General features: G+C 41.8%; 6 protein-coding genes and 2 long non-coding RNA genes across 18 annotated transcripts; 6 read left to right on the plus strand and 2 right to left on the minus strand.

The window, feature by feature from the left end:
- Window positions 1–43,862: 43,862 nt before the first annotated feature.
- On the minus strand, window positions 43,863–114,588 carry CTPS2 (CTP synthase 2). Of its 7 annotated transcripts, none has more exons than XR_014009176.1 (19): window positions 114,472–114,588; window positions 99,077–99,282; window positions 96,080–96,250; window positions 95,017–95,117; window positions 94,527–94,643; window positions 93,841–93,924; window positions 88,886–88,966; window positions 86,684–86,835; window positions 85,613–85,745; window positions 83,751–83,839; window positions 82,522–82,616; window positions 77,682–77,744; window positions 77,261–77,304; window positions 58,472–58,568; window positions 54,740–54,795; window positions 52,271–52,367; window positions 49,209–49,353; window positions 45,659–45,780; window positions 43,863–45,402 (listed from the first exon to the last, which is right to left on the minus strand). XR_014009176.1 is itself a non-coding variant. In XM_081198120.1 (19 exons), the coding sequence occupies exons 1-18, from the start codon at window positions 114,537–114,539 to the stop codon at window positions 45,711–45,713; spliced, it is 1,869 nt and encodes a 622-aa protein (XP_081054246.1). In that variant the 5' UTR covers window positions 114,540–114,588; the 3' UTR covers window positions 43,863–45,402; window positions 45,675–45,710. The 7 variants fall into 7 exon arrangements, 6 of the variants coding, with proteins under 6 accessions (XP_081054246.1, XP_081054245.1, XP_081054247.1 ...); XM_081198120.1 differs by having other exon boundaries at window positions 45,675–45,780; XM_081198119.1 differs by having other exon boundaries at window positions 43,863–45,405; window positions 45,675–45,780.
- On the plus strand, window positions 60,017–65,563 carry S100G (S100 calcium binding protein G). The gene is made up of 3 exons (XM_081198157.1): window positions 60,017–60,253; window positions 62,132–62,275; window positions 63,218–65,563. The coding sequence occupies exons 2-3, from the start codon at window positions 62,144–62,146 to the stop codon at window positions 63,317–63,319; spliced, it is 234 nt and encodes a 77-aa protein (XP_081054283.1). The 5' UTR covers window positions 60,017–60,253; window positions 62,132–62,143; the 3' UTR covers window positions 63,320–65,563.
- LOC308589255 lies at window positions 71,437–75,989 on the plus strand. Its single transcript, XR_014009179.1, has 3 exons — window positions 71,437–71,579; window positions 71,965–72,112; window positions 75,675–75,989. It is a non-coding gene; the product is annotated as an uncharacterized lncRNA (long non-coding RNA).
- Window positions 102,886–113,435, plus strand: SYAP1 (synapse associated protein 1). Of its 2 annotated transcripts, none has more exons than XM_081198131.1 (9): window positions 102,886–103,252; window positions 105,117–105,235; window positions 106,580–106,646; window positions 107,159–107,232; window positions 107,536–107,675; window positions 108,374–108,516; window positions 109,623–109,681; window positions 110,725–110,869; window positions 112,026–113,435. In XM_081198131.1, the coding sequence occupies exons 1-9, from the start codon at window positions 103,048–103,050 to the stop codon at window positions 112,151–112,153; spliced, it is 1,080 nt and encodes a 359-aa protein (XP_081054257.1). In that variant the 5' UTR covers window positions 102,886–103,047; the 3' UTR covers window positions 112,154–113,435. The 2 variants fall into 2 exon arrangements, with proteins under 2 accessions (XP_081054257.1, XP_081054258.1); XM_081198132.1 differs by lacking the exon at window positions 102,886–103,252 and adding an exon at window positions 104,320–104,353.
- Window positions 114,589–114,788: 200 nt separating the features above from the next.
- Window positions 114,789–132,400, plus strand: TXLNG (taxilin gamma). Of its 3 annotated transcripts, none has more exons than XM_081198125.1 (10): window positions 114,789–114,963; window positions 119,388–119,703; window positions 120,784–120,875; window positions 122,736–122,906; window positions 125,072–125,266; window positions 126,975–127,094; window positions 128,505–128,579; window positions 130,329–130,421; window positions 131,325–131,420; window positions 131,878–132,400. In XM_081198125.1, exons 1-10 carry the CDS (start codon window positions 114,832–114,834, stop codon window positions 132,202–132,204), a joined length of 1,617 nt encoding a protein of 538 aa, XP_081054251.1. In that variant the 5' UTR covers window positions 114,789–114,831; the 3' UTR covers window positions 132,205–132,400. The 3 variants fall into 3 exon arrangements, with proteins under 3 accessions (XP_081054251.1, XP_081054253.1, XP_081054252.1); XM_081198127.1 differs by having other exon boundaries at window positions 119,388–119,532; XM_081198126.1 differs by lacking the exon at window positions 114,789–114,963 and adding an exon at window positions 118,644–118,769.
- Window positions 132,401–137,664: 5,264 nt separating this feature from the next.
- On the plus strand, window positions 137,665–231,809 carry REPS2 (RALBP1 associated Eps domain containing 2). 2 transcript variants are annotated; one of them, XM_081198111.1, is made up of 20 exons: window positions 137,667–142,530; window positions 165,675–165,798; window positions 166,671–166,819; window positions 168,028–168,154; window positions 169,767–169,864; window positions 170,858–170,996; window positions 172,423–172,486; window positions 173,274–173,416; window positions 174,621–174,712; window positions 184,063–184,134; window positions 185,073–185,142; window positions 185,826–185,900; window positions 187,611–187,653; window positions 189,804–189,940; window positions 202,679–202,740; window positions 203,747–203,812; window positions 220,759–220,842; window positions 223,126–223,271; window positions 225,804–225,909; window positions 227,087–231,809. In XM_081198111.1, exons 1-20 carry the CDS (start codon window positions 142,294–142,296, stop codon window positions 227,153–227,155), a joined length of 2,103 nt encoding a protein of 700 aa, XP_081054237.1. In that variant the 5' UTR covers window positions 137,667–142,293; the 3' UTR covers window positions 227,156–231,809. The 2 variants fall into 2 exon arrangements, with proteins under 2 accessions (XP_081054238.1, XP_081054237.1); XM_081198112.1 differs by lacking the exon at window positions 203,747–203,812 and having other exon boundaries at window positions 137,665–142,530.
- Window positions 175,266–183,839, plus strand: LOC308588521 (uncharacterized protein; the record flags this gene model as incomplete). Its single annotated transcript, XM_081196929.1, has 4 exons — window positions 175,266–175,270; window positions 175,538–176,485; window positions 183,038–183,102; window positions 183,811–183,839. 4 exons carry the CDS (start codon window positions 175,266–175,268, stop codon window positions 183,837–183,839), a joined length of 1,047 nt encoding a protein of 348 aa, XP_081053055.1.
- Window positions 209,930–236,396, minus strand: LOC308589260. Its single transcript, XR_014009186.1, has 3 exons — window positions 235,951–236,396; window positions 235,436–235,520; window positions 209,930–210,909 (listed from the first exon to the last, which is right to left on the minus strand). It is a non-coding gene; the product is annotated as an uncharacterized lncRNA (long non-coding RNA).
- Between the last annotated feature and the right edge of the window lie 25,353 nt (window positions 236,397–261,749).

A 261,749-nucleotide genomic window follows, 5' to 3' on the forward strand; every position in this document is an offset into this window, starting at 1 on the left:
AATGTAAGTATGAGAGAAATTTTCATGGAAATGTGTATATTAGGAAACATTTGTACTAAAATGCTTATGAATCCTCATGAGGGTTAAAAAAACCAAAACCCAGAATATTACAAACTGATGTGGAGAACTGAGCTTAAGGCTGAGAAAATGAAGAACTGACAGAAACAGAAACAGACAGATTTGCCCATCCGTCATTCACAGCGGCCAACCAGATATCTAGAGGAAGCCCACAAGCGGGACCAGAGCACAACAACCCTCTCCATGAAATAACATGCTTGGATGCTGGTACTTCTTACCTGCCTGAATCAAGAGCTGCTTCATGCACTTCTTCAATTAAGGCTCTAGGGGCAGTTGTTAACACACATGGGAGCATCTGCTTCTTACTCAGATTTTTGGAGCATTTTTAGGAAGACCTTGCTAGGGCATTTACTTCTGTTAATATGAAACCCCTATGAGGAGGGAATGGTGGGTGTTGGGGTATATTTATGAATTAAGGAAAACTGATTAAAGGTGATTGTGTTGATCCCATTCTGTTTTTTTTCAGGTTGCTCAGTGCTGATTTGGGGCATGTGTGCTATACTGCTTTGGATGCTCAAGGCAAGCAAATAATTCCTTAATAACTTTATCATCATTGTGTGGCTTTATATGTTCCAAACTGCCTTGATATGTTCCAAACTGCCTAAAATATATATTAAATAACCAAGCAATTATCCTTGATATTTTTTTTAGTTTTGGGGTTTTTTTTAAAAAAAAAAAGCTTCCTGGTTGTGGATTTGCATCAGCGGACATCTACAAGATCTTCTCCTTCCAACAAAATAATTAGAACTGGACCTGTTTAAAAATTGTTCAAAGGATCATTGTAATAACATAACATTTGGTGCTTATCCTTCTGGAAATATTAATCTGCCACTACCATCATCAAGCTTGATGTTGCATGACAGATGGTTTTGAAAGATATTGGACAATTAAATAAGAATATACTGTAAATGATTTATTGCCTCCACGGATGTTCAGCAGTGTGTAGGAAGGGAGTAGAGATTATTTAGATACTAGGTCCTCTAAATACACAAGTGTCCCTGTTTTCATTCCTGAATTATTTTTGTGAGGGTATGGCCTTATCACTAACAACATGAATCATCCCACTTTATGTGATGGATTCCAAAAGGGGTGCCATTTTTATGCCTCGCTACACTCTTATATCCTTGTGACCATATAAACATTAGCTTAAGTTCAGAATAGAGGAAGGAAGTAGCTTTTCACTTTAGTTGTGTAAAGGTCGGAAGTTGCCACCATATGCATATATTGAAGAAGAAGAGTTTGGATTTGATATCCCGCCTTTCACTCCATTTAAGGAGTCTCAAAGCGGCTAACATTCTCCTTTCCCTTCCTCCCCCACAACAAACACTCTGTGAGGTGAGTGGGGCTGAGAGACTTCAGAGAAGTGTGACTGGCCCAAGGTCACCCAGCAGCTGCATGTGGAGGAGTGGAGACGCGAACCCGGATTACGAGACTACCGCTCTTAACCACTACACCACACTGGCTCTCAGTGGTCTCTTGTCTCAGTTTCCATGATCTCAGATTGTAAGCAAACTGCTAGAGACATCTCTTCTTCCCCCTTCCTTTCTGAAAATTATCTTTGAATTCAGTTTAATCTCCGTTTGCTTTCAGTGGGACATGTAGACCCACAGATGGCTATGTTAAACATAACCCTTCTAGAACCTTGAGGCAGATAGCTTGTTATTATTTGCCTTGCAAGCCACTTTACAGACATAAAATAGCTAAAATTATTTTAAAAACCGGACAAGAACAACCAAGTGTAGACTTTCAAAAACCCTAAAATGAATACTTAATGCCTACATTTTCATCCAGCTGGAAAAGTCTGTTGAAACACACACAAAAACCCATGTTTTTAATTATTTCCTAAAACTACAGATAGTGGGCACCTGTTGTATCCCAACAGGAGTACTGTTCCACAGAGTGTATGTGTAAAAATTATATATGCTTGTTAGACAGGTAGCTTGTCATATGAGTAGCACACCTTATCACTTACGGCAACATCATCTCCCTGGAAATATATTTCAGAGTGAGAAGGAATGTGCTATACTGTGACTGAAATCAAGGAGCTGTAGCCAGTGTTAGTCATACTCAGAGCAGAGCCATATGACATTATTGGAGATGAATACCTTAGGTCCATTAAAAACAAAACAATGAATCTACTCAAATTTTACTGGGTCTGCTCTAACTAGAACTTGGTTGAGTATTACCCAAAGGCAGCATGTATTACATCCTCAGTAAAAATGCAATGTGTTTGTGGGGCCAATACAATAAAACTCATCTGGATGTGTAATCTCTGGCTATGACAGAGAACTCTTGGAATATCTGGATCCATTCATCACACTGGTCGTATGAAACGACCTTAAACCAAGTCACACCACTTACCCAGCACCATTCAATAAGACTGCCAGCAGTCTTCTAAAGCCTTAGGCTGATGTCCCTAGGCCTGAAACACTCTGAATGCAAATCATATCCTCTGCTGCTGAGTTTGACACCTTCCTAAATTGCTTCGGATAATTTAGCACCCCCTCAGCATTGTTGTCCAGGCTTTCCTGTTGAATTTTGGGAGAGTGATCACACTTTTATTTCATTTTCTGCTAAGAACAGCATTGCTCTGGTGATGTTTTCCAGAGGCTGAGGTAGGAAAGGAATGTGCTGTACTTTCGCTGACCATCAAATGTACACGTTACTTATACCCAATGATGCTGAAAGTTGCCAAGACAGATGGCCTCTCTAAAACTAAGATGCTGTGGAGGCCTATTTATCTTGTCAACTTTGTTGAGTTGGCAGACTGACGCTACTTAGTATCACTATGTAAATGAAAAGTGGTAGAATTCTGAAACAATTAGGCACAAGATTAAGCCATGCTGAAAGGATGTAGTTATGTTGATCAGAAATCTACATACAGTGCTGTTTTTCTAGAAAAAGAGGTGCCGGAACCTGTCTGCAAAGCAATATATTATCTAGAAATTATTATATCTCTATACCAGTGTTTCCCAACCGGTGTTCCCCGGCACACTAGTGTGCTGTGAGACGTTGGCTGGTGTGCCGTGGGAGGGAGGCGGGCGAGTCGGGCGGTGAGAGGCGGCGGCGGCGAGGATCCGCGTCGAGCCGGGGGCGGCTCCGCGGTGGTGGTGCCGAGCGGCGGGGCAGCGCGTGCAAAAGGGAGGAGCGCGAGACAGCGGAGGAGGAGGAGGCCGGCATGTCCGGGCAGCAGCAGCAACAGCAGCAGCAGCAACTCCCGGCGACGGCTCCTCAAGCCCCGCCGCCGCCCCCTCCTCCGCCCGCTATCGCCGCCACCACCACAACAGCCGCCGCCGCCTCAGTTGCCGCCGTCCCTCAGTCCCTCGCTCTGCTGCCTCCTCCCACCCCCAAAGCTTGGAGGTTCCCCGGCAAGGGGGAGGGGAAAAACTTTCACTTTCGTGCGTCCCTCCCGGCGTGACGCTGCGCGCTGACGTCACGGGGCTGTAATGGTGGTGTGCCGCGAGATTTTTTTCATTAAACAGGTGTGCCGTTGCCCAAAAAAGGTAGGGAAACACTGCTCTATACAAACAAATGATACTTCATTTGGGCAAGGCCATAGTTCTATAAATGCAGAATGCTTTAAATGTATGGTGCGGATGGGACTAGTGATAGAAGATGGCGGTTCTGGCCCCACCCACCACCTGCTGCAGCATCCAGCCCACTGTTTGGCATTCAGCACCTGACAGACTTTCCTCCCCAGAGAATATGGCCCTTGGAGAAGAGGATAGTTCCCCACCACTGTGCAAAGCAGTGGGCGGTTTTACTAGATGTAAAGCTTTGCTAAAATGTAGAGTGCTCTATACTCTCCTAATTCAGTTTTCAAATGAGACTTCATTAGATTTCCACTTGGATACTAATTCAGTTACAGTGGCAAAAAGCTAATTAACTGCTAGCTTCCAATCCTGTTTGTTGACCACATCCCCTGCATCTCAAAAGTACAATCAGATGCCGCTATTCACTCTATTGAAAGCTTGCCATCAGCTGTGATCCTTCTCTCTTCATGGTTTCTCATATTCCATCTATACTGTCATGTTGCTTCTCAGTACAATAGTTTTCAATCATCTGTCTCTTCCCCTGTCTCTACAGCTAAAGCTGTCATTCTTGCTTTTCACCTTCCCCTTCCCCAAAGGCAAGTGCTTCTTTCCAGCCTTCTCACCACACAAGTCCATGGCAAAAAAGAGAGATAACACACAACACTTTCCTATTCTAACCAGGCAAATAGGGAAACAGGAAACTACAAACAGGAAAGAAAATGTGAGAGAGGAAAAATGAATTCCGTTTTCCCCATGGAAGATATCAGACAGATCAATACCCATGATGCCTGTACCACTTCTTCAGGAAGTTCATCTGAACAAGGTCAAATAGAGGTGACACAATTAAAGTCTAGGGAAACAGACAAAATAATCAAAAAGGCACTGTGTCTGGATAGAATTCACTATCCAGGGGAAATGGCTGGTCTTTTGACAAAATATGCAACTTTTCTTCTTCACCAATGCACTGGAAAAGAGCCAACATGCTGTTGTGGAGGGTGGGGTGATTGAAAAAACAATCCTCTTGTCAGACTGGGAATATCTTCTCACTCACCCAAATTGAGGATATTCCACCATTCTTCAGCAGAATATCTTTCCTTTCAGCAAAGTAAGCAACTCACGTACAGTATATGTCAAACAAAGCTTCAATAATAAAGAAAATTGTAAACTGAAGAAACGAAAACAACATCATGAGGCGAGAATGACAGTTGGTCTCTTTAACTGAACCTAACCGAACACATGAAGGGAGGGGCCGATTCCGGAGAACAACACAAAAGCCCCACCCACCAGATGTCAGACACCCTACTATTCAAATTTGGCCCCAGTGTTTTTCTAACACATACCAGCATTTTTTTAAAGGGAGGATTTGCCATTTTGTTGCCTATTCACTTGGCTTGAGGAGAGGCTTTTTGCAGTCCAACATCTTGAATGTTTGGGTGGCATCTGTAGACTTGGCCAATAATCTGCTCACCCTGTGACCCCTGAATGCTGCAGAATTCTCTGCTTCTGTCCTATGTTTATTGTTCTTCGACTAATTACTGAGCAATCAGATGGCCTATCTCATGCTATGACAAGAGCATTAAACAGTTTTGGGTGCATGTCCTTGTCAAAAGTTTTTTAGAAGTATAAATATACAGTGTGTTTGGATTCCGGGGGCTAGGAGTAAACAGACAGCACTTGTAATGCAGGAAAGTAAGTAGTGGGATCCCCCAAGGATCTGGTTTGAATGCTAAACTCTGTGCTATTGTTCATAAATGAGTTTACATAATGTTTATTTATTGAAACAAAACATACTGCTTCATTGTAAGAAAATTTCATAAGCAATTGATCAGGATGCTCACTGTTTATTGAGCCTTCTGATTGGTTTGAGCCGAAGTTGTGCAATTTCCATCAATCGGTATCCCACACTTCCTTGTTCCTGCCAAAAAAATTGGTGTGTTTCTTTGAAATAGGTTTGTTGTGCAAAAGCTTCAGGGTGCTTTAATCTACTCTAATTGTGCAAAGGCAGGTGTATGACTGAATTCCTCCGGCAAAACAATGACAGACTGGAAACTACAAAGAAGTGAAATATCACTTTATACATGCATCATGGTGCATGGAGGGAGTGGGAGAGAGTTGATGGTGCATAAGGCAATAATATTAGGGAAGCAATGTCAGTGCAAGAAATAAATCCAAGTTTCTGTAATAGCAAGGTGCCAAATGAAATTAAAGTGCGGGGGGGGGGGGGGGCTAGGAGGGAAAAAAAGCAGGAAGCCTTGCTGATTTCTTAACTACAGAGCAGCAATTTAAAACAACAGAGGCAAGGAAAACTAAGGATGATGGCAGAGAAGTGCAGGAGGCCTGGAAATGGGAGCCACATCACCATCTAATACAAACAGAATAGAGATAGGTATATTACAGAACACTAGCATACTTTAAAGTCCTGAAAGGGTCTTCAATGACAGCAATTACCTTCCTATCTCAGTGTTGTTATTTGATCAGGATCTGGCTGCCAGCTATGTTGCAGTTAGAATTTTTAATTCGGCTGATACAAGCACAAATGCAAGTCTGCAAATAGGTTTATTAGCTAATAAATCCATTATGTATTGTTCATGTCTTAATGTGTTTATGTCACGAGTTCCAAGGCATTGCTGGGCTCAGGAGTGGAGTAGCAGGCAGAGGTGGACAAGGAGGTGGAACAGGAGGATGACATGGGTGGGGCTGAGATTGGGGGGCAGAGGCTGAGGGACACAGGTATTGTCAGGAGTTCAGCCTACACTCGAGTAGGACCCTGGCAGAGACACATGCCCAACTGGCATGTTCCCTCCCTCCTGGTCGATCGTTCGGGAGCTTCAAAAGCTTTCTTCAGCCCAAACATCACAGTGACCGATGCCAACTGACACCAGCACACTGAGGGATCCGCAGAGTTTGTGCAGTTGCGCAACAGACCTCAGCAACTCAGCATTTTGGCTAATCTACTTTATTTACATATAAACACACACGGAGCACTGCAACATGGCTCCCTCTCTCTCTAGCATCAGACAGCAAAGAGAAAAAGAACAAAGGACAATAGTCCCACTTCACGGAACACAGTAACACAAACATCCTTTTTCCGTCACTTCCCACTCTGTGGAGTTAAAACATATACCGCCATGTGATAGACAAAAATCCCATGACTGCAATCATAGATCAGGAATTCTAACAGGTATATCCTCCTTCCATGATACAGTTGCCTTGCCTGTGGAAGCAGGGCTCCCCTCTCAAGGAAGAGAATTCAGCTGTGGAATTGGGGGGAGGTTTCCTTTTTGTTTATCACCCCCCCCCCCCAAGGTTGAGAGGTATCTTTTTGCAGGCACTGTTGCCACAATAGGAGGAAGGTAGCTGGGCTTCACCACATTTGCATGTACCGCAGACCCTCCAAGTGTCTCTGTTTTCCGAATTTACACAAGCCATCCCTGTTTTGATGTGATCCCAGAATATTCTGGAATATCCTTAGGACATCCTTATTTTCATCAGAGAAATATTGGAGGTGATTGTAGGAGGTTCCTTTATTCATTGGATAAATGCTGGAGGTTATGGAGTTATGTGACCCTCAAGCCAAGGAGATAGGTAACTATGCAACCTTTAGAAGATATCTGAAGGCAGGCCTATACAGGAATTTTTTTCCAAGTTTGATATTTTGTTATATTTTTATATATGTTGGAAGCTGCCTAGAGGGCCTGGGGCAACCCAGTCAGATGGGCAGGGTAATAATAATAATAATAATAATAATAATAATAATAATAATAATAATAATATGGAATAGGGCATCCCTGTTTTCATCAGAGAAATGTTGAAGGGGATGGTACTGTGCATTTGGGTTTCTTTCCATGCTTAGAAAACATGCCCAGAGTCAGGTTTTCACCAACACAAGCAAAAGCCATTGTCACTTGTTGGCTCACAGTCCCCTAAAGCCTATAGTTTTGGCTGTTCTTTGCTGGAAATTATCCTTTCAGCAGAGACTTTGAACTATTTAACTAGCTAATTAAATAACACTAGAAGAAAGGAAAGCTTGTAGCCCCGAGGAGTGTTCTGTGAGATCCACCAAGGAGGCCACGACTTTGATTTTCCATTGCTTTAACTTTGTTTTCCGTGAATCTCTGTACTTTAGCTACAAAGGCAGCAGGCAGAGAACAGTGTGCTACTTTAATAAATTTAATACAAACATAAATCTGGCAGTATAGCCATAAAGGTATAAGTTACGTCAGAGTCACATGGGGCTGCGTGTGCTGCCGTGTGGCTGCCTGTCCAATTTCTGTCGTGAACGGGTAAGATCTCCATCATTATGACATATGAAGAGGCAGGAGACAGGGGTCCCAGACATAGGAAGGACCCAATCAATGCCTCGTTCTGGATCCCTTCAGCAAAGGCTGAATCACTCAGTATCAGGGATGGACAAAAGAATGGTGAAGCACTTTTCTCATAGGAGTGAACGACAGCCTTGCCCATGGAAGATAAGGGTTGCTTTCGGAGTTACAGTTAAGGAGAGGGGTTGACTTATCCCCTTGTCCTGGTGAGATCTTGCCCCTTCATCTCTTTTTCGTTCACTGCTGACTTTTATTTACTTACTTATTTTATTTTGTAAAATTTATGTACCACTTGATTGCAGAGAAAACCTCAAAGCGGTTCAGTTGTTCTTTAAATTTGTTTCTAACTGTTTTTATTGAGCTATTAAATATTTTTTAATGAATGATTTATAAAGGTTTTGTTACAACTAAGCGGTGTATGATTTTTGACAAATCATTAGTAAAACATCGGCCATCTATTTTTAAAAAATCCAGTGCCCTCCATTTTAAAGATGAGACAGTCGAAAGGCAGGGTAGAAATATTTGAAATAAACATCTCGCTATAATGACGATATTAAAAATTAACATGGCCAATGCTTTTGTTGTTGTTGTTTAGTCATTTAGTCATGTCCGACTCTTCATGACCCCATGGACCAGAGCACACCAGGCACTCCTGTCTTCCACTGCCTCCCACAGTTTGGTCAGACTCATGCTGGTAGCTTCGAGAACACTGTCCAACCATCTCGTCCTCTGTCGTACCCTTCTCCTTGTGCCCTCAATTTTCCCCAACATCAGGGTCTTTTCCAGGGAATCTTCTCTTCTCGTGAGGTGGCCAAAGTATTGGAGCCACAGCTTCAGGATCTGTCCTTCTGGCCAATGCTAGATTTCAGTAATGGTGAGCAACTCACCTAACATTTAGACTGGTGTCTTCAGTTTCAATGGTGTATCTTGACAGGGCTGGCTCAGTACATTTTGCTGCCTGAGGTGGTGAGGTACCAGGGCCTGCTTGTCCAATGATTTTGGCACCTGATGCAGAAAACACTCTTCCTGGTATTTAAAAAAAATGCAATAATAATAACTAACTAACAATTTGCTTCCCTTTCATGACCTTCAAAATAAGCCACTCTCTCAAAGGTAGGGCTGGCCCTATATGAAATGAGAGAGACCAGAAGGGGCAAGGTCCTGTCATATCCCCTTCTGCCACCAATCCTGGAAACTGCGGGGTCATGTGGGGCTCCCCATTGACAAGACAGACAGCTGTTCACCACAGAAATGCTTGCTGGATTTTACCCCCACATTGCTGCTCCCAGTTTCTTACTTGGATCCTATGCAGTCATCAGGCTGGGCCTTCTAATTGATGTTCAAAATAAGTGCTCTGCATTCCAGCAGAGAAATTAAATTGCAATAAGATTTAACGGGATAATCAATATTCCCAAAGCATAGAAGACTCAGGCAAAACCTTCTGCATAAATGCATGAAGAAGGTAAGGAACAGGCTGACTGCAGGGCAGAATACAGCCCATCAGAGAGAGAAACTCACCATCCCTGACGCATTTCCCTTTTTGAAACAGAATCGGATATATGAAAATTGCTTTTGAAATTTTGTTTCTGTCTTCTCAGCAGTGTCTCAATGATGTTTCCTGGGCTTTGCATGGAAAGGAGCAGAAGAAATTTAATCCCTGAAGGCAATGCTAAAACAGAAAAATTCAAGTTCTCTTTCACTCTGTTTTTTTCCAGCTTAAACAAGAGAAGGAGAGATTTCCTTTTCTATTTCATCAAATCTGCAATAGTTTGGTTTGAAACAGAAAGCTAGCTTTTATCTGTATATAAAATATCAAATTGTATACAGTGGTGCCCCGCAAGACGAATGCCTCGCAAGACGGAAAACCCGCTAGACGAAAGGGTTTTCCGTTTTTGAGTTGCTTCGCAGGACGAATTTCCCTATGGGCTTGCTTCGCAAGACGAAAATGTCTTGCGAGTCTTGAGATTTTTTTTCGCTCCCCCCCTTTTTCTAAGCCGCTAAGCCGCTAAGCCGCTAAGCCTTTAATAGCCGCTAAACCGGTAATAGCGCTAATCCGCTAATCCGCTAATAGGGTTGCTTCGCAAGACGAAAAAACCGCTAGACGAAGACACTCGCGGAGCGGATTAATTTTGTCTTGCGAGGCACCACTGTAATTCCATGTTTCAATGTTTTAAGAATAAGTTTAGGCATTCATTCATTCATTCATCCATTCATATTAAAGTGTTTTTATACCCTCCAACAATTCTCCAATGAGAATAGGGAATTTGCTGCCAAGGAGTGTGGTGGAGTCTCCTTCTTTGGAGGTCTTTAAGCAGAGGCTTGACAACCATATGTCAGGAGTGCTCTGATGGTGTTTCCTGCTTGGCAGGGGGTTGGACTCGATGGCCTTGTGGTCTATTCCAACTCTATGATTCTATGATTCTAAGTTCTATTCCATAATAATAATAAAAATAATAGTAAAAACACTTTAAAAAGTAATACAGAGCACTCATTAAAACGACTGCCTACGTAAGTGGTTTTCCCAGTAGTGATGTATGGAAGTGAGAGCTGGACCATAAAGAAGGCTGGTCGCTAAAGAATTGATGTTTTTGAATTATGGTGCTGGAGGAGACTCTTGAGAGTCCCATGGACTGCAAGAAGATCATGCATCCATTCTTAAGGAAATCAGCCCTGAGTGCTCACTGGAAGGACAGATCCTGAAGCTGAGGCTCCAATACTTTGGCCACCTCATGAGAAGAGAAGACTCCCTGGAAAAGACCCTGATGTTGGGAAAGATAGAGGGCACAAGGAGAAGGGGACGACAGAGGACGAGATGGTTGGACAGTGTTCTCGAAGCTACAAACATGAGTCTGACCCAACTGCGGGAGGCAGTGGAAGACAGGAGTGCCTGGCGTGCTCTGGTCCATGGGGTCACAAAGAGTCGGACATGACTAAATGACTAAACAACAACAACACAACTACATAGGCCCATCCACGTAAAGAAAAACCTTTGTAAGTTCAGAGCAAGGCTGTCTGCCTGCTGAATCTCTGCTGGAGAGTCCTTCACAGCGTGGTGCCAGCCACACTAAATCTCCGGCTTCTGGTTAAGGCCCATTTGGCCTCTGTAACATGGGGAACAAGTGACAGTGCTCCTCTGTATTATATTAGACATTTCTAATATATTTTGTAAAGAAATAAATATGACCTGACTGAAAAGGAAGGCAAATGTCTGTGCTGGACTGTGAAATGCTTACTATGAAAACAGGCTCACACTTAACGACCAACATCACAAAAAACAAGTTGTGACTCGGAATTGTATAGGTCTGCATGCAGTGTTCTGCTTGTACAATAGAAATTCTATTTCTTCTCCTCCTGCACCTAACAGCCAAATCTATTCCAGAGGGTCCCACAACCCTCTGGAGCTGTTGTTAAGGGTGTTCAGCAGTCTAGAGGGGACAGGAGAGGAAGAGGAAACCCTGTCCTATGCATAGAAGGAAGTTGTACTAGCAGGGCTTCAGCATTTTGTTAGTTTGCTAACATAAATATGAAATATGAATTATGCAATTTGTTTGATATATTTATGACTTTGGCTGCTATCCCTTGTTCGTCATACTGAAGTCAATAAACCTAATTCCGTTAATTTCTGTGGGTTTATTTATTTCATTTATTGTTTTCTTCCCACAAGGCATCCCAAAGCAATTTACAATAGAAAAACAAACAATAGCATATATCAAAACAGTTAAAACTATAATGGAAATAGAAATTTGTATTTTCAAAGTAATTACATTTAGGTAAATATAATTAAATACTGAATAACAATTTTGTAGAAAGGTATAGTGGTGTTTAGGGTATGTATTAACACAGAGTATTAAATCTGTTGTGTGCTGCCGAGAATGTTTTAAGTTATTCATCTGGGAAAGCCAAAGAATGGCAACCAAATTAAAGTAATACAATTGCAGTATATTAAAAAAAAGCAATTTTACTTTTCTAGTGAGGAGCAAAAAATGAAAATTTAAAAATAAAACAGTTAATACTTATATAAACAATCAGAAACAACTGCATATGTGAAAACAATTTAAAACAACACACACATAAAATCAATTCCTATCCAATACAGACACCAACTGGGATCAAAGTCTCCATTAAAAGATTTGTTGAAAGACAGAAGATTTCAGCAGGCTCCAAAAAGATGAAGGGGGCAATGCCTGCCTGGAACTCCCTCCCACTGCATAGCAGACAGGATCAGTACAGACACTGTGCAGAATGAGCCTCCAGATAGGGTGGTGCCTGCAGGATGATGCCCTCTCATACAGAGTGCAGTGATCGGTTGAATATAGAACGGATGGGACATTTAGGTATCTTGGTCCCAAGTTATACAGGACTTTGCAGCCCAGTAGCTAACAGGCAGCCAATGCAGCACTGTAAATTCAATATGATGCCGATGAAGCTGTATGCCGGATCCCTCAGCCAGTAAAGCAAGATGAGCGCTGCAACCCCAGAGTCATTCATGACTGGACCTAACGGTCAGGGGTCCCTTTACCTTTACTAACATCTGGAGGACCAAAGGTCTCCTACAACTGCTTCAGTGCCTATTTGGCAGAAGCCTAGAAGTACATGGCCATACAATCTCCAGTAATGTTTCCAGAGCAAGGGGCTTCCTGGTAACTTTGATATCTGTACCTTTAGGCTCCTACTTCTGATTTCTTAAATGATTCCCCCCCCCCAAAAAAAACCCCGAAGTCTATGAAAAAACCATATAAAGCACATCCTTCCATAGGCTTACAATGGGGTAACTGAAGTTGGTGATATTCAAACACCACTGTGCAATTCACATTTTATACACATTGTTCCAATTTGTTGGATTTACACCTATACCCATGGAACTATATCTGTGGTTTACCAAGCCTTTATTTCTGGCACAGGCAGAAGAGCAGAGGGGCAGCTCATCAAGTACCTGTTTTCAGCACACAGACAGCAAATATCATGGGACATGTGTGAACACAATGTACAAATCAGCCCTGTAATGAGCTGAAATGCAGTCAGGATATCGACAGCACAGACATCTAGGCTCTAGATTCTAGAGGGACTGAGATCCCATCAAAAGAGAAAATTAAATTGTAAGGTTAACTTAATGAAGTTGTTTCCCCGAGACTTAAGAGACGCAGCACAGCAAACCAAAAGATTACGTGGGTCACGTCCAGCCAATCCATTTATAGTCCTCTTATACCACTTCAGCAGGCATGGCTTCCCCCGAAGAATGCCGAGAACCGTAGTTTCTTAAGGGCGCTGGGAATTGTAGCTCTGCAAGGAAACACTAGGATTTGGGAAAAGCTATAACTGGGGATGGGGGAGAAATTCAATTCAGGTCACATTTAAAAGCGAACTCGTTGAATTTGCACATTCTGAAACAATATGTGAAGTGAAACATTGAGATTGACACCTGTGCAAATTCTGCTATGCAGTTTGCCAACCAGTGAAAAGCCTGCTGAGCTCAGAAAATACACTGACCCAACATGCTTAGGACCTGGAAGAGGAACAGCTCTCCTTTTGGTTCACTCCCCTGAGGCTGAACAGCTGCCTCCACTCCCTCCAAGTTTCACTCTAATAGCTGCACTGGCTTTTCCTCCAGGGCAGGCCCTACTTTGAGGCAGAGTGAGGCAGCTGCCTCAGGCAGCAGATGCTGAGATGCAGGCTGTGTAGCCTGCCCTGTACATCCAACACTAACCTTCTGCCCTCAGGTGCAATGTCCTTTCACCAGTATTGGAGTAAGATTCAACTAGCACCCCAACTGACTTCTGCATGTGCCTTGGGGGAGGGTACCATCTTGACCTTTGCCTCAGGCAACAAAATGTCCTGAGCCAGCCCTGTTTCCCTCTCATTTTGCAGCAAACTGTGCTCTGCTGTTCAATATGCAGCTTGCAGACAAGTCATGTAAACGTTAGATGGTTTTGTTTCTGACAAAGCAAGTTAAATATGTTTCCAATTAGAAAAAACAAGCAACGTGTGGGGGACAAAAAAATAGCATGCTGTTGACTGATGTTTTAAAGTAAAGTTCAGACCCTTTCACACCCATTCAGAAAAGATGAGGTGAATAGCTGGCGTATGGCATTCTCAACATTCGACCCTAAATATTGACATCTGGAAGGGTAGCTGCTACTCAGACAAGTGACATTTGGCACAGCTTTATTAAATTCCAAATCAGGTTTGTTCAGTTTGCTATTAATTTGCTTATTTTTTTCTAAATGTCAACCTGATTTTTTTTCTCCATTGAACTGAAATCCAAGATTGAAGGTACTTTCATTCTTGCATTGTTTAAATATTTTTATTTTTTATTTTTATTTTAAAAAACAAAAAAGTAGTAAACCTTTTTTAAAATTCTGTTGCTGTGTTAATTGGAGCTATCTTTTAAATTGGTAATAGTGTTTATTGATCCCGATGCTGAACAGCTGCATCGCTGATAAATAAAGTTTAACTTTATATACCTGCATGGTAGCGCTCTCTCTCTCTCTCTCTCTCTCTCTCTCTCTCTCTCTCTCTCTCTCTCTCTCTCTGCAGCCTGCATACTCCCTGTTTTCTCTGTACTTTGAGTGGGGCTCAGAAAGTAGCACTGAAAATGAGGGCTGTACCTCAACCCAGTGGCATAGCACAAAATTGGGGCAGGGGCTCAAAATTTCAACACCTGGTGCTGCCTCAGTACAACTGCATGCTTCCATTGTTGGGATCCATTGAAAGCAGAAGTGACTTTGAACCAGGAAGTGACTTCCAGACAAGGGAACAACTCTACTTTTCTCATCTCTGTGGCTGCAGTCTCTTGGGTGATGTGGATGCCATTAGGCAGTTGAATGCACATGTGCACTCTGTCCGTTTCCCTCCCTCCCAGCCACTCACCCTCTTTGTGTGGCCACGGGTGCTGGCAACCCACGCTACATCATTGCCTCAACCTAGTACCCTCCAAATGTTGCTGGACCCCAGCTTCCACCATCCCTGATCCTTGGCCTTGCTGGCTATGGCTGAATGGAAATTGTTGTCCAAAAGACCTCTAGAGTAGCTAGTTGGGGAAGGCTGAAGAAAGCATAAACTGAGAAAAAGAAGAAAGTGGCAGTATAAGTGTGGGGTTTTTTAATTGCTCCCCTTAAAAAAAACAACTTCTCAACTGGAGCCAGTTCCTAGGTGGGATTCAGGAATCAGATTATAATTAAATCCATTCCTGATGCTGGTTCTGCTGGTTCATAAATTGAGTGAACCATTGCCAAAAAACATCACAATCCAGCTGACATATTCCATAATGCGTGAAATGCGGAAAAGATGTGTGAAAGCATTTCACCCTAACTGTCTCTACATCATCTTAACCATGTTTCTAGGTGCCAATTTAGACTGTGCAACAAATTGCTGCTTCTTTTAATCAAGGTTTAGCAAGCAGGCAATAAGGGGATTCCTTTCTCCTGATTGAATTAACAAAAAACTTCCATGTCAACATACATTCTGGCACCTTGTTCCTAAACATATTAAATGGAGAAGAAAAATCCAATTGATATGAGTAGGGGTGGGGTGGGGAACTAAAATTGCTCAGGATTACAGCAATGAAAGCTAGATTTTCCCTTTATTTCACCCACATCTGAATAGGGAAATGTAACATGTGCAGTTACATCAGTAAAGATTTTAGAACTACATACAGGGTTTGGTACTAGAATAAACTTCACTCTATTGGATTTTTACTACCCCCACTTAAAAAAAACTCTTAAGAGGTTTGAATGGGCAGGACTCGAATTCTGAAGTTTACTCCACTAAAGACTTATAGGAATTCAAGTTTGCTAAGGATATGCTAAGCATATCCTTATAAGATGCTTAGCCTATTTCCTTTCTTCATCCAGATCTTTTGCAATGAGTTAAGTGCCATTTATCAAGGGATCTAGCTGCTATGGTATCGTTATGACAACCAATTTACAGCTGAAGTACATCTTTCCTTTTACAAACATCAAGTTCAAGAAGGGGAGATTCTAGCAGTAAATAACCATTGTGTTCACATGGGCAAAAAGTAGGAATTATCCAAATATCAAACCTGTTATTTCTGGCTCCATCTTCCTGCTTTTTCTGGGTTGCAATATGACATTACCCCTTTGTCAAGACAAATTAACTCTCACACATTTGATCTGCTAAAATTGGGAGAACACAACTGAACAGGGAAAGGGGAAGTTTATACAATTAAGGAGTCACATAGGTTTGCTTTTCTTATCTATATTTGTATTTTTTAAGTTAGCTTTGAAAAGACATGCAAAAACTTGAACCAGTCCTCAAAAGATCTGGATTGGAATCTCTTTAGCACATTGCAGGTTAGATATGCCAGTTTAGGTTCTCATTTTTCCATTCTTAAATGCTGTTCTCCTGTTACAGTAGTGTCTCACTCCTAATCTACACAGCAGCTAACCTGCTGTGTTCCCACAATTTCTGCCACTTTGATCCATATTTATCTGCCTTGGTTTATAGTGTGGTGTAGTGGGTAAGAGCAGTGGACTTGTAGACTATTTACAGAAATATTGTAAAATTAATGAATGTTAGACGGATGTTGGATAGAAACTAAGGGGTTTCCAGCTGTAATGCTTTAGGAGATACGAAAAAAAGGTTTACAAATGGGTAAAAGCTTAATGGTAAGGATTTGCTGAACTAACAAATTGAAGTGGAATACAAAGAAGGGAGGTATGAGGAGGTCTGGGGAAATAAGCATAAGGAAGATATGTTATGGAAAATTATTTGGTTTTTTAATTGTTTTTATGTTGTATTTTGTATTTTGTTTCTTTTTATTTTTCATTTTCATTGTTATATTTTAAAAAACTTTAATAAATATCTCTTGGAAAAAGAAAAAAAAGAGCGGTGGACTTGTAATCTGGTGAACTGGGTTCGCTTCCCCGCTCCTCCACATGCAGCTGCTGGGTGACCTTGGGCCAGTCATACTTCTTTGAAGTCTCTCAGCCTCACTCACCTCACAGAGTGTTTGTTGTGGGGGAGGGAGGGAAAGGAGAATGTTAGCCGCTTTGAGACTCCTTCGGGTAGTGATAAAGCGGGATATCAAATCCAAACTCCTCCTCCTCCTCCTCTTCTTCTTCTTCCTCTCTTGCTCGAGTGTTTCTAGTGTAGACACATGATATGTTATTTCTACACTTAGCCAGTAGGGTTACCAGCAGTTGCACGTCACCATAAAAGGGAACAAAAGAAGACACAGTTTTGCAGGAAATGTGCATTTGCTGATTTGTATGTATTGGTGCAAATTCAGAAAGAAATAGTATACTGTAAATATAAATGCAATACCTGTCACCAGCAGGGGAAGACTGACACAGGGCAACCTGTGTGCCTGATCCCTTTGCTGTACAGGTGATATCTGTTTGGGGGCAGCTCCAAGGCCTCTGCTCTTCTGCCTTATGGTTCTTTATCTTTAAACTGGTCTTGGCCCAGACAGCCCTTCAGATAAAGCACTGTCTTTTGAGCAACCTTTTCGACAGAGGACTGTGATCTGCAGACACATGGCAACCCTGTTGGATCGGTAGGAGCAGTTTTGGCTTGCAGGAAGAATTTGCTGACCCTTAACTGGGGAATGAACAAGAAATAGACAATTTCTTCTCCATTCCCAACCCTTTGCAATCTGACTGGAAGTTCTGCCTCCCCCCCTTCTTTTTTTGTAAAGGTTATTATTTCCAAAACTTAGTTAATCACTGCAGCTGATAAGCTAATAAATGGATACCAAAAGTTAACTTCTTACAAACTCTGAAATGTTTAATACAATGTTTAGCTTCACAGTGGACCAGATAGGATTCTGTGTGCAGAAGCTGCAAGTCAAACCTGCTCAGCAGTATATTCATTAATCTGGACAAGTCGCTGTGGGAGAGGAAGATGGAAGCTTTTAAAAAGTAATGCCCCAAATCTCTCAAGACTGCACAGCACAGGCAGAGACAGTGAGTCATTAGTCTCTTGGGACAGACCCTGGAAAACAGAGATAGTTGGCGCATAAAGCATTATTAGAACTTGCTTTATTTAATCATTCCCGTCACACTTTTGCAAGCAAATGCTTCTTTGCTCTGCCGTCTATTCACAGTCAGGCTTTGGCCAACTCACCATTTTTTACCTCACTGCATATGAAATCGAAACTGTAATTAAAGGCGGTAGAGAGATACAGTGGTACCTCTGGTTACGAACTTAATTCGTTCCGGAGGTCTGTTCTTAACCTGAAACTGTTCTTAACCTGAGGTACCACTTTAGCTAATGGGGCCTCCTGCTGCTGCCACCACTGCGTGATTTCCGTTCTCATCCTGAAGTAAAGTTCTCAACCCGAAGTACTACTTCCGGGTTAGTGGAGCCTGTGACCTGAAATGTCTGTAACACCTCACGTGGGGCTTATTTTGCAGATCACATAGGGGACAACAGCTGCTTCCCTCAGTTTTCAGAGGTCAGAATGGAGAACTGGAGAAGGGAAGAAGAGCAAGATAGACAGGGGGGGGACGGATGGGTGACCTCCATCGCAGTTTCATGTCTTCATGTGTAAACAAAGAAATAATACGATCGCCCATGTGATTTGTGCAGCTAACAATATTAGGATATGAATTTGCACTTTGGCCCTGCACAAATTGCTTCCCTTTCGTAACAGACGACATCTGATTTGCAGACATGCTGTGCAGAAGGGGGAAGTTGAAGGGTAAGACAGATGGATCACAATCTCTCTGATTCAATTTGCGTTAAAAATCATATCTTGTATTGTAGCTTTCTAAGAGTGCAAAGGCAGATGGGTTTCTTTGTGAAGTACCAGCTGGGAGTGTAATGGGATTTTATTTTATTTTATTTTATTTATTATGACATTTTCATCTTGCCTTTCTACTGCAAACAAACAGCAGCATTCATCAATGAAAAAATCTATACATGGTGTTGTTGTGTTTTTTTTTTTTTAAAAAAGTAAAATATGGAAACTTGGAATAAGCTACACCTCTCTCTCTGGGGCAGAATCCTGGTGGTCAAGATGAACATACTCCCCAAAATGATTTTTCTATTTCAAACTATACCGATATTTGGGGGGGGGGGTTTGAAATGTTTCCAAGAGTGGAAGAAAGATATGGCGAAATTCATATGGAATGGGGGAGAAAACGAGAATAAAATAGATAAAAAAGAGAGAGGAGGCTTTGCGCTCCCTGATCTAGAGTTATACCATTCAGCTGCAGGACTACTATGGCTTAAAGATTGGATAACATTAAGGGATTTTGATGTATTAGATTTGGAGGGATAAGATAATCAGTATGTGTGGCATGCCTATTTAATATATGAGAAGGTAAAGGTCCACAGGGGCTTCCTGAATCATTTAATAAGGAAATCATTATAAAAGATCTGGTCAAAATATAAAGGAATACTAGAACCGATGATCCCCCTGTGGACCTCACCTACAGAAGCACAGGCAGTTAAGAAAAAGAATATGGAAGGGGAATGGGCCACATACCAATTATTATTAGAAGGACAACAGGATGAACCTATACTGAAAAAATATGAAGAAATTAAGGCATTTAACAGACTGGCTGCAATATTTTCAAATACATCAAAGATTAATCATTGATAAGAAAGCAGGACTTGCAAAAGAAACATCAAAATTTGAAAAAGAATTGATACAAAGTAAAGGAAAATATATTTCGTGGGTATACAACCTCCTATTAGAATGGGAGGTAAAGGAAGAACAAGTGAAAGCCGTAATGGTGAGATGGGTGCGAGACCTGGGTTATAATATTTACATGGAACAATGGGAAAAATTATGGTGGGAAGATATAAAATTCATGGCCTGTTACAATCCCAAGGAAAACACAATGAAGATGATGTACAGATGGCGCCAAACTCCAGAAAAACTTGCTAAAATGTATAAGAACAGATCATCAATATGTTGGAGATGTAACAAAGAATTTGGGTCTTATTTGCATATGTGTTGGAAATGTGCAAACATTTGTGTATTTTGGAATAATATATATGAAGAACTTAAAAAAATATTTAAATTTACATTCAAAAAAGGCCAGAAATATTTTTATTATGAGTCTTGCCAAAAGAAATAGGGAAATCGAAAAGAACATTGTTCATGTACGGGATAACTGCGGCCAGAATTTTAGTAGCAAGAAATTGGAAATATACAACAATACCCAACACAGCAGATTGGCAAATCCTAATGGTAGAATATCTGCAGCTAGCAAAGGCGACAGGAAGAGGCCAACCAAAACAAAAAGTCTATAAGGATTGGAGAATCTTTAAAGAATACTTAGAAAACTATGGTAGAAAAGGAAACATCTTGGCAGAATTAGACTGATCCTTGTATTGTATAAATATAAGTTTGTAGGGAGGTAAAAAGAAACTATATAAGAAATATGTAACTGTGCAGTATAAGGTAATGGATAGACAAAGTACAGTGAGATTAATTGGAAGTCATTTTTAATTTTTTTCTCTCTTCAAGTTTTATAATTGCTTTCAGTACCAGGAGTATAAATGATGTTAGTTATATTAATCTTGTTGTTTCTTATATTGTGGTTGTTTGTTTGATTCTTCTGTTATTTGTTTGCTTGATTGTATGTTTGTTTAGTTGTTTGTTCGTCTGTTTTCTCATAAATGTATTTATTTTAAATCAATAAAGATATATATATATTTAAAAATAGAGCAATAAAACAATAATGAAAGCAACAAAATAGCAATATCAATAAATCAATACACCAGATGAAGCAGGGTAGGGCACTGGCTGCCAGCTTCCTTTTTCTTAGCATCAGTGTCACCATTGCACAACTGAGCAAGGAGAAGGATGGGGACAAACTACAAGTGGTTGGCTCTGCCTCCACAAATTGTCGGTCTCCCTGCCTTCTGCTCTGCCAGTTCCAATGGGCAGCAGCTGACACAGGTGGTCGGAATGTAAGCACATGGAAGGGGAAGAACGTCAATAGGTGAATAAGCCCAAAAGTTTTGCTCCAGTGGTTAGAATGAATTTGCATTCAGTGTTTGGAAGAAACATGGCAGGGAACATCTCCTGCTATTTCACTAATCCGAAGGAATCAATGCAGGGCTTCTTGAAGCTGACTTTTACTCAAAATTCAGCTTTCACTATAACAACTGGCATATAGTTTCTTTTCACCAGTCTAGACAGGCATTTGCCCCCGGAAAACATTTCCCCACAGAGACATTATTTGCTGGTACAGCAAGCAACTATTTACTGGTACAGCAAGCACCCTCTGCGTACCTTGAGAAGATTGTGTTTAATATTGCCCATTTCGTTTCAATGTGGGAGTCGTTATCTTTTCTAACTGCAGGCAACTCATCAATACTACTTTCTGCCTTCATTCTGCTCCAGTGAATTATTGTTACAGATTCCTCTTCAAATGCTTTGGCCATTATAGTCAGTTCTGCAGTTCATCCTGACAGTTGTGTTGGTGTTTGACTCCACGGCAAACACGGATCACAGTCATCACTGAAATATTTCGGGTTTCTAGTGTTAAATGCAGTGTTAAAATAACAAACTGCTCTGTTACCCAGTAGTGAAAGGAGAAGTCCTTGGTTTGTGTGTTATACATAGATCGGTGTAAAAAGAGTTGAACTGTCTGCACCTTTATTCATGCCTGTATATAACATTCGCCTAAATTGCATCCCTCCCATAACTTGAAAACTATAAGGCATCGGAAATATTGATTCACACCAGTGACTTTGACCTATGAGATAATTTTAATCGAAATCTGAGATGTAGTAGTTTTAAAAAATGTGGTGATCTATCGTGGAACAACCCCACTGAAGAAAAGAACAGTGATTACCCAGACCTTGTTGCTGGTTGTGAAGGGAGGCCCCATAACAGTTCAAGCTTCAGGCCCCTCAAAATGTAGGTTCACTCCTTGTTAAAATGCTCAACGTTGCTGAATGTTTGTCTTGTGTGTTATAGGCCAGGGACAAAGGGCTAGTATACTTCTCAATGCATCCCCCAGTTGCTGTTTTAAGACTAATCACAATACTCGGCAGCTACCTGGACTCAAATGGGAAATGGAATGAATTTGCCTGATACAAAGGACTCAGCTACATCTTACATTTAGCACATGGTTACTTGCCATGTGATTCTTCGTTTATGGCTGATAAATGTGGATGAATGAGAATACTAGGTGGTACCTGGAATGCAAAAAGCACACTGGTATACTCACCCCACTTGTCTGAGCACCAGGAATTTCTGGGGATGCAGCATTTGATCCAAGTTTGGTTTCCACCTGAAGGAGTTCACTATAGACATATGGGTGTTTGGTTACATGTTCATGGGTTGGTTGGTTGGTTGGTTTACAAATGTACAGATTGAGCGGAGATGCAGCTTAAGCTATCTAAAAGATAGCCAGTGACTACTGACTGCTTCCACATCAAATCTCCAGGAAAGCAGCCTGTGCTGCTTACAGAGCCCAAAGTCAGCTCTACGTTTCTTCCACTTTTTCACTCAACTTGCAATCTCTCTTCACACATCAGCATCGAGAGGTAGGGAAGATGAGGGGGAACCAGAAGTGAGAGACGCTCCTGTTAATTCTGCATCAGTGACACATGCAAGGCAACTATGCCAACCTGAAGTTAGAAGGAATGGCTTCTAGAAAAACCTCAATTCCAGGAGCACCTCTCCTCTTAGAAATGCACTGTGTATGAATAAATGAAATTCATAGCTGACTGCAGGCAGGATGTGCAATACGGTTTCAAATTCAGTACGTGACAGAAACGGCTCCATGTTCTTTGGTCCATGAATATAAGGAACCACTGTGAGTTTAAGGCATGTTGTCTATTTACTGTTTCCCTAATACTGTTGACTAGTGTACCATGCAAGGTAGCTTCCATAAATTATGAAGTGTATTTCTACAAACAGAACACTTCTAGAAAAAAGCCGGTACTGAGTACACTTGTGTACCCCCAGGGAAAAAAGCACTGGTTATACGGATTATATGCACTTATTACAGTGGTACCCCGCAAGACGAATGCCTCGCAAGACGGAAAACCCGCAAGACGAAAGGGTTTTCTGTTTTGGAGGCGCTTCGCAAGACGAATTTCCCTATGGGCTTGCATCGCAAGACGAAAGCCCATAGGGAAATGCTGGCGGTCGGGAGCAAAGACTTTCGCCCACAGCCGGCCTTCAGAAGAGGACCTCTTCTGAAGGCCGGCGGGGGGCAAAAGTCTTTGCTCCCCCCCGCCTGCCTTCCCCCCCCCGCCTGCCCCAGGCGATCTTAAAATGCTGGCGGGCGGGAGCGAAGCGTTCGCTGCCGACCCCCAGCATTTTAAAATCTCCAAGGGACAGCAGAGAAGTCTCTGTCCCGGGGAGATTTTAAAATGCTGGGGGTCGGGAGCGAAGCGTTAGCTGCCGACCCCCAGCATTTTAAAATCTCCCCGTGTCCCGGGGAGGTTTTAAAATGCTGGGGGTCGGGAGCGAAGCGCTGCCGACCCCCAGCATTTTAAAAACTCCCCGTGTCCCGGGGAGGTTTTAAAATGCTGGGGGTCGGGAGCGAAGCGCTGCCGAACCCCAGCATTTTAAAATCTCCCCGTGTCCCGGGAAGGTTTTAAAATGCTGAGGGTCGGCAGCCCGACCCCCAGCATTTTAAAACGCTGTTCCGAAGGGGGGGTGGGGACACCTGCCCCAGCCGCCCCACTTCGAGAGGGGTGTTCCGAAGTGGGGAGGGGGGCGGGGACACCTGCCCCCGCCGTCCCACTTCGGAAAGCTGTTCCGAAGTGGGGAGGGGGGTGGGGACACCTGCCCCAGCCGCCCCACTTCGAGAGGGGTGTTCCGAAGTGGGGAGGGGGGCGGGGACACCTGCCCCCGCCGTCCCACTTCGGAAAGCTGTTCCGAAGTGGGGAGGGGGGTGGGGACACCTGCCCCAGCCGCCCCACTTCGGAAAGCTGTTCCGAAGTGGGGAGGGGGGGCGGGGACACCTGCCCCCGCCGCCCCACTTCGGAAAGCTGTTCCGAAGTGGGGAGTGGGGGCGGGGACACCTGCCCCCGCCGCCCCACTTCGGAAAGCTGTTCCGAAGTGGGGAGGGGGGGCGGGGACACCTGCCCCCGCCGCCCCACTTCGGAAAGCTGTTCCGAAGTGGGGAGGGGGGTGGGGACACCTGCCCCAGCCGCCCCACTTCGGAAAGCTGTTCCGAAGTGGGGAGGGGGGGCGGGGACACCTGCCCCAGCCGCCCCACTTCGGAAAGCTGTTCCGAAGTGGGGCGGGGGGGCGGGGACACCTGCCCCCGCCGCCCCACTTCGGAAAGCTGTTCCGAAGTGGGGAGGGGGGGCGGGGACACCTGCCCCCGCCGCCCCACTTCGGAAAGCTGTTCCGAAGTGGGGAGGGGGGGCGGGGACACCTGCCCCAGCCGCCCCACTTCGGAAAGCTGTTCCGAAGTGGGAGGGGGGCGGGGACACCTGCCCCAGCCGCCCCACTTCGGAAAGCTGTTCCGAAGTGGGGAGGGGGGGCGGGGACACCTGCCCCAGCCGCCCCACTTCGGAAAGCTGTTCCGAAGTGGGGCGGGGGGGCGGGGACACCTGCCCCCGCCGCCCCACTTCGGAAAGCTGTTCCGAAGTGGGGAGGGGGGGCGGGGACACCTGCCCCCGCCGCCCCACTTCGGAAAGCTGTTCCGAAGTGGGGAGGGGGGAGGGGACACCTGCCCCAGCCGCCCCACTTCGGAAAGCTGTTCCGAAGTGGGGCGGGGGGGGGCGGGGACACCTGCCCCCGCCGCCCCACTTCGGAAAGCTGTTCCGAAGTGGGGAGGGGGGGCCGGGGACACCTGCCCCCGCCGCCCCACTTCGGAAAGCTGTTCCGAAGTGGGGAGGGGGGGTGGGGACACCTGCCCCCGCCGCCCCACTTCGGAAAGCTGTTCCGAAGTGGGGAGGGGGGGTGGGGACACCTGCCCCAGCCGCCCCACTTCGGAAAGCTGTTCCGAAGTGGGGCGGGGGGCGGGAACACCTTCTGAAGGCGGGCAGGGGGCGAAAGTCTTTGTCCCCCCTGCCTGCCTTCCCAGGGGCTTTTAAATCGCCCCGGACAGCGGAGAAGTCCTCCGCTGTCTGGGGCGATTTTAAAATGCCGCCCGCCAGCATTTTAAGATCGCCCCGGACAGCGGAGAAGTCCTCCGCTGTCCCAGGGTTTTTTAAAATGCTGGGGGTGGGAAGAAAAGCCCTTGTCCCCCCCCCAGCCTTCAGAAGAGGTCCGGGGGCAGACTGTCCCCGGACCTGGTCCGAAGGCGGTTTCCCTAGGAACGCATTAATTGATTTTCAATGCATTCCTATGGGAAACCGTGCATCGCAAGACGAAAAAACCGCAAGACGAAGAGACTTGCGGAACGAATTAATTTCGTCTTGCGAGGCACCACTGTAGTTTGTTTATGCTCACAATAGGTCACCATTATCCTCATTTTACAAATAAGAAACTGAGGCTGAAAGCAAACTGTCCTTGAGTCCATTGCAAATACAGTGGTACCTCTGGTTACGTACTTAATTCGTTCTGGAGGTCTGTTCTTAACCTGAAACTGTTCTTAACCTGAAGACCACTTTAGCTAATGGGGCCTCCCGCTGCTGCCGTGCCACCACAGCGCAATTTCTGTTCTCATCCTGAAGCAAAGTTCTTAACCCGAGGTACTATTTCTGGGTTAGCGGAGTCTGTAACCTGAAGCGTCTGTAACCCGAGGTACCACTGTATGTCTAGTCCAGCTTCCTGTTCTCACAGTCGCCAACCGGATGCCTATGGAAAGCCTGCAAGCAGCACATGAGCAACAGCCACAGCACTCTCCACATCTGTGGTTTCCAGCAATGGTATTCAGAAGCATGGCTGACTCTGACTGTAGAGGGAGAACATATCCATGAGGGCTGGCAGCCATTGATAGCCTTATCTACCGTGAATTTATCTAACCCTTCTTTAAAGCCATCAAAGCTGGTGGCCATCACTGCCTCGTGGGAGAGAATTCCACTTTTCAGGCCTTTCTGGAAATGCCAAAAAGATGGCTTACCTGACCATGGCAGATCTTCATGCTGTGACCTATACAGAAGTAATGTGTCCAGAGCAAATTGGTTTTGTTTTTTTTGGAAGAGCTGTAAACAGAGCTAAAATGAATGCTTATGCATTCATGTCAGTATTTTTATTCTGCCCACCTATAACATGAAGGACACAAATTTAATACTAAACATAGTAATATCAACCACTTTTATTTGGGGGGGGATACTACCAAAAAACAAACTTGAAAAATCTACACTATTAGCGCTACATTAGGGGGGAATGAGGAGGAAGGAAATCATAACATATAACCATTTACTGTGATAATTGAAAACCCTCAAATTAGGTGTCCAACTAATGAACAAATTACGGGAAGTGGCCATTAAAAACTTTATCCATTGTGACACCACAATCGCAAGTTCTCATGTTAGGCACTGCATGGAGGAACTGTGCAATTTTATAAGCATTTAGAAGAAGAAGAAGAAGAAGAAGAAGAAGAAGAAGAAGAAGAAGAAGAAGAAGAAGAAGAAGAAGAAGAAGAGTAGTAGTAGTAGTAGTAGTAGTAGTAGTAGTAGTAGTAGTTTGGATTTGATATCCCGCCTTTCACTCCCCTTCAGGAGTCTCAAAGCGGCTAACATTCTCCTTTCCCTTCCTCCCCAACAACAAACACTCTGTGAGGTGAGTGGGGCTGAGAGACTTCAAAGAAGTGTGACTGGCCCAAGGTCACCCAGCAGCTGCATGTGGAGGAGCGGAGACGCGAACCCGGTTCACCAGATTACGAGACTACCGCTCTTAACCACTACACCACACTGGCTCTCAAATTTAGTATTTAAATGCCCATAAAGGGAAGCTGCAGACTAGCATATCCAGTACAGCTTTGATTTTTTTCACCACATTGAATAGTAATTTCTCCGTCGTTACAGGACACAAATTGTACAGTGGTACCTTGGGTTAAGTACTTAATTCATTCCGGAAGTCCGTTCTTAACCTGAAACTGTTCTTAACCTGAAGCACCACTTTAGCTAGTGGGGCCTCCCGCTGCCGCCGCGCTGCCAGAGCACGATTTCTGTTCTCATCCTGAAGCAAAGTTCTTAACCTGAGCTACTATTTCTGGGTTAGCGGAGTCTGTAACCTGAAGCGTATGTAACCCGAGGTACCACTGTATTCAGGAAGAACCCAGAAAGCTCTCACATACTGTGTCAAACCATTGGTCTATCTAGCTCAGTAGGGATGTGAGTGGCCCTGTGGTCCAAACCACTGAGCCTCTTGGGCTTGCCAATCGGAAGGTTGGTGGTTCAAATCCCCACAACAGGGTGAGCTTCCGTTGCTCTGTCCCAGCTCCTGCCAACCTAGCAGTTTGAAAGCATACCAGTGCAAGTAGATAAATAGGTACCCCTGTGACAGGAAGTTAAACGGCGTTTCCGTGTGCTCTGGCACTCGTCACAGTCCTCCATGTGCCAGTAGCAGTTTAGTCATGCTGGCCACATGACCTGGAAAGCTGTCTGTGGACAAACGCTGGCTTCCTCAGCCTGAAAATCAAGATGAGCGCTACACCCCAGAGTCACCTTTGACTGAACTTAACTGTCCAGGGGTCCTTTACCTTACCTAGCTCAGTATTGTCTACACTGATTGGCAGCGACTCTCCAGAGTTTCAGGAAAGGAACATTCCCAAACATATCTGGAGATGCTGGGAACTGAACATGGGACCTTCTGGGTGCAAGGCAGATTATCTATCACTAAGCTTCAGCCCTTCCTCGTACCTCTGTTTCTTCAGCTGCAATTTTGCGAGCAGTTAGGCTGCTTACATCCCACTGGCTTTCAATGGGATTTAAGTAGCCAAACCGTGTATAGAATTGTAATCTAAGCTACTCTTTACCCTGTGTAATAAAAAATGCGCGCAGAGGTGACCTAACTTCCATATGTGACAGCTAATGGGCAGAGATAATCATAAAAAACCCCACAGGGACACTATCCTAATTGAAGTGATTCATAAATCTGATGAATCCTATGGTTCTAAATCCTATGGACTTTGAAAGTGATTTCACAGGCTATGTTGGAATATCGCTGGCCTAAGTTTTGTAGCGAAGGGAGCCAAACATCATCTGCTCTCAAAAGTGCCATGTTTTTGTTCTAGAGTTGTCCTCTTTGGTTCTCATTCAGGTGATAAAGCTGTGCCAGGGCTGGGCCATTTCAGACTGTAGGTAGACACTCATAGAACTGTGAGCCTCTATGTACACACAACGTATCTTCTACGGTGGTGCCCCGCAAGATGAATGCCTCGCAAGACGGAAAACCCGCTAGACAAAAAAAGTTTTCCGTTTTGGAGGTGCTTCGCAAAACGAATCTCCTATGGGCTTGCTTCGCAAGACGAAAATGTCTTGCGAGTTCCTGCGGGTTTTTTCCCCTTCCCCCTCTTTTTTCTAAGCCGCTAAGCCGCTTATCAGCTGATCCGATAAGCTGATAAGTCGCTAAAAGCCGCTAATAGCGCTAATCCGCTAATCTGTCAATGGGCTTGCAAGATGAAAAAACGCTAGACGAAGAGAATCACAGAACGGATTCTTTTCGTCTTGCAAGGCACCACTGTATATGGAAAACTGTAACATGTTTCTGATCTGCCCCCCCCCCCCCGATCTCAAGCTTCCCCTCTCCCTCATTTTAGGCCCCAGGCTAAGAGAGGAAAACAGCAGGCCTCTCTTCAGCCTGTCCACCTCCCACCCATGGCCAGCTGTCATGCTGCTCTCTGCTGCCTACATACTGCCTACATGCTGCTCTCTGCAGCCAGGGTCCCATGGCAGCACGATAAGTCCACCAGGCATGAACACATGTCAACCCTTTCTTGTGGAATTGGAGTTAAGTAGGTAGGTCGTTCTGAACCCCAACATTTTCCTGAAATGTTACCCTCTACTCTTTGCCTGTTTCCTCATTTAGGTCCGACATGCTGTTTATATTTTGACAAATAAAACTACACCCATCCTTTTTTTCTCACCACAGTATGACATTCCAGAGAGTTCTCATGCAAATACTGCATTTTACAGCACTATTGAATATAAATTGGAGTTGGTGGTTTATAGTTTGGAATATAAACCAGTAGAACCTATTTTGACTTGGCAGCATTGGAGATATTGCAAGCCAAAATCATCTGTCCCCATATTTTCCCTGAACGGCCAAAGAAACGTGCTTAGAATACATCTCTGTTTTAATCCAACCCCCCTCGTACACTTTCATTTTCATCTGGAGCCCTTTCAGTATTTCCATTTCTGTTTTCATCCAGTACAAACAAACCATTAAAAGCCAAAAGGGTGCTCAGTCACAATAAGTGCTTCCAGCGACAAAATGTGGAGTTTATTTTATTTTATTAAGTGATTGAAAAGGAGTGTTAAAAGGTAGCAACTTATTTTGAGAGTTGCACTTGAGTGCCTCAGCTAAACAGTAAAAGAATAATTACCAACAGTACTCAAATGGAAAGTGACCATGTCCTAGTATGTGACTGATGCTTGTGCCCTCCGACTCAAAGACCCTGTCCAGCACACCAAATGCCTGAGGTCTACTTGTGCTTAAAGTAAAGGTAAAGCAAGTCCTAGGCTCTGTGGTTTAACCCACAGCGCCACCTGTGTCCTCTACTTGTGCTTACTTAGTAGTAAAAGAACCCTCTCCACCAAGTCTGTGACAAAGCCTTTATACTGACAGAGGATCCTTTGTCTTAGCCCTAGCGAGTCTCCACCCATATTACGTCTTTCTGTCTGCAATGTCTGCTGTAGGAATGCCGTTACAGGTATAGGTGGGGTGGGAGCAATGTCAGGGCTCAAAGGCCTACTCTTGGACATAGTCAATACTGAATTGTTAGAAGGCAGTGGATTTTAAGAGTATTTAAGAGTATTTGTGGTGGTTACATTGATAAACATAGATATAGTAATCATGTGTGGTCTAATCTATAAGGAAGGGGGAGCTATTTCCACCTCCCTGCCCCCAGGCTTCCAGAAGTGGTGCTTCTGGTCCATTCACTTGCCTTCTGTGCCGAGAAAGATTCACTATGTAAGATAATGAAAACCACTTAGGGTTGGTGTGTCGACACTTTGAAATGTAGGCCATTTAAAGTCAATACTCCCAATGAACTATATTATACTCGGAATCCCAATGCTGTCCCATTGGCATATAAGGATGTCCCCGTGCAGCTGAATCCATCCATTCAACTGTGCACAAGAAACACCACTATTGAAATGGTACATTTTTATTTTTTTAAATAAAAATTTTTATTAGTTTTTCACAATTTATATAAACACAAACAATACACAATACAAACATACAAACACACAAACAAACATGTATAATTTCATATCCTTTTTTTCTTAAAACTTATTTCACCGACCTCCCCATACCTCCCCTTTCTGTGTTCCAATTCCTAAATTTATTTCAGCAAATCCTCACCCTTAATTTTATCTAATTGTCTAATTATTTCCTTTTCTTTCCTTTTACTTAATCTTTACAGCTGTAATCCACTTACTTTTTATAACCATAACATTCTAGCACTCATTAATTTTACAATATTTCTTAAGATAAATTTTAAATTTCTTCCATTGAAATGGTACATTTGGAGCTCTTTCCAGAAATTCAAGGAGCTCCTCCTTTCACAAAATGTTACATCTGGATCCAGTGCCGTGAGTTTCCATGTGTACACGTTTCAGTATGAATCAGCCCAAACATGAACAGTCTGGTTCCCCAGAATTAACAGCTTGAAAACTTGTGACATAATGATTATTTCCCAACTTTGCAGGTTGTACACTAATTTTTAAGAGAGCTTTGAAGGCAAAACATTATACTTGTTAACTTCAAGCTAATTGACTGCTAATTGATTGCCCTGAAACATTTAGCATTCTTAGGCAAGATGTGCCACTAATGTGTGACACTTCACTTCTCACAGCTGGAGTTGTCAAAAGCAAAAGGCTGCTTACTCAACTAAGAAAGGGGGAGGAATCATTATTAAGGGCACCATCCTTGCAAAGCTATTGATTCTGGATATCTCATTAAATATATTAAGCCTCGTTTTGTCATTACATGGCATAGCAAGTACTTTGAGGAGAAAAGCATTTCCAAGTCCCTTTGAATAAGGTTAGTTGTGTGTGTGTTTTTAATTTCTTAGGTCCCACACACTATCCTTAAGAAGTGCTACTCCAGCAGTAGAGTGCTCTCTTAGTTATTTTGCATATACTTGCTCCTAACACAACAAGCCCTTGGCCACTACATTGCACAATTCCACCAAATTAACTTGCACAAATACAATCATATTTGTTTTCTGCAACACTGTTAAATGATCAGTGGTTTCATTCCTAAGTTGTATGTTCCAATCGCAGAAATCCAGTCCAAACCAATTTTGAAGTGATCCTCAAAATACTGTAAATAAAAACATGTGTGAATCATGAGAGACAACACAACAAAGACTGCTTTTTATGTAAACATACTTCACTTGAGTTCAGTCGAACAGCTATTGTGTGGAAAAGAATGCATGCCCAAGTGCTCCATTATATCCAATCAAACATGGCCGCCCCATCTTGAACCAAGGACCTTTTCTGTTTTCTGAACAGTAATTTGTTCCCACCAATTACCTTGGCAGATTGAAGGCATCAGCTGAAGACCTCTGCCTCTGGCATCAGATCTTCACTCAACATTGCACTCTGCAGCAGGATTGCTTCTCAACTCCTGTTGGCTTTATACTCTTCCAGGACAACCCCATTCTCTAGCCAGCACAAGAGGTTATCCCACCAGGTCCATAAACTTTGCAATGTTTAGTTACCTTCCTTCCAGATGCTGGCTTCTGTCTTCATTTGCCCTCCTGCCCAGAGTCACTCCTGAAGAGGAAGACACAGTGATTGGCTCTCTTAATTGCCCTCTGCAGACGAGAATGAAAGCCATCTGACGAAGGCTCGCAACACATATTGCTGTAGCATCTGGTAAAATTTGGGGTCTATAACCAGCTGGGTCAACAACCCAGCAGAAGACAGGCGGGCCAGTGGTCTCTCACTTTGACACCACGGTTATCCCTGCAATGTGTGCCATTACTTCTTCTCAGTGCACAGGGCTATGTAACACATTTTCCTACCTGAAGATGTTGGCATCAGCACTAGGACCTCATTCTACTGGCAGTTGGATATTACTTCAGCCCTGGAGAGGAGACCTCATCCTCCACCACTTCTGAGGGCAGCTGGCTAGCTTAGCAGGTGCCGGGTATGCAATGTGTCACACACAGCTCTGTCTTCCAACATCTCACTGCCATTCCCTAACATCCAGCACCTGAGGTGACTGCCTAGTTTTAGCACCGGCCCTGTCAGCACCTTTGTGACAAGGCTGGTGAGCTTTGCCTTTAACAAAACTTAAATCCATGGGGTTTGTTAGATCCAGGTTTAGTTGTGCTTATGACAAACCCACTGAAATCAATGGCAGTTTTGTTGACTACAGTGGGCATGACATAGAAAGCAATTCCAGCCAGGGAGGTACAGATTTTCTTCTTCACCTGCAGCTCTGCCAGCTCCTGCCAACAGAAAATGGGAGCGGGGGGAGGGAGCTTGTTTACTGCACCAATTTCAGGCTGACACAGGGGACAATATTGGGTCTCCTGTCCAGGAAATGGGCCAGCTTTAGATCTTGCAGACCCATCGCCAGCTCTGTCCCTGCCATGCCCCTATAATGTAATGACCCATTTCAAGGTTTTCTGACAACTAATGCCTGAAGGCACATTGACAACAGTTGTGTATGCCCAACCATGCTTTCAGTGGGTACAGCAGGGTCCTCTGAGGCAATGGAGTCCCCCATCCCAATGTGCTGATGGAGACTGATGGAGCCTATGTCCCAACCTCCTAGCGCTAACCCCCTCCAGCAGTGCAGACTGGGTGTTAGGATTGCTCTGTAAGCCTAAATTTGCTCAAAATATTATTTTTGGTTGTTAAAAGTTCCAGGTCTTTTAAAATCCATTATAGCTATATCCACAAATATTGGGTCCTAAATGTGTCTTGAAAGGAAACATTTGTACAAAAAGAAATATGAAGCAAAAATTATAATTTTAATAAACACACACACACACTTTGCCCCCCCCCCTGCAGTGGGGTTATTGTGGTTTGCTTTGTGTTGCCATAGGAATGGCTGAAATATCAGTTTCTGTGCTATCATAGTCCCAAAGCAGCCAATATTATTTGTACAATGCCATTGGTCTTCCATATTCGTATTGATGTTTCTGTCAACTAAAATAATATTCCGCCCCTGAAGCCTTAGTAATTCATTGGAAGAACTATCGTGCGACCCAGAGCGGTGAAAGAAGGCATGTTAAAATCTAACTGTAAAGTAGGTTTGGGAGAATCAAGAATAGATTCTATTATCCAAAGAGCCACAGAGATCTTTGTAAATAAGCATTATGAGAAGGATGATGTAGGAATGGGTCATAAAAATTGCGCAACAGAGAAAAAGTAAAAGCAGAAAGAAAACAAGAAAGACAACAAGGTGTACAAGGTTTCAGAAATCACACTTAAAATACATTTTATGCAAAACAAAAAGAAAAAGAAAAACCTTCCACTCATACCTGGCTAAAAGGAAGAGCCATTGTTACTATTTAAGAATTCATGTCTTTCTGTATATTTTTTAAAATAATAATAATCCAAAGATGCTTTATCCAAGGATCACAGGGCAGTTTATAATATAAAAACACAAAAGTACACAACATAGTAACAAATAAAACAATAGCGCCCCCCCAGCGTTTAAAAGGCCATGGATCAGGGGTGCCCAAACTTTTTTCAAAGAGGGCCAGATTTGATGAAGTGAACATGCCTGAGGGCCGACCAAAGTTGCTGACCTTTTTTTAGAATTGAAGTTGTTGAGCTTTTGTGGGGATTTTACCCCAGGAAATAAACTGCCACAGGGGCCAGATTAAACCGACTGGTGGGCTGGGTTAGGCCCACGAAACAGACTTTGGACATACCTGCCATAGATTCTTTAATTAATCAAAGGCTTGGCAGAAGAGGAATGTTTTTGCCTGGCACCTAAAGCTATGTAATGAAGGTCTCAGGTGAGCCTCCCTGGGGAGAGCATTCCACAAACAAGGGGCCACTACAGAAAAGGCCTGTTCTCATGTTCCCGTCTTCCAGACCTCTCACCGAGGAGGCACATGAGAAAGGGCCTCAGATGATGATTGCTGGGTCTGGGTCAGTTCATATGGGGAGAAGCGGGCCTTGAGGTATGGTGGTCCTAAGCCATTTAAGGCTTTATAGGTCAAACGCAGCATTTTGATTTGGGCCCAGAAACTAACTGGCAACCACTGCAGTTGGGACAGGATTGCTCTAATATTCTCAACCTGTCTTGCCCCAGTGAGCAACTTGGCCACAAAATTCTCCACCAGCTGAAGTTTCCAAACTATCTTCAGAAGCAATCCCATGTATAATGTGCTGCAGTAATCTAACCTAGAGATTACCAGAGCACAGGCAACAAAAGTTAGGCTATCCCTGTACTAAAATGAAGGCTAAAAATAAGAAGGACCAGGCTGTTGGGTGCTGCAACATTGCAAGACTACTGGGGGGGACGACCCAGTGTACCCAAATTCCCAGCAATGCTGGGAAGAGTATTGGCAACTCACAACAACCTTTCTAAGACGAATGACAACTTGAATTTAGATATGGCTTTTCAAAGTACTTTTGTCCAGTGAGGCATGTGATTTCTATTTGAAGTGGGCATTGTGCCATACCATTTTTTAAAAAGGCTATTATTGTTTTTGGCAATGAATCAAGTATTTTATAGCAGTGCCATTTAATGGTCTTATTCAGCATGTAAGCAATCTGATTGACGGCTATATAGTTGATACGTTTAGGCTTGGACTCCTAGCGCAGGTTGGGGGGGGGGTGAAGGTGCAAACCATGGGAAATCCTGAGAAGATATTCAAAAGGAAATCCTCCTCCAGCTGCACATTTTGGGTAAATCTGATTTCAGCTCTGATTTTACACCTCCTCTTGAACAATGACACTTAAAGGATCGTCCATTTGTGGTCATCTCTGCCGTTTTCCAGATTTTGATTATGTTGAGTGTCAGAGCACAAACTGTTTACTTGGGCGGGAAATCACAGAGATTCCGCAGGGCTTGTTAAGTAACACTCTGAGAAAAGAAACTGTGAGTAGGCGCTATCTAGTGGCAGAAGCCCTGCACTGCATACAATCCATCCAAAAACCAAAGTGCTGCTCCAGCAAGTACACAATAACCCCTTTGCAGGGCCACAAATCCAACTCAATGGTGTAATGTTGGAAAATGTTGATCACTTCTCCTGCCTAGGCAGTTATCTTCCCACAAGGGCCAACACTGATGCCAAAATCCAGCATCGCCTGAACTCTGTGAGTGCGGCTTTCTCCCGATTGAAGTGCAGAGTGTTTGAGGACCGGGACATTCACAGGGAAACCAAAATGCTTGTTTACAAAGCTATTGTACTGCCAACCTTACTATATGTTTGTGAAGCATGGACCACTTATAAACGCCATCTCCAACTCCTCGAAAGATTCCATCAAATGTGTCTCCGAAAAATTCTACACATAACTTGGGAAGACAGGCAAACTAATATCAGTGTACTGGAAGAAGCAAAGATCACCAGGGTTGAAGCAATGATTCTACAACATCAACTTCGTTGGACTGGTCATGTTGTGTTGATGCCTGATGGTCGTCTTCCAAAGCAACTACTTTATTCTGAACTTAAAAATAGAAAGCGTAATGCTGGTGGTCAACAAAAGAGGTTTAAAGACTGTCTCAAGGCAAATCTAAAAAAATGTAGTACTGACAACGATTTCTGTTCTCATTCTGAAGCAAAGTTCTTAACCTGAGGTACTATTTTTGGGTTAGCGGAGTCTGTAACCTGAAGCATCTGTAACCTGAAGCGTATGTAACCTGAAGCATATGTAACCCGAGGTACCACTGTACCTCAGGTTAAGAACTTTGCTTCAGGATGAGAACAGAAATCTTGCTCCGGCGGCGCGGCAGCAGCAGGAGGCCCCATTAGCTAAAGTGGTGCTTCAGGTTAAGAACAGTTTCAGGTTAAGAACGGACCTCCGGAACGAATTAAGTACTTAATCCGAGGTACCACTGTAGTGTAGAACAATGTTAGTGGTTAAAGTATAGGACTAGGACATGGGAAACCAGGGGTCAAACCCTCACTCTCAGACATGAAGTCTGCTGGGTGACCTTGGGTCAGTCACTATCTCTCAGCTGGGTCTACCTCACATGGCTATTGTGAGGAAAAGATGGGGGGGGGGAGAAGCAGGTGTTCTTGGAGAAAAAAACAGGATATGAATGTCAGAATAAAAAAATGCCATACAATATACACAAACCATTGCTAGCAACCATAGTCAACACCAGCGGGGCAAAAATAAAAAGGAAGATGGAAGGATTATAGAAATTAAAATGCCTGGGTAAATAAAAAGCCTGGCACCACAAATATTGTAAAGTAGGTGCCAAGTGTACATTCCAAAGCCATGGCACCATGACTGAAAAATCCAAAAGCAGCTAATGATGGGATAGTTTCAATGATGGTGAAGATGAGGCCCAAATTCCACCTTTTCCCAAGTATTATTGGGATAGTTATCCAAACACTGCAAGATATATGTACAGATGAGGCAGGAATACAAAAACCAAAATTGAGCAAGAATTTATAAACTTTGCATTTTTATTTTTTTTTAAGAACCAGCACTAGTTTAGAACATACTGTTCATATTACTGAACAAGAAATGCCCATTTATCTAACAAGAGACTGTTATATGGATTGCCTTTGGGTGTTTTTAATGAACTTACTGAACACAACAACAAAATTGGAAGAGTTAAACTCATGCTGTGAGAATTTGGATTTATACATCAATATACTAATGGAGCACATAATTAGGGTTTTGGATGAAATAGTAAAATGTGTATTATCCTCTTCAGTTTAATTCTTTCATGGAGGAGGCTGAATGTAGGGATGTGATTTGGACTGACAGGACTGTACTAATGTATTTATTAATTATGACAAAGAAATGCAAATTCAGGATGCATTTTAGCATAGCGTCATGACAGTATTTAGGTGAAATGTTAATGGCATTTTCTTCTACCCTATACTTCCATATTTATTTAATTTTTTTGTTCCATCAGCATATAATTTTCTGATGCAGTTCAGTTTGTTTCAGGTCACTTATGAATACTCAGCTGTAAGACAATTAAGTATTTAATGCTGCTAACATAAAATTTCATTATCTTCCTTGGCTTTACTCAAATGGATTTTGCCCACGAGGAAAATTTGAACCTTAGTGCAAAATTGGTGTTAAGATGTGTGGATTTTATTAATTGAAGGCGTCGCAATCAAAATAGCTCATAAACTCTAAAAAAAATAATTATCCAAACAGAAGGAACACAAATTATTTTTCAATAACACGGCTGTATTTAAAAGGTGCTAACTGTATAGGGGATTTTTTTTAAAAAAAAGGAAACTGAAACCACTCACAAGACTTTTTAAAAGATTTAAAAGTAGTACCAGAGATGGGGTCAGAGATTCTATGGTCCAGAGGATGTAGAGTTGGAACTTCATCTGAAAGTAACCTTGCAATCCTGTTCAATGTCTGCCATAATAAGCCTTGGATAAATCACACTCTTCCACTAGCACCACTGGTCTTAACAGTAAAATGGTACTAATAGAGATGGTCCTTGTAAAAAGATGCGTACAAATAACAGCAGAAGTCTTGCAGGCAGGTGTCCACTAGGACAATATGAGAACTGTGCTCTCCAAAGAGGTATGAACTTCAGTTCATTTTCTAACCAGTGGTGCCATCAGGGCAGAACTTGAGGGGCAGAAGTCCTTGCAGAAAGGGCAGGAAAGTTCCCAAACACAGCAGGGCTGGCTTACACTATTTTGAACTATGTGAAGTGCAGGTAACAACCAACTGATGCGCAACCATGCATGCCAACCAATGGGCGCCCTTGCACTGACAGTTGAGGCCTGTAGAGAGCTGGAGTTTGAGCAAGGATGTTTGGAGGGAGCAATTGTGGTGGAGTTTGGCGTCTGGTAAGAGCTGCTGGGTTTTTCAAGGATTTTCAGAGGTTTGGAAAGTGTTTGCAGGCTTTTCCATTGGTGTTTCAAATATATGCGATTTCACGTAAACATGTGTTACCTCAGAATGTAAGGTAAAGGTAAAGGGACCCCTGACCATTAGGTCCAGTCATGACCGACTCTGGGGTTGCGGTGCTCATCTTGCTTTATTGGCTGTCCGGGTCATGTGGCCAGCATGACTAAGCCGATTCTGGCGAACCAGAGCAGCGCACGGAAATGCCGTTTACCTTCCCGCCGGAGTGGTACCTATTTATCTACTTGCACTTTGACGTGCTTTCGAACTGCTAGGTTGGCAGGAGCAGGGACCGAGCAACGGGAGCTCACCCCGTCGCGTGGATTTGAACCGCCGACCTTCGGATCGGCAAGTCCTAGGCTCTGTAGTTTAACCCACAGCGCCACCTGCGTCCCACCTCAGAATGTAATCTCCATGTAAATTGGGAGGTGTCTTTAATGCACACTGCTCCTGTAGGGCCATTATGTTGTACTGAAGAAACCACTGGGAGGCTATATGGTGCTATATGGTGACCAGTTAGAATGGGATTGCAAGGAAACGGCAGCCCAGGGAGAAGGAGACTTCTCCTTCAAACACTTACACCACTGAAATTTTGTCAGCACAAGCCACCCAACACACTGTTGAGGAATCTAGGCACAGAAGCACAATAAAAATTACCCTTCATCAACCCGCAAATGATTTCTTGCATTAGCAACTTGAATAGATGGTCTAAATTATGCTAATCTATTCAAATATCTCACAGATTTCCATTTCCATCTCATTCTGTATGAACGTTCGCAAACAGTTCCATAAAGCAACTTTATTAGAAAGCAAAACCAGACAACAAAAACCTGCAACAGCACCAAGGAAGCTGTAATTGGAAATATAGTAAGCAGTGGCTCCACTAATTGAGCGCTATGAAGTTATCCAAACAAACAAATGAGCCCAATACATTTTCCAAACAAGGCCTGCCATCGGATTTATGGCACAGAAAATATAAGCAGACATAAATTGCAGAAAGGTTTTAAGGGAAAGGTATGAGAGAGGCTTGGCATATATCTTAGCTATTTTGGCCGCTACTAGGAAGTCTAAGGTCATACTATGCTGAGCGAATATTCCCTCTGCCAACACCAGCTTTTTCAGCAATTTTAAGGAGGATGGGAGTGAATCAAACTGGTCTGCGAAGAAGCGCAGGAGAACTTTGTAAAAAAAATGGGGGGGGGGGTATTGTGCTTGCAGTGGTACCTCGGGTTAAGAACTTAATTCATTCCGGAGGTCCGTTCTTAACCTGAAACTGTTCTTACCCTGAGCTAATGGGGCCTCCCACTGCCACCGTGCTTCCACCATGCAATTTCTGTTCTCATCCTGAAGCAAAGTTCTTCACCCGAGGTACTATTTCTGGGTTAGCGGAGTCTGTAACCTGAAGCGTCTGTAACCCGAGGTACCACTGTATATGTGGCCGAGTGGAACTTCAAAGTTAAAAAGCAATATGAAACACTGAGCAGCAGCACAGGGCTCCTCTTGCAAAGGCTTACATTTGGGCACTGCTTCTTAGGAGGACTATGTGACTAAGCTTCAAAAGAAACATGAAAAGGAAACAACATCCACTTGTGCACTTCATACATTTAGTAAGGTGCACGTACCTCCCAGAAAACGTCTTTGAAGTTCTTCTACTTTCTGGGAAAGAAGCAGGAAGAAACAAGTACCTCTTACAGAAAGCGAAGATTTTCATGAAACAAAGGTGTATATCTTTCAATATCTGTGTGTAACAGTGATGCAATTATACTGAGTCAAACCATTGGTCCCTATAGTTCAATACTCTCCACACAGCCCAGCAGTAGCTGTTTTGGGTTAAAGACAGGGGTCTCTCCCTGTCTCACCTGGAGATGCCAGAGAATGCCCCTGGAACCTATCATATGCAAAGCAGTGTGGAGCCTGCGGTGGCACAGCGGTTAGTGATGGACCTGCGAGACCAGGGTTTGATTCCTCACTCAGCCATGAAGCTCACAGGGTGGCCTTGGGCCTATCACTACCTCTCAGCCTAACCTACCTCATAGAGTTGTTGTGGGGGGTTAAATGAGGCGTGGGAGAACTATGCCACCTTCAGCTCCATGGATAAATAAATAAATAAATAAATAAATAAAATACCGCTATGGCTCTTCCCCAAAAATACCTTACTGGTTTGACAGGGGCTTGAAACCAGTATTTTCTGCATGTAACTCGGACATAATAACTACTATACTATGGAATTCCAGTGCATGCTTAAAATGCATTTATATGTGTGTTTTGGTTTCTCATGGATTTTTCTGGTTGCAAATGCCAGCTCTCATATTTCTACTGTCTTGTCCATTCATTTTAGCATTTTTAAAAATGTTTTATTTTATGATATCAAGACACTGTCTTGAACAGGCATAGGCAAACTCAGCCCTCCAGATATTTTGGGACTACAACTCCCATCATCCCTGACCACTGGTCCTGTTAGCTATGGATGATGGGAGTTGTAGTCCCAAAACATCTGGAGGGCCGAGTTTGCCTATGCCTGGTCTTGAGGTACCCACATAACAGTTGATGTAAATTTTAAAAAAACAATGAAGCAAATGGAGGTGCAAAACGGCCCCACAGTTGCACTGATCATCTCAAAAGGGCAAAGAGATCACAGAAAGGAAAGCAACCCAGGAATGTCAATCCGCCTTTTGTTTCCTGCTCAACTGTTCAACTTGCTCATCGTATGCAAAATAATTGATGCTTTGGATTCGCTTTCAAGCAAGTAACTGAACTACAACTATAAGTAAGCTTTCCTAACCTCCACTGCAAATATTTTATTCGATCTAATAATTTATAGCTGCATCTTCTCCACATGTTCTCTGGAGCACTGGGGAATCATCAAATTTATCCCAGCTCCACTGTAATAAAAGTGGGAAACAACTAAGTACACAGATGAATAAAGTATCCCTCATGAAGTTCAGATTTTATGGGATATGTTTTGATGGCCTGTTTTACTGCCCTTCCATATAAATTATATGAACAGAGTATTCCACCATAATAATGCACGCCTTGCTTTAACTCTTTGTGTAGTATTCATTGAATCACCGAATGGTAGAGTTGGAAGGGACCCCAAGGGTCATCTAATCCAACCCCCTGCAAAGCTGATTCAACCAAGTCTTACTCAGAGTAGACCCACTGTAATTAATGAATATGATGAAGCTAGGTCCATTCATTTCAGAGAGTCTATTATTATCGTAATTTATTACAAGCCCTTCACGCTAAGGTTCCAGGGCAGGTTACCAACAATTAAAACACAATATTAAAAAAAGTTTACGGCTACTTACAATCATGGAAATAAGGTGGATTGTAAAAATATACTCCTAGCAAAGCTTATTTAAATATTGCCCTGAGAGATCAACAACAATTTCTAAAAGAAAATAACCCAAGGGATGGTTATAAAAGAGCTGTTGGGATTTTTGTCATTTATTTCATGGAAAGTTAAGGACAGCGCTCAGAGGCATCTGAAAAACCTGTAGGCGTGTCTAGAAAACCCGTTTGCCTACTTTCTATAGCCAGTGTTTAGGAGTCAAATATTTACTGCATGCAAAGATTAGCCAAAATCCTCAACAACTTCCACAAGATTTATTAGTCTATTTAGCTGCGCTCCTTCTGGCCTGCTCCTGACCAAAGGGCCACAACAGAATAGTAAGGCAGCACAATCAGGGCGGCTTCTCTGTTGCTCCACTGTGCTTTAATGGCAGCAAGACTCATTCTGTCACAGTCCCTCTGAAACCCTGGACAGCCACTGCCAGTCAGTGCATACTGAGTTAAATAGACTAATGGTGTGACTCAATATAAGGCAGTTTCCCATGCTCCTAAAATTGGTGACATACCAAGGATCTGAGGCTCATACCCTGAGCAACCTTGAACAACCACAATAAGCCACATTTGTCATGTACCACAATGGTTGTGTGAACTAAACCAAAGTCTCTGCTGAAATCAGGCAAGAAGTTCAGCTGCTGTCATCCACAGAGCTGATACAAATGGGCCAAATATTTTTGTCACCGCCCACTGATCTTCTTAGAAACTCATTTAGATTCAACATCTAAGGCCTCATCAATAGTTTACTAAATAATGGTTTTGCTTTTTCTTTATTATTTTTTAACCTAGGTGAAAGGTAAAGGACCCATGGACGTTTAAGTTCAGTTGAATTTAACTATGGGGTGCGGAGCTCATCTCCGCTTTCAGGCCGAGGGAGCCGGTGTTTGTCCATAGACAGCTTTTCCGGGTCATGTGGCCATGACTAACTTAGAAGACCTTATCAACATTTCTTTTTTTTTGGCAGCACATTTTTCTCATAATAAATTATTTTTACATAGCAAATAATTACAGATAAAAAGTTAATACCTGGTTTATTCAAATTATGTGATCGCAATTAGCTGTCTCCATTTCAAAAAACTCCTAGTCCTATTCAAAATCTATATGCTTCATTGTACATCTTCCCATTAGTACAAAAGTGAAGTAAATATCAGCCTGGACATGATTGTACCTGTCCTTGGAGACTGGTTATGGTAGGTCCAAAAATATTTATTTTTATTTAATGTATTTATTATGTTTTTGTACAGCACATCCAAGCAAATTCTTTGGGTAGTTTACACAGACATTAAAAGAAAAATACAATTTACAATTAAAAACCCTAATGATGATGCAGAAACCCAATTAAAACTGCCATAAAGCATACCACCTAAATTTGGTGAATTTCTGGGAATAGAGGTGCCACCACCGAAAAGGTCGTCTCCTTAGTAGCCACCCACCATACTTCACTAGGTGGGGGGGGGGGACCTGGAGAAGAGCCTCCAAGAAAGTTCTCAGGGTCTGGGTCATTATATATGGGAAAAGCAATCCTTCTGGTAACCTGGCCCCATGCTGTTTAGGTCTTCAAAAGGTCAAAACCAACATATTGAACTGGGCCCAGAAATGGACAGGAAACTAGAGCAGATTATGAGCCCCCGTTGTAACGTGATTAGATGTAAGCCTGCTTTGAAAACAGTTGATCCCAAAGGACTGGTAAATAATCATTTAAGCTGGCTACCCTGTTTGGGTTATCTGTTTTCAAAGCAGGCTTACATCTAATACATTGTAGTAATCCAACTGGGAGATTAACAGAGTACAGGTAACTGCCACGAGACTATCTGTCCAGGTAGGGTCATAGCTGATGGATCAGGTGAAGCTGCTAAAAGGCACTCCTTGCTGCTGCCGCCACCTGAGCCTCAAGTGATAGTGCTGGATCTAAAAGCACCTGCAAATAACAAGCCTTCCCTTTAGGGGGAGTACAACTCTTTCCAATGCAGACTGAACAAACCCCCAAATGGACAGAAGCTCCATCCAATGACAGCAACTTTCTTTTGGCTGGAATGGGTCTGTTTATTTGCTTCAATAAGCTCCTTAGCAAACCCAAGAACTGGTTCAGAATGCCCACTGCCTCATCTGGGTTAAATGAAAACAAAATATAAACCTGGATGCCATCTGTATGTTTAGGCCCCTACATTTTGTATTATATAGTCAGTTTTTAGTCCTCATGTATGAAGTATGAATTATAAAAACATGACAAGAGTGTGCACCCTAACCCTGCTTATTTTGTAGCCCACAGCTGAATCGTCGGAAAATGCTATTTGCCATAATCTAGCCAGCAGAAGGAAAAAGGGCATGAACAGAAATGTGAGCCATACTTTCTTTTTAAAATCCAATGAAACTTTTAGCCACATTCACTAGGCCAATAGAATAACAGAATTGTAAAGTTGGAAGGGACGTGAGGGTAAGCTAACCCAATCCCTGCCATGAAGGACTTGGGCTCAAACCCACAACCCTGAAATTAAAGAGTTTCATGCTCTATTGACTGAATGCAATATAACGTAACAGACATATCTTCATTTAACATTTTAATGCATTTCAAAATTCAATTTAAACTTACAGGAAATATTTAAGAAAATCTAACATGCTTTAGATGGCAACAGATCAATGTATGATAACTGAGACTCAGTCATCTAGCAGCATCAACTCTCATAAAATTTTCCAAAGCATTTAGCTATGCATTAAAAAAATACAGGAACAAAGTTACTTTTCCCAGTTTTCTCTCCACATGTTACACTGGCCTGAACATTAGGAAACTAATGGTTTTCTAATGCAGTTGGTAAAATATCATCTTAAAGTATAGAATTTTATTTGGAAGGAAAATCACTTTAAAAACACACAGCACTTGAATAACAGGGCACTTTCCCGTAGTGACACAGGATATTAAAACACACAGCAGCTTCTTATTCCCTTTCTTCCTCTAAGAATAATAATAATAATAATAGGCATGCCATCAAGCTAGCTTGTGTCTGGACATATCTCCACTCACCTCAAAAGGGCTCTCAAAAGAAGCAGCGCAAAAAGCCATCCTTTGCTGCTGCACTAGTGACACTGCTACTCTACTGCAGCAGACATGCTGAAAAAGGTTCTACCTAAAAAAAAATGTATCTGGAAGTTACCAGTCTCTGAACTTCTCTGGGGCCCAAAGAGAAACTTATCTCTGTCCCCGTGTCCCTAGTAGCTGTTTGAATATTCCACAAATTAGAGCATCCCCAAACAGATGAGATCACATGGCACAAACTAGTCTCTGCTGGGAGACCAAAACAAGGAATTAGGATTAAATCCATGTTCACAACCAACTCCCTAACATGTGTATGCCACAGATATAGAAACTAAGATATGGGCTTGTGTCTAACTATTACTCCCCAATCTGTTATGTTAAATGTATGATGAACCCAATTATTTTTCATTAATGTAGTCATATTTTATGTATCTGTAGCATCACAAGCTTCTGCTCTATTATTTATTAGGTTGGTACTGTGCAGCAAATACTTTCTACATTACTTCTGTCGAAGGACAATCATCGTGTACAATGGTGGAGACCAAGATTTTATTTCTATATAGAAATAAATCAGCATCACTTAAGAAATTAGACAGGGTTATAATGCATCAGAGGCATCTGTCAATCCAATAACAATATGAAGGAAACAGACCTAAAACAAATCTGTACTGGTCATATTTATGTATATTGGACAGTTTCATTTTTTAATTTGATAAGCAACACTATTAAGGGATTCTGAAATTTCAAATGGTTTAGAAATGTATTCAAAATATTCCCATACCTTCCAGTCATCAAAAATTAGCACAAAGCTAACATTTACCTGAAAACATGAGACAGAGTGAGACAGTCCTTTATGCAATTTTTAAAGAGTTATAATGCTTAAATGGAATTGATTTTTTTCTCTGGGTCAGCAGAAGCATTGTCTGGAACACAAGGGGATCTTCACAAGATATATGGAAAGCAGCTGTGTGATGTTAGTCTTCTCTGATGGTTTTAAAATGTAATAGGTTTCCCCCTGCTTGGAATGATCTTTTCAATTATGCCTTTTCTTCCACTTCTTTTTTTTATATTGGAAAGAAAGAAAGAAAGAAAGAAAGAAAGAAAGAAAGAAAGAAAGAAAGAAAAGAAAAGAAAAGAAAAGAATTACTACTATGCAACCACCTTTTCTACATGTGCAATTAATATCTCTATAAGCAAGCCCATAAATAAACAACTGAACCATTTGACCTTGAAGCAAATGGGAAGAAAATGTTGTCACCTCTAAAGCTGGTATTTGGGTTTTTTTTTTGGGGGGGGGGGGAATCTCCAACTATGGATCTAGTTTACCTGCTTCTTCCATGCTCTTCCTCTTCGGAATAATGTTCAGCCTCTTTCTGATTCGGGATATTCTTTTTCTGGAAAACCGTCGTCACTAAGGTCGCCATAGCTGTCACTGAACAGAAATGAATGAATGAATGAATGAATGAATGAATAATAGAATCATAGTATTGTACACTAGGAAGGGACCCCGATGGTCATCTAGTCCAACCCCCTGCAATGCAGGAATTCTGCCCATGGCTGTTCTGAGAATGAATAAGAATCGTATTTCTTCCCCTTCAATTCTTAATCTCTATTAGTACAATAGCAATCAATATAAAGCATTTTCAAATCCCATTAGTTTCAGTGGAAGAATTAAACACATATTAAATGCTCTTCCTTATGGAAATCAGTAAACCTTAAAAACTGTTTAACTTTGGCTGCTCATTCCCTCAGGATGATTAACAAAGTAGTAATCTCAACATATGAGAGCTTTCTTCCTGCTGATAGCATCTTAGCTGCGCTAAACAGATGAGAAATCTATTTTGTGATGAGTCGCCGGGTGATAAATACTTGACATGGTTCAGCAATTGTGTATCAGTCACAATCAACATGCAACGCCCATAAACAGTGTAGTCATCTGACTCCACCCTTATTTTAGCCAAAAGTTCCAAATTGGGAAAATGATTACATATTTAATATTTTTTTTGAAGGCCAGTAGGCTAAAGTCTCTTTCAGGTTTCATTTGCTATATAGTTTGTAAAACGTCCTTGAATGTCACTAGATGTAAACATTTGTTTAACGAAAACCTGTTATCATTCAAGCCATATTTCTAACTTTCAAAACTGAGTCAATCTTCTTATATCAGTAGAATGGTAGAGTAAAATATTATGGTCCCTCTTATAAACTATTGTATTTCATGGGTGCTACTTGCAACCCTTGTTTGGTTTAAGCAGCTGTTCTGGTAAGCATTAACAGCCTAGGTACAGCATTCGGTATTGATTTCCATCTGGCGGCAGAGTTGCAATTGCCCATGACTGCTGCTGATGCTTTGGGGGTGCATTCAGAAACCATTACTCAACTGTCTTCTGGTTGTGTACTGGTGACTGAATGAATCCATTGACTCTCCATTTCTGAAGAACTTCTATTGCTTTGATACATAGGGATCATCAAGATTTCTGTAACCGTGAGGAAGTGGATTGTTCAACAAGCTCTTATTTGGGCTGGGTTCTCCAGCCCTGTGCTGTTGGGCACCCAGGCACCCCATGGCTATCAGCTCCCTCCACACCTGATTACAAAACAACAACAAACCTTCTCTGTGCTCTGACTGCTTTCTAAGTGAAGAAAAGTGATTGAGGAGACCATGGGGGGGAACACTCCTATCATTCCACTCAGTCTCAGTAACATCTCTATCATCCCAACCCATCCTCAGCAATGTCAAGGATAAGGTAAAGGGTAAAGGGACCCATGACCATTAGGTCCAGTCGTGGCCGACTCTGGGGTTGCAGCGCTCATCTCGCTTTATTGGCCGAGGGAGCCGGCGTACAGCTTCTGGATCATGTGGCCAGCATGACTAAGCCGCTTCTGGCGAACCAGAGCAGCGCACGGAAACGCCGTTTACCTTCCTGCCACAGTAGTACCTATTTATCTACTTGCACTTTGACGTGCTTTTGAACAGCTAGGTTGGCAGGAGCAGGGACCAAGCAAAAGGAGCTCACCCCGTCGCGGGGATTTGAACCACCGACCTTCTGATCAACAAGTCCTAGGCTCTGTGGTTTAATCCACAGCGCCACCTGCATCCCATGTCAAGGATAGGAGAAGGTTTAAGTCTCAGCTGAAAGGTGTCCTTGAAAGCAGCAGTTTGCTTTTATGATATTCAGGACAAGAATAGCAGCCATGCAGTTCTTTTGGAAGGTTGGGGAACGCAGCACTGTTCTCAGGGATTCAGCTGAGATTCAGCTTCCCCCTGACCCTGGGAAGCAGAGTGCCTGCTGATGGGGACTCCACTAGAGAGGAGCGATTGGTACTAGCTTCTGTTGTAATGAGGGGTGTTTTGCTAGTCACTGATTTTAAAGCACGAGTAACAACATGGTCAGAGACACAGATCTTGTACTTACTGCTGCTGTACTTACTTTCTTCTGAACGTACCCAAGGAAGCATGGAATAGAACATGGTATTATGAAACAGTTTTGCATATTGCACGAAAAATTAAAAAGATATTAAAATACGATGACCTGGTTCACACACCATACCAAGTTAAACTACGGTTGCACACCCTTTCCAAACCTGGGAGAAAACAAACCATGAGAAGAACAAAACATTTGGTCTTGGCTTCTTCTTGCAGTGTGCCCAGAGAGAAAGAAGCCACAAGAACTGTTCTGTACATAACACTGAGCTAATACTTTGGGTTGTCTCTTCCTGCTTTGGAAAGGGAGGAGCGGGGGGGGGGATGTAATTTTAGCACGTGAAAAAGCATGTCGAGCTATTTTTTGCTGCAATCCTAAACACACTTACTTAGAAGTTAATAACATGGTTAATATGTAATTTCAAGAATTAATTCAAGAATACAAAATCCATTTCTCTTCTTTTATATCTTGGTACAGATATAACATTATCAGCTGAAAGCAATCAATTTCTGTATGAAAATAAAAAGCACGGCATTTTGGAAGTCTGTTACAATTTACTATCGCTGTTACAAATAATACAAAACACAGTATTGTTTAGAGATGGCTCTAGACTGAACATGATTATAAGTTGTTACAAACTGTTATTATTTCAGTTAAGGGCAAAAAATATAAATAATCCTAATAATCTAAGGATCTTGTATGAAAAAAAGGTACTTGCTCTCATATGGGGTGGAGATCGCCTGCCCATCTTCTCCTCCCACTGTCTGCAGCCCCAAACCCTCAGTCCAGGGCAGAGCTATCCAAACTGTGTGTCGCAATACATTAGTGTGTCGGCTGCAGTCTGTAGGTGTGTTGTGTGAACACACATGCGCTCCTCCCGAGGCTGGAAAGGGGTTAGTTTAACCTCTGGTTTGCTAGTAAAACTGAATTAATGTGTCACAAAATGATGTATGTCTAAAAAGTGTGTGACCAACAGGAAAAGGTCCCCCTTCCTCTGTGTTTGGTCAGTAACACCCCGTCTCCCAATCTCCAGGGAAGTATATTTTACTTATTTAGTGAGATCTTTGAATCCAAGTAATTGTTTCCTGCAAAACTCCCATAAATAAAAAAGGTAAGTTAGAAACCCAGAAATCTTTTATGATAATCAGCTTTTATTCCCTGCAGACAGTCATGATTTAATTAATTGCCTGGGATTAAGGGATGGGTTTCTCAACCTCTACGTTTATTTGGTTCTCATAGAAAAAGCAATATATCAACTCATCAAATGACCTTTTAAAACTAATCATTATTCAGAACTTTTCTAGTACACATAATAACTAATAATAAACACTTCAAAAGTAACTTTGCTTTTCTGGAATTGCATATCAATCATGAAGGCTTTTTATGAAGCATCCTTCACACACACACACACACACACACACACACAAAGCAAAGTTACCTAGGAGACAATTTACATCCACGTTGCAAGTAGGCACTGAGAGACCCTGTTGCAGCAAGCAAAAGGCCAAGGTAGGCAGGCGATGGCTTCATAGGCCTTGAGGAAAACTCTGGGTGGAACTGGACACCAATGAAATACGGGTGATCTAGAGAAAAATCACAGAGAAAAGTAAAAAAAAAAGTTAAAAGGCAAACATATAACACTAATAATATTACAAACTATTTAAATTACAATGACTTTAATCCTGATTTCAGACATGAAAATACCGGTACATATTACAATGGTACCTCGGGTTACATATGCTTCAGGTTACATACACTTCAGGTTACAGACTCCTCTAACTCAGAAATAGTGCTTCAGGTTAAGAACTTTGCTTCAGGATGAGAACAGAAATCGTGCTCCGGCGGCGTGGCAGCAGCAGGAGGCCCCATTAGCTAAAGTGGTGCTTCAGGTTAAGAACAGTTTCAGGTTAAGTATGGACCTCCGGAACGAATTAAGTACTTAACCCGAGATACCACTGTATTAGCATTTAAAATATAAATGCTAATGTCTGTAAATTTTAGATAGCTTTACAGTTCAAAGAACAGCACAGAAATTATCTTGTTATAAATCTTACTGCAATATAGGCAAGTATAAGTGGGATCTGCAACAAAATGTTGCAGTGTGGTCTATGTTTCTGTTCAGCCAGCCACACCCTCCCACCACCATATTCCATTTAATTCTTCCTTTCACCCAATTATCTTCCTCCTTTGAAATGCTTTCCACTTAGCTTATCAGTGCTGTGAGGCTGGAGAGGTAACAATAGTGGAAGTGAACCTTCAGCCCCTTTTGTGCAATTAGCTACTTTCTGCTTTCAACACAGGCCTCTCAGTTGAAAAACACTTGCCATAGGGGAAAGATGCTTCAGTCGGTAGAATAAACACTCCACCCCACCCCACAAGCACATCTAAACTTGCATACTTTGCCTATTAGTGGCGAGGGAACTGTATTTCTTTGCTTAGCTGATTTGTTTTCTGCTATGAATGAAAAGTCTTGCCTTGCCACCCAAAACAGATTCTGGAAAACCATTAAGGATTGCATTGCTTGCTTTAAGGAAAATTTAATGAAGATGATGTATAGATGGTATTTGATAAACTTGCTAAAATGTATAGAACTCAAGATAAGGCATGTTGGAAATGCAAGGAGAAGGAAGGGAATTTCTTCCATATGTGGTGGACGTGTAGTAAAGTTAAAGCCTACTGGGATATGATATACGATGAATTGAAAAGATATTTAAATATACTTTTATTAAAAAACCGGAGGCTTTTCTATTGTGGAAGAAGGAATTCCAAAAGTAGACTTAAATATGTTTATGTATGCTACCATGGCTGCAAGGACACTTTTAGCCCAGAAATGGAAGCAGCAGGAACTTCCAACTTTGGAAGAATGGCAGATAAAAATGATTGAACATGCAGAACTGGCAAAACTGACAGGGAAAATCCGAAACCAGTGTGACGAACTGTTTCAAAAGGACTGGAGTAAATTTATACAATATATGAAGGAACATTGTAAACATTTGAGAACATTTGCAGGTTTGATTTAAAATATTTTGTCATGATAATTTTTGAAACTGATTTACAAATACTAAAGTAATTTTTTTAAAGTATGGTAAGAAGGTAAATAGGGTGATATAGAAATGCGAAGAGGATTGTGATTGCTTAAGAAAGTCAGGGAGTGGGAGGGGGGAAGTTGATGCTCGGTATGAGCAAAGTTGTATGTGATGATATGATTTGATATGAATGTTATGAATGTGACAAAGGAAAAATATTATATATATATATATATACACACACACACACACACACACACATTGCATTGCTTATGTTATTTCTTTCATAGCAGCAGTGTTTAACAACACTGTCATATTTTATCAAGATCTGTTTTCAGTATGTATATCAGAAGCAATATAGCAGAAATAAAACAAATGCACTTAGACAGTTCTTTCTTACAGGTTTTGAAATATCTCCAAAAGGACAACCTACGTTTTGTGCCATATCAGCATGAGACTATAGAAAGAATTCTTTCTGTCACATCCTGGAGCCAAATTTAATTACTATAGGCTTCAGGCTTTCATAATCAGGTAAATTTACATTTTTGTTTTTACAGACAGCTAGTATCTCTGCAATAATTCAGTTTTTAATATCAGTATCATACATTTGTGACAAAGGATATGTATATTCATAAATGTGAAGTATTGACAAATGTCAGTGCCTGGAATTCAAGACTTTTACACTGTCTGCTTTAAAACAGAGATTTCAAACTTTGTGGTTAGCAGTAAATAAAAATATGCTGTAAACATACCTTATTGGGCAGCAACACCTTTAAAGTGTAAATAGCCATGACTAAATGGCTGTAAGTCAATCTATATGCATACTGGTGATTAGTCACTTTGGAGTTTTGTTTGAAAAAACGAATATATAGACATAAATAAGCAGGACATTTTGTGAGTGGTCTATCCTTAAGAACATTTTCCTTAAGAACAATTCAGACTTGAAACATCTGCAGGAACATTTAAAGCTGAGTAGTTGCTAAAACAATGATTGTGTCTCCACAAAATGTGCCATAAGAAAGCAATCAGCCATTTTTTGGGTGTCTGCTGATGTGTCTGGGCTATATAAAACCACCAAGGCAAGGCATCTTCTGTACCTCTTTCCAGCCCATTTTCCCTTAGAGCAAAACAGACTGTGGAACATATCCTCCGAAATTAGCCTGCCTGGCTGTTTTGTGTTGTTGGTTTTTTAACTAAGAAGCATACTTTCTTTCTACAGGTTCATGTATCCTACCATTTGACCAGCTGCTACTTGAAAATAGAGTAGTTATAGCCCAAAACAGTGTAATTCCCTCTTCACAAATGTGGCTTCCTGGAATAACTGAAATCTGCTTTCCTTCTTTTTAACAGAAGACCGAATGAGAACTGCAGATAAAAGTCCTCTCCAGTGTGTATCTGTCAGGTGTGGTTCTGTACAGTGAACCCTCCATTTCTTATATATGAGAATGCTGCAGCTAAAAACCAAAGCCCTTACCATTCAACTCAATGACCTCCATCCTTTTCCCTTCAGTATCATGGCCAACAAATCTCAAACCTTTATCTTCAAAGAAGTGAGTCAACTCAGGGTTCACCTTTGAAAGAGCAAAGCAAAAGAGAGAAGATAAACATACTTTTAAGATGGAAACTGCAATACCTGTGGAGATGTGCATCCACATATGAATCAGTATTGGCAATGCATATAGATGGTTATTGTGCTACAATAATCTCTCTCTCTTGCTGAAACATACCTTTTTAGATGGTTCTAATGAAAGAAAGCTTTCAGGACTAACAATAACATGATAAGACTGTTTTAGACATAATGTCCAAACCATGGTTTGGTATTTGTGAGTGCCACACAAACTTGCACTCCCGCTTCTTCCCCTTGTGTATAGATACCCCTTTGCTTAAACATGGTTTGGCCTGACTTCCACATCAGGAAAGCTATGGCCGAAAGCTGTCTCCAAACCACCATTTGAAACCAGGTTTGAAATGGTGAAACTTCATATAGGGTTTCCTGAATAGCATTTGCTCAGTTTGGATATCCAGCTGAACAGGAATGGAAGGAATCCTGAAAGGCACTAATGATTACCAAATCCTGGTTCAATCACAGCACCTTGAACTGAGACAATGGATTTCAAAACAGCAATCAGCATATGTTACAATTTGCAGGTATTACAAAATATGGGAATCAGTTTTAAAGGAAATACTCATTTATCCTTTCTGGAAGAGAGAAAAAACACTCAATGTCAAGAAGTACAACGGATAGAAAGAAAGCTGTCTTTGCCTGTATACTACAGTGGTGCCCCGCAAGACGTAATTAATTCGTTCCGCAAGTTTTGTCGTCTAACGAATTTTTCGTCTTGCGAATCACGAAATCCCATAGGAATGCATTGAAAATCAATTAATGCGTTCCTATGGTCAAAAAAAGTCCAAACAAAGCCAAATTTGGTACAACAACAGTTTATTAACTGCTCTTTAAAGTCACACATACTGTAAAGAGCAGTTCAAAAATTGAAGGGAAAATAAATTAACTTTATAAACAAAACATGTCTTTGTTTTTAGACAAAGGAAACAAAGCCACGAGACGTTTTCGTCTTGCGAAGCAAGCCCATAGGGAAATTTCGTCTTGCGAGGCAAATCGAAAACGGAAAAACCTTTCGTCTAGCGAGTTTTTTGTCTTGCGAGGCATTCGTCTTGCGAGGTACCACTGTATTGTGTAGCCTAGTAACAAAACAAACAGAATCAGAAAAAACTGTATTTAAGTCCTTTGTTGCCAGAGAGCAGTATTCTGCTATTGTTCTATGTGTCCTCTCAGAAGCAGCTTGACCCAAAGGCTTACTTTTGTCTGCAAACGTTAGCTAGACTGGAAAAGATCCCACCTAACGCTATTAAAAGAGACAAGGCAGTGTCCACCCCCTCTGCCATCCTTCTCCAAACTGGTGCCCTCCAGTTCTTTTGGACTACAACTTCCATCAGATTCAGACAGCATGGCTAACAGAATGGAATGATGGTGGTTACAGTTCAATACCTCTGGTGGGCACCAGATCAGTGGCAGCTACTCTCCATATAATACCATAGGACCTCCTGAAGCAGTGTTGCTTAATCTTCCTCAGTTTTTCGAAGCAATGCTGTTGATTGGTTATGGAGAGTCCTGAGTTTTCATGTGTCCTATTGAAGAGGCACTTTATAAAATGAATCTCTGAACTGAGTGTCCGGAATCTCCTGATTTCCACCTGAGTCTCCCCTCAGTCCTCCATGATTCCCTTTCTCCCAGTTTCCTTTGTGCATTTTCATTAGTTTTGCTGGTAGACATTCTGCTTAAGTTTTTAGAGTGCCCATCTGGGTGCCTGTTCTCAAACCTTCAAACCCCTAATTTCAGGCGGCTCTGAGTATCAATACTGATGTGATAAACTCAGGGCCTGAATGACCCTGGACTCTTTTCCGCAACTCTATTTTCAGTGGAGTCTGCTTCATAAAGCCTCACTGAGGCTGACAAGTGTTTCTTTAGCTTCTTTTGGGATTGTACCCCTATGTGAAGGATTTTATCCCCTCCTCCATATTTAAGGAACAGCACATAGAAGGAAACACCACCTTGCACTGAGTTTATTTGCAGTAAGGTTTGGGACTTTCCTTGTTGAATGGGTATGTGGTGCCACATCTCAAGCAGTAGTTCATAAGACTTTATTGTTTAGACTTATTATGCAGATTCTATGAAGACTTTCCATTCCAGAGAAGGGAAATGCTGATAAAATACACTTCCGCCACACCCCTTTAAAGCCTACATTTGTCTGTAGTTTTATACAGGCTTATAAAAGCTGTTTTATACAGTTTTATACAGTTTAATACAGGTAATAGTTCTCATGGCCTTACTGTGAAAACCTGATGGAATGGACAGGTGGCGTTGCCTTGACTCCAAATTGAACATGGCTGATAGACAGCAAAAATTACGTTAGCAGTTACTTGCCTCATAGCGATGCCTGTGTCGTTCTTCCACAAAAACTTCATCACCATAAAGTTTCCCTACAAATTCATTTAAAGGGTTACTTCTGCTTTACTGTTACAAGTAAAAATAACATTTTTGTTACAATCTAATATTTTCCCAATCAATTACATATAAAAGAACACAGATATTCAAATAGATGCAGTCTAGCCATGTAATGTGGCAGGACAATGTTGAACATATCTAAAAGATAAGCGAGGAAGATCATTAGAATTTTAAAACAAACTTTAGGGCTTCCTATCTCCCCGGACTACATGCGGACCTTGCCAGAGGCAATTAGACACTTCCTGCATCTTATAACATACACAACAAACAAGGACAAAAAGCAGATTGGGGTTATATGTAGAGTTTAAGAAATTGGGGAAGGACTGGAATAAAAGAGAAATACTTCAAAAACACATCTTTTTGAAGATAGTGAAACATGTATCTAAAATACATGTCAGACGGGGAGTAGAAGTGCGGCTTCAAGAGACCTCATGCCAAATTCTATGTCATGTCCCTTCTCCTGCAGCTCGTAATATTTTCTGTACTTCCCTTTTTGTGGCAAAGCCTAAACTGGAATATAGTTTATTTGCAGCTATCTTGGATGCTTGTGAAATTCAGCAGAAAGAATGGCCAGGAACATAGGAAGCTGCCTTATACAGAGTCAGACCATTGGTCCATCTAGCTCAGCACCGTCAACGGTGACTAGCTGTGGCTCCCCAGAACCTGGAACCTTCAGCGAATAAGGCAGATGCTCTGACACTAAGCTTGCCCATCCACCTTAAAGTATTACACTACAACTGCTACTATTTAAAAAAGTGAAATGGCATGAGAGATCAGGGGTCAACCTCACTTTCCAGAAGTTCACAGATCCAGGGTCGCTGGGACAGAGGGAGATAGGATGACGTGAGGGGCCACGAGAAAGGAAAGTCATAAGGAAGTCACAAACTCTCCCATGGAGATGGCCAGCCAGTCTCGAAGAAGGTGAATGAGGCACTCTTACTGCAGTGATCCAAAACTATTCCTTTGCCTTGAAGCAAAGCTTCCTTACAATAATAAGATCATGAATAAAGGAGCTAGAAAACTGATATATCTAAAACAAGCATATGCATCAGGTCAACAAAAGCAGGGGGGTATTTCACTGACTCCACAACCACCAATCTGTTACTAAACAAATGATCACACAGCCATGCAATTTCTGTCTCTTTTTCCAAGTTAGTTTCCCCCCCCCAATCCAGTTATTTACAAACAGGAAAGGAATCTGGAGCTTCCATCTCTCACAGCAACTATAAGTGCCTCTTCCGGGAGGGCTGAGAGATTACACTCCTCACATTATGAGTTAAATGGCTCCTTAACAAAGTCTTCCTAATTAATATCAGTGTCTTAATTATAAATCCAAAGTATTATGAATATGCTTATTGCACTTCTTGTCAAAAACAATACTGCCTAAAGGCGAAATTATACAGCTTACATGAAAATGAATAGCTTAATAGGTTTGTTATGTGACAAGTTCTTATCTTCAATGGCATGTGTGTTACAGTGTGTTATTTTAGCAGGCGAAACTTACTTTTTGCTAATTTCTTCAATGAGGGGTCCTAAAATATGTTTTTGGGTGTGAGAAATTCAAATCTGCTATTAATTTTGTGATTGGATAACGCTTAGCTTGGTAAATCTATGGTTGATGAAGGAGTACATGAACTGCTTCCATAAAAGCAAAGAATTTTAATTTTACCACCTGAAAGTGTCAGGTAATGCATAATAATAATAATAATAATAATAATAATAATAATAATAATATAACTTCAAGTGCTTGGCAATCATTTTAAATGATTTGTATGCAATTTTACACACATTAAACTTACCTAAATATATAAATGTAACCAAAATACTCTCTGAATGCCTAAGCCATGTTAAAACTTTTTAGCACCCCTCATTTTCTGTAATTTGAATGTTGAAGAATGCAACACAGCCTATGTTTGATATTTATTGAACCACAATTCTGACGGATTTTTTTTAAATCCAGTTTTCATGTGAATGTACCGTATTTTTCGCCCCATAGGACGCACTTTTTCTCCTCCAAAAATGAAGGGGAAATCTGGGTGCATCCTATGGGGCGAATGCAGGCTTTCGCTGAAGCTTGGAGAGCGAGAGGGGCCGGTGCGCTTCAGGAAGACATCCACAGCAGGGCTGCCTAGGCTGCGGTTAGCAGCCTGCTTCCCAGAGTGCCGGGCGCCCCGAAAGCAGTGTGCCCTGCGCTTCGGGAAGACATCCGCAGCCTAGGCAGCCCTGTGGGAGTTCCCGCAGGGCTGTCTAGGCTGTGGATAGCAGCCTGCTTCCCGGAGCGCCGGGCACGCTGAAAGCAGAGCACCTGGCGCTTCGGGAACACATCCGCAGCCTAGGCAGCCCTGCGGGAGTTCCCGCAGGGCTCCCCACGCTGCGGATAGCAGCCTGCCGCCCGGTGCGCAGGGCGCCCTGAAGCAGAGCGCCCCTCACGCCGGGCAGACATCGGCCAGCCCAAGCTCGGGGGACAGCGGGGAGGCGCAGCGCCGCCATCCCGCTGTTCCCCAACCTGGTTTTGGGGGAGAAATAAAGGAAAACATTTTTTCCTTTATTTCCCCCCCCCCAAAAAAAAACTAGGTGCGTCCTATGGGACGGAGCATCCTATGGGACGAAAAATACGGTACTCTTTTTCAACCTGGGGTGGAAAGGTTAGAACAAATATGCAACAATAATAAAGGATAGATTGTAGGCAGGCTGTGCTTGGCTAGTGTACAACTTAGAATGTGAAGTACAGGTTTCCAGCCATGCCCACAATTCAATGGCGGTTGTTCTCCGTAGCCCTTCCAGGGGCTTCAAAGAAGTTCAGGCAGGGGAAAGGGAGGCCATGAGGCATAAATCCTCCTGGTGCTTTCTACTGGTGTCTAGGAAGTCCACTGCATCCCACAGTGTTGTGCAACCCTGTGTCTGCCAACTTGGAAGGCAGAACGGAAGTGCCCCCATCATGGACTAGCCTCTGTTACTTTGGGGAAGGTTCCTCCTTAATCTGGATTATTGGTGTTAATCAAGAGGCACTCCCGAAGCTTCATATGCAAATGGGCTGCAATCAAACAACCACCGAAAGAACTGGAACTGGTTTTCTGAAGGTATTTGAATTGTTTTCTGAAATTTGAGGATCCCTACTACAGCTGGGAAAGGAAAGGCGGAAGACGAGGTGCTCTGTGCTTTCTTATGGTTCTCTAATGGTCTTTCCCCCCTGTTCTCCTCTACAGAATGAAGAGACATGTGTAGCTGCTACTCAGCTTGATACTTTGTTAAACTTTAATAAATATCATTATTAAAGATACTTCAAAAAAGAAGGGGGCTTTTGATTTATGCTTTACAAGGGAAGCACACTTTTCGGAAATCTGAACAGGTCAACAAATTTTAGTTGGTCTTATTAAACCATAAAGACTGTGCCATATATTAAAAAGCAGGACTTCTGAAGAAAAGGGAATATGGCTACTTGTTACTTTTTTGGACGATACACATTAGGCCCCTTATTTTTCCATGATCATAACTAAATATTAAGGAAAGGTACTGAATCAAACCATTATTACACTTAAGGCCCGCAAACATTATATGAATATGTATTATTTTTACATACAGATATTGGTTTTTAAAATATATATATATATCACAGAAGCAAATACATCTGCCAAAGAACTTAAGACTTACTTAAGATAGAGTCCTTTGTATTAAAGATAGTTTTCCTTTCCCCTAGTCTCATTGTTCCTCCCATGTCTCCAGGATTGTGTTCAGGCATGTCAATGACCTTAACGAAGAAAAACATTTACTTTGGTTTACATTATTTCTATGCTATACAAAGCACTCGGGTCACCACCTTGCATGCCCATAAATCTTCCCATGTTTCTAGTACAGCAACATTGTATACAATAAAAATAGGTTCAACCCACAGATGGTACTACCACTGAAACTGAGATGTTGAGGGTCAGGGAAGAGTTTCAACATTAGATTTGTTCTTTATGTTACAGCTACTGACAGTATACTGGGTGTGCTTTGCTCTAATGAAGGTGTAGCGCCCAGTGTATTTACTATGTGGATCTTTTGCGTTTTAGAAATCCTTTCCCAGAAAAAAAATGGGCCTGACCCAGTTAAGCAGAAAAGGGAGAATCAAACTTACAAAAAAAAAAAAAAAAAAAAAAAAACCCAAAGACCGTAACACTGTGTTAGGTGAGTTGACCAAGTGATTTCAAATAATATTTACATTGATTTAAATTTAAATTAAGATATTTAAGTATTTTGCTAAGACTGAAACCTAGAATGCAAGAGGCTAAAAGATTTTTGCTCAATCGAGATTTTAGTTTATCATCATATGGTGATTTTACTCTTCCACTTCCCATGTACACACAAAGGGTATATATGAACTAATGAAATTTCTGTCAAATGTGGTTGAGGATCAATGCTACACAAAGAAAACACCATTCACTCTTATGAAAACAGTATTAGATGTTTCATAACAGCAAGCAGCTGATACAACACTAAAGACATAATCTGCTGATAAGAAGAAAAATCTAAATTTTTTTCTAAGCTTGGAAGCTCAAAGCATCTGTAGCCAATATCCTCCCCGCCCCCTGAAATGTATTCCTGTCCTTCAGTGGCCCATCAGCATGACAAGGATAGCTTTAAAACTGTAAAAATATAGACAACTCTAAAACAATGCTAGAAGAGGATAAAACTCCCATGAATAAAAACTCACAACAGCTTAAAAGAGTGAAAAGTTAGCCTAGTGGAAAAAACCTGCTTAGCACCAAAATGGTAACAAACCCTTCACAATGCTAACCTATATAGAAATGATTTGACCACGATATTCTACATGGGGCTGCCCTGGAAGATGACCCAGAAACTTCAATATGACAGATTACTTGAGATTCCATTTAGAACTCCTATCACCTTTTTTAAAAGAGTTGCACTGGATCCCAGTTTGTTTCCAGGCCTAATTCACTGTGCTCACACTAGTGTTTAAAGCCCTAAACAACTCGGGTCACAAATATCTGAAATATCTACAGGTGTACAAAGGGACTCTCTTGCTAGGTCCACTGTCCTCAGAGGTTTGGGAGGTGGCCGTGTGGGAAAGGGCATTTTCTGTGTCAAATTCTAGGGGCCATCCTGTTAGGCTGCAGTAGATTGCAATGGACTGCTCTGAAGCCCCAACTGCCCTGCCCCTCCCTGTATTTTGCCAGAACAAAAGTGGCAACCCTAGTCAAAGGGAGTTCTTTCTTGCAGAAATATAATTAGGAATTTTGAAACAAAGACATGGGAAAGAAGTACAAACAAACTTAAACTATTAATTATTATTGTTAATAGCAACAAACAACACAAACATTTCACAATCAGGTTGACACTCCTGCCTCAGACGACTATAAGAACGCCAGTCTCAAACTGTGTCTTTTAAAGCTGCCTTGACAATTTCAGGGGGTTTTAGGTTTGCAGAGCAAGGTAAGTAAGATCTGAATTTCATGTGATAATCTATGCTTGTTTTAAATAATTGCCCTGGAAGCTGTAGTTTACTCAGTCTTGGGCTACTACCCTGCATGACACCGAGTTGTAACTTCTTATCCATTTTAAAACTCATCTGGTCAGTCTGAAAAACAAGCCCCATTTTTAGCCTGCAGCACAAATTAATTTAGAACTGGCACTTGCAACTAGTTCTGAAATCATTTGATATCCATATTTAAATTGCTTTACTATTAGCAGTATAATATCACTTATTATTTAGAAATGTCATTGCTAACAAAACAGCAAGTGTTGTCATGCTATTCTACTATATAGCATTGCATTGTGGGGAATGCCATATGAAAAGTTGTGTAATTTTTTTCAACCTGTAGCAACCCCCCATAAAGGGGTGTGTGTGCGTGTGTGCGCAATATTCACCCCCGCAAAGGCCCCTTCTGAGGGGCATGGATTGAAAAACCATGAAGTATGCCCTAGCACTAATCCTCCACAGAGTTCAGTTGCTTAAATGCAATGGCTCAAATCCTATTATAATCATGCTACAAAAATGTTATTGTTAGAATTAGCAATGCGAGACAGTGGCTATGGAAGAGCTTTTCTTAAACTGTTCAATTAGTTGGTCTTTAAGGTGCTACTGGAAGGAATTTTTTTTATTTTGACTATGGCAGACCAACACGGCTACCTATCTGTAACTGTTCAATAGAATTAGGATAGCACATCCCCACCAACAATGAAGGATCAGGGAACTGAACTTTGCAAAAGATGAAGTCCAAGTTAGTATCCCTAAAACGCACTTAATTGGAAGTAATGTGAAATGGGCAGGGTGTGCTTCCAAGGAAATGAACCTAGAAATTGTGGAGTGAGTAGGTTTCACCAGGTGTTTTTCTTTTTGTCTCCACAAAGTGGCAGACAGAAAGCCGGGATATCAGGCAATTCAGTTTTTCCAACTTTTATTTCTTCATGCCATATACCATTTTATCTGCTGCTCGCCTGTTTTCTGTGTTGATCACCTGCTTCCCAATCTTTCTAATACTGTTCTAGATAAAAACTATGTTCAAAATGTTGCTTCTCCTTGCATTCATCCTGAGTATGTAACATGTAAATTCAAATACATTACTCTATTGTTTTTGCTTCATACTGGTGCAGCTGTAGGTAGTCTTCATCATAAACACTGAAGAACCAGGTATTTTAATGCCAACAGCATTGCAGAGGTGTCTGTGGACGGGATATATTGATTGAAAATGTCTAGTAAACCAGATTGGTAGTTGGGTTCCTACTGAGGGTATTTGATGAGCCAACATGACAGAGATGTGGGATTGAAGAATGAAGTGATCATTCTGTGATATTATGACAGTGGACAAAGCTGTATTGTAACTTTTGAATAAATGTGTAAAAAAACACATATATTTTCTGCGGCAATAAATCTGTTCAGGCAGTCAGTAGGCTGCATACAAACTGCAAACAGAAATGTGTGGGGCCATCAGTGGACATGCAATTTGATCAGGATAAGGTAACGGGTTTAAATATATGAATTTGCCCTTTAGCTGCAATTGTGGAAGACTGAATAACAGAAGCTGCAACACGTACAGAAAACTGTTGCAGATAACAGTTTTAAACAAAGTTATTTACACTGTTTTTTAAATAATCCTGATTGACTGTTATGACTGCTTTTGTTATCTTTTGATTTTGTTTTTATTTGTAAGTCACTTTGTTTAGTTTTTCATAGAAGAGTGAAATATATATAATAATCAAGTGATTTGCATATTTCTATCCTCTTTTGTGGTGATTTTTTGTTAGCTTATTCTACTTGTGTGTTCTTTTCTTTATTTCTAATTTGAGCACATTGGAACATTACCTTTTCAGGAGTTCTATAAAATGGCCAAGACATCTACGGAAGAACTGAGAAAGGTTTTTGCCAAGTATGCTTCAAAAGGGGGTGATCCTAATCAACTATCCCAATGTGAACTGAAAGAATTAATTGAGAAGGAATTTCCAAATGTATCGAAGGCAAGTCCATAATTGTTTCATTGAGGCAACATATGAAAGTGTGTGGAAATGTCCAAAAGCAATTACAGAAGTAATATTTGCCAAATATTTAACTGGGGGTGAAAAGAGTAAGACTGCAGAAAGCGCAGAATTTAAAAGAATGAAGCCCCAAGCATTTCCATTTTTCCTAATAAGGCATGTGCTCATAGTCCCATAATGAACTGTACATTGTTCTATTTAATGTATATATATACTCCACAATGCCTGAGATAGATTGCTGGAGGTTCATTGGCACATAAGTTATACTCAGACTAGACCCACTGAAATTGATGAAGTTAGTCATGCTCATTGCTATCAATGGGTCTACTCTGAGCAGGACTAACACTGTAAGCAACCCGTCACAGAAACAGAGACACAATAAATGCTGGGCTGAAGTTTAGAGGAACAGCATGTCAGTAGGTGTCCTCCACAGCAGGAGCAAAACTGACCATTACGTTTAAGAAATTTGCTTGTAATTGTAGCACCAGTGCTTTAATTTTCTGTTTTAGTATCTTATTTATAGTAAAATATTTAACGACTGGCATTCCAGTCCTTAAAGCACTTAGTTCTTACACTGGAAATTATGGGCTATATCTTAAAAGTTATATTCAGAATAGAGCCACTAGGTTGCTAACTTATGTCCATCGATTTTAGCAGATCTACTCTGAGTATGACTTAGTCTAAGTGAGTGTGTGTAGGATTACAATCTATATAGAGCCTCATTGTTAAACAACTGGGAAAGCCAAATATCAAATGGTAACCTAAGAAACTTTAAAAATGAACCACGCAGTGACTTGAGTAAGTATAAGTCAGGGGCTGCTTCACAGAGACAGCAAATCTCCAAGTAGAGAGAAAATAGCAAAATTATTGTCACTAAGGTGACATCCATTGATTTGACCTTCTTGTTTTGTATTAAAATCACAGGCTTCTACTATTGATGCTGTATTCAAAGAGATGGACAAAAATAATGATGGAGAAGTCAGTTTTGAAGAATTTGAGGCTGTGATGGCCAAACTAATGGGGTGAAGTCAATAGTACGCCCTACAAGAATATGAAAGAGCACTGCAATTTCTAGAAAGAAAGCAAAACAAAATCATAAAGGACGAAACCCTAAAGTAACAGACTGGTTTCTTTCTGAGGCATGAGAACAAGATTATGACAATAAAAACATATCAATAAATGTGAACTGCTTTATTCTCTAAGCTATCATTACATTATGGGTACAGTCGTCACAGGATATTTCTTTCAGTAAGGCTGTTAAACTGAATGATAGCTGTGCAAGAGTACAACAACTTGAGCTAAAAAGAACAATTTGCTCCACAGGGTGTGGTTGGGGTGATGACAGAAGAAGTAATACAAAGGCTGACACCTCACACATCTCACTTGGCCTCACACATTACAATCACTTCCTCTACTGTAGTATAGTGTAATGTGAGAGTAAGCAATTTATAAAGTTGAGTTAAAAAGAAGTATTGTGAAAAGTGCATTCCATTATCAAAGGAAAAGAATTGAAAGATGAGCTTTTGAAGTTTCTGAAACCTGACACATTCCATCCCTATTTAATACATGCCCATTCATTTATTAGAATCAATGAAATATTTGGTTCATTGGATAAGGATGACTTGGTTCACTTGAATTCTATCTCATGCTGCTTTATAACATGCCACTTATATCTATTTGTCCCGGTGAATGAAAAATTCCCTATCAATATATTCTCCAGCAAATTTAACTCATATCTGTTTTCCCCAATAATTTCCCAGTTAACCATCTGTATACCAATCTAGAAACCTTACTAGGTGCACCCATTGCCTACTCTCACATTCCTGCTCACTTCCTACAATCCTCTTGTGCAACACCAGCCCCTCCATCATGCCACTTCTTCCTTTGTGTTCCTGTGCTCATCTTCTTTCTGTACAAATATATCTCCAGCCAGAGGTAACTGGGCCTGGAGCAACTCCAACCCACTTTTCTGTTTCAACAATCCCAATTAGGATGTGAGCCGTACTTTGTGATACCCTAAATCTTGGCTCCTTCCAGGCTTACTATGAACAATGCACACACATACACACACACAATCTGATGTTTTCCACTTCAACACACTCTGATGACCTACATTTGCTGTTTATGAAACACTACTTACACGTAACAACTAGTTAATTAATTGAAAGATGCAGACAGCCACTTCAACAGGACATGAATGAGCATCCTTGTGAACTTCCTCACTGGCAGTATTTTTAATCTGCTCTTTAGCCAAAAAGGCTATAAGAACAGCTTATATAAGATCAATAAACAGCGGTACTCTCGTCCCCTAATCTTATATTCTAAAAGGCACAACTCAAAAGGAAAAAGGCATGAAGAGGAAGCAAATTTCTGATATCTCCCTCTGCTGGAGCCTGGCAGAAAATCTTCTTTTACAAATGGATCCGAATTAAAGTGACTGCCATTATTGTTATATACTATCACAAAGTTATCTTCAGGGGAGATAATTTTCTACAAGCATTATATTCAAAACTGTTTATACATTTTCCTATTATTTCTGATGTGTTTATGCATTTATACATTTCTGCATCATTACCCCAGGGTTTATATAATACACTACCTCACAGCAATATCTATAGGATCTCACATTATGCTTGAGGTAGTCTTTAGATACGATCAACTGGATATGTGCATACCTGTAACTGAATTATTTTAATGATTGTGTAGATGCAGCAGCAAAACCTCTTAGCATAGCAAAATGATAAAACATCGTGCATGTGCCAGCCCAAAGATTCATACTGAACTCAAAACGATCTACACTATTTTAATTATATATCTTCTTAGAGTTATCTGCAGCACACACCCTTTTTGCCCCTATGGGTTATTTGGACCTTTTCCATTCTTGGCAGTTAAAGGATGGCAACTTTATCCATCCTTATCAGACTTCAGAGAGCAATCTTTTGGAAACCACACCCTAAGATGTATTTAATTTTAGGGTGTATTCAACTGACTTCTTTCTTGCCACAAAAACATTTTTTAAACTTTCCTTCCAGTTGCATGTGGATAAGACACATGAACGGTGTAAAGAAACCCCCCTTTTTCTAGCCCATTTGAAAGTGGCTTTTATTCTGACTTTACTGGATACAATTTTCAGTGAGGAAAAAAATCAATTAAACAGTGCTTCATGGCGTCTGTGAGCGTCTGACACAAGATGGTGTGAATGTCACCGTGACTGTGGAGAAATCAGCTGAGTGGCGAACAAGCATGTGCACCTTCTTGTACTGGAAATATGCCTCACAGAAGCCTCTTAGGACTCCAGTGACAAGCTAGAATCCAGGAGTACTCCCAAATTATGCCCTGGCACAGTATCATATCAAGATTCAGCTTCAACTGATTATTCCTCTTCCAGCCCATCATGGTTTCCAGATGCTGGTCCAATACCTTCACAGCTTCTCCTAATTCAGATGGAATGAAGAGATAAGAACTGTGCACTGCGCTCCAAATTCTCAGATGGTAACTCACAGTGATTTTCTATAGATGTTGAGCAGCATAGAAGACAGAATGGAACCTTACAATACCCTTACAGCTCAAAAGCCACGAAGCTGAGCAACAGTCTCTTAGTACAAATAGCACTGCAGGTAGGAGCAGAACCGCCACAGTACAGTGCCTCCGAGTACCATCTTCCAGAGTAATTCCAGAAGGACCTCATAGTCAACCGTGTCAAAAACCATTGAGAGGTCAAGGAAAAACTACAGGGAACCAACTCCCACTCCATCTGTCTTCCAATAAAGGCCATCAATCAGGGGGACCAAGGCTGCTTTAGTGTTAAATATGAACCTGAAACCGTATTGAGCCAGGTCTAGATTAACTGCTTCCTCAAGGCATACCTGTATCACTAGAGCATCTTGCCCAAGAAGAAAATATCAGGGACTAGGTGGTAGTTTTCTTAGACCTCTGGATCCTGGGAGGACTTTTTCAAGCAGGGCTGCACCACTGCCTCTTTCAATGACTCCCTTTCACAATGAGACATTAACCATTCCCCTACACCCATCGAGACAGTCACTTACTTCTAGACTTTATCAGCCATGATGAGCAGGGATTGAGGGGGCATGTAGCTCCTCTCACTGCTACAAGTCTCCTGTCCACATCTTCTGTCTGCAACAACTGATGTTGAAACCACAAGCTGCAACTTAACAATTTTATCTTCAAAGCATTTGGTAAATCTCTTGCAGCAGGCTATTTAGTGGTCTTTTATTAATGATACAGCACTGGTCTGGACCAGCCAATTTACCACTCACTCTGCAAGGCATAGAGCACACACTGGTTCTGGCAGTGACTGCTCTATCATACAACAATGAAGAAAATAAAAAAGAAAGCAGACCTTTTAAAAAAGCAGCCTGTCACCCACAAATCCTTTTTCAGAAGCTGAAGAGAACAGCGTGGGCCAGACTTGCCAAAAAGTTCCCACCCCTTAAGCTAGCATCACCAGTAATGATTTGGGGGAAATGGCCTTGTGGGCCAAACTGGACCTTCTTGTGGGCCCAGATTAGGACCTTCTTGTGAGCCCACAGGCCAGAAGTTTCCCATCTCATGTTGTATAAAGAATGGATGTGGAACCCCCTCCCCGGATTTCCCTCACTGGGATATTCGTTTAAAGATTGCCTCACTCCCAGCAAAGGGTCCCACAACCCACCAGAGCCCTCCTTATGGTCCTTGTCACCCTGACTTGGCCAGCCCCTTACATTCTTGTCCTTTGACCTGCTAGAAGTTTATACAATTACATATTCCAAAGGATATATGAATTACCCTATAATGTTTAAAATAAATTGCTACAGACCACAAATTAAGTGTGGACATTCCAGCCAACAGATAATTAGTTGATTAACCACAAACAATTAAGGAAGGGATAGGTGGTTTCATTCTAAGATCCAAGCATCTGCTGACTCACAGGACACATGGGACAATTACAACACAATCCCAAGTATGTCTAGTCAAAAGCACACCCCAGTAAATTCCCTGGGGCTTACCCCAGTTTAGGATTGACACCATAGATTAATTGTTCCAGGCTTAAAAGAGCACCAAAGAAGCTGCAATATGATGTTAGTCACTGGTGTCTGGAGCCTTTGTTGAATGCAAGGATGCTGTGCACCTCAGAATTTGAACTTTGCTGATTCTTTCCTAATAGGCCATCTGAATCTAGAGATGCAGGCACACCTTCATTGTACATCATGACACATACATGGAATGGAAAGAGTTGGGAGTGGCGCTTAAGAACAGAAACACATAGGCAGGACATGGAGTTATGTTCTACTATATCTGCCAGCGCTCTGGATATCTAAACCAGGTATCTCCTATCATGAGTACAAATCTGATTATCTTAGACTGTTTACTATGGGTGATATCCAGTATGAGTTATATTCAGAATAAATGACTGAAATCAATAACCTAAGTACAGATTTCCAGGGGTCTACTCTTAGTGAGACTTAGTATTATACATCTAATATTATTGTGTGCCATATTTAATCTTAAATATTATGTTCATTCCAGAAACCATGGTGTCGTGGTAACCAACTACAGAACTGCAATCATTACAAGATATGGTGCCAATCACATCCACCATTTTCATGCTCATTTATAGAATTCCTGTAAGAAATGTTCACTGAAAGCACAGAACTGGAGGGCTCCGAGGTCAGATATTTCATGAAAAGTAGGTGAAAGCTTCTGTGCTATATTCTGGCACTGGCCCAATTAAACTCTGTCCTATAGAATAAACCAGTAAATTTTATTCTTTTAAAAAAAAAGAAAAGAAAAAAACTAGAACTAAATGCCACCTTTATTCACTGCCATTCCCAATTACCTGAACAAAACAAAACCAGATTTTACAAGGCGAAATACCACAACACACTCAGATATGTTGTCTAAGAATGGTGTATTGGAGACTGATTGTTAATTTTAAAAATCTGCTCCTTTTTCTAATGGGATACTTACTAAATGGGATATTTATCACCAAGCAATTCAGTCCTAAAGTGCTGTCGTAAGCCAGGATAGGCAAGAATGTAGTTGACCACACTTTCCCAAGAATTATGTCCACATCCTCAACTTGCATGAACCAAAAGGTATCCACCAAATTTGGAGAAGAAAGAGCTGTAGCTACATCTGAGACAGGATCTCCAATCTGGATCCCTAAAACAATCCACAGCATCCCTTCCATACATTACTGAATCACCTTTGCAATTAGGAAACGGACACCATTACGGATCATGTACATGTGATTTCATCCTCCACCCCCCACCAGTACATAAACTGCCAAAATTGCAAAATAAATTTCTGTTTTTCCCAGTTTAATGTATACTGTAGGTAGATTTTATAGTTGATAACAGGAAGAAATGACATTTTGTAGTGAAACAGTATGAGTGTTGGAACCGTCTGAGTTTGGCGGAGCAGGATGGAACTTAGGAACTAGCTTTTATATAGTGATTGCTTCTCTTGGCATGCCTTCATCCAAACATGCAATACTTCTGCCTGTTTGCATTAGAAGCCCCACTTCCCGAGTCTCCTGCAACTGTTGCCTTTCCTTTAACCCTGTCAAACAACATCATGTCTCTCACCATCATACTGCCTTTGGAGCAGGCTTTGAGAATAAGCAAATAAATTCGTTAGCAAAGATTTGTTCTGTTGTAAATACATTTATCAATACAACAGAAATGCACAGCTTATAACTGTTTTCTTAGATCTTATTATCAGCAGATATCAGAAATGAAAAGGAATGATGGAAAGACCATATTCCTTCTAGGCCAGCAATAACTTCAGAATGAAATATCCTAGTGCCCTAGGCCAATCATTAAGCTGCCTGGATTCAATGTACACACCCAGTTTATAGAGCATACGCCCTATGAGAAATGTGGGGGTGTTTAGATGTAGAGGAGATAAACAGGGAGTAAATGGCAGCAGGCATCATCATGGTAACAAATCAGTGCTATGGAGCCAACAATACAACAGTAGCAGTGTTCTTCATTGTCACAACAAACAGGTGTGTTGTTCTGAAGATTTAAAACATCATCACTAATAAGGTGCAGTTAATGCAGTAACCTGAAGCAGACCAGCAGTGGCACCCACCCCACTCCCTCACAAATACTTACTCGACTCTCTTAACAGATCTCTGTGACTGTTCCTTCCCTCATCTCCATGCCTGAACTTCCATTTCAGACATCGTGATATATCGGAATATTGTGATGTTTAGCTACTGATATATCACAATGTTGAAAGCCAGATATCGCTCAGCCCTAGTCTATTTTTTAATATACCTAAGGTCCTTTAGGGACGCGGGTGGCGCTGTGGGTAAAAGCCTCAGCGCCTAGGGCTTGCCGATCGTCAGGTCGGCGGTTCGAATCCCCGCGGCGGGGTGCGCTCCCGCTGCTCGGTCCCAGCGCCTGCCAACCTAGCAGTTCAAAAGCACCCCTGGGTGCAAGTAGATAAATAGGTACCGCTTACCAGCGGGAAGGTAAGCGGCGTTCCGTGTGCTGCTCTGGCTCGCCAGATGCAGCTTTGTCACGCTGGCCACGTGACCCGGAAGTGTCTCCGGACAGCGCTGGCCCATGGCCTATAGAGTGAGATGGGCGCACAAACCCCAGAGTCTGTCAAGACTGGCCCGTAACGGGCAGGGGTACCTTTACCTTTACCTTTAAGGTCCTTTGCTTATTAGGGGGCTACCGCATATTTTGTTCAAAAAATTGCTCTGCAGAGGTAACTACCATGGAGCTATAAAAATTTTCAAAAGTAGGGAGTCTGTGGCTTGGCCTTTGAAATATAGGGGGTCCTCAGTAAATAGCTAATTGGGAACCAATGATATAGAGAATTCATTAAAAGTATCAGCTTAGTTTGTCCCGAATTCAGATTTGAAATTTGATATTCTACTACCAGCCAATGAAGTCAGTATACTTTGCTTAAAATATTATTTTACAACCTACAGGTAGCTGCCACCTACCTGTATTACCTATCTCTTCTGAAAACTATTATTTGTCTAAGTATCTTATTTGTTTCTAACATCCTGCTAAAATGCCAAAACTACATGGAATTGTGGTAAAATCAGGATGACTTAATAGTCATTTTATAACTCATTCTCTCTCTCTCTCTCTCTCTCTCTCTCTTTCTTTCTCTCTCTCTACTTGACACTCTTGTTCCCTTATTAGTTTCAATAAATCTGTGTTTGAAAACTAAACACAGGCAGAGCAGCGGAAGAAAAAACCCCTTCTTCTCAGTTACTTAATTCCTTTGAAAGGATAGATGTTTTCAAGGGCTACAGGTGTGCTATCTGGTATGAAGCTATGCTAAGTGCATTGCTATGTCAGGGACTGGCGGGGCTCTGAAGAGTGTGTGGTGGAGGCAGGGGACTGACCCCGGAGAGGGGACCAGTGACTTATAGGGTTTGACGCCACCCACAAGTAGGAGCCAGGGTATGGGGAGGAGGGAGAGTCAGAGGTGAAGGAAGGTGTGCAGGATGTGGCAGAAGAAGAGGCTGTTCAAGCGACAGATGGGTCAGGAGACTCCCCACCTTCCCCCAACCCACTGTCTCTGAGAACCAGGAGGGACTTGAAGTGGGAAGAGCAGCAACGAGTTCCATGCAGAAGACGTCTCAGGTTGTTGGTGTGCAACCCACCAGGTGAGGGAATATAAGCCAGCAGAGGGGTGGCGTCTCACTGTTGCTGCAACTGCACTGCAAGGAGCATATCTGTGGGGGGGCAGTTGCTTGGTGGCTAGAGGCATGTTTGTGCATATGCGCTGCGGGAGTTGCTGTAAGTGCTTCTTTTATCGGTATAGACTTAACTATCAGACATGGGCCTTCCAAAGCTGGCATGGGCCAGGACATGCTGTGGCATTTCCTACTTACACCACAGATGTATTACAAGTATGAATGAGGGGAATCAGGAAAAACTTGTAATACTGCAGTGTGCCTGGTTACAAAGATTCTATATAGATCTGTCAAAAGCGTGGGCTGCTGTTAAAAATATAACAAAGTTCTAGCAATATCCAGCTATTTCCTTATTCCAAAAACACATCTGAAAATGAAAAAACAAAGCTTCTAAGATACACCGGCAGGGTGAATCCAATTACCATATTTTGTTCTTTAAAAAAATAAACTTGAATGTTAAAAGTATGTAACACATCCAACATCTGTCAGCAAAGACAAATTTCATAATCAAGGCGGAGTGAGAGGCATAACAGGGTGGAGCGGGAGAGACATAAAAGGATGCCTCAGCCCTGAGCTTCTCACATTGCATTTGCAGAGCCTCTGCTTTTGGAGTATTAGGTAAATATGATTTATTTATTCTATGTCTTTTTGGATGTCTTCTATGAATGTCCTCAATTCTACTACTTTCAGAATGCATTGCACAACAGTGTATAAAGAAAAATGTGTTTTTATCTTTCCAAGAAAAATATATATCAGGAAAACATGATAAAGTTTTTCCACAGGAGAAAATACCGCAGCTTCTTACATGTCAGAAGTTTCACATATGATGTCAGTTAGCTTGCAATTAATGTTGTTTGAGCTGAATTAGCAACTTAAGAGAAAATGGCTTCATTGTAATTGCTATATAAAACTACATTTTCCACATACCTATGCAGTTGTCGTATTAAATCAATGTATTTCCCCTCTACAGACTTCAAAATATGTTAACTTTGCTCTTTTACAGCTTTCGAATATACAAAAATATGGCAGAATTTAATAGTGACCAACTCTTAAGTCTCTTCACTCAGTATGCTATGAAAGAAGGTAGCAAGCATCTGCTTTCCATGGACGGACTTAAAAGTTTGATTCAGAGCCACTTCTCGAATGTTTTGGTAAGTCTTTCCAAATTGGACTGCCAATTACACTAGATAACATTAATATTTACCGAAGCCTGCATCTAATTTGTGGTATTTTCCAAACAAATCCAACTCACTAAAGTACAAACAAGGGACATAGTCCAACGAAGCTCTGAAGAGTTTAAAACATGACTGGACAGCAAGGGAGGGATGGGGAGGAACAGCAATGTGGGAATAATTCAGCAAGATAGACAACAGCTTCCATTCATTGTAATAATTTATGTAGCTTCATATCCAATTCTAAATGAAATTAATACAGGCTTTACTTTGATGAACTGCTTCTATAATGATTATTTGTAGCTGTTAGGCAACCTGAGAAAAGTAGGATAATCTGATCCTAAGAAAAGCATGTTTTACAAAAGGTAACAAGGCAAAAAGAAATCTAGTACACTGATGCTTGAATGTTTGTCTTTACTTTACATGCTGAAAATATTGTTCAGAAAAACATTTGCAATATTTAGATTGTTTTTGTTGATCGCACTTGAAAAGTTTTAATTTAGATGAAATCATGTTTTCAAACATTGAAATCTCTCCATCAAAATGTTTTTCAAACATTTTAATTAACATTTTAAGGGTTTCTTCAGACAAATATATGGGTTTGATTATACAAAACACTGGGCAATCTATGAACGTGTTATGGTGAAATTTTAGTTACTGCTAGAACCTTAAGTAGCTAGAGACAAGGAAGTTGATTATAATATCAAATTTTGAAAACAAAATTATTATTTTAGCTGAAGTTAGTTGTTGGTTTCTGAGGCGAGAGTCCTCTCTAAGTTACTTACATAAAGAGCGTCACTGGATTACAGAATAGGTGGGGAAATTATAAATTGAGAACCACAATGGAAAGATGTCAAAGTCAGGACTTAGAACAACAGAAGGGTGCTCTAAGAATTACCTAGTGAACCTGCTGAATATGCCAACAATATAAAGCCCTCAAAATTTTCTTTCTCTTTTAATATCGTAGCATCCAGTTTTTAATATGGTAGCTTCCAGCAAACCCCCAAAGTGTTCAATGGATATAAACAAGACTCTGTCAGAACAGGCCCAAACAAGAATAGGTTGATACGTGTGTATAGAGTAAATGTTAGCAAATTTGCTTAAGTTCTGTTTAAGATCATAATAAGCATTCCAGTGCCTTCTGAAACAAAGAGTCTAGTCCAGGCTTCCTCAAGCTCGGCCCTCCAGATGTTTCTGGCCTACAAGTCCCATGATCCCTAGCTAGCAGGACCAGTGGTCAGGGATGATGGGAATTGTAGTCTCAAAACATCTGGAGGGCCGAGTTTGAGGAAGCCTGGTCTAGTCTATCCATTTCTGTGCAAAATTAAATCTAGAGAAAACTATGCACAATTAATAGGTACTTTAAAAAATATATGCTCCTTGCTAAAATGTAAGTGTTTCATTTTGTAAGTGTTAACTTTTATAATAGTTTTGGAACAAAAGATGAGTTCAGCAAGGACAGTGGGAATATACATTAAGGGAAAATCACAGCTGAAAAATGTAACTCACCAGAGCTGTTAGGATCAGTACAATCTAGTGGCTAGAATGCTTGTTTTGAACAATGAAGAAATACATGTTCAGATACCCACTTAGGTGGGCAATCACCGTCTTTCAGCTTAATGTGAGTCATAGAAATATTAAAAGAAATAATAATACCCAGTAGATAAGAATGTCACAAAAAGAATGTGCACCACAGGTCACATTCACAAACAGCATTTGCTAGCACAGAAGCTAAAATACTAAGAGATAAATGCGCTGTCTCAAACAACCACATAGCGTGCTAATAAAACAAAGTATGAGAAAAAGGGTGCAGCTGCACTTTTTAAAAAGCAGTGCGAAAGTAAACGCTTAAAATGCTAATGTGCTCTGCAAAAGTAGACAGAACTATCTGCAAATGTATCTTATTTCTGTTAACATGCCTGGTACAGCTACTGAGAGTAGTGCAATCTTTGTGCCCCATGTAGAGTGGTGATCAGAAGTCCTAACCCTCTCTCACAAGGCGCACAGCAGCATGGTCATGCCATTCACTTCAATGCAAAGTTCCTTCACACCTCCCAGCAACAGCCAAGAGATTGTTCTCCGTCCACAGATCTACTCTTGCTTTTCCCACAAGCAGCCTACGTGGCAGGAGCCTGGGAATAAAAATAGTTGCCGAATGTTCTTGGGAAGCACTTGTTTAGTGAATGGCAGTGCTGTGATCCTGGTTGTGGCCTGGAACAAAAGCAGCTGGGCACAGAGACGCCATGTCTGCTTTCTATAACAATAACAAAATCCCAGCCACAGGCTAATGGAGGCCTACTAATATGGGTCTCATGTCAGTCTTATGTCATCAGATTTTAACATTTGCCTTGCCATCTCCCTAAATTAAAGGCTGGTTTGGGCAGGGCCAAAGCATACTTTGGCTGTGATGTTAAAGGCACAGCGAGTTAGGTTTGCCTTCCTGGCCTATTATACCTTTCTGTAGACTGTCTGTTCAGTACAAGAGGACTGCTAGAGGTAGAGTATGCAATGGCCACGGAGGCTGAGCCACTGTTGAGAGCAGAGCAGATTTTGCACCGTGACAAAAGTTCAGTGGTTTAGCTTTCTAGCTTAACTGCTCCAAGTACAGTGCTTTATCTTTCTTCCACAGATGTGAATGGTACTCAGTTAATTCACTGAGAGCCTTTGTGAACTAAGTCAGATCCTATCTGCCCCACTTCTTAACATCCCTCTACTCAAGCTACATATCTTGGTGTGAACCTAGAGTCAATTATTATTGCTTTTGTTGGTATTTTAAGTTGTTACCCACCCTTCAACGCTAAGGTCATGGGGCGAGTCACAACTATTTGAAAAACAACTTTGAAAACAGTTAAAAAACTTACAATTATAATTAATGGCTTTTGCATATTTGTTTTATAAACTTCTGTTTCAGTGTTTAAATTATGATTTAGGTATCTGTTTTGATATATTTTGATTTTATATTTCTATTATGCTTTGGGAAAATATTTATAAATATTTATAAATATAAAAAATTGTATTTTTATATTTTTATTTTGAAAGGCAGTGTTTGAAATCAATAAAAGCCTGTTACGTTGGATGTGAAGGGGAATTACAGTTCTTTTCTAAGCCCACTCTCCCAGTTCTCCATCACCCATCAATGAGGCCATTTACTCAGGCCAAGTAAAGGACAGGGCAGGTCTGCTTTTTTACACCTGGTCCCACATCCTGTTTTCCCAAACCAAATGTAGCCTCTAACTCCTGAGAGAAAGGCAAGGAATATTGTCTCCGTTTCTAACTTGGAAGAAGAACACAGAATGGGGCTGATGGGGGGGGAAAACAGTGTTCCAGAATTGTTCATAGGTGTACCCAACATATACCTGATAAAATTGTACACCACCTATAAGGAAATGAAAATCAAAATTATTGTGTATAGATAACCATGTTTCAAGGAAAAAATTTAGCTTAAATATGTTCTGTAACTCACTATTCTGAAAGTTATCGTATATAAAACTATTTTGCTTTGTTTTTCACTCCCTTACCACCACCCAAATAAAACTTACAGGGTTCAATGTCTCTCAACGATATATCCAAATATGCGGACTTGGATAAAGATGGAAAAATCAACTTTAATGACTTCAAGGCACTGATGAGCAAGTTAGGCAGTTTGGCAGGATTGTCTAATTTGGCTGGAATAACCGGTTTGCTCTCCTAAGGCATCCAATGAAGAGACAACAGACAGAAAGTACTTCCAAGATCCCCAAACCAACCTATTATGGACATTTACAATTACATTTGTACAAAGAATCTCTCTAAAGCTAAATTTAATCATTGTGGAACGATGGATGCCATTGAATAAAAATCTACTTTATTTACTTTATTTGCTTTCAAGCCATGTATGTATGATGACTGGTAAAACCATGCACAATCATGACTAGTAGATTTAAAGGGTTTACACAAAGCATATGCAACTGGACTAAGTCTATGGTTAATACTTCTTTTTATATATATCTAGTCCCTTTCCTAAAAATTTTGCCCTTTTCACTGTTGCATTACACTGAGTTGACATTTTATATGAGCTTTCTCTGCTATGTGTCTAAGGAGCACTGCCCCACCAGCTCAGTCTGCCCTCAGCCACCCTCCTGTCATTTTGGTTATAACCAGTCTAGGACTGGGTCTGTCGGTCGCTGGTTCTGGCTCCACCAGCTGGTGGTCCCTCTGCCTTAGATCCTACGGAATGCACCAATGGGCACCAACCAGCACCAAATAATCCTAATCTTACTAGCCGGATGTTTACAACTCTCCACTGTAAAATTCTCTGTTATTCATAACTTCTGGTTCTTGTTTTTTAGCTGGCCTTTGAACCCTAGAAATAGGAGTACATCTCCTAATGCAAAGGCTTTTTAGAGTCTGGGAACTTGGCAAAAGCTATCTGAAAAGTCCAACCAGAGACATATTCTTTAATATGAGCTCTATTATCCTATACAGAACACTAGTCAGCTCTTGATCAATGCATGATAATGGTTAGGGTGTTTTTTGAGATTAAAGTAATTCCAGAATTCTTCTGACCACGTGGAACTGCTAAAATTAGTACTGTTATTACTTCTTCATTTACTAATCCTCAAGATAATGATCTTTTTAAACAGATTTATCCAAAACCAACCAGCAATTTGCAAATGATTCACTTATTTGCTCTATGACCTCTGTTATGCAACCTCTCTACAGTTTGATCAATTGCAATGGTGATAACCCATTAAATTTGTCTAATGGAAAGTCTCATTAACTGAGAACAGAGATCATCAGGGCAAAGTGCCAAATATGTTTTCTCTCTTGGAGCTGAGCACCAGAACATACAAAATGGAATATTAACAAATGTCAATTATTTCTTTGGATATGAAAAGGGTATGGAGAACATGTGACCTTCTGAGCTACAACTTCCAAAATCCCTCAACATTTGGGCAGGTTGGTGCTGGTTGGAAGAGATGGAAGTCTAGTCATATTCAGCAATATTTAGAGCGCCACAGATTTCCCACTCACTGCTACAGAGGAAACAAACTTTCAGCCTCTCTTAATGCCACCATGACTGACACAATTGTTAAGTAGCCAGCACAAAAGATCTATCAAAACCATAAGGAGAAATTCAATACTTACAACAGGATTCTTTGTGTTTGGGTTAAATTCTGTAGAATTTGCATCTGCAGAAAAAGAGCAACTACATTTTAAAATGTTAAAGATGGTTAAACTAAATATAGCACCTTTGTAATTTTGAAGAGGTTTTTAGCACATACGGTATATCAGCAAAACGTTTGGGGGGGGGTCATATGAATTTTAACATCTAGAGAGAGACATATGTTCAAAATTAGAGCATTTCACTTGTCCTTGTTTCAGGAAATAAAGATAAGCTAAAGGCCAATATAAGGAGTACATCCACAGAAGAATGAAGATGAGGGTCAGAAAATGACAATTCTTTGTCCATCTGTCAAATTGGCATGGCAGAGAGATCTAGCCCATTGGCTAGCAAATGTCACCCATCCCTGCTTTAAATGAACAATTTTCATAGAAGGTAACACACCTTGCCAGTTTAGACAGTTTCTTGCAAACTCCACTACTGCCAGCTGCATCCCCAAGCAAACCCCTAGAAGAAACAGGAAAGAAGAATGAATGAGCACAAAAACTCACACTTTTTATATTCTAGGCCATGACCCAGTTCATATTTATTGGTTTTTGAGAACTCAATTATGGGAAAGTGGAATTTAATATAAAAATGAAATCAAATGTGTTTGCCAAAAGATTTTTCCATTAACTGCTGCAATATATCACTTCTCACTAACCACTATTTAAATTCAGTGTAGTTTGGGGTGGAGGGAACAATTCTTCCTGGCAATGCCAGAACCCTATAAGTTTGATTTTCTAGTACAGCCTTGGCAGCTCACCCTCAACTTACCAGCACAAAACAGTCACAGGATTTGCAAAATAGGCAAATGCAGTCTGCCCAGATTAATCAATGAAAATCTTACCGGAAGTGCCTGCCACAGGTAAGTACCTATATATTCATTAGTGGTGCAAATACTGCTTCAAGCTACAACCCCAGACTTTGACATAAGATTCTGTTTTTCTCTCCTATCTCTCGGACCATATTTTCATTTTCCCTTCGGCTCCTGCTTGATCCAGAACCATCAACATCCTATACCTCTTTCCCCTTCTCCCTACTTCTTCCCCTATTAAGTATTACACTGCTCTCTTCATTCTTCTCTTCCCTCGCTTCCTCAAATAGTATGATAATGCTCTCTGCCTTTCCCTCATATGCCCCATTTGCTTCTAACACTTCACCCATTATTCCGTCTCCTTTCAGGTACAAACCAGATGTGATGTTAATAATGTGATTGGCCATTGCATACTTGCTTTTTCTTAGCTAAATGGCAGCTATGGGGCATGCAGATTGGAACCATGGCCTGGAGGAAGGGACTGTTAATCTTTTGTACCCCTCTCCCTTCCCATAGTCCCAATCTGGATCCCCTCACTTCACAACTGCTATTTAGGAAAAAAACCAAAACATGCACAGGCCAAACACTGATGTTCCATACATTTTCTCCCTCTATTTACTTGGCCTGCTGACCTCCTAAATTCCTTTCTCTCATTTCCCCTATACCGGGTTTCCTCAACCTTGGCCCTCCAGATGTCTTTTTTTTTTAAAAAAAAAATTTATTGGTTTTTCAACTTTTATAAAGACAAAACACACACAAAAATAACAGAAGACAAAAACATGTATAAATTCAGAAAATCTTAATTTCCTAACCCTGTTCCCTGACTTCCCCCCACCCCCCCTCGTGCATCCCAATTCCCAAAATTGTGTCAGCAAATTGGTATTTCTCCTCTTAACCATCTTATTCATCTTATTACCTCTTTTATAAAGAAATATAGATTTTCCTAAGTTGGACTCAAGTTCTCTTCCATCGATTTCTCATTTTGTCTTAGTTAAAAGTCATATTAACCAAACCTAAAGGTCTTGAGTGTTTTTAGAATTCTCTTCTTCCCTCCCTCCCATCCCCGGTTTTTGTCCCTTCCCAATACAAATCCAAAATAACAGTTCTTAGCCTGGGTTCCTCACGTCCGAGGCTTTCAAGTCTCTTTCAGTCCCTCTCCGCCGGTCTTGTTGGTAGTCCTTTGTGCCAGTCGTCAAGTCTGGAAAAAGTTCTTTCACCATCGATTCTCTTCCCACAAGGAGATTTGAAAATAGCTGCTGGAAGATTTCCACAAATCCTGCATCTTCAAAGTCAAAGTCAGAATGAAGGCCCCAATCATATTTCTTTATTTTAAATTCCTGTATTCCATAAACTCCCGGGGCCTCCTCCTTCATCTTCTGCATCTTTCGCAGACTTGTGGTGAATGTGTTCCAATAATCTCCTTGTCTGTATTCCGCAGATGTCGGCTTTTGGTTATTACTTCCCAGCTTTACTTTCTCTTTTTCTTGTTTAGTCTCTTGGGCCTCTTTAGATATCATTTCCCATTCAGCTGTGGATTCTTTCTCATTCAAGTCCTCAATACAAACAGCAGAGTTGCCTGTTCCAGAAGTCAAGGTCAAAAGTTGTTTATTCATTACTAAACTCTGCTCTTGTAGGATTCCCACCAGTTGAAAGATCCTTTCGATTTCCGCTAGTAACTTTCCATCCACAGCCATTGTAGCCATTGTAGTTTCACAGAGTTCCCCCTAGGGGGAATCTGGTTACTTATTAGTCTTTTCTCCAACAATCCTTTAACTTATTATTGTTACTTTGTTTCCAGCAATTTTAGTTCAATTGTAACTCAACATAGTCCAGAGGGATCTTAAATAGCAACTTTTCCACTCTAAACTGCCCGTTTGACAGCTTTGACAGCTGTCAAACTCCGCAGCTCTTACACAGGCACAGAAACAGGACACTCCCGGGCCCGGGAGGAGGGTTGTTTAAAGCAAAAAGAAGGCTTCCAAAGCTCCACTCTCCAGCTCAAAATTTACTTTAGCTAAATCTTGGAAGTTAGTGTCCTTTTTAACTCACCCCTCCAAGGGTAGGCTCTCCAGCTTAGCTCTTATATCGTTGCTTAGATGGTCTGCAAGGGGGGGTGCGGACTTCCTTTTAGCACACCCCCCGGTCGTCTCCAATTCAGGATAGTATTTTTAGAATCCAATTCCGTCTCACTCACGGGTTTTTCTTTCAGTCCAAATTTCAAGGAAGAAAGTCAGCGCTCTCCGGTCATGGCTCGCGGCTTCGCTCCACCGAGGTAGCGATCGACTCTCAGTGCCACGCCACCCTCCGTATCCTCTCCGCAGCCTTTAAAAAGGCTCTTCATGGATCGGGGGGGCGCTTAAGGCACCCGCCGAGTCTTCAGTCCGCAGGCTTCCGCGCCTGCGGTTTTTAAGGGTCCCCGCGTCGCCGGCGCGGCAAAGACCCGTCCTCGGTTGAGCCGATTCCCTCCGCAGCTCGGAGGGAATCCGCCATTTCCAGGTCGCGCCAACCCGGAAGTCGTCGGCCCTCCAGATGTCTTTGGCCTACAACTCCCATGATCCCTAGCTAGCAGGACCAGTGGTCAGGGATGATGGGAATTGTAGTCTCAAAACATCTGGAGGGCCGAGGTTGAGGAAGCCTGCCCTATACCTTGCTGATTATTTGTCTCTATTCGCTGTCTAGAGCTCAGATTCAGGAATATTAAAATCCAGGGTCCATATCTGACCAACTACTATGGATATTCAGAAAATGCAACTTCCACATGAGCAGTTTCTACAATATATGTATTTGTACATCATTTAAATCAAACCTTAATAGACACTATGGTACTGATTCCATAGAAATTCTTACATGTTATAAAACAGCAACAAATTGTTTCCAAACACAATCCAAACCAATTTCTTTCCCACCCACTCAACATTGTAGCAACATATTATAATAAAAACAAACCTCAGTTTCAAATGTGAAAACTGAAACTCTTTCCAGTATGCAAAACTAATGATGCATTTTTTCACAAGAGACCAATTAAATTTTTATATTCCTGAAATGTTTAGCCCAATTTACAGACTTCCTAAACTGTGTGAGCATCTTTTTCAGGCACTAATGACTACAGTGGACATTTTTGCCCTTATAAAAATTCAGAATTATCTTTGCAACTATTGGGCTAAGCATTTGATTTGGATTTAATTTGAAAGATTAGGTTTTTCACTGTTTAATACAATCCCAACAGGATTCATTATGCCTGCTAGATCAAAACTGACCAGTCCTAGTTTACTCCTGCTAAAGCGATTTAAATGGGACCAAACTTATAACTGTATACTCCAATGAAATGGATATATTAACCTATCTAAGAACTAGAAAGCTTTTTTAGTTTCTCTTTTTTGCTTTTTTCAGCAGTTTAGTTTTACTTTAAACACTGAGGGCAAAAGAACAGACAATAGGTCATACACAATCACATAGCCTTAATGTTATAAAAAGTTGAATAAATGAAACCATGACAGACTTGGATTGGGGCCATGAAAATGGAAAGGGAAATTTAACCCTCCTCCCATGCACTTTTGTTTTCCTGGTCTAAACTGTCCTCCAGTATGGTTTCATCTTCTCTAGTTTAACCTTATAGCTAGAACTCTATGCACACTTATGAGGGTGTAAGTCTTCTTGAACTCAGTACAATATACTTCTGAGTAAACATGCTGCATGTCAGAAACATTCAGTAAGAAATGCAAGTGTACTGCAGGAATAGTCAGAAGCAGTGTTAGAAACAGATATGAAAGCTAGGAGCTAAATGGCACCTTAATCCTAGGTTATGGGCACAACAACAGAATGTCTAGGTGCACTGTTTTATAACAAGAATACAAAGCTGAAAGTGAATGAACTGCAGTTAAGATATTATGTTCATTTTTCACACGGTCTAGTCCTTCCCCCGCCCACCCCCCTAATATTCTTAAGAGGGTCTCTTCTCTAGTTTTCAGAGAGTAGCTGGAAGTGGGGAGGCAGAAAAAGGCCCTCCTTTCCTTCCACTCTGCAGTTTTAATCTGAAATCTTAGGTGCAGTACTGTATCCAGAGATCAGAAACTGCTCGCACTAATGAATTTCCCTGTTACAAAATGTGCCTAGAACAATGGGAGTTTTGAACACTGGGCAGAGGGTAGGGCGAGTTGATCTCCAGTAGATCCCTAGTGCTGCTGTGATTTTTGCAAAAAATTAAAATGCTGAACTAGGTGAGCCTTGATCTCAATTAGTAGGGCACTTCGCTAAGAAGTGCATATTCAGGCCAACTGATCACAGATGTCATGCCTTAATTAATAATAGTCTCTGAGTGAGTGGACACTTACGTTTTGTAAATCAAAAACACATCTGTTAAGCAGATGGATTCTAGTTTATATATATGAGTCTGTGCAAGTCAGCCCACTCCTGAAGTTGAAGTCTTACCAAGAAAAGGCTTTTTCTTTTTTCTTGCCCATGAAATTGCTTGAAGTTTTCCCTCTGTGCCCCTATGTCCAAAACCTCCAGGAACTAATATACAACTGGAATAAAATACAAAATGCAAACACAGCAGCAGATGAGAAGATAGAATGGCAAGTTAGTTTAACATGTTATTTGGGGGGGGGGACATGTATGTACAGGAACAGCAGCAAGACTTCACTGTGCACAAAAGCTTTCAGCTTGTTCAGATTTCCGATCCAAGAATAATACAGCTATGATACAACTAAATTCACATCATGAAAACTGGACAGTACAAATACATCATAATCACCATACAGCAGATCAGTTCTGCTTCAAATACTATAAATCTCTATTAACATTCACCAAATTGTTCAAGTTACTCCAGAATTTCAAGTCACAAATTACAGACCAAAATGCCGAAGTGTACAGTGTGCATACAATATGAATCCTAGGCGGTGCTTTGAATTGTAAACTTGAAATAGTGGAAGCATTCAGAAAGGCTTCCACGATATTTCAATGAAAATATACACTTTAAATTACATTTGTTTTATTTTAATTTATGACATTTGACAAATTTGTGCAAAACAAACTAGACTAGGCATATTTTAAAACACAAGGCATTTGCAATCAGTTTAAGCCATCCTTAACAACCCATCAACATTACATTTGTCAAGTGTTCAGTTTTATAATTCCATGTCTACATGGCATTTTATGTGCCTATTAAGAGTCTCAAAACAAATTGTAAGTTTTGCAGAAAGCTTTGCTTTAAATTAGCATGTTCAAAATCATAGTATCAGTTCAGCATGGATATGTTCTAAATACAGGCATCCCAATGCTTAAGCCAGAGCTTTCCAAACTGTGTGTTGCGGCATGCTAGTTTGTCGGCAGCAGTGTGTAGGTATGTTGCGTGAACACTCCCTATGCTCCTCCCAGGGCTGGAAAGGGGTTAGTTTAATCTTCAGTTTGCTGGTAAAACTGAATAACTGTGTTGTGAAATAATGTGTGTCTAAAAAGTGTGTCACCAACATGAAAAGTTTGGAAAGCCCTGGCTTAAGGTCTAATGTGAGTTTTTAAACAAATCTAAGTGTCTTTGTACAATATATTTGCAAAGGAATAAACTAACAAAAGCAAGCACTTGAAATTATAAGGCAACAAGGTATTGAAACTGGAAACTTTTAAAATTATTTGAGGTTAAGAACTAGACCACCACTTACTCTGCTTTGCATAGTTTTTGCCAGGCTTGGTGGAATTTCACTGGATTCTCAACCTCTGTATTATTTTCAAGGTCTGTTGAATCTATATACTAATTAAGAAAACACATACACACTCACATTCATGTGCAAGACAATACAATTATTTTCATATAATGATCTTCATACTCTATAACTAATGAAAAAACTATAGGAATTTCCAATGGGGAAAAAACTGAATACATGAAAAATACCATCGCCTCAGAATGGTACATACTTTTTTCCATAGACGACTAGGATTGCTGTAATTTAAACAACATGAAAGCTTTGCTGTGCTACAAAACTATCTTGTATCACTATATTCCCTCTTAACTTTCTGATAGAAAATGCCTTAAGCAGTTATTTTACATTTTTTGTTTTTCCAAATGATGGAAAGGCAGGTGTGGAGGAACTTTCAGCCTGGAGGACAAGCTTGAACCACTAGGGGGTCCAGTTTGGCCTGTGAAGCCATTTCCCCCCAAGCCATGCCCACCTATCAATCAGCTAATATCACCCATGACATCAGCTGGGGGAGGGAGGGCAGGGTTCAATTTTGCATTGGCTGCAGGTGCCTGTTCCCAATAGCAATTAGCTGACAAGTGGGGGTGAGATCCTGCTTAGGTTATGTGCCAGGCCCATGCAGCCAAAGAAAGCCTGTAAAATGCAGAAGCTTGCTGCTATCAATACTTCACATAAATGCTCCAAGGCTGGCATAGTTTGATCTCCTTGTTTGGGGCTGTGGTGGGGGACTGAGAAGTCGCTGGATCTTTTGGATCCAAATCTTCCTCTGGTCCTCGCATGGCACACATCCCATTGACACTACTGACACTGCAGCTATAGGCCACGGATGTTTCTATGGGGAGGAGTAATCCAATACTGAATATTCCCCTCTTTCCTCTGAACTCTCTTTACTGCTTTGGAAAGTGAGATCTGATGTTTCCTATAAATACTGAAATGCTCTCCTGGGGAACACAGGAGTGCAGAGTTAAAACCACAGTCCACAGAACACTTACACCTAAAGTAGATTAGCCAGTTGAAAAATTGTAAGTGTAAATGGATATTCCTAGTCATATGTTAAATCAATGCCTTAGTACTTAATGCTGCAAATAGGATTAATAAAGTCAACAAATGTCCATGTTAGTATTTGTTAAATGTATGCAATTCCCTTCATAATGCACAAATCCAGTTAAGGGAATTACTGTATCGTTTTTCAAAATAAACATCATGTTCAAGTCACTCCATAGTTCTATGCCCATTAAGTTATAATCAACTTATCCTTTATTTCTAAGCAATATTCATGAAGTGAAAGCCTAGCTTTTAAGTAAGGAAGGAGAATGCAAAGAACGGAAGCAAGGTAACATATTTTTCCATGTATAAGACGATTTTTTTTGCTAAATTATGCTAGATTGTCTTATACAAAGAAAAATACAGTCTCTCTTTCAGCAACACAGCGACCAAGATTTCCTTGATCTTCCCAGCTGCAGTGAAAGCTTCCACCACCAAAGACATGTTTCCACATGGGAGGCAGGCACAGCTCCCCGCAAGTGTCGCCTCCTCCTTCTCCTTCTCCTCCCCCCCCCCCAGATGCACGTGCCGCTCTCTCTCGCACATACATGGCTGCTGGGTATGCCACAACCGTGCCACAAACCGCGCAAGGTTAAGGACAGCAACTGGAGCACTGCAAGGAAAGTGCCTCCTGGGCCTGTTCCATCCCTTTGCTTGGCAGGCGGTATTAGAGAAACATAGGAAGTGCGCACAGCTGCCTACGGAGACTTAAGACTTCTTAAATCTTGGGTTTTAAAAAAGGGGGCTCGTCTTACACATGGAAAAATACGGTAAGTCCTCACCATTAAATTGAGTCTGTGGTTAATTGCTAGGGCTGAATGTTCTAGGGCCTTGAAAACAGAGGTATAGCAATCACTCAGCTTTGTATACTTGCCAACCAGAGCTACAGAACATGTCTTCAACATCCTTTCATACCTGACAATATAAAAGATCAATCAATGTGCAAATTTCCACAAGGAAGAGGGGAGGAAACATTTTTTCTTATATTTAGTAAGTCACCAAACCACTTATAAACTTGAATTACTTTTGGTCTAAATAGCTATTTCTTACATATGATTTTTTAAAAAAAAAACCCATGGAAAAACATAATCTGAAGTGCTGTAAATTCAGATTGCTAAGGCTTCTATTACAACTAGGCTCCAGCCAATAAGCAGGGCAAAGGGCTCTGTCTCAAATGGCAGATTTTGGACTATCTTTAAAACCGATTCCTATGAATTCAGGGGAAATAAAGACAGAAAAAAGAGATCCAACACGTGATTATTGATGATGGTATGGAAATAATTCTCATGCGGAGCCTGACCGATTCACTAGTTGCTGGGAATCACAAGTGGAGAGGGTGCTGTTGCTCTCTGGTTCTGCTCATGGGCTTCATCCAGGCATCTGGTAGGCCCCTGTGAGGACAGGATGCTTAACTAACGGGCCTTTGACCTGATCCAGCAGGAATCTAACGTTCTAAGAAGTAGAAATCAGCAAAGATCTTTCCCTCATACTTTCCCAATCAGTATCTACAGTGACGGGGATGCAAAGTTGGGCACAGAAATCAGAGAGGACAAGTTGGATACAATTTACCTTGCTAAGTCATATAAAACCTTTGTTTCAGTGTTCATTGTCCAAAATTACACATTTCAGGTTTAAGAAATCATATTAACCTATGAACAAGTCTTACTAAGCCATTTCCCAGGATTATATATTAGCCCTGGGAGCACACTATAACTACTGTCTTGCTACAGTCATCACAAAACAAACAGGCCCTAAAAATTATGCTTGCATATTGTGTTATTCACTACCCTGTGGCAAATAGATTTGCAGGTGCAAAGTGAAAAGAAGAAGAAGAAGAAACAGAAGAACAGTACCTATCTGCCATTTTCTTCCATTTGAAAAGAAGATCACTTGGCTGGTCATCAATTGGCAAATTCAGCCTCTCTTTAAAATATTTAATTATCCCTTGCTCTTCCAGCAGAAGAGGTACTCGGTAAGTGGAAGAAACATCATGGATGAATATTACCTATGAAACACAAAATTTAAATTACTGATACGTGAAACTTAAAATTGAAAGATACAGTACATCCATACAAATCATATACATATAGCTATTTTAAAAACTATAAAATCATATAGCTATTTTAAAAAATTGCTAAAAAGGAAGAAAATACTTTAAAGCTAGCTGGTAATCATTTTAATTAATTAATCAGTTCAATTAATTCATTAAAAAGTGCCCCAAATGAATCTGATACACGGCTCTTCTGCTATGGTGCCTAGTGCAACATACACACAGATAATCTAAACACAAAGGCCTGATTCACACATCACACCAAGCAAAGCCAATGCGAGGAGACCAGCTCAAAGGTGCTGCACGTTGCACTGAACTAATGCAAGCTGGAACTAATATCTGTTCTTTGTTAAAACTTGTGATTGTTCTGGACCCAAGGTTTCTGAGTACTCATGTATAACACTGCACTGCAAATAAGCTTGTAATATACTGGCCGTCCAATATGCATTATTATTTTTAACAATTGTACTTCCTGCAAACCAAAATTGGAAAAAAAAAATCTGATGGGTCCAGTATTCTAATTTGCATTGAGAAGGCATAATTTTCCATCAAACATATAAAGGGCCTGCTGGATCAAGCCAATGGCCTGTCTAATCCAGCATCCTATTCCCACAGTGGCCAACCAGATGTCTGTGGGAAACCAGGAAGCAGAGCATGACCACAAGAGCACTCTCCCCCAGTGGCGTAGCGTGGTTGGTACAATGGGGGCCGGCCGCACCGGGCGCAACATCTGGGGGGGGGGCGGGCTCGCTGCCTCCGGAGTCGCCGAAGAGCCTTGGGCGCAGGCTGTAGCAGAGCCCCATGTCTCGCGGAACCGACGAGCTGTGCGCGCGCCCGGGCTGAAGGCGTCCGGCAGGCAGCGGCTCTCAGCGCTCGTCCGGTCCCGCCAGGCAGCCCCTCCTCACAGCCCCGCCTCTGCCGCTGCTGCTGCTGCAGCTGCTGGGCCATGTTGCATTTTCCTCGCCTCTCTGCCCCCTTCCTCCTCCAGGCAAGCGGCGCCGTTTGGGCGGCAGCGCCAGCGGCAACTCACCTCAGATCGGCAGGTTAGGGGTTGGGGGGCGCAAATTACTTCCCTTGCCCCGGATTAGGGGGGGCGCAAATTACTTGCCTTGCCCCGGGTGCTGGCAACTCACGCTACGCCGCTGCTCTCCCCTCCTGCAATTTCCAGCAAGTGGTACTGAGACACATTGCTGCCTCCATCTAAGGAGGTAGAAAATGGTCATGACGGCTAGTAGCCACTGATAACCCTCTCCTCTATGGATTTGTCTAATCCTCTTTTAAAGCCATCTTTGCCTCTTAGGAGAGTGAGTGCTGGTGTTAAAAGAGAGGGGGGGAAACTTTTCTCTTTCCACTTTCTCCGTGCTACGCATAATTTTATAAACTTCTATTATGTCACCTCTTCCTTTGAGTTATCAGCCTCTAAACAAACAATTGAACTGGTGGGGCAGGGGGGGAGATCATGAATCTGTTTTCATTTCATGGTTAGACAACTTTGAATAGTAAATTTTTAATCTGCAGGCTTGTCTAAGAATGCAACACTGACCTCTGCTGGGATGTAATGGGAATCTGATTTCTGAATAAGTTGATTGTCCTAGTGATGAACAGCACATTCACCTGATTAAAAAGGTAAAGGTAAAGGGACCCCTGACCATTAGGTCCAGTCGTGACCGACTCTGGGGTTGCGGTGCTCATCTCGCTTTATTGGCCGAGGAAGCCGGCATACAGCTTCCGTAAATCACGCTGAATTCAAGGAGGATTACTCCCAGACAAACAGAGCTAGGTTTGTAGCCTATATTACTGCATGTATATATAACTATTATAAATTACAGAATAAAGGAATCCTGAAAATAACTATTTACTTTTTGATTATCTCAATGAGCTGCTGTTTGTCCCCCGCAACCTGCCTCCAATGTCCCACATACTCGGTCACATGAACTAAAAATAAAACACCTAGAAAATGATTGCAGGCATTAGAAGAACTGTGACTGTTAAAGACCTTACCAACCTGTTCAGGTTCCACATGGCAAAACATGGAAATCTTTTCTTTCACAGCCATTTCTATAGGTTTAGTACTTCTGCAGACTATCTGTCAAAAATACAAATCTACAGATAAGCAGCACAAATTGTGAAAAGACCAACATCTTCCTCCTTTTTATTTATTTAAATAATTAACATAATGTTTAAATGTCCTGTTTTCTATGGAAGAAAAAACACACTCCCATTGAACAACTTACAGTCAAACAACAGCATCTTATCATCTAAACGATTTAAAGTTTCTTTTTTTGCCCTACAATGAGCTGCTCTGCATGAGCAGGGGATACACAAATTGCCTCCTTGTTAAGAGCTTATCTGATTGAAACAAATGGACATGTTAAACGTTTATATACTGGGGCCTCGCTTGCATGTCTTGTACTTTTGCCAGAGAACATTCAATAATATGTGTTCCCTTTTTTTGGAGGGGAGGGGGTTCACTGACTAATAAATAAGCAAAGCAGATTGGATCCAGAATTTGCCTTCCACAAGTGGAAAAGCTCTTTCTATCCGAAGTAAATATTTTGTGGATGGAGATGTGCTGTGAGGTGTTGCTGGGGCTGCAGAGCGATGAGTAAATCGGCAAATGTTGCCTGCTCACACCTCACCATTCCAGGACAAGATTTACCCCCTAGTGGAACTCTACTCACAAAACACGCCTGAGGGAGTGAAGTCCAGATCCGAACCAATATGCACAGCCAAAGATTTAAGGCAAGCCCTTCAAGTAGAAAACTTATATAATAATAATAATAATAATAATAATAATAATAATAATAATAATAATAATAATAATAATTTATTATTTATACCCCGCCCATCTGACTGGGCCTCCCCATAAAAACCAGAAATACAATAAAATGTCACACGTTAAAAACTTCCCTGAACAGGGCTGCCTTAAGATGTCTCCTGAATGTCAGGTAGTTGTTTATCGCTTTGACATCTGCTGGAAGGGCGTTCCACAGGGCGGGCGCCACTACCGAGAAGGCCCTCTGCCTGGTTCCCTGTAGCTTTGCTTCTCGCAGTGAGGGAACCGCCAGAAGGCCCTCGGCGCTGGACCTCAGCGTCCGGGTAGACTGATGGGGGTGGAGACGCTCCTTCAGGTATACTGGACCGAGGCCGTTTAGGGCTTTAAAGGTCAGCACCAACACTTTGAATTGTGCTCGGAAATGTACTGGGAGCCAATGCAGGTCTTTCAAGACCGGTGTTATATGGTCTCGGCGGCCGCTCCCAGTCACCAGTCTAGCTGCCGCATTCTGGATTAGTTGTAGTTTCCGCGTCACCTTCAAAGGTAGCCCCACGTAGAGTGCATTGCAGTAGTCCAAGCGGGAGATAACCAGAGCATGCACCACTCTGGCGAGACAGTCCGCAGGCAGATAGGGTCTCAGCCTACGTACCAGATGGAGCTGGTAAACAGCTGCCCTGGACACAGATTTGACCTGTGCCTCCATGGACAGCTGTGAGTCCAAAATGACTCCCAGGCTGCGCACCTGGTCCTTCAGGGGCACAGTTACCCCATTCAGGACCAGGGAATCCTCCACACCTGCCCGCCTCCTGTCCCCCAAAAACAGTACTTCTGTCTTGTCAGGATTCAACCTCAATCTGTTAGCCGCTATCCATCCTCCAACCGCCTCCAGACACTCACACAGGACCTTCACCGCCTTCACTGGTTCTGATTTAAAAGAGAGGTAGAGCTGGGTGTCATCCGCATACTGATGAACACCCAGCCCAAACCTCCTGATGATCTCTCCCAGCGGCTTCATATAGATGTTAAAAAGCATGGGGGAGAGGACAGAACCCTGAGGCACCCCACAAGTGAGGGCCCAAGGGTCTGAACACTCACCCCCCACCACCACTTTCTGAACACGGCCCAGGAGGAAGGAGCGGAACCACTGTATAACAGTGCCCCCAGCTCCCAGCCCCTCAAGACGGTCCAGAAGGATGCTATGGTCGATGGTATCAAACGCCGCTGAGAGATCCAGCAGAACTAGGAAACAGCTCTCACCTTTGTCCCTAGCCCGCCGGAGATCATCAACCAGTGCGACCAAGGCAGTTTCAGTCCCATGATGAGGCCTGAATCCCGACTGGAAGGGATCCAAATGGTCCGCTTCTTCCAGGCGTGCCTGGAGTTGTTCAGCAACCACTCGCTCAATCACCTTGCCCAGGAATGGAAGATTTGAGACTGGGCGATAGTTGGCCATCGTGGCCGCATCTAAAGATGGTTTTTTAAGAAGCGGTTTAATAACCGCCTCTTTCAGCGGGTCTGGGAAGGCTCCCTCACGGAGGGAAGCATTCACCACCCCACGAAGCCCATCGCCCAGTCCTTCCCGGCTAGCTTTTATAAGCCAGGATGGGCAAGGATCCAGGAGACAGGTGGTTGGTTTCACTCGTCCAAGCAGCCTGTCCACATTCTCGGAGGTAACAGGTTGAAATTGATCCCACTCAACTTGACTAGACAGAACTCTAGCACTCTCCCGCCCTGGCCCTGCTCCCACGGTGGAGTCTACTTCTTCCCGAATCTGGGCGATTTTATCTGCAAAAAACTTTGCAAAATCATTGGAGGAGAACATGTGGCCCGTACTGGGCCCCGATGTTGCAGGTGGTTCCGCTAAATTGTGAACCACCTGAAAAAGTCTCCTGCTGCTGTTTTCTGCAGATGCAATAGAGGCGGTGAAGAAATTCTTCTTCGCCGTCGCTATCGCCACTTGGTAGGCTCGACGTTGAGCTCTAACCTGTGTCCGGTCAGATTCGGAATGAGTTATCCGCCACCGGCGCTCTAGCCGTCTCAACGATTGTTTCATTGCCCTCAGATCCGTGGAAAACCACGGGGCTGTCCGGGCTCCATGCAATCGGAGAGGGCGCTTCGGAGCCAAACAGTCAATAGCCCTGGTTAACTCCACATTCCAGCAGGCCACCAGGGAATCGGCTGAAAGGCCATCAACATGGGATAGAGCATCCCCTACCACTCTCTGGAAACCATTTGGATCCATTAAGTGGCGGGGGCGGACCATCCGAATTGGTCCCACCTCCCTGCAGAGGGGATGGGTTGCAGAGAAGTCCAGTTGCACCAGGAAGTGATCTGACCATGGCACTTCTTTCATTTCGCTTTTACTTAGTGTCAGATCACCAACATCCATAGAGGTAAACACCAGGTCCAAGGCATGTCCACGGCTATGGGTTGGGCCAGACTTATTCAGGGACAGCCCCATGGAGGCCATGCTTTCCACGAAGTCCCGAGCGGCCCCTTGTAAGGTCGTGTCGGCATGGATGTTAAAACCCCCTAGGACGACCAGGCTAGGTGTCTCCAGGAGAACATCCGCCACGACCTGAAGCAGCTCGGGCAGGGAATCCTTGGTGCAGCGGGGAGGTCGGTACACCAAAAGGAATCCTGTACTGCCCCTATTGCCCAACTTCCAGAACATGCACTCAGAAAACTGGGTCTTCCCAATAGGACGCCTGGTGCAAACTAATGACTTCCTAAAAATCACTGCAACCCCCCCTCCCCGCCCACGTGACCTGGGTTGCTGTGCGTAAGAGAAACCTGGTGGACAAGCAGCGGCAAGGACAGGCCCATCTGCTTCATCCAACCAAGTCTCTGTTACACATGCCAGGTCAAATCCTCCATCCATGATCAAGTCATGGATGGCAGTGGTCTTACGAATCATTGACCTGGCATTGCACAGCAGCACCTTCAGGTCACGTGGGTATCCCTTGCTGATTCTAGTATCCATCCGGACAGGACCAGACCCGGAGGCAGGGATAGTCCTCAGACAACGACTAAACCTGCCTCCTCTGTAATGACATGGTCTGGTCTTAGCGTAACTCCTCCTCCTACCCGTGATCACTGAGATCGGTTGTCCCAGTGCATCCCCCCCTGTGGAACATGCCCCAGCCATTTTGTGGGCTGGGGCCCACTCCCCGGCAGCCCTGACCCCTCCCCCTAAAAACAAAATAACACCTTAAACAAACAAACAAAAACAATAAAACAATACAAACAAAAAAAATGTAAAAATTACAAAAACATCAAAATAAAAAAATAATAATTCCCCAAGCCCAACCAAACATCCATCCCACCCCCACCCCCCACATACAAAAAATCCAAAGAAAATTTTTAAAAACATTTTAAAAACACTCTGTGCCTCTCCGGCAGTAACACTGTCCTAGTGAGGCCTGTCAGGCCCCGCCCCGGGCCAGGTGGTAAGTGGCAGGGAGGAGCAGGGCCCTCAGGCACTCACTCAGGGGACTCCTCCTGGGCAGCAGGCAGCAAGCAGCACGCAGTCCTTGTGAGGCTTCAGGCCCCGCCCCAGGCCAGATGGTAAGTGGCAAAAGCAGGGCCCACAAGCACTCACTCAGGGGAGTCTTCCTGGGCAGCAGGCAGCAAGCAGCACGCAGTCCTTGTGAGGCCCCAGGCCCCGCCCCAAGCCAGATGGTAAGTGGCAAAAGCAGGGCCCACAAGACTCACTCAGGGAGTCTTCCTTATGCATGTCTGTTTAAGGTACTTAACTTCCCCAGAATTAAGTGTGAAGTATAATAGGTGGAAAACCAAACAGGCACAGCAAGAAACATAAAGTTGTGTGATCAGCTGGACACCTAGCTTAACATTCCATTAGCATATTACCTGTTCCATCAAAGAATACATTGCTGTATTTAACAAAGTATTTGGATTCTGAACACATTTTCATGATTTTATTGAACACATTTCTACTCAAACCTGACAGGAGCAGCTAGTGGATTGGATCCACCACTGTGCCAACTTCCCTGCCATCTCTCACAAACAACCTCTTGATAAGTGCAGTGACGATGCTGAAGAGAGACTAGGTATGTCGTAATGCCCCCCCCCCCAACCAGTCACTCCTGCTGCCTGAGTTATATTGCTACCTTTATACTGGCCTTCCTTTCTAACATGATATTGTAAAATTTTATCAAACTCACCAAGTCAGGAGAAAGGCCAAGCCCTCTTAAAGCCCGGACACTATTCTGAGTAGGCTTTGTTTTCTGTTCTCCAGTAGCATTAGGCTGAAAAATAAATGTTTTGTGCCATTGACTGCCGTTGCAAAATTAAAATCTGATAGGCAACTATATTAATATGCCCGGAAGCCACTAAAGTAGCTATTTGTCTGCTTTAATGACTTGTTCTATGGTTGCCTGAGCACAAACATCCACAGGAAGAGTTGTACACTACTTTGTCTCATTAGTATGAAGCCACAGACCCATGTTGGACTTCTCTAAAAACAAGTCATACAGTCTCCCAGATTTCCTAAAGCATATCTTCAAACAGAGTAACGTGTCTATAGCTAATGGATTATTTTATATTAAATGATTGCTTAAAATCTGTTATAAGGCTCAGTGTCATCCATCTAAAATGTTTAGGTTTTATTCTATTTCACCAGCTGTAATAAATGTTTAGCTTCTCAAACCTTCCCCCAAAGATACTATATTTTTCGCAACCAAACCTAGGGTGAGAATAGGATGAACAGGTATCAGCGCATCTATCACCAAGTTAATGTAATTTGCTCATTATTCACGGTCCTTAAAAATACCCTATATGAATATTTCCCCCCCCCCAAAAAAAAGATGTGTAAAGCAATAAAGCACAATAGAGTATGAAAATGACTTACTTGTGGTACAAGGCTGACATGGATATTGCAGAAGTTCTCTCTTTTGGCCTTAAATTGAAATTGTCGGAAAGCTTCTACAAAAGGCATTCCTTCAATATCTCCAATAGTTCCACCCAGCTGAAAAGGAATATCTATAGTCAACTAGTTGGAGCAACACGAAAGGAAATTGACTTATATCACCTCTATATGCTTCAATTTTAGTTTAGTGTTGCTTTTTTTAAAAAAGGAAAGAACTACCATCTTATGCAGAGTGCCAAAAATAACATAGGTCAGTGAGAAGTAGCTATTGACAGATAATGACAACTGCTTCTGTAATGCAACCCACATACGTAATAGCAATAAATAATGATTGTTTAATAATTATTTCCTTGCAGTTATTAAAAGTAGCTTTAGAATGACAGAATAAAATCAATGAGGAAAAATACTCTGCAATTCACATTATAAAACAAACCCTGTCTTTATCCACTATTTCACACAATTTCTTACTTACCTCAATTACACATATCTGTGGTTCTTTCTTATCAGCATCCACAGGAACCTTTGCCTGATTCATTACCCATTCTTGAACAGCATCAGTAATATGTGGGACAACTGCAAGGCAAACCACATGGTAATGCTAGAAAAGGTGAAAATGCATGACAAGATGCAACTCTGTTCAAAGTAAAAATCTGATGCAATCCAATGAAATTAGAATAAAAAGATAGCATTTAAAGCTATACCAAATTCCTTTCATATATGAATCTGAAAAGGTCCCTCAACAACTCCAAAGTAAAAAAGAATAAATGAAGTGAAAATAAAGTACAAATGCAACGGATGATATCTAGGAGTAGCATTCCACTTGTGCGACAGACTACTTCTTGAACAAACATGATTTCCTCTTTAGCAGGGAGGAAACAATATGCTTAGAGGGTTGGGGGACTGTCTGACGCAACCTGGGGGAAAGGTAACAGGGTGATTCAGGAGGGAGAAAAGGAATGAGAAGTCCCACAGTATCAGCTAGTGAAATGTTGGAACTCACCCAATTTGGGCTGGTTTTATACTATTAGAAACACTGATAAGATTTCTGCATAAGATTTTTAAAACATGCCTCTGTAAATACTGTACATACGTCGTCGTCATTTGCTTTCAACATTTTGAACAGTTTTATTGCTACTTGGCATCCAGGCAAGGTTATGCTTTTAAATAAGAAAAAAGTATCACAGAGACAAATGTGGCAAGTGGGATGCCAGCCCTGCAAAGGTTATTTCATCAGTCAAATACATTAGGTGTGTGTTTTGAACACTAAGCTAATAAATAAATATTTTTTTTTAAAAAATGGCAATTATACCACACTTTGGTTATGAGACACTAAACTAATCCATATGAAGATGACTGAAGACTTTGGATTTGGAAGTCCTCTGATCAAACCTCTGCTCAAAGATCACTGGGTGGCCTTGGCCAAATCACAATCTCTCAGTCTAATAATCTAACACCCAGGGGTTGTTGTCAACAAGATAACTTGGGATGATGACAGAGGGAGGGAGGGAGGGCAGAATATAAATATGATAAAGCACCTTGAACTGTTTTTCCCATGTAATCTCCATGCCTTTCTTTATTGATGACATGCTGATAGATCTTTCCAGTGGTGATGTTGTTATCCTTGTAAAGGTTAATATCCAAGAATCGTTCATAGTTTCCCAAGTCGAGGTCAACTTCTCCACCATCGTTTAGCACAAAAACTTCACCTAAAGAAACAAATCATGCTTTTACATATTTTGGTGAAACATACATATTTATTCTTCAATCTCACAATGTTAGGCACAAACATATATTTCAAGTACATCCGTTCTATGTGTCCAAATTAAAGAATATGCCTTTTATATTTGACTGTGAACCAGGAGCTTTTACTAGTTTCAGTACGCAGAGAAGTAAAGGTCTGCTCTAAGTACGTTAAAAAAAATTATATAAAAAAGTCAATACAAAAGTAACAAGAAGCACAAAAACATAAAATAAGACAGAAGGACAAGTTACTTTTAAGAGACACAGTGCATATTTCAAAAGTACTGATGTTGAACGGAGGTAATTTCTTAGTAGCAGAAAGGCAATGTATAATGGTTAAAAATAAGCTAAAAACAAAACTAATTTCCACTAGCAGATGCAATGTAAACAACTTGGAGAAATCTTAATACCATTTCGGGGTGGTAAAATCATGGGGGGGGGATCATTTGGTAAAAATATCCAAATCCATGAAATTACATGAACATTCATTATATTTTAGAATGAGGCTGAAAAGGGATTTCCATTTTCCCACACTGTTTTTCTGCTCTGCGCCTACCACATATCCTTAATGCCCTGACACATTTTCTTCTTTTATGCTTGGGTCAAGGAGAAATTAACTAACACAAAAAGAATGATTAGCTCAGCAGAAAGGCCAGCTTGCATCATCTCTTACAAAATAAAAATAATTAGTTAAGTCATAAAATATATTCCACGATCTGCATTACCATGGTCAGCTACCTCTATCAGAAATCATATGTCACAGATGTCAGTGCCAAAGGCTACTGTTAAAAATTCACCTACTACATTAGGTCTAATATAAAATGCATCACATTTTACAGCCAGCTCTTTTGAGTGATTCTATGCTGTTGAGATTCTTAACAATAAATCTCAACTTAATTACCCTGTAATGTATCAGAATAAAAATCCTACAAATCAGTCGTTCCGTCTTAGTAGCTATGTCCTTGTAACCTCTGTCTGCAAGTTATTTCCTTTTCTTATATCAGCAAGATTATATTAGTTCACAAGTCCCAGTTATTCTAGTAAACCTGGTTAGAACCACATAGAAAACAGAGGCCCAAATTAGACATGATTGTGATAGATCTGTCTTCAAATATGGACTGGCCTCAATAGCGGAAAACACTTGATTTATAATGCAAAAGGAACACATGGGTGGGGGATATTGAACTTTCCCCATCAGCTACTCCCAAAGTTCATCAAACCCTGAGAGACCTTTCCTCCAAACAGGCTCAAATAGTAAAAGTGATCCTGGCTGAAATAAAAAGTCATAGGGGGCGAGTGAGGCCAAGGTTCAGAATCACCCAACCGCATACCTTTCTGGTGCTTTAAATCTAACTCCTGTTTATATTGTTACATAGGTGGCACGCCAACCCCCAAACTCTGCTGAGTGGTAGCAAGATTACAGGGGGTTCCAGGTGCTCACCACAGGTTTGTGTTTCTGCTGAGAATCAAGATGTGGCATATTTATACCTGAATTTGGATGGAGGGAGTTCAGATCTTACAGAATGGTCATATCAAGAGGGGTTTGTTCCCCACAGCACTGCAACACGTGACTCCAAGGCATCTCTCCCAGCCTGTGTTCCGCCAGTCTACCAAGATGGATCTGCCTTTGCTCTCCTTCTTCCCAGGACACCTCTTGCCCAAATAACTCATCCTCATCCATCTGCTATTCCAAACCTAGTTTTTTACAGGAACATTTTTCCTGTGAGTACAACCTGCCCCCTCCCTGTCATCTAAGCAACTCCTGTCTGCCCAGGCCCAAGGATTCCTCTTGGATATGGGTCATCAACACCTTTTGTCATGTTAACCTCTCTAGCCAAGGCAAGGCCCTTGCTTGGAAAGGAAGCTTAGCCTGTATTTTTCCACTGGCCTGAAATCTTCCATTCAGTAGTACAAATATTAACTAGATTCTGACATTCATTAATTTCCTGGGTTTAGGGGGGGTCTCTCCTCTCCCCCCAAATTTATGACAATATATAACTGGTCTACATCAACATCAAAAGTTATGCAGGCTTAAGCTGGATCAGAGGTTACTAGTGATAATCAAAGCAAGAGCAATGCCTCCCCCTTCCCCTAATTCTCATATGTCATGAATCCAGAAACTCTGCAGAGACCAAATCCAATTCAGAAATATCTATAGACAGTTCAGATGTCTCAGAAAAAACCCAGTGCAGGAGGACACAAGATGGGTAATGATGTAGGAGGACTGGCAGGAGCAGAGAACTAGATCCTAACAAATGTGAACCAATCCTATGCAAGATAAACACATGTTAGATATAACACTGGGCAGTTAACTGAGAGAAATGCAAGATACTTATCTTGTTTTTACTGAGACATAAGTCCTACGTCGTGTTTACTGAGACATAAGTCCTACTGAGTTCAATGAGACTTACCGTATTCTTTGCACCATAACACTCACTTTTTTCCTCCTAAAAAGTAAGTGGAAATGTCTGTGCGTGTTATGGAGGGAATGCCTACGGGTGGCATGCCTACGGATTTTCCTCCTCTAAAAGCTATGTGCGTGTTATGGTCGAGTGCGTGTTATAGAGCGAAAAATACGGTACTCCTAGTTAAATGTGCATTGGATTGCAGTTTTAGGCACCTCATTGAACTCAGCATGACTTCCGTTTCTACAGTCATGCATAAATATAATACTTAAGTCTCTACTATATCGGACATTTCGCAGCTTCATATTCCAAAAAAGAGAGATCAATTTCTCAATAAAAAGGAATGCAACCAAATTTGCAGGGAAAAGACGTTTGTGTCACTCGTACCATGTTCATATGGCGAGAAGGTTCCAGCATCTATGTTAATGTAAGGATCTATTTTGATTGCAGTAACTCGTAGACCACATGATTTCAGGATGGTGCCTATGCTGCTTGCAATAATTCCTTTACCAATGCCTGAGATGACACCACCAGTTACCAGGATGTACTTCATGGGATAATTATGGATACACTGTGGTACTTGAGCTTGAAATCTAAAAATGAAGAGTTAAAAGTGAACTTATGAAATACTATGTATTTCCCCATAAAAAGAAGAAAAGCTGGAGCTATTTTCAATATGGAAAAGTATTTTTCACGCTTTTCATGGAACTCCCTGTGAAATTTATGTTGTTCTAAAATTCTTCATTGACACCAGAAGACAGCAATATAAATACGGTAGGTTCAAGGAAGGACAGAGAAATGCCTAAAGACAGGATCTTCAACATCACTAGCAACAAGGCAGGGTATCCAAGAAGGCACTGTGATGTTCAGAGTATTCCTAATGACAGGAATCATATCGACAATCAACAAATTTAGGTGCTAAGTTAATGACAGCTATGTAGCCAAAACTGGGCTAATGAGAAACAAGAGAGAGGGTGCCTCAAAGCTTACAATAGCAGAAAAAAATCTTTTTAACAATAAATGTTAAAGTGGTGGGGGAAAACAGAACAGTTCAATGAGGACTGGGTATGGTGAGGGGCCACAAATTACTAAACTTGATTGAGAGCAACAGAATGGAGAATTCTGAAAGAAGGTATGGCTGGATCCCTAAAACCCTGAACAAGGGAACTCCAAAGGGTCCACGCACAGTACTCTTGTTCTTGTACATGATGCATTGCGGAAGGCAAAATACTGAGCTAAATGGACAGCAGTGGAGCATATGCTTTGCTTGCAGAAGGTCTCAGGTCTAATCCCTGGCATCTCTGGGAAAAACACTTATCTGGCATCCTAGGGAACAGCTGCCAATGCCAGGGATGAGGCCTTCCAGATGCGTCCTTCCAGTGTTTTAATTATCCACCCTTGCAACGAATTACTTATTAACAAATAAATACTTGTTTTGTGGCACAGCACTGCACTTTTTTTAAGAGCGCCAAAGCTAAACCACCATGTATAATAGTGCAGCGGTTGTACTGTTGGGACACAGCAACGACTGGCCCAGTCACAATCTCCCAGGTCAACCTACCTCGCAGGGTTGTTTGGAGGGCGAACCGCGGAGAAATAAACGCAATCAATAAATAAACTCGCTCTGGAAGGGACTCTATAAAGTGTGGCGTATTAAAAGATCCCCCTTCCCGGGAATTGAGTGCGGGCGGTAGGTAAGATGAGGAACGGAAACCCGAATCCTGCACCTGTTATCGCCGTCGCGGAGAGGAGGGATCCAAGCAAGGAGGAGGCCCGAAGCTTTGCTTTGCCTGCTCTAGGAACCAACCCCTTAGGAGCCAGCCTTCATTCCGCCGCCATGGCCGCGGGACGGGGCGCCCACTGCGCCCCAGGGGGCGGGAGAGGGACTTGGCCAGCGCTCCTCCTCCTGCCGCCGCCGCGGGGGCCTCCCGTGGTCGCTCAGGAGAGCCAGCGCGCTCGCCCTGGTGAGGAGGTCCGAGAGGCCGCTTACCTGCGCCCGGCGCAGTCCTAGAAGCGGCGTCACCGTCGCAGCCAAGTTCCCCGGCCGTCGCCGCCCCCTCCCTGCCGGCTGGTTGCAAGGAGACGGCCGCTTTCGCAGGAGCCCTATCCCAAGCGGCCGCTAGAGGGGGGGGGGGGCTCAAAACTCGCAAGCCCAGCCGCTGTGGTTTTTTTCCTTCAGGAAAACGGGTCCCTGAGGCGCATAAGTCCTGCCTTCTTAATCCCAGAAGGAATGAGGCGGAATGCGCTCTGCACGCGCACAGAGGCAGCGCCGTTTGCCTCCACCCATTCCCACCACCCTTCTGAGTAATACCCCTTCCCACCCTCTCACTCTATATGAGGGCCTGGTGACTTCTGTTTCAGTGTATCTGAAGAAGTGTGCATGCACACAAAAGCGCATACCAATAACTACCTTAGTTGGTCTCTAAGGTGCTGCTGGAAGGATTTTTTATTTTTTTATTTTGTTTCGACTATGGCAGACTAACACGGCTACCTACCTGTAACCTGCTAATAATGACATTCGCTTTCTATCATGCATGCGAGCCACCAGATTTGCCCACAGGGCAGATTTGTGCACCGTTCGCATGCACAGTGATGAAAGAATCACTTCTGTGGGTGACTTGAGGTGACAGGTAGGCAGCAAGGAAGGAGGAGGGCTGGCTTCGCACCATAACCAGGTCCCCAAGACCTTCTTCAGCTGCTCCTGCAACTTATGGAGTACCAGTGCCACAGGCTGCCTGCCATCTGTGTCGGAGCTTTTTGGCCTACAAAATCAATATGTAGGGCCAGCTCAATACATTTTGGCGAATGACAAAATGGTGCCCCCTCCTCGCCAGGGAAGAAGCAGGCGTGGAATAGAAGTGTATTAAGGCCCATTTTTACAAAAGAGGCTGAATGATTTGCAAAGACCTAGGAGTCCATAGCAATGTCTGCTTTATAATATTGTCCCTTGGCCTACACTAAAGGCAAATATTTGATTTTTGAATATTCAGCCACTCAGTTATTACCTTGAAACAGATGTGGGAACCTGCGGCCATTCAGATACTGTTGGACTCCATCAGCATCAGTCAGCATTGGCCAATGGGAAATATGAGAGTTGGAGTCCAGCAACCAGGACAGCTAAAGTTCCCCTCAGCCACCCATCCAATAGCCCTGGGGGCACTGTTAATATGCTTAGTACCAAGCTATAGGGTCGCAACACAATCCTGAATGTTTTATATGGCCAAGAACAAGTTTACTAGAGCTACTCTCTAGAAAATGCACATACGAGATTTCAGCTTTACTAGCATGCATTTGATTCTTTTAAATCTACGCGTCTGAAGAGATGGCTGTATCATGTGCTAGTTTATCCTGAAATCTCTTTGGACAAGCTCTGGGACCTAATTATTCATTTGTGCTTTTCATTATTTGCTCTATTATAATTACTCCTTTTTTGGCACAAAACTCTAGTGTGACAGCCTTGATTAGTCCCTTTAGCATTAGTACTCCTTAACCGTGTTCAGGATGGAAACTGAAGTTCAATTAGCTGTATTTATTAAACCATGATTAATGTAGGATAACTAGTAATCACTGCTGAAAACCTTCAGAAGGGAATCTGCTACAGTAAAAAAAAGCAAGAGTTGTAATAGCTGAAAGTCTAATAAGGCAGCAGACCAATGCACACCTGTAAACAAGTCCCGTTGAACTAAGTGGGGCATCCTGAGCAGACAAGCGTAGCGTTGCACCACTACGTATTTATGATGCACACACTTTTGTGGGCTTCACTTCCCTTCATGAAAGCTTATGCCATCATAATGTTACAGCGCAATCCTCTGCATGTTTGTTTGAAAGTAAATTCCCCTGTGCTGTGCCCACGTTAAGCGCGGGCTAGTCTCATTCTTTCAGGTGCTGCAGCCTGGTTCTTCGTAGGCTCGCCTAAAGATATTGCATTTAAGGCTGGGGGGGGGGGGAGAGAGACTTCCACTACAACATTACTAAATGCAAGGTATAAAAATATCACGCTACGTGTCTCAAAAATTTCTTTTCGAAGAAACAATCTTAACATTGTCGAAGGAAGGAGCTCTTTCGAACAAACGCACACGGGCAGGATGGACAATATAACTATATCCAGCCAAAGCCATTTGGAGGCGTGGAGAGGAAGCCTAGAGCGTCGGTGCCCGCGGTGACGCGTCGGGGTGACGTAACTCGGAAGTAGCCCAGCACCCTTTTCCGGAAACAAACAACGTTGCCTTGCTCTCAGGAAGGGGCGCCGTTCCCGTGAAGTCGTTGGAAACGGTTGAAGGGGTTGGGGGTGCGGGGCTTTGGCGCTGCATTAGTAGGCGACCTGCTCGAAGGGGGCGGCGTTTCGCCACTTAGTAAGGATGCTGCGCGGCCTGAGCGGCTGGTTCGGCATGAGCCGGGAAGGCGAGGAAGAGAAGCCGCCTCTCCTCGAAGGGGAAGCCGGAGCTGCTGCTGCCGAGGAGGGAGAAGAGGGGACTGGAGGGGACGCGGCAGTGCGGAGCCCGGAGCAGGTGGAGCTGCAGAGGGACTCGGACCCGCTTCTGAACCAGGCGAAGGGGCTGGGCAGTGAGTGTCTCCCTTGCTCCCCTTTAACGCCCTTTCCCCAAAGGCCTTCCTTTCTCGCGTCCAGACTCCCAAAGCATCCCTTCAAGCTCATATAACCAACCCCCACAGCCGCCCTATTAATGTAGCAAGCCACCTGCTCAGGTACCCTCTTCGCAGTTGCTTGGAGTTAAGCCCCCCTGGACGTGCACTTCCGCAGCGTGGAGCTTCGCAGGAGTGTGCTCACTAGGGATTACTGCCAACCTAAGTGCGGCTTTCAGAGCAGCAGCCTGTAGCCTGTTTTACTCCATGGAAGTTGCTTCCGTTAGTATGGATTGTGGGTTGCAGCTAAGTAGTCCTATGTGCGAGTACTCGGGGAGTAAGCTTCACCCACTTCTGCGAGCCTTATTTCTGAGCTAACTTCCTTTTGAAATTATTGCTTCTCCTTCAGTGAGCACCCCAACATCTCTTAAAGAGTTGCATCTTTTAAGGACGAGAAAAACGCAAATCACTCACCTCTTTCAGGGACACTAGAAAAGGTTCAAAATATGTTCTGTTACAGTTCCATACATCTTAAAACATATGTGACATTAACAAAAACAGTGGGATGTCAGCTTTGTGCCTAGTGTTTTCTGTGGTTAGGTGGGGTATGACTCTTTTTAAAAATAGGAACACTTCAAAATTATGGTCTCTGGATGTGTTATTAAAGGGAAATAACAGTACTGTATCTTTATACAAGCCCTGTTGGTCGTTTCCAATTTGCAATAATGATATCGCTTGAGTTATTAAAAGTAGTATGTGACTTCTCTGAACATAACTAGATTTCTCTATCAACATTTTGAGCTTTACTAAATTGTCATTATTTGCTTTGAATTTAATAGAAACTACCACAATTGACTTTAAATTACAACTGAGGAATGGATAATAAACAGTAAAGCACTAATTCTGGAGTAGTTAGATTTTTCTTAATGTAACAACAAATCCAGCTAAAATAAGGCATTAGGTTATCAGTGATACAAATAAATGTTAGCTTTTTATGTCTGCAAAACAGATTGTCTTCATAATGGATTCCTTTTCTATTGCTGTGTACTTTAGAACAGCTTCAAATGCAGCATCTTGGAAAAGGTACTGTTACCTTAAATTTTTACATAATACACATTGCGCTTTCCCGCTGTACAAGATGTGCAGTCCAGAGTTCCTCACATCTGCCACACACACAAATAGGTAGATGGAAATTAATGTGGCCTGTGCATCAATATCATGTGTTTTTCTAGGACAGGGTGGTCCAACTTTTCATATCAAGTGGGTCGCAAGAGTGCTTTGGCACAGAACCCACAGGCCACACACTGCCTTATCACGTGGGGGGAGAGGCAAAAATTTGACACCCCCAAGTCCTCGTGCTGCATTCCCAAAGCTGGGTGAGGCCAGAGGTGGATTTAGGGCAGCATGGCCAGTTCAGCCGCCATTGGCACTGAGCCTAGGGAGAACTGCAGGGGATTGCAACTATGATGTAGTGAACTGAGCAAAATTTTGGCCTCGCATAGGGCACTGCTGAAATCTGAAAGACCAAAGTCCGCCCCTGGCAAGGTACCAGGCTTTGGGAAGGAGAGTGGAGGGCTCTAGGACCCTGTCAGAGCCCTCACACTACCTTACCAAAGCCCATCCCTCACCTGGCTTTCCTTATGCAGCACAAGGCAAAGTGGGTGTGGGGGTGTGAATTGTTGCTGAGGGCTACCAAAAATGCCTCAAGGCCTGCACATTAGACCACACTGTTCTAGTAATTGGAAGAACTGAATGACTTGACTCTGTAAGGTCCTAGTAGGTTATCGTGCAGCATATCTTAAAGACTTTGTAATAAAAAAAATTTTAATTGTCTTATTTCCAAAAGGTTATCTCTTCAGTTTTGCCACTACTGCCACAAAAAAGATATCTGAGTCAGTTGCTGAAACGGCACAAACTATAAAGAAGTCTGTAGAAGAAGGGAAAATAGAAAATATAATTGATAAGGTAATGTTTATGCTGTAAATAATTTGTTAATAAATTTGGTATCTGCTCTTGCATGTTCTGCTTATATTTAAGGCTACTGACATTATGGATTTAGTGGCAATAAAGTGTTTTGATCAAGCGCTGTACTGAAATGTAAGCCAGATCAGCAACTAATAAAAACTTCATTGAGCTAATTTAGGAATGTTTTAAAAACATGAATTAATCAGTACCACTCGTTTAAAATTTTATACTTAATAATGCAGTACTATAATTCAGGCAAACCAAGCACACACAGGAAATATCCTGGAACAATTGTAAGCAGTTTACAAAAAATATATCAATTTGTGTTGCAAATTTGCAATTTGTGTTATATTTGAAAGCTATTGTTGACAATATGCAAATTTCTTTGTGTAAACAGTTTTAAGAGATATAAAGATTAACAAAAGATATCTGATAATGTTTTTCTTCTGTGCAGTCAGTTAAACCGGCCCTCAGACTATTATTTGTTTGTTTCTGAAACCTGTTACACATGAGCCTGCATACTGACTGCTGTAGGTGTCCCTATGCTAGCTCAGAAGATTGGAAGAAGAACTGCATTGGGTCTTCTAGCAGTTTTTGTCGAATACAATAGAAAATTCCCAGTTGGTTCAATCACAGCTTGCACACACACACTGCACATTTTTTAAAGGTTTTTTAAAAAAATATGTTTATGGGATACTATTGGTTATTCCTCTCCTCTCATGCCTATATCATAACAAATAATTATGCTGGTAGAAGAAAGGGGGCAGAGTCTGACAGGTTAAGAGAGGAAGGCATGTGGAGGTATCCCAGTACTCGGCCTGAAGTTCTTTAGGTTGGCTCCAGACCCACCTTTCATGAATGGAAGAGCTCCTTTCATGAAAGCAAGAGATCAAGATCCAGTGGAGGTGCCTGCTGAAGAAAGATGGGTAGAGACTCTTTTGCCAATTCCCCCTAAAGCCCTCTGTGCCATCTCCCATGCTGTACCAGGACATACTCCAGTCCTTTGGAAAAGATTTTCAGGAGGCAGCAGGGCAAATATATGAAAATAGCCTCCCCAACCTTCCTCCAGAAGAGGACTGCATGGATGGAGTTGCATCTGTGCATAGTCTGGATCTAAACCTTTGTATTGAAGGCTGTTACATTCAAGACACTATACAATGTGCAAGTATTTGGATATACTATTGAAATCTGATATATACATGTTGCAGATAGGAATTTGGTTGACTTTGGGCAATACAAATAGATTCCAGTTTTACATGTAAATAAGTTGTTGGTAACAGTGAGAACCCAAGTAGTCTGGCAAATTTATTGCTGTTCTATATATAACTTTGTTTTTTCTTATAGACAATTATAGGAGATTTTCAGAAGGAGCAGAAAAAATTTGTTCAACAGCAGCAAACAAAGAAATCAGGTAATGCATAACAGCGTAATCTTAACCAGGGCTGGGAAGACACAGGGCAATGGAATCCCTGCTGCATCTGCAGCCCTGTTAGCCAGGGTGTAAAAGTTTTGGGTTTTGTTGCAGGCCGGCACAGCACAGGTATTTAGATTGGGTCCCTCTTTTGGAAATGAACCAGCTTTGGATCTAGTGGGTCCATCACAGGTCCTGTCCTACCACTGCAGCTTCCTGTTTTGGAGCCTTAACAGTGATTTCTTTCTGCCAGTGGGAACACTGGCAGTAGTAGCATGCATTCCCCTATGCTTTCAGATAGCACAGCAGAGATCTCTGTGGCAGCAGACACATGTACACACACTGCCAGGGGACACCTGGAGCATCCTAATTCCCTCAGCTAAAATGAAATTTAGTTGGGAACACTTGTCACACAGATCTTGGCAAGCGGCCTTTTTCAATCAAAAATGCCTGTAGTTCACATGTCTTCTATTACTGAATGCAATATACATGTGCTCCCCTTTTCCTTACAGAAGCAGCTGTGCCTCCTTGGGTAGACAGCAATGAAGAAGAAACAATTCAGCAACAAATACTGGCATTATCAGCAGTAAGTAGTATTATGTTGTTTCTGTTTAAGGTTCTTCCTCCTCCTCTTTGCCTACCTAAAACAGGACTTTACATTTTGAGGCATCAATGTGTTAAATAATAAAACTGTTTATGGGATTTAGTGAGATCATGCTAATTGATGATATAAAGACTTCATTTATTGAAAGGTGTTTCCCCATGTATCTAGCAGAGCTGCTTGTGCTATCAGTTACTTTTCAAAGTAATTGATGGACAAGTGCTCTTTGGAAACAGAAGCGTAACCTTTTCACCATTGACAGATGGATTTATTTATTTTTTTGCAAAGGACCGAAGAAACTTCCTGCGTGACCCACCGGCTGGGGTTCAATTTAATTTTGACTTTGATCAGATGTATCCAGTGGCATTGGTAATGCTCCAAGAAGATGAACTTCTGAACAGAATGAGATTTGATCTTGTTCCAAAGCAGTGAGTGATCTGCCTATATTTTCATAAGCTGTTGAACAATTTTTTAAGTCTGAGTAAAAATAATAGCTTTGTGTAACTTGCAATATTTACTAATATTGTGTTTCCATTTGTACATTAAAATGTGACAATAAATAGTTCATGGTATTCTATTCTGAAATTTAAGTCACAGTCTAAACCTGAACATTCAATTATTTCTCAGTGGGGTTTTTGTTTGTTGGTTTTTTTGGAAACCCAACTTGCCAAATACTGTTATGCCTACCTCTGAGGAATTTTATTTTATCTTTGTCAGAGCTAGTAATTGTTTAGTGTAAGCTCATAGCACAACCTTATGCATAAGTACTCAAAAGCAAGTTCCATTTAGTCCAATGGGAATTATTCCTGGCCAAATATATGTAGGTTTGTAGCCATCAGGTTGGATCCAGATATGCCCACCTGCAAACTCCAATCCAGCAGAGGCTTCCAGTGGGAAAGTAGGAAGAGTGATTTTTGTCAATTCCCCCTTTTTCCATGCCATCTCTCATACTGTTCTGGAAGGTCCTACAGCTCTTCTGAGCTGCTTTGCGGGGAAGAAACCGAAGCAGATCTCCTGCTCCACTCATCCCACCACTATGCATACAGTAAACTCCCACCTTGCATGCATGTTTCATGTTATATTTATATAGCGTAGTTATCAAAACCATATATTTTGTTGTCTCCAGTGTAAAAGAAGATGTGTTTTGGAGGAATTACTTTTACCGTGTCTCCCTGATTAAGCAGTCTGCACAGCTCACAGCACTGGCTGCACAACAGCAAGCCGTGAGGAAAGAGCAGAATGGCAGCCAAGAGGACAGACAGCTAGCAGGTAGAGATTTGTTTCACTATGTTGGGTGGCGACTCCATTCTCACCTGGCTGACAAATGCACATTCCAGACTTTCTCCCTCCGTCACTTTTTAAACATTTCTTATGGCGGAAGTTTCATAAATTATTAGCCTTCAACCATTTGAGAACAAGCAAAATAGTTCCATTATAGTTCCACAGATACTCTTATTGAGGAAGAGAAATCTAAGATACATATTTCCACAATATAGCACAAGTTCAGGACTATAGTTCAATTTCTTCACAATATTCAGTTATATTACTTTCTCTGTTAAGAATTAAAAATAGTTTCATGTAGAGAGTTTTGCTCTTCATGAAAGCTTGTCCTGCTGCCTTTTGGTGGGGATGAAGCCCTAGCCTTTTACCTCAGGAGCTGAACATGGGGGTGCGGATTATCATTGTTCCTTCCTTAGCTCTAAGGCTAGGGGGAAGATAGAGTGGTTTGGCCATTGCCCTGAAACACAAGGAGTGCCTTGAAAGCACAAGGTCAAACTACCAAGGCTCCAAATTTGGAGTCTGAGGTGGAAGCAGAGTATTATCTCTAATCTCACATTATAGCACAGTATAAGGCCAAGGACAAGGAGATGGGTAGCTCCTGGCAACGACAAAATCCATTTCAGCTATCAAGGCCAGTCAAGAATTGTGGAATCAGACATGTGAATAAATCATGCATATGCATATGAGCTTCAGCAAGCACAGAATTTGTACACACACACACACACTTTTTTCTTCCACAAAAAAGAAAGCAAAGTCATTGCAAACTATGACGAAAAACCTTCAAACTACATTTTGTTCAACCATAGTTAACAAACCAGAAAATCAAACTTGATAACATGGCTTGTACAAACCACAATTTTATCTATACATAAAGGGAAACTGCAGCTTGTTGTAAATCAGAACCAGAAGCTTTAAATATGAACCAGAAGCTTTAAATATTCTTGGTGTAAAGAGAGAGAGGAAGGGTGTGAGTGTATTGTACTTTGTGTGTAATGATAAAACCATGGCTTGTTATGTTTGAGTCACTGTTCACTCAGCCACAACTTAAGCTTTAAATGCTCTGCTAAATTTTATCCTTTCTGTCTTTTTCCTAGAAACTGTACGACCAAAGACACCACCCGTAGCGATCAAATCTCAGCTAAAGCCTCAAGAGGTAACATTCTCCATTTAAGATTAATATGTCTATTTACAGCATAACCATTTTTCATACTTTAAGTTTTTTAGGTGCATGTTAGTTTGGCCAACTCCAAAACTGCTTCACAAAAAGCCCTTAAATAAATGTACTGGAGGAATCAAGAATTTGGCTGAAACAAGGTTTAAAATGGTGGCTGTTTGAGGACCTTCAGAATCCTGAGCAAAGGAGGTCACCCTTTTAATCAAGTGATTGCGTATGATTGGCACGTTCTAGCTGAGCAGCTAAAGTGCAATTTTCCCTTCCCCTACCCTGTATCACAGCACTTCCTCTCTTTGGGAAACTTTGCACTTTACTATGGTTAATTCAAGTATTTTATTTATACCATTAATGCCAGATGTGGGATGGGATAGTGGAAAGGAATAGTGCAAGGGCATAGCTCAGTGCTGAATTTTCCAGCTGGAAAACAAAGGTAGCTGTTTTTGTAATGTTGGCCAGCACCAGGTATGAGGAACCTTTGACCCTCCAGATGTTGCAGGACCTTCAAGCACACTGCCCAGGCTTGCACCCTGGGGAGGTCACTTCAGTGCTGCTAACGGTTTGACTTCATCCCCAGAGTCACACTCCATTGTCTCTTGAGACAGATGGATGCCAACAACCGCTCCCACTATCTCTGACAATGTCTGCTGGGACTGATGGAGTTGTAGCTTAGCAACATGTGGAGGGCCAGAGATTCTCCACATCTGACTTACGCTTTCTGCTGCATTGCATATCTCCTAAGAAAGTAATACAGAAGAAAAATGAGGAAAAAATGACTTTGTCTGTCCCTTCTACCTGCTATGGTGATTCTCATGAAGATAAGCTATTTTACAAATTCCTATTAGGCCTTTGTTCTGTGTAGAGATTCTGTGCATGTGACCTCATTGTTTTCCCTTTCACTATAGGGAAATGGTGCATAACATTAAGGAGAAATGCCCACGATATTAGTATATATATGCACTTTTAAATTCCTTCACCATCTCCTGTAAATAAGGATTTCCTTCCTTTCTCATCTCCAATTTAAGGAGGAAGAAGAAATTTCAACTAGCCCAGGTGTATCAGAATTTGTGAGTGATGCTTTTGATGCATGCAGCTTGAATCGGGAAGATTTGAGGAAAGAGATTGAACAACTTGTACTTGACAAGAGCAAGGAAACAACTATAGTAGAAGGTAAAAAAAAAACTTTTTGCAAATTCTGCTCCCTCTCATTATGGGTATATTAAATTTGTAAATATATTCCATATTTGAATCAAAAATAGCTTTGGAAATATCCCCTTACCCAATAAGGCTAGGCTATCTGAAATAGTAAGATTTATGCCTTTATTTGCTTATTTGATTTATTTATTTATTTAGTAAGTTTCTATACCACCCTTTATCCAAAGCTCACAGGTTGGTTTATAATAAGCAAAGCGAGAAATGTGTCCTGTTCTTAACACTGCTCATCTTCCCTGCATTCTGAAATCTTGAAGTATCTTACCATAATTGTTAATAGCAGTATCCTTTATTTCCTGGATTGTGGCTGAAGCAGAATGTGCAGGAAACTGGTTTTGCAGAATTAGAGTACAGTGGTACCTCAGGTTACATACGCTTCAGGTTACATACGCTTCAGGTTACAGACTCCACTAACCCAGAAATAGTGCTTCAGGTTAAGAACTTTTCTTCAGCATGAGAACAGAAATCGTGCTCCAGCAGCGCGGTGGCAACAGGAGGCCCCATTAGCTAAAGTGGTGCTTCAGGTTAAGAACAGTTTCAGGTTAAGAACAGACCTCCGGAACGAATTAAGTACTTAACCTGAGGTACCACTGTACTTTGATGTCTAGGTTTATAGGAAGTGCATATCCCAAGGAAGAGAACAGTGCTGAAAAGGAAATCTATATGTCACTAATTTGGGAACAGCTTTTTCATACAACTTACATCCAAGTAAGGGTTTTATTTCTGTATGTGCTCAGCTCTGGCCCTTCTAGAGTATTCTTTCAATTGACATGCCTTGCATGTGATTAGATAATCTTGGACACCGGCAATTCCCAAATGCATAGCATTTGGAAGATATTTTAGTCAAAAATATAGCAGTAATTTATTGATGTACAGGTTTGTTTTCTACGTGTTCATGCTTAAGAAAGCTTGGAAATGTGAATGCCAAAGAGAACAGAGTGATAATTTAACAAAGTAGAGAAGTATTTAAGCAACTGTGATTTCCCCTTACTTGCAGTTTGAACTGGTACACAACATTTTGTTGTGTGGGTAGACTAGTCCTTATTAGCAAAATTAGTACTAAATTAGTGCAACATTTATTCAGCCCTGTGACCTGTATATGTTTTGTTTTTAGAAGAAACTGCAGACTGGGAAAAGGAACTACAACAAGAACTTCAAGAATATGAAGTAGTTGCAGAGTCAGAAAAACGAGATGATAACTGGGACAAAGAAATAGAGGAAATGCTACAAGGAGAAAATTAACCACTTTGCATAAAAGTTTTTTGGAAACTGATGTGAACCCATTTTCATACTTGCTTCAGAGACTTTTCTAAGGCATAAAATTGCTCTTTGTGAAAGAAAGAAAGAAAGAAAGAAAGAAAGAAAGAAAGAAAGAAAGAAGAAAGAAAGACTCCAGGTGATATGTAATCGGGTGTAAAAACAGTTCTTTGAAAGTACTGTTAATCATCCAGTGGCATGTGAGGCAAGTTTTAAAAGTTAATGAAACAACAAAAGTTGCTGGAAAATGTTAACTGGATAATCGGAAGTGAATTTTAAAAATAATTTGTGAGCTGCTTTCTGTACTGGGGTAAAAATTGAAAACTTCTAACCATATTCCTACAAGTAACAGGAAGTCATGTTAATATTTTGATCCCTTTGGCTCATTTATAAATATAAGTTCATAATACATCTAGGTATTAGTCCCTTAATACCATACATTCTCTTAGAAAGTGTTATCAGGCTTTGTCTATAGCTTTTTTTATCTTAGCAGAACCTCGGCACCTGGACATCAAAAGCGGTGAAGGTTTAGAGTGATGGTATGGTGTGGCTAATCAAAAATTCAGTGATTCAATTATCCTCACTTTAGTCACTAGACAGAAAACAATGGCCGCTCAAGATATACATAAATGGCACATAAACTGGCTCAGGGTTCACTTACTTTATTGGGATTTTTTCACTCCAAGAATAATAGAGTGTTTTAGAAGAAAAACGGTTCAGTTCTTCTGTTTAAGATAAAAGTATCTCTTCATTTAATTGCTAAAATGTATAATATACTTTAGAGTGAAGCATAGGTTAAAAAGTAGAACCAAAGTGTAGCAAGAAATTCAGGCTTGGCCTGTGGGTGTGGTTGAGTAGTGCTATACTCATAAGTGTTAAATGTTTATTAAGGTGTGGGAGGAACACTGTAGTGTGAATAATCAGAAGTCAAAATATGACTGCCATCCTAGACTGACAAGACAACACTACAGCTGGATAAAGGGGTCAGAACTGAATGGAAGGTAATATGTTATATTTAGCAGTGTTGCAGGAGACTACGCATCTAACTTTGGGTCAGTAATTGACTTCTATTGCCTTTGTTTAAAATGTAAAGTACTAGGAACTTGATTTTTTGAGCAAACTGCTGGAGAATAAACTGGTTACTAGTAACTGAAATGATGGTTGCTAAAGCATAATGTTAACTTTGCTTGATGTCCAGATGTAAAGAATTCACGAGACATCTTTTCTTACTAATTCCCAAATAAAGATTTCACAGAATCATAAATAAGCTGTTGTTTTCCTACAGGAAATAGCTTGGTTCTCTGTAATACATGAGCAAGTTATTTGGCTTTGTGTGAAGTCTGCACTTCTGAGGATCATTATGCTAATGTATATAGTTTAATACACTGCTACTATACTAGAAGGCTAATACAAAATGGAAACATTATATAAAATGAAGTAGATACTGTGCATTAGAAGAGAATTTATCTGAAGTGGTAATCGGTGTTGTCAATTTTAAAAATAGACACCCTATTTTTTTTGAAAATGTAACAAATGTTAAAAGTCCTAAAATATTTATTAAGAGATGTTTCTATGCAGATTGAGTTTTCTGTTACACACTGCCAGATTGGATTAATTACGTTTTTCCTTTAAAGGGCACACTGGTTGCAAAACTAGCCTTGGGATGGGGGTGGGGGCTTTTCCTTTAGCAGGTATAGCCAAGCTGAGTCTTAACTTGTCTTGTAGGATGTCTTATAGGCTGTATTATTCTTCTCCCTTACCAACTACTAGGGGTGTGATTTACACACAGGAATACATACAAGGATTTGACGTCCCTGTATGCCTGGTTTCAATAAACCTTGTTTATTTTAGATGTATAAACAGTATCCTGGACTGAAGTTATTGTTCACTTACTACACTGTGCTTAAATTAGATGGGCACTAGGGTTGTATCCAAAGTTACTCTTACCTGGAGTAGATCCACTGAAAATAATGGACATGACTCCCTTGAGTCTATTAATTTCCGGGATCTATTCTAACTTAGTTGCATACTGTTCTAAAAGTGTGGAAGTGAAACCGTGATCTTAAAAATAAGTCTCCAGGCCTCCTCTTTGCAGATGCTACTCCTTTAATGCGAAGTACATTTCTTCCTGGATAAAGCAGGGCTAATCAGGCTGTTTCGCGGTACTGTGTTCACACTGAATTGCCCCACCCCTTGAGAGACCAGGGTTTCACCCGCCAGCATTCCACGTTTAGCAGCTTCAGGAAACGTCGGAATGCCTGTCCAGGATTACAAAACAACTCCTGAAAATGAAGTGGACTCACCCCAGCCTGGAGTGGGGCGCTTTGCTGAGAAAGCGCCTCAAGAGCGGAAGGCATCCCGCAGCGGACATGTGCGCACCCCGCCGCTACCAGCGAGAGAAGGAAGCGCGCCTTGGACTACAACTCCCGCGAAGCATTGCGGGCGGGAGGGAAAGCGAGAGGGCATGCTGGGAGTTGTAGTCCGAAGCTGCTCTCACGGCCGCCTCCAGCGAGTCCTAGGCTCGCTCCCTCACTAGCCTCTTCACCCGGGCCCAAGCGGTGGGCGTTTCTTCTGAGTCACATGACGGGAAAGGGTGGCCGGTGATTGGCTGAGGGGAGGCGCTTCCGGCGTAGGCCGGCTTGTTTGGGTATTACCGTCACACTATGGCGGCGCGCAGAGCTGAGCTAGCGTGTGTCGACGGCAGCCGTGCTGTGGGGACCGGACCGAGCCCTGCACAGCCGCAGGAGCAGCGAGAGGGGCAGGAGGCGGCGCGGGCGTCAGGAGGCGGCTCTGAGGTAAGAGCCCGCCCTTACCGTTCTCCGTTGCGCGGGCGAGGGGCGCCTGCTCTCCACGCGGCCGCTGCCCCGTGGCGCAGTGGAAACGGCAAAGGGCTTCTCGAAGGGCTCCCTGAGGAAACGGGGCACGGTGCCCCCAGGAGCGTCGCGCGCGCCTGCTCTTCTTGGGTGTGGGGCGACTCGGGGCAGAGGCCCTTGGGGAGGTGAGGGCTTCAAGTACGTTTCGGGGCACAGGAACCGAAGCTGGGCTGCCCGTGGCGGCCGCTTGGTAAACGGCAGTTCAGCTAATCCGGTTCTTGCGTTTCTCTTTCTCCCGGGGCGTTATGGCTTCCCCGCCAAAGGGCCGGCAGGCCGTTCTCGCGTAGCCGCACAAAGTCGTAACGACTGCAGCAGCAGGAAGAGATGTCTCTTAATAGGATTTTGTGCGCAAGGTGATATTAATATTTTCCAGCCCTCATTCCTGGCGAGAGATGGGAGCCAGATACAACAAAATCATATCGATATGGGTTTGCCATACGGATCTCCCAGGCGTTGCTAACAAACACCTGTTCAGAAGGAAGGCTTGCGAGTTTATGTGTGGGCACGCACTGGTTGCCTGTCTGCCTCTTTTAGCCAAACCAAAAATGCAGATCGTTGTTTTTGCTTCTCTCTCACACGCTGGTGCCCAGCAGCAACTGCGAAGGCCCTAGGTCAGTATAGAAAGGTAAGAAGGGTGGACAAAGGCATTAAAACAGCTTTGTCCAAAAGCAACACTAAAAGTCCCTGTGAATTTTTTCCCGTTGGAAAAACAGGCTGGGATGTGTGCGTTGGTTTGAGCACCTCACCAAGCAGTGGGCAAGAAAGCCATCCATACAACATGTCCTTCATGAAAGGCAAGTGGAAATATGCTGGCTTGGACACTGTCACTCAGGAGTCCTCTGTGCAGCAGCCAAGGAAGCCTTTCCTCTGGCCTTTCCTGATCCAGAGCCTAAAAGAGCCGATGGCTTGATGACATGACCCTGCTTGCCAAAGCAAATCTTAGAGTTAGAAGACTAGTTGCTAATCAAGTTTGTCCAAGGACAGCGGGACACTTGCTACAGTGAACAAAAAAGACTTGAGTACTCGCTTGGATATCTATTATGTACTATTGGAAGAAAATTTTGCTTATGTGGGGTGGTAAATACTAGTAAAATGTAACATGTGAAAAATTGTGTTTGGCTATATTTTGCTACATATCTGAGATGTGAAGTGTGCAAAATATGGGAAACGGGAAGACACCTTTTACATCTCCCAGTATTCTGCTTATGTAAAATGAATTAATCCTGCATACTGAACAGGGAGTTTACAACATATAATAAAAGCAACAACCGGATAATAAAGCAAGACTGCAGTCCTCACCCTAGTTAGAGGGGAGTTAACCACATTGAATTCAGTAGGACTTTTAAGTAGATTGTGCTGCAGAAGAATAATTTATTAATATTAAATCTGACTAGACAGTGAGCTTTAGTAACAACAGCCATTTCAAATCTCACCAAATGGTTAAAAGCAAAATTTTAACTGGTTCTTAAAACTCAAGGAAGGTTGGAAAAGTTCAAAAGAAAGGCTCTGTATCTTGTAGCCACCCACCTTAGTTCAGAAGGTAGCGGCACGTAGAGAGAGACATCCAAGGTCTCAAAAGGTCAGGAAGGACATGAATATCTCGGTAACATCTAAGATTACTTCAGATCATAAATAATTTGAGAGACCATGCTTTTGCTTGAAGAGCTGTAGTTTAATATAATTGCTTTAAAAATATGTGTAAATGTCACTGCAGTTTAGAAGTACAGGGGATGACAATTTTGTGTGTGCTCAAAGCAAGAGTGCTGTTTTCAAACCCAGAAGATAGCAGGTCAGGCTTCTGTGCGATCTACTGACATGCATGATGATGTAGAACACAAGCCCTGCGCAAATCAGGGGTTGTTTGTATACTGTTTGCTCAGTTGCTGGATTGGGGAGTACAGTGGTGCCTCGCAAGACGAAATTAATCCGTTCCGCGAGTCTCTTCGTCTAGCGGTTTTTTCGTCTTGCGAAGCAACCCGATTAGCGGATTAGCGCTATTAGTGGTTTAGTGGATTAGCGGCTATTAAAGGCTTAGCGGCTAAAAGGCTATTAGCGGCTTAGAAAAGGGGGGGGAGCGGAAAAAAATTGGAACACTCGCAAGACGTTTCCGTCTTGCAAAGCAAGCCCATAGGGAAAATCGTCTTGCGAAGCAGGTCAAAAACGGAAAACCCTTTCGTCTAGCGGGTTTTCCGTCTTGCGAGGCATTCGTCTTGCGGGGCACCACTGTATTTAAAACATGCTTTGAAAAGCAACTGTTACTCTTTCCACAGGCCCCTAGCCTGTAGAGCCAGTATTATTTAGCATAGTCAAAGTCTGTATCTTAGCACAGCCATGAACTCCAGTATGGTATAAATTTTTGCTTTTGCTTCTAATCTAAAATAGACATAACTACCAACTAGTTCTGAGTTCTCAGTTGCAAATATATTTAATAATATATTATAGTTTTTAAAAACTTTTGCTTATTAAATACAAGTAAAATTAACAAGGCAAATTAGATCGCTCTCTAGGACATCATAATTTTTTCTGATGCAAACTGAATTGTTAGGTAAAACAAGATAAATCTAACATTGAAACAAAAATTGCGCATTTACTGTAGATTGATTTTACTGTACAAAAATTAAAGAATGACCACATTTTAGCAAGCTTACTCCATTTGTTTCTTTGACCCTTAATTAGGTCTTTGAACTATAGATGAAAATTCCCACATGACCTTTTCTGTTTGAGATGATATGCTCAGAAGTCTCCTATATTTTGCCTATAGAAATCTTGCTGCTGTCACAAAATGTTGATTCCTTGTCCTTTTTTTTCCTGTGCAGCAACAGTTTGTCAGGAAAAGAGAGGTTCTAAATAACATCATATCCCATTCCCCCCATGCTATTTTCATTCTTTTTCATTCTTTTTTTTTTGCCAGTCTTTACCAAAAATTCCAATAGGTTAAATTAATAGCTTTTTCTTTTCTAATAAATAGAGCATCATATATTTTCATTACTTTAATTTCCCTTCATGACCCTATTTCAATAAAAATTGTGGCCAATATTCCATAAACTTTCCCCACCTAATCCGTAGCTTGTTCCTAAAGCTGGAGCCCAGCTAACCCATGCATCTCTCTCCTTACCCGCAAAGCAATTCATACCATCGAGTGGAATGGAATGGAATCTTTCAAATATGAAACTGCATATTGCTGATTTGTTATAAGGTTTTTAAACTGCAGAGTAATTGAGCCGTCGGGTTTGAACAGTTGTTACATTCATTTCCCCTGCGGGACATTCCGATAGCCATTAAGAAAGCCTCTTTCCAAAAAATAAACCCGGCATCAGGCTTACTTTTAAATAAACTTCAAATAAACGTGTAACTAATTTTTGTTTCGAAATTCCCCATGGCACTGAGAGAGCGGGTGTGTGCACATTTAAAAAAACCAACCCTGGGCTGCCCTCCCATTTGGGGATGGAACTCCATTGTCCCCAAAGCAGCCCCCGCTTGGCCTGCGCTTTCCTCGCCGGCAGCCGGCGCCGCAGATGCCTCTTTGACGTCCTTTCTCCCGCGTGCGCGCCCAAGCTCCGCCCACGGGGCGCACGCGCCGGAGCGCCGGCAATAGCCGGGTATTTAAGCAGCAGGGAGCGGAAATCCCTCCTCCTCCCCTTGGCGCCCTTCTATCCCCTGCGCCAGCTTCCGGCTTCGCAGGTTCCTCGGGTCCTCGGTGGTGGTGGACGAGGCAGATGGCGGAGCAGGTAAACCGCTTCCCGCCGCGCTCTCCTCGCGCGCTCAGCTGAGCAACAGCCGCGCATCGGGACAAAAGGCGCCGGTCGTCGTCCCCCGTCTCTCGGCGCCGTCCCTTCCCGGTCCTCGCTTGTCAGGGACCTTCTCCAGTGGCGGGTAGCATCTCCCGCCGCGCTCTTTCTGCCCCGCACGATCCTCAGCTGTTTTCAGGAGAAGTGGACTGTACCGCGAGGGATTGTACCGAGGCGCGGTTAACTAGAAGGGTTTGCTCTGGCATCCCTAGCCTGCTGCTATGTCATTCGTAAAAAACAAATAACACGTAATACAGTACAGGGATACCTCGGGTTACAGACGCTTCAGGTTACAGACTCCACTAACCCAGAAATAGTACCTCAGGTTAAGAACTTTGCTTCAGGATGAGAACAGAAATCGAGTGGTGGCGCAGCAGCAGGAGGCGCCATTAGCTAAAGTGGTGCTTCAGGTTAAGAACGGACCTCCAGAACGAATTAAATACTTAACCCGAGGTACCACTGTATATGGGGTTTTGTCAATGCGTGTTAACCTCGGGACGAAATACAAATGGGTCTTTTCCGCCTGGGTAACCTGAGCTCTTTTCTCTCCCTTCAAAGCATATGCTGCTTACTGAGGAAGAACCACAAAACTGTAAATTTGGAAGGAGCAGCCCGGACCAGCAGCTGAGGAACAGCAAGTGCGCTGCGCTGAATACAATGTTGCAACATTCAGATACAAATTGCGATGGCGTGGAAAATGCAGGTGCGTTGGAGGAGGCAGAGGATTTTATTCCCAGAAACAGAAATGTGTTGGGAGCAGCATTCTGCCCTCAGGAATTGCGAGAGGAGACCCCTGGAAGAGAAGAGACTCGTACTGACCCACCTGATGGCCAGCAAGACCCAGAAAGTGAGAAGGGCAAAGAGAAAACCTTAGGTATACGACAGTGCTGAACCAGGATAAATAATTGAACATTGACTTTTGAAGTTAGGTTGTCCAGCATTGAAAAAATAGAACACTTGTTTACATTTCTTGATAACATACTTAGCAAAGCAATCGAAAGAGGGGCTAAGGTGGTGTGAACCAGTGGATCCTCTGCTATAGCCCTGCCAGTTAGGACTGAAGAAGATGTGTATGTGGGGAGAGGGAGTCTTTGTTGTGGCAGCTCTAGTCTGGTGCAGGAGACATGCTCAGATCAGGCCCTTCTCTAATAAAATGACTGGCTTAGGATCAGGTGGATACATCCCTGTCCCTGATCTATCCCGTTTTGGAACGCTGTGGTAGTTTGTGTCAGCAATAGCTTTTCAACATCCTGTGTTTGGTAGTCACAGTGGAGGCCTCTGTGCTAGTGGAGTACACCCCCCCCCCCCCGGAGCAGAACCTGGCAGATAGAGACTTCCACTCAAGCCTAACTCCCTCTCACTGTTCTGATCACGGGATTAGGACACCCAACAGAAGGTTCTTCTGCTGCCTTGTTCTTTGCTCCCCCCCCCCCTTTGCTGTATCAAATCTAATTTTAGAAAACGATGAGACATTCTGATAACTGGAGAATAAAGCTATGTTCTACCTTCAGTGTTGGAGGTAGTATGATGGGAATCGGAAGTGGGAAAATCGCCCTTGTAGTCAAGTCCTGCTTGTGGGCTTCCCTTAGGCCTCTGGTTCGCAATGTGAGAATAGGATCCTGGTCCAAATATGCCTTTTGCCTGATACAGCAAGACTCTTCTTATGTTTTTTTTATGGTACTTTGAAGAATGCCTTGCTCTGTTTCATCACTTTGTCTTTGAAGTAGAGATCCTAAGAAATGTCCAGTATTCCTACTGTATCAAACTTCTTTTTCAGTAATCTGGCCTTGTATTGTACCAAAGTTCTTGTTGCTTTTTTTGTTGATAATTGCCTAATACTTTGTATTTTCTAGGTATAATTATAAATGTTCCATTTTCTACTATCAACATATGTTACTCAGAGCACAAAATGTTCTGGTAATACTTCTAAAATACTTTTCTTCTTGGTCTGTAGGGAAAGAAGTACTCTTATTGATGCAAGCTTTAAATACTCTTGCTACTCCAGAAGAAAAGTTGGCTGCACTCTGCAAGAAATATGCTGATCTGGTAATTATGTACTACAATTAAAGTCACATGCTTTCTCTGTAGTTGCAAATTAACTTTGTAAACATGCCTAGGTATCTTAGCATTGGAGTTTCATTCCTTTGAATGTTCCTACAACCAATAGAAACAGATTGAAATGTCAAATGTCAAGAACAATTAAACATCTTAATGTTGTTATTTGCACCGTTTCTATAGTGCTTAATATCACCCTGGTTAAAGCTTATTATAATGGGATCATGGAAAAAATATTTTTTAATGTATGTTATTTGGCACTGTCCTCTCAAAAGTGTGGGAACTTTTTAAGCTCCTGGTTGCATGTTAAGACATTATTTGGTTTTGATAAAGGTGAGGAAGCAGAACTATACTTTCTGTTGCCCCTATTGCTGCTTCATTCAAAGACTCTCTAATTCAGGGGTGGGAAACCTGTGACTCAGAAGCAATTTAGTGCAGCAGCAACTGGACAGTCATAGGTTCCACATCCAAGCTGTAATTGGAGTATGTATAAATACAGAGGAAATGGTATTTACATGTGCTTTGGCTAGGTGTTTTTAGTCAAGACACCAGCTGTCATTCAGCTGTATTGTTGACTTCAAGATTGCCTGTTCCCTCTCGCATGCACAATGGATAATTCTTCGAGAAAAGAGTGTATGCAATTTCTGTTTATGTGGGATCATGCCCCTAGTTCCTGGGTTATATCCAACATGTCCGCGTGACAGCAGACTGGACTTCTACTTATGCAACAGGTCTTCCCCTTCTTCTCCTTCCCCCTGCACACACCCCAGATCTGCTGTGTATTCAATTCAGAAAATGTTTAGAATGTAACAAATCTTGAGTAAAGAATTCTATAGATGAAGGTCAACATATGAGAGGTTGTCTATGTGCACTTATTGTCTTGTCAGACAAAAAGTTCTAAAAGATTTGCTGTGAAATTTGCCTTAAGTCATGGAAGGACAATGTGGAAAGAAGAAAGAATTGTGTATTCCAAAGTCACAAGATTCTAAAAGAAACTAGCATTGTGAATCCTGTTCTGAAGCTAGTTCAGAAGTAAAGAGGAATATTGGTTATAGGTGTATGCATTGTGTGGTGGCTGAGTTGATGGGGGTAAGGACACCTGGCCATCACCACAGTCCAAGCTTCCAGTTATACTACAAGGGTAGCAAAGACTGCAAACTAAAATAACTGGGAGGTGTTGACCCTCTTCTTTAAAATACAGTCATACCTCATGTTAGGTTTGTTTCGTGTTACGTTCTTTCAGGTTACTTCCCGCGGCGACCCAGAAGTACCAGAAAGGGTTACTTCCGGGTTTCGCCACTCACGCATACGCAGAAGCACCAAATTGCGCCACGCACCTACGCAGATACGGCACTTCAGGTTGCGCTCTTTTCATGTTGCGAATGGGCCTCCGGAACGGGTCCCGTTCACAACCAGAGGTACCACTGTAGATCTCTCCAGTCTGGATAAGAGGCCCTAGCAGTCCTCAATCTTACCTGGATTTGATTATGCTCATTTATAATGAAATGAAACATAATCCAAGTGAATAGCTCAGTTGGTTAGTGTTTGGTGCTGATAATCCCAAGGTTGCAGGTTCGATCCCTCTAAGGGACAGCTGCATATTCCTGCATTGCAGGGGGTTGGACTAGATGGTCCTCAGGCTCCCTTCAATTTTTACAATTTTATGATTCTGTAGCAAGTTGTGATTGTGAGGTTCTGGTTCTGTTGGCTTATGGCCTATTTATCTGATTGATTAAAAACAAATGCAATCCGTTGGAGACTGTAGCTACAGAAAACCTCTTCAGTTCTAAAGGGTAATGGCAAAGAATAGGTTGGGGGGTTTTTTAACCTCTTCTTCTTTTTCTCATTTAGTTGGAGGAGAGTCGAAATGTTCAAAGGCAAATGAAGATGTTGCAGAAGAAACAAGCACAGGTTGTGAAAGAGAAGGTCCACTTGCAGAGTGAGCACAGCAAGGCCATTCTAGCACGCAGCAAACTGGAATCTCTCTGCCGTGAGCTTCAACGCCATAATAAAACTTTAAAGGTCAGTTTGATAAGATAGTACATGAAGCAGATTCTGAGAGCAATATGATTTTCTAAAAATAGGGTGGCTGCTGGAATATATAAACAATAGTATAGCAAAATGGAAAACAATTGGGAGTGGATGGAAACACAGTCTATTGAGCACCAGTTTAGTTTATTCCTTGATGCTATGTTATAGCAAAGATGCTTGATCCTCTAGAAGTTGACTGCTGGTTATCCCCTGGAAATGTGTCTCTGAACAAGGTTGTTAATACATTTTACACTGGGACCCAGGGATAAGAGGCTAGAAAGCAGGTGGGCTTCTCTCAGTTTGTGTCCAGCTCTAAACCCATATTGGATGCAATGAATTATTGCAAGTACAGTGTGACAAGGATGTAGTAGTAAGAGCACTTGAGATGATTAAGCAGCATACAGAAGGGTGGTATGGGGTATTGTCATGCCAAAGGCAAGGTGGTTCTTTTATAATGAGATTCAGAAGCAATACAAAATACACAAGTGAGTGAGAAGATTTAAAGATTTTATTCCAAAACAGCAAGCAATATATACATACCAAGCAAGCACTTCAGTCTGCTACTTGGAAGCCTTCAAGAAGCGGCAAAGCGACTCCCCCAGGTAGCCGCAGTCTGCACGGCCCTGCATGCACGAGCTTCAAAAAAAACCTGCCCAAACTATCCAATTTTATAGATAGCCTGTGTGGCTTCCAAGACTGGTTACGTGCAGATCATCCATTAGCCACCCCCTCCCACTGCTTCACTTTCTCAAAACAATGTCAAACATCAAAGAAGGCACCCAGCACTATCCTCCGCAACTAAGGAAGGCAGCTGTGTGTGGGGGTTCACCTCCTCCCAACAGTCTCAGGACATTAAAGACTGTTCTCACACCATCAAAAAACTTAACAAGAGCAAAGAGAGAGGGGAATGTCCACCCCTCCCTCCCTGTTCCCAGCTCTGGAAATCAGTTTTTGACTCTCCCTGACACTCCCTAGCATCCTTTGGGGAGATTAGTTTTCTAAGTAACAAGCCTCAGCCCCATTTAAGGAGATCTGCTGGTGCCTCCTGCTGCATTACAAAGTCTAGTCTACGTGATGCAGTATCCCATAGAGTCCTAGCAAATTGCACATTGAGGAAAGGCCATTACTAGTTGTAAAGCACAGAGGACTCACTGCTGCTGGTTTAGATGGGCCAGTGGACTCAGTATAAGGAAGTTTATTAAGTTCTTGTGCTCTGATCAAGTGGGGGAGGAGATTGGGGGCAAGGCAATACTGTTCTTTTCCTAGCTCCTGTGGAGATAGCACCACTCCAAGTGTGAATTGTATCCTTCCCTTATTCCATCCTGAAGTTAAAGCTATGATATTGTTAGCACTTTGGGAAGTAGCTGTAGTGACGTGCAACTGTTCTGGAAAAAACAACCTGATTCTTCAGTTAGATCAGCCCTTAATTCATGGAAATGTGCTACTACTCGCTTTTGTTGATAGTTGTAGTTAAGTAGAAGTTAAAATTAGGGTGTCCTACTAGACCCATCAGTCACAAAGTTTGACCAGCCTGGTTCTAGATAAAAGAGTTATTTTGCATACCATGCACTTGTACTTCAATGGAGGCAGGAGCTTGTCTGCATATTTAAGGCAGGAGCAAGAACAGCAAGTTGGACCTCATGCTGGGTGTTGCTGTAGATCTTGTGGTGACTATTGATTCTCATGAGGCAGAGGTGTGGAAGCACAACAACAAAGGCCCTGCTGTGGAAAACAATTGATAGCTCCTTGTTCCCCCAAAATATAGACTTGCTTGCTTCAGTAGAAACCAGCCTATTTTGCAAATGAAGTGACAATAACTGTCTGGTGCTAGTAGCTGCTGGTACGTGGAAAAGAATTTATTTATAAGCTGCTTTCTTTTGCTGATTCAAGCTCATAGCCACCACTTCTCCAGTTCAAGAGGTATAACTTAATAATTGTGCCTCAGCAACAAAACCTACTGAGAAGCTTCTGTATCCTGGTTGGAGAGCTAAACAGTGCATGTTCATGTGTCTTATAGGCAAATTGTTCCAGAGAAGTGGAAGCTAGCATCCATTCCAAGGGACTAAACCATTAAGATGACATTGGCCTGATTTTTTTTTTATTGTTGTCCAAAATAATTAGTAAAAACATGTTGCTTTAATCTCTCTTGGTAAAAGGAAGAGAACATGCAACAAGCCCGTGAAGAGGAAGAGAGACGTAAAGAAGCAACTGCCCACTTCCAGATCACACTAAATGAAATTCAGGCACAGCTGGAACAGCATGGCATACACAATGCAAAGCTTCGCCAGGAAAATATTGAATTAGGAGAGAAGTTGAAGAAACTTGTAGAACAATATACGCTGCGAGAAGAAGTAAGTGGATTTATTAGTCCTTCACTGTTTTGTTATTCAATAGCATTTCATTTTGGAATATTACAGCTTGATGATAAATTATCTCACATGAACATATTTACTCTTAGGTTTGAATGTGATGCAGTGGCTTCTGACTGCAGGAAATGCATTTGACAAAGTAATTAATAATCAAAGGTCACACGTAGAAGGAAGGAGACATCATTTAAAGCTTGACTTCATAAGATGCAGTATTTGCACAATATAAAGAAATACAGAAAGGAATACAAATTCTACTTACCTCAACTTAGGAGCAAATGTTTGATCTATACAATGTTTCTGTATAGTCCTGTGGGGAACCTGTGGTCCTCCACCTGCGCTCTTGACTTTATAATCCCTGTCCATTGGTCATGCTGACTGGGGCTGATGAGAGTTGCAGTCCAGCAATAATCTGGAAGGCCACAGGTTCTGGCTCTTTCAGACACTGGGTTGTATCCAGAGTTGCCTTTCAACGAATGGAATAGTTCCTTCAGTTTACAGAGAGGGCAGAGCTCCAGTGAAGGCTTGTTTCTGAAGAAACGAGGAGGGCCATTATTTTCACTGACTCCACCCGCAGCACCCCATGTCATCTCTTACTCTGTGATGGAGGGTCCATTACCCTGCCCTCCATTCAGATTTTCAGCAGGTATCAGGGGAAGAAAGAATTCACAAATGTTGCTTTCTTCCATAGTATTGTCCCATGTTTTGCTCGGTGCAGCTCTAAATCAAACCCTCTCTTGTTGTCCTGCCCTTCCTCCTGGAAGCAAGGGTAAATTGGTAAACATGGTAAATTGGGTTGAGAGAAAGTACCAGTCCAAGAGTTACCTTAAGAGTGAACACATACAGATGTTCTCCATTTTACATTTTAAAAATGCTGTTGCATTCCTTCGGGGATCCATAAGACACTCTTATTGAAATTCCACAGTGTTTAAATTGCACCAGTTAACTAACTAGAAACTCTGAATGGCATTATTATTATTATTATTATTATTATTATTATTATTATTATTATTATTATTCTTTACCACCCTCTCCAAACTTCAGTTACTGCTTGTTCTATTTAGTATTGAATAATCCACTGTATAGTGTGTCTTACAGAGTTAATGCTGCTAAACAATACTATTTGAAATCAGCTTCTGGTTATCTACGTTTCATCTTGAAGGCTGTACTTCTCAGTCTTTGATCCTGCTCCTTAATAAAATTAAAAAGCCTCTACTATAAGTCAAACTGTTAAACATTTTCTCAAGCCTGCTTCTGCTTACTTGTTTTTGAAGTGCCGCAGATTACTATATTCTGTGTTAGAATCAGAATTTATGTTTGTGGGGTGTATGTGCAGCACCTGTTGCTTAATGGTGTAATCCTGTGCATGTTTACTCAGAAGTAAGCCTACTCTGTTAAGCGGGGTTACTAAGTATGCATAGGATTGCAGCCTGCGTGCGTTTCGTCAGTCATACATTGGTGGTGGTCACTTCGATTTCAAGGGTTTTTTGATGGTGTCAAAACTGCTAGCACATGTTTTCCAGGTTAAGCATGGCTTTCCATATGTGGTGGTGGCCAGTTAGTTAAACCAGGTAAGAGCCATGATGAACATGAGGGTAACTTTAAAGTTTTTTTTTTAAAAAAAGATTCATTTTGAATCTTTTGAAAAGGTTTACTAGGTATTGATGGTACCAACATTCATGCTTTCTTCTAGCACATGGACAAAGTCTTCAAGCATAAAGAACTGCAACAGCAGCTGGTGGATGCCAAGCTTCAGCAGACAACTCAGCTAATAAAAGAAGCAGAAGAGAAGCATCAGAGAGAGAGGGAGTTTGTAAGTATTTCTGAGTGCATGAAAAGTATTTGGATATGCCTGAATTTTCCCTCTGGTAGTAACTTGGTACAGTAGTGCGTTTTAGGCCTGAAACTAGAACTAGAACAAATGGTAAACTGCTCCATTTGAATTTTCTGTCTCGTGCTTACTGTATGTTAGCAAACTTATCAGTAATCTGTATAGGTCATAAGTCCTTTAGAATGGGCAGTTTGGCAACTTCTACACAGTTCATGGCATGGAGTAAATTTGTAGCACTAAAATGTATACTATATAAATAATAAAAATCATGTATGCATGTATTTGTACCCCACCCATCTGACTGGGTTGCCCCAGCCACTCTGGGCAGCCTCTAGCACATATAAAAACATAGTAAGACCTATGCAGGGCTACCTTCGGATGTTTCCTAAATGTTATATGATTACTCATCTCCTTAACATCTGATGGGAGGGCATTCCACAGGGTGGGCACCTAGTTCCCTGTAGCTTCACTTCTTGCAGTATGGGAACTGCCAGAAGGCCCTCGGTGCTGGATCTCTCCGGGGTGAATGATTGGGGGGGGTGGAGATGCTCTTTCAGGTATACATATATATGCAGCTTTGTTTCTTGCTGCTCTCATTACCTCTTAGCAGCTTAGTACGTAATGCATTTCTACATGCCATTATTTTTTCTTCTGCTCGGAAGAAATACAGATGTGTTAACTCCTGATGGCTGGGATGCCTAGCAGTTTTAAGAGAGCATTAAAAAAAAATTGCTACAAGAAAATCTTCAGATTAACATATTTATAATTCCATACATTCAAAATATTTTGAACAGATATTCTGTAGTTACTCAACAAAGCTGTGTATTTTTAGTGAACAATTAAAGTATGTTGCCGAACACGAGATCATCACATTGTGTGATCCATGGTGCATTAAATTCTTCAGTGCACTTAAACTCAGAACGTCTTTCCAGTGATGTTCATTCAAAACCAAAGCTTTACCTTTGCAGAGAAAAATTTGCAGTAGTGTTGTAGAATCTCCAGTAGTTAGGATATAGTAACCAGTGATACTATATACTATATAGGAGTGGAAATCTGCAGTAGTGTTAATAGGAACTGCTAAACAAAACCAAATACAGTAAGACTGGCTAAATATGTTCTTATTTTTGAATTTATTTGTAAATTTGTCTCTCTCATGTATCACCACTTTAATTGACCTTAAGAAAACAAATACATTTGTTCTAATTGACTTTGAAAAAATGGCTCTAAATTTGAATGCCGGCTGGTAAATTTCTTCATCTTCTGCCAATAAATAACTTTGTTTAAAATCTCTTACATAAAATAGGAAGAATAAAGGCGTAGCAAAATGTAGATGATGTGCTTTCTTTGGTTTAAAAGTAATGTAGAGACAATACAATTTTTCTTCCTCTTCAGCTACTAAAAGAGGCTACTGAGTCTAGACACAAGTGTGAACAGATGAAACAGCAAGAAGCTCAATTAAAACAGCAGGTAAACTAATTTAAACATTTTCTGCATTAAGGATGTTAATCACTTAGTTACAAACTTGGTTGAGAAAATTATTTGTTCTCTTAGAATTTCTAAAACATTTTCAGAAACTAGCAAATCAGTGAAACAAGTTGGAAACCCATAAGGAGCCCCTGGGAAAGGGAAGATAAAAGGAGTTGGGAAATTCCACCCCCCTTGGAAGATTGGTGAACTCTTGAGATAATGAGTAGCTTCTTGCTCACCTGGCCCCCTAAATCTGTTCTGGTGTTCCCCTCAACTTTTCCTGCTAGATTTGGGGAGGGGCACATGAGAGGAGAGGGAGTAGTTCTATTGCACAAGGGGAAATCCTTGCACTAGCTTGAGCACATTATTATTGTTATTGTTATAAAACAGTATATTAACTCATTTCTTGTTCTGATGGTGCTGGGTACGTTTTGGCTGGTCTCTGGCAAATTCACAGGACTATTATTTTTCTCCAAGGTGGCTGTTTTTGGGCCATAATGCAGGTACTTGTGAAACCATTCTTGTGAGTGGGTTTATCACTTTAAGTGGCTGCTCTTATGTCATGCTAGGTAAGTCTCAAAAATCAGACTTTCCTAGTGTATGATGATCCCACTAACAAGAATATATTTTAATATGAACCTCCACTGCATGATGCCACGTGGAAAAGTTCTACCTTGTGGCAAAAAGTTCTAATGCCTTGGTTCTTGGTTTGGTAGTGCCCTGCCTAAATCTAAATGCTGCTGGATTTACTTCGTTTTTCCAATGCTTACTAATAGTGCATGGGAAAGTACCCCTGAGAAACTCAGTGCTGAAACAAATTGCATACTAACCTATAATATTGGCAATGACTTAACAATATTAAAACCATTTTTGTGCACCCAGTGGCTTGGCTTTTTTGTTCTATGCCTTATTCTGCAGCGTAATGTAAAAGAGATCTTGGTCAATAGTGGCACAAATAAGCAGTTCAATTGGGAACTTAGTTTCTAGAATGATTTTGGCAAAAACATGTCTTGTGTGGTGTCCTGAAAGGTTTGTGATGGATTTACATGTCACGTTTTGTGGAGGACTGATGAGATATGTTCACCCATGACAGCTCAACCACTCACGAACTTCTTATTCCTGTAGTACTTTCCCTTCCACCTCAAGTTTTGCGTCATTATTGCATACTATGCAAATAAAAGAATTTGTATTACTTTAATATGGGTTAGGTATCCTACAGTGCAATCCTACACACACCTACTCAGGAGAAAGCACCACTAAGTTCAGTGCAACTTTCTCCCAGGTACCTGTGTGTAGCATTGCATCCTTAATCTGTTGGTTCTAAGAGAGGAGTGGGAGAACGAATGGTTAGTTTGCAAGATTTTTCCTAGGGCACATGCATAGGTGGTGGTTGAGTTTAAAACTTGAGTGAATAGAGCTTAGATAAAAGTTCTTCAGAGGAGGAAATGGGTTCAAAGCCGTTCACTTCAGTGGGAGTACTCATGGGACTACTTTGTTGACTACAACCCAGCAAACCCAGCAAAACAAAGAATCCTTTATTCTCATTCTTTTTAACTCCTTTAGCATGCTGTTCTGCTTTGAAAGCCACCTCATCCTTAGGTAATTGTCACATAAGTGAAGTTCAGTCTTTTGAAATCACATATTTCACTGTTTACCAAATAGTGGAATTTCCATTGTGTAGCTACTGCATTTTATGTGTAACTCTAAATATTGCACATGTATAGAGGACTTAAGCATTGTCTCCTTCAGCTTTCTCTCTACATGGATAAATTTGAAGAATTCCAGACAACAATGGCAAAGAGCAACGAACTTTTCACAACATTCAGGCAAGAGATGGAAAAGGTACTTTGTTTACATGTATTATTTTCTGGTCTGCCTCATTCATTCATTTACAGTGGGGAGATTGTAGTAAGACTGCAGCCTTTTCAGTGGAGGCTGGTTCATGAGGGTGAATGGGACAGTGCCCCACCAACCTTACTCTCCCCTTATCCAGCTCCCAGCCACCTGCCTGCCTCCAGGGTTGGCATTTCCTGTCAGAATCCTCCACCTTGGCCTTGGTTTTGCCCTCGTGGAATGCAGCAGGGAGGCGGACAGACACAAAACTAGAATGAGTTGGTTCCACCTGCCATAGACTCTTGCTATGGTCCACCCTCCCAGTCCTAGTGGCCGAATCCTATATACATTCACCCATGAGTAAGACCCATTGAACTCAGTGAAACTTAACTTCTGAGAAAAGAGGTATAGAATTGCACTGTGAAAGAGACCTAGCTAGCCTGTGCACATCTTAATTATTGAAATCACCACCGTTAAAAGTTATTAATGATTTTAATTACTAAAATGCCAATAACTGAGTGATCTTGGTATGCTTTTCTTGTGGGAGATATTATAGTGCACTTAAAACTAAAACAAAAATCTTTAAATGAAACATGTAGGGAGGAGAGGGGAGAAAGTTCCATTGCACAAGGGAAAATCCTCCTACTGATGGAACATTCACCTTAGCACTGTGTTGAATTCCTCCCGTAATGTTTTTTCCCCCAGTTTAACATCTCATTTTAAACAGTGAGCTTGAGTGACTTAAGAATAAAGAGGCATTGAGACTTAAAAGGTAGGATTGGCTAATCTTAGGCCTCAGGCACCAGCAGGCTGAGGCTCATGGGAGTTAGTGGTCACCAAAAGGCTGGTCATCCTGGTTTTAAGTAGTGAAATGTTTTTGCTTAAAAGAAATCAATAACTTTAACGTTTCAGATGACCAAGAAGATAAAAAAACTGGAAAAAGAAATAATAGTTTGGCGCACAAAATGGGAAAACAACAACAAAGCTCTCTTGCAAATGGCTGAAGAAGTGAGTATTAGGTTTCATGATTAAAAATCCAGTGTGCCTTATATATTATGCAGGTAGCCTGTTTTGTATAGCTTTGTAGAATGTGAAGTTGAATCTGCACTAGCAGAAGCTCTTTGTTCTATACTGCCTGTTGTCTTTCTTTTTCTCTTGTGAAATAGTTACCAGTTATTTTTATACAAATCACTTTTATTAATATCTTCTAGTTAAACAAGGGAGGGCCCTGCTTAATGCTCCTAAACATATAATTTATTATCTTGTTTCTGAACATTTCAAGTATTTCTAGCATGCTCTTCATTGTAATACAGGGTACAACAATATATAAATGAAAACCAACCAAACATGCAATCCTAAAATAAAAAGAGCAGATAATATTACAGCATCCGCAGCAACAAGAGGAATAATCAGAAACAGGTCACACAAATGTCATCATGTGCAATCTCTTGCTTGTTTTCTGCAGAAAACAGTGAAGGACAAAGAATACAAAGGCTTCCAAATAAAACTGGAGCGTTTGGAAAAGCTGTGCAGGGCTCTTCAAACAGAAAGGAATGAGCTGAATGAGAAGGTGGAAGTTCTTAAGGAACAGGTTTCTTTAAGAGAAACAGATGTTGATCTAGCTGTGCATGTGCTGCAGTCATGCACACTCAATTCGCATGAGGAACTGGGGAGTTCTACCAATGGAGCGCAAGAAGGAATTCAGCCAGATCCTGAATCATCAGTGGCAAATGAAGGCTCTGAAAAAACTGTTTGCCTGGGTTCCATTCCTACTGCAGATTTTGTTGACTAAAAGTGTAAACACTGTATTGAGAGATATATTTTGTGTATAACTTTAACTGGTGGTGGTAACTCTTAGTTTTGTGGTGAAAATTTTCTTACTTTTTCTACCATATCTGTATTTTCTTAGAACAGAACTTGCCTGGTACAGGAAGCTGCATAGCGGCTATTGAATAGCTTATCTATAAATTTTCCACAACTGTGTTGCACATCTGCCTCGTTTTTTAAAACAGAACTCATAAAGGATGCATGCAGATTCCTTCCTTCTGACCCCATAGCACACATCACCATGTCATCTAAGACTCGTGTACAGATTTAACATCATGTCAGGGGAACAACTGTGGTCAGAGTGTTGCAGACTCGGGTTTGGGGGCGGGGGAGGGAATCGTTGGTTCTATTAAGTGAATTAAGGCTTAGTATTGAATTGTAATGACCAAATACTACAGTGAAATGTAATTGGAGATGTGATGGCCAGTGGAAGCTCATTACTGGATTCATATATGAACAAAACTAAAAACTCTTACAGGGTTTAGTGTAGCTGCAGTCTTGTCTACAGCTTTGAAATCTATATAATTTTGCAACTGGAAAACAGGGTGTACAACTCACATATTTCTCAGGATTGTCCTGCACAGTCAATTCATAGACGGAGTGACTGTTGCCTGACCTGTTAAAGTGAAGAAAAAAGGGAAGAAAACAGGCGCTCAGAAGTTTGTCCAATTAACCACCGACCAAAACTCAGATGCATTTTGAGCACACTTTTGCATCATCCTGGAGATAAAACCTTAATAGTTAAAACCTACTGCCTACAAATGCATGCGTGTAGTTGTGGCTTTTCTGATAAAACAAAATGCAATGGGTTTTTGGTTTGTGGGTGCAAGGCAAAAGTACTTTTTTCTGCCATTATTTCTTCACTAGGTTTGGTGCCTAATTAGCATGAAATAATGAACAGCTACAAAGGTGTTCACTGAAAATGAGTGTAATGACCAATAACACTCCATCTGTTGGTCCCTTTAATAGACAGTACAGCAGACCATAATGCACATATTTGACTGGAAACATGTTCCCATGAAAACTTACTTGCCTATTTAACAAGGATAGGTCAGAGTATAGATAATACAGTTTGTCGTCTAGGGATGGAGGGAGAATACTCTGATCTGTTTTCTCAACTATTGCTTTTTGTAAAATAAAAATGTATGACTAGATAAAACACACCTGTAAGCAAAAGTGCCTTCTGGTATCTATAGGTTACCTGGTAGATTTGGCACATCAGCTAACTAATATACAGCAAGCGAGGCTCCACTTTATTTCTGTTGCGTTTGTGGTTAGTGTTGTGAATGTAGATTGACCTGGAAAAGCCCAGATGCCCCCATAATTTGGACTTGTGTTTCTTTTATTTATTTAAAAGACAGGGACCAATAGTGTTTTCTTTGTTAATGTTAGGCAGAGTGCTACTAGGTCAGAAGCTGCTGTTTAACTCTGCCTTGCAGTTAGTAGCTTTCTAGTTGCTGGTTGTTTTGAAAAATACAAATACTCCTATTTCTGGTATTTAATTTGGTTTTCATTTTTAAGAGATTTCTGACTCAAGCACATAATTGTTGGCAGGTTCTCTCCTTGCCTACCCATTCTCTCTGAGTTGCAGAATACTTGAATGTTCAGGCTATGTTGCTGTGTGCTACCCTTTTCCTGGTGAAATGTACAGAATGGAAATATATGTCTTGAAAGGAAATAAAGGTTGGATCACACCTACTGAATGTTACCTAATACCATTGAGCAAAATCAAATTGGCATCTGCAGTGGCCTAATTTGGAAACTGGCCAGTTAATATTCCTTATAAGGTGCATTTGCAGTTTTTTCTTTTCTTTTTTGGTATGCATTTCAAGTACAGTAAAAGAAAGCAAAGCTGGTGGGAGGTTTACAGTGAGGAAGGGTAGAATGAGCTTTGTCTGTCATAACCATTTGATTGTAATTGATTCCGGAGAGAAATTTTCTGATGTTTCCTTTAAAAAACAAAACAAAAAACCTTGTCCAATACTTTAAAGCATATATGTGTAAGCAAAGACGTCATAGTAAATAATTTGAAACTGAATGCAATTTTGAAGGACCGAACTGCGGTGTATCTGAACCATCCCACCCCACCAACCCAATGTATGTGGTTGCCTTGCCTGTAGCCAGGATTGGTGTAACGTTTGCTCTCTTTAGAGAAGAGTAGACTTTAGGTCCTGGTGCATTAAAAATTGCTTCCACGTTATAGCTAAAAACACCCTAAGGATTGTGGCCACTAATACTTAAAAGTAATTGAATTGACTATTCTTTCTGGTTCCTGTCTTTTCTAAGTGTAGAACTAAATTTTGTTTCCTGAAATCTTAAGACATTCCATACATTGACCAGTGAGAGGGCCAGCATGGGATAAGCGCAGTCCTTTTCTGATCTGGAATTGCGCTGCTGTTCTCCAGCTCTTTTTTCCAATGTACTTCCACCTGTACAACCCATGCTTACCACTGGCAGCTGCTTTCATGTGCGAATTCCAGTAATCATGTGCTAAATTTAAGGCTGTTGCTTGTACCGTGCATCTCTTTATACCTTTTGCAATGATGCGTACAGTGTGTGGGGGGGAGTGCACTGTTTTTCCTATTGCATAACCGGTGGTTCAAATCTGCCGATTAAGCCCTAGAATCTTAAACTATTCTCACACAGGACCCTCAAAGCCAACACTCTTTTTCATTTGTAATTCTTAAGTGTATTTGCATACATGCTTGGGGGCTGTATCTTTCCAATCCGTTCTCCTCTCTCTATTACACCTGGTTATGTTACCGTTCAGTTCTCAGGTGTTTCAGAAAATCTACCTCTTCAGACTGTAGATGGAAATAACTGTGAAAAGTGATGCAGATATTTAGTTTGTGCCGAACACTCTGCTTTATTTTTACAACCCATACCTGCTTTCATGAAAAAGAAATGCTGAATAAAATAGCCAGTCTTGTTTTTGCTTTTCAAGAACATTTTGTAGAGATTTTTCACTAATGTGAATCTGAAATTTTATCTACTCAGTTCTGTATAAATTAAGTAAATATGTGTGCTTAATATACTAGGCTATGTGTCTTATTTTTTATTTTATTTTTAGAGTTCTCAACTAAATTTCACTTTTCTGGCTGTAGGTCTTGTCCATAGATGGGTGGTGTTCACTCTACATATTATTAAGTGAACTGTAAACATGCAGTTTTGCACTTCCATAGCTATCCTAAGGATTCAGAATTGAAAGCAAAGCCCTTCCATCAGTGTATCTAAATGTTAAAACACCATAGCTGTCTTAAACATTCCTTTAATAATGGGATGGAAAACTCCATTCGATTTCCGTCAGTAGTGCATCAAAAGAGTTTACCAGCACCATCTAGTGGCAAAAGACAGAGTCTTAACAAGCATCTATTATGGGTGTATGTCTTACACAAAACTGAGGACAACAATCCCTTTAATTATCTATCGAACTTGTGGTCTGTACTATTTCTTCCATCTCAACTAATAAATTGACGCAAAATTCTCTATAAACCGAAAATGAAGAAGTTTAGGATAGAAAGTGTCAAGATGTCATTCTAACATTCATTTTTGTTTTACCACTCACTGTCACTGGCTACAGTGTGAACAAGCAGTATTTTGCCCAATAGTTTTCCCTCTGTCCTTTACAGGGAGCAATTTGATTTAATGAACCAAACAGTGCTTCGTATTAAGGTGCCTAATGTGTGTTTTCACACACACACACACACACCCAAGTTGTGCCAGGTGCTTTTTTCACGATTACGAAAAATAAAATATTTCTCTCTACGTTAATGTGCAGCTGGTGTTTTGGGAATACCTGTTTTGCTAAGTGACCTTATGATAAAGCATCCCAGTCACACTACTGTTAGGCATGCCTGAGAGGAGATATGATAGCCATCTTCAAATATCCCAAGGGCTGTCACATGGAAGAGGGAACATGCTTGTTTTCTCCTGCTCTGGAGGGTAGGACTCGAAACAATGGCTTCAAGTTTCTGACTAAATGTTCAAAAAAACTTCCTAGTTCTATGATTCTATGTAAATTTCCCTGACTCTTTTGTATCATTTGCTGCCGCGAAAAGAGCTACAAAGTCTGACAATTAGGGGCAGCTCTTCCACAAGAAGCATGACCTTGCTACACATTGTTCTAGTTCAAGCCACAAAAAGTAAATTCTGTGGTAAGGTAAAGGTAAATGACCCCTGGACAGTTAAATCCAGTCAAAGGTGACTATGGAAACATTAGCAAATAGTCAATTGAAAACCCAGAAAGTGTCAAGGTGTGTTGTCTTCTGTTTTCCTTTCATGATGAAAGGTGCGAGGTAATCTCTCTGGGCTTGTGGGGTCTATGAAGCTGGGTTTTCATAGTTAAAAACATAAGAAGAGCCTGCTGGATCAGGACAATGACCCATCTAGCCAAGCATCCTGTTCTCGCAGTGGCCGACCAGAGGCCTGCCGGAGGTTCGCAAGCAGAATTTGAGCACCAGAGCACTCCAGCTTCCTGTGGTAGCAACTGATATTACTGCCTCCAACTGCGGAGTAGCCATCAATAGCCCTCACCTCCATGAATTTGTCTAATCCTCTTTTAAAGTCATATGTAGGGTAGTTGAAGTCACCCATTACTCTAATGTCTCCTCTTTTGGGTGCTTCCTTGACTTCGTTCTTCATCTCAAGATCTCCCTGGGCATTTTGATCAAGGGAATGATAGCATGCTGCTAGTACAAAATGATAAAATTACCCACAATGATTATGTGGGGAAGGTTGCCCCTTTGGGGATTTCTAGCTTGCTAGACTCCAAGCTTTCTTTGACATACAAAGTTCAAAGCTGAGACCTTGAAATAGATGATCCAGCTGACCAGAGAATTATACTACGTAGGGGGGAATGGGCTTGATCCTATGTCTTTTCCCCAGGCACAGGAGTTGAGCATGAGAGAACAGTTAACTCAGTAGCTTGCTGGTGCTTTGGAATCTGAAATATTCTTACTTGAAGGCATTTCAGCTATTTCCTTAGCTCTAAGTGTTTTGCTAAGACAAATTGGGCAGTTCAAGTACCCTTGAACCAGGATTATGATATATCTTGTTAATCGCTATTGTTAATCCACCAGTTTCCCCTAGTTCTTTCAAATGAACAAATCTATTGCACAAAAACAAGTTTCTTTTTGTACTGGATTAATTCATTATCTTTGGTTTCTTCAATTATTTTCTCAAAATGCCATTCTAATAGAATTGAAAGCACTACAAAAAAAATTGCCACCTTTTAAAAAAGACATTACATTTGTTAACTAATACCAACCTATATTTCAGAGAGACATTTTTAATAATTGGGTTGTTTTAAAAAATGCCTTCTCTACTTGAAAAGTCTCCTTTTATGGATTATATTCAGTGGTTCTCAAGGGGCAGAAAACCTCAATATTAAAGTATAAAGGCGGGAAGAATGCTATCAGGTTTACATTACTGTCTGAAGAACTTTAAATATGCAAAGTTTCTTCCTTCTGCTTTGTCTATATGTTGATCAGTATTTAGCTATAGTATGCACAAATATGAGGGCATTCAGTTGTTATATTTCAGCTGGTGAGTAGGCGTTAGATCCTGCTGCTTTGACTGCACATGCCAGGTCCTTTTGCAGAACCAGCAGAAGCAGCCAACACAGAATTGAACTCCACCCATCACCCCAAATTGCCCAGCGATGTCAGCCAATGGACAAGGTTTGGGGGAAATGGCCTCACTGGCTGCATTGGATCCACTGGAAGGCCAACATTGGCCCATGGGCTGTAGGTTCCCCACCCCTGATTTACACATATGATAAAATAAATTCACACTCTTTTGTTTCCATGTTAGAGCAGAGCATGAAGGTTGTGAAACAAGCTCCACAAGGCTCATTAACTGCTTTATGCCTTACATAAATATATATCACTGACCATTCAGAAAGGGATTTGAAGAATGGAGCAAATATGAAGGAATGTCTCTTGTTCTCAGGCACTGTTTACTTATTAAATTCTTATATATGAGAAGTATAGTAAATTCCAAGCATACTTTGAACCACAACGAGGCATAATGTACCTTAGCCTGCCTCCTTGTTTTTATTGTTTTTCATATCTTCATAATAGGTCATCCTTGGAAACAAGGGTCAGGTGTCCTCCCAGAGATGCAGTAACATTCTTTGCATTATTCACTTACACTTCAGGAAATTTGCCAAGAATTAACAAAGGCAGTTGATGCTATAATCACTTTCACTCAGGAAGCTGTCCATGCAGAACCAACTACTGTATAGACTTTTAAGTTATATGAACTGCTGCTCCCAACCTCCCTTTCAAACTTGACTATGGTAATATGGAAATAAAGCCAAATGGTTTAAATAATTTAAGACTTTGTATACGGCTGCTTTATCGGATGGTGCTGTTCCAAAGTCAGATATTCTGCAAGATCTGGTTCCCTGGAAATTATTTCTGCCATGACATATTTACTGCTTGCAAAGTAAGGTTAGATAGAGCTTCAATAGTTTGTTTGCTTTTTGTGTTCACAAATCCTTACAAGAGGTAATACATTTTTAAATCAAAGTCTTTGCTCCCTCTTTCACATCCTGGGTTTTACAACTACTTCTAGCTGTTTTTGTTTAGCTTTAGAAGACATTTAACTATTCATCTTGAATGTAAGAGTTGGGAGAGGCAATTGCAGAACACCCACTAAAATAAAACACAGCTTGGGTGGCCTTCTGGCGGTATCCTTTTCAATGAAAGGAAAAAAAACAGGTGTTAAGTAACACTCTAAATAATCTTGACATGCACACTCAAGATTACGGGAAGATCAAAAGCCATTCCTTGTAAGGGAGTTGCTACAGCCCCTTGATCATTTTGGTTGACCTTAATGCACGGTTTCCAGCTCTACAATATCCTTCTTAAGATGTGGAAACCAGAACTGAACAAAATATTCTAAGTGTAGTCTCTTTTCAGATTTTCTGTAATAGCATATTAGCAGTTGTATGTTTGTTTGTTTGTTTGATTGATTCCTTCCTTAACAATACAAAAATGGAATTCATATTATTCACAGCTGCCATATACTGGTGTGCTATCCTCCTAGTAATTGTATAAAGCAGCCATAAAGACATTCTGTTAACATCAGCAGGACCAATATGGCTCTAATCCAGTATAAAACTCACATGCTCCTTGGATGAATATTTGCATAGGAACTGCTTGCATATTTTCTATTTGTATTGAGCTTTACTTGCAAACCCAGATTTTGTTGTGCCTGGATTACCAGGTGTCTTTGCTGTACCTGCCCCTGCTTAAGTATTTACCTTTTTATAGACCTATAAAAGAAACTTAGGATAGTACCCCTTTTCTAATATGTGTTTGGACAATGTGAATGTATGGGATTGAGATCATGCCATTTCCACTGTGTGAAACTGCAGGAATTATTGCAGAAAATAACAAAGCCACTGAATATACTTGGCATAGCATATTACCTTGCCATTTCATTATTCAGTGTAAGTCATCTAAAACTTGAAATAAACTAATTTTTATTATAAATGTGAAATAGATGGTCATAGTTGTAATAATTTGGAAATGGGTAATTTGGAAAGGCAACTAACTGCTGGTGACGAAGTGTGACAATTTCAAAACTGGTGACTAATATGCTGCAGTGAATGACAACCTGTTGACTAAATCGAGGCTTGTATCTTCATAGAACATATGTGGTGGCCTTGAGAAAGGTTGTGGTTAGAATAAATGTAAAACACTGAAAAGTACAGTAGAAAATGTTTTTAAAATTGACTTTACATTAGCTGACAATTTAACAAAGAACAAAATCGCTAATATGAGTGCTGAGTTTATCAACTTTGTGTCAATCATTATTGACATATTTACCAAACTTACATTTTGTGAAATTGGGCTGAATAGTTTCTGGATTGTTTAGGATCTAATTTGGTGATGAATGGCTAGCTAAAAATTAACTTGTTCAAATTTATGTGTGGTGGCAAGACTGGTTCACACATTTGCTCAACTATGATTTTAAAGAAAGGTCTGATAGAACTGTTTAATTTATGTATGATAGTATTCCCCCCAATGTGATTCGTTGCCAAATAAGACTGATTATTTTGTTTTTATGCATATTTATTAGCTGAGGCTCGAGCCATAAGTACATATTTAACTTTCTACACCTGTGGCCATACTTAAACATGCAGTTGGCTGTGTCTCTGTTTTCATTTGGCCTAAGGCACAAATGCCTGCAACAGAAGGTTAATAAAAGGATGCAATATCAACGTAAACATTTCCTCAGTTTTCTATACCATTGAAACTAACCCAAACACTGTTTCTCCTTACATCTTCTTTTTTCTTCTCATCTCCATTCTGATTGTCAGGTATGTGGAGAATCGAAGCATAAACAAGTATTAAAATATGTTTCATTTTATGTCTGTCTGTTAATAACTCTTCTGTAGTTCAAGAAACAATTCCTATTAAAATATAATCTTCCATCTGTTAAACTTGAATGGTTTCTTGTTTCAGTAGGGTGGGTTATTTGAGGTCTACGTGTAGTTAAGGCAAAATAACCTAACATACTGGGAAAATGGTCTATCTGCCATCTTTGCAGTGGAATGCACTGCACACCCAGCAGGACAAACAGGAGCATAGTAGGTTTTAAAGGGGAAGACAGCAGGTGTTTGCTTGAAAACTTCACTGAAGGCCATTCTCTCTTCCCTGTTATTTATTTAATAATCACTTTTCTAAAGATAGGGTTCTCTAAAGCAGCTTTCAAAGCAAGCCAAAAACTCAAAGCAACCCAATGTCATCAAACCAGTTTTAAACTGCATGTCTATTTATATCCCACTCCAAGTACCTGAGGTAGTTATGTTAACTGCAAAATCTTCTTTCCCTGTTGGTCACCTTTCCCTGGGCCACCAAAATAAAAGCTTGAGCACAAGGGTTTTTGCACTACTTCTGGAAAACCATGTTGGTCTCCGAGACGCAACTCCTGGGGGCTGATATCCCTTTGGCCTCCCCAATAAAATATGTGAGGGGGTGCCCACCCCAAATTGATAGGCATTGCCATTCAAATGGTGTGCGTGCGCCGCATCTTGTGATCGATTATGCAGTGTGGGGTCTCTTTGGACCCCCCCAATATTTCATTCAAGTGGGCACCCTTGCCAAGACCAGGGCTTTTTTCGGGGGTACTCGCCTGAACTCAGTTCCATAACCTCTCAGGTGGGTGCCATTGCTATTCTAAGAGAGAGGTGTCCCTGGTGAGTTCCGGCACCCCCTTTCTCCCCCTAGAAAAACAGCACTGGCCAAGAAGTATCCATTTTGCTAAGACTTTTACCCCACGGTCACCTGCACCCACCCTCTGAACTGGGCTTCGAGTTAAGTCTTCAGGTGAGAGGAAATTCCACAGCTAACCCCAGGTGGCCTCTGCTGGGCACACCTTGGTGCCCAGATGCCAGAGAGATTGAAACGCTGTGGGGCTGCTTTTTTCATGGGGGGGAGGGCTCTCTGCACATGCTCAGATGCGCAGCCCTACTGCGCCATTCTTCGAAGAGCAGGGCGTCAGGGTCAAGCAAGCCCGTCCCTGAGGTGGCCATGTGGGCGTCTAGCCTTTTTCCTCAGAGTGTGGCTCTCACCCCACGGAGGTGGCGGCGGCGGCGGCGGTTGCCTCCTGCTCCAGCCCAGCGTGTGGAGGTGGAGGCTGCGGAGCGGGAACGCCGTTTTGGGCACGTGCCCTGAGGAAGCCTTTTTTTTTCTTCCCCTTCCCTCCCCTTCCCTTTCCCGAGCAGCTGCCGCCGCTGCCGCTTCCCGCTCTCGGCTTTCTGAGGAAAACCTCTGAGGGAAGCAGAAGAAGAAGGCGCGAAGAAGAAGAAAGCTTCTCTCCGTCTCCCGCCGCCTCCTCCGCCTCCCCCCTCGGGCAGCACTGCAGAGGCAGCTCCGCTCCGCACTGGGGAGGAGGAGGCGGCGGGGGAGGCCGCCGCCGGACGGAGGACGAGGTTCAGCCGGGGCTGCTGCAGAGGCTCCTCGCTCGCCCCTCTCGCCCGCCGCCAGGAGTTTCTCTCCCGGCCTCGGGAGTCGCGCCGCCCCCTGCCTGATTCCCCGCTGCCATGGAGCCTGGAGCAGCCGCCGCCGCCGCCGCTGGGCCGGCCGCCGCCGCCGGAGCCGCGGCGCTCTTCTTGGCTGCGAGCGAGCAGCAGGGCTACTCCGAGCTGTTCTCGCTTTGCGGCGGCGGCCAAGCTGCGCCCGAGGCGGGGGGACCGGCGGGAGCGACCCCCGCCGCCGAGGGGAGCAAAGTGGCGGAGTTGTTCCGGGCGTCGCAGCTGCCCGCCGAGACGCTTCATCAGGTAAAGTAGTAGGAGGGGCGCGCAAACACACACACACGTGCAAAGTGTCTTCTGGGCATGTGCAGAGTGCCTTCATCCTAACTATTACGGGGTGAGTCCCCCCCCCCCCAGGTCGGAGGGTTGCACTCTGGTTGCGCCTAAAAATAGAGAGAGGCTATGACTTTATCCCACGAGGTTGTGTGATTCGCCTGTCTGATGCTCCCCCAGCCTCACGACGAGTCCAGTTGTGCGGTTTTGGAAAAGAAGGCGATCTTCTTTCCTGCGCCCCCTTTGCAAACGTTGATATTTGGTGCAAGAACAGAAACATCTGTTCCTGTTGTCTTTCTCTGTGTCAACGTTTTCTTGTTTTGGTTTTTTGTACGCTCTTGTTCTGTTTCTTCTGTCTCCTTTCGTTAGTAAGGTACATACATGCCTTTGAGTACAGGGAGTGGTGTTTAAACCGTGGCTCCTGTCAGATTGCAGAGTATAGGTAGACAAACCTTTTCAGTACAGAGTTGTAGAAAATATGGGTGCTGTTAGCTTGTAAAAGTGAACTGCTGTTTATTCTATCCTATCCTCAAGCTGTTCTTGAGTATGAAATAAACAAATTCACCCTTTAGTTCCCATTGCCCCGTACACAGCTTCTTGGTTTGATCTTTGCAAGAAGTAATCCTAACAAAACCCACACAAGAGTAGATCTCATTACAGCTCCTGTCTCACTTCCAAATTGTTTTTGAATTTTGTTACCTATTGCACCTATTGGTACTTGGTGTTTGATTCCAGTATGCTGTTCATTCGGTCATGTAGTTCACATGTATTTTAACTGCTAATTTTTCACACTGGGAGTCAGATTGTAGATTGCAATGGAAGGGAGCCTTAGTTTTATGCTGTCTCATCATCCCACTTCCTTTATTTCCTCAGAAGTCCACAAAGGGAGGTGAAAACAAATGAAAACTGTAGTAACTTGCAGCTGTAAAGGCACACACTGTTTGTTATTGTTTGATATATACCTCCTCCTCTACCAGCTGCAAAAATGTTGCAGCTGTCTTTATATAATAGACATTTCCTGTTGTTTTTTACAAAAATATTTTTGGCAAGCAGTAGCCTCTGAAAATTTTGCTCATGAGTTTAACATCGTTACTTTAAATATTAATTTAAAAATATTGCACTAACAATAGATGCTCTTTCACCTTCAAGGGGCTAATATTTTTGCTAGTAGTGGAAGATAGACACTTGTGGTATCCATTTGTGTTATTTTGGGATGAATTAAAGGTTGAGATCCTTTGGGATACAAATGAAACGTTACTCATGCATACCACTCCAGTTACAAGATAGAGTAGAAGTTGAGTTTTTAGTTGCCTTTGAGAATCAAGTTGTTTGCTTGATCCAAAGAACACAGGATACAGTAGAGAACTGTACACCCACTGCTGTTTCCACATTTCGAGACCTCCCAGCCCAGTGTAATCTAACTTGGAAATAATCAGAACTGTCAAAGGAAGAAAAGGAATGTGCCCAAACAGCATTTAATTTCCCCATTCCCAATCCACTGAACCAAGAGGATAAGTAGACATAAAAAAAAAATTAAAAAATGGATGCAACAGACAATGTTCTTCTGGCATCAGTTATACACAGACAACTTCTACTGATTGAAGCTGGTTTTATTTCTGATCAAGTAAGTTCAGGATTGTAGCCAAAGAGTAAAGTTTACACAAAAGCCAGAAAATGGATTCTATAGTTCTCCACCCCGCCCCCACCCCACAGCAGCTGCCTTCTGCGCCCATACTGTGCAGATCCAGACATAGTCATATGTTCCTGTTCTCATTTTTGTTAGTGGATTAGAACAGAATTTTCTTGGGGTTAGGGGTGGGGGTTGGAAAGGCTGATATACCCCCAGATTTATTAATGATATTTCTCAATTGGATCTACATTTCGACCCATTTCAGTAGACACAACTGTATTTTAAACTGATTGCATATCTGCAACAATTTGGACACCAACCTCCCTGGGTTTTTATTGTTTTTTGCCTGTGGAACCATGCAGTATTGATTCATTATCACAAAGCTTCTAATAGTATGTGAAAAGGTAGAGGAACACACAGACTGTAGTTCATATATAAGAATATAACTTCAAAACACTTGTTGTAAATCATAAGAGCAAGAAGTATTTTAAAATCTAAGTTGGGATGCAGGTAAAGCTAGCCAGGCATTAAAGGCACTAATAATTGTCTCCTGTTTCCCTAGAAACTGTCTGTTGTTTGTTGCTTGCTGCTGTACCAATATGGGCACTTGTTACTCTTTCAAGTGGTTCTGTGTTAAGTTTTTGAGATGTCATTCTGAGATGTCATTTGCATAAAATGTTATGTATAAATTCTTGCACCAAACACTGTTCCTCTGCATTGTGCTAATCACCTTTCAGGAGAGCGAATAGTGGCCCTGATCCAGTGCACAGAAATACATTTTTCCTTTGCAAACCTCTTCCTGTGGTTTATGATGTAAAGAAAAGCTTATCTTTGAACATGCCAGTTTTGGTGCTTGCATTGTTGCTTGATGTTATCTATACAGAAGTGGTAGATTTTAAAAAATCTTTCTCAGACCTAGGTAAAGAATATGGTTTGAACTAGCCATACATAAAATCTTCATTAGCTTTTGACACTTGCAAAAATGCACAGTGCTTGTCCTAAGTCCTTTTTAAAAAATGTCATAAGATAAGATAAGATAAGATAAGATAAGAAGGAATGTCATTATGGGGAAAAGTTGTCACCCTTACAGTGTAATGATCCTTCTAGTAGTGCAGATGGAAGCAGGTCAGATTTGAGGTACGCAGACTTGTAAAAGTTGGATGAACACTGAATACTATTGTAATTCAAGCCTCAAATGTTCACCAGGTTAGATGGGTCCTAAAGGTTGTAGCAGTTCAGGCAGCTAGAGCACAAAGCAAGACCTGGCACCAGTAGTCAGCAAGGTCAGGTACTGGCCAAGGGCTCTAGGTGCTCAGAAGACTTCCTTACCAGCCTGTGCAAGCCATGTTATCACTCCTTTCGCCACTGGGCCCCTACATAACTGGCCAGCAGCTATGAATGAGAGTGAAGCTTGGGGGGGCCACCAGGTGGCGCATTGGAAGATGGCTGACAATAACATCTCTCTGACCCATACAAGGTAATTAAGAGGCTACTATGGGAAGTATGCAGTCTTCCTCCCCCCCCCAGGAGATGGCGGGGGGCTGCCTTGTCAGCGGTGTCCACAATGCACCCCCAGATCCGAGGTCTGGGGGTGCCGGTCACTTGGCATGAGCCCTCAATGCGGTCAGCTCTTCCTGACGCCGATTCCAATCAGTGTGTGCTGGTTAGCTTCAGCTTGGAATTATAATTGGAAACATACGATTGGAATGAAGCTGAAGCACATACATCAAGTAACGCTCAAGAGATAAGACTGCTGATTAATGGATCTCTGTGACCGGGAGTGACGGACGGATAAGTAAATCTTCTGATGAATCACCATTAAGAGACTGTATGTTTGGAATGAAGGGGGGGTGGAGGAAAAAAACCTTTTTTCTTTGTACTATGTGATATTAATAACCCTTCACCCCAGAAAGAAACAAGATTGTTGCGTTTTACTAATCACAAGCAGGAAATTAAAAACTGTGTGGGATGGATTATAGCTAAAGAAAGGATTGGTAAACAATGAGAACGGAGGAAAATTCTATGACGCAGTCAAAAAATGGCGTCTCGCCAAGACAGGTTTGCCAGAGAAAGAAGGACAGGGGGAGGAGAATCAGGACCATTGGAATGAGAAGGATTGCTGGAATGTAATTTTGACCTGACAGAGCCTCCTGATATACTGGGCAAGTCTGAGAAAAGTAAAGGACAGACCGATTTTTATTTATTTTTTAATGGAAGTGAGGAACAGCGGCTGTCCCTGAGCGATATGATCTTTGGAGAGTACAAAACCCACACAGAGCATGTCTGTTTCCAATCTGCTTGTGAAAATTATCAGAGATCGCAAAGAAAGGAATATACGATAACAACAAGAAGATGAAGAAAGTAATAAAGGGCTATCTGGATTGAACTGGATAGAACTGTTTAATTAATGCAGCAATATAAGTGATGTTTGGACTCGTCCGGAGCTTGATGTATGGGTACCCCAAACAAAATTTAAAATTTGGCTGTATAATTTGGAACTAATGTGATTCGGACAATGTGATGTGATTGGCCTGTTAATAAAAATTATTTTTTTAAAAAAGAGAGAGTGAAGCTTGGGTTCCATCTGTGGTTGGCTGCCCACCATCTTAATGTTACCTCAAATGCAATGCCCTTGATTAGCAGTATATAATCTATAAAACCCTATCTATAGACCTATAGAGGGGGCGGACGGCGGGCATCACCAGGACCATGCAGATGGCTCCCTGAATCCTTGTGCTAGCCCAGTGCTTATGGAACTGAACTGCAAGGCTGGTCTCTGTTGGTTGGATGATTTTGTAGAGTATTTGAGGGTAGCATTCTACAGTCAGTAGGTAATGTTACCCAGTTGGGTAATAATGACTCCTATTACCTAGTACTCAGCATAAAGTTAAGCTCCAGCTTTGCTAATATAGAAACTGCCATTTTTTGTTCTTTGTTTTGCTTGAGTTCTCAACCTAACAAGGAACTTGTCTGTTTCACTTAAAGCTGGAGGCAGAGCTGCTGGATGTTATATTATTAAAAATGGGGGATCAGCTACCGTCTGTTTCATAGGTGTAATTTGAAGCCTGCATAGCACCTGGTAGAGACTAATCCCTTTAAGCCTGCTATCTCCTCTTACACTCCATCATATGACTTTGACTAAAAATGCAGACTTTGTAGCTTCAAACTGTTTCTTTTCTCTGTCACGCACACAGCCGTACCACTTTGCTTAACATCCAAACATCCAGCCTGATAAATAGTTCTGAAAAACTTGAAAGCTTGCCCGCTATTTTGTTAATAGTGTAGATTGCCTGACAGTTGATGCTAGATTTTTTCCTTATAGACCAGCATAGCGTATTGTATTGTACTGTACTGTACTGTACTGTATTGCATTTGGCTTTTTGTGAATTAGTAGTAGTTCAGTGCTTAGTGTAATGTCATCTTGGGCTTTCTCAATAACATATTAGGTTCTTTTTATGCATCTTTTAAAAACATATTTGTGATAAGAAAGCTTTTCAGGTTTTTATTTTTCTGTGTAGAACATTACAGTCTTCTATTTTTTGTTCTTAATTTTCTAAGTCATACTTAAAATGCTCAGCTATAGCATTAAGTAATTCACTGATACCACAGAATTCGTGTGTGTGTGTGTTAATTTATGTGGTAATTGTATGAACTGCTATATATGATTTCATTATTTGACATTCCTTTTTATCGGTTTGCTCTAAGACAAACAAAACTTTCTTTTTTAACCATTAGGAAATACTGGGTAAATGCTTTAAAAATGTGCTAGGAATATGAGGTGACAATTTTGTATGATAGCTTTGCTGCTGATGGCAGGAGGAAGCACCCATTTCAGGAAAAGGCTTTCAACTGCATTTAATAGATAGCTTATGTATTTTGAAATAAATCTGTCAGCTGAAGTTACTGTGTTAAAATGTTTCCTCATTAGCACCTAGCATCTGAAGAAATCTTAGAGCTGTTTGAAATTTGCATGCAGGATACCTATGTTTAGATGCCCTGGCTTAATTTTGGAGTACAGGTGATCTAAATAAATAAATAAATAAATAAATTTTGTTAAGGAAGGTGAGGTTAGCTGTGAAAAAAGGCCATTCCCAAATGTGTACAAGTCTATGGAAAAAATGATGGGTGAAGTAATTGTGCTTCACATAAAATCCGTCTGTTTGTGGGTGATGTACAGTTCAGGAAAGCTGAAATGAGATTATGTATCTACTTCCTGTATGTCTACTTACAAATCTGATACAAGCATATTTTAAAACTGAATTCCTGTTTTTCACATAGACATAACACCCACAGGAAATAGGCTTTATATTGCTTTGAATACCACTATGAAATTGGTTTTAATTTTATCTCAAAGCACTATGGAAGAAGCAATATTGAACTAAAAGTCCAAATGTCTACCATGAGGTTACATCACACTTACAAGTTTAGAACGTGATTAATCTCATGCAGCAATGAGTTAATAGCTAGTAGCTATAATTTGAAATCCAAATTTACTACAGAGCATTTTTAGCCAGACAGTGTTCAGACCTGAATGCTGGAGAAAATGCACATCGCAAATATATTATTTTATTATCACCCACAGTACATGTCTCAGAATTTCATCTGAAGCATCTGAAGGTAGTGTTTTAGATGGAATGCTAACCTAATTTGATCTGATGGAACCTGTCCAGGAAACCTGAACTATGATTTTTTGTAAAGCTGTATACCTGTGGAACAAGTCTGTCACCTGCATCAACTTGATACTATCAGGTTTATGCTTGTTGGAACTTAATGAGATGCTGATACGAAATTGCTGCTCAATAGGTGGCTACTGTTGTTGTAGCAACATCACTTTCTTTTATGGCCAGTCAGGTGTGACCTGACTTTAAAGGGACTGCAAGTAAGTAGTGTATCTGCTGTTGTCATACTCTAATCCAGGAATATAGCCTTGGAAGGACGTGTGCAGAATTCCTACCCAAATTTTGTGTTTGCAGTTATGAAACACCTGCTGAAACTATTCTAGCAAAGACATTTTTAAAATCTTCATATGGGGAACAAGAAGTAAAAATAATGGATCATATCCAACCAGGTTTTCTTTGGAGGAGACCCATTGGAATTGCTATGTTCATCAGTTTCAAGGGCTTTATTATGAGTAGGACTAACATTGGCTATAACCCAATGTTTGAAATACTGGGTTGCTAATTGATGCTAGATTCTCAGAATAGTTATTGCTGTGATGGGATGTTTGCTGGTATTTTCCTTATTTCAAACTGTACAGTGTTGTCATGGAAAAATGCTCCTATACCATTATTTTCTGTGGGGATGCAGCATGTTGTATAGTGAATAACTATTCGCTTAATACAGTGGATAGAGATGCCCTTTCCAACATTTGATACTGTTTTATAGTCCAACACCTAGTCCAACATCTTGATAATATTGTGAGATATCGATGCAGGGGCTGATTTTGCTTTGTGATCTTGCTGAACAAAGGGAAGGACCATTGCCAAATAAAAGGTAAAGGTAAAGGGACCCCTGACCATTAGGTCCAGTCGTGACTGACTCTGGGGTTGCAGCACTCATCTAGCTTTATTGGCCGAGGGAGCTGGCGTACAGCTTCTGGGTCATGTGGCCAGCATGACTAAGCCGATTCTGGCGAACCAGAGCAGCGCACGGAAACACCGTTTACCTTCCCGCTGGAGCGGTACCTACTTATCTACTTGCACTTTGACATGCTTTCGAACTGCTAGGTTGGCAGGAGCAGGGACCGAGCAACGGGAGCTCACCCCGTCGCGGGGATTTGAACCACAGACCTTCTGATCGGCAAGTCCTAGGCTCTGGTTTAACCCATAGCACCACCCGCCAAATAGTAGACCTCAAATCCTTGATACCCCAGATTATCAGTTTCCCAGTAGCATGACAGATAAAGATCCTTGTCTAAGACCTTGGAGTTTTGGCTTTCTTTCAGAATTAAACAATGCTGTACTAGATGGCCTAGGCTGATTCTGGGTAAGGCAGCTTTCTGTATTCATACTCCATGACTCAGATTACCTGTCACACTAAGCCAAATGGGCAATTGTATGAAGATCACAGCTACTTCACTTCTCCTTTGTCCTTCTGCGTTGTGCTACCCAAGGGCTAAACGATGGTTTGGCTTAGCATTGCATTTGAACCTGAACTTGTTGTTTGTCAAGGCAAACCACAAGGTGTAATCAAAGTTTGCTTTTGGTTTGGGGAAGATAATCCATGAGTCCAGGCTCAGACATAATGCTAAGCTAAACCTCAAGTAGCGCACCAGGCCTTTGGCTGATTAATATTCTACAGCCTTTTAAATGTGTTTGTGGGAGAGCGGGTTATTGTTATGTTTTGTTTTAGTTTTAGCTATCTATCTTGTGCTTATATTCGAATGAGGGGCGGTATATAAATTAAATTTTTTAAAAAAATACTTGTTGTTTTTATAAACATAAAGTCCCCCATGTTTAGAGTAAAGAGCTTTTATTCATGCATAGGATAGTGTTTTATTAAGGACAATGCTTTTTAAATTTTTATTTTTTAATTTTCAAATATCCCAGGGTTCAATTATGTCACTTGTTTTTATATGCAAGGGCATAAATTAAACTGTATGATATAATGTCTTCACAATGTCAATACGCACACAGTGTTGCAGTTGTAAGGACCTGTTTTTGAGCTGTTGTGATTGTGCAAATTGCAAGGGGCATGCTTTCCCTGTCCCACCTGGTGGTGCTGGAACATAGAATTTGTGCCTTTGTCCAATCACAGTCATTAATCACATGAGCTTTGAAAGCATCTGTAGTGGGCCACAATGTTTGTTCATATCTGTGAAAAATGCTGACTTGGCCCCCAGAAAATGGCACCTCCTTATATTTACAGATGGTAGAAAGGTGGAGGGAATAGCAACAGCAACTAGGATCTGTTACAAAAACTATGAATTTAATTCTGCTTGCCCACCTGTGATTGTGTGTGTTCTGGTTTTGTTTAATGTCGGTATGCTCCAATAAGGTTTTACCCTATTCAATGGAACCGCTGGCAAATATTGTACAGCTGGGGGTTGATAAGGATGGTAAGTGCAGAACAAAAAAATCTGGGACAAAACTCCACAAAGATCAAAATGAAAATCAAGGCAAAGTATTTTCTGGAATGTAGGAGAGGGACTTAAAGCACATTCTGTCCTGGAATGGTAACCGGCTGTTCAAAAGGAAAAAAATTGGTGATGGGTTCACGAAAACCCTTGTTCTTACTAACTAGCTCCAGATTTTCTATGCAGTGCCTCACTTAGAGCTGGCCCACTCCATATTGAGAGCAGTATCTTTTAGCTGCAGTAATCTGTTGTAGCAAGTGGCTGGATTTTCCCTTCAATTCATAGTTTTTCAGCTCAAGTGCACGTATGACAGAGCATTGAAGATTCAATTTATATTGAGAAATAAGCCATATAAGAACATAAAGGGCAGAATATGCTTTGAAGTTTTGCAATTCTGGCTCTCATTTAAAATATTTTTAAACCAGTCTCTCAAATTTTTCAGTTTTCCCCTCACAATCTTTTGATCTTTTGCTCGCACTTTTCTTAAGTCAGTCTTGAATGTGAGCTGCTATAGCATTTTGAAAGCTTGAGTTTCTTGTCCAGTTAATTATTTCCAATCTAGTTGTTCACAAACAGATGGAACCAGGTGTGTCATGACAGAGGTGGTCAGCAGCTTAAGTGTTGAAAATTACATTGGAAATATTTGTAACATCCAAGTCTATATTTGCTACATTGCAGATTAGAAAGATTTTTTTTAAAAAAACAACTTTAAGTAGTAGAGCACCTCCTTTTCATGCAGAAGGCTCCAGATTCAATCTCTGGCATTTGCAGATTAGACTGGGCATGGCCCTTATCTGAACAATGACTTTTGTCTCTGCACTATAATGGCACTGTTTTTAACTTCTACTACCTCTTTTGATGACATAATGTTATATAGGATTGCCATATGTCTGGAATTTCTCGGACATACCTGAAATATTGTATCCGAAAGGAGTGTCTGGGTGGAAATCAGCTAAATGCGCAGGAAAATCTGTATGGCAACCAATGTCGGCAGTGTTGATTTTGCCGATTTTCCTAAGGAAAAGCTCAACAACTTTGGCCAAAAAGCTTTTTAAAATATGGCAACCCTGTGTTATAGTCACCACTGGTCAAACCAATCTGTAGGTGAGCATATGATTGTGACTAAATTCAATTCCTGCTCCACTGTGGCTCTGTTGCTGCCTGTTTTTAGGGTTTGTGTAAGCATTGCACTTGTGCCATTATAAGTGTGGTGCTATGTCGTCTCCCTGATACTAGCATATCTTTGGGCTCCACTGGGATTTGGCCAGCCAGCATGAGTTGAGGATAGGGTTGTGCTGTCAGTTAATTAAGCACAAGTATGAAACATTTTTCAATGTGGGGGGGAAATCTGAGGAAAGTCATCTTGCATGTTCTTAGGAAAAGAGAAGTACTTTCTTAGGGTATACTGAGTAATATACAAACTCAGAGTCTCCTTTTCAGGTTTCGTTCATTTAGGCATTTTGGTTGTGTAAAGTGAAATAACATTGTTATTTTTAACTCAACTAGCTTCTGGGAACGAGATTAAATTATCATTCCCTCCGTGCCCCATTTTCATAAAATCATAGTGCTAATAGTAGCTGGGAAGGGGAGTTTGTTGGAACCATGGTGGGAAGAAGTATTAACTCATTTCCCACACACTACGGTCCTGCTTCTGCACAGATGTTCCCGTTTACTTTGTTAAAAGCATGGTAGCTGCTTTCATGCAACAAATGAAACCTCTGGTTTGACCCTAAGAGATTTTCTGTATACTGTATATGCAGAAGCACATATGCAGAAGGCAAGCTTGGACACAAAACACAGTTTCTGGTAATTCTGACAAATGAAGACCTAGATATGTCATATTTACAGCACACTTGAAGAATTATAGAATCCTAGAATTGTAGAGTTGGAAGGGATCATGAGAGACTTCTAGTCCAACCCCCTGCAATACAGGAATATTTTACCCAAGGTGAGGCTCAAACCCATGACCCTGAGATTAAGAGTCTAATGTTCTACCAACTAAGATCCTAAGGTTGGAATGGTCAGCATGAGTAATATAGTTCAATCCCTTTCCAGTTACACAGAAGTTGCTATTTACTTGGTTAGTGAGATTTTCTGTCTCTGAAAGAGTGACCAGAGTATTTGTTTTCAAGACTGGCATTTTGCCATTAAGGGTGGTTCTTCCTTTGATGACTACAGCGTCAAGCAGTAACTTATATGATTCAATGAGCATCACAGTCACATAGCACAGACATAACTTTTTAATAGTCAGTTCACACATCCCCTGCAGAGAAACATTAAAATATACTCTTTTCCATTGGATTTTCAAATTCCTGTACTTGACAGTTCTTCTTTAACTCGTCTTGCTTTGTAGCCACCAAACCAAATGGATATTCCTCTTTTTCTCACAGCCATGACCTGATAACCTCTCAGCTAAGCTAATCATTACATTTCCCCCTTTTCTCTGGGAGTCATGGCCTCCCATGACTGGGTGGCAAGGCCAGCCCACCCATAAGGCATGGTGAGACAACTGCCTCAGGCAGCATGATCCACAGGGGCAGCAGATCCTGATGTAGATCTTTATTTGCCCCTTGTTCCTAATGTAGAGCTTCACTCAGCTCTTCTTCCCTGGCAGCTAGGCGGGGGTACGTGGTTCGTCTCAGGTGCCAAAATGTCTTGGGCTGGCCATGCCTGATGTGCAGCTGTTTCTCATCCTTACCCTTGCTGTGCTCAGCCCCTCTAGTCTTATTTTGTGCTGTAGAGATCCATTTCCCTTTGATTTGGCTCTTTGCTAGCAGCCTTTATCATAAAGTCATCTTAGTCATCTTGACTAATTGACTAAAAATGTCCAACAGGTTGGTAAGGGAAGTTCTTCTTTATCTGCGGCTGTACCCTGCAAAATGCTTGCAACTGAATGGATGACTTCTACCATTTTATTGGCTCATGATGACAGTTTTAGAGCACTACGATAATATATAGACTAAACATATAGGCTAAACAGATTACAGCATTTTAGACGAACTATATATGTATAACAGACTTCTATATTCTAAAGGATCTTTTCATTCTTTAGAAAGCAGCCTAGGGGCTTGGCCACACAAGCTGACTCCCTGATAAAGTTGTTGCCATCTCACAGTAAGTACTCTATAGTTACGGAGCACGCGTTTTCAGGACTAGTGTCTTACAATTTGCAGTAAAGAATAAAAATAAACAAAATCTCTTGTTTCTCACAGCATGAAAACAACCCCCCCCCCCAATAACTGAAACTGTGGCCAAACTTTTGACCATATCTTAATTAAAATCAAAACTATGATTTGGAGACAGTCTTAACTATAGTTTGCAGCTATGTTTGAAGTAAGCAAACGATGGTTAGGCAAGCCAGGAAAGAGAAGGGAACCAGAGTTGAGAAGGGAGGAAATCTGTGGCCCCATGGCACATTCCTATTAGCTCGTGTGACATCTGAAAGGAACCAGTATGTTTTCCTCTTCACTGGGTTAAATAAACAGCAAGGAAAGGTTGCTTGGAGTCCTGCCAGAATCGCAGTGCTCTTAACTGATCTGATGTAATGCAAGGCAAGCTCATTTAGCCTTTATGGGCCTGATAAGTGACCCAGCATTAAACCTAGCAAGTGACTTTTGTTTCTACAAATGTTTGTTGCATACACAGATGTAGAGGGCATAAGTATTATTTACTTTTTATTCATTGGGTTTGTGTGTCTAAAAGGTTAAGGAGTAACTATGATTCACGTACTGCCACAAAAGAAATTATATATTTCTACAGTCCTATTTTCTCATGTATCCTAGTAAACCGAGAATGTAAGACCATTTAAATAATGAATACGTATATATGTGTATATACTTGAAAAGACTTTACACACATAATCAAGTTATATTAGAGTCGCTGACCACTAAATGTTAATTATGTTTCCCTATGGTTAGGGGTATGTACACACACACACACACACGTACAACCCCCCCCCCTCTTTATCTGAGGAGCACAAATTTTTATTTTTGAGATCAAAATTGTATATCAAAGGTAGACAAATCTGTTGCATTAAAATTGTTGGAAGTCGTACAGGTATTACTTGGGATTTAAAAACACCACCACCACTATAGTCTTATTTCTCTGTATCTTGTATACTTATACAAGTTACAACGTTTTGTAGGATTATTGCAGGACAGATAACTTTCCAAAATAACATCATTACATTTACCTTCTGGAGCAACTGTTCTCTATCTGTAACTTTGGAGTGAATACAGAAGACCTACTGACAGGGCGGAGAAATTGTGATTCTTTCTGGGCTGTGAAGACATTAGTTCTACTTATCCTTCGAGTTGCTGCAATGTTTTGTGTCATTTCCTGGTGACAACCCACAACAGAGAAAGTCTCTTGTCTATCTGATTGTCTGGCCATCCTTCCATAAAGAGATAATCCTGTGGCTGCATCTGGATTATGTTGCCCTTCCTTTCTGACATTTGCCAGAGTCTCCACTGGATCAAATCCCTTTCCACTACTGGAAAGTCATTTTTGGATCCAATCCATTGTTTCATAACAACAGTTAATTTTTTTTGTTTTGTAGTTGGCATAATTATGAAACTTGCGTTTGATTATCTTATTAGTTTTTATAGTATGAATGTTTAGAAAATAACTAACTATTATTTTTATTGGTCGATTGACCAAAATATTTTTTGGGGACCAATCAAATGCCTAAGCTTACATACATTTTTTTAAAAAAATCAATGCATTGGCTTAGCTTGTTAGTCTTGCATCTCCCTTTTTCATGTGGGTGATGGTCCTGTTAAGAAGCCATGTTAAAGTAGCATGTAAATTCATTCTTCATATTACTAAACTAAAGTAAAACTCTATTAAAATCAGTTATAAAGCTGGTCAGGAATTGTAGGGCAGTATGCTGATATTGTTGCAGACGCTAGCCAATATTCAGTTGACTTTTCTACAACCCTTTGGAAATGTGCCAAAACATTTATCTACAGAGCTTACTCCAAGATAAAATAATGAATGTGTTTCCAGGGCAATCTCTACCATGTCTTAAAATATTATGTCTGTCTTCATTGTTACAGTATATAAAAGATGTTGCTTCATAACTTTAGAAATATGTGCTCAATATCCAGGTACTGTATAGCGCCTCACATTTTAAAATAAATAATGCTATCCTTTGGCTTCAACCTATTCACATTTTAACTTGTAATATGTCACATATTTCCAACAAAACAATGGAACATCTGGTAAGTGTTTCCAGGTTTGTTTTTCTTCCCAATTGAGGAAAGGATTGTGGCTGTTTCCAGCCGTTTCTCTCCTGTAGTCACATGCTGCTTGCCCCTAAAGCCAACCTTGGCTGCCATCCAGAAGCAATACTCCTGACTTTATTATCATAGGCCAAGTTTAAAAGAACTATAGTAAAAGAAAAAGAAAAAGTTGGAGATATTTTGCACTGAAATGGAATCATCCATGATGGAATGGAGTACCAATTCATTTTCTTTATTTTTGAAGGGTGGAAGTTTCTCAGTCACTTTGAAAAACTAATTGGATGATATAACTCGCCTGTGAAAAGGTTGCTTTCTGTAGCTGCAGATTGGACTGTGGTTGTGAAAATTACATTTTCATGTTATGTTTAAAGGAATAACTGTAAAGGAAAGCCCCAATAATATTGTTGTGCTTTATATTACCAATTTTATTTTATAAATCTCTGCTCTCAAGAGTTTAATTTCTTATATGCTGAAAGCTATTGAAAATATTCCTCCATACTGCCCTCATTTCTGCATCATGTTATATATCTGGGCCCAAATGGAATATAAATCTCTTACTGGCCTAAATCTGAGACTAATCCTTTTCATAGCTTTTGTAGAAAATCAATTTCCTCTGCATGGTGTCAAAGTTTTTGAGGTCAGTTTGGTTTGGAAATGTTCCCAATGCACTTTTGCGGTGGTATAAGGTCTTCTGGGGTGCAAATTCATTCTTGCTCTTGAATTTCTGACCAAAATGAAGACAACTAGGTTTCACTGTGTGTCTGTGTGTTTTCTCTGAAAATGTGAGGGAGATATGCATTGTGTTGGATAGGATTTTTTCCCTTCTTCCTCATCCCTTGCATTGTAGTGTCCTTTTGGAACCAAAGGTTTTGAGCTCTCTAAAATGCAGCATTTCACAAATAGACCCAACAGGATTTTAAAATTAAGAAGAGCTGAAGCATAACACACCTTGATACTGAATAAATTATAAACAATGTGAAAAAGGCTAACATCTGCTAGCTTTGGTCTTAACATCATAAAATGTGATTTTAAACATAAGGGAGTTTTTGTTTTGTTTTGTTTTTCAGTGCTGCAGAAACAGTAGCAGGCAACTTGACTCACCTGAAAGAGTTGTATTTAAGTTATGTGGTTTGGCCCAAATAAATAACTAAATTATTTTTTAAAGTACATTTATATGCTGCCCATTAGCACAAGTTCTCTGTGCAGCTTACAATAGAAGTTAAAACAATTAGATATAAAAATGCTTACAGCATGAAGCCAGCAGAAGAAGATAAAAAGGAAAACAGGAAAGCTCACAGCATCACCAGAGATTCACAAATCTTGACACATTTTGATGAGGCTGCACACAAATGGTTTAATCTTTAAGACCTTGGAATCATCCTGTAATAAATTCTATTAAATCCAGTCCTGTTAAATTCTATTAAATCTAAAGGGGCATACTGTATGTGTGAGGAACTCTTATCTTTGCTAGAGAAGATCAGACTCTCTTGTCCCTGCTTTCCTGCCATCTTGTCTATTCCATTTACTAATTAGAGATTTTAAAATTATGGAGAGCCAGTGTGGTGTAGTGGTTAAGACCGGTAGTCTCGTAATCTGGGGAACCAGGTTTGCGTCTCCGCTCCTCCACATGCAGCAGCTGGGTGACCTTGGGCTAGTCACACTTCTTTGAAGTCTCTCAGCCCCACTCACCTCACAGAGTGTTTGTTGTGGGGGAAGAAGGGAAAGGAGATTGTTAGCCGCTTTGAGACTCCTTAAAGGGAGTGAAAGGCAGGATATCAAATCCAAACTCCTCTTCTCTTCTTCTTCTAATTATATGCACTCAAGACAAGGAAGATAAGAAATGTTGGCATTCCACTTTTGCAAGTTCTGCTTTTAGAAGGAGATTGGGACTTAAATAATTCACTTCATTTTCTATCCATTCTATTCCAAAATTTCAAAATTTAGTTAGAACACTTATTTTTGAGAATAATTTATATAAAGTCTGGCCCAAATCCTTTACCCACTTAAAAAAACCACAGTTTTCCTGGCACATTCACCATGTACCTCATCCTACATGGGGACCACCAGGAGGGCCTCATCTGCTGATTTTAAAGCATGGGCAGGTTGATATTGGAGATAGCTTGTAAGGGAGTATTCTTGCAAATAGCTTTTCAAAGTGCAGCAGTGTGTTCAATATCAATTACTTCACTTCTATTATTTGCACCATTATTACAGTGGGGAATAAACTACTGCATTACTAAGATCTGATCTTTACTTAATCTACATATGTCTTGGGATGCGGGCAGATAGTTCCTCCCATTTTATTTCCTGACTTTGAGTGAGGAGCATGGGATACTTTTGAAAAGGTATTCTGCTGAGGTATTTCTGCCCAGCAGTATGGGAATAGTTGTACCCAGAACTGTTAGGGGTCTTTCAGCAGCCAAGGGGACACAACAGCTAAATTAATAACTTTGATGATTCATATATCTCAGTTTGTAGTGTTGCTGACTTAAAAAAAATATGCATATGAGACCTGGGTACTTCATAAATGACAAAGTTACTCATTAAGCAAAAACATTAAAAAAAACAATTTCTCATCTGAGAATTGGTTTTGTGTATGCATGCAAAAATTAAAGAGCTTTTAAAAATGTATTCAAGATTTGTCTCACAGGATCATAAATGTGGAGTAACAGGTGGAACAAGTCTCATAGTTAAAATATTTCTATGTATCGTGTCCCGACCTGTTTGTCAGGCTATTCTCTGTTAAAGTTACTCATGGATGGAGCCTTTGGACTTGCTCCTTCCTGTGAAAGAGGGATTTTTAACAAATGCAGTGTACAGTGGTACCTTGGTTTACAAACTTAATCCGTTCAGGAAGTCTGTTCTTAAACCAAAGTGTTCTTAAACCAAGGCGTTCTTAAACCAAGGTGTACTTTCCCATAGAAAGTAATGGAAAATGGATTAATCCGTTCCAGATGATGAAAAACAACCCCTATAACATTTTAACATGAATTTTACTATCTAACAAGGCCATTGATCCATAAAACGAAAGCATTAGACCAGGCTGCAATCTACTATCCAGTACAGTGGTACCTCGGGTTACATACACTTCAGGTTACATACGCTTCAGGTTACAGACTCCGCTAACCCAGAAATAGTACCTCGGGTTAAGAACTTTGCTTCAGGATGAGAACAGAAATTGTGCTCCGGTGGTGCAGCGACAGCAGGAGGCCCCATTAGCTAAAGTGGTGCTTCAAGTTAAGAACAGTTTCAGGTTAAGAATGGACCTCCGGAACGAATTAAGTATGTAACCAGAGGTACCACTGTATAAAAATCCTTACTGCAGCGGTGGCACCAGCATCCTGCTCACGCCGTCCTGCGCATCCCATGGTCACCTTTCCACCTGTCTCCAGGGTCAGTCAGGCTTGCCCTCCCCGATCTCTCTCTCCGTCAGGCTGCGATGGAGGCAGGAGAGAACCCTGCTTCACCCGCCTCCCTCCTTCCCAGAGCGGGCCTGGTGCGGCAACGCAGACAGGCAGCTGGAGCCAGGGAGCCCAAAGAGCCACACGCCTGCCATTCCGTTTGCCTGCAATCAGCGCTTCCACGGCAGAGAGACCTAGAAGCAGAGCGCGAGGCAGCCGCTTGGAGGGCCAACCTTGCTGGCGCCAACCGCTGCTTGCCTCTCCTCTCCTCGCCTCTGTTCTGCTGAGAGTCGGGGATCGCTCTGCTAGTGGGAAGATAGCTATGGAAAGAGTGAGCGGGGAGCCTGGTTCTGGAAACCGGGGCGATCTGGAGGAAGCAGTAGGTGAAGTGTGGGGCTTGCGGTGCACTGCTCTGGGCTGGAGGTGGCTCCCTCATTCACCGCTGCTGCCGGGCTGAGCTCTACGCTCGCTCCCAAGCTGGTGCTTTGTGCCCGGCGGGGGAAGGTGCACCTCTCGAGGCTGGGAGAGCAGAGCAAGCGGAAGTGCAGCCCCAAATGGAGTACGTTTGCAATCCAAAAAATAAATAAACACGCAAACCGGAACACTAATTTCCGATTTTGAAGTGTTCATAATCCAAAAAGTTCGTTGGCTAGGTTGTTCGTAGCCTGAGGTACCACTGTAGTGTGTGCTAATGACATATCTTTTCATCCTCAACTTAAAACATGCTCTTACTAAGCCACAGGGCTCATAAATGTGCTCTGAAAAACCTATATCTTATTTCTACTGCATTTCTAGATTCCCACCCTCCATTTTAAAGAACACTTAGCCCCCAGACAGCCTATCAAGATCCTGTGGAGTAAGGGGAAATTAGTGGGGGTGGAAATAAAGAAACAACATTGAATGCAGATTGAAATATATACATTTATCGGACGCAATACCTAAGCACTGGACTCCTATGATCATAAATATTATCACCCATTCCGTTTACTTGATAGGTATTGATGAGTATTTCCTTGAGTGGATGCCTTGAAAATACAAAAGAGTAAGAATATTGTTGTCTTTTCCTCCCACATAAACTTCAGTCAGCAGGAGTGGGGAGATTTGATTGGATACTGTGCCAATCAAGAAATGGGATGAGGATGTCTGCTTCACAAAGACATTTGAGCTAATATGTTCTGTGACTCGTGAGTCAGTCCTGTTCAGTCTGCAGTCCTATACCTATTTATATGGCTAATACTGTGCACACACTCCTGTTTACTCTGCATCCAGTGCACTCCCACCACAGGTTCATGAAGTTGTGTACACACAACGTTAACCACAATCTACATCTATCCTGTTTCCTTTTTTTAAAAAAAATGAAATGCTTTACTTTGATGTGTTTTTCCAAGCCAGCATGGATCCAAATTGAAAAAAGAGCAACCTAGCTGTGTTTTAATCTAGTAATGCTTATGCAGTCTAAGCCTCACTGAAATCAACGGAAGTTATTGTGAGTTGACATGTTGACATCGTGCTGTTATATAGTTAAATGTTTGTGTCTATAAAAATGCAATTAGCCTTAGGTTAAGGCTGAGTGTGTTTTTCTTTTAAAAGCAAACCTAGCCAAATCACCAGCTAGTAGTGGTAACTAACAACAACAACAACAACAACAACAACAACAACAACAACAGAGAAGCTATTTCTTATCCAAAAGCTGCTTCTCATGTGTACATTGGTCTCCATTTCCTACAATCCTACACCAAAATGTATCTGAAGAACATATATGTAATATCTACTTTATATTTGCTGTGTTCTTAGAAGTTAGACAGGAAGGAGCTACTTGGCCAAATACAAAACTGAAACAGGAAAATTGAGGAGGATGCCTTAACAGTGTTTTCCCCAAAACAAGAGTTTCTTTCTCTTCCTTTCACTCCCTTGGGCTTGGGCTAGTAATAGAGCAAGCTCAGCTGAATCTCTCCTAATTACAGTTTCTGGTTGCATGTTAGCCTCTTGTTTATCTCAGGAAGATAAATTCACAAGCCTGCATTCTAAGATCATGTTAAATTCTAGACATTTACAGTGTGCATTTTCCTAGGATGTTAAGTGGTTCAGTGTAGTCAGATACCAGTATGAACATTTATTGGGGGTTGGGAGACTATAGGATAGGGGTGGATGGCCTGTTGCCCTCTAGAAATTATTGGATTCCCAACTCCCATCAGCCAATGGATAGGGATAGTGGGAGTTGGGGTCTTAACGACCTCTGGAGGGCCACAGGATATTCGCCACTCTTTTTGTGGATGCAGTGTAATTTCAGGCTGTGGTGGTGAAAGTTGCCTAGTGAGCTGATGCTTCAAATGCTTTTCTTTTTTTTAAGCTGCTCTCACTTTCTCTTATCAGTGATATTTCATTTGTTTACATTTATTAATTATCTAGTCCTCTAGGTGGTGCACAACACAAATCAAACAACGGAATGTAGTATCACATCAGAAAGAATAACATTGGCACAAAAATATAAATACATTAAAAAAGGACTACAGTAATCCCTTAGGTGTCAAAATAAAATACTCAAATGCTGTCAGAGTGGAAATATTTTACCACTTGAAAATGATGTGTCTGAAATATTTTCTAGTAGAAAATACCATGTGATGTGTATCATGGTATTATCACACCACATTCATCTCCAGCAGCAATCTGAAATGTATGCTGTTCTCAGCAGAGGATTCAACTAATGCTCTTATATTGTTTTTAGAAGGTCCTGAGGGTTGATAGAAAGATTTTTTCAGAGCATATCTGTGATCTAGTTATTTCTCATGCCAGCCCAGCACTTCATTCTGATGTTGTACATTCCTGAACAATCTCCCCGTCCCCCGACCCCAAGTGTCTCTAGCTCTAGAGCAGGGGCTGTCAACCTGGTCCCTACCACCCACTACTGGGCGTCTCAGGATTCTAGGTGGGCGGTAGGGGGTTCTACGGCACAAGCTGAATCCTCCTTCCATTGAGCACTGGTGGGCGGTAAGGAAATTTTACCATCCAGAAAGATGCATTAGTGGGTGGTAGATAGAAAAAGGTTGACTACCCCTGCTCTAGAGGGAAAAGGAAGGGTTCTGGATTGGACTCACCAGAGTGGCCTAGCAGAGAAAAAGAATCCTCCAAGGCTAGTGTTTATAGGCAGTAATAGCCCATCAGTTTCTGTTGACCTGCCACTCAAGTAGTTCTGTAGATGTAAAGGTGACAATATTTTCAGAGTTTATTTTAGACAAGGTTGTAGCTGAAGCAAGGTTAGTGAGATGAAAAAGAATGGCTCACAAGAGCCCAGCAACACATCCTGTTTTCTGTTTGGGACCTTAAAGCAGTCAACCCACTTGGAATTGTCAAGTTAATAATTTGATTGATGCACCAGAATTGGAACCTTGTGTTTTGGGACAAAGCACTTTGGACTATTTATCGCAGGAGTGTTTACGCTGGCAGTTGTAAAACTTAAAGAAAAAGACCACTAGCTTTTTCTCTCTCTTCAAAGTAGTTGTTTTTAAGAATGCTTTAACTTGCTTACCAAATCCCAAGTACATTTGTTAATGAAGTACTCTGCTACTTGTGACAGGATTAGTACATGCTTAAAAAAAAAAATACTGCAGAAGCCAAAAACATTTTGGATGTGAACAAATTCACTCTGTCATTTGTTTCCTAGCAAGCGAAAAACAGGACAACAGCAACAGGCGTCAAAGCTTGTACAATATTGTTCTCCATAGTAGTCCACAAATTCCACGATGAAACTAGTTATGACACACTTGAAAATGTTTTAGTTCTGTTTCTGTGCTCAGGAAGGGTAACAGTTAAAAATAAAGCACAATACCCAATTAGAGTAAAATTGGATATGTGTTTTTATATTTGTGTTGATTGCCAGCTCAAACAGGAAAAGTTTTACTGCATTTCTGAAAGTATTTATCAGATGTTGGCCTTTTAGAGTAGAGACCATACACCCTTTTTATTTTATAAAAATATAAGCATTTATCCTGTTCTGTGATTATATCTTTTCACCACAGCTGTTGTTGCTCTATTGCGCTCAGCAAGGTTAGAAGTCTTTATGGCAAAGTGATGATATAGCAAAAATTCTGTTGGAGGTGTTAACTTTTTAAGTCATGAGACTGTATAATAAAAATTAGAGTGAGTTTTTAAGTTGTCTTGTAGTTGATGAAAAACTATTATTAAAAGAAACCGAGAACGATAATGTCAGGAAACGGTTGCTTTTGCTCCTCTCACCTACGTGATTAGCCAGTCTGATCTGGCTAGGATTGGCAGGATTCATCAGCTTTTACTCTGATTAATTTTAAATAGTGGAATCTTGAAGAATCTAAGGAGGAGCTGTTCCCCTTTATGGTGCTGCTAGTTGTGCACTTGACAGAACAGAGGTTGCCCTGCCCCCATCAAGACAAACAAAAATAAAGTGCATGCACAAACACAAGTTGCTTTCCCAAGGGATCAGGGTAAAAGTGATGTCCAGTAGAATTAATCTGAGCCTTGAAAAGTGCATAGATCTGGAAAAGGAAGTGGGAAAGAGTGTCAACTCTTCTAACAGTAGAAAAAAGTAACCACCCCATAACACCTCATGACCAACGGGACAGTGTGTGGGGCGAGTGGCATAGAGGTCATCATTGCACCCACATGCACCATGTTGGCAATCCCTGCTTTAGAAGATAATGGGTTGTTTCCAAAGGTTCCCTTCCTTCAAGAGGAGTCCCTTTGACAGCATCCCATGTTAATTTTTGCTGTGTTTGCAGCGCCAAAGTGATCTCTCCATGGTGGAAGCCTGGACAGTGTATATGGAGGTTTGTCCTGGGCTGCTCAGGTGACAATACCCCCCTTCAGCCTCTCTGATGCTGTCCAAAGGAAATCAGAGAAATACATTTAGCACCAGCTTGGCCGCAGGAGTTGCTGGAAGGAAGCGTACAAGGCACCATCCAACTGTCTTAGGGACTCCACTCTGGATTTGTGCAGGGTTTGCTCCTTAGCATTTTCTTTTCCTAAAAATGTTGCACAAGGCAACAGGTATGGGTTGTACCTCAAGGTTTACTCCTGAAGCTTTTCTCACTAATGAGTGTAGCCAAAAGGCAGTGGCATCAGAGTTTTACTTTTCCTAGATGAGCTATCTTCCCAGGTTGATGAGCCCCATCTGCCCCTCATTTCCCTCAACAGCACATGCAGAAACCTCTTTCTTGACAATTGGACCCACTATTTTGACAGCCAAAGGACTCCTAATACTGGGGGACAGTAATTTTTTTGAAATCATCTAATGAAACATTTTTTTCCTGTTCTTGAGGAAACATTTTCTTCCTGACTAAATTGAGTGAGAGGGAAATTTCTGTAGCTCAACATCTGTTTTTCTTCCTTAAAAAAGAAGAAACTTTTCTACATGCTTCCCACTGGTTATATACAATATTCAGGTATTCCACACAAGGATTACTGTTCCCCCTAACGATGGGCAAAAGAGCTGAGTTGTGTGAAGATAGATTATGTGTAGCACAGTCTCTAGTCAGGGAAGGTATATTTGTAATGAGTGAATGGGAGGATATGGGGAAACTGCCTCTGCAATGGAATGTTAGCCTTTTGGGGTGTCAAATGTAGGTCAGATGCCTGCACCAGAAGTTTGTCTCTTTGCAAACACAATTCCAGCTTTTCTTCAGTAGTTTGCATCTTTACAGTTTCATCTCCAACTAATTTTTACATTGAAAGCATTAAGTGTTTTAATTATTTGAACTCTGTCTCCCATCACCCTTCACCCCTTTCTCTCCTTTCAGATTACAGAATTGTGTGGTGCTAAACGTGTTGGCTATTTTGGGCGTGCTCAGTTTTATGCTGCTGTGAAGCTAATCGCTGCCGCGCAGTCTGGCCTCCCAGTACGGATCGAAAGCATTCAGAATGGTAACTGTTTTCAAATAATAATAATAATAATGAATTTATTATTTGTACCCCACCCATCTGGCTGGGTTTCCCCAGCCACTCTGGGCAGCTTTCACAAAGACCAAAAATACACTAAGATGTCACACATAAAAAACTTCCCTGAACTTCAAACCCTAGTTGTCTTCCTTGGTGTTTATTCTAAAACCCCATTTGAGATAGTAACTATAAATTAAATTCAGTGAATGTGTAGGATGTATTGTATAATGAATGGGAAAATGCTACATGATTTTAAAGCTGTTCTCCTATACTTAACCACTGTTAAGTGTTATGCTCATATATCTAGACTATGCTTAAATATGGACTATTATCCCAGCTGTAAAGCCATGCTTCGAAAAGGATTGCAAACAATAGTTTTCATTAACCTTGCTGAGAGTTATACCTGCACTAGACAGATTAACTTCATGATTAACAGTGCAGCCCTATGCATATTTACTCACACTTACTAGGGAGAATCCTTTTCATGGCAACAAGGGTTGTAGTACTCCACAAACCAGTCTCTAGGCAAACGTGAAATCCTCCGTTAAGTTGCTAAATGCAAAAATGTCCACTCTTTTGCACTTTTCTACTCACTGAATCGCCATGTATACCAAATTTCATTTTTATATATCATGTACAAGTACCCCATTAGAAATTCTTATATTGTGAGATACTTTTCCTGGTCAGTCAATGCGGCTATAGATTGTGTTTTGAGTATGAGTATACTTTTGTATAGGAATTCTATTCTCTTTTAACACTGCTTAGTGTTAAATTGACTTTTGTGGTGGGGAGCTTTGTTTCAATATGCATAGTTCCATGAAATTTTATTTTGTCTTTATTTCTGATATTTATTTAAGAATTGCCCTTGCCTCGATTTATGGCACTGAAAACTGATAGTGATGTAAGGTACAGTCATCCAGCAGAAGCTCATGGAACTAAATTTCAGATTCCACATGCAACACTTGAAAAAAATTGCTCCAGAAGATTGGATGGAGGAGAAAAGCAGGTAAAGGCCCTTTGCAAAGTAGAAATTTTGGTGCACAACTGACTATAAGGCACTAGATTATTTTTATTTTCTATACACACTGACTGTTGAGATTTCTCATTAAAGTAAACTATTATTTATCAGCATGATTATTTGGCTTTTACAATTGATTGCTGCCTCTTTGAACTGCAGATAGTCTTTAATGGTCCAGATGTGTTAACTGAGACGAAAAAGTGAAATTGCTCAGCCATTAGAATGGAATACAATTTATTCTATGGAATGTCAATGCTACAGACTTTTCTTCCAGGTCCAATGTATGTGTTTTGCCAATTGCTTATAAGGCCAGTGGAATACAGTGACACAAAAGCTGTAGCCACCTAGCAAATTTGCCATTGAAAGTTACTACTTGCCCTGTATTCCGCCCCCCCCCCTTTTATATCTTACTCATATGAGGGCTAAGGGAAGTCAGAACAGAGCACTTGACCCCATTTTTGCCAGCTCCTTTAATGGATAAAAAGCAGGCCATTGTTTTTTTTAATAAAAAATAAAAAGTAGGCTAGCTGTATCAACACCTTTCCACGCCGAGGTCTTTCAACACATTAATTTTGCTAATGGTCATCCCTGTGCTTTCTTGAACTATGAACTGGGCAAGAGTGAATATGTGATGTGCCAATTTCAGACAGACAAGAAAGAAGACTTTGAAATCATCAAAATTTAGATTTTAAATTTTAAACAAGTACTTTAGAAAGTCTCCTATGTGGTATTTGTTAATTTATTTCATATGATAACAAAAACCAAACAGGAGACTGTCCAATGCACTCAAATTTCAAATTAAAAAACTAATGATTTCAAAGTTTTATCTCTGCTTGAAACTGACATTCTTTGAGAGTCAGTAGTTTTTCACTTGATAGATAGGCCCTATTGGCTATCAAGTCATATCAGGTAATAAATACTGTTCCATGTCAAGTGTCAAGTACAGTCAGATATGATCGTACTGTTGTAAGTCATCTGTCAAATATCAGATCATGAAATCATGTAACAATGAATCTCAGATATTGGCATGAAATCTTGAGTGTTCAGCAATATCAAAAATTGCAGAGGAGGATTTATGTGGGCATATTTATTTATTTTTACAATTTAATATTCTACTGTGGTTAGATGAAATCACTTTGACTATGGAACAGCCAGCATTCAAAGTCCTTATTCTTTTCTAAAAAATTATTTTGAAGCAAGAAGCAAAGTCTCCTCCTATGTCTCCCATTGATTCACCTCCTGCTTCTCCATCAACCTACCAGAGGATTCCCTTGAGTTATGGATATGGTGTCCTGAGAAGTGGGCTTGAGCAGCAGCATGGAGGTAAGATGAGGTCTGCTTTGGAGTAATCAAATCATAAAAGCACGGAAGCAGCCCAGCAATTTCATAAATTAATTACATCTCTTTTAAAAGAAACTGACTTGATTTGTGTGCTTTCTCATTATTCGGCCTTGTCTTCCTCTTCCTGAGAATCAGTTTAAATTAGAATAAGCATCTGTTTACAGATTTATATTCTCAACCCTTTTCAATGTAGGGTGTGGTGGGGGTTATTGTAGCAATAGATTTTGTTGAACAAAAGCAGTACTTTATTGAATTTATTCAACAGTTAAATAATGAATGTCCTGCTGGCAACACATGGACAACTTTGGGTAAATCTGTTAAGATAAATATAGGATACGGTACACTATGTGAACATCCAAATGAATAAGGGATTTATACTTACCTAAGTACAGGTAATGAGAAATCTCAGGGAGGAGGAGGGATTGGGAGGAAGGATGTGCCTGTTTCTTTATATACTTTAGTAAATCAACCCATTTTAAAGTTATGGTGGATAGAATTGAGAACAACTTCACCACTGAGTGCAGTCTTCCGGGTGTAGTAATGGCCTTCCAGTGGAATGAGGATTTTTTTTAAAAAAAGAAGAAATAGAAGTGCGGAGGCACATCACACAAACCTTGTAACTTGGCCTCAGCCGGCTGGCACAGCATTAGATGTGACACTTGCTCTGTCATGGATTCTGTATACATACACACCAGTTGTTCTGCCTATTTTTGTTGGTGTCTTGATAAAGCTTGGTAGAATTCAAGCTAGGATCCAGATAAGTGGCTGGAAGGTGGATCCAGATCCTGAAGAATGGGCAGCAGGTAACACCCCTACATCCCCTCCCCAGCAGCATCTCACCACTGCAAAACCTTTTCTGGGCTGTGGGGTGGAGAGGAAAGGAGAAATGGCTGAAAATCAGACGAGTCCCCTTCCATGAGCAGAGCTGCTATTCTTTTCAATGCCCTGTTCCTCTTGAAGGGCCCATTCCATTCAAGAGGGTTCCAGTTTTAAGTGATTTAATGAACTACAGTTCCGTTTAAATTCTAGGTCTCATTCTTTACTTGCACAAGACGTAACAGACTGTTGAATGTTCAGATTCAATATTTGGATGCAAGCGTTTGTGGTTTCAGTGAAAGATGCCTCCAAAATGGTGTGTAGTTCTCCCTAGTTGGCAATACCAGTGTTTACTCTTGGCTAACACTGAATTTAGTTGTTTTGAATCAAACTCTTATGCTTCCATCAATGAATCCTTGTTCATTTATGTTTTTCTTGATGTTAGCATGTCTCATGAAAGAGCACTTGCTTCCTTCTCTGCAATAGGATACTTAGGCAAAAAGTCAGATGTTATGCTTTTAGTGTGGATTAAAAAAATCACATTTCAACACAGTAAGTGAGTATTTGGTCAATAGTCAACAGCATGAGCAGTAGCATTTTTAGAATCAGGCTTTAACATAAGTGAAGGATTTGGGTAATAGAGACCTTTCATAGGAGGTGTGATTGTGTTTTTATTTTATTTTTTTGAGACTGAAGGATGATATATGTTTTGTCATCTTTGATTTTGCACAACATTAGCAAGTATTCAGTTTTTTATTTTCCCCTTAATTTTCCATAGGTTCATATGAAGTTAGACATACTGCTGTCCAACAAGATGGACCAACTACAGGGAATTATGGGTCTAAATCAGTTCCACCACATTCATCTCTCATTCGGGTAATGAACTACTTAGGATGTAAGATGTTTAAAATGAAAACAGCAATGTTGCCTGAAATAATTATTGAGAATCAACATGATTTTATGATCAATAATGTTTGAAATAATCTTGAGTGTAGCCACAAACAGATCTACCCTATAGCTCAAACTGTGGCATTCACTAGAAAACTACCACAGGTTAATATGGATGTATGACAGTAGTTTGTTTCGCAATCTTGTTAGCTGCCTTTCTCAGGGCACATGCAGCATATGATAAAATCAGTCAAATGGATACACAATATTATAATATAATGGACAGCTTCTGGGTGCCATTTTTTCCCCTGTGGGAAAAGAATAATTTGATTCCTAGAAAGCATTTAAAGTAGAGAAGGGGCTCGGTTGAAACAAACTCACAATGAAATGTGTGAACTCTAGATTCTGTTTTTTATGTGTGATTCCAATGGATCAAAGGTAAAGTGAGGACTTCTTACTAATGAAATGCAGCATGAGCAGTTATATGGATTGAGTTTCATGTCATTGTATTGATGGGACTAGAATTTAATGAGTTTGAAGAAGTCTGATTTCAATAACCATACTTACGATTATTCACAGTTTCTTGGGTTCAGGGCAAGCTGTTCCTAATAAAAAATGGAAGCAAAAGCTTCCAATCTCCTTATGGTTGTGCTGAATGAAGAGGGCAGAACTGCATGAATCCAAGGCACAACTAGGCTAATTCTCATAATACTGAACCATTGTTTGGTGTTACATTCGAGTCAGTCCAGTGTTTATATTCATACAGATTTAGTTTGATGTATGTAACATTTCCTATAGTCCTATGAATAAAGGCATTTATTGTAAACCCAACAGGACTATTATTGAAATCAGGCCTTCCCCATCAATTTCTTTTAAAAAGAACTACACAGTAAGAACAAAGCAACTTCAATACTTTGAAACTTCAGACACCTCAGCATTTTCTCTACCTTTCAAAATGATGCTTTGCCCCCCCCCCCGAAGTCTCTTTCAGTAGAGAGAGAACCACAGGACGGCAGTAGTAATTACTCAGATGACCCCTGGAGAATAACTGAGGAGCAACGAGAATATTACACCAATCAGTTCAAGTCCCTACAACCTGACCTGACCTCTTTCATTTCAGGTAATGTTCATTGTATGCACAGCAAGGAAGGCTAGAGTAAAAGGACAAGGAACTGACACAGGCGAAGTGCAAGCCTCTTGGATTTTTTAATAAGTGTTTTGGGTGTTTTGTATGTATGGATATGGGCACAGGCTCTTATTTCCTTTTTTTAATGTCACAAATGAGTTACTGTGTTCTTGTTTGTTTTTTAAAAACATATCTCAATAATATATCGTGCATGATCCAGACAAAGTTAAATGCTTTAAAATTCCACTGCGTTCAGTAGAAGATATTCAATCATAGGTGAAGAATGTTTTCACATGAGATATGTTATGGTACAATTGCCATTTGGTTTTTTTACTCCTTGTATGTTTTTATTTAATAAGTTTAAAATTATTCATTATTAACTTGCATTTTAATTATGTCTTATAAATGTAGTTGTGATTCAAAAAATACTCAGTTGGGACTTTACACATCACATTAAACTTGTAATTTCTTCAGGGAGTTTATCTCCTTGCATGAAAACAGTAATATAGTGACCATGCATCTCTAGGCCATTTCCAAAGCTGTCTCTGAAGTAGACAATTATGTCTTGTCTTCTTTTTTCTGGCAAGAAAAACAGGTTGCAACTTGAGGGATGAGCAAGCAGTAACAGCAGTCTCTCTCTCTCTTTCTCTCTCTCTCTCTCTCTCTCTCTCTCTCTCTCTCTCTGTGTGTGTGTGTGTGTGTCCCTGTCTGTGTCCTGTCCTCCCCTCCTTGCATGTGTTTCATACATTGCATTTTCATTCCAACAAACCACCCTTGAGGAGTCTCCCTTTCCACCCCTACTTCGCACACCTGATTTTATTGAATATTTCCTGTTTTTTTTAAAAAAAAATCAGTTTGTTGTGATGCTGGAACTAGGAAATTGGGGTTTGAGCACTCCCGATTCTGAGCAATTTAGTTCAATTTAGAGCAAAAAAATCAGCTGAATAAGAAGCTGAGCTTTTTGTGCTGTGCTATTAATTTTAAAGATTAGTCCCATTCCAAGAGATTTTCTTTAGGCATGTTGTTGCATTTCTGGAATATTCCAGAAGATTTGAAAGTGTATTATGCCTCTCACCCTTGGCCAGAATTTAAACTTAACAGGATTTTACAAACCCAAAAAAGCAACCACAGTCACACATGCAGATGAGATTTCTCCTGTTGGCTTTATCTCATACATGGAGTAGTCTGTGCCTATAAAAGAAATTAACCCCTTCCTCCATATCCAGTTCCTCCAACAACATGTTCATGTCTTCTGATTAGAATAGTGATATTGGAGCAAAATATTTCAAACAAACATGTCTAGTGTTAAATAGCATTGCATAGTAAAGAGTACTCTTGAGTAATTTCTTTATATTGAAATGCTTTGGAAAATGTGTTGTTCACATTTTCTTGTGTGTTGACAAGCCATTTCTGTTGACAGGCTCTGTGGCTAAGAACTTCTTCACAAAATCTAAGCTGCCAATCCCTGAGCTTTCGCACATATGGTAAGTACTGTTTTGTAATTCAGATTAATTTTATTGTGTGTAAGAGAAACTACTGTGGCTGAAAGTTCTTCATACTTCTTAGAATTTATCTCTAAAGAAATCACAGTAATTGCTCCCATCAAAATCACTTTGAGGTCCAGGCACAGCAGGGTGTATGTTGATCTTTATTTTATGCTTGTTATCTTTGTAGAGATACTGTCCCTTCTCAGCAGGACTAGAGAGATTTGAACAGCAATGCACACTAGAAGAATATCTTAAAGAACATAATTAGCACAATAATTCAACAGATATTTTTGTGAAATGGATTCAGATAAACATACATTCCGAATAGTTAAGATAACATCATAAGCTTCAGTTCTAGCTGTGCTTATCAGTTGAAACCCAATTAATACCTAACTTATTTAAAAAGTACTGCTGCATAATTCATCAACACTTTACTAATGAGGCCTTACCCTGTTGTTTTTTTAAAGAAATCTATCTAGCTGACATTGCATATGGCCCACTGCAACTTCAGTTTTATATGAATCCTATTAAATTTCTAAACTTGTAAGGAGGAGCATTGCCATATATAGATAATAGATATAGATAGACATTAAAATATTCAGAAAAGGAATGTATTAAAGAAAAATTACAATGGTTTAATGAGATAAATTTTAAAGAAAAACATCTTAAATGTCAAAATAAAACAAATCCATAACTCAAAAGCAGCGTTCCCCACAATTATATATATTGTGCATGCAAACAAAGATTTTTATTTCAATAATGCACTCAGCTATCTTATTCACAGGGAGCTAAGTGATGTAGACTGTGATGGAGCACTGACATTACCAGAGTTTTGTGCCGCCTTTCACCTTGTTGTTGCTCGGAAAAATGGTTATCTTTTGCCGGACACCTTGCCAGAGACTCTGCTGCCTGACTGTTTTCAAGCAGGTGAAGCTTTAGTATTTGTGGGTTGTTTTTTTTAAAAAAATCTGTTGATTAAAATGGCATTTTAACCAATGTCTATTTTGAGGTACAATTCTGGGAAAAGATGGGCTCTAAATTGCATCTAAATGACAGAGCTGAAGGAACCAGCTTAGCAGAATTAACAACAGCATAAAAGATGTGCTTGGCTTGACTAATACATTGATGATATGCATTGATGATTGTGCACTAAACCATGGTTTAGTGCTATTTGTGTGAACATAGCACTCATCTCACTCCTCCTCTTACACTACAAGGAGGATATCTTCACCAGAATTAATTTCTTCTTTCTTTTTTAAAATAAGATTTTATTAAAACTTTTTCATAATGTAATAAGAGAAAATAAACTATTCTAAACACAAACAAAACCAAAGACAGAGAAGAGAAAACACAGAGTCCTCTCTTGAAGGTAGCTCTTAACCCTTGTCTCACACAGAAAGTGGTGGACCCTCCCAGCTCTCAAGTCTTCCCTTCCCTGCCTCTCACTCAGAGTCCTTAACACAAGCTATCCACCACCTTCACATGTGTGTAACCCTTGGACTCCAGTAACAGCCCAGAGCAGCAGATACTAATGGAAAACTAAAGTGGGGGGGGGGGGAGAGAAGAAAGTTATTTTCAGTTTCCAAGATTTCTAGCATTACATGCAAACCAGATTTCCCAGTCAATTTCAAAACTAATCAGTGAGTTATGAAATGGCATTGTTTAAACATCCAGAGTTTGTTCTAAGAACACAGTCCTTTATTTGCACAACAAACCAGGAACCCTAGAATATGAAACTAACTTTAGTGGAGTTGTCCCCCCAGCAGCCCATAGTGGGGTGAAGAAATCTGTGGCCCTCCAGAAGTTGGTGGACTCCAACTCCCATCAGCCCCAGCAAGCGTGACCAGTGGTTGGGGTATTAGGAGTTGGAGCTCAGAAACATCCAGAGGGCCACAGGTCCCCCAGTGCCCCCAAATAAAAATCAATAGTTTTTCCTCCATAAAAATGGCATGTCCATAGCCCTGGAATAGAATAAAAGAGCATTTTAAAGTAAAAAGTACTTGTAAAATAATAGCACACAATATATTAAAGAATAACGTTAATACAGTGGTGCAGTTCACAGAAAATGTTCACAGTTCACATAAAAGTTAATGCAAGGACTTATTTGCTTTTCTATCTTTTTTCCATTTAGCTCCTCTTCAGCCTAAAAGTGATCGTGTCTTGAATTCTTATTCAGAATCATTGGCAGCAAGTCAACAAACGAGGGACTTCAGTAGGACTGAAGTAAGAAAAACTCACCTGCTGGTGTGTTTTTTAAAAATGCACCTCTGTTTTGCTTGTCACTTCTTTTAAATTTAATTTAACTTTATTTTTTAATTTTTAAAACAAACAGTTGAGAGAGAGAGAGAAACTTTGTATCCTGTACGAGACTGATTTAACCGTTTGATAACACTGGTCAACAACAAATTTGTTGTCTGCGTTTTTTCAGCTGATTTAGGATGAATCTGATGCGCTGAATCCAAAAATCACATTGGTTTTGCTCAATCAGGTCAAGTTTTTGAGCTATGGCCACATGTCTTTTTTATGTTTTTGTTCACATGTACGCTTGTGTAGAGCATTTTAGAAGAAGATGGTGGGGGTAAAATGCCTTGTCAAATAATTGTTTTGATTGGAAATGATTATTTTAATGACAATAAGTATTCAGGTCCGATAGTTCTGGGTGATTATGTCAAAAAGGGATCAGTTTGAAGTCATAAAACCTCGAAATCTTCCATAAATTGGTCCAGCAAAGCATAAAGTTGGGGGATCAAAACTAAGTTAATGGGGCAGTCGCCCCATGAAGTATCCTGATCTTCAATCAGCACGTTGTCCTGTAGCTCATTGTGATGAAATTCCAGTGCCTATCTTCGGAGAACTTCCTGACATTAGTGACGAAGATGCCTCCAGTGTTGAAGGACATGAAGAAGAAGAAGTGGTTCTTGAAGATGATGCTCCACATCCATTTTCCCAAAAGGAGTTGAATGATCTAGTTCGCGACCTCAGCTTGTCAAAGGACTCTGCTGAACTGTTGGCATCCAGATTGAAGGAAAAAAACCTCCTCTCTGACAGTGCTCGCATCAGCTTCTTCCGCAGAAGGCATCAAGAGTACCTCCGTTTTTTCTCGGAAGAGAGGGACTTGGTGTACTGTGCAGATATTGCGCAGCTTCTGCTCAAGCTTGGAGTGCCACAGTACGAACCCAAAGATTGGAGACTGTTCATTGACAGCAGCAAGCGATCACTGAAATGTGTTCTGCTACACAACGGCAACCAGTTTGCCTCTATACCCCTGGCTCACTCGAGTACACTGAAGGGGAACTATGAAGCGGTGAAGTATGTGCTGGAGAAAATTGGTTATGATCAGCATAAGTGGTTTATTTGTGTTGACCTGAAAATGGTGAACTTTTTGTTGGGACAGCAGTCTGGCTTCACCAAGTACCCATGTTTTCTGTGCATGTGGGATAGTAGGGACCGTGCTCAGCATTACACGAAGAAGGACTGGCCTGTGCGGGAGGAATTGGTGCCTTGCAAAGAAAGGAACGTCATCAACGATCCTCTGGTGGACAGAGACAGAATACTCTTTCCACCGCTGCACATCAAGCTCGGCTTAATCAAGCAGTTCACCAAGGCTCTGGACAAGGATGGTGACTGCTTCATTTACTTGTGCCAGGCTTTTCCAGGATTGACCATGGAGAAGTTGAAAGCTGGCATCTTTGACGGTCCTCAGATCCGTCAGCTCATCAGAGATCCAGAGTTCGGAAACTCAATGAACAAAGTGGAACTGGAAGCGTGGAAGGCATTTGTTCTGGTAGTGAAGAACTTTCTTGGCAACAATAAGGCCAGAAACTACGCAGAACTTGTCAACAACATGCTGACTGCTTTCAGAAACCTGGGCTGCAACATGAGCGTCAAGATGCACTACCTATTTTCACATATGGACCGGTTTCCTGAGAACCTGGGTTCAATGAGTGACGAGCAGGGGGAGAGATTCCATCAGGACATGAAAAAGATGGAGACCAGGTGTCAGGGATTTAGGAGCAGAGGCAAGGCCAAGGGAGGAAACAGAGAGCGAAGGGGAGGAGGCAGAAGAAAAGATGAGTGATGACGACGACCCGAGATCTCCTAGTCTTTCCAGTGAATCAGAGGATTCACAGAAAGGAGCACCAGTGGCCAGGGCAAGGGGGGAGTCTAGGGGGGCACCCCAGGAAGATAGAGCCAGAGGGGACTCAGGGGAGAGCAGTTGGAAATCGGGACCAGCGTCACCGCCAGGGAGCAGGGAAGAAGAAGGGAGCCAGGGGGCAAGCGCTGGCAGCTCACCACAGGAGGGAGGGCATGAGTCAGGAGTGGCCACACCTCCATCGGGGAGCGAAGAAACGGTTAAGAGGAAAGTGGAAGGTTGGGCGCGCGCGCCAAGTTCAAATGCAGAGGAAGGCGGCGCAGTAAGCAGCCCGGAAAGGGAACCAGGTCCTAAAGCCCGGCGCAAGGAGGCAGGAGGGTCCGGGTCAGCGTCAGAAGAATCCAGGAAGGAAGAAACCCCGGGGGGTAGAGGGACCCAGAGGAGGACAGTCAGGCGGAAAAGGTGGAGCAGGGCTAGGATATTAAGTTGGTGCACAAGGGGCGGAGACTCAGACGGAGCTTCGCCGATCTAGCTACTAGACGTAGAGTTGCGCGCAGCAGCGTGAGAATGGAAACTGCAATTCAATAAAGACTTTTACTTAATGATCGCTGGCTAGCGTGATCCTCTGTGAGCTAGGATCTTCAAGCAGCTCTGACAGTAAGCTCCGTCTCACTCAATTGTGGGCATCTACAACCTCGAGGAGGGGAGAGAAGCAGGTGCCCACTAGCGAGCTCACGAACGGCAGACGACATGACGGCGGAGCAGCAGATAGAGGAACTTAGAAAAGCAGTGGCACAACTGAATGCCGAGGCTCTCGCATCCAGGAAGAGAGAGGAGGAGGCAGCTGCCGCCTGCAGGGATCTCCAGGTCAGGTTAGATGTGCTGACAAAGCAGACACCCCGGCAGGAGGGAATTGGGTTGGCGAGACGCACAGGCGGGCTGGTCTCTCACTTCGATGGGAACCTGCAACAGTATCCCAACTTTAGAGCAGACGTACTGTGCGCACTGCAACTGCTGCATAAAGACTTTAGAGATGAGCAAGAGAGAGTGGGATTCATCATGTCTCATTTGCATGGGGATGCTAAAGCATGGCTACGCAATTTATGGAGAGATAAGGATCCGGCGCTCCAGAATGCAGATGCCTTTATTAAAGCGATGGATGGGTGTTTTTTATCAAGCATTGACGTGGATCTTGCCCGGAAGGAGGTGCATGGGCTAAGACAAGGGAGGGCCAGCGTCAGGCAGTACCATGCCCGCTTTTTCGCCTTGGTCAGTGCCCTGGAATGGGACAGAGATTCGGCCCCTGTGAAAGACCTCTTTTGGGAGGGGTTGCACAGCTCGATTAAAGATGAGATCGCGAGGGGGGAGAGACCCCGGACCACCCAGGAGGTCGTTCAGAGGGCACTGGCAGTGGGGGTGAGGCTGGAAGAACGCCCGTGGAGCAGGGACGAAGGGCGTGGAGGGCGCGAACCAGCCAGGGGCCCCTCCTTCCTTCCCAGAGACGCAGCGCGGGCGCAATCCACGCCTCCACCAGGAGGAGGAGCCGAACCTATGGAGGTTGGAGGTGCAAGGGCTCAGTCAGCAACCAGAGCCCTAGCACCGGCAGCAGTGAAAGCGAAGCCTCCTAGAGGGAACAGGAAGTGTTACGTCTGTGAGGAGCCAGGGCATATGGCGAAAGAGTGTCCCCAGAGGCTCCACAAGCTCACTGCAGCCTCGGCAATGGTGACTGCAGCAACGCAGCAAGGAGGAACACAGCAGGGAAACGAAGCAGTCTGGCTGGAGGAAGAGGCCCTGGGGCCCAGCCAGACGTGTTAGTGCCGCAGTCCCCAGAGATTTTACAGCCCGTGAACCCCCTCCCGCCCAAACCAGTGGTGAGGCTCACCGCATCTCTCCAGCTGCCCAATAGAATCACCATGGACGTGCCCATCACAGTGGACTCGGGCAGCAACGCGGACTTTATAGGGCAGGACTTTGTCGACAAGCACGCTATACAGTTGCTGCCGGCCACACTGCCCCTGCAGGTTGTCACGGTGGATGGCAGGGAGTTGCTAGGGGGGCAAGTGGTGAAGCAGACGCCGCCAATGGCGATGCGACTTGGGAATCACAAAGAAATCATCAGCTTCAATGTCACTCAACTATCGGATACGCCCATTGTATTGGGAATGAGTTGGCTGGACAAGCACAGCCCAACGCTGGCTTGGTACCAGAGGCAGCTGGTCTTCGGCTCTTCCTTTTGTGCTGAACACTGCATCGTGCACCGGCAGGAAGGAGAGGAAGAGGAGTCACAGCTGCTGCTAGGCACGCTGCAAGCGATTCCCCACAAGTACGCAGAATTTTTGGAAGTTTTCTGCGAGAAGGAGGCGGACAGGCTACCCCCTCACAGACCATATGACTGCAAAATTGACCTGCTGCCGGGGGCGGCGCTGCCTAAAGGGAAACTGTATTCCATGTCGGAGGACGAGCTGCAGGAACTCAAAGAGTTCATCGATCATAATTTGGAGCGCGGTTTCATCCGAGAGTCCAAGGCAGCGGGGGGCAGTCCTGTATTCTTTGTTAAAAAGCGAGACACGCCCCAAAAAAGACTGGTCGTGGACTATCGCATTTTAAACAGTGTGACCAAGCCGTCGGACTTCCCCATGCCCCGAATCGACGACCTCCTGGCGAAGGTGCGGAAGGGAAAAGTGTTCACCAAATTAGACCTGCGAGGGGCGTACAACCTCATTCGCATGCGGGAGGGGGATGAGTGGAAGACGGCCATGTTCACGCCACTGGGTACCTACGAATACAGAGTTATGCCTTTTGGACTGCAAAATGGCTCCCACATTTTTCAAGCTTTCATGCATCACGTGTTGGCGGGACTTCTCTACAAGACGTGCGTCTGTTTCTTAGATGACATCCTGATCTTTTCGGAATCGCAGCAGGAGCATGACAGGCACGTCAAGGAAGTGCTGACCAGACTAAAGCAACATAGGCTCTACGCCAAGCTGGAGAAGTGCCAATTCGACGTGACGGAGGTGGATTTTCTGGGCTACAAGTTGTCTGACAAGGGGCTCGCCATGGACAGCGCCAAGGTTCGAGCGGTATTGGACTGGAAGAGCCCACGCAACCGGAAAGAGGTCCAAAGGTTTGTCGGCTTTGCGAACTTCTATCGCAAGTTTATCAAGGGCTTCGCTATGCAGACAGCGGCCATCACAGACACGCTTAGCTCCAAGAAAAAGAAGTTCGTTTGGACGGAGGAGGCGGAACAGTCCTTTCAGGCACTCAAGCGTCTCTTCGCGTCGGAAGAGCAGCTGCTTCACGTCAACCCCAGCAGGCCGATGAGGGTGGAGACAGACGCCTCGGACAGAGCCGTGGGGGCGGTCCTGCTGCAAAAGGACCAGCAGGGGGTGTGGCGACCGGGAGCGTTTTACTCCAGGAAGCTCAGCAAGTCCGAGCAGAACTACACCATCTGGGACAGGGAGTTGCTGGCCATTCATGCAGCGTTCAAAGCGTGGCGGCACTTCCTGATCGGCGCCAAGCACACGGTGCAGGTTTGCACGGACCACAAGAATCTGGAGCACTGGCGCACGGCACAGTTCCTAAACCAGAGGCAGATACGCTGGGCTGAGTTTTTTGCGAACTTCGACTTCCGCATAGAGTATGTCCCGGGGGACACTAACATCATGGCGGACGCCCTCTCCCGTAAGCCACAGTATCTGGAGGACGCAACGCCAGCGGCAGCCATGCACATCTTCGCACCAACAGTATGGGCGTGCGCCGCGGCCACCGTGGACCTGGAGGCGGTGCGACGAGCGTTGCAGGATGACTCCTTCGCGCAAGCAAAGATGGCAGAGGTGCAAAGGGGCAAGGCTGTGGCCGACGGTTTCCAGCTACGAGATGGATTGCTCATCCGTAAAGGGGCCATCTACGTGCCGGGAGACGACCTTCGCGCCAAGGTGCTGCAGCAGCTGCACGACGCGCCCACGGCCGGGCACTTTGGCAAGGAGAAGACGGTGGAATTAGTAGCCAGGGATTTCTGGTGGCCTGGAATGAGAGGGGAGGTCGCAGACTACGTGGCGAGGTGTGACACCTGCCAGAGGGCCAAACCAGTGCACAGACCGCCGGCCGGACTGTTGGAACCGCTGCAAACTCCGGTCGAACCTTGGGAAAGGGTGGCTCTGGACTTTGTCACAGATCTGCCCAGCTCGAGGGGCAAGACGGCAGTGCTGGTGGTGGTGGACCTGTTTTCCAAGATGGCCCATTTCATTCCGTGTGCTAAGGTGGCCACGGCGGAGCAAACCGCCAAACTGTTCATAGACCACGTGTTCAAGGTTCACGGTCTGCCACGGTCTATTCTGTCCGACCGCGGGCGGCAGTTCATCTCGAATTTCTGGCAGAAGCTGATGGGCTTCCTGAACGTCAAGATCAACCTGGCGTCGGCGAGACACCCGCAGACCAACGGGCAAGCGGAGCGGGTCAATGCCATCATGCAGCAGTACCTGAGATGCTATGCGAATCAACAGCCTGCGACGTGGGTGGATTACCTGCCGCTTGCCGAGTTCGCCTACAACAACACGAAGCACGTGTCCACGGGGGTCACGCCGTTCTTCGCCAACAACGGGAGGCACCCCAGAACCTTCCCGGGACTGGAAAGAATGGGGGAGGGGGAGCCGCAGACGGCAGATGCGTTCGCGTCGGAGCTGCAGGAAGTCCACGATCAGCTGAGGCGCCACCTGGAGCTGGCCAAACACGCATACAAGGTACAAGCGGACAGACACAGAAGGGTTGGCGAAGAGCTCCACGTGGGAGACTGGGTCTGGTTAGCAGCCCACGCAGTGCCGGCCAGGTCGTTGGCCAAGAAGAAACTAGGGCATAAACAACTGGGGCCCTACCAAGTCGAAGAGCAGGTCAACCCGGTAGCTTTCAGACTGGCACTTCCGGAGGGTTCCAGAATGCATCCGGTGTTCCACAGATCGGTGCTCACTCCCTACAAGGCACCGCACAGGTTCCAGGAACCCGGAACGGCGCCAAGTCCGGTCAGAGACAGAACAGGGCACGCGGGAGTGGCACAGAAGGAGCGCATCAACGAAGTCACGGAGATTTTGGACTCCAGATGGGGGGAAGAGGGGGTAGAATACTTTCTCGCCAAGGAGGGCACCCCGGCCAGTGCGAACAGCTGGGTGCCGGGCTACGCCTTGGACGAACCTCTACTCAAAGACGAGTTTCATGCCCTCTTCCCACATAGACCTATGCCAGCAGACTTTTTCGACGACTGGCTTTTCACGCCCACGCTTTCGGCCAGCACTTTCCGGGGGTTCGACTCGGAAGAGGACCCGACACAAGACGTCCGTTCCCCGGAGGGGTCACCCTCGGGATCTGCATCAGAACCCTCGTATTGGTGGGACGATAGACCAGAGGAGCAGTTCCGCAGAAGGTGGCTGGAAGGCCCAGGACGAGCAACGCCGCCAGGAGGAAGTGAGGGAGAAACGGACATGGACGTTTTCGGGGACGACCCTGGTTTCGAGCACGGCGGCACAGAGATGGAAGCGGAGGTGACCGTCGTCGACGAGAGCAGGGAGGGAGACCCGCGAGACTTCAGATGGAGGCCCGCCACGGGAAGCGAACGATATCCGACGTTCGTCCCTTTGCAACAGCAGCACCCAGCTCCAGCACCGGAAGGAGGGGAGGGGGGAATGGGGGGCTTCGAGGGGGGGATGGATGTCAGGGATTTAGGAGCAGAGGCAAGGCCAAGGGAGGAAACAGAGAGCGAAGGGGAGGAGGCAGAAGAAAAGATGAGTGATGACGACGACCCGAGATCTCCTAGTCTTTCCAGTGAATCAGAGGATTCACAGAAAGGAGCACCAGTGGCCAGGGCAAGGGGGGAGTCTAGGGGGGCACCCCAGGAAGATAGAGCCAGAGGGGACTCAGGGGAGAGCAGTTGGAAATCGGGACCAGCGTCACCGCCAGGGAGCAGGGAAGAAGAAGGGAGCCAGGGGGCAAGCGCTGGCAGCTCACCACAGGAGGGAGGGCATGAGTCAGGAGTGGCCACACCTCCATCGGGGAGCGAAGAAACGGTTAAGAGGAAAGTGGAAGGTTGGGCGCGCGCGCCAAGTTCAAATGCAGAGGAAGGCGGCGCAGTAAGCAGCCCGGAAAGGGAACCAGGTCCTAAAGCCCGGCGCAAGGAGGCAGGAGGGTCCGGGTCAGCGTCAGAAGAATCCAGGAAGGAAGAAACCCCGGGGGGTAGAGGGACCCAGAGGAGGACAGTCAGGCGGAAAAGGTGGAGCAGGGCTAGGATATTAAGTTGGTGCACAAGGGGCGGAGACTCAGACGGAGCTTCGCCGATCTAGCTACTAGACGTAGAGTTGCGCGCAGCAGCGTGAGAATGGAAACTGCAATTCAATAAAGACTTTTACTTAATGATCGCTGGCTAGCGTGATCCTCTGTGAGCTAGGATCTTCAAGCAGCTCTGACACCAGGTATCAGGGTCGCTGGGACGCAGTCATGATGGCTGACTGCTGTTGGACTCTGAAGAGAGACCTCCGTGCTGCTGAGCATTCCAGGAGTTCCAAGAAACAGAAGTTCAAGCCCTGAAGTTTTAAAAATGGTGAAGCAACATGCAATTTACGTGTACTTACCTTTATCAATGCCCACCATTCAGTTTACAGAAAACCTGACCTGATGGAGAGAAACGGATGCCATTTCCTGATTCAGCAGTGCAAAAATACCCTAAATCAGTTGTAGAAATCTAGACAACATTCAAAAAGTAAAAAATTGTTGCCCAGTGTAATCAACACTCCATGCTTAGTTTACCTTTAGCAGGTTACTCTCTGTGCTCTTGGCTTGACCTTCCATGCATAATGGACTGTAAGTGGTTATAGAGAAGTGTCTAGTGTGGGCAACCTTTGGTGCTCCGGATGTTGCTGAACTACAATTACCATCAGCCAAAGTAAGCATATTTGATGACCAGAGATGAGGACCAAAGGTTCCCCACATCTGGGATCAGCTGTAGAATGGGTTGAGTGATAGTACAGATAACAAGGAGAAATCCAGAAAGATGAGGTCAGTGCCAGACTTTGGACAGCCAGTAATATAGAGCTGCCAGTGAGCCCCCAATATTCGCACAGGCAATGCCCAACCTGGTTGAGCTTCAGTATGAGGGTGGAGCTTCAATTCTAGTATGAGGCCATGTTTCAATTCTTTAGACCACCTATATATGGCCTGCCCATACATAAATTTGTTCTTACTCTAGAAACAATTTCTCACTATAAGCTACAATAAATATGAGACTGGGAAACTTTTGTTTCCTTACTTCAGCAATAGATTTGTTGTTAAAAGTTTCTTTTTAAAACTGAACAAGAATTATTCAATTGTCACTGCTATATAACTGTTTGGGAAAGCTTCTAGTCTTAGAATTTATACTGATGTGCTTTTCCACACTACAGCGGTTGATCTATGCTTCTCTCTCTCATTTATTTTATCCCTCAATTTTAAAAATAACCAGCTTGAAACTGTTCGCGAAGATCCAAGCAACTCGGAACCATTGATTCTCTTTGAGGCAACTTCCACTAACCCAGTTGGTGACCATTTCTTTATATTTATTGCATTAGTTGCTGTGTAGAATTGCATTTATTTATTTATTAAATTTATAAACAGCCCTTCATCTAAAGATCCACTGGGTAATTTACAGCATAAAAGTACAAAATGAAAACACAAAAGATATAGCACACCAAAAACAAACAAACAAACAGAAAAAACAGTAACCTCCCTCAGTTTTGATTTTACTTATATACCCTTTTGTATCCTTGCTGGAAAAGTATTACTGCATGTGCATTTTAAAAAGATGGCTGTGGAATAGTAGGAGAAAGAGAGCTTACTTCATTAGATAATTTCCTGGCAAATACAATGCTGGAACTATAACCTGTTAACAAATTGCATTTGGACAGTTCTCATACAATAGGACCTGTTCACATGACCCTGAAAAATGATTGAAATATGAGATGAACCAACAGGCTGATTGTGATTACAAGGCAGTCATCATGTGATTGTTGGGTTACAAGCATAAGTTTCAGGTTTTCACTGTGGACAGAACTCTTGCTGCAATGTACTGTGTTAGATGTAGTAAAAGAAGAAAACAAGACTTTGGCTGCAATATGGAACACAGTTTCTTGTAAATAAGTCACTGAACACAATGGAGCTTACTACTGAATAACTGTATGTAGAATTGCAGTTTATATCACATTTGTGAAGCAATTCCTTTGCTGTTTCACTTCCTTTCAAATTCAACCCACCAGCTTGCTTTGTGGCACATAGTTTAGCTTCAAAACTAGATTATATAATATAGGAAATTAAATTTGTCCTGATTGTACTCTTCTTCTAAGGTCTTCTCCTGAGGTCTCTCCAGACCTACAGGTTTCTGTCAGCCTGTAACCTCTAAAATGATTTGCAGGTTTCCCCTCTCTATTTCTTTTTCTTTTTTAAAATTACAAGCTTACTTTTCCTCTCTTTTATAAGGAGACTTCACTTGAAGAGATGTCTGATAAAGTTGCCCTGACACAGGACACAGTTAATGATGACAAACAAGGTACAATAGCAAACTGCTGTCTTTTAATTAATTAGGTTTCAGCTGGAAATGGATAATTTATACAGCTCCTCTTGGTTAAGAAAATGAAATGAAACTGGGCATCTCTGGCAAGGCATGTGGCTCCTGTCAATGAGCCCCCCCCCCTCCGGCCCGTCCTCTTACCTACTGAAAAAGCTCAGTGCTTGTATTTCGTAATAAAGATTGATGCTTCTGCATAACTGCCTCAGACAGTATTGATTTCTCACACAACCATCTGTGGAACAACATTATAGTAATGTTATAAGAACTAAGGCTAAGCTCTGGTAAAGTTATGCATGATATATGTACTATTCTTATCCGTTTAGCTACTAAATGTTTTTCCTAAACTTCTGCATACTTTATCCTGGGCTTCCAAAGGTTTACATCTCAACTAAAAATTCATAAGAGTAGTTTACTGTTGGGAAGTCTATGCAGGAAACAACAAACATTATTGAAGTTAAATGTATCTTAAAGCTTATCCATATTATGTAACTTCAACGTTGGTCTTAGCCCTGATAACTCTCTGTGTGAGCTGAATTCTTCTTAGCATGTGACAAGGACATTTATAGGGACAAATAAGAGTTAGAAGTGGTAACTGGGATAACCTTTTTTCCTATGTGGAATAATTAATAACAAGTAACATTCCGGTTTTTGTTTTTACTAAGGTCTGAAAGTTAGTGCTTCTTCCCAGACAATACAGAAGGAAGTCAAAGCATCTCAGCACTTGGCTGTCAAAACAGGTATGGAAAAATTCCGATATAACACAGAAACAGGTTTGTTTTAATGTGGAATCTCTAAGTTTACTTACATTGGTGCTTGCTTCAGCATAAAATATATTTATTATTGGGTTATTAGCTATCAGCAGTATAAAGAAAATGGCTTCAAGGGTTTCCAGTATATATAAAGTATTGACCAGAATCTTGTGCATACATAGCTGTCTGCCTATTATAACTAATTGGCTCTACCTTGGAATATTTTTCCTCTTCACTGTGTGAAGTATTAGAGAAGCTTTTGTAAGACTTGTGTATTTGTTGGTCTAGTGAATGAAGGAAGAAAAATGAAAAGAAGCTTATTCCTTGTTACATTTAAACTTCAATCTTATGCATAATCATTAGAATTTAATAGCACTTGTTTTTCCCCACATTGTTAGAAAAAGATATACTTTATTTTGATCTCTCTGTAAAAGCTATCTTATTACATTTTAAAAACTGTTTCAAAAAGAAATAATCCAAAATGCACCTAGCAAAATTGGGTCGCTGAGCACCTGCTGCTGAAGTTCTGTCTCCTACATAAGAGGATTGTCATTAATGAATTAATAACTATCCCGTCTTCCTTATGCAAAAAGTCCTGAACTTACACATGATCTAAAGTGAAGAGCCACTTAGTAAAATCTACTTTTCTTCCTGAACTTTATTGACTGTCACTTTCGTTTAGTATAATACTGCCTTCTTATAGTTCATATAAACATACAGAAAAATGTACCACTTGAAAGTAGATGTATATGTCTGAATGGTCCTGCATGTTAAAACCAAACCACTCTATATATAAAAGTTAGTATCTCAGGAAGAAATAGTATATCTTAGGTATCTTCCTGTTCTGTAAGTTTTCTATGTTCTTTGTTTTTCGAACAATCAATAGATCATTGCTTGTCATGGCCAATTGAACCATCTTCGAGTTCTCCTCCCATGGCTGCAATTTTATGTGGTTATACAATGAAAACTTGTAACAGGTGCAGCAGTGTAATAATGTATAGAATGTAGCTGCACAGGCCAATTTGTATTTTATTGCTGTAACATGAGAGGTTCATGTGTCATACTGCTAATGGCCCAGTGCAGACATAAAAATCTTAGTTCAATAAATGATGGTTTTATTGGGCCAGAAACAAACTGTCCATTCAGAGTGGCTGGGAAACCCAGTCAGATGGGTGGCAAACAAACAAACAAACAAACAAACAAACAAACAAACAAACAAACAGGTTTTCTGTCCAGTAAGTGGTATATACATTTTGCTAAATAAATAGAGTGTAGTTTCTCATTATGTCTGAACCAGGGAACCTAAGGTTACTGACTTCCAAACAAGTCAGGTTAGCAAGCCAACTTTTTACCATGGCTTAGTAACTTGGCTTGTTTGGAAGTCAGTAACCAGAGGTTTCCAGTTTGGATTAACCAAAAACTTCCCTGCTTGTTTCTTAGCTCACATGTGGGAGCACAAAGCTTGCTCATATCTCATCTTAATACACTGAGAGATGATTGTTCAAATGCAGTCTGTTTGTTCAGACCTCAGAATACAGTAAAGGAATTTTTTTTAAATGTGAAATGCCTTATATTCAAGTGCTCAGTAGTGCTGTTCATAGGCAGCAGATGTTTACAGTGATTCATCTTGAAGCATCATTCATAGTTAGGGGATCTGACTTCCTGAAAATATTCCTAACAAGTGATCCTTTGTTACAGTTGCTCAGGAATCTAACACACTTAAAGCAAGACCAAGATCCAGGTAAGCAAAGGGAAGAACAAAGAATAATTCATTTCTTTCTGTGTGTACCTGTTCTTGCCTGCTACCGTCTACATGTTTGCAGTCTATGGTGCGAAAATAACTTGATGATTTCCCCTCCCCCCCTTGCAAAGCAAAAAACCCCATCATTATATAAAAAATGGAGGCTTGCTTGCTATGAATCATTAACCAGTTAGCAATTCTGGGCAGGGTAAAAGTAAGAACTACAAGTGATAGCTAGTGCATTTGTATGCTTAATCGCATAATATATATAAACTATTCGCATATTATGGGGGAGTGAACTAAAATTCAAGAGATGGGGTTTTTTAATCGTGCAGAGCAAAAGAATGGAAATTCCTGTTAGAAAACGTTCAGGAAATCCATCTGAATCCCTTGGCAGTGAAAAAGACAGCTGCAGGTAGGGGAATTTATCTAGATGAAGTGAAATGGTTTGAATTGAGCAAAGTAGATGTAAATATAATTGGTTGGGTAAAGGCTCACAATGATGCCTAAATCTAACTCAGATTTAGGCATGCCTAAAACAGAAGTTTAAGCATGTGTAACTCTGCACTGTTTAAGAACCCTCATGAAAATTCATAATGATCTTAGTGTTTTGTTTCCATTTTTAATGAAACGGTAACAAACATCAACTATTTTCTAGTCAGCACTGAAAACAGTTATTGGCTTAGATCCAAAGACCTATGTGTAGAGTTCTGCACATCCCCAAGACTTCCCTGTGCCTCATTTGCAACCACTCAGTTGCTAGGAAAGTTGCCCAAGGTGCATGTGGATGAGAGATCGTTGTTGTGCTCAGGTTCTGCTTGCAGTGGTTGACCACTATGAGGACCTTTTGCTGGAGTAGATAGAACTTTGGCCTAATCCAACAGGCTGTTATGTTCTTCACTGTGATGATTCCTGTTATTTGCCCGAATGGAGGATACTTGTGTGTGGGTAGAGGTAGTGTAGAAACCTTTGATACTTGAAGAGCTTCAGTGTAGCCTATCAGGCTTGTGCAGAGCTTATCAGAGGCCTGGGACAAGAGTCTTGTTGGAATAACGTTATAATTTTATTGCCCTTTTAAAATGTGTTTGGGGGGGTTATTGGATTGTTTTTGTTGTTATTTTGATTATGTATTTTGTGTTTATATTTTGTGATTTTATCTAGTGAACTGCCCTGAGACCTGTGTGTAGGGCGGTATACAAATTTAATAAATAATAAACTCAAACAAAACCCCCAGCCTGTCCCTATTTTTTTTGCTTCGGCCTCCGAGGCCCAGGGCAAGGGTACCTAGCTGCTCCCCCACCCCCTTGCATGGGCCTGTTGTACAAAGGTAAGAGTCACAACAGTTGCTCCTCACTTTTTGTCTCTGGCCCAGCCTAGGATTAAGGCCCCAGAAGTTTGTTCATGAGGGAATGTAGCCCTTAGGTTAAAAACAAAAAAGTCTAGCTCTGCAGCATTCCATGCCATGGTCTCGCAATGCAATCTATACAACTAAGGAGTTTTTAAAAACTACCCACCTCTGAAAGCCACAGTTTTTAGAATGTCAGTTATACATAAGACTCCCTACTATAAAGAATTGCACACACTACATGTGTTGTGTACACCTGCCTGTACCATATTCAAAAGCCTTCAGTATGTAATCCCTGGAATGACCTGTTTCCGATGTTTTATGTACACATTTGCATCCATATATAGGTTTACCATATATTATCCTTAAATAAAGTGCATTTAAGTGTGATTTCTGCTGATGATAGCTAAAGGCGAGGAGCCAAGTCACCAGATAACTATGAGGTGCTTATCCTAGTTCTACCCAAAGAACATCCTGGCACAGTACTATGACTTATGTGTGTTTGAAGGAGGTGTTACAATCCTCATATGGTAGAGAAGTTTCACATGGTAGGTAATTACATCCTTTCCACTAACACCACAATAAAGCTTAATACGAATCAGAATTCTGTCTGTATGACACACACAGTTCACATTAAATATTATTGTGGAGTGGACTCAAGCTGGCTCTACCATGTGGCTGTAAAGTCAGGGGGTATGTCATATTTAATGAATACATTCTTCCAGTGTTTGCTTTTTACAACCTTTGCAGTAGGCATAAAAACCCCAGTAGCTTTCCCCTTTTAATTTTGTCTTTTTTACCCAAGATCTTATTCAAGCACATCTATAGAAGATGCGATGAAAAAGGGGGGAGAACCACCAACTCCTCCACCAAGGCCACAGAAATCACATTCCAGAGCATCCTCCTTAGATCTCAATAGGATGTTCCAGCAAAACACACAAGGTAAAGTTTCGCAACCCTTTATATATGGCATCTGCTGATTAATGGTTGTTATTACTGTAATAGGCTTTAAAGGCAAATGTAGTAGTTACATGCCAAACAATTTCCCAGTTATTTGCACAGGCACTTACAGCTGCTTCACATATGCATCTTCATTTCTTGATGTTGCAACATCAGACGACAATTTGAATATTCAATGGGTCGGCACATATAGAACTTCCTTTTCACTCACTGTCAGTGCGAGTTGAAAGTGCCACTCAGTTGAGTTGCTGGACTTACTCTTCTTCCGGGAGTCATGAGGAAATGTGTCCTGCCCAGCCGTGTCCCAGGGGATCTTCCAAACAACCAAGGCTGTTGTGGGCATAGACAGTAGCAACAGGCAGCCCAAAGTCCAATTCCAGGCAATCAGAGGTTCCAACAAGGGCTCAGGCAAGAGGCAAGTCAAGGGGCATTCCAAGGTGCAGGTAAGCCAAGGCCAAGATCAGATACAAGACCCAGGGGTAGTAGCAGCAGATCTGCAGCCCCCTAGAAGTTTCTACAGAGAATCCTTCTCATAAGGAAGAGTCCCAAGTCACAGCTTACGAGGAGTCTTCTTCTGCACTCAAGCATTCTACTTGACTGTGCGGGTCTTGGTCTGCCTCTTGAGGTGCCATCATTCCCAGGATTTCAGGGGTGGTTCTGCCTCTGCTTCAGAAGCTGAGCTTCCTTTCTGGGGGGTGGTTTGCCTGCCAGTCTCACGCAAAGGCCCTCCTGGTTCTTCCTTGACTGTTGTTGTGAGCCATTCCTGAGCTTCTGTGGGCTTTAAATCACCCTAAGACAGATTCTTCTCAGGTGAGGAGTCATCTGTCGGGGATGGATGTATAAAAGTTTATAAAAGTTATAAACTGCTTGATTGTAAAAACCCTCAAAGCAGTTTACAAAAAAATGGGAAATGAAGCCATGTCTTGCATTGGTGAACCAGTCCTTAGCCCTTCATGTATACTGGTTGAACAGTGCATTCCTTTATATAACCTTGCTCTGAAATGTCCAGTGCTTCCAGAGAACTTCTAGTAAACAGATAAGTTTGTCAAATTTCCTCCTCCTGGATTATATGCAGCATGCTAGCCAAATATTATGGCCTGACTGGTGTTTGATACACCCTAGGTTTTTGCATATATTTATCAGATAATTGATAGGCTGCAATACTATATATGACAGTTGTTCAGTGCCAAATATAGCTTAAGAAAATGCAACTGCATGTTAGCACAATTTAAAGCTCATGAGTAAGAGGGACTCTTCCTTTGGTTCAAAACTAATAGGATAGTTTTATGTTAAAAATAAAACAGATTCTGTAGCTTATGGACCAAGTTTAATATATTACTACTCAGCTATTTGCATATTCCTCTTGGAAAACAGCACATGGCAGCTGCTTGGGTTTTTTAAATTAAACATTTTTTCAAATGAGTGTCAAACTTCAGGTGAAGCTAAAGCTGCCACTTTAGATTCCTGGCAAAACTGTCATTTATGTCTTTAAGCTTGCTCTCACCTCAGCAGTACCATCATTTTGCAAAGTTGCTGGTGACTTTGGCTAGGAAAAAAACTGTGCCTCCATCGTATGGAGATTTTGTCCATTTGTAATCATCTGAGAAACGAATTTTTGTTTCGGAGGGGTTCTTTTTCATTGTTTGCTTACTATCCATTGATGGAGATTTATTTATTAATTTATTAAATGTGTGTCTCTTCTTATACATACATGCGAATATTGCCTAAGGGATAGCTCAGCCGGTAGAGCATGCAACTCTTAATCTCAGGGTTGTGGGTTTGAGCCCCATGTTGGGTGAAAGATTCCTTCATTGCAGGGGGTTGGACTAAATGATCCAAAAGGTTTGATGTGTGTATTTATATGTTTGCATATATAATTTTATAGATGCACACACATCCAACTATCTTTGGTAATAGTGGAGACCGCAGCACTGTGATATGTTTTCATTATGATGCAGTGACCCAAAAAAGCATCTCTCAACAATTCATCATGCTGCCTTCTGTGTCTCTGCTTTGCATACTGAACATTTCGGGTTCCAGGACTTCTTCCACCTGGCCAGCTTTGTACTGCTCCTTCTGCTACAGACTGTGCAAATGGCTGCTTAATTCCTTAACAGAAGAGCTGGTGTGTGCCAGCAATTTGCCTCATGCTGCATTTCCTATGCTGTGTTCCTTTTAATCATGCTGTGTTTAATAGTCTGATCAGTACATTAAATTAAGAAAGGTGGCAACTCAGACTAGTCTTTCAAGTTTTATATGGCTGGATAAAAACCAACAAAGCCCACCCACAGAACACTTAAGGTATTGCTTAAATTTAAGATACTGGTACAATCTTCTGCTGGCTATGCATGCTTAGTATAATTTAAGTCTTCATCAAACTGTGATGAAGCCACATAAATTAAATGGGTTATGTAAAATATAAGCAGAATCAGAGCATTTAGATCCTATACACATTGCTATGTAGTCTTCTGTCATATAGCTCTGCATTTAGGGTTGTATTATTCAGAAAGCCCACAAATGCATGTGAAATAGGAACTGAGTAGGCATCTGGGGTTTTTCCTTAGCCTTCTATAATTACAGGGAAAAGTCATACAAAGGTTCCACCTGTAAATCATGAATTCCTATTCATGTTAAATGTACTATTCTATTCAAGTTGCTTTATGACAGCAGGCTGTGGATGAAAGGGCACCTTTCCCCTCTGAAAAACTTGTACAAGTCCTGAATAAATGAGTAGAGCTGTACACTCCTGCTTCAGAATCTGGAGCTAGGTAATTAATTTTTAACACAGTTACACGCTATGTATTTGGAGCTGGATATTTGAAAAAAATAGTAAAGCAGAACTTTAAACAGTAGAATACAGGAACTTACTTATAGACTGGCATTGATGAAAGAGAAGCAAAACATTTTGCCTTACCAGTTTTTTTCCAATCAGAAGGGGTAATTCAAAATTGAAAGGGTACCTCAGTGATAATCTTGGTATACTGGAATTTTAACAAAGATCATGTCCTTTCAAATTGACCTGATTTAAACAAGTATTAAGGAGTTTGTAATTACACGTACTAGAAGTGTAGATTAAATAATAAACACCAGAATTCAAGGTTGTTGCAGGAAGTTTCCATGCAGATATTGGGGTTTAATATTCATCTAATAGCCCCTTTCCTAGCAGAGCCCCTGAGGGAGTGACACATTGAATGCTTCTTGGTTCATGGAGGAGTATGCTCAAATGTGAGCCACCAATGAAAACAAGACAGGGAAATGCAAGCTTCTTTTAAAAAAGCAAAAAACTAATAATTACCATATTTTTCCGTGTATAAGACTAGGTTTCCCCCCTAAAAAAAAGTCAAAAATTAGGGAGTGTCTTATACATGGATACATCTCCTCCCATTTTCTTAACCTGAGTCCCCCAAAATAGGGGCATCTTATACATGGGGGCATCTTATAGACAGAAAAATACTGTATGTATTTTACATATCTTAGCACATCAATTATACAATTGTCATTGTTAATCTTACACTCCACACACTTGACTTCCACACACATCTCCTTAATTGCCACCCATCTTCTGCTTATTTTTAACTGCTGCTCATATATTAACCCCACTTGGGTCTCTGGCTCTCTCTTTCCTTCTCCAGCAAGCCAGCCTTTCTCCTCTCAGGGCTATAATGGGCTGTGCTGACTGAGTTGCCCTGTAGAGTTGCATTGGGAACTTCTTAAAGGGGCAGTCATGTCCCTTTAAGGGAATCCCCTGGAGATCTTCACAGCCCCAAATGCAAAAAATAATAATTTTAAAAAACAGACTCAATTTCTGGGTTGTTGTTGTTGAATATCTATTTTCCACAACCTTGATATGAAGGCCATGGGGTTTAGATTATATTGGCAGGATGTGGTTAGCGCCATCGGCAATGGCAGAGTTCCTCTGATCGGGAGGAACCCGCTCCGTGAAAATCGGGTCTTGCCACCGCAGCGAAGGCAGAGACCCTTTAAAAATCCCAGGCGGAGGAAGCCTGGGAACGTGGGATTCGGCTGACACCCTACTCGCAGGGAAACCCCTTTTCGGGGATCCGAAGCGACGTGGGGTGAGCGGCGCGGTGTTTTGAATCGACTGCTACTTTTACGGAGTGAAGCCGCACAGCCGTTGCCGGAGAGCGCTGACTTTTTCCTGTGGACAATTGGACTCTAAACAACTACCCATGAGTAAAACGGAAAATTTGATTAAGAAACATTTTAATTTGGCACCGAAGCGGGAAGGTTCTAGACAGGAAGTCCGCCTTCCGCTTTTTGTAAATAGACTGAAGCAAAAATTTGCAAGCTAAAGTCTGGAAAGTCTCATATAAAGGACTAAATTTCCTTCAGTTATAACCATCAAAACCCCTTTTGGAAGCAGGAGAAAAGGGGGGAATTTTGATTGTTCAAGCCTGCAGGAGAGAGAGTAAAGAAAGATAAATTTCCACCGTCTCAAACCTGGAAACGGGGTGCCAGAGACAGAAATTCTTGGGGAAGTTCATTGACTGTGAATGGAACGGTTTTTTTGACAGATAGTTAAAAAAAAGAGAAACAAACTGATTCCAATGTTGCCTTTTGCAATCAAAAGATACAAAATATATGAAAAATGAAAGTAATTTCTTTTGTTGGACCTGTTTACAAAAGATGGATACAAATAGAAATTGTCTCCTCTAGAGGGAGCTTGTTAAATTGTTGCTGGAGTCGATCTGGGGATTTTACAGCTGCAAGATTAGGATTGTGAGACTAGACTCTGGCCTTGAATAAAAATGTGTTTAGAAGAGGTTTTGGTGCTTGCTTTTTGCAAGACAAGCGCTTTGTTGGAGCAGATGCATGAGAAGATGGATTTGATGACTGTTGCAGTCAAAAACTTTGGACAAACGGTGAATACCCATATAGAAACCATCCAGGAACCAGCTCAGGAACTTGTTTTGACAGGGCAAGTGCAAGTGCAGAAGATAATGGAGGAGGTCGCTGTTGAACCTCAAGTAACACAAATGGAGCGACCCGAGGCCCTGCAGGAGCATAAGCCGCTGTTCTTGAAGATTGAATCTGGAGTGGGCCAGGGGGGGTCTGGAGTTGTGGGGGCTTTTAATTTTGGAGGGTCTTTGAAACATGCTTTTAAATACTTTTTGGACTACAGTGCTGAGTGTGGGGAATGGGACTGTGGGGAATGGGCTGATCTGCTGAGGGGAGATGGAGATATCTTTGGGTCGGAGTCTCCCCGAGTCCTATTCCTCAATGAGAAAGGAAAGAAACTAAGAAAAAGATCAACAGAAGACAAGGTAAAGTGCAGGTATAAACAAGAAGAAGATCTGCAGAAGGGGCATGGAAGAGACTTAAGAGCCTCGGACACAAGAGCACCAGGTTGATGGACTAGATGGAATGGACAGTAAGGACTGACATAACCCAAGACCAGGAAGAAGAGACGTTGGATGAAGATTGGAAGAAAGTTTTTTTTTAAAAAAAATTATTTTGAGAATTAGTGTAAAACTAATGAGTATTAGGGAAAATGTTGGAATGAAACTATTTGGCTTTAGTAGAAATGATATAAGGAGTTATGTATAAATAAATATTAAGTTTTAAGCTTTAAGGTATTTTATGGTAAGATAAGGTTAAAATAAATTAAGGTAAATTGAATGACAGAACATAGTGAAAGATAGCAAGGATTTGCTGAGTGAATTAATATGTTAGACCATTAAGATAAATTACTTAACAAAAATTGAGAAAGATGAAAAGAATTTGCTGGAAAAATTAACTAAACTAGAATACTAAAAGGGAGGTGTGAGCAAATGAAAGATAAAGATATGGAGTATTGGATGTGTGTTTTTTATTGTTGTATTGTTGTATTGGTTTTTATGTTTTTTATTTTCCTTTTTTATGTATCGAAATTTATGTCTTGTTGAATTTTTTGTTGTTTTCCTTTTTTCTTTTTTCTGTAATTTCTAAACCTCTAATAAATATCTTTAAATATATATATATATTGGCAGGATGTGCTGTGATGTGCTCTCTTCTCTCTGTGTGTAGTGCTGAACTGAATTGTTTCTAAGTGTGTGCATTTATGTAAGATCAAAGGAAGATCTTAACTTGTTTATAGAAATTATGAATCAGTACTTTCTAGCACCAGCTGCAGGTGTGTTGCGCCATTGCTCTTTCCATTTTTGACCCTTCTCCCCCTCCTGTTCTTTATATAAAGCACTTTGGACTTAAGATGATTATATACTGCACTCTGGAATTTTTATTGCTAACTGCACTTAGACTACAGAGCCCTAAAGTTACATAAACATGTAGCAAGCATTTCCAGAAATTTAGCATGCTTCAAGATGTCCACCTACTTCCATGGCACGTCTCATAGAAACAGAAATGTCTGTTATGCTTATTACATCTTTTTTGTGGAACCTAAACCGCTGGATTACATACCCGTCTTTGATATCCACATGGAAGTGGCCCCAAGTGAGCATAAATAAGCAAGATTTCTAATACAGTAGTTTCTCCATAAAACAAAATGTACAATCTGCATTGTTTGGGATGTATTTTCATTTGCATAAAAATTGAAAGCCATAGTCTCTGTTCTGAATATTTTTAGAGTTTGACTTTCAGATTTTATTCAGTTGAGAATGCACACATGCATTTGAGAGTTGAGAATGCACAAATGCATGCACACATGCCATTACTGTCTCTAACAAGCAGAATCCAACAGTGACAAATCTAGCATGCCTGTCTCTAACTTGCCTATCTATTGCATATATATTATAATATATAGAAATACATTCACATGCATGTGCATATTTTCTTTCTTTCTCTCTGACTCTCTCTCTCTCTCTCTCTCTCTCTCTCTCTCTCACACACACACACACACACACACACACACACTGTTCTCCTGCTTCGGAAGAGATTTTTGCTGATGCTCTGTTCTAAGAACTCTGGATTGTGCCTGGGAATAGTGCTCACATAAGCATACTACTTTCAAACAGGTCAGAGATATTCTGAAACAGCAGGATTTTATGAATATTTCATGAATAGCTTAAGTTAGAATTTTAGGATTAAAAAAAAGCAGGAAACTGGGTCAAACATGCCTGGTCTGAGCATTTTGCTTGCCTAGAATGCTGAATGCCCAGATACAGCATATTTTCCTAAGCTGAACAAGATGTAGCGCATATATATATATATATATATATATATATATATATATATATATATATCCTGTTGTGAGAGAAACAACTTAGTGTTCTGAAATGAACTGCATTCTGTACCTTTGGCGGTGCTGAAAAGATACTGCACGTGAAACCCTTGCTTGGAAGAAGCCCTAGTTTATTATTTCCTTTTAATGCAATTTGCTATTTCTCCTTGGGGATTTACCTGACCCCACAGATGGCAGTGTTAAGGGTCAGGACATGAACACACAATAAATATTTGCAGTGGCTTTACAGCACGTTTAATAAAAGGACAGCAAATGAAACTTTTTGTAATCCTGTTGTGGTTAAAAATGGAGTTTTCAGTAGAAATTGATTTCAAGATATAAAGAAAAACTATGGATTATTGGCAACACATAGTTCAAAGTAACTAGTTTCTCATGTAGGTGCTGCTAAATGCATTTGAGAGCACCTTCACTGAAAGAATGCAGGACTGATTATGAAACCTGTTTTTAGATTGCAACATGATGGATTCATTTGTGATGTTGCTTCACTTTCGGTCTATATATGCACACTGGGAAGATCTGGGGAACTTCCTGACCTATATACCTATATACATTTTATGAACACAGACTTAACACACACTCGTGATTACTCCCATCAGTCCCAGCAACTGTGGGGTAATGGCCAGGTATGATGGGAGTTGTAGTTCAGCAACATCTGGAGGACCAAATGTTCCCTACACATGGGTTTTGTGAATTCCAGCACAGGAATGTCTGTTTTGCAACAAATAATCTTGTGTCACCTAAAGACTAACCCATATCATTATTACTTACATTTCCATGGACTCAAGTCTACTCTGGAAACTCTGTGTAAGAGATATCTGATGTGTGATACATGCTTTGACTTTTTGTCTAGCTGTAAGGATAACATGTCATGACTGCAATATATACCCAGGTTGCAAATGCTGTAGCCTCCAACTTTTCCAGGACTAGAACCCAGTTTTATTATTTTAATCAAATATTCTGCTACTCCACTCTTTATGCAACCTAGAAGAACTTGGGGATTGGCTAATTCAAGATTGGCAGGGTTTCTATGTTGCTGTTTAAAGAGTTACCTTTCACCTCCAGCTATGTGCACAATATTCACTGGATTTTTTTTCTTAGCACACCCATTTCTTCCCAATCATCAGCCAAATACAGGTATAACCCACAACTATATGTATACCCAATGTATACCCAATACAATTTTGTTTCTGTGATAAAGTAAGAGGAGACCATAGTGATGCTGCTTCCCCTACTGAGCTCTTTTGACAATTTCCACAGCTCTGATCATTGCGCCCTGTTCTGTGATTGGTGGCCGCACATTTTTAATGGTTTTTAAGTGCTTTATGTATGTCCTTAAATTGTTCTTTATTTTTATTTTATCACTATTGTGTTTGCCACCCTGGGCTCCTTTGGGGGAAAGGGCGGGATACAAATTTAATAAACAAATAATTTTCCCAGTTGACAAATTACATACAAGGGTGCTACAAAGAGAAGGCTGATCACGGCTGCTTTCCCATGGTGTCTGTTCACCGGACAGGTAATGAATATCTGATGCACATAAGACCGTTTCATACATTACATACGTGAAGATGGGACCTGGCAGAATGCACCTGGGCTAGGCCTGTGCAGATATCTAGCAGATATCCTCTGGAGAGGAGTCCCTGTGGGGGGGCTGCTGTCCTGTCCCCTCGTTATTATTTATTGTATTTACTCTCCACTTTCTGCACAAAATATCTCAAAGCAACTGACAATTGTAAAATATGATGTTGTTGTTTAGTCGTCTAGTCGTGTCCGATTCTTCGTGACCCCATGGACCAGAGCACGCCAGGCACTTATGTCTTCCATTGCCTCCCGCAGTTTGGTCAGACTCATGCTGGTAGCTTCAAGAACACTATCCAACCATCTCATCCTCTATTGTCCCCTTCTCCTTGTGCCCTCCATCTTTCCCAACATCAGGGTCTTTTCCAGGGAGTCTTCTCATGAGGTGGCCAAAGTACTGGAGCCTCAGCTTCAGGATCTGTCCTTCCAGTGAGCACTCAGGGCTGATTTCCTTAAGAATGGATATGTTTGATCTTCTTACAGTCCATGGGACTCTCAAGAGTCTCCTCCAGCACCATAGTTCAAAAGCGTCAATTCTTCGGCGATCAGCCTTCTTTATGGTCCAGCTCTCACTTCCATACAGTGGCGTAGCGTGGGGGGTGCAGGGGGGGCCGGGCGCACCGGGCGCAACATCTGGGGGTTAAGGTTAGGGGGCGCAAATCCACGGGTTAGGGGGCGCAAATCCACGGGTTAGGGGGCGCAAATGACTTGCCTTGCCCCGGGTGCTGACAACCCACGCTACGCCACTGCTTCCATACATCACTACTGGGAAAACCATAGCTTTTACTATACGGACCTTTGTTGGCAAGGTGATGTCAAGGTATAGTCCGTATAGTTGTAAAATATACAGAATACAAAATATACAGAATACAAAATAAAAGGCAACATCAAAAGATAAAACAAGTATTAATAAAAGTACTAATCTGTGGAATCCTCAGCATGCATGAGGAGGAACACACACACAACCTTTTGAAGGAAATAAACGTCACCACCAACATCAGGCTGGCAGTGAAATTTAAAAGGCTTTCCTTAGTGGCTGTCAGTTCTACCTGCATGTGGAGAAGGGTGGGAATAAGGTTTTCCAGCAGAGAAGGGTGGTGATGTGTAAGAAAATGGTTTTATCAGTGGGGAATTGTTATCAGGAGTAATTGGATAATAGTGTGAAGAATTATCAGAAAGACTTTCCTATAGAGGAAAGATTAAAATGTGAAAACAGTCATTCCCAAATATGTACAACCCCTGCAACTCTATGGGGGGGGGGGAGAAACTATTTAGTAGAGGTCTAAGGATGCACTTTAAGGGATACAAGAAACACAGAAGTGAAATTCAGGGGCAAATCTACTTTCTTGCATAGCCATCAATTTAATTTAAAAATCTTATACAAGAAACCCTGAATTAGGGCAGTCACATTTGATACTTTCATTGGGATAAGTAAGCAAGTTATTTACTATTAAGAAGCTATCCATCCAATTGCTAATTGCATGGTGATGTCGGTTTCTCAAGCTTGAAATGCTACAAAAATGCCTCTTTTCATATGAAAAGCAATCCAAACTTTGTAGCACACACACCTTCCAAATGTTGAAATCTAAACCCACTGACCATTCCCTAAGAATCAGCAACTGAGATTATTTTAACTGGAGACGTCTGGGGTTGCCTCGTAATGCACTTGGAAAATTCTAAGTTGTACCTAGGTTGATGTTCTGCAGAAACAAGTTAAATGTTTTATGTACAGTGGTACCTCTAGTTATGAATTTAATTCGTTCTGGAGGTCTGTTCTTAAACTGAAACTGTTCTTAACGAGAGGCGTGCTTTCGCTAATGGGGCCTCTTGCTGCTGCTGCGCTGCCAGCACACGATTTCCGTTCTCATCCTGGGGCAAAGTTCTCAACTCAAGGTAACTCTTACAGGTTAGCGGAGTTTGTAACCTGAAGCGTTTGTAACCTGAGGCATTTGTAACTGGAGGTACCACTGTACTTAAAACTGGCCGATGGGATACCCTTGAGCTTGAACAAGTATTGAGTTCGCCTGGCAGTTCATCTGCACCTTCATGATACACCTTTAGGTGCCACGTGAAAATCTTCCTCTTCAACCAGGCCTTTTTGGTTGACTAACATCTTACATACTTTTAATTGTGTTTGTGGAGGGAGGGGGGTTATTGGCTTGTTTTGTTTTTATTATGCATTTTGTGTTCTTATCTTGTATTTTTATGCTGTGAACTGCCTTGAGATCTACAGACAAAGGGTGGTAGATGAAATGAATGAATGAATGATGCCATTCTGAAGTCTCTTTCAGAACTGAGTAACCTTTATGTGTTTGTTGTTTCAACATTTAAAATTCTAGCATTTGTTGTTGCAACATTTAAAATTCTAGCATTAAGGTAATGCCATGGGAATGCTAAACAGGAAAATGATTCCTATATATACATTAATTGAAGCCTGTGTGCAGGCTTTTCATAGGTATCAAGCTGTGAGAAAAGGATGTTGGACTGGATGGGCATTTGGCCTGGTCCAGCTGGACTGTTCTTTTCTGTAACCTTAAGCACAGAACACATTTCTCGCCATAACCTTTGGTTTGAACATTCATAGGATTTTTCACTTCCAAAACATGAGCGGCCTTAAACACATATGTGGAAAAGTGAGATACAAATATTTTAGATAAATTAAAATGAAAACTGGCTAAATGGGGAGGGGGAAATACGATTAACATAATGCATGTTTTTTTTTACATTTGATGACTGCAGTTTAACTTTTTTTCATCCTACAAATGTGTTTGTGGGTTTTATGGTTAACGTTACCTGAATTCTAATAGCTCACCACCTTGGTATTTGGGTTTCAGCATGTCACCAGACATTAACAGACTTCAATATTCTCATTTATTCCTTTTCTTTGTTTGTTACACATACCCTTGGCCAGCATTCACTATTTTCCTATAAATCTTAAAATGCAAAAGTCTCTATTATTCCCATATGCTTTATAAATATCCCTGCCCAAATAAGTTTAAAAATGAGAACATGGTTAAGATTTGATATACTTAAAAAAATGCATGTGCAATAAGATTCATAGCTTAGGATACATTTATCTATATAGCGTTCTCGTGGTGTGACTTTAGTGCTAGAATTTTAAATGTCCAAATAACAAACACAAAAGAGGTTGCTAAGTATCTTTTCAAATTGTGTTTGCTAAAAAGGATCAGCAGTTATAAGGGGTTGCTAGAAGGTTAACTATCAAGAGATTCTTCAGTCGTGCTTCATGTGTACGTATAATCTATGTGTCATTATAATTGCTTCACAAAGCCTCGTCTTCTCTGCAGTTCTGGCCTCTAAAGGTTTATGGATTTAACTGAAGCCAGATTGGGAAGTATAATAGATGGTCCCATCATGGGTGTTAGCATCTCAGATTTCTGGCTCAGAGTAGAAGACTGAATTATATTATGTTACCATAAAGCCCTAAACTGACTTGTTTGGTCTCTTCCCTCTTCAGCTCCTGCCAAAAATATTTAAAAGCTACAACTAGCTCATCCAAGTGCCAGAACATCTAATTCCATGCACAGATGTTTTCTGTACAACTCCACTTTTTCACATCATCACATTTTATTTTGAATGCTCTCTAATGTCCATGTTAGAATATTGCTTCACTTTTTAAAGGCAAGAGTGTTTGTGACAAAGAACAGAAAACTCAAGGGGAGTTTAACTCTCATGTACCAAGCTCTGTATCTTTCACTGAAATTTGTTAATTGCATCAGCATTGACTGTATTTGTCATGTTTATTCTGAATAGAGATGTCTCTGTGAGGTCATAGAAGATAGTGGTGATAGGTTCACTTGAAGTGTGTTTTCTTAAATTGATCTGAGTTTTTAAAAAATCAAATAGTGCTAATAGATTTGTTTAGTTCTAGCTTGCGTTCATTCATGTTGTTTCTCTCCTTCTGTTTTGTGTTTTTGTAGTTCGGGCGGGTTGGCTACCACCGCCACCACCTGCTCTACCTCCTCGGCCTTTTGTAACACAGGTACGTATAAAATTTCAGCATGAGAACATTGGGCTTAGTGTTGTCTTTAAAAGGAGCAGTGGCCATTGGCAGAGTTTCCAGAAAGGCAAAGAGCAATGTTTCCTGGCACAGGTCTCAATTTGGGCTTTGGGACCATTTCCCCCAAACCATCCCGCCTGCTGCACACTGACATCATACATGACGCCAGGTGTGAGGCAGGTAGAGGCGCAGCTGCCAGTGAATAAAGTACATCCCCAATTATGCATTGGCATGAGAGGCTTACAGTCAGTGTTGGAGCTAGCTTGTTGGGAAGCAGGGCATAGGAAACGACAGTGGCCTTTGAGTCGCCACCCAAGTAGGTGGCAACTCGGAACCTGCTTTCTTCAGGAATCAGCTGTGCAGCCAGAGAATTCAGTCATACAGCCTATTCCTCCAGAAAGCAGGCTTGGAGTTACCCCTGTCAAATGATAGATGATAATATCAAGCCTGTTGGATCACCTGCACAACCAAGTAGTAGTTCAGCTGATCCCTGCAGAAAGCAGGCATGGCATCACAGCAGGCTTCAGAGTAGCTTCTTGGCTTACTTGACCCGGATTTTGTTTTGTAATGTGGATGGAGTTTGGGATTTAGATCAACTCTGTGATAAACTTGTGCAGGTTCTTTTGAATGTGATATAATGTAGTACAAGTTGTTCCCTTTGCGGGATAGATTTTTGATCTGCAAGTTCTAGTTCTCTAGTTTTATCATTTTAGCTCCGTTTTCTGCCTTAAAACTGTATTCAGAATTCCATCACTCACAAGTGAGGTGACCATGGTGCTTAAGGATATGTTGTATTTTTGCCTTTTTTATAAGTTGTGGCAAATTGGATTCATTCTAGCGTTTTACTTTTTTATTGTGTCATAAACCACCCTGGGATCATATGATGTAGGGTTGGCTAGATTTTCTCTAATTAATTAATATTATTCTGGGCATTCTTGCCACCTAATATATCACAACTAACAGTTTGTCCTGTGCACCTGTGCTGCAGGTTTCTCATGCTGAAACAAATGCTCAACCCAAATCAAGCTACATAGACTTCAGGCTTCAAGAACAGGTACACCTTTAAATTGTAAGCGTAGAATTGATTTGGGTATGGATTGGGCTAACAACAGCAAGATTCTGTCAGTGTTTGTAAAAGCAAAAAAAGAAGGAAAGGGTTCTGACCTCCCTTTGTCTCTTCAGCCTGGTCCTTGGACCCTTGTCGGCACAAAAGAGTCCACGAGAATATCCTTGCAGAGTTTTATTCTTAAAAGTCCTTGTGCAAAACACGACTGAATAACTATACACACCAGTACTAACCAACCAACCCAAACACCAGCCACAGCCCAAACTAACATTTCTCACTTATATATACAACTTGCTGCAGGCCGCTGAGTCATGCTGACCCAGCTTTATTCGCATTAAAGAAACAGCGGCCATTTTAGCTGTGACACCCCTTCTGTTTCTTAAATGCGAAAAACCCCAACAGAAACAATACATTACAACAATACAACAATACATTATATACATAAACCCAGTTTTGTCATCAATTCATTATGGCATGTTGCTGGCAAAGGCTTGGTAAACAAATCAGCAATATTATCTTGTGATTGACAATACTCCAGTTTGATTACCCCATTCTGTACACAATCTCTCACATTCGCATGACGGATAGCAATATGTTTTGATGCGGATTTCATTATTTCCGAGCCCGCTAATGCAATGCACGATTGGCTATCTTCATACACTTGGATAGGCAAATCTACTTTACAATCTAGATCTTTTAGTATCTGTATAAACCACATGATTTCATTGCATGCTAGTGACAGGCTCCCATATTCTGCCTCACAGGATGAGGTCGCAACAAATCCTTGTTTCTTTGACCTCCATCCAATTATGGAATTGGCAAACATCATAACCATTCCACTTGTAGATTTTCTGGTAGCTACACAGCTTCCCCAGTCCGCATCAACAAATACTTCTAGTTTTTCATCTTGTGTACTAGATATCTTTAAACATACATTTAATGTCCCCTTTAGATATCTGATAAGCCTTTTCAAAGCACACCAATCGGCAGTACTGGGTTTAGATACACGTTGGCTCAGAACATTTGTAGCACATGCAATGTCTGGCCTTGACCACTGGCTTAAATACAACAGTGATCCTATTTTTGAGTGATACAACTCAGGCTGATCAAATTCATCATCACACACTGTCTTTGGGAAATCTGGTGTCATGGGAGTCTGAACTGGCTTGCAGTTTTCCATGCTAAACTGCTCTATTAAATGAAGAATTTTCTCTTTCTGGCTCAATAGGAAGCTTCCATCTGTTTCCTGCCTTACTTCTACTCCCAAGTAATTGCTTACAGGCCCTAAGGCTTTAAGCTTAAACCTCTTTTCTAGTTGACTTGTGAGCTTCTGGATCTCATCTGTGGAACTCCCTGCCACAAGCAAATCATCGACAAAGACTAAGAGCATTAGATATTTGTTGCCTGTCCCCTTGGTGTACAAGCATGGATCAGCCACACTTCTTTTAAAACCAAGTTTTACAAGGGCTTCATTTAAACACTGGTTCCAACACCTTCCACTTTGTTTGAGACCATAAACAGCCTTTCTCAAACGCCAGACTGCACCATTCTCCTCTTCAAACCCAGGGGGTTGTCTCATTAACACTTCATGGTCTAAATTTGCATGCAGATATGCAGCATCAACATCAAAATGGTGCACTGCTAGTTGTCTTACAGCAGCAATGGAAAGCATTAAACGAAAAGTTTCACTCTTTACCGTGGGAGAAAACACTTCATCATAACTCTCCCCTTTAATCTGAGTGAACCCTCTGGCTACTAATCTGGCTCGAAAACGTGGTTCCCCAGATGCAAGGGTTTTCCTTTTGTAAACCCACTTGCATGACACCACTCTGCCACCAGGTGGCGGCATTATGACCTCAAACACTTTGTTACGTTTAAAAGAGTCCATTTCTTCTTTCATAGCTTGTTCCCACAAAGCACGTTCCCCAGGGGGAAAGTCTAAGACTTCATTATAACTTTGTGGTTCCACACAACTCACATTGCATACTCTCACTCCTCCTAGGGTCAAACGCTGAGGAGGTACACCCTTGTTTGAACGCTGAGAGCGCCTAGGCACAACTACTTCTTCTTCCCCCCTTATCTCTGGCTCTTCTTCCTCTTCCTCTAGAGAAGTATCATCTATTGCCACATCTTTTGGGGAAATATGTGCCGCCTCCTCATTCTGCTCCTGTGTTGCCAATGGCTGAGAAGAAGCCTCTTCTTTTACTTGCAGGGGCAGTAGGCAATCAGGGTTGGCATGGATCGCAGTCCATCTGTCCTGGTCAGCAAAGTCTGCACTTCGTGACAGAACCACGCGTCCTGGGCGTAAATTGAAACGCCACCCTTTGCCATAGGACTGATATCCCACAAACCGCAGTTTCTGCGCTCTAGCGCCCCCTTTCTGACACTGAGCTTTGGGAATGTTTACATGTGCCCAAGAACCCCAATTATGGAGCATTGTCCACTCTGGTTCTTTCCCAAACAACACATGATATGGTATATCTTTTATAGAGCTAGACCAGGTTCTATTAATCAAAAAGTTCGCGGTCAGAAAAGCCTCGCCCCACAGCCTATGGTTGTGGCCCAATCCTGCATCCACTAGCAGGCAGTCCTTTACTGACTGTATTACAGCCCCACGTCTTTCACACAGACCATTTTCAGCAGGGCTATAAGGGTTAGTCAAACGGTGAGTGATCCCCTTACGTCGCAACCATGTCCCAAATTGTTTGTTCAGAAATTCTCCGCCCCTATCTGTTTGCAGCTGCACAACAGGGCGAGCGAAGAGCTTTTCAGCTTGGGCAACCCATTCTCTGAATGTGGGGAAACACTCAGATTTCTGCTTTAACAAAAACAGCCAACTAAAACGTGATTTGTCATCTATTACCAGAAAAGCATATCTGGCGCCCCCTTCAGTCTTCTGTGGAAAAGGGCCTATCACGTCACAATGGACAAGTTCTAAAACCTCTTTAGATACTCTGTCGCTTTTAGAAGCCACAGGCTTCCTCTTAGATTTGGCCATTTTACATACATTGCAATCTAGGAAACAGTTACAGCTATTTACTTTTAGGTTCTTGCACACCTTTTGCATTTCTGAAAGCACACGGAAATTGGCGTGACCCAGTTTTCTGTGCAGTTGATGTACACACCCCTTATGAACTGGCAAATTATCCTGAACCACCTGGGCTGCTTTAACGGGCTTGTCCTGCATTACATATAACCCATTTTCCAACTTTGCATGGCCACATACCTGAGTTCCATTCTTTATCAGACAGCCATCCTGCGTGAACTTAACACTATACCCTGCATTAATCAAACAGCTTACAGACAGCAAACAATAGTCCAAACTGCTGACAAACAGAGTCTCTGGTAGAGTAGTGTTCAAGCACTGCAGGAAACATGTTCCCTGGCCATCAATCTTGCTTCTACGACCATCAGCAAGATAAATTGAGTCTTTTCCATCAGCTGGCTTCTCCAGGGTCTTAAAGTCCTCCCGACTATTGCAGATAATCCTGCTGCTGCCAGAGTCCAGCAACCATGTTCCTCGAGGTATCTTTCTCTCCTCTCGAGAAAATGCAGACACAAACTGAGCAGAACGCGTGTTCTTCTTCCCTGAAGAGAACCCCTTCTGCTTACGTTTCTGTGTCGATTGCTGTCTCTGCTCCACGTCGTCTCCTGGAAGTCTTGCCCTGCACTGACGTTGGAGATGCCCGGGTTGGTTGCATCTATAGCATCTCCTCACCGCCATGGCCAAGTCCAAACCTTGGCGTTGCTCCATTGGCAGATTCTGCTGCTGGCCCCCTTGGCTGTAACTCCTCCGCTCTTGGAGTTCAGCCTGTCTATCTGACCTTCTTTCTGCTTCTTCGGTCAATCTTCCAACCACATACTCAAGGGTCAGATCTCGGGGACGCATACTCTCCATGCTGTTAATCACGGGCAACCAGCTTTCAGGCAAACTTGAAAGGATAATGTAGGTTTGGTCAGTCTCATCATAACGCTTACCTCTCTGCTGTAGTTGAAGAAACAGAGATTTCAGCGTTTGAAGATGAGTTGCCAAACTCTCACCTTCTTTCATAACAGTCCTGAACAGCCTTCTGGTCAGAGAAATTATAGTTCCAGCAGTTTCTCTGACATGCATTGCCCTTAATAAATTCCAGCACTCAAACGCTGTGCTGGCATTTGCAACATGCAATAACTGAGAGTTGCTCAAACACAGCATAATTTGGGCACGGGCCCTTTCATCTAGCCGTTTTTTCTCAGCAGAGTCAGTTCTCAAAACCTCAGTTTCAACACAGTCCCATAGTCCATCTCTCCTTAACAACTGCTGCATTTTAATTGACCAACTCAGCCAGTTGCTTTCTGAGAGAAGTTCAAAAGGGATGCCTCCCCCAATATTTACAACTTGGGAAGACTGGAAATCTGCCATCTCTGCTGGTGCTTGCTGAGCCCCTTCTGTGGGGTCTCCAGCAATCTCTCCTGACTCTATCTTTAGAGTCCAACTAGATGGTCCTGGCTGGCACTCACCGGCTTCTAGCTGCTGCCTCTGTTGACCCTCAGGTCCCGCCTGGCTCTGCAACTGGTGTAGCCGCTCTGTGAGTCGCCTACTGTGGTCCTCTAGCAGTTCAAACTGTTCCAGTAGCCGACGCTGAGTGCTTTCCTGATCCTCAGATCCTAGCCGCTCCAGCGTCACTGCAGACAGTTACAGCTTGCCACCAACTGCTCCAACGCACAGCCACTGGCTCCATCCACCACCAGGACTCACCAGCTCCCTGCTGAGATGCTGTTAGTCGTTTTGCACTCTGCACATGCTCAGAAACACTGGGCCCATAACCTGTCAGTGTTTGTAAAAGCAAAAAAAGAAGGAAAGGGTTCTGACCTCCCTTTGTCTCTTCAGCCTGGTCCTTGGACCCTTGTCGGCACAAAAGAGTCCACGAGAATATCCTTGCAGAGTTTTATTCTTAAAAGTCCTTGTGCAAAACACGACTGAATAACTATACACACCAGTACTAACCAACCAACCCAAACACCAGCCACAGCCCAAACTAACATTTCTCACTTATATATACAACTTGCTGCAGGCCGCTGAGTCATGCTGACCCAGCTTTATTCGCATTAAAGAAACAGCGGCCACTTTAAAAAAATATAAGCACTGTTGCCTGTTAAACACTTATTCCCTATACACTTGCAGTTTGGGAGAGATTAACATTCTGTATCAAATAATTCAATCTTTTTTTTTTAAAAAAAACCATACATAATCTTGGTATTTTGGCTGTGGTTAAGCACCATTCCTTTCTCTCACCTTATATGTCTTGCAGTAAAAACCTGCCTTAAAGTGGTCAAAATATTATACATACTAGTTGGAGATTGTAATTCAACTTTGCTGTTGCTCAAATAGAGCAACTGGAGTTGTTAGAAGCATATGGGTTACATTACTTAATGGGGCCCTTGGCTGAAAAGAACATATATAACTAGAAGTGAAAGAGATTTGTTTTCAGAGGAGTGGGGTGAAGTAAAGATTCAAAGAGAAGTAGAATCTTGGCATTATGTAATTTTATGTGGTTGGGGGGGGTGTATGTGTGTAACTAGTTTTCTAGACCAATGCAAAATAAATATTTTCCTTCCAATCACTTGGTTACAAAGAATTACCACACTCTTTTTATATGAATGCAGTAGTTGAGCAGCATTTTCTTTCAAAGACCCCAAATTTAGATTAGGTGGCTGAGAGAAATGTGGGTTATGCTAGAGATTTGGGACACCATCCTGTGTGGCAGCTTTCCTGCTATCAAAGAGTTCTGCTGGCATCCTCCATGCCCACATGCTTCTTGGGCAGCCGATTGCTCACACAAATAGAACAGTTGAATGAGCAATTATTTGCACATATCGGAGCCAATCTGTAATGGATGAATCAGCTGCTACCAATTTTACAAGCGTCCTTATTTGCATTTTTTTCATGCGTTAACTCTTGCAACCATATAGGCATGATATTTGAGATCTTTAATCTGATGCTTGTTGCACAGCATGCGGGCCATTGCGCTGTACCTCTCTTCAGTTCGATTACTTGTGGGGAAATACCAAGAACCACTGAGTCCCAATTTGGGTTCAGATAAGTTGGTTTGTTTATGTATATAGACATAATGTTCATAATGGTGGTCAATATGTAAAATGGTTTTGTAGCTTGAAGTGCTAAGTATAAATGTTACAGAATGGCAGGATGGTTAATTATTGCAAGATTATGCACAGGCTACCCAAATTCACCTTCATGCACCAACAGCTTATATAACAAGCACTTTTAGGAGTTGTTTGCTTTTGTTTTCCAGTGTATTTCTTATCAATAAAAGATTGGTGTGGCACGAGCATATTTTTATTCTGAAAGTGTGGACCATAGAAAAAAGTTTGAGAACCACTGCTCTGTAGAGAAACTTGGAGAACATTACACTGGTTTCGCTCTTTGAGGTTCCTTCCTAACGTGAAGAAAACAACAAACATGGAAAAGAGGCAGGGGAATGGGGAAGAGGAGACAAAGGAAGAGATCTAGCTAGAGCAATCCACTCCTGTTAAGGCACCACAAAGTCAAACAAGCCTGAGCAAAAGTATGGAGCAGCCCCAAACCCCAGTGGCTTCTTGGGGCAACATAGCCAAAGACTTGACTGCCTGAGGCAAAGGGGCACCTGAGACAGAAGGCAATTAGGTTGAGGCTGAGGCCGGACAGAAGGAATACTCCAATGTAAGAGAGAGATTTGCTGAGTCACCACCGTTGCAACAACCACAAGTTTCCCACCTCAGACTGATTGGGCAATCCTAGGTAACAAAGAAGAAGACAGGCAAGAGTAAACTGATAAGGATAGTGACATCTCTGCGCAACATGAACCATTTATCTATGGAAAGGCAAGATTCGGATGTCCCTAAGGTTGAATTCTTCCTCTCCCTGAAGTGTATGGGTCTAGCCCATAGTTTTATTGGAGCTGCTTATGTCCAGGGTTTAAATTTGTATCCCAGTGAGTAGTGTGGAGTCTGAGCAGAGTTGATGGAGTATGAGCTTCAGTTGCATCTCTGGTACATTCAGGTGGAATAAATCTAATGTATGCTAGAGATCTTGAAACTTCAGAGTCCTGCAAAAGAGGGGGGGGGAATATACACATATATTATAGCCTTGTAATATTTGCCATTCAATTAAGGAAGTGGTTTATTTTTGCTACCCAAAGTACTCACATTGCTCTGCTTTATTCATCATCTGCCCACAACAGTTCTGACATTATGTCATGTAGAATAGGAAATCATTCTTCTTTTAAAACCCACAGGGGGTATAGATTCTGGTGCTATGAAAAGGGTTTATATGCCCTTCAAAGGAAAAGGAAAGTGTTCATATATTGGCAAGACATTACGGCAAAGGTCAAATTGTAGCCTCGCATTTATTTTTTCTTACAAAAGGGCTACATGAGGGCTTTTGTGCTGCAAAGGATATATATGCACAGCATTCTCACTCTCTTGCGTGCACACACGAGAAAACCTTTTGAAAAAGTACTATATCTGCACAAATATGAATTGTGTATTGGGTGTCAGTAATGATGTCAGAGATGGCGTTTGTAGTGTGTCAAGGAGGATTGCTTAGCAAAGTTATTCATGTCTTAAGCATTTGTTGTGCTAGCAGGAGTCAGGTGTCATCTCTTGGACTGGGGACATCGGGGTGTGTGTGTGAAGCACCACTTATCTAGTGCAGCTGCATTCTGTATTTGTCTGCTATATATACATGCATGTGTGTGTATGAGTATATCTGTAGATACAGAGAAAGAGAAGGAAGGGAAAGGAAGGCAGGAAAGAGAAAGAAAGAAAGAAAGAGAGAGAGAGAGAGAGAGAGAGAAAATGAAAATAGTCTATGTATCAAGCTGGAATGGTTGTTTATTGTTTATTGAGAGGGAAAACAGTTGTTTCCTTAACAACTGTTAAACAGTCCAAAGCAGCTAACAACACAAGATAATAAGAAAAAACAGTAATGTTATGTACACCCCAACTTCCCAGAGTGGTGAAAAGTTTGAGGGGCACAGTGCTTAACTGATTTTAGCTACCTTTTTAGGGAGTTCACTTGAAGCTTCTGGTATTTGCAGTAAGTAAGTTTATTTACAAATAAACTGGTTGAGCATAGGTGCAGGCACTGTTTAAATGCTTCAACTGACAGCCAAATCCGTTACCCCTTATCTGTGTCCAACAATATATGGATATATAATTAAAAACAAAAAAATTATAGTATTATTTTGTATATATCGCTGTCAGTATGCATGGCACCTTACAGAGTGTAAGAGAAGCTTACCTTCCATAACATTTGTGGGCTTGCTCTAGTCAACAGCACGTTTGACATTAATTGCATTAATTAATTGCATTAATTTGACAATCATTGCCTTAATGAAATGATAGAAATTGCTATATAGCATTACTTATGCTATCCTCCATCACCTGAGTACAATTCAGTCGGATTTAAAGTGCAAGTCTTGATACCATTTCATTTTATTTATTCTATAAAATAACATAAATACTCAGTGGCATGATAAAATGATAAAATAGGTTTAAAGGTAGAGGAAGCTCTGTGTACTACAGAGCTTGTTGGCTGAATACATGAAATATTTCCTAAGGAATTCTGGTACTGCAAAAAATAATAATAATACTTTCGTTCTGTATTATATGTATTTTTAAAAAACCACCAAAAAAACCACACCAAGCAACCTATTAATACAGCCATAGAAGAGTACACATACCGCCTTCTATCTTACTTTAATCTGGTTTTGTGAAGCTGGAGTATGAAAGATTGGTAATATTTCCATCAAGGTCCTATTCATTGCTTCTAAAAGCGCTGAGCACTCTTGTGATTTATATATGTTACTTCCTTTGCCCTAAACCTTATCACTGACTCTCAGACAGCTTCTTCTTTTTTCTTTTTTTAAAGAGCAGCTTATCAAAATTTGAGGATTGCAGAGTGCTGCAAAAGCAGTTGGCTCAGCAAGATTTTGGCAGCTTGTTGCATTTGCATCCCTATAGGTTTTCTTTCTATGCTATCACTTTCAGCTTCTACAACAAGCTGCAAAAAAGAATCTGATGTTTCACTGTGCTAAATAGTAGGTTCACAAATTGAACCGAAAAAGTCTAGCTGCTTCTGAGGAAGAGATGGAAAAACAGATTTAAGGACCTAAAATTAGCAACACTTTAAAGGGAAAATAAACCATTCTTAATGCAATGGTGTGTCCAATTGATACATGAACGCTGACATGTGTGTCATTTTCTGTTTTGGAAGGGGACAGGATGGGCTTACGCATGACAGCTGATGCACACAATGACCCAGATTGCAACCCCACGCAAATGGGGAGTTGCCTGCATATGCAGAGAAATAGATGATTGCTCAGTTTTCGTGCATGGTGGGTATGGTATACATGGACTGGTTTTTTCCTTCTTTTATGTTTGTTTAGGAAAAACATGCCTATGTGTGCAGTCATTCTGAAAAATAAAGTCATAGGAAGAAAGTGTACATAAAGAGATGGTCATATGAATCGCTCTTTAGGGTTGTACACAACTAAATTCAGTTGTGGGCAGAATTCATTTTGATTCTCTTACGGATTTGCATTACACATGCAAGCTGATTTATGCTGCATACAGACTGGGAAGCCATGCCCAATCATGGTGACCACATAGGTGAATTTAGTTCATTCATAAAGCCGCTCTCAGTGGCAGCAGAACAAGTAAAGCACATTAGAAGTTGAATCTGATGTTCATCTTCATGTGAACATAAATCTATTGTGCTGTGAGCCTGTGGGTTTTTTTTACCTAGCACAACACAGGTGCATCTACATATTTTCAGAAAGGTGTCAGAGTAACTAGAAAGTTCAGTTAAGTTCATGCTCTCATACATGTTCTCCAGAGTTAACTAAATTCACGTGTTTCACCTGTAGATGTTTGAAACTGCCAGCTTTTGCCAAGCAAGTGACCTTGTGAGTGTGTGTTTCACTCTTATTGAACTATTGTGATAGTTTCCACTAGGTGGCACTTTAAGGATATGACAACCAGTTAGACTGTCAACCTCATGTTCATACCTGGTTATTTTCTTACTTGAAATAATATTTATATATTTATGTTGCACCAGACCTCTCCATGCAGCTTGAGTGTAGTATAGATTTTGAGTTGAGCATCCCACAATGGAATAGGGTTCTCACAGCCTGGTGCTCCTTGCTACCCCCCTAAACAGCAACTTGGTTTTTCCTAGGTTGTTCCATGAACTTGATTGGGCATCTCTGGAAAAGGCCCCCACCCCCTTGTAATCAAGGTTGGGAAATGTAAGTCTGTGAAAGGTTTGGTGGGGGTATAAAAAAATAAATCACTGTGGATATGATTTTAAATGCCTGGAGGCTGATACCTTCAATATTAGCCTAGTGATTATGCTGGTCCCTATCAGTTCTTGGATTCTGTGGTAGCACACAGTACTGTACTAGCCGAGAAGGAAAAACCCAAGGTTAATTGTTGTTCCTGTCCTATCTCAATGGCACAGAAAAAGCCAGAAAACAGTAAGAAATGCTGCCTCATCAATTATTTTGATGTCAAAACTGCAAGGAGTCCATAAAAGCTATCATTTAATGTTGGCGCTTGTTTTTCTACTGGCAAGCACTCCACTCCCTTGCCTGGTGATATATTTATGTTGCTTTTTGTACAGCTTCCTCAGTGTCAGCAAGGATTAAGGTAACGGGGGGGGGGGTGACACATCCTCAAGTCTCGAAGCATAACTCTAGTCTCATTTAGAATATGAGATTGAGAAGGAGGGACCTTTAAACGGAGACACTTGAATTTGATGGAGATAGAAAAAATTGAACAATTCACTATGAAATCTCAGGAAATGAGTTGGATGACAGTACTGCTGCCTTATAGGTGGAATATATTTATGGAATAATTGATATTTTACAACTATTCAAATAGTATTTTAATTAGGAGAGCAGTTATAATTTTTCATTCAGCAGCTTATTCAGTTTTATGTAATGAGTGCAGTGACACTTTCAGATGCCCTTTAAATTGCATGTCACACTGTGTTCTTTTCAGGAAACAGTGTTACGTAAGTTCTGAGCGCTTTTTAGAAGTCCCACTGAGGCGAACAACTAGCTGAAAGCAAATAAGATGGACAGATAGAAATGGGGGGAGGAGTGCTAGGTGTGCAGCTGCAAAGTGTTAGCTTGTTAAACTTGGCCAGAATCTGGAGGCAGAAACTAATGCAACTCTGGGGAATATAACTTTTTAGAACCATTTATCCCATTTTCCTTTCTTCTTCTTTTTTAAACCTTTATTTTGAGTGAGGTAACTTGCCTCCATTGCATTTTCTAACACTATTATTGGTGGTTCTCAGTTAATCAGCCCAACTCAATGCTGTGCTATATGAAAGTTCCAGTGGCACAAAGATTTCTCGCAAAGTGAAACCTGTTTGAGGGGTGCAGGGCACACACGGGGGGTGGGTCCCATTGCAGAAGTGGAAATCCTTATGCTGACAGGATGTAGTAATTGAATGCCATCCTTTCATATTTTACGTGTACCATGATTTATCTTTGGGCAGATTCACACTAGGCCAGGGTTAGGCAACCTAAGGCCCAGGAGCCGGATGCGGCCCAATCGCCTTCTCAATCTGGCCTGTGGACGGTCCGGGAATCAGCGTGTTTTTACATGAGTAGAATGTGTCCTTTTATTTAAAATGCATCTCTGGGTTATTTGTGGGGAATAGGAATTTGTTCATCCCCCCCCCCCAAAAAAATATATATAGTCCGGCCCCCCACAAGGTCTGAGGGACAGTGGACTGGCCCACAGCTGAAAAAGGTTGCCGACCCCCGCACTAGACATTTAAGGTATGTTAATGGATTTAAAGCACACAACTTCCCCCTAAGAATCCTGGGGCCTGTAGTTTCCCCTTCACAGAGATATAATTTCTAGCACCCTTAACAGACTACACTTCCCAGATTTATTTGTGCTTTAACTGTGCATTGAATATGCTTTAAATGTACAGTGTTGAGCTGCCCTAAGGATGTATCTGCACTACTACATAACCACAACGTGCCGATTATGCATTCAATTTACACTGCACAATGGATTCATCACTGAATGAACAGCTGACTCACATGTTCTGCATCATGAAGGAATACAGCTGTGGTGCCTGTACAATGTTGGTGCAGAGCTGTTACATACTGCTTTGTTTCTCTCTAATCAGATGCATACGGGGCATGTCGGCATGATGCTTTTTTTAATGGAGCTGGTGCACTCATTCTCTGCATCTGATCTTGATAGTCCACATGTAACAGGACTTTAGCACCCATTACAGTTTGGGAATTTACACACAACACACACAGCAGAATGCATAGCTGGCTTCCTGCTCTTGTTGTTGAAGCTTCCCAGAGAAAATATATTTTATACTTGTTTGGCAAATAATGCAGTTGGGAGTACAGGAAGCTCACAGTAGTAGTAGCAGCATATCTGTATATGTAGTAGCAGCCAAAAAGAAAAAGTAGAAGGGAAACTTAGGCACTATGTTCCTTTAACAGATTGTGAAATGGGTGGACGTATCTTAATCCTGTTCTTAAATCATCACGATCTCTGTCAGAACCATCTTATTGTCCAACTTTAATGTGGAACAAACAATGGTTTTATATAATTCTGTGATCTAGAGCTACAGATATATTTAGCATCTGCACTGTTGACTTTTCTCTTTTCCTAATATATTACAAAATTAGGACCATGTCACACAATACTTTTTCTGATGTGAAGACAGTCTCTGTGAGGTACTTATTCACACAGCACATAGTTAAATTATGGGATTTGCTGCCAATAAGATATGGTGACCAGCCACCAGTTTATATGTGTTTGGGAGGAAATTAGACAAGCCAGCAGAGGATGAGGCTATTGATGTCTACCAGTCATGAAGGTTATATATGCATCTTCTAGTAACTAAGGCAGTATGCTTCTGAATGCCAGTTCTGGGGAGAAAACATCAGGAAATTGCTAATTGCTTTCATGTTATCTTGTGGACTTTCCAGAAACACCTGGTTGGCCACTGGGGAACAGGCTGTAGGACTTGATCAGCCTTTGGTCCGATACAGTAGGGTTCTTCTTATGTGGGGAAGAAGTTTATCATGGTTCTAATGAATACAGCACTTGGGAAGCCAGGTTGTGTGGATTTCATTCATCTATTTATGATGTATAAAAGTATTTATAAACTGCCATATCATAAAAATATATTAGTAGTTTACAGCAATTTAAAAACATAAAACCAATAAAATCACAAAAAGTAAAAAACAAGTAAAAAGCAAAAATGAATTAAAAAACAAACATCAGTAGACCATTGTGGGGAATATACTCCTAATTATCTCTTGGCAGAATAGAGAAGTTTTCAGCAGGCATTTAAAAGCTGGCACAGAAGGTGCCCACTGAATCTAGATTTATCTAGAATTCATCAGAGGTGTACCTCAGGTCCCTGGTGGCCTTGGCAAGGAGTTATATCGGTGCCACCCCCATCACTTCTCCTGTGTTTGATCTTGCTGCAATAGCAGCGGTGCGTTGCTGGTACAAGGGACTCTAGGTATGCCTCTGGAGATTTAGATATACTGATCATGTTTGTACATAGACAGTTGATGCCCTGCAAATGAGACATGCAGGCTGATAATATCAACCCTGCCATGTGGGAATCCCTTGCAGAAGACTGCAGTACCTGGAGACGGTCAGGTTGTGTATCCACAGCAGTGACCAGAGGAGGAATGACCACTGGGATGAGCGCAGGGGGGGGGGAAGCAATGGTGCATCTAAAACTGCACATCCAGGCACCTTCATCTGCCCCAGCTGCAACAAAACATGTCTTTCCTGTATCACTCTCTACAGCCACTTCAAGTGCTGTAACTCTCCCACCCCAAAGATGCACTCCTTCATTGTCTCCTGAAACAGACAGATGCCAACAAGAGATACACTGTGCTGAGGCTGATGTGAGCACCAGAGAGGGCAAGACAGTTAAAGGCCGCCAGAAAAGAAGAGCAGGCTTATTGTGTTTCAAATGACATTTTCTTATCTCAGGGTTGTACTGAGAAAACCGAAGGAATAGTGCCACGTAGGTAAACTCTCAATGGGTGCAGTTGACAGTGGATTCTGTCACTTTAGCACAACCAATCCACTTTAAAAAATAAATAAATATGGACTTTTTGCAGTTTGGAAATGCATTGACAATTGTGGGATGAAAGAACGAGTAACGAGAAGCCATCTAAACACCCTATAAGCAAATCAGGAAGAATGCAGAGCAAATGCTCACAGTCATCTAACAGCTCGATAATGGCCAGATGTAATCTAACGTGTGAGCTTTGTGCAAGCAAATCAGAATGAATGTTCAATAAACTGGTTATCTGTAGGGGCAAAATAACTGTGAGTGTTTGAGGCTGATCCCTGAATTGCCCAAGCCTCACAATGCTCCAGGAGGCCTTGCTTGGGAGCTCTCGGCTGACAACCCTCTTTGGCCTGCCTGCTCATCACAGGCGGTGGCTTCTTTCGGGGGGGGGGGGAGAGCAAGACAGCTTTGCAGCTCTGCCAGCCACAGTAGCTGCTGCTGCTTGCCCTTCCCTGTGGACTGAATGTCACCCTCCACCCACTCCCCAAATTTGGGGCTACAGATTTGGTGCTGCTGCTGCTTTCTTCATCTCCTCTCCCCCTTAATTTGGTACTGAGCCATTTCATCTGCCAGACCCCACATACCCAAGGAAGGAGCAAAAGGCTGCATTGATTCCTACTCCTCTTTAGACGGTCTCTCTTTTCATTGATATTAGACTGGTTAAAGAGTGCTTTTCTGTAGATGAAATAAAACAAATCAAATGTAAGAGTACAAAACCTTGTAAACATGGGAAAGTTATTACCTAGTTTATTAACTAATGAGCCCCTCATCTCTGGGGTAATTTTTGTGCATGCAGCCTGCGTCCCTGACGAGGGCCAGTTTCACCAATCCCTGGGTATGCCTATGCATTTCATGCATCTACAACGTTCTGAATTCTGGATCCTTTGATTTGACTCAAAGATTATGACTCTCTGCATATGCATACACAGGCATACAAATTAAATGTCAGAAGCAAAGTGACTTTTCATCCCAGGTGCTTGGAAAATGTCAGGTTCTTCAGAAAAGTTGGACAAAGCTGGAGTTTAATTTTGCCTCTGTTTTCAGTTCTGTGGCTCAACCCTGGATGTATATTTTAATTACATTTGTATACCTTGCTAAAGGAGAGTAAGCTTCCATTTTCTGCCAGCAATCTTTTCCCAGCTACTACTGTGTTAGAATGAGAGATACAATATAGTCAATGTCACTGGTTTTATTTAATTTTTAACTTTCATATGTTTTCTTACATTTATATTGCACATTTCTTCCATCATGGCACCCAAGGTGGTGTACATTTTTTTTTTGGGGGGGGGTTCTAGTAAGGCCTCCCATCTAGGCACTGACCAGAGCCAGATACAGTTGCCTTCAGCAAGTTGGCACCTTCACATGGCAACTTGAATATACAGTGGAACATCGGCTGTCAAATGCTTCGGAAGCCGAACAATTTGGAACCCAAACGCCAACAACCTGGAAGTGAATGCTTCCATTTTTGAACGTGCCTCGGAAGTCGAACGGCTTCTGAGACGCGTTTCTCCCTTTTTTCAAAGGAATTGGCTGACTGGCAATTGCGCCTCAATTGTTGAACGTTTCAGAAGTTGAACGGTCTTCTGGAATGGATTACATTCGACAGCTGAGGTTCCACTGTATGCAGTTGGGTCATTTATTGTTGCAGAAGTTAGAAATGCCAAATTTTAGTGTGTGTAAAATAAGTGCAGGCAGATATTACATTACTTATGTACACCAATAAGCCTTTCCAGGAAGCTGTCAGGCTTCATAAACTGTCACTTCATTGATTCGCTAAAACTATGTCTTTGCATAAAAAGAGGACTATGAAATTGGTTAGCTGGTTTCAGTTTAACTTTGTTTTCATTTGCTACATGATGAATGTTTATCAGGGGCAGGATCTTAAAAACTAGCTATTTGTTTTAATATAAATAAGACACCATTGTTTTCCCCCTTAGAATGTTCTTCATTACATAATTTGATTATATAATTGTTGTGTGTTGGTGTTGCAATCCTAAAACTCTCTTGGATTAGTTGGAAATAAGTCCCATTGCACAGTTCCATAACGTTGCTTTCCATGTAGCCAATGGAGACCACATGTCAGAAATTAAACTGTTGCTGGAAGTAAAGAAAGTTTTTTATTGTATTAAGCGGAGGAAACCACATATGTGATCCTTCGCCATGCCCCTCATATTTAAAATTGCAGTACTAATTTCCTAATCTGGGTTTGTTTTCACCAAGCACTGCTGCTCCTCAGACTCTGTGATCTCTGAAAACTGTTTTATGGTGCATGTGTACTCAGATGTAACTCTCATTATGTTCAGTGGAGCTTGCTACCAGGTAAGGACTGCAGCATTAAAAGGACTGGAGGTTGTGTAGCTGCAGTGCTAGGTGAATCACATCTCTTTTCATTATATGTTAGCAGTATGACTGTGTATACTGCAGTTGGGAGTAGGACTTGTATATTTTGTGGATCCTTGGCTGGGGGCAAGGCGCCTCTGAATCTCTTGTTGGTGGAAAGCAGGCCACCTAGTGTCAGGGATAGGGAGCAGATTTTATTTCACTTGTACTGTAATAATGCTCACAAATGTAGGACACTTTTGTTTTTCTCATTAGAGTGAATGGCAGCCATTAACTTCTGGGGTTCATTCACAGACATCACTGCAGCAGCAGCAGCTAAACCAGCTTCCCAGCCTCTGAAAATCAAAGCCTGCTCCTATTTCTTTTGTTGGTCACACTGGAGTGTGACTGAGTGTTGATAACTAGTTTTGATTGGTGGGTGGCTGCTAGCAATTTTGGTGTTATGGTGTCTTGTCTATTGTTACAGATGGAACAAGAATCTCAGATTGAAATGCATTTGCCAATGAACAGGTCCTCATCACAAGTTGAAGAAGGCAGCCCAGCAAAAAAGGTAAGGTCAAGGCATATAGTTTTCTCTTTTCATTTCAAACCCATAAAGGTGATAAATAGTTCCACATACTGACTTCTCCTGAAGATCAGGACACTAAGAAATAGCACTAGCATCACTGTTCCAAAAGGAGCAATCTATTGTGGCACCTCATGAGTGCAACTTGTATATTTTTCCTACCACAGACAAACTGATAGAGTCATTTTTATATGTAAAGTTCATGCTTTGCACACAGAAGGTTACTGGATACCATGGTTCTTTGGGAGAAAACATGGTTGTGGTGGTCCGCAGTGCCTCCATGAAAACAAGCTATGGATTGTTTTCATTTCCCAGGAGGCAAAAGATGTAAGCTGAATGGAGACAAGCCTTTTTTTGGTTCCCTTGAGCCCCACACTCTGCATTTCTTAAGCGAGGCATCTTGGGTTCTTCTCAAAGTAATGGAAAAATATGAGCAACTTAAAAGAGGGAACAGGCAGCTGTGTGTTCCTTCACATTCCTAGCTAAATCTGAAACACAGATAAGAGAAATGGAATGTGACAAAGGTAGTCAGTATAAGGACATAGGGGAGTGAGGCTGTAAGGCTGGAGCAATGTATCCCAGGAAGAATCCCATGAAAACTGAAGCAAGTTGGAACAGTACTGGTGAGAGAGGGACTGATGAGAGCTGAACACTGAGGTTCCTACGGTTCTGTTTCCTAAAGGGAGGGGTTTACTAGAACAAAGGGAAGGGGGCTCTAAGGAAAGGGGGGTTAACTGGAGTACAAAGTTATTCAGACTTTCCCACCACGTATTTTGGAAACTGGCTGAACACTAGCTTCCTGACTGTTGGTGCTGAGTGAAGGTAGAGGCAGGGACCGGAAGAGGAGAAGGAAAGAAGGAAGGAAGATTCAGGCCGGGATCATAGTTCTTGCTTTATTGATTGCTTCAGAAAAGTGGGTGATAGGTAGCAATAAATTCACACAACAGCATAAATACATGCATGGAGGAAAAGGAAGTGATGTGTAGCCTGAGACCCTTCATATTTCAAGTAGTATCTTATGGGTGCTATAACAATATCAAGGCACCTTCCTTGTAGCAACGGCAATAGGTAAGAGTTATCTGGAGAAATAATAATGTTCTCTCAGGTATATAAGTGCACCCAGTGCTTGAAAAATGAGGTATCCTTGCCACAAAAGTGGCAGAGAATTGCACCTGGAGTACATACAGAAAATTGGAAACCAATGCAGATTGACCATATAAAAACCTGATCAGCTGAAAATACGCAATGTTATACTGTAAGATGTATTTCCCCCCCTCTAAGTCTTGTTTTAGTTGTCAACGCATGGGCTACTGTATATACTGTCAATGCATATATACTGTATTGGTTTACACTATATCTATACTGATACAGAAAATACAGTAGTTAAAATTCAACCTACAAAGTTAGGGTTTTTATGTCATCAACTATGTTTCCATTGAATGTGTTCATTTATGAGTTCATAATGCAAACTTTCCTTTCCATGCATTCTACCACCACTCTTTTTTTAATCTCTTAGTGACTACTTGTGATGTAATTTTCCAGTTTGCATTTGGAATATTGTCTCCGTCCAAAATAAACTGATTCAGAAGAATCTTCATTGTGGTGGTCCTACTGAAATAAACAAAAATTAAGAGCATAATTATGATGTTAGGCAACTCTTATTCTTAGCAATGGATTTGCCCAGGAAACTTCTATGTATTATGGAAAGTTGTTTATCTGTTTGCTATAGTTTGGACAACTCTTTAAGATATTATAGCCAGATTTTACATGCTGGTTTCCGAGATCAAGAAGCAGGATGGGTTGTTGTTGTTGTTGTTGTTGTTGTTGTTGTTGTTTGTGTGTATTATGGCTACAATTAGGTGCCATTTTGAATCTAGATGGCAGACTGAAATTTTCAGAACTGCACCAATTGCAGCTAAATTTTGCACAATGGTTCCAGAAACCAAGGAGCAAACTTTCATCTATGTTTAGATAAAGTTTGGATGCCATTTTGAATCAACATAGCGAATGGAACCTCTCAAGCTGCACTGATTTTTTGGTTTCTTTTAATTCCTGAGGAACTCCAGGTATGAAGATACTAGTTCCTAAGAGATGATGCCATAACAGAGATAAATTAAAGTGGTCTAGGGAATGAGGATAGACAGAACCAAAGTAAACAATACCTTTTGGGTCCGAAAAAAATTGTTAATGAGATTCTGATTGCTGTGTTGTTTTCCTAATGAATCATCAATAGTTATTTTAATCATTGCTCTCTTTTTCCCCCCACAGGAGGTGTTGCTTACTCAACCACCATCAAAACCGATTCGCAGGAAATTCCGGCCTGAAAGCCAGACGCTAGAGAACCAGGAACTTTCTCCCACAAAAAGTGTAGCCCCTTCCTTGCCTGCCATCAAATCCCACCATACAATCCCAAAGTAAAAAGGCTGACTTTTATGAGAAATTGGGGAGAGGGCTTTGTGGCAACATGGAGGGATTTAAAGCATTCTAAAAAAAATGAATGTGGAAAAAGTGCAAGTGAGCTGTACTTCCTTCCACTGTCTTCCAGATGTGAAGTTTGAAAATAATTTTGTTTGGGCAATTCACAACCACCAGATGCTGACACAGCTTATGCAACTCACTTGTTTTTTCTTAGTACTTAGAGCATGCAGACTCGCTGAAAAAGACATCTAGCCTTCTGAAATACTCTTCTGTGGATTAGGGGTGGGCAGGGGCGGGAATCTGGAAAGGGACAGTTAATCTGTGGAGAGATGTAGGCGGAAAATCCTGGTGTATGGCAAGAGACTGAATAGATGAACTTTGATACCTGTTCTAGTGTTCTGGCTCCATGATTTTGAGGGCTGTTGAAATGTGTTTTGGAACCAGTACAATGAAGGAATAACTGCCTGGCCATTGAATCCATGCAGCCATTTTTTATTTTTATTTTAAGTTTTCTAATCCCATGTAGTACCTGAAAAGTGATGGTATAAAGCCACACCCTTCTGAAGTATGTATTTCTGGCAAGTAATGTGGAAGGCTGGAACTCTTCCTAAGAGTTTTTAAGTGAACTGAAAGTATTAGTGTTGTTTGTAGAGCCTAATTGACTCTTTCAAAACAGATGCATTTGCTGCTGGCATAACAAATTAGTCCTATTTTGAGAACAGTAAATGACTGGAGTTTACTTATCAGTCAAATAAGCATATTTTTGTTTTCCTCAGCTAGAGTGTTGAAGGATATGGCGGAGGGCAGTGAAGAAGCAGGGGGAAGACTTTCTGGAAAAATCATTAGGATTCTCTTCCAAAGATTAAATTGTCACCTCTCTTTTTAGAGAGTGGGAAAGCTAACTCCACTTTTTTCACATGGACTTTGTGCTGTTTTTAAAACAAATGTATCTGCCTTTGATCACGTTGTCATTTAAGAGCTGCTAACACCTTGCAGAAAATCATAAAAGGCTTCTCTCAGGAACAATTCTGCTTATCTAGCCTATATTTCCCCTGTTTTTCCAGTTTCTTGGTTTTCTCTCAAGATGAAAATTGCTAACATATTCACTAAAAAAAAAAAAGTAGAACAGATGGATGTACAAAATCTAAAGACTCATACTGGAAATTCTGTTTTACCTTGTGACATCATAACTTTGGTCTCTTGCATGCTACAAAGAAGCAGGGGAGTACAAATGAGTTTTATTTATGCTTTTACTACTGCTTTGTAACATGCAAACTACCTCTATCTCTCAGGTGGAAAAAAACCATGAAAATATGAACTAATAAGGGGGCAGCAAACATATCTGTATACAAATGTTCTTAATAAGGTTTCCATAGGGGAAATACTAGTAGGTGCAGATATGCTAGTAAAACAAAAAACCAAAAAACTTGCTTTTTAAAAACCAAAGATAATATCAGTAGTCATGATGGCTATTTATTTCTGGTGAAGGCGAGTAGCAGAGGACTTCAAATAGATTATTGTACTTTGAAAAGTAGGGTCCTGCTTCTAGGTTTCCCACAAACATCTAATAAGATGCTTTTAGTAAGAGCTGTTCCACGGTGGAACGGACTCCCTCGGGAGGTTGTGGACTCTCCTTCCTTGGAGGTTTTTAAGCAGAGGTTGGATGACCACCTGTCATGGATGCTTTAGCTGAGATTCCTGCATTGCAGGAGGTTGAACTAGATTCTTTGATCTAACTGGCAGCTGTGGGGATAGAGTGCTGGACCAGATGGACCTTTGATCTGATCCAACAGGGCTCTTCTTACATTTTAAAATATATTTCTCATTCTTTATACTAAACAGAAAAACGTATTTATGACTGTTTGTACTGAAAGTTAAACACAGGTGCTGTCTTTAGACCTATTAAGGTGAGTTTCCCCCTTAATATATAGGGGACAGCTGTGTTGATCCATAAAAGCGTGCCATTGTCCATGTCAGGTCATGTAGTAGGAGGTCAACTGTCCATGAAATTGGCAGTGTTAGACTGGAGATCCCTCCATTTGAGCTGATCTCAGTTCAGTGGTATATAGGGAAATAAGCTTTAATGAGGAAATTGAGCCAGGTTAACATAGTAAATGAATTCTGGCCTACAGATAGGGCTATTAAAATGCCTGGATAGCCAGTTGGTTACAGTATGGTGCTGATAACATCAAGGTTGGGGGTTCGATCCCCGTATGGTACCGCTACATATCCTTGCATTGCAGTGGGTTTAACTAGATGATCCTCAGGGTCCCTTCCAACTCTACAATTCTCTACAATTTCTTCCTTACATTTCTGATTTCCACAAGATCATGATCTCTTATTGAATGTCCTGATTTCATAAATATTTATTTCTGCATAGCAACTCTCTTTTGTAAATGCATTCCCCCCCCCCATTTTGATTTTAATTAGTCTCAGGTGTAATTATCATAATGCATCCCTTTTTACCAAACAGCAGGAAGGCCCTGTGATACATTTTCTGAAAGTGGTTTGTCTTTACTCTCCGGCAGACAGTCTTCAAAACAGAAGAAAGCTATTCAGACAGCTATCCGTAAAAATAAAGAAGCGAACGTGGTTCTAGCTCGGTTGAACAGTGAACTCCAGCAACAGCTGAAGGTAAGGAAGACACTTCAAGTAGGGATCTATGCTTAGACGTGTCGTGAAGCTCTCTGAAGCCTATGTCATATGCCTCCATCTACACTGTTAAATACAGGAAGCAAACCAAAGTGTGTGCACCTTGCCGAGGCAAATACCCTCTCTCCCATCTTGAAATATGAGAGCAGCAGGATCACTTGCACTCTAAGCTGTGGGGGCTGCGAGTTAAACCCCAAAGCGCCCTTTCACAAATGGAAGGAGCTTGGATCCAGCAGAAGCTAAAGTACAGATTTTAGCCAATCCCTCCACCATTCCCCTTCAGCCCCATGCTGCTCCAGGGTTCCCCCTCAACCATCTAGATCAGATTTTTAGGGGACTGCAGAGGGAAAGGGAAGCCAGTATCCCAGACCGCCCCATTTGTGAGTAGAAATCTGCTGTAGAACTCTGGAGCCAGCTTTCTTCTCCCCACCCATCCCACCTTCTTTGTAATCTTGGAACAGAAAAGATAGTTCTGGCTTTTCTGCCAAGCGGTGACAAAATGATCTCAGTGAGGTGCTTGGCCTAATATATTCCAGTCAGTGAATTTTATATTTGTATGAGTTGAAAGAAAAAAGATTCAAATTAATGGTGGTTAGTAAAATAAAGCCAGTGATTGACTAACTGGATGTCTCTCATAGCCACTGCTCCAAGATTGCTTGTGTAGAGGTGGCCCCTTTAACTCGTTACAGCTGGCTGTAGACATTAGTATTATGACAGAGTTTGGAATAATGTTGGGCAAATCAGTTGGCGAGAGCTAGCCTAATGTTTGTGGCATCTCAAATAAGCCATCTTCTGGAAGCTTTGTGTACTTTAATACACTGTTGTGTTTAATTCCTTAAGCACCCAGATTTAAACTGAAAGAGGATCCCAGGCCCTGCATTCAGGGCATAGGGGAATGTCAGTGGGACATTTAGGCAATACTTGCTGCACCAAGCCACAAATTGAGTGTAAAGTCTGTAGTGTTGTAACATCAGTTTACGTGGGCGTTAGTGCTATAAGTATATTAATTATGGAGTGATTGTAAAAGTGGATTTTATAAGTCTGCATCTTAAGACATGATTGTTTTTATGCATTTATGCCTTTAAGGGCTATATTCTAATTGTTGTTTGTTTGTTTGTTTGTTTGTTTGTTTGTTTGTTTGTTTGTTTGTATGATCTAGGAAGTTCACAAAGAACGAACTGCACTGGAAACTCAGTTGGAGCAGCTCCGACCTGTCACTGTCTTATGAAATTCTGTAACAGAATTTTTGCTTCAAGTACCTTTAACCGCACAATATATTGGCAGAAGCTTTTTTCACTAAGGCAACATCATTTGGGAAAAGTGACTGCCATGTTTCTTTTGCATTTCTTGCACCAGTTTACCTTGCAGATGAAGAAGGTACACAATCTGAATGTCAAACCTTATGCCTATGAAATTGAACTTGTTTTCCCACCGACCCTTCAAGAATGCCTCAGTCAAATTCCATCTCTCTCTTACTGTTAACACTTATTTATTCCAATAATTCTTGATTTATATGCGTTAGGGTGGGATATTTAAATAGTATATATGTCTAGAAAATTTGCTTATATTTACCTTCATCCTGGATTATCACTTTTTACATATCTGTGATCTTTAAAGTCTTTCTAGTTTTAGAATAAATGAAAGCAGCATCTACAAAGCTCTGTATTCCTTATGTACATTATCTGGTTTTTTTTAAAAAAAAATCAACTTTGTGATTACTGACCATTTCTGGATGCAACACTAGTGTGCTTTTGCAACCCACACACATCTCCTTCTACAAACTACCATTGGGTGTTGACTCCCTGCCTGTTTCCTGAGGCCTGCATCTCAGCCGCTCTGCAGTAGTTGCTTGGAGTTTGTGCACAGGTCCCAAGATATCTGTTATCTGTGTTGCTGTTTTCAAAATTCTGAACCATGGCTGAATCACACTGCGTACTTCTCCCCTACGATCTGCAGTTTGGCTCCTGAGCCAGTCAGTATAAAATGAAAGTCTGTGTTCCCCATTCACTATAATGGGGAATCTAAAAACAGATAAAATGTTTCCCTTTTGGACAGAGTGGATTAAGTTTATAGGCACAGAAGTGCCTCCAGAGTGAATTAGGCCTGCCAAATTGCAGACAAATTCCAGGTGCTTTTTGTGGGGAAGTAAAAAGAATGTACTTTTCTCCATAACCCCAGGGGATCTTGTCTTTTTCTTACCTTAAAATAATTAAGAGGTTGCCAAATGGTGCATATACTAGCATGTACATTTTTAAAAGACCTTCGCAGCTTCACATCAGCCTTTTTCCTGACGATTGTTTGTGACCTCCAACAGGCTTTATAGGCCTCCCAGTAGACCTGCACAGGTCTCTAATATACTTTACAATGTTGAGCCTAGAATGCTGCTTGCAGAGTTCTAAAGAGCTCTGGGTTGTTGATTTTGTTCTTATTAAAGCAGAGCAAAGAACACTTAAAAAAAAACCCTAAGATGAAATGTTTTACTTACTTATTTTTGTAAAAAAAAACCAACCAATGCTGTGCTTTGCAGACAACATTTTTGACCCCTTCACGTCTTGCAAAGCCCTTGGACCGAGAGAAGCATAGAGATATACAGGAAAAGATAGAGTTGTACTGGCACAGAAACAAAGCGGCTCTGTGGCTTTGTTGGTGCCCTGATCAAACTGAAGGGGTGGGAATTACACCATGCTTCGACTCAGGGAGTAGGGGAGTCCCCCACATCATCCCAATTTGCCTTTTTATTTGGCCCCCCAAAACAGCAGTGCATACCCCAGTAGTTGCCATTGGTCCAAACCTGGTGTTGAAGGAATGGAGGTATGTTCCCCGACTGGGAATCTTTGCAGCTACTCCAATCATTTCAACAGCATTGGTGGGTACTGTATTACCCTCAGACTATGTGGCAGTGTGGGTTAGATAACTCCCTGTAGTGTTAGTTCATGGGGTTTGGTGTGTGTGGTCTGCCTGAACTGACTTGTGGGTGCCTTGGCACTAGTATCTATGTGAGTTTTTCTTACTGCTGCAGCATGAAACCCACATGTCTTGGAATGGCTAAGTACAAGGAATGTGCCATAGTTCATACAGGGCAGACTTACTCACAGTTGTATGCTATGCAAGGCCGAGACATGCTGGAGCAATGGTATGTCAGCACAATAGGATTTGTGAACTGTGCCTCATGTCTGTTTATATTACACCTTTTGTATTTAACTTAGTATCAAGTGATGAAAAAAATTAAATGCAAAATTTAGAGATTCGTTGCTTTTGGCAATTAGATGTTTTTGCTTATTTCTTAACTTGTTCTGCTTATTATATCTTAGCAGTGGGCAATATCCATTGGCTAACTGTATGTGACTTGGTAAAATTCCACTTATTTACTTTTTTTGGTAGAATTATATTTGTTTTGAATTCTGGTGAGTTGATGTTATCAGTGAATTCCACATATCCATTTCTCCTCCATTTCAGAGTAATGGATCACGTTTCCTTATGGCAATTATTGTTTTGGTCGTCTATCCTACTCAGTTAATACACTTCACTCCAAGGAAGTCCTGTTAACCTAGTAAGACTCTTTGGCAGTACACATTCATAAGCATATATAATCTTGTCCAGACTGAATTCTAATAGAAAGTATTCCTTGAATTGCATTCTAGAATTGCACTGGCAACGGGGACAGTGATCTTTTGGGGGAAGCTGCAGGTAGGGAAATATTTTTACCACTGTAAATTTATGTAACTTCGTTTTCCTCCTTTAAGTTTCGTGTTTCTGAAAGTCATCCCTTAACATAACACACTGCATCATCTACGAGATGTGATGATGTCCTCTAGCTTGGATCTCTTTAAATGAAGATTTGATAAATTCCTGGAACAGAGGACTATCAACAGTTATTAGGTCATTGCACCAATGTGGAGCCTCTCCTGACAGTGTGGCAGAGAGCACCAGTTATTTCGGTGCAAAATAAAAGGAGAGGACTACTGCGTTGAGGCCTTTTTGTGGGCTCCGCACAGGCCTACCTGGCTACTATTAAAAACAGGATATGGAATTATACGGCCTGTTGGTGTGATCTGGTAGGGCTCTTCCTGCATTATATGACCCACACCATTCACTGAAAATATTCCATAGCCTTGCAAAGTAAGCATAATGTCAGGCGACAGAAAACCCTGCCCACTCCGCCCAGACCAGGGTGGCCCTCCCAGATGATGATGTACTGCATCATCACTAAAGCATTGGCCATGCTAGCTGAAAGGGGCAAGGGCAGCCAGCGCAGATTCTCTATCCCAGAACTAGACAGACAAGAATATGCTCCAATACATTGTGCTCTGGTTTTCATAAAACAAAATTCTTCATGTATACCACTTAGAAACCTTGGTGATTAAGCAGTATATAAATAACTTAAATGAATAGTAAAAATCTTAGTCATTTCTACAGATTCTCAGCTGTAGCTCAGTGACAGAGCACATGCAGTTTATGCAAAATTCCCCATGCTCAATTCCTGGCATCTCTGTGTGCAACTAAAACTTTGGAGATCTGTTGCCAGTTTAGAGAGAACTGAGCTTGATGGTCTGACTTAGTATTAGGAAGCTGCCTATAAATGTTTTAGCATATGCTGACAGATTTCAGGCTAGTTTGCTAGCTTCTCCACCCTTCTATTTTGATATTGAAGTAAGCTATGCAGCATGACAATAGAACTTTAAAGACTGGGTTATAGTGGCTTCTCAGCTGTACAGTGTGTACACATTAAAGGAAAATAATTTACTTGCAGTTTACTTAAAAATTTAAAATAGCTGCACAATATGAATGCCATCAGTGCAAGTATACTTAAAGTTAACAAGAAATAAAACACCTTTGCTAGTAGTTATAAAACATTGGTTGAAACAGGGATCCTTACGTATAAAAGAATCAGACCGTTAGTTTCTTAACTAAATGGTAATCCTCTGCAAAATGATAGTACCAGTAAGAAAATTAGGTTGGAAGCCACCCCTTCCATTTTTGGTGGTAATCAGCTACTGTCGTCTCATTAGTTACTCTTATTGGGAGATTATTTCAGGTATTCTACTCAATTGCTAGAGTGAACAGCTGGATGAAAAAAATGGAAGTTGTTTAAATATTATAAATTTTCTTGTTGCCTGGTTTTAATATTAAATTAGATTCTAATGGCAAGTATTTTACAGTGTAATTTTTATGACGCCTTAAACATTCCCATGATTGCATAACCTATCTGTATAAGATCCAGAATATACATCCTTCAGATGTTAATGGTAGAACCTTAATAATCACATTACTCCAAAACGGACTCTCATCAGTCTGTTTACCTTCAGTAGGAAGATTATTCTATAAAAGTATAAACAGTGTTTGAGGAAGAATTTCGCCAGATTAGTTCAGTGTGAACTCTCCTTGCTCTTATAGCTTTGTTGCCACTGTAAACAAATTAAATCTGGGAAATGCACAATACAGCAATTAATCTCTATATTGGACTGTTCTGGAGTCAGTGTTGATCCACATTAGCATGAAGAAAGTATGAAATATTTTTTTCTAGCTATTGAGTTTGTTCTTGAGAAGTGAGTATTTTGTAGAACATGGAAGAAGTTTTGTTTAAAAAAACTGCTACTCCATTCTTGAATAGCCTCAGGAAGGGAGTAATACTGCCAAATCTTTATAGTTTTTTGCACATACGTGCACACATTCAGAAATAAATATTTTGTGTGATAAACATCTGATTAGGAAAGACTGATAATGAGCCTGTGTATTCTATGAAATAAGAGATAATTTATTTTGTTAGAACATTGTTACCCCAAGTGACTAAGATGGGAAGAAATTATATATTTGAAGTTTTCCTTGTTCTATTTTTTTGTTGATACTGTGTTAATAAAATTATGTGATATGTTTTGCTCCTCTACTGACTTTTTGACTTTCAAAATATTACTGGGAACATTATGATGTTTTCTTCATGTTGCTATATGTTAGCATATACACAATCGAAAATATATGGTCTTCACAACTGCAGAAGTATAAGGCAGTAAACCTGTAGTTTATATACTATGCATGTGAAATCTTTTGGAGGCCAGAACATACAAACTTGGTGTAACGTTTAAAATTAAAATGTTTATTATTAAGTACCATAGCACATAAGCAGGGCAAATGCAATTTCCTTGACCTAGTGAATTCAATCAACTTATAAAAAGTAGCGTAATATTTCCTTTCCTGCCTTCTGCACTCAGACCACACACAAGGATACATACAGTACTGCTTGTTTATTTAAACATTTAAAACATACTTTCATATAAAATATTGCAATGCAGTATACAGGCTAAAAGCACAGGATTACAATAAACACAACAAAACACATCAGTAAAAGCTGGTTGGCAAAGAATCTCAGGTTCAAAAGGCCTGTCTGAATAATACAGAAGATGTCTGCAAGTGAATATGGACGACTCCTACTGAGCCTCTATTGGCAAGGAGTTCCGAAGGGCAAGGCCTTCTACACTAAAGGCTCAGACCCTGGTAAATGATTATAGTGTGACTCTCTGAGATAAGCACCTAATCTGCCAAGTAATTAACATAATCTCAACGAAAACGGTCTGATTAATAAAGCATGACTTGGATAATGTGCAGGGGCAAAGCACTCAGCTGTGAAGAGGCAGTCTCCTGGGAAGGGTTAGGCTACGTCAGCCAATGGCAAATTATCCTGTGAGACACCTTGCCAGGTTTGCCTAAATGCACCATGTCCTAAGTGTTTTGCATGCTCCTGATTCACTTATTTAAACTCCAGAAATTGAGAATCAGTTCCTAGGTTGCTTTTTCATGACCTTTGCCTTAGGTTTCAAAGCTGAAAGTCTCCCAAAGATCCTGAAAGGTTAACCTGAGTTGTGAATGAGTTTCTGAGCTACAAACATCTAGTTAAAATGTGCTTAGAGGCTGACAAAAACCAGCCTTTTCGTAGATTATCAAGCCGCCTAAATTACATCTTCATCCAAAGAAAGGGGGGGGGGGAGGAACAGTGGTCAGAAAAAACTTGCAAAATAGCAGCGTGTAGTGTATAATGCATATAAATGCATCCTATATGTTGAGGGCTTACAGGTGAAAATGCAGCTTTTTCTCTGTCATCTATACTTATGAGAAAATCGGAGAGCACAAAAATGATAAGATACAGTCTTCATGTTTCCTAGGTAGACAGGCAAACAATGCTTCCCTTGATTCCCCCACTTCTTGCACACATAACTAGCACCCCCCCAATTAAATTGCACCTCCAACTCCGAGATGTAGAAAGAGGCCAGCAACTTAATATTCTAATTATTTCGTACCAGATTTGTTTTAAACAATCAGGCATTTCATTGTGTTTGCCATAGGTTTAAGGTGTGGTTACTTGGCAGTACCTGCCTTGCCTGGTACAGAGCTTTCATTGTTTACTGTAAATTCCTTTCTCCTTTTTTGTTACTCTTATGATAACAACACGCACAGGACCTCGGCTGTGTCTGATATCCATAATCTCTGATTTGCCTTGGAGGAGCCTAGTCACTTACATTAAAACAGTAGCTTCCAGTTTCATCGGCTGCCTGGTAATTTATATCCTCTCTATGGGGCATCTTGGGTTGTTTTTGTCTTTTGGTGGGGGTATTCTTGTTTTACATTATAGTAGCAATTCTCATGGTCCATTTTGGGAACTTTCCACAACCTCCCCAAACTGGATTTAGACACCAGAACCAAACTACACCAGCAGCACAACCCCTTAAGGCTTGTCATGTTCAGTGGGACTTACCCCCAGATTGCATATAGGATTGTGGTCCCAAGTCCCTGTTAGGTCTTTGAAAAGGCAGAATCGCTGCCTGAGTTGTAACTCCCTGCTAGTGATTTGAAGTACATGCATGTTTGCACATGTGGTGCCTACTGTTGGTTCCCCCCCTTTTTGGCTGTGTCTTGTCTACCCACATGCCCAAATATTTTTCCCACTAAGCAAAATGTTGGAGGGGTTGGCAGGGCTGTTCTGCTCCCTGCCAACCCGCTATGGCTCTGTCTGGTGTGGATTTCGGAGCCCAAGGGGGTCCAAAAGATGCCAGAGAGTGAACAGCAGATAAATGCAAAGGGGTGGGGAGAGAGAGAAAACCAGCAGGAACAGCAGACACTCTAAATCAGCCTTTCTCAAATTGGGTCCCCAAACTACAGCTCCCATCGTCCCTAGCTATCAAGACCAGTGGTCAGGGATGATGGGAGTTGTAGTCCAACAACATCTGGGGACCCAAATTTGAGAAAGGCTGCTCTAAAGTGCTGCAGCCTGCTGCCCTCATTTCCCCAGAAATGCCTCTGACCTGACAGACTCATTGAATGTTACATGTGCATAACTGTACCGAATGTACAGTATTTGTGTACACAGGTACAAAGGACTATACACTGGTTGAATGTAATGTATGAACACCCCTAATATTAACCATTTCATGGTTGTCTTGAACAGCTCCTTCTGCACTGAACAGAAACCTATGCAGTGAATAAAAAATATCCCTGGCATTAAGCTGTTCAGTTTGATCTGTTTTCCAACAGATGTTCACACAGAGCTGCCATGTTTAGAGGGCTTTAGCCAGGTAAGATCCAGTGCTCTCTCCCTGGATGCTTTCCTTCTGTGCTTTATTAGTTTTTATTGCCAGATATAATTTGGTAGATTTATTTCCACCTTTCTTGCGTCATGAAGTATATGTGGGGCTGCCAAGTGATTTCTTGTCCAGACCCTAACCAGGCACAGACCTGCTTTGCTTCAGCAAAATGGATGAATTGTTCCTCTCCATTTCAGTTTTGTCCTAGTCTGCAGTTTGTGTTTCATACCGGTACTTGCTTCTCTGATGCATTGGCAGGTTTCGCTGAAGAAATGCCCTTCCTTCCCTTCTATTCCCCAGGATCATCAAGATGAAAAGCACGAGGTGCAGTATAAAACTCAACAGGCCAAATCCTCAGCAGGGATTATGGGATTTAACAACTGTTAAAGAGTGCCATTCCTACAGTGACACTGGAAGCAAATTTTGTAAAACTAATTACTCGTATTCTGATCCCATTCTGTCACCTCTCACCAAGCTGGTTTTATTAGTTAGCTTCACGGAAATGCGTAGAAATTACTCACCCTCAGTATTTCCCAGTAGGACTCAAAGGCTTGTGGGGTGTAAGAGGAGTGTGGAGGCGAACCAGGATTTTGGGCAAGGGCTGTATGTGGAATGGGACCTAATGAAGAAAGTGCTTAGTAAGTGATAATACCTTCTTGGGTGACAAGGCTTGTCTGAGCTTTTCTGTGCAAACTATCTTCCCACGCTAATCCAGAGTAATGTTGTTCATACAGGGCCACCCCTACCAATGAAGTAACCACCACAGGTGACACATGCTGGGAGGTGGGGTAGAAGCAACAATCACACACACTATCCTTCCTAAGGACCTCCTCTAGTCATGCTATGAGATCTGTCTTAGCCCTCCTGAACTAGTCTGCTGTTTTGGGTGCTGTAGAAGGCACTATCCCATCACCAGTGTTGAAGTGAGATACAATTACCAGTTGGCAGCGGTGCAGGGAGATCTTGTCCTTCACGTCAGGCAGCAAAATGTTGGGCCAGACTTGAGTTGGTGCTACATTCCTTCTATGGACAAGAGGAAGCAAAAGAAGAGGCAAAGCTTTGAAATGGCATGGGTGAAAATGAGTGGGATCTAATTGGTGCCCTCGTAGAAGGTGTTTTGATCCACCTGACACTTCCACTCATGGAAGGCTGATGATTTCTCCCTGCAGACACCTACACTGTTCAGGAAGAATCTTCAACTCTCTGGAGCCCCCCTCTTTTTTTTGCAAGAGTTTAAGGGAGAATCTGTTGAAATAGCAACTGTTAGATGCCACCCACTGTCTTACTAAATAATAACCCTAATGAAACCATAAGTGCCCAGAGCAACCTTCCTCTCATCCTATGAACTATGCCTTCCATGCCAACCCCAGAATTCCTCCCCTTTAGAAGTATCCTAACCCAGAACTCCCATGTTTTTAGCTGTTATGCAGCAAACGTAATTCAGAAGGAGAACCTTTTCCCATTGCCATTGTTGCTCTGCTGAGAAAAGCTCTACCCATCGAATTGCAAGCTGTCCTGCAGGATCCTTACCGGAATCTTCGTGAGCTAACAGGAAAGATAGTCCTGCCCATTTTGGGAAAAGGATTCACAGAGTGGCTTAGCCAAAGGCACCGAGTCAAGAGCAACAACCTGACTGCAATGAACTCGCAGCACTGCGGTGGCAATTGTGATGCAATGGTGAGGCATGTGGCAGCATAATAAAACCCAAGTGGGCAAGGGAGCCCTATGATATATCAGCCAGCTGATGGCTTGTGAATGCAGCTTTCCACTTCATTTGCTAGTTCTGTGCTGCTTGTTTCCTTTGTGGCTAGAAGGGGAGGCAAAGAACTACAAATACAGCCTTGGGGAATGGCTTTCAGACTAGCTCATAATCAAGTCCAGGTTGATTGCACAACAAAATAAATTTCCTTAGCAGTTCTCGGGCCATTCCCTGGGTTTTTCTCATGCAGGCTGCACTATCCGATATTTCCTCTCTTGTCTCAGGTTTAACAAATGTTTCTCCACGTTCCCCCCATGTTTTTGAACTTTTATATAACTTTGGTAAGTAGATTCTGCAATTCCTATCTGCACCTGTTTCTTGGACGAGGCCATGACTCCGTTAGAAAAACAGTTACATCCCAGCACAGATCAAACAAACTTCGAGCGTGCTGGCCGAGACGCAGCTTTTTTCCTATGCTTGACTGTGGAAAAGAAGTCATGCGAATATACCCAGGAGGTACAACCTGTACAACAGCCAAAGAGGGAAAGTATTGTATGAAAGGGAGTTCAAAACATTGTTCATAGCATCACCGCTGCCTTCTGCTATGCCTATGCAGAGCCAGAGGGCTATATAACTCTTGACTATCTTCAAAGACAGAAGCAAGGGACTCAGAAAGCCCTCCTAGCTCAGCTGCTGTTGTTTGCAGGAGCCTTTCTGAATTGGAAGGTGCTATTTCACACCCTGCAATGGAGGGAGATTAGCAAAAGTGCTAATCTGACAAGAGTTTCATCTAGTTAATGGTGATAATGATAACATACCTAATATGTGTAACATACAGAGTATTCAAAAGCCCTTCAGATCAATTATTATTTTCTACTGTGATGTCATCTTATTATTCCTATTTTACAAATTGGGAAGCTGAAACTGACAAGAGTGGCTTGCCTTAAAACCACCTAGTGAGTTCATTGCAGAGGTGAGATTCAAACTGGGGACTTTTGGATTGATAGTTTAAAGACCACACACACACACACACCACACAGTCTGACAATTCTAGGAACCGTAATGGGGGGAAACAGCACCAGTTGAATTTCTGCCTGTCAAGGCAGCTGTTGCAGGCACAAGCTCTTTGGAATACAAAAAAACAGTGGTAGCTCTATTCCTTATCCCATTTAATCCTCACAGCCAGGCAATTAAGGAGGGTTAAGCAAATAAATAGTTTGTGGATCCTTTTCTTGGAAGGCTTGGTCTGTCTCTCACAGTTCAGCAGCTGAGAGTTTCATGGCTGGGCTTCATTTGAACTTTATTGTGCGGTTCCAAATCCAACACCCTGTTCATTCTACCATTCTGACCTTGCCCAAACAACAAAGCTCAAGGAATGTGTGATGCTTTGCTTTCTGACAGGGTTAAAAATGACCACTCCCCTGTAAACTCTTCTTCGGCTTGTTAGCTTCTGATTTTCCAAAGCCATTTGCAAGTGCATTGTCACTCCTGCTGAGGAATGTGGCTCTGCCCAGCTCATCCTTCACCAAACTGGTGCCCTCCAAATATTTTGGACTACAAATCTCATCAAGCCTTTCCACCCAGGGCCTGAATACAGAGATTGAAAATGTCAGTCAGGCTACAAAGTAAACATGCAAACTAGAAGAGAAGAGTAGCTGCTGTTTCAAATGCTGGTCTAGGTTTTGACATGGGTAGCAATGACTGGTGCATAATATCAGCTTGATATGAAAGGCCACAGCCCAGAGGAATCTGGATGTTCATGAATCACAAAAGCTTTACACAGTTTTAACTTGGGAATAGCTAACTTAAAAGGCCAGGCAAGAAACACGTTACATTTTGTTCCATAAAGATGAAAGCTTGAGCCTGAAGTTGCCAGGTTTGGCTTGGTTTTTTCTTTGGCAGACTCCTGCAACTTTAATAAAGGCACAAGCATAAATTCAGTGCTCATGCTGATAATCTCACCAATATAGTTACTGCTGCTTCTCTCCTCTCTTTGATTTTCTTTGGCCTACAGCCTTGGCGTGACTCCTCCACTCACTCATTTGATCTTGTTTTCTCTTGCCCTGTGTTAGCTCTGTTAATGGAATTTTTCCTCTCCGGTCATTACCTTGTGACTCCAGCTTCTTGCGCCTGTTGTGACCTGCGGTCCACCGACTTTCTCAGAAACATTATCCCTCTTATCTCTTCTGCAACTTCTGCTGACTCCCTCCTCGCTGTGGTCTCCACCTACGGCTTCTCCCACTCCTAAACTCTTGGCTTATTTCTTACACTGTTCCATGAAAAGTTCTCTGTTGCACAACTTTCCAGACTAGCTATAATGCCCATTCATCAACTCTGGTTATTCTCTTGATCAACAGAGTGACTTAGGAGGAAAGAAAAAGCCCCCAGATTCCTTGGATTGGAATAACTATTGACCAGTTGCAAATACTCAGTTGTGGGGAAGGTGGAAGAGAGAGTTCTGGTGAGACAGCTGCATATTTTGTGGATGACACAGATTACTTAGATCTGCTCCAATCTAGGTTCAGGCCTAGCAATGGGACTAAGTCAGCCCCAGTCATCCTGACAGATGACCTTTCCAGAGAGCAGGACAGGGGGGACTGCAAACTTGCTCCTGCTTCTTGACCCTCCCCCCCCCCCATGGCAGGCCATTCCATTGGCCACAGTATTATCCTGGATAGGCTCCATGGAATGGGAACACAGAATTACAGCAGTCTTCATCCTACCTATGGGTTTATGGCCAGAGAAAAACACTGGGAGATTTACACTACGGGGCACCACAGGGCATCACCATGTTTGTATGCTCTTAATTTTGTGCTATACCATGCCCTCCCCTATGTAGCCATATTATATTACGCCACACTCCTATGGCAGCCATTTTGTGAATGGCACCCACAGCACTCTCTCAAATTTCAAAAGGTGCCCACTGGTCCAAAATGATTGGTGAACCCTGCCTTAGCTGGTTCTCTCACTGTTTCAGGGGTGGTTAATCCATAGCATTTGCCCCAAGATCTCCCATTTGTCATTTAAATAAATAAATATTTTTTTAAGGGATTGTCTATATGGGTCCCCCACTATGATGAGAGGTTACTGTAACCCATGCCCTCTGCTTTAAAAAAAAAAAATGGTTTTAACTGACTGTGCCCATAGATCCATCACTGTGATGCCAAATGCTGTACACAAAGAGAGAATCTGTAAGTGTGTGCTCTCTCTTACTCTCTCTCTCTCTCTCTCTCTCTCTCTCTCTCTCTCTCTCTCACTCTCTCACACACACACACACACACACACACTACTGACCACTCCTGTGGGCGCCCTGCTGATTCTGTGATGCTGAAAGGTTTTCATGACACAGAAAGTCTAGGCACATTCAGCCAAACATGCATAGATTCCCCCCTCCTTCAGATCTTCCTGCTCAATGGGGAGTAGAACCAGGGATGTAGGGGCAGACCATGGCCTAGCTTCAGCAGAGGGCGGCATGATGGGGTTGTGCCTGACCTCCATCTGGCTGACGTTGTGGCGACAGGGAGAGGTGCAGTGGCAAGGTCAGTGTGGTGGCAAACATGCTAGCAGGAGCACCTGATTGACTCTGCCAACATATTTGCCCCTTATCACAACCCACATCTCCATCCTGATATGCTGCAGTGACTCAGCTGGATGGAGGGCAGGTGGGTGGTGTAGCTCCACCATGACATCCACTGCTGCCTCTCCCCATCCTCCACCCATTCTGAGAATGCTTGCAGATGAATGCTACAACCGGACTGATGTCTAATCACCAACTCAAAGTCAACATGGACAAGATGGAACTGCTTATATTTACTCTCAAGGCTTGCTCTCCTTGACCCCTTAACAGCAACAGCAGCACTCACCCCCAGTAGGACCCCGCACACAGCTTCATCTTTGATTCTTTTATCTTCTTTGCTCCCCGCATTCAACCTTTTACACACCAGCAGCTTAAAACACAGCAAGGTCGTTGCCTCCTGCTGTGTTTCAAGTCCCATTGCTGGACACCCCAGAGAGAGGGTGAGGATGTTATCACCTCATGTGAATTACCTGATTGGTTTCCTGCAGCCTACAACTTCCCTGAGCTCTTATTCAATGAAGCTGTCATCTGTGCATGTGCAGCAGTTGTTTCAGATCTACAAACTTCCGCTTGCATTTTCAATTCATATGCAAGCTGGTTTGAGGGGAAATGCATCAAACAGCAGTATTTCTCAAGGAACTGCAGGGTCCAGATGGATTATGCCTATTGTCATGTTTACTTGGCTTCAAACACCAGCCCTGGGAGATCACTGGAGCCGGAGTAAATGCTAATGTGTACACAGCCTAGGTTGTGCTCTTCCTGCCCAACTTGGCAGAAATCCACCCACGATCCATCTTTGTCTCCTTAGCTGATGAAACTCTGGCTGTGTCTTGGCCGTTCCCTGCTTTGACTACGGCTCGCAAGTCAATTACGGTTTCCTTTTCCTTAAAGTGATTCTGCACATTCTCTCTGGTTGCCCTCCCTGCTCCAACCCATGGGTGGGACTCCCTGCCTTAGCTGGAATACTGGATCATCCAGAGATGGATTTAGGGCAGCAGGATTGGTCCCACTGCACTGGGTGCCGAGCCTAGGGGGTGCTGCAGGGCATCACAACTATGACATAGTGGATTGAGCAGAACGGAAGGTGAGAGGTGGTGGGTTGCCAAATTTTGACCTCTCACAGAGCACCTCTGACCACCCCTGGGGCCACCTCTTTCCTTTCCTTCACAACTCTCCTCCAAACTTCTGTTTTCCATACGGTAGAGTGGGAACCTTTGGTGCTCCAAATGTTGGTGAATGGGATGTTGGCTGTGCTGGCTGGGGCTGATGAGAGTTGGAGTCCAGCAACCAATGGTGGCTGGTGCCCATTGGGACTGGTAGGGCAGAAGGCAAGGAGACCTATTCTTTTCTCCCTTTAATCCTCCTGTTACTTCCCCAGTATGTAAACTCCTTGAGAATGGAGGCTTGACTACATTGTCCAAATAAGGAACCTGACAATGCAGGTGGGGGTGGGGAGGATCAACCTGCTTGCCACACAGCTGTTAAAAGTTCAGAAACTCTGCCAGAAAACAGCTGGCAACTACTTTTATCCTGTATGCATCAAATACAGTGGTCCCTCGGGTTACATACGCTTCAGGTTACATACGCTTCAGGTTACGGACTCCGCTAACCCAGAAATAGTACCTCAGGTTAAGAACTTTGCTTCAGGATGAGAACAGAAATAGCAGCAGGAGGCCCCATTAGCTAAAGTGGTGCTTCAGGTTAAGAACAGTTTCAGGTTAAGAACGGACCTCCAGAACGAATTAAGTACTTAACCCAAGGTACCACTGTACACTGAGGGTTCTTAAGCATTAAACATAGTGAAAAATCCACACACACCCCATGCACATCTGAATAAAATACTTTTGTGTTACTTGACTTAATTGTTCAGTGTGTTTGGGGTTTTTGTTTTGGTGGGGGGTTATCTCTTTTGCTTCCCTGATTTCATCACTTCTGTGTTCTTGGGATTTGCAGTGTTCTTGATCTCTCTCAAAATGGTAAATAAGAAATACCATTTAGCTAATCTGTGGGCTTTATCTGTGCCCAAGGGCATTCTGCAGCACTCCAAGCACTGGTTCACAGGTAGCCTGCCTTTCCCACAATGAGAGTTCTCAGCTAAACTAATCTTCCCTCACCCCACCAGATGAAATTAAGGGATCAAGCGCAGTGGGGGGGGGGATAGGTCACTGTTCCTTCCTCCATCTCCATCCAAAAGCCAACGTCATTTCTGTCGGTGCAAATAATTTTAAAAAGGTATAAAAAGGAGAATTCCTGATATGCCATCCAAGTTTGGGGCAAGCACTCTGCTGAGAGAACCCAAGCAGAGTTTCAGCATCACAAAATATGCAGCAAAGTTAAGCGAGGAAAATAGAGGCTGTTAGACCTTTAAAATATGCCCTTGTGTGTTCCAAAACTTCCCTCTTTCCCCTGCCTAGGAAGAGAGCACACATTTGGTAAATTAAAAATTGGCTTCCTTACAAACTCTTCAAAGGCCAGGTTCATGTGCTTTTCCAAAAAGTTGCACAGGCAATAAAACGTAACTTAGATGCAAAGTGGTGAAAGTTCCTAAATTGTTAGTATAGGAACACACAAACGACTTGTGAGAGCCATGCAGCTAAACTGGACCAACTCTGCACACACTGAGTTCATCAAGTAGACTGGAGGGGAACAAAGTCTTGATTACCCAATCCTTCCCAAGGTGAGCTAAGCCTGGCAGGACAGCTTACTCTATGGTCTTAACCCCTTCATGCATTAATTAGACTTAAGCAATTTCAAAAATGCCCCTTTGCCTCTCATGACCAACAACAACAACAACATAAAAATCAGCTTTTGCATTCATGCTTGTTGCCATGATGGCCCTTAATAGCATATTTGTTTTATGTATCGTCTCAGGAGTTCAATATACTTTACAAGGGGTGGTCTCCTATCCAAGCACAAGCCAGACTCACACTTGCTTTATTTCAGCAAGGTAGCTGCACCATGTTTCTTTGATCATTCCCTGAGATTTACTTTGTAGTTTGTTCCCCAACAGTGACTTTGCTTTACCTTTTGGATTTATTGCCAGATCTGGCCAGATTCCCCAGAAAGTTCATCTTAATGCCAAGCTTGATTTACATTTGCTCTTTGGCACAAACTTCAGGCTTCGTGCCACCACCTCCACCGGTTCACCCAAGGCTACACGACCCGAGGCTGCAAGTTCCTAATTGTACGTACTTCCAGTTCTGCAGAGGACTTCATGAAATTAAGGTGCAATGTAACATAACCCAAGAAAGTAAGACCTATTCATGTTGTTGCCTTTGAATGGAACAAGGTTGCAAGTTATAACTCCACTTGACATATATTTAAATTGGATTACATGGCTTTTCTGAAACGCCAGAGACCAATGTCAGAGAGGGATTGGGTCGTAGTTGTATGAGTGAATGTGGCACAAACGTTTGAGTAATAAGCTTTGGTGCATACAGGGCTAGTAAATGGATGTTGAAAGAGAACATGAAAAGTGGCAGATCATGAAATGCTGTCTATATTGAATGATATTCAAGATTCAAGATAAACAGCTATGCGATTTTTAAAAGACATCTGAAGGCAGTCCTGTTCAGGGAAGTTTTTAGTGTGTGGTGTTTTATTGTGTTTTTACTAATTTTTGTTGGGATACACCTAGAGTTGCTGGGGCAACCCAGTCAGATGGGTAACGTATAAATACATACATAACTATAACAGATTGCACACAAAAAACTAGATGTACTAGTGAGCCTACCCCACATGAAATCTACCTAATCCTAATTTTCTTTGCTCTCTGTTTAATTTGGCTAATTGGAAATGGGAACCATTTATAAAAACCGAGGTTCACATTTAAGGTAAATTTAAATGATATTTGGGATAAACAAATCTACATTTTTTATCGAGACCTAGCTAGGTCAGAAATACTGTAACTATGATTCTCTTCTGTTTTTGCTTTTCCCATGGAATGAAGTGTACTGTGCTTTAATTGCTCAGTATGACAGCGGCAGGTGAACAGGAAAAGATTTCACAGTGAGCAAAACTTTGTCCTTAAATTAAACCTGCAGTTACAAAGCATCAGAACACTGTCCTCGGTGCCACATCAGATAAGCATCTCGGTTGTTTCTTGGGGCCAATCTCCTTCCTAAGAGTGCAAAGCCATGCAGTTAATGTTGGAGTTTGAGGCAGAAACCAGCAGGTTGCAAAGACTCCCCTCCCCTTCCCCCTATTGTTCCATTCTTTCAACAGAACGATACATGGAAATAATTCAAAAGCTAATGTCCACCTGAAGAAACCATTATTGGCTATATGGGAAGACTTGAACATGAAGGAAATATAGTTTCGTGTACATGGGCCTAGATTAGGAAGGGTTGATTGTATCAATCTGGAGAAAATTTAGCATGAATTCAAATGTGATGCAAAAAGGAAGTTGCACTCTAATTGTAGTCCAAAACATCTAGGCAATGGTGTCCAAACTTTTTTTTAAAGGGCCAGAATTGATGAAGTGAAGGGCCGTAAGGGCTGACCAAAGGGCCAACCAAAGTTGGTTGTTGTTCTTTATGATTTTACCCCAAAGTTGTTTTTTAGGATTTTACCCCAGGAAATAAACATGCCTGATCTAGAGGGTCCCAGGTGACTGAAGGCAACCATAATAGATTCATTAACTGTTCCTAGAGGGACATGAAATGCTGTGCTATATGCTATGCCCCTCAACACAAGCCTGATGTGGACTTGCTAAGGCTGCACAACCCCAAAACTTTTATCTCACAATTTCTGAGTAGCCAAGGCAGGACAGTAGCCACCTTGTTCTACTGGTATAGAAAGGTGAAGAAGGCCAGTTTCAGCATGCTGTTTCCTTCTTTTTTAAAGAAAGAGGAATAGCTCAACCATTTGGTTTACAAGCTGGGTCAGGAGGAAGCCCCAATGTAATAATTTATCTCCGGACCAGCCTTTCTCTACCTTGGGTCCCCTCACTTCTAGGACTTTGAGAGGCAGAAACAATCACGTGGAAGTGAAGGCTGAGGCCCGATTGCAGAGGCCCAGGGATGGCCCTGCTATTAGGCAGAGGGAGAAGCTGCCTCAGGAAGCAGATTTGGGGACTCACCAAAGGACAGCAAATTGTTATTTGTTATTACTCTCAGAGTGAGTGAGAGGTAATTGTGGGATTTTCTTGCCTCAGGTGTCAAAATAACTTGGCTGACCTTGGCAGTACGCAGCTTCGCTTATATTTTTTCGAAGGGGGTGCCATTTGCTGTTCTGCCTCAGGCATCAAATGTGAGCTGGAAGGAAGGATGTTGAAGACAACCCTCTTCAAGGACATTGAGATTCCAGGGACAGTGGGGGCCGGTGCTGCTGACAGGATTTACAGGCTGCAGCCCCCCAAAATTGTGAGCAACTGAGTTAGGACTCCCAAGTTCATAGGAGAAATACCAGTAGATCCCAGTAATAGAGAGCAGCAAGTAACAGACATTTGTCACTCGTGTATAATTAAAGAACACAGATGCCATAGATACAAATGTTGAAACAAAGGAACCTAAAGACATGAACATTGTGACTCACACAATGCTTTCATTTTTCAAAACAAAGGATCGAAGCAGAGTTATAATTTTGTATTGTGCTGTAGCTTTAGGGATATGAAGCCTGAGCACTGGCTGCTCTTCTCCACCTCAAGACAATTCAAGGCAAGAGGGAAGGGAACAGAGTGAATCAATTCTGCAGTCTTAGCAGGGATTTTGGGGGGTGGTTGGGTGGAAGGTTCATAGTGTTTGGTGTTCTAGTTATTAAAGCAAATGACCACCTGATCCTCAAGGAGACCAGACAAGCTGAGATGGGGATTCCTTTAGCGCCATTGACCCAAAAGCAAACCTGGTAGGACTCCTAATATTCTCCATCTATGGAAACAGAGACAACCAGACCTTTAATAAAATGTAGATAAAATTTGTTTGTAAAAAAAAACCAAAACCACCAAACTTCTAAGCAGTTTGCAACAACATAAAATAAATCTTTAAAATTATTGATAGAAAACACAAAAGGTTCAAAAGTTTATTAAAATCAACAGTTGAGGCTGCACAGAGTTTCTATGCAAGCCACTTACAATTAACTCAAAGGGTTCGGAATTGCAGAGAATTGTGAAGATCACTATCATTTTGGATTTTTGATAAAACATATACAAGGTCTGTGAACGACCAAGGTCATTGTATGACCAAGAACATACAAGGTCAAGAATGACCAAGAATGAAACTGCTAAGTTGGGACACAGCATGTTAGATCTAAGTTTGTTGAGCTGCGTCCCATTTAAACCAATATGAATAGTTAATCCAAACCTTCTTATGTGTGTTATGGAACTAATTAATCTTTATCTTCCCTTCCCTAGTGGAATAGATACATTTTTTTTGCCAAGTGAAGAATTCATGCATGTATTCACATGGTGAAGAAATCTTGTGTCATCGTGCTATGGATGTTTTGAGATCCTTTTAAAGGACATTGCATAGGTGGGTGGTCAATGAATATTGATCAATGATTTGATTCAGCAGATCTCTTCTTATGTTCTTAATTGCTGTTCAGCACGAAAGAATGAAGGAGAAAGGTGGTGGTGATGATTAATCTGAGACACCTATCAAAGATGTATTTTATTTAAATTGTGGGTAAAGAAGAAAAATGAGACCACCCACTTTATGAGGCTTAGAATAAACATAGCTCAAAGAGTTTAACTTGTATTATTTGGAGGCATATGAATTGGAAGGGGTTTGACTCAAGTCTGTGGCTCCTCTGGGAGAGCTATAGTCAAAATTCCAAACTTTGTAGCTAGTCTCAATTCGTAAGAACAGCCAGACCAAAACCCCAGAATTGAATACTATCCAGATGCTAAGAAAATCTCAGCTCAGCTCCAACTGTTGTGGTCTGAGTCCTTTTCTAATGGGAACTTTACCCTCCCTTATTTCACATCCCCAAATCATGTTAAAATATTTCTGTCAAGTTTATAACACTTAAGGAAACAGTCATTTTTGCTTAGTTCAAATATGTGTTGCTTTTGAACATTTCGGTCATAATGCCTTGGCTGATATAGCAAATTCACAGCTGAGGAATTTACAGGATATAATCTAAGATGGCGGCTTGCACTGCTAGAAGCACCTCATTGTTATATCAGACTGTTTTGGGAAATGAAACTGCATTGTTTCCCATTTTGGGAGAGGGAAGGGCATTGGTTCATTTATGTGTCAATCTGGGGGGGGTGGCTTTCACACATCTGTGCAAACATGGACAGAATCCACATGGCTTTTTCTAACCTCTCAGGTGGGTGCCATTGCCATTATAAGAGAACAAGGGAGGCGTTCATGGTGAGTTCTGGCATGGGTTCTTGTAGGGTTGGTGTGTTTAATCAGTAACATCAAGACATCTGGGTCTGGACACTTTTCAGGTGTGTGTTGTGATCATTGAGTGCAGTGCTTTGTGGGTTTTCTTAAAAAGAGACATGACATATAAGGGAGATAAACTTCTATTGTGGTTTCCACAGCCTTTTCCATTGTAGGAACTAAGGGTGTTGTTAGGGGGTAAGCTCTAGGTCTTTTTATCAGAGTCCCAGTCTTCCTGCCTCTTTCCCTCACTCTTTTTTTAGACAACAATAACAACAATCCCTATCACTTACATGGTTGCTAGAAAGCACAGCACAAAAGCTCAGTGCTGTGAGACCCTAGTCACCATCAGAGACCTAAAGTTTTAGCTATGCATATAAATTAGCATATGCAGATTTTATGCACGTTTGTGCAATGGCCTGTGCCCTGACTCTTTCAATGTTTTCAATGTTGTAGATGTGTGAGGGGAATAACTTTCTTGTTTTCTTTTTGTCTCTGAGCATGGAGTGCATTTCTGCTCATGCAATAGAACTTCCTCTTCCTCTTAAGAGAACTAAAACAGATTTGTTTGGGGAGAAGAGAAAGGTGAAGTCCTGTTACACAAAAGAACATTCACTTACTGTTATTATTTATTACATAGAGTGGCTGGGAAAACCCAGCCAGTTGGGCAGGATATAAATAATAATTTGTTAGTCACTATACAAACAAAAAACAAAAAACTGGGACGCGGGTGGCACTGTGGGTTAAACCACAGAGCCTAGGGCTTGCCAATCAGAAGGTTGGCGGTTCGAATCCCCGCGACGGGGTGAGCTCCCATTGCTTCTGCCAACCTAGCAGCTCAAAAGCACAAAAGTGCAAGTAGATAAATGGGTACCGCTCCGGCGGGAAGGTAAATGGCGTTTCCGTGTGCTGCTCTGGTTCGCCAGAAGCGGCTTAGTCATGCTGGCCACATGACCCGGAAGCTGTACACCGGCTCCCTCGGCCAGTAAAGCAAGATGAGTGCCACAACCCCAGAGTCGTCCGCGACTGGACCTAATGGTCAGGGGTCCCTTTACCTTTTATACCAAAAAAAAAGGAAAAAAAGAAATTTCCTAAAGCAAATTAACAACAAAATAAAATACAATCAGATAAAACTCTTCCTCATCATTGGATTCTAGCAGAGCTATATTTTCTAGAGAAAGAGGTGGCGTCCAAAGCCAATACAAGTGTTATTGTGACAGTGTTAGGGTTTTGTTTGTTTTTTAAATCACCATTTAGACTTTTGCCATGTGTTGGATTAGCAGTGTATTGCCACTTATGCTGCTCTTCGCAGTGAACTGAGGTTTCTAGGTCCCAACCTTGAAAACCACCCTATCTTGTAACAACTTCACAGCTGCAAAGGAGGATTCAGCTGTGGCTTCTCTGGCACTGCTGCTGTGTTCTGTTCCCATCACCCTCCCTCTGCCTCTATTTCCTGGCAGTAATCTGACTTTTGAATTGTTTCATAGCAGGCAGAAATGGAGGATGGGCAATTCACATTTGATTGGTTTCTGACTTTCATTTATGTAAATGGCTTTTCCTATAACAATGAACGACTGAAACAACATAAAAATGAACAATAAACAATAAGCAATCTGAGGAACGGCCTCGATCTCATTTCATACAAAAATGTCAGATTAATTTGAGTGCCTTAATGACACTGAAAGTATCTCTGCAAAGCAGCCCATGATAATCTGGGAGTTGTCAACTATCTATAATATTTATATATGGGGGGGGGGTGTCAAGCCAAATTTCATGGTAATTTTTCATTGTCTTCATTTTCTCCTGTAGCTCTGAGTTGTTTGGTTAACTTTTCCAAAAGGGTAGTTTTTCAGAACTCCAAGTTTCTCCATTGACTTCACAGATTGGGCAGCAACCATCCATGTAGCCATGATAAGAAAAGCCACCAGTTTTTGACTTTTATCTCAACAGTTTAACAGTCTCTATTTTATTAGCATTTTTTTAGTGGAGACTTAAATAACACTTTTGGAAGCTTTAAAACTGGACTCCTTAAGAAACAAAATCATATTCTGCAATGGAGAATTATTCCTGGAAGCTTTTTTTTGTCTGAGAATTAGAAAATCTGGAACAGTGTTTTAGATTTATATTATGCATGAGAGTTTTACTTGTTTTTTTGTTTGCTTTAAAGAAAATTGGATCAGAAACTTATGAGCTCTTCTCAGATTTGAAAATAAATTCAATATGGCTGATTTTTTTGTAAAGCACACACCTCCAGGATGTCTCTGATTTCTTAGTTTCTTCCTGATATAGATGCCAAATACTAATGAGCTAGACTTGGTTTCTGCTATCTGAAATGGAGCAATTTTGCTTTCACTGTAAAATTTCATTCCTATAAACAAAGCAACATCTGAATCTTTCTAAAATCAGGTTCACTCTCTCCTTTTGTGGTTCCCCACTGACAGTGATGAGCACAGTGAAGACTAAATAAAGCTGGCTCGCGCTGCTATTCTGTGCAATCTGATATGTGTCTACTCAGAAATAAGTCCCACCGAATTCAACTGAACTTACTCTTAGCTAAGTGCGTATAGATTGCAACCCTAGTTACACACCATTGAGTTTTCTAGATTCAGACACTGGAGAATGAAGATTAGCAGCAGAAAATGAAGTTGGGCTAGCGATCTGTAGCTGAAACTGAGTGAATATGAAAAATCCTAAAGCCGTTCTTGCTCTCATGAATCCAAGCTTACTTAGCCACGCCCCAGAGTCCACAGGTTTAATTATCATAACTGTGGCTGAGCAACCACATGGTGAAGACTATCATTTCCATGACATCACAGTTTCTGAAGCACATGCATGGTCCTAATTACAGATCCGTTAGCCAACACAGCAACGCCTCTGCTTCCACTCCAGCATTCCACTGCAACCAAATCTCTACAATTTCTGCTAATAAGAGCCATTCCAGATAGTACCGTTTTCCAGGGATTTCAGAGAAATGGTTTTGCTGACATAAGCTGTGATCCGAGGAGCTATTTAGGTTTGTGCTAGCCCAGTTTTGGCTTTCTTCTTTGAACAGCTGGCCTCTCCCTCCATGTCCTATCAGATGCCTCTTTGTGGAATGCTTCTTGATTTCAAAAGCATTTCCCACAAGGCATGGGATGCTACTGCTTGAGAAAAGCCACTCAACGCCCACACTCCTTGCCAGACTAGCTTCTTGCTTTGGTCAAAGCATGGGAGGACCAATCATCACTGATGTTAAACATTAATGCAGGGATGTTCAAAAAGCGGAGAAGATACGAAGTGATACATCAACAGTGACAAAGCCTGACATTCTGCATGGGTTGCTCAGACAAATATGAATGATGGAGTGCAATAAATTCTGGGGGGGGGGGAACAGTTTGCAAATTTAAGTGGTGGGAAGTGGAATCTAGAATTAATGATAGGCAACCTAGTTCTGCTGCCCAATATATAGCATTTTCCAGATGGTCGCCAGCAATGGATGGAGCAACTAGCCTCTTCTATATTTTCATACAACCTTTGAATTGGCCATTGTATTTTGTATGTATGCTGGACCATAAAGAAGGCTGATCGCCGAAGAATTGATGCTTTTGAATTATGGTGCTGGAGGAGACTCTTGAGAGTCCCATGGACTGCAAGAAGATCAAACCTATCCATTCTGAAGGAAATCAGTCCTGAGTGCTCACTGGAAGGACAGATCCTGAAGCTGAGGCTCCAATACTTTGGCCACCTCATGAGAAGAGAAGACTCCCTGGAAAAGACCCTGATGTTGGGAAAGATGGAGGCAACAAGGAGAAGGGAAGAGCAGAGGACAAGATGGTTGGACAGTGTTCTCGAAGCTACTAACATGAGTTTGACCAAACTGCAGGAGGCAGTGGAAGACAGGAGTGCCTGGTGTGCTTTGGTCCATGGGGTCATGAAGAGTCGGACACAACTAAATGACTAAACAACAACAACATTATGTATGTGTGACATCAAATTAAAGTTACCCCATTCTCGTACTGCCCTGCAGGAAGCTCTTTTGTACCGGAAGGGCCAATGTTCTCCACCAGTGCAAATTACAAATCCCATCAATAAATGTCAGTGGTTGTGTGATAGCATTCTGCTAGTGCAAGGAAGTACTGAGAAGTATTGGAAACCAGTCCAGTTCTGCTGAACGGCATGTCAAATCCTAGAGCCAACTTCATGGGTATGGAGGCACGTTTACATATCATCAGCCAGACTGCAACATAACTCATTGGTGGACAACACACATTTTAGATGTACGTGTTTTTGTCAGAAGCAGAAGTAACTTAAATATCTGTTAGGCTGGACTATAATGTGGTCTAGTAGTTGGAATGATATATATGTGGTGTTGCGGGATGGGGCTAATCATTTATATGAATGACCCTAAAGCAAGAGTGGTTAACCTTTTTCTGGCCTGAGGGCCACATTCACCCTTGACCAACCCTCTGAGGTCCACATGCTGGCAGTGGGTGTGGCCACGCCATACGCTCTCACACACATTCTGGCAAAACAGTTCCCTACTCAGCTGATCCATGTATATCAGCTGAGTTCCCCCTTCTCCCTGCCCCACCCCAGCACTGCCTTTACTTATTTTATTTTTTTATCACTGTAGACAAATTGGTAAGAGACTAGTGGAGGCTATTAGCCATGAGGGCTATGCTTTGCCTCCACAGCTAGAGGCAGCAATGCTTCTGAATACCCAAAATTGCTGAAAACCCCAGGAAGGGATAAGTGCTCCTGTGTCCGAATCCTGCTTTCAGGTTTCACACAAGTATCTGGTTGGTCGCTTTGAGAACAGGCTGCTGGACTAGATTGGATCTTGGCTCAATCCAGTAGGCACTTCTCATGTTCTTATAATTGTTTATGTTTTTTGAAGGTCTTTGGTTTGAAATAAATTATTTAGGGGACTGTTACTCCCTAGTATTGTATTAAATCTGGACTAATAATTTCTGACTGTTTATGTAGGATCTGCTTCTCATTATTTTTGTGTTTGCAGACCTCGCCAATCCGTTTCCTTCCCCCCCCCCCTTCGCCTCCTGGATGTTTTCACACAATGTAGATCTGAGAGTCAGATTTGATGTAAAAACAAGCAACACCCCCTCCCCTCCCAACCCCAAACCTGTTGTGCCAGGAAAACAGAGAGGTCCATTAACAAAACATAAATGTTCACCATCTAAAGAATTTGTTTTTTTCAAGCCTGCCCTTACCCATTAAATAGGACATGTGACATACTTGTAACTGTCCACAAAAGTTCGTTTCTGTCATCTAGAAATGTGTGTGTGTGTGTGTGTTTGAGGGAATTCGGTCGGGTGTTTTATGTTTCCTTTTCCTTTCACATTGTTAAGGCTCCCTGTAGAATTAGCATAAGACAAAATTTGCTTGCTTCTCTTACTATTTTATTGTTGCTATGGTTATATTTTGAATTTTCACCCTCCATCTTACTTTGTTCTAACTTGCTTGACTGTCTAGACAGCCTGCTCTTGAGAAGAGTAATTAGGCATACGCCATTATTCCGCACATCGTCTTCGCTCCCGACTTCTCTTTTTTCGATTTAGGCGAACATTAAGGCAACATTATTCCAGTTTATAATCAAGAGCACATAATACTGTTTAGCCCATTACAAATCAAGTCATGTGCTATGAAGCCTCGAGAGGTAGTCAACTGTTTCACCGATAGCTGTAATTGCTTGTTCCTACATGAAGTGCTTCAGTGACAAAGAGCGGAACTGAGATGGGGCAGGGAGGCAGGAATTGTTTGACTTCTGACAGAACTTGCTGAGTACTAGCAGAGTTTTTGTTGTGCTCAGCAGGTCTCCACACCTCAAAATCTCTTTTGCATATATTCTGGCAAAAGCTTGCCACTGAGGCATGAGGTTAGTGTATTTGCATAGCTAAATTCTGCTTCACTCTATTGCCCACAACTCACCGATGATAATCCTGACTTGTGAGTTTCCTTACCTCCTGTCGCCTTAATCGGTAGTCCTCTTGCATTGCTGATTTGTTTGTGTGTGTGCACACCCGTTTTGCTGCTGCATTTGTTTCAAAATATAATGTTACGTTTTTCAAAATGTGGATATGAGCGCCTCATATCTTTTCCCATCTTGTGAAGATATGTGTATGCTCCATTAGTTGTGAAGGGCATTTGTGTGTCAATTTTCCCCTTCAAAGTGCATGGCGTGAGAGCCCCAACTTTCCCAGTTGCTGTTTCTATGACTTTCAAAGGGAAAAGAGGTGCTGTACGTCGAACTCATGCTCATGGCACAACTAATGCAACCAGTATCTATTTACTACACAGGAGAAACTGCCATATACAGCGGTACCTTGGGTTACATACGCTTCAGGTTACAGACTCCACTAACCCAGAAATAGTGCTTCAGGTTAAGAACTTTGCTTCAGGATGAGAACAGAAATTGTGCTCCAGTGGTGCGGCAGCAGCAGGAGGCCCCATTTGCTAAAGTGGTGCTTCAGGTTAAGAACAGTTTCAGGTTAAGAACGGACCTCTGGAACGAATTAAGTACTTAACCCAGGGGTGTCAAACTCAAATTCATCGGGGGCCGCACCAGCAGTTTGGTCACCCTCAAAGGGCCGGTTGTATCGGCCTAAAATATTTGAGCAGGCTGAGACCCCTGAAGTTGATGGGCTTTTACCGTATTTTTCGCTCTATTGGACGCACCGGACCACAGGACGCACCTAGTTTTTACAGGGGAAAATCAAGGAAAAAAATATTATCCCTCCCCCCCCAGCCCCAAAGAGCAACGGACAGGCTGCGTGCAGCCTGTCTGCTTCTCCCAGAGCTTTTCGGGGCTGCGGGGGAAGCCCGGGTTCCCCCACCAGCCCCAAAGAGCAAAGAAGCCAAGACAGCGCACGGGATCCATAGCCGCGCAACCTCTCCAGCCAGGAGCTAAACCTCTCCAGCGCGGCTAAAGAAGACAAGGCAGTGAGTGCGATCCATCCCACTCACTGCCCTGGCTTCCTCTTTAGCCTTGCGCAGCATCTTTAGTCTTGCGCAACGGGATGGATTGCGCCCGCTGTCCACCGGGGCTGGACTAGATGACTCCTGGGGTTCCCTTCCAACCCTGCAATTCTATGACCTCGGAAGGTGTTTGGGGTCTCCACCACTGGAGGCTTTTAAGCAGCGGTTGGGGGACCATCTGTCTGGCGTTCTTTAGCTGTGATTCCTACATTGTGAGGGGGCTGGGCTAGATGACCCTCGGGTGGCCCTCCCAACTCTATACAGTCCTACAGTTCTGCAGCAGGAGATCCACAGCCACTTAGAATCATAGAATCATAGAGTTGGAATAGACCACAAGTGTCATCAAGTCCAACCCCCTGCCAAGTAGGAAACACTATCAGAGCACTTCATACAATGCCCACACCATCCAAGCACTTCACACAATGCCCACCATCAGACCACTTCACACAATGCCCACTCCCAATTTTCATCTGAGAGACATGTGGCTTCAGTGTCTAGGCAGGTACCCCCCTACCTGCCACACTTCCCCCACCCCACTTAAGCTAAGGGAATTCCTGCCCAGAGAAGCTCCCAGGTGAGGCAAGGGTTAAGATCTACCTCTGGTAGATCTCTTGCGGCTGGAGAGGCACGCAAGGCTAAAGAGGAAGCCAGGGCAGTGGGATGGATCGCGCTCGCTGCCCTGGCTTCCTCATTAGCCTTGCAAAGCCTCCTCCCCCCCCCCAGAGGCGCGCAAGTCTAAAGAGGAAGCCAGAGCAGCGAACGGGATGGATCGCGTTCCCTGCCCTGGCTCCCTCTTTAGCCTTGCGAAGCCTCCTCCCCCCCCCCCCAGAGGCGCGCAAGTCTAAAGAGGAAGCCAGAGCAGCGAACGGGATGGATCGCGTTCCCTGCCCTGGCTCCCTCTTTAGCCTTGCGAAGCCTCCTCCCCCCCCCCCCCGCTGGAGAGGCGCGCAAGTCTAAAGAGGAAGCCAGAGCAGCGAACGGGATGGATCGCGCTCGCTGCCCTGGCTTCCTCTTTAGCCTTGCGAAGCCTCCCCCCCCCCTGCCAGAGACGCGGCAGCCCGTGGGACGAGGCGGGCGGCCTGCGGGGTCGCGCCGGTGGGGGACCTCCGGAGGCGGCCTCTCTGCTCACCACCTCCTTCGTGCTGAAAGGCGACGCGGCGCACAACCAGGCGATGGTGCACTGGACGGGCGAGAACGGCGGCTACGCGGGCCACATGAGGAGGTCTGGCGGGCCGGATTCGGCCCGCGGGCCTTGTGTTTGACACCTGTGACTTAACCCGAGGTACCACTGTACCAAGTCAACCCCTTGGCCAGTGCTGTCTACAATAACTGGCAGAATTTTGCTAGGATTTCTAGCAGGAATTGTTCCCTGGGACCTTCTGCATGGCAGGCAGATGAGCTGCAGTGCTTTCTGGAACTGCTTTCCCTTCTCTTTCCAGGCTGCCTTTGACTCCTTTTCCATATTCTTTCATAAGAGGAAGATCTCCCTCACTTTCCTCTCCTCTGCAGCCATTGTCACCCCCACATGCCCTTTGTTTGTCAGTCTCTGAACATTCTTCCATGTTCTTTCTTGATATTTTATGCCTGTTGTGCCTGTTTTGGTATTATTACTCCACCTCACCCCTACACAACATGAGATCAGGGGCAGGATAGTGCCACAGAATGATCTGGGCATCTTTGGTAAAGTTATCTGGATGCCAAAGAACAACTGTGTCTTTCTTGTGAGAAATAAATCTAACAATATGTCCAAAGAACTGAGCTACGAGCTCCACTTAAAAACCCCAGTTGAGGTATCTCAGAATCTTGTGCTTTGTGTGATGCTTCTGTTAGCAAAATGTTAAACGTGCATCTTCAATGCACAGTATAATACAGGTTTTCCTTTTTAGAAAATGAACAGCATAATATCATCTGACTGTTACTTTGGATTTAGCAGAATGTTTTTTTGGTCGGCTAAAAATCCTTAAATATTGCGGTAAAGGGAGATGACCATTAAGGGATTGTCATTCCTGTGACACAAATCTCTCCAAGGAAAGATCTTACAGGGCTTTTAGAAGCAAATGTTGTTGATTCTGTCCGTATTTGGACTACATCCAAAACTGTGTCATTAAGGAGAAAACAGCTAAAATAAAGACAGTTTTAGTATGTTCTGAGCATACAATCTAATCTGATTTTCTGACATAACATGAATAAATATAGCTAGAAAGGAGGGTTCAAAGCAGGACATTTGAACCCGTTCAAGCAAACAGCCTCTTGTATTTGCAATAGGTTAGAAGTAGTACTCAGGCAGCAACCAAAGTGATGAGTTTTATATTAACAAGTTATTGAAAGTAAATGTTGAATGAAGCAAAGGCATTGGTGTGTGGCAGGGAATGTTTGGGGTCTCAAAACAACGTTGAGAAGATAGATTCTCCCATTAACCTGTAGAAACTGTTGGGCTCATCTAAGCGTTTCTTCTTTCCAGCCTTCTCTGGTCCCCTCCCAATTGTCACTATCTAGCAGTAGAGATGCAATTGCATACTTAAAAGTTTAGGTTTGTACAATTGAAGTGGATTAAAGTGCTCCAGCCCTCTTCCACAACAAGTCTTTTTTTTTTTTTAAATGGACTTTTTGCAATAATAATAATTTATTATTTGTACTCCACCCATCTGGCTGGGTTTCCCCAGCCACTCTGAGCGGCTTGCACAAAGACCAAAAATACACTAAGATGTCATACATTAAAAACTTCCCTGAAGTTTCCCTTAAGATGTTTTTTGAATGTCAGGTAGTTGTTTATCTCTTTGACATCTGATGGGAGGGTGTTCCACAGGGCGGGCGCCACTACTGAGAAGGCCCTCTGCCTGGTTCCCTGTAGCTTTGCTTCTCGCAATGAGTGAACCGCCAGATGGCCCTTGGCGCTGGACATCAGCGTGTGGGCAGAATGATGGGGGTGGAGACGCTCCTTCAGGTATACTGGGCCAAGGAGAATGGAGAGTGGCAATAAGGAGAGTGGTGGGGAAACCCGCTAGAAAGTGTGGGGTAACAATCAATTGAAGGGAAGTCACTGTTATCATTATTATTAAGTTGCTTTTTTTCAGAAAAGTTAATCAAAGCAACTTGCAAAAAACACTTAAAAACAAGCATAAAACCAACTTTAATCACACCAGTAATAAATATAAAAGAGCAGATCAAGCTCAACGCCACCCCACTAAAAGATAAGGAAATTAAGATTGAAAAGCATGGGAGGACAATAATGGTTTTGCCTGGAGCCCAAAACAGATACTGATGGGGAGAGCATTTTATAAATGGGGAGCCACCACTGAGAAGCCCTGTCATGTGGCCACCTTCCAAACCTCCCTCAGTGTGGAACACATGGAGAAGGGTCTCAGATGCCAAGTTCAGGGTCCAAGTTATTTCATGTGAGGAGACACAGTCGTTGAAGTATTGAGATTCTGAGTTGCATATAATCACCACACAAATCAGGTTGACTGGTCAATGAACAGGTCAAATGGAGGCATCCTTAATGATAAATTGTACACTATTGTGCCATGCGATCCTATACTTGTCTACTCAATAGGACTTACTCCCAGGTTAAATGTCTGTGTATAGGATTCCAGTCTAGTATGCTCTTCTTACAGAGGTGCTGAATGTATAAACCAGGACAGAACTACTGCTTAAAACAGAAAATTCTTATCTAGTGAGCTTCGCTGCCTGGCATGTCATAACAAAGGCTAATGAGTCCTAGTGTAGGAAAAAAGTTGGCACGTGCCATTCTTTGCAAATGATAATTGACAAGCTGCTTAGCTTTTATAAACCACAACGAACTTTGGTTTATATGACTGACTAGCCAACATTTCTTCTTTACAGTTCCGTATGAATCATATACACGCGCACAGACATACACTCAGCCTGCCAAGCAGCTCTAAATGAACACAAATGGTAAGATAGTTTAGCTAGAGGGCAAATCAACAGAACAAAAAGCCCCCTAAGATTTCATTTCTTCCACCTCTGGGAACATACTTTCAACTTTCCCTTGAAAATACTATTTTGTAAATGAGTTTTGTGGTGCATCAGGAATGTAATCAAGCCTGAGCAGTTAGTTTGGGCTACGGCTTAGCTTGCCTTCCTTTTGGCAACATGACCACAACACAAGTCATACTGCCAGGGGGAAGGGAAATTGCAGATACAGGTTCGAAGAGCCAGCTTGCCATGGTGACGAAGGCGGGTGGTCCCTGTTGGCAAGGGCTTCACTTCCTCCATCCCTCCATCCCTCACAAAGCCCAGACTCCTAGGTAGGCTGGATCCTCATATGCTTCTTGGCTAGATACTTGATCCTAGCCCACAGAGACTGGGAAGGTTTGTGGAACATAAAGCTATCCTGTGTGTTGTCTTTGGCAGGCAGATAATATTCCCTACAAGGGTTGGTGGTGCTTCCCCTTGAAACTTTACCATATTTTCTGGCACCAATATATTCATCGTCTCGGAGTAAATGGGCTCTAGCTCAGCAGTAAATGTGAAAAATAGCATGTAGTAAGTCTAACCTCCTTTTTAGAATTACTGTTTTTTGTTTTTTTTAAAAAAGTATTTACCTGGAAGGGATTAGCACATATTAAACATCTGGTGTGCAGCCAGTTTCTACTCCTTATTTATTTCTTACCCAGTTCTCCAGCTGGGTTGACGTAAGAGCAAAGATGAAATGAAGTTTTCAAAGGTTATGCAGAGGATGTTCGGCTCAGCCAAGAACGATCTGTCCAAATATCACTATAATATCTAAATGATATTGCAAGTGAACTCTTTGCTTTTTCTTTCCTGTATATACAACGGTCTTGACATTCTTGACAACGGTCTGATTCCCACGTTACTCTTTGCTAAGCTAAAGTCATCACAAAGTGACTTTTCGCTATTGTTTTTCTTCATGGCAAGCCTTTACTCTGAATCTGATGCCAGGACCATATGGCATATAAGGGTAAAAAGGTAAAGGACCCCTAGACAGTTATGTCCAGTCAAAGGCGACTATGGGGTTGCGGTGCTCATCTCACTTTCAGGCCGAGGGAGCCAGCATTTGTCCACAGACATCTTTCCGGGTCATGTGGCCAGCATGACTAAACTGTTTCTGGCGCAACAGAACACCATGACGGAAACCAGAGTACATGGAAACGCCATTTTATGTAAATTGTGCTATTTTTACTGTTGTTAGCCGCTCTGAGCCCAGCTTTGGCTGGGGAGGGCGTGATAAAAATAAAAATCTATTATTATTATTATTATTATTATTATTATTATTATTATTATTATTAACCTATTTATCTACCTGCACTGGCGTGCTTTTGAACTGCTAGGTTGGCAGGAGCTGGGACAGTGCAATGGGAGCTCACTCCATCGTGGGGATTCAAACCGCCGACCTTCTGATTGGCAAGCCCAAGAGGCTCAGTGGTTTAGACCACAGCGTCACCCATGTTCCTACAGAAGGTTGAGGGAAACCTCAGAACAGATTTAGGGGCAAAGGACAGCAAGGGGAAGTTCCATTGTGCAGCCATATTGTAAACTGCCCTGTGATCTTCACATGAGGGATGGTATAGAATAATAATAATAATAATAATAATAATAATAATAATAATAATAATAATACCATGTGCTAGTGAAAGCACTTTGTTGGATATTGCCCAAAGATCCAGGGTGTCAGATTCCTTTTTCTGTGGCCACTTCTGTATGTTTTTCCTCAAATAAGTGATGTAAATATCTTTATTAGTGTTATTCTGAAGTGACAGGCAGCAGTTTATTTTGTATGTAGAGTCTTTACAGTCTTAAATGAACATGAAGATTCCCCAGTTCATTAATTTCATCCACAGTACTATTAGCTGCCCTTTCATCCCTACTCAGCCATTAATCTCTCTGCATGACCTTTGGCTACTCATTGTCAGCCTTGCAGGGTCGTTGTGAGGAGCAAATGGAGAGGAGAACCGTGAAAAGCACTCTAAGGCTCCTTGGAAGAATGGCAGGTTGTACAGCGGTACCTCAGGTGAAGAACGTAATTCGTTCCGGAGGTCCGTTCTTAACCTGAAACTGTTCTTAACCTGAGGTACCACTTTAGCTAATGGGGCCTCCCACTGCCGCCGCACCACCGCTGCACGATTTCTGTTCTCATCCTGAAACAAAGTTCATAACCCAAGGTACTATTTCTGGGTTAGTGGAGTCTGTAACCTGAAGCGTCTGTAACCTGAAGCGTCTGTAACCCAAGGTCCCACTGTACATGTACCAAATGAAACAAGACCTATGATGTGGCTTGCGACTGAGTTCTCCTCACTACAGCCGGGACAGGGAGGTAGATGACTGAATGCAGAGTGAACTGAATAGGTAGGAGAAGTCTTGCCTACTACTGCATTGTGGGACTTAAATGAACAGCATGCATTCAGTGTACAGGTTCCAAGGCCATTGGGTATTCAAACCTGAGTATAAAACGTAGACTGAAAACCATCTTTAGACCTCACGAGGCAAAATCCATGTGGTATCTTTGCTGCACCCAAAATGGACATGAGAAATAATATTCCTTAGCTTCTTGAGGTAAACAGGAAAATATCAAACTTTTTTTGACATGCAGGTTTATGTTGGATTATGCCGTTGGATTTCATAGAATCAGTTCAGGCTCTCCTGGGAATTTGGGGGAATTTTATTTCAACATAGGATGTTGACTTAAAGATTACTTAAACTTAAGCTTAAATATCCCTGTCCCATTATTATTATTTTAATTAGGCATAACCCCAAAATGAGAAAAATCATTGCCTGGGGATTTGAACTTTCTTATATCATTTTGATCATTCATATTTAACTTGAACTGGAGCAAGTAGTTCACAAAAACAAGGCCTGACTGCATCCATTAGATAACATTTCTCCATGTGCTCCTTTCCCTTGATCTCCTTTCTTTTCTCAGATTTCAAAAGTGCCCAGCTGCATGATAATCCCATGTTTTTATTATTAAAACCAGTGGATAGTTCTATCACACAAAGAAAAGGGCAGGGTTTTTTCTTGTAGGACATAACCATTTCATGTTAGATAATGGGAAGCAGTAACACAGGGAATGAAGAGATAGATATTGGCCAGCCATGTGATGCTGAGGCAGGGAGGGGAACACCTGTTGCCCGCCAGATAGTGCCAGACTACAGCTCTCACAATATCTGAGGCAACGCACACATTGAAGTTGTCTTGCCCAGCCCCACTCACTCACTGCATTTCAAATCTCATTCCTACATTGACATACAGATCGGGTAGGTGGGCATCCTCACTCAATGCCCGTTACCCAATTTGTTTCCCTGTGACAAACTACAATTCACTGAAGCTGTCGTCTGCACATGCGCTATTAACCGTGCATGTGCAACACCCGCCTGAAATGTACACACCTCAGCTTAACCATGGCTTCCATTTTCAAATAGGGTGGAAGCTGGTTTGAGGAAAACACATCAGGCAGGAGTATTTCTCAAGAAGCTATAGAATACCTATGGATTGTGGCTAATATCATGTGCACTTGGGCTTCAATTGCCAGTGGTGGGAGTGCGTTGGATATGGAGTAAGTGGTGGTATGTACACAGCCTGTCTGTTGGTGAAAGTGAATGGTGAAATACATTGAAGGTTCAGGTTCTTCTCCTCCTCCTTCTCCTCCTTCTCCTCCTCCTCTTATTTATACCTCACTTTTTCTCTGACAGGGACTC

Source organism: Podarcis bocagei, assembly GCF_964188305.1.
Source record: "Podarcis bocagei genome assembly, chromosome: 6".
Taxonomy (NCBI): Eukaryota; Metazoa; Chordata; class Lepidosauria; order Squamata; family Lacertidae; genus Podarcis; species Podarcis bocagei.

Coding starts and splice junctions, on each gene's coding strand:
- CTPS2 (XM_081198120.1), bottom strand. CDS start 114,539: ATGTCCGCTGCGGGATGCCTTCCGCTCTTGAGGCGCTTTCTCAGCAAA. Junction 93,925..94,526: donor ATGTCAGCCTTGTACCACAA/GTAAGTCATTTT, acceptor TTTATTTTTCAG/CCTAATGCTACTGGAGAACA. Junction 52,368..54,739: donor GACACAGGCATCGCTATGAG/GCAAGTAACTGC, acceptor GCTCTTTCAAAG/GTGAACCCTGAGTTGACTCA.
- S100G (XM_081198157.1), top strand. CDS start 62,144: ATGGCCAAGACATCTACGGAAGAACTGAGAAAGGTTTTTGCCAAGTAT. Junction 62,276..63,217: donor AATTTCCAAATGTATCGAAG/GCAAGTCCATAA, acceptor TTAAAATCACAG/GCTTCTACTATTGATGCTGT.
- TXLNG (XM_081198125.1), top strand. CDS start 114,832: ATGGCGGCGCGCAGAGCTGAGCTAGCGTGTGTCGACGGCAGCCGTGCT. Junction 125,267..126,974: donor AATATACGCTGCGAGAAGAA/GTAAGTGGATTT, acceptor GCTTTCTTCTAG/CACATGGACAAAGTCTTCAA. Junction 127,095..128,504: donor ATCAGAGAGAGAGGGAGTTT/GTAAGTATTTCT, acceptor CTTCCTCTTCAG/CTACTAAAAGAGGCTACTGA.
- REPS2 (XM_081198111.1), top strand. CDS start 142,294: ATGGAGCCTGGAGCAGCCGCCGCCGCCGCCGCTGGGCCGGCCGCCGCC. Junction 172,487..173,273: donor CCTGAGCTTTCGCACATATG/GTAAGTACTGTT, acceptor TCTTATTCACAG/GGAGCTAAGTGATGTAGACT. Junction 220,843..223,125: donor AAGGCAGCCCAGCAAAAAAG/GTAAGGTCAAGG, acceptor TTCCCCCCACAG/GAGGTGTTGCTTACTCAACC.
- SYAP1 (XM_081198131.1), top strand. CDS start 103,048: ATGCTGCGCGGCCTGAGCGGCTGGTTCGGCATGAGCCGGGAAGGCGAG. Junction 105,236..106,579: donor TAGAAAATATAATTGATAAG/GTAATGTTTATG, acceptor TTTTTCTTATAG/ACAATTATAGGAGATTTTCA. Junction 108,517..109,622: donor AGAGGACAGACAGCTAGCAG/GTAGAGATTTGT, acceptor TCTTTTTCCTAG/AAACTGTACGACCAAAGACA.